Source organism: Spermophilus citellus (genome assembly GCF_964194105.1).
Source record: "Spermophilus citellus genome assembly, chromosome: 3".
NCBI lineage: Eukaryota > Metazoa > Chordata > Mammalia > Rodentia > Sciuridae > Spermophilus > Spermophilus citellus.
Genome location: NC_138184.1, coordinates 123,131,026 through 123,345,733, shown reverse-complemented (window position 1 = coordinate 123,345,733; position 214,708 = coordinate 123,131,026). Strand labels below are relative to the sequence as shown.

At 34.3% G+C, this 214,708-nt stretch overlaps 2 protein-coding genes across 2 annotated transcripts; one reads left to right on the top strand and one right to left on the bottom strand.

Annotated features, from left to right (window-relative positions):
- Nucleotides 1-19,880: 19,880 nt before the first annotated feature.
- ZPBP (zona pellucida binding protein) lies at nt 19,881-119,864 on the bottom strand (the record flags this gene model as incomplete). Its single annotated transcript, XM_081288247.1, has 8 exons — nt 119,690-119,864; nt 117,700-117,780; nt 103,749-103,874; nt 95,836-95,985; nt 84,069-84,287; nt 74,598-74,674; nt 63,247-63,424; nt 19,881-19,975 (listed from the first exon to the last, which is right to left on the bottom strand). Exons 1-8 carry the CDS (start codon nt 119,811-119,813, stop codon nt 19,881-19,883), a joined length of 1,050 nt encoding a protein of 349 aa, XP_081144373.1. The 5' UTR covers nt 119,814-119,864.
- Nucleotides 119,865-121,178: 1,314 nt separating this feature from the next.
- Nucleotides 121,179-192,887, top strand: SPMIP7 (sperm microtubule inner protein 7; the record flags this gene model as incomplete). The annotated part of the gene is made up of 10 exons (XM_081283274.1): nt 121,179-121,195; nt 121,824-122,392; nt 132,017-132,114; nt 163,971-164,047; nt 165,337-165,475; nt 167,192-167,259; nt 171,178-171,219; nt 172,308-172,415; nt 183,715-183,822; nt 192,764-192,887. 10 exons carry the CDS (start codon nt 121,179-121,181, stop codon nt 192,885-192,887), a joined length of 1,350 nt encoding a protein of 449 aa, XP_081139400.1.
- Between the last annotated feature and the right edge of the window lie 21,821 nt (nt 192,888-214,708).

The window sequence follows — 214,708 nt, the reverse complement described above, 5'->3', positions numbered from 1 at the left end:
GTTTCTATTGAAACCTTGTCCAAATTCTATTTAATTACAGACATCTATCTGATATTCATCCCTAGAAGGCACAGACAAATTCACATAAACATAATGCCACCTTCTTATAACAACATATTGCTTTTATCAGTTCATTCTCATTCATTTGGGAAATGTAGATATAAAAGATTACTAATACACTTTTTCACTTTTTACAGCTCTCCTATGTTGTGGACCATAAATAAACATATACATATATTTCATTTTCATTTTTGTTATCTTCTCTTCTAAGCATGATTCTATTCCATTCCTTAAAATGAGGAATATGATAGACTGGAAAACTTGTATGATTGTTCCATCAAGCTGAAGCATGCTTCAAAATGGAAGGGTCCTTTGATTGCCTGGAGAAAATAGAAGGAAAATCCTGTACAAGTTTGAAATTGAAATGTAAATATGGTACAGATATCTCCAACCTCAGTTCAGTGTGGTCATATTATTAATGAGAATAAAGCATCCATCCTCCATAACAGAACATCTGCCATTAAGAGCAGAGTGAGAAAGCATTTCTTTTGTTCAATTATGTTGAAAGATATAAAGCTGAAGGTCCAAGTGTACTCTAAAATTTCCTGTGTTTAAATATAATCCCCTCTTCATTTGGACAGAGAATAAAAGATGCCACTGCACAGTGTTGCTGATCTGACCAGTGTAATTGGAGAATAGTTCTACCATTATGGATCACATCAACACTTGGCTCTTTGATGAAAGAGGTTGTCAGGGTCTTAATAGGTGCAGGATGAAGAAAGCAAAACTGCAATCACTATTTTAAACCTTTAAAGTGATTTTTCTATAGATTAATTTATTCCAAAATTCGGAATTACACACCTGTTTAGCACAAAGGGTTATAATTACAAAAAAGGAATAAGGAGTGGTTTCTCACCTTCAGTGCTTTTGGTCTCAAGCATAACTGGAATAAACAATTTGTGTTATTATATTAGGAGTCAAACTAAAGACCATGAAATAGTGATTAGAAAAGCTTACTAAAAGGAGGGTAGAGTACAAAAAAAAAAAAAGAGGAGAGGCACTCACTATATTAAAAGTTCATTAATTAAAAATAATATTTGGGAAAAATTGGTACATCTACCATTGGTGAAAAGTTGAAGTATTGTAGACCTTAGTAAATTGAAGCCACCACTAACTGAATCACCAGGACATTTACATAGGCTCATATTGTTTATAAAGAACATCTTGAGTCAAGTGTATTAACATGCACATAAATTTCATGAAAATACTCAGGGGAATTATTAACTAATTACTCTCAGGTATGATCAGCTTTCTAAAACTTAACTTTTAGTATTAAAGACTGCTAGATATTAGCTATTCCTTCATTACTCAACGTTAGTTTTTCTGAGACTAGTTTATATAAAGGTACCATTTTGCCAACAAATGACCCTACACCAGTTGGGTAGGTGGGCTATTGAGCTATGTCCCCCAGCAAGCACATAGCATTTTCTCTTCCCACAAAACACAATGTGGTTACAGCCTCAGTCTACAAAGCCAAGTTTTCCTATTTCCCTTGAGAATACAATCCCTCTCAGAATGGACAGTGAGCTCTGAAACAATGACAGCGGTAAGAATCTTAAATGCTGGGAGAATTGCAGGAAACCAAGAATTTTGTTGCACAGAGAGTAAATAGAGTTTCATATGGGGAAATTGATTTTCTCTCAGTATAAAGTGGTCGGGACACAATTGTCTCAACTACTCCTGGGGGCTGGAGATCAGTGGCTGCTATGGCCCTAAGTATCTCTCTTCCTGTGTCCATTTCAACCCCCTCACTTGTTTCTCCTCATAAGGAACAGTACATACACCAAACATGGCAGAATTTGGATGAATGACACTGCACATACTTAATAATAATGGAATGATCTGCATTGTTGTTGAACAAAAGCTACTCATCTCCTTGCAGATAATTCATGCTGTCACATTTACATAGCTATCTCAGGTAGACATTTGCTTTTTATCCCCTCTGTTCCCACAGAATTCTTTGCTGAGAGTTTCACCAATTAAATTGTTCTACTCGATAAGCATGATAACTTCAATAACTACATAATAAAAAGAGGAGTGTATGACCCCAAGTTCTCTGATTCCAAAATATAATTGTTTGGACATAGAACTAAAAAAGCCTCACAATTCAAGTACAGAAGTTTTTAGAAAGCCATAATTCTCCAAATTCCAATAGTTTTGATCAACAAGTATCTAATAAATCTTAGATGATTTATTCAAATAAAAAAGGAAATTGTGCTTACAAATGTATTATATGAATTTATTTTAAACTTTTAAGCCTATATGAAGCTTCTTATGTAAATCATAGAATAGTTCTGGGATGTCGTCTGATACTTTAGAAGTTTTCAAGTATCTTTCAGCCACAGGACATATTTCCTTTTGGGGTAGAATTTTTAGTACTTTCATTTGCATTTCACAGAAGTCTTAGATAAAATACTTTCAAAAACATATATGTCATTCTTGGGTGCAAAAAACATTAATCGTGAGCCAAGTCGCAGAGGCCCCAGTGATGTTACAGCTGGTACAGATGGAAGGCCGGAGTATTTTTGACTTCAAGTAGTTTATATTCTGTGAACCTAATTTTCATATGCTTATTCGTATACTTTTAATATTTATAATATACCTTTTGTGTAATAAAACATGTTAAGGATGAATTATCATCCATTTTTAAGTTTGTGGCATTGTGAATACAGTATGTTTGAGCAGTACTTCTATCGACTTTCCCAGCATAATGTTGTATGTACACAATGTTTTAAAGTCTTTAAATTTTCAGAAAATGCACATATTTTCTATTTTTGGTTTTGGGTTCAAGCAGTGAAATGTTTCTTTAATATGTACATTCACTTGAAACATATATACAGTATTTCAAACAAGCATTGTTGAAAATTAAATCTATTATTTAAATGGACACTCTTTCAACATACGGAAAACAAAATTATAGATATAAAGCATGGGCTACCAATATCAATAATTTATCACATTTTCTTCATTAGGCAAGAAATCAAGTCTACTTAGGTTTGTTTAAAATCAGACTTTTCTCTAACACACACAATGAAGAAAAGTAATCTAAATATCATTCCATCTGAATACTGGGAAGAATCAAAAATACAAACAAGCTCCATTGGTGATATATTTTGTGCTTTCTTTGGCCAATATAATTTGTAACCTTAACTTCTTACTGTACCTACTCACTCCTTATTTTTTTGTCTCACTAGCAGCATCTGTCAATGGCTGATGTAGTAAATAGTTATCCTGAATGATTATATTTAGAGCACAATTCATTTATTCTGGTATAAATGCATTTTTACAGCACATAACTTTTTAAAATTCCAGTTGCACTTCCAAAGCTGTAGTTCTCATTGTTCCACAGTGGAAATGAAATTGCCTACTCACTACCAATTCCTCACTCAAAACCAACCTCTTTTTTACTATTTTAGTATTCTAAGCAAAGATCTCATTTTTAATTGAATTCTTTGAGGATCCCGATTGCACACAGAAGTTTACAGCCAACCTCCTCAGTATGGCCAACTAATATCTTCAAAATTAGACTCAAGTCTACACCAGGAAACAATGCACTACTAGCTGAAGGTCCTGAGTATCCAGACCCTCCTCTGACAACAGTCTATTTCTTTCCCAGATTTTGCTCCATGGATCCTTCTAAACAAGTTAAGATAGTAGCCATTTTTTTTCAATGTACAACAATAGTGCCACTGTTTATAATACAGCTTCTGTAGTCTTTAACTGGATTACTGCTGTATGTTCCTGTCAACACTAATTTGGTATTTTGTTTTAGTATATGGTTTAAAAATAATATATACTTTGCATTATAGTTATGTGTTTGCTCTATTATTTTGTAAATTTAATTTATATTATGAGATATTCAGTTGCCTAAATTTTACCTAGTATCTTTATGTTGAAGGCCTGGTGAATTGAATTCAGTCTGTTAATACATAGGTACTTGCTTAAGACAGATATAACTTCCCAGTATTATTTTTCTTCCCTGTTGGTTTTAGTTTCTCACTTAACTTGCAGATCTCAAGTAGTCAGGACATAACAAATTCCCCAATGTTGCATTGTAATAGTTTAGAGTTAACTTTGGTAGCCACTGGCCATTTCTGATGAAGTCAGGAAAAAATTATTGGTTTTGGAGTAAAAGTTCTGGTGCTGAAGAAAATTTTTATATTAAAGAGACATACATATTAATGATAAAAGAAGTCTTGTTTGCAGTTTTGAAATTTACTTGCTTATTTTCAGTTTCTGAAATGCAGATTTATCTTAATTTTTATGATTTTGAAAATTTCTGCATATTGTAATTTTCTATATAACATAAACACTAGGTATATAGGGGACTGATAAAATAAATCAATAAAATGAGTTATCTATGAAGAAATATGGCAGGTTCCTTAGCCTGTTGGAAAGGTACTCAAAAGTGATGGTTGTCACCACAATGTCAAACTTAACTATGAATTTTGCCATGCATTGGCTATTATTTTAGCTTTAAAACACACACGCGCGCGCACACACACACACACGCGCACACACACACCAAAAAAACAGAAGAAATTAACTAAGTCCAAATGCCTAATTTTTAAGTGAATAAATCCCATTGAGTAGTAAGTGACATTGAAAATCTGGCTGAGAGTATTCACCCAACGTTTTAAAAACATGAACAATTAAATGAAAACGTGTTCCAAATTTTTGACTCATGGGCTGTTTGTAATCCAAGAAATATATACCTTTCACCCCTACCTGTTATATTCAGAGAAGTACATAAAGTCCATGGCTGAGCCATTATATAGGCACAGAGTTATCAAGATTAATCAAAGAAAATACCTGATATCATTTGAGTATGTTATGATGCAACCTGATAACTAAAAGGATTATTGCCACCTTAATTTCTAATTCAATTTTCAGAAAGTAGAAATATTTCCCAATTTTATTTAAATTTTCATAATATTTAATGATTAATCTTTTTTATTTTCTCAATTCCTGGAATTTAAACTTTAGGCAGAATTGTTTCCAAGTTAATTTATGAGAATATTCATTTTCTAATTCTCTTCATTATATTTACATTTTGAAACAAATACAATTATATTTTTATTTCTGTTTGTTCTCGGGGATTATTTGCTTCCTTAGCAGGTAATTCTTACAATTAAACTGGAAGAAAAGTGACAATTTTCCAGTAAGCAATCTCTTCATATGAACCAATAGCTATGAAATACCTCTTTTAACTTCAGGATTTCCATAAATACTGGGTAACACTGTTCTCTTTGCAAGGTAAATGCAAGCTCAGGGAAGTTCAGAAACAGCCTAAGATTCAGTCTAGTGACTTTCAACTAGACTTTGCTTTTCACCAGAGTGTGATTTGAAGTATGCTCATTTGCTTTCAGATCAGGGATGTTAGAAATTAGACAGAATTTCAAAACTACTCTTTCATATAACTCCCCAGAAATAGAGTTAACAGCAACGTATTTTCCTAATTCAACCATGGCACTCTTGATACTAGCTAGTAAAATGTAGCTTCTCACAAAAATCCTGTGGACCTCCCTACTCTAAATGTTTGTCATAATTTTGATTCCTAACTAAACTCTATCTAGATCTCATGTTAAAATCATTCTTAACCATCAGTAGTGCTTTATATGTTCTTGTTTAGCCATTTTTCTTGTACTTAAACAGAAAATATGATGGTATGAATCATATTAGCTTCCTGAAGGTAAATAAACTGCCATTTATTAGGTAATAATCATGACACTATGATTTTAAATTCTCCTATCTAATTTTTTCCTCTTAACAACTCTGCAATGTCAATGAGAAAATTAGCAGCTGGTGGGTTTATTTTCCAAATTTCATTGATGGGCCAAGGCTAATTTTCATTGGTTTCCAAGCCCAGAAAATTCTACTGTCTTCAAGGGGCATACTCGGATTTCATATGGATAGCACTGTTTTTCTAGGTGAGCAGCTGCTAATCTTATCCAATCATTTATTCCATTCTATAAATATTTATTGTGTATGTTCTATGTGTCAGTTAATATAGTTTAGGTCTGGGTGATTAAATAATGTGCTATCTTAGAGCCCTTAGAACTCTTAGTCTACATACCCACTGAAGTCCTTAAACCAATAAAAGAAAGTTATAGCACTGCATGTCATTTGAACTTTTTGCATTAAAATTGTTAATATTAATATTGACATTTATCATTGTAAACAAAATGTTGCTATTTCCTGATACACAACAGTTAGTGAAAAATTATGAAGTTAATGTTAGATGGTATTAGTGACTTAAAAAAAAATTAAGTGCAACTAAGTGTAGTGGCACACCCCTGTAATCCCAGCAGCACTGGAGGCTAAGGCAGGAGGATCACTAGCTTAAAGCCAGCCTCAACAATTTAGCAAGGCCCTAAGCAACTTAGGGAGACTCTGTTTCAAACTAAACAAGGCTGGGGATGTGGCTCAGTTTTAAGCACCCTGGGTTCAATCCTGGAATTGAACTCCTTCCCCTCCCCCCCCCCAAAAAAATTAAGTGCCTATTTTATAGACCCCATATAGAGTTTCTTCATTTAAAATGTATAAATTTTATTTTAATTAATACAAATTAATTATAAAAGCAATCTGGCCATGTTACATAATGATAAGTTTGTGATTTCAAAGTATCTGTTATTTCTCAAAACAAAAACTGTCCCCAATCAAAAAGGTGACAGTGATGGTGGAGATGGCTGGAGGACAGGGAGGCTCCCTCCAAGATCAGTGGCCAGACCTGTGTAGCATCATCCACTTGGTCCTTTCTATTTTCTCTTAAAGAGTACTTTTCTATTTTAAAAAAGGCATCATTGCAGTAAGGTGCTTGACACTAAAAATATTATTCCCTGTATATCTTTTTGTGGGTTATAGATTAATTATGGCCAATTGATACCTTAAATGTATACATAAATACACATGTGTTAAAAATAACAGCCTTTAAGTGAGAATCAAAATGGGTCTTCTAAGTCAAGAACCTTGTCTTTAAAAGATACATAATGCAGGGCTGGGCTTGTGGCTCAGTGGTAGGGTTCAATCCTCAGCACCATATAAAAATAAATAAATAAAATGAAGGTATTAAAAAAGATACATAATGGGCTAATTTCATACAATAGAAAGCAAAAGTGTTATTGAAATGAGTAATAGAGTTATATAGTAATCAACAGAGAAAGTTAATGGGATAATTAATTTTGGATATGGAAATATTGAAACTTAGAGTAATGAAGGTAATTATGAGGTGTGATAGAAACATTTAAACTATAATAAGTATGATTTATAAACCCCCCAAATTTAATACATTATGAATCCCCTTCTTAAAAATAAAAAGAAAATAATTTTGAAAATTGCTTTTTGAGTGATAAAGAATTACCGAATTTTTCCAACTGAAAGTTTGTTTTCTATACATACATGTATTTATACAAATGGATAAACAAGTATCCTTTGAATTCACTGAAATTGAAAAGTAGATAGAAACAGTGGCATGTAATCAAAACAAAAGAGAAATGAAGTGATGATCACTGGCTAGGAATTCCTTTTAGGTCAGAAATTAAAGTAAGTTGGACATTAAGCAGTGAAAAGTGCATGGGAGATGAGGGAGATCATGCTCTCTGGACCTTATCATTCTGTCTATGTAAATAAGGCTACATAAATCTATATCACTATTTGCACATAGTCATAAGCACGTGAATAAAGATGTGTACGTATTTGTGTATTATTTATGACTTATTAAAACATTTTAAATTCTTATTCCATAGATATAGTATTTGAAAATTCATAAGCCATTTTAAATGGCATGATTTACCAGACGTGTGATGTTGTACCATGTAGCAGATATCATAGTTTACTGTTTTTATTTTTTAAAGGTTGTAGGAAAATTTTACTAAAAGAATACATTTATTGCATTTATGAATTACAGTTTTCCATAAACTGAAAAAAATATACTTTTATAAGTTCAGTGGTGAAAGTATTCACGTTCTATACAAGTTGATCAGATAGCATCAGTATTATCTACAAAGGATAACAATAAATTGCCAATCACCATTTTTCCTGTTCAATGGAGAATATTGGGCTCATGTTCAAGATAGCAAAGGAAATTCAGGTTAGGAGAAAAGAGGAGAGGAAGTTGATAAAAAGTGAATGCTCATAATACTTTCAGGAAACAATGCTGGGATCTCTTGGTTAGATAGATGGGTCTGGGTCTGAGTAGAGATATTAGGAGCTTAAAGGATAGACATTGCCATTCCTGGCCTTGGCATTATTCCATACCTATAAAGTCACAATCTCCATAAATAAAGGCTGGAGCATCCATTTAACATTTATGTCATAAATATTATTTGCAATCTCTGATTTAATATAAATTGGTAATGATATTGGCCTTTGGTTGTCTGGCTCTACCCCCAGTTCGAAGGCCACTTATTGGTTGCTTATCTAGTACACCTTACTACCTCTCTGTAGTTCAAGATTGCTCATTAGTAAAACAGGAACTTCCTAGGAGAATTAAATGAGTGACTATTTGAAAACACAGACTAGGACAGATAATATTTATAAAGCCCAAGGTCTATATAAGCTTTTACTGGAAATATGAGAAGGTTGAAATTAAAATATTTTAAAATTCTAATCAAATAAACAAATTATAGCTCATTTTTATACTTTATTCTCATGTTTAAATTTAAGATATATGATTTATATAACATCTTAATTTTACCCCATTTATATGGTACATATGCCAGAGAAAATGTGTTTGTAACACCTTAATTTTATGTGGAGCTGAATTTATATAATTAGGCCTAATTTGTATGTATTGTTGAATGGGTATGTATGTTGAACTAATTTACAAAATAAAATATTTATTCAATTGAATTTTTGCATTTCCAGGTAGAATCACATTGAAGAGAAGTTTTTGATCTATTTTAGCCTTTTTAAGTACTTTAAACAAGATCAATAAAATGTCTTAAAAATACTGACAATGCTTCAAATATTTTGAATATATCTGAATATATTATATATAAATAGAATTCTTGAGACTTACTCAGATATATAACTTTTGTTTCTGTTATTTAAATGAAAGATAGACAGGGCTTTACAGTGGAGTCATAGCTATAATATAATAATGATACTGTGATAATACATTTGTAATGCCATTTCAAAAAGTAAATGTAAAGATTATTAAACTACATTTCTAGAAATATGGACTAATGGTAAATAAATTATTAAATTTGGATTATTTTTATGGAATTTCTCTGTAGCTTGGAGAAATTCTTAAAAAATATGAAAACCAAAAAATTTTCTTTTGAGGTAAGTTAGAAGAATCCTTCTAACAAGGGCAACTGCTAAAACTGAAAAGTAATATACATTCCTTCTTCAAGCCACTCAAGGACTCAAAACTTAGGGGAGAAAACAAAAACTATCAGACCAAGAACCTGGAAAAGCCCAAATCCAAGTTCAGCCTAACATTCTGAGCATTTTTTCCTGGAATATATCTCTTACTTGGAATAAGATACTGAAGAAATGAAGTGGACTTTTTTTATATATTTCAAAAGTTAATGGTGACTAAATTTGGACTTGAGGTACTCCAAGGATGAGTAACCTTCCCATATTTCAGTTTGTGGCCCCCATAGGCCATTTATGAGCTACACAGGTGATCTGAGGGTGACTCAGGGCTCCTCTGAACTAAATCAGTGGATTGCCCCAGAAAATCTCAACTACTGGAACTAGGTCACAATAACCCCAATTTGTGGGTGCCTTCAGACTCCACTCTGGAAGAAGATAACAAAGTCTTTGGTCCTAAATTAATTCTAAACATTTTCAAGTACAATATCTTACATACTATCAAAATTAAAGAGGCACACAGGGCATAAAGCAACACGGCCATAAAAGAGCAAAATTAAAGAACAATAGAACAATAGGAACAGAAACATAGGATCTCCCAATGAGGGGATAATGATACCCAGGATATAAATGAATGAGACTACAGGGGAAAAAAATGGAAATTTCAGCAGAGGACTAGAAATCTAAACTGCCATAGCAAAACTGAGAAGAACAAAGAAAGAATTGTATAAATAAAAATATCTGAAATTAAAGACTCAGTTGAATAGGTTTAACCTCAAAAACAGACACAGCTTCAGAGACAATAATGAATTGGAAAACAAATCAAAAGAAGCACAGAGAGAAAATGATGAGAGTAAAGAATGTAGTGCAAGGTTGAAGTTCCAGAGGCAAGAAAGAGCAGGATGGAGCAGAAAAGTAATAGTTGAAAAGATAATGGCGATAATGCTTTAAGTTAATGAAAGATAATAATCCAATGAAGAATTCCTAAGTGACCAGCTACAGTGAAGCTAACAAAAAATGTAAATCCCAAAAGCAGCTGCAGGACACAGATTCCAGGCAAAACAATTATACTTACTAATATCAAAGGAAACCATGGATATCTAAAGCAGTTGAAGATTTCCAATATACGGAAGGAAAAGAACTACCAACCTAGAATTCCATATACAGGACGAGTACCCTAAAGGTTATAGTATACATTTGTAACTTATCAAGATTAGTATTTACTGATGCTTTTTAAAATGTTATGAGCACGTTATAGTTTTACATAATAAAACTATTATGTGGTGTTCATTTTGACATAGTCATGCATGCATAGGATAAAATTCACTCCATTTCAGTCTTCAATACTTCTTTTCCCTGCCCTCCTCCTTCCTTCTGGTCCTCTTCCTTTACTACTATTATCTATCTTCTATTTATTTATTGCTTTTAAAATTGGTGCTTTATAGATATACATAAAGGTAAATTTCACTGTGGTATATTCACATATGTACATTGTATAATTTAGTCAGTAGCTCCTCTCTTTTCCCATCCCTCCTCCCTCTCCCTCAATCCCCTACTCCACTTCTAATGTCATGGAATTCCCCCACACGTTTTTTTGTTTTTGTTTTTGTTTTTGTTTTGGTCTAGCTTCTGCATATGAAATAAAACCTTGGATCCTTGACTATCTAAGTCTGACTTATTTCACTTAGCATGATGTTCTCCGGTTCTGTTTGTTACAGTTTAGATATAAGGTTTCCCCTAAAAGCTCACATGTGGGACAATGCAAGAAGGTTCAGGGGTGAAGTGATCAGATTATAAAAGTTATAGCATAATTTGGTGGATTAATCCACTGATATGGATTAACTGGGTGGCTACTGTAAGCAGGTAATGTGGGGCTACAAGAGATAGATCATTGATGGTGTGCTGTGGGGTTTAAATTTTGACCCTGATGAGTGGAGCTCTCTGCTTCCTTGCATTATGTTCTGAGCTGCTTTTCTATGCCACAACCTTCTGCTATGATGTTCTGCCTCTCCTAGGACCCAGAGCTATGGAGTCAGCCAACCAAGGGCTAAACCTCTGAAACTGTGAGCCAAACTAAACTTTTCCTTCTAATTTGTTTTTGTCAGATCTTCTGGTTATAGCAGGGGCAAAGCTGGTTAAAACACCATCCATATATCGACAAATGCCATAAGTGCATTCTTCTTCTTTTTTTTTTTTTAGAGAGAGAGAGAGAGAGAGAGAGAGAGAAGTTAAGTTTATTTTTAATATTTTTTAGTTCTCGGCGGACACAACATCTTTGTTGGTATGTGGTGCTGAGGATCGAACCCGGGCCGCACACACTCCAGGCGAGCACGCTACCAGTTGAGCCACATCCCCAGCCCAAGTGCATTCTTCTTTATGGCTGAATAACCTTCCATCATGTATATATACCACATTTTCTTTATCCATTCATCTGTCAATAGAAACCTGGGCTGGTTCCATTACTTGGCTATGTATTGAATTGTGCTGCTATAAATGATGTGCTTGTGTCAGTACAGTATGCTGATTTGAGTTCTTTTCAGTAAATACTGAGGAGTGGAATAGCTGGGTCATGTGGTGTTCCATTCCTAGTTTTTTAAGGAATCTCCGTACTTCTTTCCAAAGTGTTTGTACTAATTATAATCCCACCAACAATGTAAAAGTGAACATTTCCCTCCACATCCTTGCCAGCATTTATTATTTGTATTCTTGATGATTGCCATTTAAACTGAAATGAGATGAAAACCCAATGTAGTTTTGATTTGCATTTCCCTGTGTGATAAGGAATATTGAACATTTTCTCATGTATTTGTTAACCTGTTGGGAGCCGTAATTGAATTGTGAGCTGGAAACTTTGCTAAGCGGAGGTGTGCCTGTCTGAGAACTCTCAGTGCTATTTTACCAACCTGAGATTGCTCCGTTGTCCTGTTCAAAGAGAATTCTATGATACTGTGGAATTTATTGGTTCATACTGCCCTAGGTTCAAATGCAACTCCCTGGAAATGGAAAGAGATACCAGTGCGCCCAACTAGTCTTGAGGACCCAGCTGCCTGGGGAGGAAGAATCACTGCACAATTGATAAGTCTCCAATCAAGCCAAGTTCCCCATAGTCTCTTCCTTCTTGTTTACCTTGAGAAACCCTTCCTTTACAATAAATTCCTTTGATGTGTTTCACGATAAATAAAGTATTCCAGAGCTTTTTCCTTTTGTTAAGATCAGACCCATCAAGTCTTTTCCACCCATCAAGCCACTACTACATTTCTTGTGTCCTTTGTTTTTATTTCTTTTTTTTAAGTATATATTTTTTAGTTGTTAATGGGCCTTTATTTATATGTGGTGCTGAGAATTGAACCCAGTGCCTCACACATGCTAGGTAAGTGCTCTCCTACAGAGCCACAATCCCAGCCCTGTTTTTATTTCTTAATACTACTTTTTTAGCCTTTTACTTTCGGCCAGCCCACACGGGTTACTTATTTCCTCCTCAGCAGGATGTGGTGAGATTGGCCATTTGTTTTTCTTCTGAGAAATGTTTTGTATTTTGCCAATTTATGGATTGGGTTTTTTTATTTTTTGGGGGGTAGGGGTTTGTGTTAAGTTTTCTGAGTTCTTTATTTATTTTGTATATTAATCCTGTCTGAGTAGTACCTCAAAAAGATATTCTCCCATTCTGTAGGCTCTATCTTTATGCTCATTTCCAGTGCTGTACAAACCTTTTAATTTCAAGCTCTCTCACTTAATTGATTCTGGGTTTTATTTCTTGAGCTTTAGGGTTTAAGGAAGTAAATGCTTGTGCCAATATGTTGTAGTGTGTCTATGTTTTCATCTACCACTTGCAAATTTTCTGTTCTAATTCATAGGTCTTTGATCCATTTTGAGTTAACTTTTGTGTTTTCTCATTTTTTGCAGAGGATGCAAAAGGCATAGTAGAGTTTATCTCCATTTATCTTTTCCTTAATTACATGTCTTGGTTTGATTTACATTCATTCTAATTCTGAAAAATTATTATTATTATTATATTCCACACATTTGCCATTTTGTTGGGTTTTAGTCCTTCTTTTATTTTTCATTGGGAATCCCCCCCTAAGGAATTCTCCTTTGTATTTCTTTTAGGGATTATCTATTGATAGTGAGGTTTTTTCAGTTTTCATTTTATTTCAACATCTTTATCTCAACTGCAGTTTTTAAAGGAAAAGGATAAAAAATGATAAAATCATAAATAAATATTGGGTCTTGATAAAGCAAGTGTGCATACTATAATTTATGTAGTTTTTAAAATGTAACTGATGGAATGTATAGGAGAAAAAAATCATAAAAACAATAGAGAAGTCAACAACATAATTAACAAATTTGGCTTAATGGATGTGTACATACTTCTTCATGAAAAAATTACAGAATGTATATACTTCATTAACATATGTAAAAATATATAAACAAAAACTTTACATTGAAGTCACAAAGAAAGCCTCATTATAAAGAGCTGAAAGCATATGGATTATTGATTCTGATAACAATTATATTGATATAACTAAGTACAAAAAAACCAACTAAACAAAAAGTCACCTTATGTTGCAAAGTAAGAAACAATTCCAAATGATCTGCCTGTCAAGAACAAAAAGGAAGAGAAGGCACAAATAGCCAGTATCAGGTATAGAAAAGGGGCTATCACTAGAGACTTTCACAGATGTTAAGAAGATACTAGAATTATATAATGTGAGACTCCTGGTTCTGTCAAGATAGAGTTGCAGGGCTGGCGATGTGGCTCAAGCGGTAGCGCGCTCGCTTAGCGTGCGTGCGGCCCGGGTTCGATCCTCAGCACCACATACAAACGAAGATGTTGTGTCCGCCGAGAACTAAGAATAAATAAATGTTAAAATTCTCTCTCTCTCTCTGTCCCCCTCTCTCTCACTCTCTCTTTAAAAAAAAAAAAAAAAAAGAGAGTTGCACTATTCTTCCCAGGTCCTCCCTTTGATTACTAAAATAATGCACATAGCATAAGCAGCAGCATAAGAAGATTCTGAGAGTTGTAAAGAAAGCAACTATCATCTTAGGACCCTGGAATTTGAGGAAGTACATTACAGAGTTCCCTGTTTTCTTTTTGCTTCTCATAGATCCCAGTTTAGTCAACAAGCTCAGATAAAAGAAAGCTCTAAGAAGAGCCAGATAACAGGAAAAGGATGACCTAAAAGCAGGTGAAGGCAAGAAGTCTTTGATACTTTAAGAGTGGGCAAATGATGCATGTGTGTACATGCTTATAGCAGGGCCTGGGTTGTAGCATGTTGCAAAGATGTCATGATTTTCATAATATGAAAGTCAATGGTAAGGCCATAAAAAACAATATTGAAAGTATCAAGCTTTTCAGGAAAAGCTGCATGGGATTATTGAAGATGAGAATTATTTGCCAGAATACATAATTGGATCATGATGAACTAGCTTGTTGTTCTGGAAATATATGCTGGAGTGTACATGCATTCATTAGGAGTCAAGAAAATTCTAGGATTCAAGACATTCAAAGATGATGTTACACTGCTTTGGGGAGGGAAATACTGCAGCAAACAGAGAACCTTAGAGCACTCAAGAATGTGAGCAAGCATATGCTTCCATTTATAATTGCCAACAAAACCTGAATGACAACAATATTGTCTGAAGAATGGTTTTTGAACCATTTTATTACATAAACAAGAGAATATTGTATGTAAAACATCCCACTCATGCTCTTTCTGATCAGGGCATCTATAGCATATCTGTGATGCATATCTTAATGTAAAATTTATAACACAATCACACTGCACAAAGATGCAATAGCTGTGTTCAGAGGATGTTATTTATGCTGAACATTTGCACAGGATATTGAAGAGAATGAATCTGACCAAATGCTTCAAAAGTTTTGGAAAGGTTTCAACATTCTAAATGCCATCAGAAACATTGTTGCAGCATGGGAAAATTCATAGAGCAATGCAAGAACAACTTTCATAATAAGGTTTTGGAGGCACATGTGAACATATTCAAAGCCTTTAACAAAGATTCTGCTGTTGATGGAACAGTTGCTGCAGAAGTAGTAGTTACCAATAAATCTTGTTCATAGCAAAGAAGTGGAAGAGGTGTTGCAGTTTGAGAAAAATCTCACCGTTTTTTGTCTACTTGGCTGGTGACTAAGAAGTGTTTCTTTTCCCTCCTTTTCCTGCATGGGAGTTTTCAATTAGTTACTTTTTATCCATTTTCTATTAGGTTGGTTGGAGGCAAACTGTCTAGACCACAGAGACCCTGGACCTTGAGGAAACTTCTACACATTACCCATGATTCTGACATTCAACTTGGATGAAGTAACTGAGTAAGAGTTTGAAGTTGTATTACATGGGGGACAGAATGAGCATACTACATATAGAATTTATTAATGTGAAGGTATGCATCCACGCAGGTTAGTTAAAGGGAGTGCCCCCTTTTTTCTCCTTTTTCTGTATTACAGAGATCAAAATTAATCTATTTCCAGTCTCCTTTATAGTGTCAAATGGCCTGTGACACTATTCTGTTAGAGATAATGTAAGTCCTATAATGGGTTTGTATATTCATTTTTTTTTTTATCTGAATGGAAGGCAAATGAAGTGCCTGGAGACCTAATAGCACTTGCAACCATGAGGACAGAAGTTGTGCTAGGAATGAAGGAGAAGAGCCCAAATGGCCAGAGGTCAGGACACCATAGAGCCTCTGCACCAGCTAACAGAGACCAGGGAGCCAAGGCTCTTGGTAATGTGCAGCAGAACCAAATTGAAGCTGAAATCAACTTCACAACTCAGCAGATGTGTAAATGAGGGAAAATCATTTAATAATTATGACTCATATTTCATATATGAAATGAGAACATTAAAAATCAGTTTGGCAAACTATGAAAATCTATGTGAAGAGTTTCCAACAAAATAATAAGTACTCAATAAATATTATCATTAGCAACAGCAGAATTATTATATAAGAAAACTTTGAACTTCGCTAGTACTAAAAATATGAAAATATGGGAAACTTTCCATCTATCAAATAATAATCTTTAAAATGACATCCGAGAGGGAACAGTGAAATATGAGCTCTGACATATCACTGGTGATACTATAAATTAGAATAATTATTTAGTAAATGATGTCTCAAATTATCCAAAGGATTAGAAATATCTAAGTCTAGCAATTCTACTTTTGGGTATTCATCATGAAGATGATTTTTAAAATGCCATAGGATTTTCATAAAGATGTCAATCAGAATACTACATATAACAGAGAAACTTTGTAAGCAACATAATATTCTAGATGTTAGCAACTGTCTGATATATAGAAATACTTAACCGTGTTATTCTATTTTTGCTAAAGAAATAAAATTCTAAATTCAATGAAATTATATAAATGAAATGAATAAAATTCTATGGAAAGACATATATCATAATATTAAGGAAATTCTGGCTCCCTAATGGTACATATAAGATAAATAAAAAGTTCACACAAAAGGAGGAAATTCTTTGGGCACCGTGGCAATACCTCAGCTACTCAAGAGTCTGAGTGTAGGCTTCCTCCTCCAGTGCATTCACCTCAAGGCTGCAACAAAGCAATGGTCAGGGGAACCATGTGCTGACTGGCTTAAAAGAAAACTGCCTAGAGTAAGCAAAACTGGTGCTGTGTTAGGAAAAAGGGAAAGAGTAAGTTGATACTAAAGAGATAAGCAGTAATGTTTCTCTAAAATTCTACTACTTTAATTTTTCAAATTACATTTATTGCTTCCAAGATTTTGAAAGTCATTTATTTAATTGAAGAAAATTTGGAGAACTGAAAGTGTCAAAAACTCACACATGATCCTATAACAATGAGACATTCATTGTTAACATTATGGTGTATTAAAAAAATCTAAACAAATAATAACAGTGCAGATAAACTAATAAATTATATATAATCCTAATTAATTCCTTTAATTTGGAAATATGATTTTAATGGCTCAGTAACAGTTTTTCATATGGAAACAGCATAATTTATTCAACCATTTCTCTCTTGTAGATCATTTGTCATTTCCTTTTTATTAGTGTATAAAATATGTCAATTAATATCATTGGATGTAATATTTTGCCTGATCTCTGATACACTGCCTTAGGATAGTTTTCAAAAGGTAAGATTATTGGATCTAATTTTTTAAGGATCTTTTTACATACTGCCAAATGAGCACATACTACATATTGTGAGAAAAAATCTAATAAATACAAAATGAGAATAATATTTGCCCTTCTAACTTCAGAGGTTGGTAAAAATATCAGAACATATAATTTTCAAAAATATTGGGAAATTATGGCATTATATATGTGTAAGATATTATTATTTTTTAATGTAAAATATTTTGATGCAAGCAAAAATATTCAACAGAAGCTGATTTATGATAATTTCTCTTGGGTTATTTTATGATTTTTATCATACATATTGTCATAAATTTAAACAACCTTTCAATAGCCTGTCTGGCATTATAACAGAAGGTACTTTTGTCTTAGCTATTGAAGTATTTTTACTCAAAGATTTTAAATGTCTATTAATTAATTATTATGCACTTAACTATATCCTATGAAGAAGGTTAAAACACAGGAATATCCTATAACTGAATGTGAAAGACAAATATACAACCAACTAAAATAAATGATAAATAATACAACAAAGCAAAAACATTTCACCATGGGAAACAGGAACATGAAATAATTAATGTCTTGCTTTTTTCTATGTTTTTCCTTTGCTTCAATTTCTGCCAATTGTTCTCTTTGCCTGGACTCATGCTTTCATCTTATGTTGTTCTAAATTTTGGTATTTGTGAAGGTTGATTTCCAGTCTGCCTATCTAAGCTAAAAATCCTGAACTTAATTCCTATCACCCTCTTTTTTTTTTTTTTTGGTCTACTCTTACCCAGATCACCTATGTCTTCAGTATAGATTTTGACCTCTAGGACTTACTACTGCCATCCCAACTCTCTTTGCATTACCAGGCTGACCTACTATTTATGTGATGCTATTCATGTGTTAGAAAAACATATCATAAGTTATGTTAGTAAAATTTTAAATAACAGAATAAAGTTAGCCAGTGTTAAGGAGTAAAAATTAAGCAAATAATTATATCTAATTCATCATTTTATACATTCAATATGTTCTAGTTATGATAACTCATTCCAGTAGTGTAATAATGCTTAATATGTTACTTACCAGAGGAAAGAAGGCATTTGAAAAAATTCTATGAAACTATATGAAAACAATCACATCATCATGATGAAAGAGATTTAAAAAAAAAGCACTACCAGGGCTAACAACAAAATACAGCCACAGTTAATTTATCTTCCATTTTTATTTGTGTGAGAATTCCAGGGTTATATTTGTCCATGGGATGGCTGGGCCATACACTTAATTACTGGACCATACACTTATTTTATCAAGGATAATAGTTCCCAGCATACAATTAATACTTTTTCTGTTAATGTGTTGCCCACTTGTACCTACATCCAATTTGTGTAATTTGGTAAGTACAAATATCTGTGTCCTTTTAAGAAAGGAAATATGAAGAGCAAAACAGGAATGTCCCATAGCAAAGATGATACAAATATAAATCAAACAATATTTAGGAAATTGAGAAACTATTCATTTTGTAAGTTATTTATGTATTTTCCTGGTACTTAAACCTTTGGTAAGTTTTCAAATTCAAATATAACATCCTTGTGTGAGAGAAGATAAATATTAGTCATGGTATCAGCAATAACTAACACATAATACTCATTTTTAATAGTGAAGTAAATAAAATTAAAGTTCTAATGAGTGATTCTTTTTCTAGAGGTATTATAAAAAAAAAAGAACTATCTTAGTCTCCCTACTGAGAAAGTTCAAATGTTGATCTAGGGAAATATAATGATTTCTCCATTTCATTCTGAAATGTCAGGGTAATTAAAGAGACTTTAAAATGGAGGTTTAAGATAGCCACATTGAACTGTTTTAAAAACCCACAATGTGGTTGGGGTTAGGCCCTACACTAAAAAGACTAACAACTACAGTAATAAGATATAGGCTTTAAAACTGGCTTTGAACTGTGAAAGGGTGAACTAGAATAGTTAAATTTCCATAAAATTAAATCAAAGGATTGAAATAAGCTAAAATCAAAGTTATAAAAAAATGTGGTGACCTGAGTCCAGTGAATATATAGTAAAGAAAATGGGATACATATTTTTAAAACCCTGCAAAATCTTCTGGGCTAATCTAATACAGTATATTTAAAACTATTTTTTAAACAGTGATACTACAAGAGATATTCTGAAGTCATATGTAGGTTTAGCATTCATGGATAAAGATAACAGGATGTTCACACTTAAAAGTATGTGGACATACTATGATTAAAACAATGAGACCTTTTTTTGTAAAATCTGATTATTTAATTTTAGCATAATAGTGATTTATTATATATTAATATTTCAAAAATATACTTTTATGTTTAATAAACCACCAAATAATTCAAGATAATGTCCTATACGCATGCTTTTGCTCCATACACCAAACTGCTGTTGCACTGAAGGCAGTGAATTCCATCACGGGGATTATAAGATCCAGGGCTGCAGATCACTGTGAATAAACAATAAATTAGTAAGTAATATGTCCCCAAAATGTCATATAAATTAACTTTGTATGTAGCATAAATTGTGAAAGATTCTCTTAAGTGTTATTTTAATTGAGGTAAAATACATATAATTTAATGTCTTTAACCCCTTTTAATTGTAACTTCAGTATTGTTAAGTATACTTACATGTATAACCAATTTCCAGAATATTTTCATCCTGCAAAACTGCAACTCTATGCCTATTAAAAACTCCTGTTTCTCTTCCCTCCTGCCACTGGCAACTTAATACTCTATATTCTTCATTTAGGTAAAATGATATAATAAAAGTTTTCACTCTGATCTTGGCTCAGACAAAGACTATAATCTAGACTAATTTTTACTGGTAATACAATGTTGAGTTCAAAGGTTGAATAGATCATTCTTTCAGTTATAGCAGAAGCCACTAGATGTCAACATCACAGGTACAACGAATTGTGCTTATCAGATGGCCCATCATAAACTGTGCCTTAGATTTGTAAAGGTAGCTCCAATCTGCAAAGTGACTACAGCTTATTTTTAATAATCTTGTGATTTCAAGTCCTATTTTTACTACTTGCTAATAATAAAATTTGAAAAAATGCTAATTTAAATTAATTTGATAATCCCTAATATAAAGATAATGCCATGAATATATTATCATATCGTATCTCTTCATGACAGAAAGTTAAAGAAGTGCAGAAAGAAACAGAGTTCAAATACCATTTGTTAATGAGATTTACTCTGGAATCCCAGGTAAAGCATTCAAGTCTCTAAATTTGACTATCCTCATTTGTAAAGCAGGTAAAATAATAGCCAAATTCATAATATTAACATAAGGATTAAAATGAGATAACTTCTATGAAAAAGCACTCAGTGTATATGCAATCAATAAATGCCTAACCAGAATGCACTCTGGGATTATCATCTCATCCACTGCAAGTAGAGGCATGCATTTCACATTCTGTCATGCAGAATTCTAACTAGGTTGAGTATCTAACCTGTTTCTCCTTTTCCTATTGAAAGAGTAGTTGGACAAGGATCTCAGTCATACATATAAGGTATGGATGTTATAGGACATCAAATAAATTCTTCCAGCGTTATAATAATATGTGTTAATGTTTGGATTATTATACTATTACTATTTAATTTCATATTGTTTTAAGTTTTAAGAAGTAGTTTTTAAAATTAGGAAATATTTTAACTATTTATTAAGAGGAAATATTTTCAATAGTATATTCCACAGACTTTTTCAAATATTAGTAGATGTTTTATTTGGAATGTAATGTTTCAGATGGAAAAAAAATACGAATTCACCAATGTTAAATAGATGTGTTTTGCTTTACAAATAACAAAAAACTTTAAACTGATAATGTACATACTAAAGTCCCAATGATGTTATTACAGTATGTTTTCTCAAACGTATGTGATCATAATGCCTTTTCTCTCAAATCACACATTAATATTTCCTGAAAACACAAATATGGTAATGCTAAGAAAATTTATTGGAAGTGTTAAATCACAGCACAAGCTGAAGAGAAATCTTCATGCTATTTTTACATACATAGTTTATACTGTTTGTCACAAAAAGAACCAATAATATTGGCATAATTTTGAGTTCATGATTATGTATATATGATCTTGCAATAGCTATTAGAAATAACAAACTTTCGTGATATAATATGTCTAATACTAGAGAATCCTTATCTGTAGTATTCTTTCCTAGTATTGTAATACTAAAATATTTTTCTCTGTAAAGCATATTTGAGGGAAAATGTTAAAATGGAATTTAAACATATAGAACAAGATAAATGGACTACATTTATTAAAGAAAGAAGGATGCACTGATGACTTAGTATTGACTTATAAACAAATGACAAGAAAGTACTGGAAAAAACCTTCTCAAATTTTAGATAAGGAATTTCTTTAAAAGATACATACATGAACCTAGTAAAAGTACTTGATAATAAAATAAGGACTTAATAAAATTTTAAAGTAGTAATCAAGGAGCACATTAGGATAATAACTGCAGCTATGTAATCAACAAAAGAATATGATTCAGAATATATAAACTACCCAGATAAATCAATGAGAAAGAATAGAAAAACTACTTTAAAAATATACACCAAAAGAGAAAAATACAATTGGTTAACTTATGAGCTTTTTACTATACCAAAAAAGTATTAAAATAAACCAGAATCTAAACAATGCAAATAAACATCAAAATATATACTGAGAGAAGGTTCAACAAGATGCTGAAATAGGAAGCTCTGCACCCCAGTTCTCTCATGAAAATATTAAGTAAACTACAAGGTATAGGACAAAGTAACTTCATAAGAGCTCTGAAAACAAGTCAAATATCTATAGCAATCCAGTGAACACACAGACAAAACAAAACAAAACAAAATACCTGCAAAAGAAAATAGTGGGGAAAATAGTGGGAAATTTTATGGCATTTTTACTCACTCATGCCCAACATCCTCCTCAATACAGTTCTGGGAAATTCCACTCCACATACTTGAGAGAACAGAGCAGACAGAATTGGCACTCTTAAATGCATGAGGGATGCCTGCCATTGGACTTGATGATGGCACAAGTCATATCTCAGGCCATAGGTATGGTTCCTAAAAACCATAACTACAAATCCATACATGCATGGGCAAGAGATTACGCATGAACACAATACCTAAGGCTATAAAAGAACCAAGGAAATTCTCAGAAAAATTAAGACATTTAATATCAGCCATGTATATGGAGGAATCATAAAAAAGAAACACCTATGGACAAAGCATATAAAGATGCTCAACATCAGTAATTGTAAGAGAAAGGCAAATAAAATCTATAATGAGGTATCACCTTATATAGATTAGTATGAGGAAAAATAAATGAATGTTGGTGAGGATGTGGAAAATTTGGAAACTTTTCGCCTTGTTAGTGGGAATACAAAACTTCTATGAAAAACACAAACATAATGGAGGTTCCTCAAAAAAATTAAATATAGAATTGCCATATGATCCAGCAAACCCACCTCTGAATGTATACCCAAAAAAACTAAAAGCAAGATCTGAAAGAGATATTTACACACCCATGTTTAATGAAGCATTATTCATGGTAGTTAAGAGGGAGAAGCAACGAAGTTGTCCACTGGTAGACGGGAGGACAAACATACATAAAATGGAAAATGCATAATAAAATTCACCCTCAAACAAGAAGGAAATCCTGTCATGTGCTACAACACAAATAAGCCTGTGCTAAGTAAAATAAATCAATCATAAAAAAAGACATTGCATGAGTCCCCTTAAAAGATGTTATCTGAAGTAGTAAAACTTATAGAAACAGAAAGAAAAACAGTAGTTACTAGGGGATTAGGGGTGGGTAATGGGAAATTGTTGTCCAGTGGATAAAAATTTTCAGTTACAAGTTCTGTTTAAATACACCAATGATAAAACAATCCTATCTGGCAATTACAAAAATATTTATTTACAATGTATTAGTATATAATATTTTGGGATAAATTTAACCAAGTTGGCAAAATACTAACACAGATCAGTGAAATAAACTAAAAGACACAAGTAAAAGAGAATACACCACATCACCATGGGTTAGAAGACAATACCATTAAAATGTAGCTCCACCTAAAGCTATTTATGTATTCGATGCAATTCCTATCAAAATTTAAATGTCTTTTATTTTCCCCAGGTATGGAAATCTGCATCCTAAAATTCATTTGGAATCTCAAGATAAACCAAATAGCTAAAACACCTTGAGAAAGAAGGGCAGAGTTAGGATCTCATGCTTCCTAATTGTAAAACATAAAACTAGTAATCAAAACAATGTAGTGCTACCATGCAGAAAGCCATGAAGACCAATGAAACAGAACTGAAGATCCAGTAATAAACTCATTGGGTCAAATGATTTTGATAATACTACTAAGATTATTCAATGAGGAGAGGGCAATTGTTTTTTCAATAAATGGTATTGAGAAAAATAGATATGCACATAAACCGAACATGGGCTCTTATATCATATAATGGATCTAAGACACAAACTTAAGAGCTAAAACTGTAAAATATTTAGAAGAAAATATTGGGGAAAAATTTCATGACCCTGGATTTTGTAATGATTTCTCTCACTGACACACACACACACACAAAAAAAAAAAAAAACACAATGAATGAAAATAAATGCATTGAACTTCATTAAAATTTAAAACCTTTATTCATCAAAAGACCTTATGAATATAACAAAAAGGAAAGAATATTTGCAAATGATGTATCTAGTAAGGAGTTAATATCAAAATATACTTAAAAACTCCTGCAACTCAACAATAACACAAAAACAACCCAGTTAAAAATGGATGTGGCTAAGTGTGGGGTATGTGCCTTAAATCCTAGTGATTTGGGAGGCAGAAGCAGGAGGATTACAAGTTCAAAACTGAGCAACTTAATGAGACCCTGTCTCTAAATAAAAAATAAAAGGGCTGGGATGTAACTCACTGGCTAAAAGTGTCCCTATGTTCAATCCCCAGTACCAAAAAAAAAAAAAGCTTAGAAGTCTTGAATAGATATTAACTCCAAAAAAAAAAAAGACATTATAAAATGCCAATAATACATGAAAAGACCCTTAACATTAGAAATACAAATCTAAACCACAATGGGACACCATTTCAAACACATTAAAGATGGCAAGTATCACAATAACAGAAAATAAGAGCTGGTAAGGAATGAAGAAATTGTGAACCTTGTACTTTCTTAATGTGAATGTAAAATGGTAGCTATGGACATAGTAATGATGGCTCCTCAAAAAATTAAGAATAGAATTACCATGTGATCCAGAAATTCTGATTCTGGTATTTAGCTGAAAACCTGAAATCAGGGTTTTAAAGACATATTTGAAGACTTTATAGTCCCAATGTCTGTATCTACCATCAAACTGATATGAAAGACTTAATCCCTGATGAGGATATATTTAGAGACAGTGTCTTTAAGATAGTAAACTAAAATGAGTAGAATTGGGCCACGATCCAATAGGACTAGTGTCAAATAAGAGACACCACAGAGATTATGTGCACTCTCTTTTTCTTTCTTTCCATCAACATGCACAAAGAAAAGGCCCTGTGAGGACATAATCAGAGATGGTTATCTGCAACCAAGAAGAATACCTTTACCAGGAACTTATCTGAACAGAACCCTGATCTTCAAAACTGTGAGAAACTTTATTTCTGTTAAGACACCCAATCTATGAAATTTTATTGTGGCAACTTATCCTAATATAGATCCAAAAGAAATGACTACAGGAACTTAAGAGATATCTGCACATCTGTGTTCTCTATAACATTAGTCACAATAGCCAAGAAGTGGATGCAACCTATTGCCCATTGCTTAAATGGAAAAATCAATCTCCCTCTTCCTCCCCATCTCTCCTTCACTCTCTCACCCCCCACACAAACTTGCATGCATGTACTACTAATGAAATGATTTGTGTGTGTTGACCTTGTATCCTACAACTTAATTCCTTTATTAGCTCTAACAGTTTTTTTTTTTGGGGGGAGGTGTCCAAGTGTAATTTACATTTAAATGGTTTTGCTTCTTTTTATTTTTGGCAATACTATAAAAAACAATGTACATATTAAATATAATCCATATCAAAGTTCTATCAGCTTTATTTGAAGAAATGGAAAGATGATCCTCAAATTTACATGGAATTACAAGTGGTCTTAAGCACCCGAAACTTGAAAATACAAACAAAGCTGACAAAAATCGCACATGAAAATTTAAGAACTTACTAAAAATCTGCATAATAATAAACTATAATACTAGCATAAGGAAAAACATAATGGAACAGAATTGAGAATCTAGAAATAAACTTATATATCTAAGACAACTGATTTCCATCAATGATGAAAAGTGCATGAAATGTGAAAATAGACATTTCTTCAGCATAATTTTGGGATGACTAGGTAGCTGTACAGTTAAGAATGTATTTTGACTCATATTTCAAGCCACTTAGCACAAGGGTTGGGGTTGTGGCTCAGTGGTAGAGTACTTGCCTAGCATTTATGAGGCACTGGGTTTGATTGTCAGCACTGCATAAAAATAAGTGAATAAAATAAAGGTCTATTAACAACTAAAATATATATAGAACAAATTAGCACAAAATACATTGATGACTTATTTGAAGAAAACAGGAAACTTTTGTATATTGGATTTTGTAATAATGTCTTAGATATGACACTAATAGAATGAGCAATAAAAGAAAAATAATATATAAGCCAAATCTCTAAATCTGTTTTAATAATAAATTTCCAGATTATTAATAATAATATAAAAGACAAATTAGAGGATACATGAAAATATTTGCAAAACATATATCTGCAAAGGTCTAAGATACAGAATATCTGGAGCTTTTATTACTCAACAACAAAAAGACAAAAACTCAATTGGACAAAGGGGCAACACACTTACATAGGCAACCCCCAAGAAGATACACAAATAGCCACCAACCCCAGTAAAAGATGCTCAATATAACATTGGTCATTTGGGAAATGCAAATTAACACTAAATGAGACACTACTTCATACACACTAAAATGGTTAAAAGTTGGGTTGTATGTTTTGTTGTTAAAGGAAAATAATAAGTGTTACCCAAGATATCATGCAACAAACAAGTAACCACAGATGTTACTAGTGGGACAATAAAATGTAGTAGCCACTGTGAAAAACAATTTGGCACATACTCAAAAAGTTAAAAACAGAATATGATCCAGTAATTCCATTATTGTTATTTACCCAAAAGAACAGAAAATGGGTAGTTAAGCAGATACATTTTCATAAATGTTCACAGCACCAGAAACCACAATATTCAAAATTTGGAAACACTCCAAATGCTATGAATGGAGAGATTATATTTATACACATATGTATATAATTTGTATACATACACATAGTATGAAATATTATTTAGCCACAAGTAGATGTAGATATATACTACATCATGCTAAGTAATACATTATGCTAAGTGAAATAAACCAAATATAAAATGATACATATTTTGTGTTTTCATTTATGTGAAATATCCAGAATAGATAAATCTACAGAGACAGAAAGTCAACTGGTAACTGCCAGAGTTTCAGGGTAGAGGAGAATGGGAATAACTGCTTAATAAATATAGGGTTTCTTCCTGAAATAATTAAATTGTTTTAGAACAAGATATAGTGGTTTCCTAATACTGTGATTATATTAAATGCTACAAAATTTCACATTAAAATGTCCAATTTTATATTGTATAATTTGAACTCAGTAAAAAGAATGAATAGTTTCATTTAATGCTTGGCCCAGTATAAATTTGTGTAACATGGATGCAACTGATAAACAAAAAGAGAGGACAGACTGAAAAATGTAGAAAACAAACAAACAAACAAACAAATAAATAAATGCCCCAATGCCCTTAATTTAATGACAATCATCAAAGAATAAGACAAAGAAACTCAGGATACACTCAATATAAAATTGACAAAGATTTCCATTCTCAGGCACTAGAATCAAACTGTTGTAAACCCTGAATAAAGAGAAACTCTGAAAAGTATGCAGAAAAATACTTAAAATATGACAGAGTTTGGGAGATCTATATGAATAGAAGCTCACTTTTAATCAGAAAAATATATCGTTCAACACTAAAGGTTAAAAAAAGATGCTTTGTAATAAAAAGTAGAATATTGAGGATTATAATGCTGTAACAAAAGGTAGGCTAAAGGAAGTTCCTTAGCCTTAACTTAGAATTACAAGCTACTATTACCAGAATCAATTTAGTATCTTGCTTGAAACAACCAAAAATAATAGCAACTATGCAAAACACATGGAAATAATGTTTTCCAAGACACTGGATATTGAATCAGAAGGGACAGTGATCCGTTAGAGATAGGAAACAAAAAATATGAGTCCTACAAGAGTAAGCCTAAAATTAATAAGCAGTTGCCATTGCTTACTGCCAAAAGTTCCCAAATTATGGCACAGGACACTAAGATAAGCCCAAAAAAGTTCTTAAATTGAAGAGAATAACCAAGCTAAGAGTTGGAGAAGACAAAAAAACAACAACAACAACAAAAAAAAAAACTAGAGTTCTTAAGACTGTGTACCACAGACAAGGTAGCTGCATAAAGACAGAACTTTGGAGATGATCAGTACATCTTTCCCAAATATAAAAAACAAATCAGCACAGTGTGATGAGGAAGCTAACCTCAGGCTAGGGAAAGAACCATCTATTTTGACAGCATTAGAAGGAACGGTGCCTAGTAATCATTCAGGCTGATTAACAGTGCATGTTCCCAACAGCCAGAAAGGAAAACTCATAATTCACAGGCCACTGGGAAGAGGATTTAGAAGATAGAGGAAATAATTACCTCTAGACAGAACACTGAACTGGGATTTCCTTCCAAATTATAATAGTAAGACATAAAATGATAAAAAATAATGTCTGCAGGAGCACAAAAACAGCCAGCACCAAATAACATAAAATTCAAAAAAAATCTATAATCTAAACAAAGATGACCAGTATGAAAAGAGACAGTTTTATAGTTTGGATTTGAGGTATCCCATAACAGACACTGTTTATGTAGGAGATGAAATGACTGGATTGTGAGAGCTATAATCTAATCAGTACATCATGGTATGCACTAAGAGGATGATTAAGCTATACTGTAAGGAGTACAGCTGGAGGTGGTATATCCCTGGAGACATACCCTAGAAGGGTTCTTTTTCCCTGTGGCTCCTTCCTGGTTTTTTTTTTCCTCTCTGCTTCCTGACTACCAGGAGGCAAGTAGTACTATTTTACCACCTCTTCCACCATGATATTCTGCCTCACTTTGGGTCCAGAGCAACGGACATAGCCCACCATAGGCTACACTTCTGAAACCATCAGCCAAAATAAACTTATCTTTCTCTAAGTTGTTCTTGTTATATATTTTTGTCCCAGCAATGCAAAGCTGACAAAATAGAAATTGGTACCAAGAAGTGGGGTTTTTACCATGAGTAACTTGATGGTATGGTTCAGAAGCTTTTGGAGAAGGAAGGTTTGTGGAAGAAGCAAGGAAGACTTTGAAGATGCAGATGGTAGAAGTTTTAAGAATATTGCAAGTGGAGCTTCATTGGTGATTCTGGTGGGAATTCAGAAGACCAACAGGCAAACAGTAAAGACTTCTCATGAGGTTCCAGGGGAATGAAAATTATATTGGGAATTGGACTAGATGTAACTTATGTTATATTCTGGAAAATTTTTTTTATACATGTCCTGAGACTTTATGTAAGGCTGGATTTAAAGGTGATAAACTAATTAATCTGGTAGAGGAAATTTCAAGGCAGCAAAGTATTTCAGGTGGTGGGATGGATTTTCCTGGCAACTTTTAGCCAGGTTCACTGTAAGAACAGGGAACATAATTCAGAAAAAGCATATTTTTAAAACTTGCAGTATGGCCAGAAAAGTGCATATAAAACAGGAGCCAAGAAAGGTATGCTTGTTGAAGAGATTCTAGCCACTGAAGAGATACTAAGATTGTGTGCAGACAATAGGAAAGATGTCTGAGGGCATCTCAGAAATTTGCAAGACTACATCCCTTGCTGGCTCAAAGTTTTAGAAGGGGAAATTCCCTTGCATAGGGGAGTCTAGGATATTGTTTCCTTGTGCTCAGCCACCTCCACACTCAGAGGCTACTGCAGTCATCATCCCCAGGGCTAGCAGAAGACCCTGGCATTATCCACATGGTGCTGGTTTTGCAGGAATACAGGATGCTAGAGTAAGGGGGTCATGGAGGCTTCCCCTGAGATTACTAAGGAAGGTTTGGGAGTCAGGCAAAGTGTGGCAGGGTTGTAATTCCTGTGAGCAGCCTCTGAAAGGGTGATGTGTAAAGTTGTAAAGGTAAAGCTGAAGTTGAAATGGAGACTCCAGGAATTAAGAGGATCCATAAATGTTGTCTGCTAAGGAAAGCTTGTGAATGAAGTCCAAAGGGGTGGGCTATCCAACCTTGCTGGAGAGAACATCTCATGACAATGTACCCCAGGTGCCAAATGTGGCTATAGGACTTGTTAGCTCAGATGAGTTTTGATATTGTTTTGGTCCCATACCTTCTTGCTATGCCCCTATTCCTCCCTTCTGGAATGGGAATGCTTACTCTGCGTCACTATATATTAAACATATGTAACTTGCATTTGATCTTCATGAGGACTCACAGCCAAGGCTTTGCCTTGACTCTCAGATGAGATTGGAACTTAGACCTTTGGACAATTCTGGAACTGTTGAGACTATGGAGACCTGGAGATGAATTAAAAACATTTTGCTTTGGATGATGAACCTGAGTTGGGGATGAGGGGAAAAATGTTGTGGTTTTTATGAGGCATTACCTCCAAAGCAGGGATGTTTAGAGATGAAATTATTAAATTGTGAGAACTGTAACATAATTATTCCATCCTAGTTTGAATGGACTTACTAGATAGTAACTGTAGGCAGCTGGAGCATGGCTGGAGGAGGTAGACACTGGGAGCATGCCCTGGAAGTGTTCACCTTCCCTGTGACCCTTTCCCCTTTTTCTCTCTCCTTCTTGGCTGCCATGAGATAAGTTGCACTCCTTCACAACTCCCTTCCACCAAGATGTTCTGTCTCACCCTGGGCCCACAGTAACTGACTCAGCAAACCATGGACTATACTTCTGAAACCTTTAAATTGTTTTTATGACTTATTTTGGTCACCGCAACACAAAGCTGACTAACACAGGCAGGAAAATATAAGCCACAATAAAGAGGATAATCAAATAATCAGAATTAAACTAGAACCAAGGCAATCAAATAATTGTGCACTGAAAACTATACAAGCATTAGTAAAAGAAACTAAAAACCATCTAAATAAATAAACTTTCTGTATTCATGAATAGGAAGACATTATTATTAAGCTATCAGTATTACCTAAAGCAAATTATCAAATTCAATGGAATTCCTATCAGAATGTTAATATCCGTTTTTTTAAGAAATGGAAATGGCAATCCTCAAATTCATATCGGAATAGACAAAACAATCATGTAGTAGAATAAAGTCGTAGTATATAACTCTTCCAATTTCAAAAATTACTATAAAGCTACACAATAAAAACAGTTTAATTATGTCATCAGGACAGTCATATAAACCAGTGAAATAGAAATTAACTCATCTATGATTAACTGATTACTGATAAGGGTTCCAAGTACTCTAGTTATGTAAATAATCATGTTGTCAACAAATGATGCAGGGACAATTAGTGTTCCATGTGTGGAAGAAAAAAATGGATCCCACATCTCACACCATATACATTTAATAACTCTAATTCAATCTATGGCATAAATATAAGAGCAAAAATTTTAAAAATTCCTAGGGAAAAAAGAAACACAGGGCTAAGACTTGATAACTTTGGATAAGGCAACAGATTATTTGATATGACCAAAAAGCATTAAGGAACAAAAGAATAAGATAATTTGGAGTTCATTAAAACTTAAAACATTTGTATATCAAAGTACAACTGGAAAAGTAGAAATGTTTACAGAGTCTATGTCTAACTACCAAAATATGTAAGCCCTAAGCATAAGAAAATCGGACTGATTATATTAATATCTAATAAATTAGATTTCATGCAAGGAATATTACCAGGTACATATAGGCATATTATATAATAATGAAGGTATAAAAAATGTTTCACTTCACATTCTAAAATTTACTTTGTTAGCTATTAATATAACCACTTCAGTTTTCTTATGACAGTCCTTTCTGTTGTCAGTCTTATTTGAAAAGGAATACAGTTTTTCTTTTCATTTCCTCATCTCCACTTTCCCCTCCCTAACGGGGGGCCAGGAAACCAAATTAATTTTGCTCATCCTAGGTTGAGTTATCTGTCTTTGAGTTACAGCTACCACAGGAATCAGGTAATTCACACTTGGGGGATGGATTAGAAGATCCAATGGCTATTTCTCAAATTAACAAGTGTATCACAATCCTCACTCAGAGAACACCTGGAATGGTGCCTTTGAAAAGCTTCTTTAAAATAAGCCCTCTGTTTTTCCTGATGGGCAGAACCACAACTTCAGGGATAGGAGTCCCCCGGCTTCTCCTTTACTAGCAAAGCAATAAACCTTCTTTTTCCATTTTCTCAAAACCATTCTTATTAAATTGGCATGAATTGGCATTAGGGACAAAAACTGAGCTTTTGGTAACAGAGTGGAAAATCACATGCACAGAAATCAATCCTAAATATCTATTTATCTAACTACTGAATTTAAAAATATATAGCAGAACTACTAAAAGTAGTTTAGTAGAGATGGACAAATTCAAAACTATAGTCAGGAGCTTCAAGCATTCAACTCTCACAAACTGATATAATAAATTGAAAATATAAACAACAGGGAAGCTGGGTATAGGCACATTCATGTAATCCCAGCTACTTGAAGGCTCACATAGGAGACTTTCAAATCAGAGGCCAACCTGAGCAACTTCACGAGACCTTCCTTCAAAATAAAATTTTGAAATTCTGAGAGTATAGCTCAGTAGCAGAGCACTTGTCTAACTTGCCTAGCATGTGTAAGGCCCTGAGCTCAATCTCCTGAATCACAAAAACTAAACCAAAAAAAAAAAAAAAGAGGAATACAGAAAATTTAACTTCTGTAAACATGAACATCCATCAAGATATGTTCTGAACCACAAAACGATTCAAAACCACTTAAAAGAATTAAAGCAATACAGAATAAATTTTTTAAAGAGAAGAAATTTAGGTGTAAATAAACATGTATATGTTGGAAATTTTCAGGTATATGGGAATTAAAAAAAAACTACTGAATATGACCTGGGTCAAAGAAAATTACAAAAAATATTTGAACTGATTGAAAACTTGAAATATCTACAAAAAATACAAATAGTGTGATACAGTTAAATTAATGTTAGAGAAAATATGTAGCATCAGATACTTATAAAAGGAAAAAAAAGAATCAAATCAAAGGTCTAGGCTACACTGCAGCACATTAATTTCCAGATGCAAATGAAAGAAAATAGTTTAGAAAATGTTAAACGTATGAGACAAAATTAATGAAACAGAAAACAGACAAATACAAGAAAAACTAAATGCGGGTTCTGTGAAAAGATTAATAAAATTTATCAGGAAAAAAATGAGTAATATTAGGAATAAGAAAATATCACTATAGATCTTGTGACCCATTAAAGAAAAAAATATATTGTTCATAAGAGAGGTAAATAGGGAGCCCACATCATGGGAACAAATTTTTACTCCTCACACTTCAGATAGAGCCCTAATATCCAGAGTATACAAAGAACTCAAAAAATTAGACAATAAGAAAACAAACAACTCAATCAACAAATGGGCCAAGGACATGAACAAACACTTCACAGAGGAGGACATACAATCAATCAACAAGTACATGAAAAAATGCTCACCATCTCTAGCAGTCAAGGAAATGCAAATCAAAACCACCCTAAGATACCACCTCACCCCAGTAAGATTGGCAGCCATGACGAAGTCAAACAACAACGAGTGCTGGCGAGGATGTGGGGAAAAGGGTACTCTTGTACACCGCTGGTGGGACTGCAAACGGGTGCGGCCAATTTGGAAAGCAGTTTGGAGATTCCTGGGAAAGCTGGGAATGGAACCACCATTTGACCCAGCTATTGCCCTTCTCGGACTATTTCCTGAAGACCTTAAAAGAGCACACTACAGGGATACTGCCACATCGATGTTCATAGCAGCACAATTCACAATTGCCAGACTGTGGAATCAACCCAGATGCCCTTCAATAGATGAATGGATAAAAAAAAATGTGGCATTTATACACCATGGAGTATTACGCAGCACTAAAAAATGACAAAATCACAGAATTTGCAGGGAAATGGATGGCACTAGAGCAGATTGTTCTTAGTGAAGCTAGCCAATCCCTAAAAAACAAATACCAAATGTCTTCTTTGATATAATGAGAGCAACTAAGAACAGAACAGGGAGGAAGAGCAGGAAGAAAAGTTTAACATTAAACAGAGACATGAGGCGGGAGGGAAAGGGAAAAAAAAAAGGGAAATCACATGGAAATGGAGGGAGACCCTCATTGTTTTACAAAATTATATATAAGAGGTTATGAGGGGAATGGGATAACAAACATGGAGGGAAATGAATTACAGTAGATGGGGTAGAGAGAGAAGATGGGAGGGGAGGGGAGGGGGGATAGTAGAGGATAGGAAAGGTAGCAGAATACAACAGTCACTAATATGGCAGTATGTAAAAATGTGATGTGTAACCGATGTGATTCTGCAATCTGTATTTGGGGTAAAAATGGGAGTTCATAACCCACTTGATTCTAATGTATGAAATATGATTTGTCAAGAGCTTTGTAATGTTGTGAACATCCAATAAAAAAAAATGAAAAAAAATATTGTTCAATTTGTGGAATAAATTTGAGTATCAATATAAAATGGATACAAATTATCAAAACAGCCACAGAAAACCTGAAAAGTTCTATTGTGATTAGTTATTGAATTGTCATTACAGTTATTCCCAACAGTAGTTACAATTTTGCTATTGTGGTCTAGTCTCCTAATGTCCTTTCATCCCACTGATAACAATTATGAAATCAGACTAAAATGAAATATCTATACAAAAACAGGAGGGTTGGGAAAGGGGGAAAACTGGGGAATGATATTGGCCAAATTTTATTCTTACATTTGTGTGTATGCACAAATATGTAAAAGTGAATCCCATCATTATGTACAATTATAATGCATCACTAAAAAATATGGGAAAAAAACAAAGGAAATTAAGGGAATTTAAAAGGGTAGTTGAAATAAGCAACTAACAAAGGTAAGAGTTTGCTATTTGTTCTAATTTTTTTTCTCTCAGAGGGAAACCATGAGGTGGATTGAGTTTCAGAGTAGCATATGGCAGTACATGAAACTATGAGAGCAGACTGACCATCTTTCTGGCCAATGGAATCAAGGAATGAAGCCTGAAGACATGACCAGATGAAGGCAAAATCTTGGACAAAGAACAATTGAGAAAGAGTTCAATTTATTCTATGTATGACTCTGGATTAGGCTAATAAACTTCCTGAACCACACATACATAAGATACATATTTTTTCCTTTTTATTTATTTATTTATTTTAGTTTTCGGTGGACACAACATCTTTGTATGTGGTGCTGAGGATTGAATCCAGGCCGCACGCATGCGGCCAGGCAAGCGCGCTACCACTTGAGCCACAACCCCAGCCCCATACTAAGATACATCTAAGCCAGCATTAAAATATTAGAAAACTGAACTGAAATTTGAAACCATAACAATCTCATACTAACCCTTGAACACAAGTATAAGAGAAAGGCCAACATAGTAAAGTCTTTGAACATGATATTTAAATTATAGTAAACAGAAAAAAGGAATTCATGATCTAAATTTAGATGGATATATTTCCTGCTTAAATAAAAATGTTAACTTTCTCTAAATAATTTGAGCAGAACTCAGGTGATACATAATGTAACATTCATTACTCTAAGATGTAATGCAAACTAAACCACAGAAAAATAAAAGACAATGATATCTATTATCAAGAGAGAAGACAAATAGTAAACTCAAGGACAGATGTTTGAAATATCAGACAATAACTTTGAAACAGCTATAATAAATAAGTTCCAAGAAAAAGTCAAAAGCATACTTGAAATAAATGAAAAGATAGTAAATCTTGGCAGATAAACAGAAGCAATAAAAAATGAAAAATTTAATATTTAAATACAGAATATCTGCAATAAAAATTTAGTGATAAACTTAACAGAAGAATGGAGATGAAGCAAAGAAAGTAAAACACTTTAAGATAGATTAATTTATCCAACTGAAGAGTAAATAATTGAAAGAATGATTGGGGGAAGAAAAGGATAGTATTAACAGATATAACCGATGGGTAAAATGGTCATTACAGAAGAGGAGTTTGAAAAGAAGGGAGAGGGGCAATAGAAAAGGCAGCAATACATATCACTTGGTGATGAACATAAATTTAAAGATTGAAGGATCTCAGGGAGCCCCCAGAAAGATAAATATAAAGAAAACCATGTTTAGAAACATAATAATCAAAATGGGAATACAAGAAAAACCTGGAAATTTGATACGAAAAAAAATGAGAAATTATGTACAAGGAAAGAACAATTCAAATCTGGGAATAGTTTATCCAAATCTATGTTAGTCAGAAGACAAAATAGAACGTTGAAGGGATGAGAAAAACAAAAGCAAAATCAAACCCTGATTAGCATACTCTGTAAAACTATATTTCAAGAAATGAAGAACACATAGAAAATAGAATTCATGGAGCTGAGGTTGTGGCTCAGTGGTAGAGCGCTTGCCTAGCATGTGAGAGGCACTGAGTTTGATTCTCAGCATTGCGTACAAATAATTGAAAAAAATAATAAAGGCCCATCAACATCTAAAAAGTATTTTTTTAAAAAGAAAATAGGGTTGCCTCCCTGGCTCGTGGCTCCAGCTGAGGCTGAGACTCACTGGAGGGAGCCTTGCGAGCGCCCTGCCATCATCCCAATTCAGGGAGAGAAAACATGGTGGCAGGTGTGTATGGAGCACTCCCGTGACCTCCTCAGCCAGCTATGCTGGCAGAGAGACTTTAGAACGACTGGATGCTGTCTGCTCAGGAACGTCCAGCAAAGTTGGGCTGAGATGAAACCTAAGCGAGGATTTTGAGCTCCTTAGAGGCCGTAGCGTGCTTGGGCATGGGTGAATCCAGGCATCCCCGGCGCATGGAGGTACTGGCTGATTGATTGGGGACATGCCGACCCTCCACAACTCAGTGCTACAGAGACCCTCGAGCAGCATAGAGAAACAAAACTTCGGATCTTTTGAGGAGGTGCCAACCGAGCCTCTATGGGCCAGCGGAACAAGATCTGAGGTAGGGATTTAGGAGAGACAGACCAGACCCACCGTTCCCACTGGACACCCCGGCAGGGAGACCTGCGTCCACCATGGCAGAGAACTGATGTCATCAGAGTTCGTCGGATGGGACTGCTTCACAACGAAATCTGAGACCACAGGTGTGTGACCCTCAGCCCTCCTTCTTCATACAGCTGGGAAATCTCAAAAATCTCTACCCAGCGCTCCTTGAGTGTGACTATTGGAGCCGAGGGAATCAGGAGGGGCACCTGACCTCCAACTCCCCCTCCCACCAGCGCTGACAGCCGAGGCCTTTTTCGCCAGCTCCCAGGGGCGTGGCTACCGAAGGGAATCAGGCAAAACAAGCTGACGGCCCCCAGCCCCTGCGCTCCACAACCTTGGGGTCTGGGTGAATGGCAAAGAGAGAGAGTACCCAGTCATTCAAGAGAACAGGGCACCAAGGGGCTGCAGGCCCTGAGTGTAGCTAGATCTGTGGAGAACAGCACCAGTAAGTGGGGACTGGCTGGCAGGAGAAGCGGGGGGCGGGGGCTGGAGACCAAGAATGGCCCTGGCAACCAGGATTGGTGAGCCGCCCAGTTGGGGAAGAGGAGCCGCCTCACAGGGATTGTTTCCAGTGTATTGAAGGCAGAAGCTTGGCCCAGATGGCACAGATCCACTTATTGGAAGAGAAGAAAATAGAACTCTAAGACTGCATTTATCTTTTTTTTTTCTCTTTTCAATTTTTTCCCTTTTTTAAAATTCTACCTATTTTTCTTTCTCTCTTTCTCTTTAGTGACTTCTTCCTTCCCTTCCCCTACCTTTCCTCCCAAGCATTACAACTTTTATTATGTGTAATTTACTAAATGCATATAAGTGAATGTTCCAAGGTGGTCTATTGTGCTCCCAAGTCCCTAGCTACCCCAAATAATCCAGTCCATTCTCCCGTTAATATCCCCCTTCAGTAGAGCAATCTTTAAAGGTAGCTAAGATATACTAACCCCCATACAATCACATCACCCGACCTAAACATAAAGTCCTAAGACCAAACCGCAGATCATTATACGCCATCAGAATCTGTATGCTTTTTATGAAAAGAATGAATTTGCTTTAAGGTACAATAAACCCCAACATCTCTAGGCATAGTCTTCCATCAAAAAGAAGAGATCCCAGAGATATACAAAACCAAAACAAATTTATAGGAGTAAATAGTAACACAGCAGTCAAACAGAGCTGGAAAGTAACGTGAGCATCATGAAAAAAAAACAAGGGAAAAAAAGGATTACAAACAATGCAGGACAGCTTACATTTACAGGAGAACCCAGAGGCATCAAAAAAATGGTCAGATAAAGAACTCAAGGCATACCTGACTCAGATGGAATAGAATCTTAAAGAGGTCATTAGACTGCAAATGTAAACAGTGAAAGAACACTTTGAAAACGAATTACATAAACAAATTCAAGAAACAAAAGAACAACTCTACCGGGAGATAGAGGTTATTAAAAAAAATCAAACAATAATCCTAGAAATGAAGGAAACTATAAACCAAATTAAAAACTCAAATGAGAGTATCACTAGTAGAGTAGATCAAGTAGAAGTCAGAACATCAGACAATGAAGACAAAATGTATCTCGAAAAGAGTCTAGTCAACTCAGAAAAGCTGGTAAGAAACCACAAGCAAAACATCCAAGAGATATGGGATATCATTAAAAAAACAAACTTAAGAGTCATTGGGATAGAGGAAGGTATAGAGGCCCAAATCAAAGGAATGAGCAATCTATTGAATGAAATAATTTTAGAAAACTTTTCAGACGTGAAAAATGAAATGGATGTCCAAATCCTAGAAGCATACAGGACGCTGGACATACAAGACCACAATAGACCAACTCCAAGACACATTATTATGAAGATATCCAACATACAGAACAAGGAGAGAGTATTAAAAGCTTCAAGAGAAAGGAGGCAGATTACATTCAGGGGTAAACCAATTAGGTTAACAGCTGATTTTTCATCACAGACACTGAAAGCATGAAGATCCTGGAACAACGTATTTCAAATGCTGAAAGATAATGGGTGCCAACCAAGAATATTGTATCCAGCAAAATTAAGCTTCAGGTTTGACAACAAAATAAAAATCTTTCACAATAATCAAAAGTTAAAAGAATTTGCAGCCAGAAAACCAGCACTGCAAAGCATTTTGGGCAAAACAATACACGAGGAGAAAATGAAAAACAGCACCCAAAACCAACAGTGGGAAGGACCTCAGTAAAGGGGGGGAACTAATCAAAGAGGGAAAAACAAACCAAATTAAAAATAAACAAACAAACATGACTGGAAGTACAAACCATATATCAATAGTAACCTTAAATGTTAATGGCTTAAAATCACCAATACAGCGACATAGGCTGGTAACCTGGATTAAAAAAACAGATCCACAATATGCTGCTTTCAGGAGACTCATCTGATAGGAAAAGACATACACAGGCTGAAGGTGAAAGGTTGGGAAAAATCATACCACTCACATGGTTCTCGGAAGCCAGCAGGAGTGGCCATCCTCATATCGAATAAAATCGACTTCAAGCCTAAGTTAATCAAAAGAGATAAAGAAGGACACTATATACTGTTAAAGGGAACCATTCACCAACAAGACATAACAATTATCAATATTTATGCACCAAACAATGGTGCTGCTACGTTCATAAAACAAACTCTCGTCAATTTCAAGAGTCATATAGACCACAACACAATAATTATGGGTGACTTCAACACACCTGTCTCACCATTGGACAGATCTTCCAAACAAAAGTTGAATAAAGAAACAACAGAACTCAATAACACAATTAATAACCTAGACTTAACTGACATATATAGAATATATCAACCATATATTGGTTGATATATTGGATAGCACATGGATCCTTCTCAAAAATAGAACATATATTATGCCATAGGGCAACTCTTAGAAATTATAAAGGAGTGGAGATAATACCATGCATCTTATCTGATCATAATGGAATGAAACTGGAAATCAATGATAAAAGAAGGAAGGAAAAATCCTACATCACTTGGAGAATGAACAATATGTTACTGAATGATCAATGGATTACAGAAGACATAAAGGAGGAAATCAAAAAATTCTTAGAGATAAATGAAATCACAGACACAGCATATTGCAATCTATGGGACACAATGAAAGAAGTTCTAAGAGGAAAATTCATTGCTTGGAGTGCATTCCTCAAAAAAGAAAAAACCAACAAATAAATGATCTCATACTCCATCTCAAAACCCTAGAAAAAGAAGAGAAAAACAACAGCAAATAAAGTAGAAGGCAAGAAATAATTAAAATCAGAGCTGAAATCAATGAAATTGAATCAAAAGAAACAATTGAAAAAATTGACAAAACTAAAAGTTGGTTCTTTGAAAAAATTAATAAGATCGACAGACCCTTAGGCATGCTAATGAAGAGAAGAAAAGAGAGAACTCGAATTACTAGCATGCAGGATGAAAAAGGCAATATCACAACAGACTCTACAGAAATACAGAAGATAATTAGAAATTATTTTGAAATCTTATATTCCAATGAAATAGAAGATAGTGAAGACATCGATAAATTTCTTAAGTCATATGATTTGCCCAGAATGAGTCAGGAGGATACACACAACTTAAACAGACTAATATCAATGGAGAAAATAGAAGAAGACATCAAAAGACTCCAGACTAAGAAAATCCAAGGACCGGATGGGTATAGAGCAGAGTTTTACAAAACTTTTAAAGAAGAACTACTACCAATACTTTTCAAGCTATTTCAGGAAATAGAAAAAGAGAGAGCTCTTCCAAATTCATTCTAAGAGTCCAACATCACCCTGATTCTGAAACCAGACAAAGACACTTCAAAGAAAGAAAACTACAGATCAATATCTCTAATGAACTTAGATGCAAAAATCCTCAATAAAATTCGGATACAAAAACATATCAAAAAGATTGTGCCCTATGATCAAGTAGGATTCATCCCCGGATGCAAGGCTGGTTCAATATATGGAAATCAATAAATGTTCTTCACCACATCAATAGACTTAAAGATAAGAACCATATGATCATCTCCATAGATGCAGAAAAAGCATTCGACCAAGTACAGCATCCCTTTATGTTCAAAACACTAGAAAAACTAGGAATAACAGGAAGTTACCTCAACATTGTAAAAGCTATCTATGCTAAGCCTCAGGTTAGCATCATTCTAAATGGAGAAAAATTGAAGGCATTCCCTCTAAAATCTGGAACAAGACAGGATGCCTTCTCTCACCACTTCTATTCAACATAGTTCTCAAAACACTGGCCAGAGCAATTAGACAGATGAAAGAAATTAAAGGCATAAATATAGGAAAAGAAGAACTTAAATTAGCACTATTTGTGGATGACATGATCCTATACCTAGCAGACCCAAAAGGTTCTACCAAGAAACTTCTAGATCTAGTAAATGAATTCAGCAAAGTGGCAGGATATAAAATCAACACGCATAAATCAAAGGCATTCCTGTATATCAGTTACAAATCCTTTGAAATGGAAATGAGGATAACCATCCCATTTCACAATATCCTCAACAAAATAAAATACTTGTGAATCAACCTAACAAAAGAGGTGAAACACCTATACAATGAAAACTACAGAACCCTAAAGAGAGAAATAGACGAAGATCTTAGAAGATGGAAAGATATACCCTGTTCATGGATAGGCAGAACTAATATCATTAAAATGGCGATATTACCAAAAGTACTCTATAGGTTTAATGCAATGCCAATCAAAATCCCAATGACATTTCTCACAGAAATAGAAAAAGCAATCATGAAATTCCTCTGGAAAAATAAAAGACCCAGAATAGCAAAAGCAATTCTAAGCAGGAAGAGTGAGACAGGTGGTATAGCGATTCCAGATTTTAAACTATACTACAGAGCAATAGTAACAAAAACAGCATGGTACTGGTACCAAAACAGGAGGGTAGACCAATGGTACAGAATAGAGGACTCAGAGACCAATCCACAAAATTACAACTACCTTATATTAGACAAAGGTGCTAAAAGCATGCAATGGAGAAAGGATAGCATCTTCAACAAATGGTGCTGGGAGAACTGGAAATCCATATGCAACAAACTGAAATTGAATCCCTTTCTCTCGCCATGCACAAAAGTTAACTCAAAATGGATCAAGGAGCTAGGAATCAAACCAGAAATTCTGCATCTAACAGAAGAAAAAGTTGGCTCTAATCTCCATCTCATGGGGTTGGGCTCCAAATTCCTTAATAGGACACCCATAGCACAAGAGTTAATAACTAGAATCAACAAATGGGACGTACTCAAACTAAAAAGTTTTTTCTCAGCAAGAGAAACAATAAGACAGGTAAATAGGGAGCCTACATCCTGGGAACAAATTTTTACCCCTCACACTTCAGATAGAGCCTTAATATCCAGAGTATACAAAGAACTCAAAAAATTAAACAATAAGAAAACAAATAACCCAATCAACAAATGGGCCAAGGATCTGAATAGACACTTCTCAGAGAAGGATATACAATCAATCAACAAATACACAAAAAAATGCTCACCATCTCTAGCAATTAGAGAAATGCAAATTAAAACCACTCTAAGATACCATCTCATTCCAGTAAGAATGGCAGCCATTATGAAGTCAAACAACAACAAGTGCTGGTGAGGATGTGGGTAAAAGGGTACACTTGTACACTGCTGGTGGGACTGCAAATTGGTGCGGCCAATTTGGAAAGCAGTATGGAGATTCCTTGGAAAGCTGGGAATGGAACCACCATTCGACCCAGCTATTCCCCTTCTTGGACTATTCCCAAAAGACCTAAAAAGAGCATTCTACAGGGATACAGCTACATCAATGTTCATAGCAGCACAATTCACAATAGCTAGACTGTGGAACCAACCCAGATGCCCTTCAATAGATGTATGGATAAAAAAATGTTGTATTTATACACAATGGAATATTACTCTGCACTAAAAAATAACAAAATCATGGCACTTGCAGGGAAATGGATGGCATTAGAGAATATTATGATAAGTGAAGTTAGCCAATCCCTAAAAAACAAATGCCGAATGTCTTCTTTGATATAAGGAGGGCAACTCAAAACAGAGCAGGGAGGAAGAGCATGAGAAGAAGATTACCAGTAAGCAGGGACGAGAGGTGGGAGGGAATGGAGAGAGAAGGGGAATTGCACGGAAGATGGAAGAAGACCCTCATTTTTCTACAAAATTACATATAAGAGGATGTGAGGGGAAAGGGAAAAAAGAGAGAGAGAGAGAGAGAAATGAGTTACAGTAGATGGGGTAGAGAGAGATAATGGGAGGGGATGGGAGGGAAGGGGAGATAGGAAGGGGATAGGAAAGGCAGCAGAATACAACAGACACTAGTATGGCAGTATGTATAAACGTGGCTGTATAACCAATGTGATCCTATAATCTGTACACATGGTAAAAATAAGAATTCATATCCCTTTTGAATCAAATGTATGATATATGATATGTCAAGATCATTGTAATGTTTTGAGCAACCAATAAGAATAAATAATGAATAAATAAAAAGAAAATAGAAGTCTTCTGGAGATGCCAGAAAAATAAAACAATTTGCCAGCAGCATACTTTCTCCACAGTAACTGCTCATGAAAATTCTTTTAGATGAAACAAAAAAGAGGGAAAATCTTCTGGGAAAAAAAGAAGAGTAAAGCACTAGTAAACTTCTGAATAATTAAAGAAGACTATTTGTTTTCCTTCTCTAGTCCTTTAAAATAGGTGAGATTCTTTTAGTTCAAAATACAATACTGTTTGGAAGATTTTTTAATATTATATGAAATACATATAACTAAACAAATAGTGAAAGGGCAGTGATACATCAATGAGTATGTTTTCTACATTTATGTGAAGTTGTGCAATATTAAATCTAAATAGACAATAAAATTATAGTATGTATAATTTACATCACAACATACAAAAATATAAAGGAAAATTAAATAGATTAAATAAAACTGAAAAGCCATCATATATTAAAAATATTCAGAAACTATTAAAAAGCAGCAAAAGGAACCAAAGAACAAAGGAAACAGAAAACAAAAATAAACATTTTAAAATTCAATTTTAAAAAAGCAAGACTCAAGTATAATCTTCCTACAATATATACAGATAAGCTAAAAGTAAATTAAGGTAGGAAAAACCTTATCATGAAAATAGTCGGAATAAGAATTTGGGAACCACTATACTAATAGTAAAAAGAAAAAAAAATCAAGCAAAAGAGCAATTTGTCATATTGAAAAAATGAGCAATTATTCAGGAGAATTTAAATAGTTTTAAGTCTCTATGCACCTAATAACAGTTTTAAAGTGGAAGAAGCAAAAACTGACAGAATAAAAGTTTTAAATAAATAAGTACACTATCAGTAAATAGATTTTAAACTAGTAATTACTTTCATCTGCTTATATTTATAAAACACTACCTTCAGTAACTGCAAAACACCCTTTTTTGGGGATCAGTTATGGTATCTTCACCAACATAGCTCATATGCCATGAGTTATAAAACCAATCCAATTAAATGCCTTATGAATATAAACATAGAGAACAATGAGACACAGGTTGAACATCTCTAATCTGAAAATCAAAAATCTGAATCTTTTTGAGCATGTATGTGATGTATGTATATGATGCCACAGTGGAAAATCCACACTTGACCTTTCATGACAAGTTGCAGTTAAAACTCAAATATACTAAAAACACTGCAAAAAATCCACTTGAGGCCTTGTTTGTGAAGTGCATATGAAGCATAAATACATTTTGTGTTTAGACTTGGGACCGTTCCCAAAGACATCTCATTTAGTATGTAACAATTCCACACACACACTCCCCCAAAAATCCGAAGTCTGAAATACTTCTGTTTTCAAGCATTTTAGATAACTTTCAATCTCTGAAAATATTTTGAATTTTACTACAATGAACATAACTCATTGAAATTTATGGGATGAATATAAAGCACGATTTAAAATAAATTTAATGATTATGCATGTTGATTTTTAAAAAAGGGATGCTTTAGAAGTCATTACCCATAAAGAAATTCAAAGAAATATACAAAAATTTCCATGGATTTTGCAAAATAGCAAGAGGCAAGGCCAATGAACTAAAGCAATAATATTTCTAAATAACAGTTTTGATCAATTGCAAACCAAAATTAAAACCACTACTTAAAGTAGCTATCTACAAAGTAAAATTAAGTAGATAAGAATCTATAAGACATATATGATGATAACTGTAAACTGCTAATGAAAGAACACTTAAATAAATGGACAGACACTATGTTCATGGATTAGAAGACTTAAGATAGTAAAATAATCAAATTTCATAAATTCTAAATCGATCAATTAACATACATGCTATCATAATTTCAGAAAGATCTTTTTAAAAAAATACAGATATATTGGGCTGGGGATGTGGCTCAAGCGGTAACGCTCTCGCCTGGCAAGCGCAGGGCGCTGGGTTCGATCCTCAGCACCACATAAAAATAAAATAAAAATATGTTGTGTCCACCAAAAACTAAAAAATAAATATTAAAAATTTTCTCTCTCTCTCTCTCTCTCTCTCTCAAAAAAAAAAAATACAGATATACTTATTTTAAATTTCCTAAGGAAAGCAAAGGGATTAGAAGCTGGAACAGGAAACAGCATCATAAGAGGAAAAAAATGATTGGGAGAGATCAGTCCACTGGTCTTAAAGACTCAATAGGAATAATAATAAAGACTGTGTTATTAATAAAGGGATTACACATAGATCAATGGTACAGACTTCTAAACTGGTTAATTCCAGCCAGTATGGAAGGATAAAATAACACCAATGCTACAGAAACACTTTGAGATAGTACAGGAGGAGGAAAACAAAGCCCAATTCATTTATAAGACCAACATAACCTTAATCCAAAAACATGACAAAGGCATACTAAAAACTTAAATATTCTATTTTAGAAAGGTATAAATATTAAAAAATAAAAAATAAATAAAATAATTAATAGCATGTAGGGTTTATCTCAGGAAAGAAACATTGATTCAACATTAGAAAATCAATAAAAGCAAATAATACTAATAATAAAGAAGAAAAATCATGAAAGTATTTCACTAGATACAGAAAAGTTACTGAGAAAATTCACTATTCATGATAAATATTTAAGAAAACTAGGAAACTGCTTCAAACTGACAAAGAACATCTAAGAAAATCCTACAGCTAACAACATAATTAAAAATTAAAGAGTTATTTGTTTTATCTCTAGTACTGGAACAGGGCAAGAATGGCTTTTTTCCCCACTTCTTCATAACACTATACTAGAGAATTAGTAATTAAAATAAAGCAAGTAAAAGAAATAAAAGGCATGGATAATAAAAATGAAGTAGGACTGTTTATCAGATGATAGGTTTATTTAGGTAAAAAATAACTATGAACTCTAATCATTGATTAAATAGTATCATAGTATCCAGGTTGTTTAAAACTCAAATATATTCTTATAAACTAGCTGGAAAGTTAAATCATTAAAACAATTCTATCTATAATACAGAAAATAAAATGTGACATCCTTATGAGTAACCCTAGGAAATGGATTTGTTAAAATTGCATGCTGAAAACTTAAAATGTCCTTGAAATAAATTTAAAATAATTTCCAAAACTGGAGGATCACCATGTTCAGTGTTAAAAGACTAAATGTGTTGAGATGACAATTACCATTAATTTTGTATCCAGAGTCAATAAAATCAAATTAGAAATTGATATGCTAATGCTAAAATGTATACAGTAATTCAAAGTACAGAGAGTAAACAAAGCAATTTTTAAAATAAAAGCAAAGTTGGAACCTATATGATTTTAACAGATGCTATATAAAGCCATAGTAATCAAAACACTTAGGCATTTGTGAAATGATAGATGTATAGATGAATATAGCTGAATTAAACACATACAAACATGTTTAGCTACATTTCTGACAGAAGTAATACAGCATTTTAATGGAGAAAGAAAAATCTATACTCAATAAATGGTGCCAGATAATTAGAATATGATGACATTTATGGTAAAAAAAATTATCATCAACTCTTACAACAAATAGAAAAATTAAATCAAAGCTGGTCACAGACCAAAATGTACAATCCAAAAATACTATTCAAAAATACTGGAGAAAGCCCTTCTGAATTTAGAGTGGGAAAAGATTTATTAGAACACAAATACATCATTACAGAATAAGGAATTAATAAAATGGACTTCTCCAACTTTTTCCTTTCAAAACAAAAATGCAAGCAATAATCTGGGGAAAATATTTATAGTATATCAGAAAAGAATTTTCCCATATTAAGACTTCTTACAAGCTAATAATTTTTTGATAATCAACTTTTTTTTAAAAATGGGAAAGCTATTTGAATAGAGATAGTGCAAAAGAAGTACCAAGAGTCCTGATAAACTTGAGAACGTGCTCAAAATATCTTATAGTCAGGAAAATAAAAATTAAAACCACAAAAAAGTACCATAACAAACATACACCAGAAATGCCAAAATTAAGAAGACTGACAATACCTAACGCACTGGAAAAGATTTTGAGCAACCAGAACTTCTAGCTCATGTTTGAGCTGACTTAATATGAAATTTATTGCCACATTAAAAATGATTTGGTTTTGTTTTTTATGAAGTTAAACATACACTTACCATATGACCCAGCAATCACAGTCATAGGTATTTTCCCAGGAGAACTGAAAACATATGTCCACACAAAGACTGGTACAGGAATGTTCATAGCAGCTTTATTTGTAATGGCCTAAAACTGGAAATAACCCAAATGTCTATCATCAGGTGAATGGATAAATAAATAAAATGTGGTATAGCCATACAATGAGATACTACTCAGCAATAAAGAGAGGAACTATTAACACATGTAACAATATGGATGAATTTCACAATCAGGCTGAGTGAACAAATTCAGATAAAGAGTATATATTACATGACTCAATTTATAGAAAAATTTAAGAATGTATGCAAATCTAAAGTGATACAAAGTATATGAATATTTGTATGGGACTGAATATTGAGGAAGTTCATGAAAAAAGAGCATAAGCAAAGCTCAGTGCATAACACATATCTTGGCCAAAGTGATTGTTTCATCAGTGTATATATCTCAAAGCAATTAAACTGTAGAAGTTCAATATGTAATTAATTGTATGTCAATGCTGAGTGACAAAGAAAGCTATAGGAGTCACTTCAGGTAAAATTTTTGACAGATTATCATGCAAAAATATTACTATTTACCTGTTAAAAAATTTTAAGTGTGCGAAATAGGATTAAAAAATACCAAGACAGGGAAAACAATGAAAGTATTAAATATTTGAGAGGAGAGTTATTTAAATTTTACATGAGTCGTTTAAGAAAAGCCAAGAAGAGGAAAGAATAGTAACTCAGTTTTAAAACAGCAGTGCCCTAGTATTAAAATATTTCATATTGTTTACAAGGAAACACTGTAGACCAAAGTCTCTCATGAATGTAGACATAAAAATTTAACAGTATTAGCATATCCAGTTAAGCAATATATAAAAGGGATAAAAAATGATTATGTGGAGCTAAAGATGTTTCTCTCTGGTAGAGTGCTTGTCTAATAAGCATGAGGTCTTTGGTTCTATTCTCAGCATGGTGTGCTCGCACAAACATACACACACAACCAAACACACAAAACTTTGCAGCCTACAGTCAGCCAACTTATGTAAGACTGTTTTAACATTTTTATATCAGTTGATACATCATAAAAACATGATAAAAGATTTAAAAACATGATCATCTCAATTGGTGTGTAAAAGACATTTGATAAATCCAAACTAATTTATGATTAAAAATAAAATAGGGAAGAGCAGAGAATTTCCTTCATCAACCTGATTAGTGACATTTATAAAAACTTAAAACCTGGTGGTGCTAGGAAGAATATTTATAGGTGAAAATAGACACATTAAAAAGAAGATCTTTAATCAATAAACTGAACTTAGAGCTTAAAGATCTATGAAAAATAGAGCAAACTAAACACAAAGCCAGCAGAATCAAGAAAATAAAAAAAAGTTAATATGCAGATTAACTAAAAAAGGAAATAGAATGGTAGAGAAAATCAACAAAACCATATTGGAAAGAAGTCAACAAAAAGATCTATGACAAGACCAACAAAATTGATCACACTTTAATGAGCCTAAAGAAAAAAGGGGATTCAAATTCAAAGCAGAAGTGATAGCATTATTACTAAGTTTACACATAAAAGATAAGTAATACTAAAAACAAACATATGCCAAAGAATTGTATAACCTAAATGAAATGAACACATTTCTAGAAGCACACAATATATCAACAATGACTCATAAAAAAGAGGAAATCTGAATAAACCTATAACAAGTAAGATGTTTGAATCAATAATTAGCCAGAAGATTTCCCTAGGGAATTCCATCAAACCTTAAGGATAAGTAACAAAAATTCTTTTCAAACTCATAAAAATAATTTCTTCACTTATATAATAGAGGCCAGAAACACAACGATACAAAAACAAGATAAAAATATTACAAGAAAATTATACATATTACATATTCTTTATGAACACTAATGCAAAATTCATCAACCAAATATTAGTAAACCAAATTCATCAACATATTATATACGAATTGGGCACCATGACTAAGAAGATTTTGCTTCTAGAATGTTGGGACTGTTCAACACACAAAAAGAAAGAAGTCAATCAACATAATATATGTCATTAACAAATGAACAGGAAAACCTCATGGTTATATAAATCCATGCCAACACATACAAACACATGCACATTTTTTCCAGTAGTAGCACCTATTTATGATTAAAAATATACAATAAACTACATTTTAGAAATTTCATCATCATGGTGAAGATATTATATGAAAAACTGTAATACTGTACTCAATAATTAAAGAATCAAAGTTTTTCCCCTAGGTTCAAGAATGAGATGACAAGGATGCTCTATTTTGCTAGTTAGTACTGGAAGTTCTAGTTAAAGCAATCTGATGTGGCATCGAACTGAAGGGACATAAGTACAATTATCTGTTAATAAATGACATGATTTTATATGTAGAAAATCTTCAAGATTCTAAAACAATTTCAAAAATCCTTTAGGATATAAGGTTAGCAAAGTTGTAGGATACAAAATCAACAAATATAAATAGTGATATTTCTATACATTAAAAATACACATCCAATGAGAAATTAAGAAAACAATCACACTTAACATGATAGTTTTCACTTCCATCAATTTACTGGCAAATGTCATACTTTCATAGTTCTTTATAGCTGAGTAGTACTCCATTGTGTATATATACCACATTTTCTTTATTCATTGTTGAAGGCACTTATGTTAGTTTCATAGCTTGGTTAATATGAATTGAGCATTACAATGATTAATATGGCTGCATCCCTATAGTATATCCTGATTTTAGAACTTTTGGATATATTAAAAGGGAGGGATAGCTGGGTCATATGCTAGATCTATTCCTAATTTTGTGAGGAATCTCCATACTGCTTTCTAGAGTGGTTGCACTAATTTGTAGTCCCACCAAACATATGAGAGTATACCTTCTTCCCTACATCCTTGCCAATACTTATTATTATATATATTATTGACAACTGCCATTCCTCTTGGAGTGAGATGAAATTTCAATATTTCCTGTGATATGCAGGAGCTCATCCAAAATAAGGGGAAAAAATAAAAGGGTGAGATTCCATAGAAATAAACTTGTACTGGGGGGATTGAGGGAGAGGGAAAAGGAAAGAACAATGGAATGAATCTGACCTAACTTTCCTATGTACATATATGAATATACCACAGTGAATCTCACCATTATGTATATCCACAAGACACAAACTTTTTAAAAAACTCTGTAAATAAACAGTAGGAAGGTCAAAAGAGTAGAGGGAAGGGAATGGGGAAAAAGAGGAGTAGAGGGAAAGGGAAAGTACTGGAAATTGAATTAGACAATACTATTTTCCATGCTTTTATAATTGTGTCAAAATGAATCCTTATGTTATGTATAACTAAAAAGAATCAATAAAAAATATTCAAAAAATTCTATTTACAATAGCATTAAAAACAATGAAATGCGTAGGAATAAATTTTTACCAAAGAAGCAAAAGACCTATACATTGAATGCTACAACATACTGCAGAAAATACAGATAACTAAAAAGGAAACCTGTGTTTATGGATTAAAATAATATTTTCAAAAAAGAAATGTTATCCAAATTGATCTATAGATTTAATTCAGTCCCTATAAGAATGCCATCAGGATTTTTCAGAAACAGCAAAGTCCATTCAAAAATTCATATAAAGGACTTCAAGATGTAGGGCCAAAAGAGGAAGCATCCTGTTTTGATATGTGACTCAGGTCTCTCCTAGTAAGAATACAACATCTCAGAGAGTGTGAGAGGACCCCTATCTAGTGGATTTTCACAGAAATCAATAACACTGTGACCCCCGCCCCCATGCAAAAATCAGAGCCTCTGCATTCAAGTAGGACTCTGGACTCTGGACCCAAAGCCTGTAGAGTTCTAGCTCACACATGGCTCTCAAGAAGCTTAGCAGAATCACCTATCAGCACCTCTGCAGAACTCCAGACTGTGATCTGTTCCTACACAGGACAGTTGGCTGCTATCTATCCAAAGCACAAGGCCATCGCCCAGCTCCTCCAACCTCACCAGACACCCTGGCGCTGGAAGCAGACGGACTCCATCTTGGAAAATCTTTCTCGCCATATTTGGGGGCATGACTCTCAGATTAGATCTCCATCTGAGCAGGTCCAGTATTCTCACCCTGGTTACCTATACTATCCTGAGGCAGAGACACCAGCTTAAAACAGACAACCCCACCTACTGGATGAGAAGAGAAGCAGGAAAGAAACGGATCTCTAAAACTAGCAACAACCCTGGTTTCTTCTTTCAGGTTTTTGTTTTCTTCTTCTTCTTCTTTCTCTTCTACCCTTCTATCCTCTGGCCCTCACATCCCCAACATATGTAAAACAAAGAACTTTGCATGAAATAGGCCTTTGAGGACTGAGTCACCTGAATAATATACTATAGAGGAGTTGCATAAGCCCCCCTTTTCTCTTTTTCTTCTTTTTTCTTTCTTTTTTTCTCTTTTTTCTTTCGTCTTCATTCACCACCCCCCATATTTTACTATTTTCACATCCTGTATTTTTCTAAATACATATGTGTGTGTTTTTTATGTACTCTACTGTCTGCCCATGTACTTGTCTACCCTAAATTACTTCGTGTCTATTCCCTTGCTACTAATGTTCTTCATTAGATTTCTCTTTCACATTTCCTAAGATATATTAACTATATACCCTCACAGCTTTCCCTCTCCACATATCGTCCTATGCCTTACCCCCAGTTCATTGTCCACTGCCAAAAACTGTAAACCCTTTTATGAAACTACTGTTTATATTTTAAATAAATAATAATGAATCCAACATTCCCAGACATAGAGACTAAACTGTAAATGTCTTCATAACAACAAATTGTTCATAGGTGATGTATTGTTGATATTGGGATCTATTAACATTGTCCATCCCCACAAAGGAGGGATCTTGGAACCTTACAAGAGTACTACAAATCTATAGGGTAAAAACAATAACACACCAGACCCACAGAGCTGGAAAGGAAGACACACGAGCAACATGAAAAGACAAGGGAAGAAAGTACCACAAACAAATCAATATAACACATCATTAGAATCATTGGAAGCTACAGCAGAAAAAATTACAGGGAAAGATTTCAGAATTTACATGGTTAAAATGTTCTGTGAACTCAAAGAAGACATAAGAGAACAAATACAAGCAGTGAAAGATCACTTTGACAATGAGCTACATAAACAAATCCAAGAAGTAAAAGATCACCTCAACAGGGAGATAGAGGTTCTAAAAAAACAAAACAGAAACCCTTGAAATGGAAAGAAATAAAAAAGCAAATTAAAAGCTCAAATGAAAACATCACTTGGAAGATACGGCATCAGACAATGAAGATAAAATATATCATCTTGAAAGAACATAGACCACACAGCGAAAATGGTAAGAAACTATGAGCAAAAAAGACCAAATTTAAGAGTTATTGGAATAGAGGAAGGCATAGAGGTCCAAACCAAAGGAATGAACAATCTATTCAAAGAAATAATATAAGAAAATATTTCCAAATATGAAGAATGAATTGTAAATCCAAATTCAAGAAGCGTACAGGAGGGGCTGGGGATGTGGCTCAAGCGGTAGCACGCTCGCCTGGCATGTGTGCGGCCCGGGTTCGATCCTCAGCACCACATACAAACAAAGATGTTGTGTCCGCCTAAAAACTAAAGAAATAAATAAATATTTTAAAAAAAAGAAGCGTACAGGATGCCGAATGTACAAAATCACAACAGATCTACACCAAGAAACATTATAATGAAAATACCCAACATACAGAATAAGGAGAGAATTTTAAAAGCCTCAAGAGAAAGGAATCAGATTACATGTAGGGTAAACCAAATCGGAAAACGGCAGAATTTTCTGAAAGCTAGAAGATCCTGGAACAACATATATCAAGTTCTGAAAGAGAATGGGTGCCAACCAAGAAGCTTATACACAGCAAAATTAAGCTTTAGATTTGAAGATGAAATAAAAACTTTCCATGATAAACAAAAGTTAAAAGAATTTATACTTAGAAAACTGGCACTATAAAACATCCTTTGCAAAATATTCTATGAAGAGGAAATAAAAAAAAACAATGAAAATCAGCAGAGAGAGGTACTACACGAAAGGAAAAACTAATCAAAGAGGAAAACCAAGTCAAGTTAAATAAAAAAATAAACAAATATGGCTGGAATTACAAACCATGTCTCAATAATAACCCTAAATGTTAATGGCTTAAATGCACCAATCAAAAGATAGTCTAGCAGATTGGATTAAAAAAGACCCAACAATATGCTGCCTCCAGGAGACTCATCTAATAGGAAAAGATATACACAGAATTAAGGTGAAAAGTTGGGAAAAATCATACCACTCACATGGACTGTGGAAACAAGCAGGGGTTTCCATCCTCATATCAAATAAAGTAGACTTCAAGCCAAAATTAATCAAAAGGGATAAAAATGGACATTACATACAGCTCAAGGGAACCATACACCAACAAGACATATAATCCTAAATATATATGACCCAAACAATGCTGCAGCTATGCTTATCAAACAAACTCTTCTCAAGTTCAAGAGTCAAATTGACCACAACACAATACTCTTGGGTGACTGTAACACACTTTTCTTACCATTGGATAGATCTTCCAAACAAAAGTTGAATAAAGAATCTATACACCTCAATAATATAATCAATAAACTTAGACTTAACTGAGATATACAGAATATTTCAACCTGCATCAAGCAGATACACTTTCTTCTCAGCAGCACATGGATCCTTCTCACAATAGACCATATATTATGCCATAAAACAACTCTTAGCAAATACAAAAAAAAGTATAGATACTACTATGCATTTTATCAGATCATAATGGAATGAAATTGGAAATCGACAAAATAAAAAATAAAAATTCCTCCATCACCTGGAGACTAAACAATATGCTACTCAATGAACAATGGGTTGCAGAAGACATCAAGGAGGAGAGTAAAAAATTCTTAGAGGTAAATGAGAACATAGACACACATATTGAAATCTCTGGGACACAATGAAAGCAGTACTAAGAGGAAAATTCATTGCATGGAGTTCATTCCTTAAAAAAAAAAAAAGGTCAACAAACAAATGGCCTCACACTACATCTCAAAGCCCTAGAAAAATAAGAACAAATCAGCAGCAAAAGCAGTAAAAGGCAAGAAATAATTAAAATCAGAAATGAAATCAATGAAATCGAAACAAAAGAAATAATTGAAAAAAACTGACAAAACAAAAGTTGGTTCTTTGAAAAAATAAACAAAGTAGACCTACCCTTGGCCATGCTAATAAAGAGAAGGAGAAAGAGGACTCAAATTATCAGCATATATGATGAAAAAGGTACTATCACAACAAACACTACGGAAATACAGAGGATAATTAGAAATTATTTTGAAATCTTATACTCCAATAAAAGAGAAGACATTGAAAGTATAGACAAATTTATTTAGTCATAGGATTTGCCCAGATTGAGTCATGAAGATATACACAATTTAAACAGACCAATATCAAGTGAGGAAATAGAAGATGCCATCAGAAGCTTACCAACCAAGAAAAACCCAGGACCAGATGGATATACAGCCGAGTTTTACAAGACCTTTAAAGAAGAACTAATACCAATACTTTACAATTTATTTCAGAAAATAGAGAAAGAGGGAGTATTTCCAAACTCATTCTATGAGGCCAATATCACCCTGATTCCAAAACCAGGCAGACACATCAAAGAAAGAAAACTTCAGATCGATATCTCCAATGAACATAGATGCAAAAATTCTCAATAAAATTCTGGCAAATTGAATACAAAAACATATCAAAAAGACTGTGCACCATGATCAAGTGGGATTTATCCCAGTGATGCAAGGTTGGTTCAACATACGGAAATCAAAAAGTGTAATTTATCACATCAATAGACTTAAAGAATCATAAGATCACCTCAATAGATGCAGAAAAAGAATTTAACAAAATACAGCACCCCTTTATGTTCAAAACACTAGAAAAACTAGGGATAACAGGAACATATCTCAAAATCGTAAAGGCTATCTACGATAAGCCTCAGGCCAACATCATTCTAAATGGAGAAAAATTGAAGGCAGTCTCTCTAAAAACTGGAACAAGACAGGGATGCCCTCTTTCATCACTTCTATTCAACATAGTTCTTGTAACACTGGCCACAGCAATTAGAAGGCCAGAAGAAATCAAAGGGCTATGTATAGGAAAAGAAGAACTTAAGTTAGCACTATTTGCTGACTATATGATTCTATACCTAGAAGACCCAAAAAACTCTACCATAAAACTTCCAGAACTAGTAAATGAATTCAGCAAGATATAAAACCAACACCCATAAATCAAAGGCATTTCTGTATATCAATGACAAATCCTCTGAAAAGGAAATGAGGAAAACTACCCCATTCACAATAACCTCAAAAAAAGACACTTGGGAATCAACTTAATGAAAGAGGTAAAAGATCTATACAATGAAAACTACAGAACCCTAAAGAGAGAAATCAAAGACGACCTTAGAAGATGGAAAGATCTACCTTGCTCTTGGATAGGCAGAATAAATATTATCAAAATGACCACACTGCCAAATGCACTATACAGACTTAATACAATTCTGATCAAAATCCCAATGGCATTCCCCATAGAAATAGTAAAAGCAATCAAGAAATTCATCTGGAAAAATAAGAGACCCAAAATAGCTAAAGCAATCCTTAGCAGGAAGACTGAAGTAGGTGGCATCGCTATACCAGACCTTAAACTATACTACCTAGTAATAGTACCAAAAACAGCATGGTATTGGCACCAAAACAGACTGGTAGACCAATAGTATACAATAGAGGACACATAGACTAACCCACAAAATTACAATTATCTTATATATAGACAAAGGTGCCAAAAACATGCACTGGAGAAAAGATAGCATCTTCAAGAAATGGTGCTGGGAAAACTGGAAATTTATATGCAACAAAATGAAATTAAATCCTATCTCTCACTATGCACAAAATTTAACTCAATATGAACCAAAGACCTACGAATTAAACCAGAGACTATGCACAGAAGAAAAAGTAAGCCCTAATCATCATCACGTGGGATTAGGTCCCAAGATCCTTAATAACACTCCTATAGCACAAGAATTAAAACCTAGAATTAATAAATGGAATGGACTCAAACTAAAAATTTTCTTCTCAGCCAAAAAAAAATCTATGAAGTGAATAAAGAGCCTACATTTTGGGAGCAAATTTTTACCCCTCACACATCAAATAGAGCACTAATCTCTAGGGTATATAAAAACTCAAAAATCTAAACACCAAAAAACCAAATAACTCAATCAATAAATGGGCCAAGGACCTGAACAGACACTTCTCAGAAGAGGATATACAATCAATCAACAAATATATGAAAAAATGTTCATCATCTCTAGCAATTAGAGAAATGCAAATCAAAACTACTCTAAGATATCATCTCACTCCGGTCAGAATGGCAGCTATTATGAAGACAAAACAACAGTAAGTGTTAGCAAGGATGTGGGGGAAAAGGTACACTAATGCATTGCTGGTGGGACTGCAAGTTGGTGCAGCCAATATGGAAAGCAGTATGAAGATTCCTTGGAAAACTGGGAATGGAACCATCATTTGACCCAGCTAATCCTCTCCTCGGACTATACCCAAAGGACTTAAAAACAGCATACTACAGGGACATAGCCACATCAATGTAAACATTGATAGCAGCACAATTCACAATAGCTAAACTGTGGAGCCATCCTAGATGCCCTTCAGTGGATGAATGGATAAAAAATGTGGCATATATATAATTTTACTCCACAATAAAAGAGAATAAAATCATGGCATTTGCAGGTAAATGGATGGCATTGGAGAAGATAATGCTAAGTGAAATTAGCCAATCACCAAAAAACAAATGCTGAATGTCTTCTCTGATATAAGATGATTGACTCATAGTGGGGTAGGGAGGGAGAGGAATGGAGGAATAGATGAATTCTAGATAGGGAAGAGGGGTGGAAGGGAAAGGGATGGGGCAGGGAATTAGCAAGGATGGTGAAAGGTGATGGACATCATTATCCAAAGAACATGTGTGAATACACGAATTGGGTGTGAACTTACTTTATATACAAACAGAAATATGAACAATTGTGATATATATGTGTAATAAGAATTATAATGCAAAAAATAAGTACATGTATAAAGACAGGAATTGGCATGAACATATTCTATATACAAAGATATGAAAAATTGTGCTGTATATGTGTAATAAGAATTGTAATGCATTTGCTGTCGTGCATTTAAAAAAATCAATTAAAAAATTCATTTGGAATCTCATGAGACCCTAAATAGCCAGAATAATCTTTTTTTTATTTTTAAATTTATCTCTTTTTTATTTGTTCATGTTAGTTAAACATGACATTAATATGTATTTTGACATAGCATACATTCATGGAATATAATTTCCCATTTTTGTGGTTGTACATGATGTGGAGTTACACTGGTCACGTATTCATATGCGAATACAGGAAAGTTATGTTGGATTCATTCTACTGTCTTTTCTATTCCCATTCCCCCTCCCTTCCCCCCACTCCCCCCTGTCCAATCCAGTGAACCTTCACTACTTCCTCTCCCCCACCTATTGTAAGTCAGCATCCATATATCAGAGAGAATATTTGGCCTTTGGTTTTTGGGGATTGGCTTGTTTCATTTAACATGAGCGTCTCCAGTTTCATCCATTTACCAGCAAATTTCATTCTTCTTTATGGCTCAGTAATATTCCATTGTATATATGTACCACATTTTCTTTATTGATTCATCTGTTGAAGGGCACCTAGGCTGGTTCCATAGCTTAGCTAATGTAAATTGAGCTGGTATGAACATGATGTGGCCAAATCACTATAGTATGCTGATTTTAATCTTAACAAAGAACAAGTTAGAGGACTCCCGCCTCTTGGTTTCAAAATTTACTACAATGCTACATTGATTGAGAAAGTGTAAAGATGGGGACATATAAACCACTGTAACAGAATAGAGAGCTCAAATCAAACCATTCACATAATTTCAACTGATTTTTAACAAAGAGGCTATGGGTAAAATGTAAACTTTTCAACAAATGGTGCTGCAATAAATTGGATATACATATGCAAATTAGTTATGTTGTACCCTTACCTGTATCAGACATACAAATTAACTCAAAATGAATAACATACCTAGAGTTTTAAGGCTCAAGCTTTAAAACTTTTGGCATAAGAACAAAGTTTCATGACATTATATTTGACATTAACTTCTTGGGTGTGACACCAAAAGAATAGGAAATAAAAGAAAAAAATACATTGGACTTCAACAATATTTACAACTTAGTGAATTTCAGTGTTTAAGGTATATTCAAGAGAGTTGAAAAAACAAAGTATGAGAGAAAATATTTGCAAGTGATATATTTGATAGGGCATTATGTCAAACTCATGGAACTCAAAATAAAAATAAAGACACTTAATTTAAAACCAGAAAAAAAATTTCAATAGAAATTTCTCCAAAAGATATATAGAAATGTAAAATAAGAACATATAAGATTGCTCAGTATTTATAAATCATTATGGAAATATAAATAAATATCACAATGGATAACACATCCCATTCATTAGGATAATTTTAAAAACAAACAATAACAAAGTGTTGGTAAGGAGATGGAAATAATTGGGACTGTTGTGCATTACTCATGATAATATAAAATGGTGCAGCCACTGTGAAGAATTTGGCTTCTCCTAAAACTACCATTGGATCCAGTAACTTCACTTTTAGATATCAAGGCAAAGATGTGTACAAGTAAGTACTGGGACAGAAAACTGTATACCATATTTCATCACAGCATTATTCACAAGAGCCAAAAGATGGATATAACTCAAATATCCATCATCAACAGATGAATGGATAAACAAACTGTGGCATATACATGTTCAATCTTAAAAGGAATTCATTTCAAATGCATTCTACCACATGGATGAACCCTGAAAGTATTTTAACTGAAACAAGCCAGATTCATAGGACTACAAGATTCCATTTATCAGTTACCTAGAGTAAGAAATTGAAAGAGACAGAAAGTAGAATAACTATTAGCAGTAGGTGAGAAAACAGTGAATCTAGTTACTATTTAACTCAATCAGAGTTTGTTTCTGGGATGTGAGAACATTCTTAAATTGATGGTGATGATGGGTGCACAATTTTATGAATGTACTTTATACCTATGAATTTTACACTTGATTAAAATGGTATATTTCTTTGGTATGACCTCAACCTCTATGTATAACTGCAAAGCTCTAATTTAAAAAACATACTAAAAATGTATATTTAATGTTTTCCTTCCCAAGAGTAAAAAAGGAGCAGCGCTCCTTGAGATACAGCTGAGGAAAGGGTTTGGGCAGGATAATTAGAATACAGACCTGGAACATCATACAGTGCCATAAAATAAGAAAGTGATCAAGAAATAAAAGCACACTGAGTAAATATACAATCTCACTTCAGGGAATGTGCAGTGGCAAAACTTGGATAATTTGAATAATATAATAAATAATTATAGCAATGGATTACAACAAAAGAATACATTCATAAGCTTATATTGATAAATAAAAATAAACTAGATAGAAGATAGCTGTCCCTTAGAGAATTACATTCAATAAATATGTAATGATGAACATAAAAAATGGTTGCTATACTTGGATCAGCAGTACTTCTCAAAGGTTCATGTGCTCAAAGACTGGTCCCCAGTCTGTGGTGCTGCTGGGAGATGGTGGAACTTTTGAGAAGTAGGGCTAGTGAGAGATATTTAGGTCATTTGAAGTATGTCCTTTCAGGATACATTGGGATACTGGCCCCTTCCTGTCTCTCAGGCTTTTTAATATCTATGAAGTGAATAGGCCTCTTCTGCCCTGAGCTCTTGACACAATGTACTACACATCACTAAAGCCAACCAACTATGGAGTGACACCTCCAAAACTGTGAGCCAGAATAAACCTTTCCTCTTTATCATTGATTATCTCAGGTATTTTGTGACACTGATGGAAAATGGACGAATAGTTATCATTAGGGCAAATAAAACATAAACAATTATCATAAGAAGGAAATGTCACTGGATGCTAAAATTAGTGGGCAAAGTGTGATGAATATGCATATGTTTTTATATCTCAAAGAGTTTCCCAATGAGAAATTAATTTTTAAAAAGGGATTAAAATGAAAAAAATTGGAAGATATGACCTTAACTCATCAAAGTGAACATCATAAGTAATAAGATGTTTAAATAACACATATCTCTTGAAATGACATTTGGAAAGGGACATATCATCATTTGTGAAGTATTATTGCCCAAAATGCATAAATTTGAACCTAATCACGAGAAAAATAGATTCAAATTGGGATACATCTTACAAAATAAGTCTCCTTGTGTCAAGGTCATGAAAAGCAGAAACTCCAATTGATTATAGAGATGCAAGCAATGTAAATATCATATCTTATATTGAATCTTGGTCCTCAAAGGACATTATTAGGAATACTGGAAAAATATGAATAATTTCTATAGTCTAATCAGTTGTACTATATTAATGTTAATACCCTAATTTAATAATAATAATAATAACAATAATAATGTTATTAAGGTGTTAAAATCAAGATACGTGTAATGAAGGGTATATAGGAATTCTCTTTACAACTTTTGTAATTTTTCTTAATTTAAAAATGATTTAAAAATAGAAAGTTTAAGAATATCAGGTGCCTAAATATAAAGCTTAAGTAAAATATCTATAAGACCTCTATAAATAGAGTATTTTAATTGAGGTAAGTTTAAATGAAAATATATAAACACATACACACAGATACACACACACACACACACACACACACACACACACACCACACATATAGGACACAAAATAGAAATACAGCATAATCTCCTGCTCCTTTAATTTTTGAGAGAAGCCTTTCTTGACAATCTAATTAATGAAGCACTAACCTCAACCTAGTTACTCTCCAGAGTGGTTTTTCCCCATTTGAACTCCTAGCATGATCCATTTTTCACCCTTATTTGCCCTCTTCCATTGTACCTGCTTAAAATAAAGTTAAACATAAATTCTTATTTTCAGATATTCTTTGGTCATTTGGAATTAGTCTTTTGTAAAGTACTTATTCAAATTGTTTGCCCTTTATTTTGGTTTTGTGTTTTTAAAAATATTCTTAATATGTTATGGGTACTAATTTTGGGGGAGTCAAATCCATTATGATTTTTTTTACCATTCTCTGGGATTATCTTTTTTCCATGTTTTAATAATTTCTTAATATTTTATAGATTTTTAAATTTTAGTTATACATGATAGTATAATAGAGGAAAGGGGGTAAGGGAGGAGAAGAGGAAGTGAGGAAGTGCTCAGGAGTGATACTGGCCAAACTATATTGTTATACTGTGTGTATGTATCAATACATAACAACAAGTCACACCATTATGTAAAGCTGTAATGTACCAACAAAATAATGTAGAAATAAAATAAAATTTAAAAAAATCAAAATTCGAGATGTAAATATTTTAATAATTTTAATTTAGCATTAAAGTCTTTACTGAAAACAAATAGAAATGCATATAAATAGAGAGCTAAACTACTATGTTCCACTTTCATTCCTTGTTATTTCTAGCCTTTTCTTTATCCTTATCTGTGCTACACTGATACACAATACCACTATTGTCAAAATAGTTACAAAGTTTCCATCTGGAAGTAATTTATTTATTAAATTTGTATTGTATTTTCTAAAACAATTTTAATACATTTTGTCAAATTCCATATAGTTAAACAAAAACAATAGAAGAAAAAAGTAATAAAACAAAATCTAAACAAACAAAAGTAAAAAGAACACTTGGTTTTCCATTATATGAAAAGATTTTTAATCTAACTTGGATAAACAGGAGAACAAATTTAAAAAGATGAAAAAAAGGTACTGACTTACCAATATTAATAATAGGAAGATTTTAAGACTAGAAATTAACTGACCCATTCAATTCTTGATAACAAAAATGCAAATTATTTTAATACAAAGGCAACCACTTTTATAGAATTCCTCTATTAATAAAGATGAAGACAGATGAATGTCAGAGAGTGACTAAGAATCTTTAGTGCTAGTATCAAAAGTCAGAAAAAAATTATAATAAAATAATTCAAATACTTATTTCTAAAAGGATAAAACCCCACAAAATTCCCTACCTACTCTAGACTACACAAAATTAAACTCACTGATAACAGTTTCTAAGATATATCATTTAGTTATATCTAGGGTAAATAATTCTAAAGTAACTTATAACTATTATCTTTGTTTCTTCCCAGATAACTGCCTAAAGCCATTGAACCTTTGCTGTCATAGTAATACCAAGGTCAAAATTAAGCCAGCTTTTTTCCTTTACATCTTAGATTCACACAGCCTCCTCAAACATACTACCTTGAATAATTTAAAAAAATATACAGCTGACAATAAAAAAAAACTGACAGACATTCACTTAGGCATAATGAAATAAGTGAATTTTTATCAATATACAACATGAAATCATAGTTCATTACATACCACAGCATTCAGGACATTTTGGATGCTTCAGGGTATTCATTCCATACCCTGGAAAGCAGCGATTGATCCAAACCATTTGGAGAGTACCTTCAATGTAGTATATTTCAGGCAATGGATCTGAACGTCTGCCTAGAACTTCTACTTGTTGATTGAAAAATCTCTCTATGAGATTTTTAGCCTAAAATAAAAATAAAATATGAAAAAATATTAGTCAAAAATAAATGTAATTTTAGAACAGAGAAGACAGAGGCAGGATAAAACAGCCTTGGGTGTTTATTTTATCTTGCACTCATAGGATATGATTACAATAATAACACATGTAAAACTAAAAAGATGTCACCTATATGCCTCCAATATTTCCAAAGGTACTTTCTTAAATAACACAAAGAGACCATTTGAATGTATAATCAAACATTTTGTTCTTTCAATTTTTAGTAGCACGTAGAAAACATCAGAGAAAAATCAAGATAGTGGCTTGAAATTGAATGTATTCTATGAAATTAAACATAAAGGAATATATTTTAAGAATCATTAAGAAGCATATTCTCTGGCACCCCCTTCACTCTTTTCAAAAAGAAAATTAGGTTTAAAAACAAGGGAAAATGCAATACCTATTACAATCTTTAGGTCTGCATCTAAAAAATAAGTTTATAAAATACTTAGGAGATCATTCTGTTCTATAATTACCTTTATGTTTGTAATATATTCTAGCTTAACTCATAAATCAAAAACAAGATTATACTTTTCTATGAGTGATAAGATCTGTACAAAAAAACATGAAGCATGGTTATGATTCAAACCCTCTATAGTTAGTTCTCCTCCATTCTTCCACACTAACTTTCACCCACAGTCCAGTCAGAAGCACAGAGAACAGGTTCATCTATAACCATTAGTGGTACACTTCAACTTTTCTGAGTTCTTTAAATATTTTGTAAAGTACATACTTCCATGAAAACTTCTATAATAACAAATAGTTTTCAACATACTAAACTGATTGTAAATATACAAGTCTTTTCTATTACTCAATTACTTCATAGCTTTTCACTGTTTAAATGTTATTTTTGTTATTCTGATAATATGGGGGAAATCCATTGATTTTTACTTGATCAAACACAAATTTTATTTAAATACATACTTAAGAATAGATGTGAATGCTTATTTAACTAATTATATTTAAATTTGAAAATATAATTTGTAAGTTTCATAGAGACACATTCATAAATCATTCAGCTTCCTAAAATCCTATACAAAAAAGAAAAAGAAAAAAAATTAAAGAAAAAAGAAACATCAATGAACTGCTAGGTGTGGTCATGCAAGTCTGAAATTCCAGTATAACAGCAACTCAGGAGGCTGAGGCAGAAAGATCACAAGTTTAAGGCCAGCGTCTGCAACTTAGCAAGACCCTCAGAAACTTAAAAACGACCTACCAAAAAATTTTAAAATAAGAAGGACTAGGGATGTAGTTCAGTGATAAAGCACTCCTAGATTCAAGTCCCAGTACCAAAAGCAAAATAAAGCAATGATCTTAGAATTGAGAAAATCTGGTAGATAAAAATATAAGTGTATTGTTCCCTATTTTCCCTCTAAAAGGAAGAGGAGGATAGACCTCCCAATATAAATGAAAAGAAGGTCATAAATTTTGTAAATCACTAACTTAACATTTTTATATCGAGTAGGGTTAATAATTAGGACCTGAAATTATTAGGACATAGGGTTAAAAGCAGTACAGCTGAAGAAGTCTATGAGTTGGATAAGGATTCCAAATGCAAAAATAAACTTACTAAGCCAATCTGGATTATTTAAGAACATAATTATAAAACAATCTCAATAAACTAGTAATCTTGTTTAAGTGATAATGAATATGACTAAATAAACAAGAGATTTACCAGTCCACTCTATTCCTCTTGCTACCCCCAAGAAACTTTATAGAAACATATATAAAAAGAATATGTTCTACAACAACTGGTCAATGATCACAGGTCTGAAAAAGCAACTGCTGCTATTTCAAAAGTGAGCAGTAGTTAAAACATGTGCTTTTGTATGGAGAAGTTGAACAACTAATATTAAATACCATAATCTTCCACTGGCCATGCCAAGTATAGACAGTAAATAAAATTTTAACTAGAAAGGTTTCAGTATTTACTCTAGTTTTGTCAAACCAACTTAGAAGACAACTACCTACTTCTGGGTAGGGAACAAATTATACATTATACAAGATCAGAGTCTAACTTGAGTTATAATTCCACTGAGTGAGAACTAATATACACAAGATTTACAAATATTAAACCTATATAGGAGTCCTTTGGACACCTTTACATAATTCCTATATTTAGGAATTCCTGGGGAAAAATAATTATATATCTCCAAGTGTGATTAGAATTAATACTAAAAAGTAAAAAGAAGAGGAAGTTTAAAGGTAAGAATAAAAAAGACATGTAAATTTTCATAAAATAAAACAAATGACCTTGATTCTCAGGAAATGAATGAGAGGTAATATGTCCAGATACAAAATGTCTCAATGGAGAACTGCAGAAAACAATTACAAAAACTCAAAATTGTCTCTTTCATGTTAGAAACATCAGAACAGGGATAATGTGCTCAATTTTGAGTGGATCAGGTAGAGATCTATGAGACAGAGGTAAGTTTAAAAGCCAAACCAAAGATTTGATGAAGAAAATAAAGGGTTATAAAACAACTTTAATTTTATGAAAGTTAGAATCTACTCCTATCAAGTATAATAAGTACTACAGGATTTGAGGAAAAAAAACTTCCACATTGTAACGTGGGGACTACAAAATCCTGAAGCAAAAAACAGAATCCAATCTTTACCAATGGATGCCACTGAAGTGGTGGTTGTTGCACATGAACTGAAACTTGCATTTTAAAAAAAGGCACTGAAGAAGAAAAATTTTAAAAAAAATTTATTATTTATATTTTGTAATGATTAGATATCTAAGCTGATGTATTAACATTTTTTATTAACATATTGCTCATCAAAATAGATAAGGAGTGAACATGGAGAAAAATATTTTAAAATACAGGAAGGTACTTCCATTTCTAACTAGGTGGTATACCATGTATTTTGAGAAATCTTTGTGCTAAAAATGACCTATTTGAACACAACAGAACAATCTTGTGTAGACATATTTCTACAAAGAAATAGAAAGAGGAAAGATAGAAGATAAGAAGGCAGGAAGGGAAAAGGAAAGGGAGGGAGGTAGGGAAAAAAAAAGTAGAAAGCAAGATAAAGAGGAAAAAAAGACTTAAGAGCTATAAATGAGAAGAAAACTACAAACCTAATAGTAGCTGTGTCCCTAATTCATTTGATGTCAATCTCAGTATTCCAAGGTGTTACAATTTTATCAGCCTAAAGAAAAATGGAGAAAAGCCTTAAGCCTGTAAAAAGAGAGTAAGACTCTAAGTAAAACAGTGGACATGGAAATTTTTTCAGTTACAAAATTGGGGGGGGGGGAAGGAAAGCTTCTCAGTGTCAGCTGGGGTGTAGGATGGTGAAGGAGGAGGTGGGGGAAAGGTGAAAAATAGAGGGATAAGGGAACCAAAAACACCTCTGTAAATTCCTATATAATTGTCTGCTTTCAAGTAGATTTGAAGTTTTTCTAACAGAAATTCTAGGCCAAAAAAATTTACATAAAAATTGCCTTTGCTTGAGCACAACCCTGGAGCACTAGGGAAACAGGAACATGGACACTTGATGAAACTGTACAGAAATATACACATGCCTAGACCAAACCAGCTATCTAGCAATAAAAGTCTAATACTCATGACTTCATCCAACTGAATTATGAAGAACATGATAAAACGAAGAAATAATCAGAGACAACAAACAGCCAGATTAATACAAGATAATGAAATGTAAGTTTTATAAAAATGATGTAAAGCATGTTCTAAATATAGACATAAAAATGGAATAAAAACATGAAAAAGTAAAATTATACCATAAAAAAGAAAAAAGTATATATTAACAACAACAACAACAACAACAAAACCCTGCTTGAACTACAAATAGTGAATGGAATGAAATTAAAAATTCAATGGACTAACTGGGTACAGTGGTACACACTTGTAATTCCAGCTCTAATGATCTCCCTTTTACTTTCATCACAGGACAAAGTGAAAAGAAAAGGGAAGTACTAGGAAATAAAACTGAACAAATTATGTTGTATACATGAATAATGAATATGTAACAACAAATGGCACTATATATACAATTATAATGCATCAAAATGATCTTAATAATGAATAAAAAATAAAAATTCTAAAATAATAAATTTACCTGAAGAAAATTCTTCAAAAAATTCAATGGACAGAGTAAACAAAAGTAGGTCCAAATGAGCTAAAATAATAAAATGCAAGAAGTATTTGAAATTTTTTTTCAGAATGCAAAACATAACTAGGAAAAAACCATAGAATAGTATAAGAGAGATGGAGAAATCAATAGACAATTCAAAATAAAATGATTAGAAATTCCAGAAAGGCAAATGGTGAAAAGGCAATTTAAAAAGGACTCTGGCTGAAATTCTTCTTGAACTGAGGAGAGCAATTTTTCTGCAGAAATAGGAAGCATGATAAATTCTAAAAGATAATGACTAGAAAACAAAGGACCTGAATGCAAGAAGGAAAGAAAAGCAAATAAACACATAAAATTGTGGTTTAATACAAGAAGTCAATGACCTACTGAAATAACTTTGATATCAAATAGAAAAAATCAATAAAATAGAACTAAAATACTGGAAAACAACAATTAAAGAAGAAATCAAATCACGAGTTAAAAAAGGCATTTAAATTCCTTGCATTTTTTAGGAGGATAAAATAAACTAACAGTACTACTGTCAAGTATATTTGTTAAAACAAAGCCAAACCATTTAAACAGTAAAAAAGAAAAAAAAAACCTGTAAAGCACAGAAAAATAAGGGAAAATTTTATTTTAGATCCATACAAACAAAAATAGTTAACACAAAGAACAGAAAACCACAGTAAATGATATGTAATAGAATGGTAAAAATCAGTCCACATGGAGCAATAAGTATGACTTATTGAGACCTTGTCTCTAAATAAAAAATAAAATGAAAGGCTCAGTGGTTAAGCACCCCAGGGTTCAATCCCCAGTATAAAAATAATAATAAAAAAGAAAGAAAGGAAGCAAGCAAGTGGAGCCTGAAGATGGCAGAGGAGACGTAAGCAGGAACGTCCAATCCCTCCATAGTCCATTAAGGAAGTAGTGAAAGAACAGCTGACCAAGAGAGTCAAAGTAATAGTACCTTAACAACCTTCCTTGGCTGCAGGGCAGGAGGTAATGCTTCTGCACCACAGGCCACCTACAGAGAGGTCACAATCACAAGTCCCAAGCTTAGCAAACAGCTACCAGGCTCTATGTTCCTTTAAAGAAAACACTATAGAGGAAAACAAGTGCACAGCATTCTATAGCAGTTAGAGAGATGGCCCTGAGCCCAGCATCCTGTGCTCCTGCACCCAACAGAAGGAGCTAGCAGACGCAATACAGCACCCCAGTACCCTCTGAGCATGCAGTCTCAGGCCCCTGGGTTGATGTACAAGAACCGGGTGGTGAGAAATCCATAGCAACCAGTGATGAAGCTCCTATGTCAGCACCTCTAGGAGGACCCCAAGCTAAAGATTAACTTGGTTTAATACTATAGTAATCAAAAGTTTAGTACTAGAGCAAAGATGATATATTGGTCAAGAAACAGAAGACAGTCCAGAAATGTTACATATGCTCAGTTTATTGTGACAAAATTGTGAAGGTTAAGTCAATGAGAAAAGAACAATTTTTCAACTAATGGTACTAAAGGAATCCGAAATTCACAGGAGAAAAATTAACCTAAACCCTTCTTTACAGCATACACAAACACTGACTGGTCTATGGCTCACAGAACTAAATACAAAAGCTTTACTTGGAACTAACATGGAAGAAAATCTTTTTTCCCCCTAAGAATTTTTCAGGTCTTTAATAAATTAATGTTCTGGATTGCTTAGGTTATAAGACTTTAAGGTATTCAGATCTGGTTATGTCCCAGACGTAATAAAAGGTCTAATGCATGGTGTAGACTGCTACCTAGCAAAATTCAGAAACTATTAAGTAGTTCCTCATTTGAATGTTATCTGTCTTATCTCCTTTGTCATAAGGATCTGACTTCCTCTAAAATGAATGATTTAAAATAAGGTACTTAAAAATTCCATACCAAGTCATAATAGTTAACAAACACTATTCAAAAATGCCTTCTAATCCTCAGTTTCTCCTTCTGTAAGATGAAGGAGTTGGATAAGTGTTAGTGCCACAGGCCAGACCTTATCATGAAGGAGTGAAATACTATAACCTCGACAGTGAGGAGGGTGAGAGGGGAACAGAGCTACTAATGTGATTAAGCAGTAGTAGGCAAGAGTAATGGCCTCAAAAGACCCAGTGTCTACAAGGAATCATCAAGACTTGAAAGTCTGTTTTTGTATTTTGATCTGACAAGTATGTACTTGCTATAAATTTATGTACAGAATTAAATATACCACTAATTAATTTATAAATCATAATAAATCCAGACAATCATTTCCTCTCACCAGCAGATCTTGCTTTGAAAAAGAAAAACATGTACATATGCAAATTTCAGCAATATCAGAAATTTCATTAAACCCAAGTAGAGTCATAATTCATTCTAGAATTCAATGATATGTTTGCAGAATCACTTAACTATAATCATAGACAACTACCATAACATCTTTGCAGGGCAAAATTGTTGTTATTCACCAGTGAGAATAATTCAACTGCAGGCTCCGCAGCTTTGGTGAAGGCACTCGGCAAGTTCTTTTCACACAGAGCACCATTACAATTGTTTCTTCCTATTTTACACAGCAATTGTCTCAAAACCTGGTATCAAAATATTTACAAATCAAGTGAACAACAGATAAGCAAACAAAGATTGAGACCAGCAGTGCATAAACTTATGCAAAGAAGAAAGTGGCCCATTCACAAGCTGATAAAATTGAACCTTTTAAATACAAAATTTGTTGCTGGGGATTTCTGGAGTAAATCTCCCAGGTTCCTTGCCCACACAGTGCTAATGTCACTCATTTTCATGCTTGAACAGTGAAATTAGAGCAGCTATCCTGTAATTCTCAAACACCATCCATAATAATAGTGAATATGAATGGTATCAATTTCCCAGTTAAAAGACAGAGATTAGGCGGGTACAGTGATGCACACCTGTAATCCTAGTGGCTTAGGAGGCTGAGGCAGGAGGATTGCAAGTTCAAAGCCAGACTCAGCAAAAGTGAGGTGCTGAGCAATTAAGTGAGACCTTGTTTCTAAATTTAAAACGTACAAAATAGGGTTAGGGATATGGCTCAGTGGTCGAGTGCCTCTGAGTTCAACCACAATCCCCCTATCAACCAAAAGACAGAGATTAATATAATGGATCAGCATTGGAATATTACTCAGCCTTAAAGAAGAATGAAATTATGGCATTTGATGGTAAATGGATGGACCTTGAGACTATCCTGCTAAGTGAAATAAGCCAAATCTAAAAAACCAAAGGCTGAGTGTTCTCTCTGATAGGTAGATACTAATGCAATAAGAGGGTGGGGAGGAAGGAAAAATAAAAGTTCATTGGATTAGATAAAGGGAAATGAAAGGAAGGGAAGGAGATGGGAATACAAAAGACAATAGAATGAATCAGACATAATTTTCCTATGTTCATATATAAATACATGATCAGGGAAACTCCACATCATGTACAACTACAAGAATGAGATCCTAATTAGAATAAATTATATTCTATGTATGTATAATATATCAAAATACATTCTACTGTTATGTGTATCTAAAAAGAATAACCAAATATATATATTTCTTTAAAAACCCATAGTTGATTTAAAAAGAAAAAATCCAATCATATGCTCTTTGCAAGATCTCATAGGTAGGGACACTCACAGGCTGAATATATAAGGATGGGGGCGGGGAAAAGCCACACTAACAGAATCTCAAAACAAGCCAGAATATCCATTCTCCTATCTGAAAAAGCTGATTCTAAGCAAAAATTAATCATAATAAGATGTCATAAAAGCTAAGACAAAGAGGGCCATTTTATTCTGGTAAAGGGAATACAAAGAGAAGAAATAATGACAATGTATATGCAATAAATGTCAATGCACCTAATTACATTAAAAATACTTCTTGACATTAAATCCTAGATAGACCACAATACAATAATAGTGGGAAATTACAACAAACATCACCAAGAGGCAGACACCAAGACATAAAAATCAATAAAAATGAATTCAACTTAAGTAAATCAAATAAACCAAAGAGATATCTATAAAATATTCCACCCCAAAACAGCTGAATTTATTCTGTTTTCAGCAGCTTATTGAAGCATCTATAAAACAAACCATATTCTAGGTTACAATGTTAAGTCTTAGCAAATACAAAACAGAAAACTTATATAATTCCATGTATCACAATGGAAAGAAACTAGAACACCAAGAAAAATGACAAAAATCACACAAATTCATGGGGATTAAACAATATTTTAAATTAAGAATGAATCAAAGAAAAAATAAGGGAAGAAATCAAGACATTCTTAGAAACAAATGAAGACAGAGATACAACATATCAAAATTCCTGGGACTGTGTGAAAGAAATACTAAGAGGAAAACTGATTGCATTGAGTGCCTACACTAAAAGAAAATAAGATTCCAAAAATTAAACATCTTGCACCTCAAAGTCTTAGAAAAGAAGAACAAACAAATTCCAAAATCAATGGAAGACCAGGAAATAATAAAAATCGGAGTTAAAATTAATGAAATTGAGAATTTAAACAACACAAGATCAACACAACAAAGAGTTGGTTCTTCCAAAAGACAAGTAATATTGATAAATCCTTAGCCAAACTAACCAAATAAAGAGAGAAAAGAACCAAATCTACAATGTAATTAATCACTTAAACAGAAATAAGAACAAGAATCATATGATCATCTCAATAGATGCAGGAAAGGCCTTTGATAAAATACAGCAACCATTCATGTTAAAAAAAAAAAACACTGGAAAAACTAGGGATAGAAGGAACTTATTTCAGCATTATAAAGGCAACACATGACAAACCCAAAGACAGTACCACACAAATGGAAATACATACTACAAACTTCCTAAAACATGTTCATGATCTGTATGCTGAAAATGCAAAATGCAAAATGCTAATACAAGATGTAATGTTGCGAACAACCAATAAAAAATTAAAAAAAAAGAAGACATAAGAGTCATATCATGTTTGTAGGATGAAAAAAAAATCAATATGCATATGCAATAAGCCAAAATAGGTTTAATGTAATTCCTACTGAAATCCCAGAAAATATCTTTCAGGGAAATACAACCATATTCAAAATGTATTATAGAGAGGTATTGACCCTGAAATAGCTAACTAGAACAGTGTTGACAAAACACATATACAGTGGAATGAGTAACTACCTGTTATTAAGACTTAGTATACAACTAGAAAGGAAACAGTTTATAGGAATATAAATTTTCAAAATGGTTTCTCATGACCTTCTGTATTTCAGAAGTGTCTGTGGTAACATCTCATTTCTTATCTCTAATTCTGTTTATTTTTAAAAACAATGACAAATTTCTGGACACAAATGACCTACCCCAATTGAACCAAAAAGATTCAGAAAACCTAAACAAACCAATATCCAGAAATGAAATTGAAACAGCAATTAAAAGCCTACCAACAACAAAAAGCCCAGGACCAGATGGATTCTTAGCTGAGTTCTATCAGACATTAAAGAAGAACTAACACACCAGTCTCCTTCAAATTATTCCATAAAATTGAAATTTCCCCTGAAATTAATTCTAAGAAGCTAGTATAACCCTGCTACCCAAATCAGACAAAGACACATCTAGGACACATCTAGGAAACCAAACACCAATGCCCCTGACATACATACATGCAAAAATCCTCAACAAGATATTAGAAAACTGTATTTAAAAAACCTATGAATAAGATAATACACCATGATCAAGTAGGTTTCATTTCAGGGATACAAGGTTGGTTCAATATATGCAAACAATAGTAAAAACTGATCTCATAAAAATTAAAAACTTCTTGGTAAGAATTCATGTGAATATGAGGATTACACAGCTTACAATGTAAAAAAAAAATTACAAATAAAAAATTGCAAAGAGGACCATTACCAAGAAGATATGAAGAACCCTTTAAATCATCAATTTAAAAAAAACAATACAATGAAAAGATGAGCAAAAATATTTAACAGACATTTTACCTAAGATTTTGTAGGTGGCAAATAAAAATGAAAAGAGGATTAACATAATAAACCATTAGAAAAATGCAAATTTAAACCATAATGGAATATTAGGACAAAACTAGAATAAAATACTGAAAAATATAATGCAGATGTGGAGGGCATTTTTCAATAAAATCAGAAAAAATATTGATACAATTTAATATCTGTTTATAATACACTCCAGTAAATGGGAATAGAAAAGAATTTCCTCATTCTGATAAAAGGCACTTATGAAAACTAGAGTGAACATCACACTTGATGGGGAAAGATTAAATGCTTTTCCCCTAGGACTAGAAACAAGAAAAAAGATGTCCATGCTCACCACATCTACTCACTGTTATACTGTAGATTCTAGCATTCAAACAAGATCAAAGAAATAAAAAGCATAAAAATTAGAATGTAGTAAAAATGTGTCCATTTGTAGATTACATGATGTATTACCAAAAAAATCCTAATTAATCTATAAAACACTGGAACTAACAAGTGAATTTAGAAAGTGGCATGATATAAGGTTAGTATGCAAATATCTACTGGAAATTGAAACAATTTGGGACAATTGCAACAATGATTTGTCCATTTTTTCCCCAGTACTGAGGATTGAACCCAGGAGGGCCTACCACATGCTGGGCAAGCACTGAGCTACATTCCCAGCCTTTTAAATTTTATTTTGAGACAAGAGTCTCACTTAGTTGCCCCAACTGACCTCAAACTTGTGATCCTCCTTACTGAGTCTCCTTAGTAAATGTGACGTTATAAATAATAATTATATATTTACTAGCAATGGCAAATAAGGTCAAATAAATGGAAAAGCATTCTTTTTATATAATCAGTTACAAAATATTAAATTTGAAAATATTCTATAAAATATCAATTATATTACTTTTATTACTGAATGAAATTTTATTTTTATTGTTGAAATTCCTAACTGTGGGGGTCAGATAATTTTATAAATAGCTAAGATGCTTACTTACACACTGAGCATGTTCATTCAACTTTTTTTTCTTTTCCAGCATCACATAACATACCTTAGATAGTCTTTTAGAAGATTCACAATTATGATCTGTACATGGCTTGGGTCCTTTTTCAGTGTCTAGAGATGAAACTGAGAAAATATATTATATTTTATAAAGGTTCTAATGTACTGCATCACAATATTTAAATTGGATTTTGAAGATCATTTGTCTAATATTCCTCTTCCATTAAAAATTTAAGCAATTTTTTCTAATATTACGTAACTCTTCAGAATGAACCTAAGCCAAATATTTGTTTTATGTAAATCAAGAAAACCTCTTTTCTATAATAAACTTCAATTAAATTTCTTGATAATGCTTGGTTATTTTTATTTTGTAGAAGTTTAATGATAGTTTTATTTCAACTTGTATAGCATATGTATGCATAAGTGTGTGTGCATTCATTCAATCGTATATTTAACTCTGACCATATATTATAATGTGTGTCACTAGCTCAAATCAATTCTTAATGTTTTCCAATAAAGTGATAAATGCAAGATGTATTCTGCTAATAATACTGGAAAGAGAATGAGACTGGATTATGGTAGTGGCCATCGTAACTGAAATGATAAACATATTCATACACGTATGTCTCATTATTTATCAAATAACTACCAGGAGCCAACTATGTGCCAGATAGTATTGTTCTAGGTATTTGGAATATATAAGTAAACAAATTCAATACTGAAAAAATTCCTCCTATACTACCAAGACTTAAAACTGAAAGAAGAAATAGGAAACAAAGGATTTCTATTAATAATCTTTCTGAATCATAGCATCAATCTCACTGCCTCATTAAAGCTCTAAAACCTTTAGTTTCTCTCAACTATTCATCAAAATATATAGAAAGAAATCTTATTTTGAGTCCTAGATCTATCACTAATAAACAGATAAACATATTATTTACTCTCAAGATTTTCACATTCTATAAAAGAATAGGCTGAATAATGTGAATTTTCCCCATTCTTTAACATCTGTGTGAATATGATTAAAATCATAAATATTTCAGACCAACAAAGCTACCAATAATTTAACCATTAGCAATCATGACAACTTGATTTTCCCTATACTCCTACTCATATCTCTCATTAGCTATTATAGAGTGCTCCAAAAAATGTATACATGATATTGTTTGTTTTCTATACAATTCTTTCTAAAAATCAACAATTTACTATGGAAGATCTCAATCATCCATCTCCTTAGTAATATCTCCCCTACGTTAGAGCCCACAGAGCGTCTAAAAAACTTTAATGTTTATTTACTAGATAAAATCTTTGAATCAACTATCTCCCATTATGTTCAAGGAGCTGGAGAAAATTATGGACAAAAAAACTAAAAAAAAAATCAGGAAAATCCTGTCTTGACAAATACAGAAAAAAAAGTTAAATAATACAAAGGAATCTAATAAAAATTCTAGAACACAAAATTACAACAAATGAAAGGAATTCATAAAGATTTTAAAATGGATTGAGCAGTCAGAAAAAAGAATCAACTTGAAGATAGTCATTAAAAGTATTTAGTCAGTGAAGAACATAAAAAAAAGAAGTTAGGAGACCTGTAGGATAACACCAAATGTATCACATACACATAAAATAGGAGTTAAAATAAGAGAAAAGAAAAAGAAAACAGAATGAATATTTAAATAACAAACAGTTAAAATTTCCCAAATTTGAAAAAGGTATAAATTTACATGTATAAGATGAGCAGAGAAATCCACATAAATCCCAGGGGAAATGCAAGGAATTCCACATTGTGTCATATTATAATCAAACTGTCAAGTGTGAAAGAGAAAGACAGAATCTTGAAAGCTACAAGAAAGAATTAATTTGTCACATATAATGAGTCTTATAATAAGATCAACATCAGACTTCTCATTAAAAACCATGGAGGGTAGTATATATTGTTCATACTGAACCTTTTTAAAATATAAAGATATGGACAGATAAAAAGCAAAGAGATGGAGAAAAATATGCCATGCTTATATGAATCAAAATTAAAAAGCTGGAGTATCAATAATAATTTCAGAGAAAGTAGATGAAGGCAAACATAATTGTCAGGAATAAATCAATTATCCACAAAGACACCAGAATCTCTAATGTGTATGTACCTAACAATAGAGAACACAGCCACCTGAGGCAAAATATTATTAAAACTGTAAGGAAAAATACAAGAAACAACTATTATATGTGGAGATATCAACACCTCTCTATTAGTAACTAAAAAATCTAAAAAGCAAAAAAGTGAAAAAGAATACAGTTGACCTGAAATACCACCCTTCAATTGTACTAAACTGACATTCAGAAAATATTTCATACAACAACAGTAAAAAACATTATTTTCAAGCTCACATTAAACCCTCACTAATAGGACCACATTTGGGGTCATATTAAAGATATTAACATTTTTTTAAAATATAAACAATACAATGTATGCATTCAATCCACAAAAGCATCAAACTGCAAATCCATAACAGAAAATACCTGGAAAATCCCAAGAACCTTGACATTTAAAACATTAATATATAGCTTATGATTTGTCAAGAAAAATTATATATTTCAAACTACATAAATGTGAAAACACAACTTATTAAAATTTGTGGCATACAGTGCTTACAAAGAAATTTATAACAAAGTGAATACATATTAGAGAAGATAAAAATTCAATAATCAAAGCTTCCATTAAGGAAAATAAATAAAAGCAAAGCTATCCTTCAGAATTAGTGAATAAATAAAAATCTTTCAAGAAAAAAACAACTAAAAGAATTCAGGAGTACTAAGGCAGCACTACAAAAATACTTAAAGAAATACTACACATAAAAGGTTTGTTTTGTTTTGAAGAAGAAGAGAAGAAGAAGAAAGAAAAAATCCCTGAGCTTGTGAATAGATGAATTTCATTAGAAAAGTAGCTGAGCAAATGAGTATTAGGACTGAACTAAACATTAGAAATGAATAAAAAATGGGAGGAAATAAATACCTGTAATAACACAATATAAATGGTCTCCACATTTACATTAAAAAAAACATAAACTAGCAGACTGAATTAAAAAATAAGACCTAATAATATGTTGCTTACTTACAGGAAAAGACATTCATAAGCTGAAGGGAAAGAATGGAAAATGATATTCCATGCAAATGAAGGTCTAAAGCAAGAAGGAATAACTATTCTCATTTTGGATAAGGCAGACTTCAAGACAAAATTAAGAAGAGACAAAGAAGGTCACTTCATACTGGGAAGAATCCAAAAGGAAAACAAAATGATAGTAAATATTTGTGCCCCAAATTATTTAATTACATAAAATACACACTATTCAACATAAATATTCTTATGCCAATACAATAATACTAACTAGATGATTTCAATATACTTCTTTCATGAAGAGACAGACTGTCCAAATATAAAACTAATAAAAAATTATTTGGACAAACCTAAAAAATAATACATATGAAATGGACCTAAAAGACATCTATAGAATATTTCATCTAACAACAGCTGAATTCAGTCTCTTCTCAGACTCTCATAGAACCTTCTTTAAAATAGACAACATATTAGATCATGAAGCAAGTCTTACAAGATTTTTAAAAAATCAATTTAACTTCTTGCACTTAACAGATGACAAGAAAATGAAATTAGAAATCATTAGCAAGAAAAACAAACAATAGAAATTACATAAATACATGGAGATTGAACAATACACCATTTTTTTTTTGTTACCGGGGATTGAATTCAGGGGCACTTGACCACTGAGCCATATCCCTAGCCCCATTTTGTATTTTATTTGGAGACAGGGTCTCACTGAGTTGCTTACTGCCTCACCATTGCTTAGGCTAGCTTTGAACTTGTGATCCTCCTGTCTTAAGCCTCGCAAACAGCTGGGATTTCAAGCCTGTGCCACCGCGCCCAGTGAACAATACACTTTTGAATGATGAACAGATCAGAGATGAAATCAGGGGAGAAATATGAAAATACCTAGAAATAAAGGAGAATAGCAAATACAACACACCAGAATCTCTGGGACACTATGAAGTGGTTTCAAAGAGGAAAGTTTATAGCTATGCGTGCTTATGTGCATACATCATAAAAATCCCACATAAACAACCTAGTATGTATCTCAAGGTCCTAGAAAAATAAGAATAAAACAATTCCAAAATAGTAGAAGGGAAGATCACAGCTGAAATTATTAAATATAAAATAAAAGAACAATACAAAAGATCAATGAAAGAGGAGTTGGTTCTTTTGAAGGATAAACAATATTGATAAACCTTTAACAAATTAACCAAAGTAAAGACTCAAATTAATAAAAATAGAGATGAAGAAGAAGATATTGCCAAAGACATTTCTGAAATCAAGAGATTAATTAGTGACTAGTTTAAAAACTTATATTCCAATAAATTGGAAAATCTAGAAGAAATGGACAGATTTCTAGACATGTATGACCCAAACAAAATTGAAACAAAAAGAAGATAATATCTAAACAAATTGATAATAAGCAATGAGATTGAGGCTATAATTAAAAAAATACAAAGCAACAGCAACAAAGTAAACCTCTCCAACAATGAAAATCCCAGGACCAAATCTTTCCCCAGATGCATTTTACCAGACCTTTAAAGAAGAACTATAATCAATGATCCTCAAATTATTCCATGAAGTTGAAGGTGGAAAGAACACTTGTTTAAACACCTGTATTCATTTTATGAAGCCAGTCTTATCCTGATACCAAAACCAGATAAGAATACATCAAGAAAAGAAAACTACAGACCAATGTGCCTGATAAACATAGATACAAAAATTCTTAAAAATATTAGCAATTTGTATTCAAATGCATTAAGAAGATTTTACATTAGGATCAAGTTGCTTTTACCCCAAGGATACAAGGTTTACTGGACATATGCAAACCAAAAAATATTATTCATCACATATGCAGAATTAAGGGAAAATCATATGACTACCTCAAAAGATGCAGAAAAAAAGCCTTTTACAAAATTCAATACCCATTTATGATAAAACACTGAAGAAACTAGGGACAGAATGAACTCATCAATGAACCTCATCATTCAATGAACAGAATGAACCTCATCAATGCTATATATGAAAATCCCAAAGCCAGCATCATATTGAATAGGGAAAAATTGAAATCATCTTCTCTAAAATTAGGAGCAAGACTAAAATCTCCATTCTGACCTCTCCTACACAATATAGTACTTGAAATTTTAGCCAGAGCAGTTAGTCAAGAGAAGGAAATAAAAGGATACAAGTTTTACAAGAATAAGTCAAATTATCAGTGTTTCTTGATGATATAATCCTACACTTAAAAGATTCAAAAACCCCACCACAAGACTTTCAAAGTTGATAAATAAATTCAGCAAAGTAGCAGAAAACAAAAATCAAAAAATTAATAGCTTTTCTATATGTCAATAAGGAATCTGCTGAATAATGAATGAACCAAATTGATTCACAATAGAATAAAAAAATAAGACTAAATCTAACCAAGGAGGTGAACAATCTCAACAATAAAAACATGATCCCCATCAAAATGTCAATGATCCCCATCAAAATGACAATGACATTCTTCACAACATATTCCTACAATTTTATGAAAGGTAAAAAATCCAGAATAGTCAAAGCGATTCTAATAAAAAAGAGTAATGTTAGAGGCATTACAATACCTGATTGCAAATTATAATACAGAGCCATAGTAACTAAAACAGCACAATACCACACAAAATCAAACATGCAGACCAGCAGAGCAGAATACAAACCAGAGATAAGTCCACATAGCATAGCAGTGGTAGCGAAATAAACATGAAGATCAATGGAATAGAACAGAAGACACAGGAACAAACCCACATACATACAGTCATCTGATTCTTAACACATGTGCTAAAAGCATTCAATGGAGAAAGGACAGCCTTTTAAACAAATGGCACTTAAGAAAACTGGATATCCATATGTAAAACGCAAACCTAGTGAACCTAGGGCCCAATTTCACACCCTTCATAATCGTTAACTTAAAGAAAATGAAAGACCTAGTAATGAAGAGAAATTTTGCATTTTCTAGAAGAAAACACAGGGTCTAACATATAGGAGCAGGCAGTAACTTCCTCAATATGACCCCTAAAGTTAAGAAAGTAACACCAACAATTAATAAGTGGAATGATATTAGATTGAAAAACTTCTATAGAGCAAAAGAATCAAGACCATAAAGAGAGAGCAAATAGAATATTAGAAAATCTTTGTCAGTTACTCTTAAGACACAGGATTAATATCTAAAATATATAAAAAACTTAGCACTGAAAAAAAACAACCAATTTAATAAATGGGCAAAGGATCTAAACAGACATTTCTCAAAAGAAAAAATAGAAATGACCAAAAATATGTGAAAAAAGTGTTAGCAATCAAGAAAGTACAAATCAAAACAACACTGAACTTACATCTTACTCAATTAAAACAGCAATCACCAAGAATACAAATAATAATAATAAATGCTGGTGAAGATGGGGGGAACACTTATACACTGTTGGTAGGGTTGTGAATTAGTGAAACCATTAAAAAAGTTAAGTATGGAGTTTCTCAAAAGAGTAGGAATAGAACCAACATATGATCTCAGTGTTTTCCAGAAGAACTAAAGGCATCATACTGTGGTTATACATGTGTATGCATGGTATAGTAGCACAATTTACAATGACCAAGTTATGGAACCAGCTGGTGTCCATCAACCAATGGATAGGCAAAATGTGGTATATATACACAATGGAATTTTATGAAGGCATAAAGAGCAAAATTATAGGACTTGCAAGTAAATGGATGGAAGCATAGAACATCATGTTAAATGAAATAAAACAGACTAAGAAATATCAAGGGCCATATGTTTTTCTCTTATATGTGGGAGTTAGAAGGAAAAATGCACAAGGAGGATGGTCCTGAAAAGAGAAGGAAGACAGTACACCAGAGGTTGAAGATTAGAGAGAGGAAGGAGAGGATAGAAAGGAAAGGTACTGAGAAATGAAACTGACCAAATTATGTTATGTACATATAAAATATGCCACAATGAATCCATTATTTTGTATAATTATATCAATAAAAACTAAATTTGTCACTAAGTTTTCTATACTGATACCTATAAAACACTCTGAAATGAAGCAAAGTTCTTAAATTAATGGATAGATATTCTATGCTTGTAAACTAACATACAATACTGTTAAGCTGGCAAAAATACCCAAACCCATATACAGATTTTAATAGAATCCCTAGCAAAATTCCAATGGCTTTTTGTGTGTGTGGCAAAAAATAGAGTAGCAGATAGTAAACTATGTAATTGCAATCAACATCAAGCTGTCATAGAAACACTGAAAAGTTACAAAAGTTACAAAGTCTTTGCATTTTTGAAAAACTAAAAATAAACAAACAGTCTGCCTCTGGTCATTTGTTTTAGGGATTGGAGACAAATTTCAGGGTTTTTGTTTTTGTTTTTGTTTTTTTGAGAAAAAACATGGCAAGGAAGATCAAGACTGGAAATTAGGTTGAACTGCTTATGTCCTTTGCCTTTAAATCTAAATGTCATACAATTGTGTCTTTCAAAATTAAATACTAAATGATCAAAATATGAATGAGAGAGAAAAGAAAGAGAAGAAAAAGTTAGGGAAATAGGTAAGTATCATCAAACACTGATTACAGAGAAATCAAAGGAAAATATGGAAGAAGAAAGGAATACAGCAAGCAATAGCTTTTGAGATGAAATGGGAGGGGAAGCATGCTATAAAACACATGAATGAGCTCAGTGGAATGCTGTGATGCATGCCTGTAACATAAAGGCTAAAGCAGGAGGATCATAATTTCAAGGCCTGCCTGAAACAACTTAATAAGAACAAGTCTCAAAATAAAAAAAATAATAATGTAGTTCAGTTGTAATATACATGTAGGTTCAATCCCCACTATAGAAAAACATCAATTTTTTTTAAAAGGCAGAAAATTAAAACACACACACACACACACACACACACACACACACACACACGGATGGCTACTCCTGAGACAGCATTCCTTTTTTCTATTTTTTTAAATTTTATTTATTCTAATTTGTTACATATGACAGCAGAATGCAATTCAATTCATATTACACATATAGAGCACAATTTTTCATGTCTCTGGTAGTACACAAAGTAGAGTTACACCATTTGTGTCTTCATAGATGTAGTTAGGGTAATGATGTCCATCTCATTCCACCGTCTTTCTTACCTTCATACCCTTTCCCTTCCCCTTCCTCCCCTTTTCCCTATCTAAAGTTTGTCTATTGCTTCCATGCTCCCCAGGCATCCCCTTTACGAATAAGCATTCTTGTGTAAGAGAAATCATTTGGCATTTGGTTTTTAGAGCTTGGCTTACTTCACTTAGCATTACATTCTCCAACTATATCCATTTACCTGCAAATGCCATAATTTTATTCTCTTAATGCTGAGTAATAATCCATTGTGTATATATACCACATTTTCTTTATCCATTCATCTACTGAAGGGCAATTAGGTTGGTTCCACAATTTATCTGTTTTGAACTGTGCTGCTATTAAATTGGTGTGGCTGTGTCCCTGTAGTATCCTGTTTTTAAGTCCTTTGGATATAAACTAGGAGTGGGATAGATGGGTCAAATGGTAGTTCCATTCCCAGTTTTCCATACTTATTTCCACATGGCTGTACCAATTTGTAGTCCCACCAGCAATGTTTGAGAGTGCCCTTTTCCCCAAATACTTGCCAACACTTATCACCAACACACAGTATTTTTAATAGCTGCCATAACTGGAGGGAGATGAAATTTTAGAGTAGTTTTGATTTGAATTTCTCTAATTACTAGAGATGATGAACATTTTTTTCATATATTTGTTGATTAACTTTACATCAGCTTCTGAGAAGTCTCTGTTCAGTTCTTTGGCCCATTTATTGATTGGGTTATTTATTTTTTTGAAGTAAGATTTTTGAGTTCTTTATCTTTCCTAGAGATTAGCACTCGATGTTATGCACATGTGGTAAAAAGTTGCTCCCATTCTGTAGGATCCCTGAAAGAACATTCTTAAACAGACCATTTATAAATCTAAAATCCTTGTAACTCAAGTTGAATTATTTGTCTTTAGGCTTCCCTTTAGATCAAGAAAAGTACAGGAAGCTAAATGGTTCTTCTAGTCTACAATGTTAACCAATCTCCTAATTAGATGTTTTCACATATTAAACCATTGTAACTAAATATCACAATATATCCTATGCTAAATTCCATCTTATAGTAAATTATCAAAGGAAGGTTTAAGTTATTGGAAAGAGCAAACTTCTCATTGAGTACATAAATTGGGACTTTATTTGGGAGTTATTAGCCCTAAAATCAAAACACAGAACAGAAAATATACTTAATTTATACAATTTATAATCCAAAAATACTGCTGGTAATTCATAAAGTATTCAAAATTTGTTATGTGATTTAATTTTTTAAGAAAGTTTTTACACTTACCTGAAAATGTAAAGAACAATTCATTTTGCAAACCAGCTCTTTGCATTTTAACACGATGGCATTCAGATTTAAGTAAGGAAATTTCACATGAAAGGTCAAGAACCAATTTGCTTAAAATCTGAAGAAGTTTCTTCTCAAAGGAAATATTATAGATACTATTGCAGGGAGCTGCATGATACCGAGCTGTGAACTGATAATAATAATGAGGTTCACGATATGCTGTAGAAAATTAAACAGAGAAAGATACAATCTTGATTATTTAAATAATTCAAATACATATTGTAACTAATCATAATTTGGGGTAAATTCATATATGTAGCTACATTCATTTTTACTTAACAAATGTTTACCTAGCAGTTATTAAATGTCAAATACCATTACAGGAAATTTAAAAATAGTGACCCATTTAAATCTCTTAACATCATTTAAAATTGACATTGTTATAATACTCTTCATGAAGAAAATGAGGTACACAGAGATTATGTCACATGACTAATGCCTATGCTATCAAAAGAAAGAAAAGCAAAGATTTTCAAGATGGTGGAACAGGAGAGTTTTTTTTTTTTCCTGGCTGCTCAGTGGCATGAAACCAAGAAAGCAACTCAGCAAATTCTTAGAAAGGTAGGTAAAAAAATTTTAAAAATGGACTTTACCAGGAACTAATATTGAACATTCAAAACAGAAAGGGAACTCAGGAGGTTGGCTATAATAAAATAAGGAAATGCCAGGTGCAGTGACACACGCCTATAATCCCAGCAGTTGGGGAGGCTAAGTCAGGAGGATCCTGAGTTCAAAGTCAGCCTCAGCAATAGCAAGGACTTATTAGCAAATCAGTAAGACCCTGTCTCAAAATAAAATTCAAAATAGGATTGGGGTTGTGACTCAGTGGTTGAGTGCCCTTGAGTTCTATCCCCAGTATTAAAAAAAATAAAAGAAAGCAAGTAATCCCCAGGACCATTGCTGCCACTGGTGGAGCACTCAGAGTGCTTCCCAGACAAGCAAAGTGGAAAGATAAGAGGATTAAGTAAAGGAACCCACATTTTTAGGAGACAACTGGTGTGTCTGGGTATAGAGATATCAAAGTTCAAAGACACTGCACACTAACTCAAAAAAGCATTCTGCACAATATCCTAGTGAAGAAAAGAAGCCACATCTCTCCAAGTTGCCTACAGAAAACAGGATGGAGCCATTCTGCAGATGCAGTACAGAAGCTGACAGCTACTCCTTAACTACAGGACTGGCAAACCAATACCGCATGACATAGAGAGTGGCTAAGTGACGAGGAGAAAATCAAACGTGGAAAAAATTTACACAGGAGAATACAGGTCATAGAAACCCATCCAACTTGACTCTGGTGGTTTAAAAGGCCAGCTGGGAGAGCTGCGCCTAGCAAGGAATTCAAAAGGATGGGGGTGGGAATGATTGAGTTTAGAGATTAAACCTGAGAGACCAGTAATTTTTGAATCCAAGCATGACAGAGGGAACTAAGGATTGACTCCTACACTGCACAAGTGGAACCCAGGAGAGATTTCTGGGGTGGAGTCTCCCAGTGTGAACAAGTAACTGCTGGGAACTGGAATTGAGCTGATTTAAAACCTTTGGACCAATGGACATTCAAGGAAGAACCTGGAAACTGACCAAGTTAAACCCCACCTCCAGGAGCTCCACAAATGGGATCTTCTCTCTCACACTCCAGCAACCACACCTTGAGGGTGAAGGAGTAATCACACTCCAGCCCACCCCACCTAACACTGCTGAGAAGGGAAACTGAGAATTTTCTGAATTCCAATGAAACAATTCTGAAAGTTTTCATCTTTTTCCCCCCTTTTTCCTTTTATCTCTTTATTTGTGAACTGAATGGTTCATAGAAATATACACATATTTGTTTCTTTTTTATCATTTCTAATATTTTGGAAAGAAGTTATTTTTCATGGGTCAGTATTTTGAGGACTAGGATTCTGAATAGTATACTTCAGTTTTGTTATGTACTCTTCTATTTTTATATTTATTTTATTTTACATACTTTTCTCTCACACTTATCTGTTTCCCTTCTCTTTCTCTCTTCTGCTAACAGTCAATCTCTACTGTTCTCTCTTTCAGTCCCCTTTAAGATTTAACTTTAATTTTCTCTCTTCCTACTCATAATCTACATATCCTACATTGCTTCTATTCTCTTCCTGTTCACCATTTGAAATTGTAAACCTTTTTGCAAACTTTCTGTTTTTACTGTGGGCAATAAATGATCACATCATTTCTGTTTACTGTGCCAATCAACAATGTATAGGTCATAGCAGGAACTATTTGGTTTAATGCTGTATATTGTTTATATTGGTTGTTATTATTATTATTCATTGGCTCCTAAACTGTGAAGTTTCAGGGACACTGTAAGTCCACAGGGTCAAAACTGTACTGCCTCAGATCCATACTTTTATATGGGTTGACACAGCATGAAAAAGCAAAGTAACAAATCACCCCAAACAAACCAAAATACCTCAGTAACAGAATCCATAGACAACACAGTGGAAAATATGTCAGAGAAGGAGTTTAGAATGTTCAGAGTTAAAAACTGACATGTAAGGTAAGGACAATGTAAGGAATGAAATCAGAGAGAAAATACAGAAAGTTAAAGATCACTAAAATAAAGAGATACAGATTTTGGGGGAAAATCAAGCAGAAATCCTCAAAATGAAGGAATCAATAAACCAAATAAAAAAATTCAATGAAAATTATCACCAGCAGACCAGACCACTTGGAAGACAGAGTTTTAGGCAATAAAGACAAAATATAAAATCTTGAAAGTAAAGTTGGCCATGGAGAAAAGATGTTAAGAAACCATGAAAAGAATATCCAAGAAATATGGGATTATATGAAAAGACTAAATTCAAGATTTATCAAGCTAAATGAAGGCTGAAATACAAACCAAAGCAATGTTCAATCTTTTCAATGAAATATCAGAAAATTTCCATAACCTTAAGAATGAAATGGAAATCAAATACAGGAGGGTTACAGGACTCCAAATATACAAAATTCCAACAGACCCACATAAAGGCGCATTACTATGAAAATGCCTAACATAAAGAATAAGAATAGAACTTTAAAAGTTCCTAGAGAAAAACGATAGGTCACATTCAGAGGGAAACCAATCTGGATCTCAGCTGATTTCTCAACTCAGACCCCCCAAATTAGAATGTCTTGGAATAATATATACCAAGCTCTGAAAGAAAATGGATGGCAGCCAGACTACTATACTAGCAAAATTAAGCTTCAGAACTGATGATGAAATAAAAAACTTCCATGATAAGTAAAAGTTAAGAATTCACAACTAGAAAATGTGTACTAAAAACCATAATCAATAAAATATTTCAAAAAGAAATGAAAAGTAAAAGTGAAAACCAGCAGAGAAGGGAATTATACTGAAAGCATAGCCAAAGGAGACAATAACTCAAATTAAAAGCCAGAAATAAATAAAAATGACAGGGAATAAAATTATTTCTCAATAATACCACTGAATGTAAATGGCCTAAACTCATCAATCAAATGACATAGATTGGCATATTGGATTTAAAAGCAAGACCCAACAATATTCTGTCTCCAAGAGACTAACCTCACAGGCAAAGATATCCACAAACTGAAGTTAAAAGGATGGGGAAAAAGGTATATCATTCACATGGATCTCAAGAACAAGCAAAGGTTTCTATCCTCATATCAGAAAAAGAAGATTTCAAGCCAAAGTTAATCAGAAGGGACGAAGAAGGATATTCTATACTGCTTAAATGAATTTTAAATCAACAAGATATAACAATTGTAAATATTTATGCCCCAAATGGTGAAACATCTACATTCATCAAACAAAGCCTTTCAAGTTCAAGAATCAAATAAACCAGATACAAGAATACTTGATAAGTTTAACACACCTCTCTCATCACTACACAAAAACTAAAGAAAGGAGCTATAGAAATAAAAATATAATTAATAATGTACACATAACATATATATATAGATATTACATAAAATATGTATCTTATAATATATATCTTATTATCTTATATATTATCATTATGATATATAATATATATATATATATATATATATATATATAGACTGACTAAAGATACACTTACTGGCAGTGTATATATATATATATATATATATATATATATAATTTTCTAAAATAACCGTATCTTAGGCCAAAATGCAACTTTTACAAAATACAAAAAAATAAAGAAATACCTTGTATTCTATCATATCATAATGGAATGAAATTAGAAATCAACAATAAAATACAAAATGGAAACAACTCTAAAATCTGAAGACTAATACACTATTCAATGATCAATGGAGAGCAGAGAAAACAGGAATAAAATTAACAAAACACTTAGAGGGAAATGAGAATAGCGCAAAAAATGAAAATCTATTGACACTATTAAGGCAATTCTAAGAGGAATGTTCACTGCATTTAACTTGTTCATTAAAAGAATAGAAAGTATCCAGATAAATAATTTAACTTTACATCTCAAAGGCCTAGAACAAAGAACAAATCCACAACAAAATTAGTAGAAGACAGATAATAAATAAAATCAGCTGAAATCAATGAAACTGAACCAACTACAACAGCAAATAACAATTAAAAAGTACCAAAGAAACAAAAAGTTAGTTCTTTGAAAAAATAAATAATATTGATAAACACTTATCCATGTTAACCAAGAGTAAGAGGGATATAACATGATTAAAATTCTTGATGAAAAAGGAAATATAAACATGAACACTACCAAAATAAAGATGATAATCAGACAATAGTTTGATAATTTAAACTCTAATAAAATGAAAAACCTTGAGACATCAATTTATTTCTAGAAACATATGACGTATGTAAATTGAATCAGGAGAACATAGAAAATTTGAACAGATAACATTTCAACAATGAAATTTAGGACATCATCAAAAGCCTAGCAACAAAGAAAAGCCCAGGATCACACAGAGTCTCAGCCGAGTTCAACAAGCCCTTCACAGAAGAATTAACACCAACCTTCCTCAAATTATTCCATGACATAGAAAAGGTGGGAACCCTTCCAAACTCATTCTATGAAGCTATTATCACCCTGATATCTAAAACAGACAAAGACACATCAGTGAAAGAAAACTTCAGACCAATATCCCTGATGAACATAGATGAAAAACTTCTTAATAAAATACTTTGAAATTACATACAAAAACATATTTAAAATATAGTGAACCATGCTCATGTGGGGTTCATTCCAGGGATGCAAGGTTGATTCAACATACAAATATTAATAAATGTATTAACAGACTTAAAAACAATAATCACATGATTATCTCAATAGATAGTAAAAAAGTATTTGACAAAATACAGTATCCATTCACTAGAAAAATTAGGAATAGTAGGAACATATCTCAACTTTGTAAAAGCTATATATATTATAACAAAGGGCAAGATCATTGTAAAAAGAGAAAAATGCAAATCATTCTCTCTAAAATCCAGAATAATACAAAGATGCCCTCTTTCACCACTTTTACTCAATATATTACTTGAAACTCTAGCCAAAGCAATTAGACAAAAGAAAGAAAGTGATACAAATACACAAAGAACTCAAATTATCCCTAGTTGCCAATAACATATACTCAGAAGACCAAAAACATTCCATGAGAAAACTCCTACAACTCATAAACAGATAAAAGCAAATCAGTAGGATATAAGCTTAACATCATTAAATAAATTGTGTTCCTTCACAACAATGGTGAACCAACTGAAAGAGAAATTAGGAAAACTATCCCATACACAATAGCCTCAAAAACAATGAAATATTTTGGAATCAATCTAACAAAAGAGGTGAAAGACTTCCACAACAAATACTAAAGAGCACTAAAGGAAGAAACTGAAGATGATGTTTGAAGATGGAAAGATCTCCCATGTTAATAAATACGCAGAATTAATATTGTCAAAATGGTCATACTATCAAAAGTTCTATACAGATTTAATGAAATTCCTATTAAAATTTCAATGATGTTCTTCACAAAAATAGAAAAAGCAGTCATGAAATTCATTTGGAAAAATAAGAGGCCCAAATAGCCAAAGTAATCCACAGCAAAAAAAAAAAAAAAAAAAAAAGTGAAGCAGGAGGCATCACAACACCAGACCTTAAATTATACTACAGCACTGTGATTACAAAAAAAAGCATGGTATTAGCACCAAAACAAACATGAAGGCCAATGGTACAAGAAAGAAAACAGAAAACCCCACAGAAATACAGTTTTATCTCATATAAGATAAAAGTGCCATAGATACATTGGAAGAAAAAAACCTCTTCAACAAATGGTGGTGGTAAAACTGGAAATCCACAGGTAGCATAGGGAAATTGAACCCCTCTCACCCTGCACAAAATTCAACTCAAATTGGACCAGGGACCTAGGCATTAGACCAAAGACCCTGTGCCTAATAGAAGAAAAAGTAGGACCAACTCTCTCATGTTGGCTTAAGAACCAACTTCCTCAATAAGACTCCTAGAATGCAAGAAGTAAAATCAGGAATCAATAAATGGAATGGATTCAAACTAAAAAGCTTCTTTAATGCAAAGGAAAAAATTAAGAACATGAAGAGAGAGCCTACAGAATGGGAGAAAATCTTTGCCAAAATCTTTTCCTTTGAATGAAGGGAAAGGAGGAAGGATGAGAATAGTTTCAATAGTTATGCACCTCAGACAGAGCATAAATCTTCAGAATATATAAACATTTCAAAAAACCTTATATAAAAAACCCAAATAAAACAATCAATAAATGGACAAAGGATCTAAACAACCACTTCACAGAATAATAAATACAAATGGTCAACAAATATATGAAAAATGTTCAACATCTCTAGCAACTAGAGAAATGCAAATTAAAACTACATTGATTACATCTTACTCCAATAAGAATGGCAATTATCAAGAATACAAGTAACAATAAATGTCAGCAAGGATATGGGTGGAAAGGTACACTCAGACATTCTGATGGGACTGAATATTGGTTTAACCACTCTGGAAAGCAGTATGGAGATTCCTCAGAAAACATGGAATGGAACCACAATTAGACCTAGCTATTCTACTCCTCATTTTATATCCAAAGGACACAACCACATCAATGTTTATAGTAGTCCAACTCACAATAGCTACACTATGAAACCAACCTAAGTGCCCTTCAACAAATGAATGGATAAAGAAATGTGGTATATAAACACAAAAGAATATAACTCATCCTTAAGGAAGAATGAAATTATGACATTTGCCGGCAAATAGATGGATCTTACGAATATCATGGTCAGGTAAATAAGAAAATTCCAAAAAAAAAAATCAAAGGCTAAATGTTCTAATATGCAGATACTAACTCACAATGGGGGATGAGGATAGAAGTTAATTGGAGTAGACAAAGGGGAATGAAGGAAAAGGAGGAAGGATGAGAATAGGAAATACAGTAGAATGAACTTGACATAACATTTCTATGTTCATTATTGAAACTCTACATCATGTACAACCACAAGAATACTCAATGTACATATAAAAAGTCAAAATACATTCTACTATCATGTGTATCTAACAAGAACCAATAAAAACATTAAGAATATAACCTAGGGAGTCTTGCCCCAGAGTTTGTGCTCTGAACCACTATAATGTGATTCCCAAGACTTTCTTCATCTTACAGTTATACAATTGCCAACACTTTTTTTTCAAGCCCATCCCCAAGTCTCACTGAAGAGATACAAGAAATATAAAAATGACAAGTAATCCATAACAATACCAAAGATCAGAAAGTTCACCTCAAATATAGAGAGCTCCAATGTTCTTCAGTCAACCAGAGGGGTGTCCCTGCCTGCTCCTGGCTTACACTGCTGAAGAAGAATTCTCCACTTACAATGAAGTGAATGCTGCCATTTTTCCACTATCTGACTTTTGTTGTTGTTATTGTTACCAGGGATTGAAATCAGGGACACTTAACCACTGAGGCATATCCCCAGGGTATTTTTTTATATTTTATTGAGACAAAGGGTCTCACTGAGTTGCTCAGGGACTTGCTAAATTACTGAGGCTGGTTTTGAACTCAAGATACTCCTGCCTCAGCCTGAGCCCCTGGGATTACAAGCATGTGCACCAAGCTCCTACCTACTCTTTTAAGTTACACTATCGAAACTAGGATTCTATCTACTTTCTTAGTTACTTCTGTTTTTTATATAAACACTAGACAGCTTCTAATTGCTAAAGAAACATCTACTGGTTTCATCTATGACCAGGAATGAGAACCACACAATGGTCTCAAACAGCATATAGTAATAAAGAAACAAAATTACGAGAGCAACATAAAATAAGGAAGAGAGATCCAAGATAACTAATGTCATACAAAATGAGTTCCAGAAGGAGAGACAAAACAGTGAAGTAATGAAGGACAAACAGGAAAAATATCCTATAAACTAAAAATAAAGATGTTACCAGGAGAAAGAGGTTCATCAAAGAGTAAACAAGAACACTGAATGCCTAGATACAAATCTTATAAATTTGCCACACACTGATTCAACTATAGCATAAAATAAATAATGCACACATTTATCATGTATATACATAAACATACATCATGATTTATAATATCAAATATATATAATGCATACAAATGTCACATGAAATAACTGAACACATGAAGTCAGAGCTGTAAACTAGAGCAAGTCTCATGATAACACATGCAGACAGAGCAAGTGCCTCTCTACCTGTGGATTTTAAGAGCAACTTTTGCTTTCCAGAAATTTGCAACATATCAAGCTATTGCCTCAGGCAAAAGTCTGAATATAAAACAACATACTGTCAAAACATTCTCACAATCTCAAAAGTACTTTCTTCTGAATGCCTAGTGGAAGTCTACATAGACACACACAATAATACAGGATTATCTCATGTATATAAGAGTTAACATAGCAGGATTAAAAAAGGAAACTAAGAAAGTAGAGGCTGTTTGTAGGGTTGGCTTTTGGCTAGTAAACATTTCCCTACACAGATGGATCTCCCCCGCCACACACCATCATAAAACTGTTTCCCACTTGAGGCTCTGAACACCTGTCTGTCTTCTCAGAGGCTTGATTTTTTTTATAGTTGGTAGGCACAGAATGCCTAGGCACCTGATTAGTTCCTAATTAACACTGGCTACTGAGATTCTACTGCATCTCTGGGCAGAAACATGGCACATGTTACTGGACTTTCACTACTGAAGAAAGGAGAAGGCTCCATGCAACCCCTCAGTGAAGGAGACTGTAGGGATCTTTTACAAAGATTACTCCTATCACCTTCCTATGCCTCTTTACCCTTGATGATCCTATTGTTTATCTTTCACCTCACCTATGACACAACTATATGCTGTGTCCCTTACATCATTGTAAGGAATCAACTAAGGTGCAGAGACTCCCCCAACAGCTTGTAAACTAAAATCCTCCAATTAAAATCAGAAAGTTTAGAAAAAAAGAAACAAGTCTAGAAAAAATGAAAATGATAAAAATGACATAAAAATCAATACAATACAGAAATTTTATATTATAATTAGAAGAAACAGTATCTAAAATAGATGACAATGATTAAAATCTATAGCAGGTATCTTCAAAACTTTTTGTCTTATGTTCTCTTCACAGTTTTAAAAATTACTGAGGATCATAAAAAAACTTTCATTTGGGTTATATGTATCAATATATACAGTACTAGAAATTAAAATAGAAACTTTAAAAATATATGCTCATTAAAAGTGAAAATAAATCCACTAGATAACATAAAAACATTTTAGGACAATATCTTTTCAAAAACAGAGAGAAAATAGTATTGTTTTATGTTTTGCCATTTTTTAAAGGCCTGGTTTCATAAAATTCCACTATATTCTTAAATTTATTTCTGCATTCAAGTTGATATATGAACATAAAAATATTTTCTTATACAGGTATATAATTGGAAAAAAGCAATCTTTTCAGGTAACCATGAAGGTTCTTTTTTTGACATCATACACACTCACCAAGTGGGGAATTTCTTAAAAATTTGTTGGATGGTATAATCTGAAACCATATTAATGAAATATCCATCCATTAATTTCTAGTACTTTGAATGAGTATTTTCTGCCCATGCAGGGTTTTGTAACATTATGTTCAAGCAATTCAAACACTATTGGTTCACTATATACAAAGCTTCCAAATACTGACCAATTCCATTAAATGAAGTCAAAAGAAGTAAAACTCAGCTGTCTTCACATATGAGGAAGCCGTCAAGCTCATGATGGTAGGGACATGGTTTCTAAAATTCTTAAAAAGTTAACTGTTATCACTATTAACAATGAGGACCAAGATATCTGTTGTTGTTACACTAAAAATGGTTCTACATGAAAAAAGTGATGTGTATCTCTTATAATTACATAGGAGTTTTTCTTAAGAGAACATCATACTATATTATTAAGATATACATAGAAAAAGTGAAGAAACATTTATTCAAGAAAATGTAAAGTCAGAACAGTAATCATATGAAGCAAGTATTTGGGCCAAGAACTATTCCCTTTCTGCCCCTCAGCACAGCAGAAGAGATGATGATTCCATGCCAACTGGTATAGAGGAGAACACAGGGCTCTCTCTGACCCTAGCTCCCAGTTGTAGGATTATCTCCATGAAAGGCAGAAGCTGGCTCCATTTCTCAGGGCTCAAGGTGACGCACAATATCATAGTGGAAGAGTGTGGCAGAGAGAAGCAGCTCACATGATGATCAAGAAGGAGAGAGGAAAAAGACTCCACTATCCAGGTACAAAATATATACCCAAAAGCTACACCCCCACTGCCCACCTCCTCCAGCCACACACTACCCTCCTTCATTTACCAATCAGTTAATCCCCATCAGGAGATTAATCCACTGATTAGATTAAGGCTCTCGCAGCCCAATCATTTCTCCTCTAAACCATCTTGCATTGTTGCACATATAAGCTTTTGGGGAACACTTTATATGCAAAACATAACACTACTATAACACATAACCACAAATTTAATTGCTTAAATAGCACACTTATTATCTCATAGTTCTATAAAGCAGAAATCCAAACTGAGTCTTTCTAAGCTAAGATCAAGTGCATTCCTCCTTTCTTAATTCTGTGCATTAACAATCAAACTTTTAGGAAAGGAATATACAATGTGCTACCTAATACTTATTTAGTAAATGGCAGTGTACTAGTAATCATGATACTTAGAATTTAAGAGTGGTTCACAATAAATCAACATCATCATCAGAAAACATGATTTATACAGCCCCTACTTTCATTAAAAAACTTAAATGTATATACATCATGACATTCTCCTTTAAAAAAAAAACCAAGCCCCATTAACTATTCTGTGCCCCAACCACATCAAACTACACAAAGTAAAATAAGCATGGCAGATTCATTTTAATTAAAAAAGACCAAAATAGCAATTTCCCTTTAAAACAATACTGTTAAAATATTTAAGTATTTTAAAACATTAAGGAATATTAAGCCAGGTTGGTGGTGCATGCCTATAATCCACCAGCTCAGGAGGCTGAGGCAAGAGGATCACAAATTCCAGGTAAGCCTCAGCAACTCAGTGAGGTCCTGAGTCACTTAGTGAAACCTTGTCTCAAAATTACAAATAAATAAATAAAAGGCCTGGAATGTACCTTAATGGTAGACTGACTCTAGGTTCAATTCTCGGTACCAAAAAGAAAAAATAAATAAATGATATACAATTAAATTCATTTCTTACCATATACAAGATATTTTAGTTGAAGATTTTTAACAATTTCTTCCACAGTAGGTTTATACTCAAGAAAACATGTGTAAACTCCACTCATAGCCTCCTCGAAGTTCTGGAATATAAGGCTTCCTGTGGATGTTACTTGTGCAGTGCTGTTTTCTAATAAAGCAATAAGATATAGTTGCTTAAATTACATAAGACAGGAAAAATACAAAACAGTTATTAAGCAGAGTCAAACCACCAAAATGTATCTACACAGTCATTAAAAGGAGTTGGGAGCAGAGCTAAACATTGCTTCAGGTACTTGTTTACAGTGGGTGCCAGGCCTACCTTCTTAGTTTCAGATTTTCACTAATCAAAGTTCATCAACTGTGTGATTAAGACACTAACAATGTAATGAACATAATGAGTTCATAATTCACCCCTTACATTGAGCAGAGCACTATCAGAAATATAGTATATATAGATACACATATACATTAAATGTATATACATATACATGAATTATATATATTATATACAGAATAAATACATAATGTTATTTTATATAGTATATATCTATATATACTATAAAATACTACATATTTTAAATGATGAATTATTTCTGACTTCAATAAGCTTACAAACTGTGTATGAAATCGATAAAACAATAGAAGAAAAGCTAACAAAATATTATCATTAATAAATATTTCTGTCACTACCCAGAGTGTAAAGAAAAAATTGGGTTATAACCTTGAGGGATGAAAAAGAAACATATAGAATATTAGATCATCTTACTTGCCCAAGGTCACAGAACAACAGAGGTGCAGTATTGGGAGTTAGAATAGGATATAAACTCCCATTTTGTTTCAACATATCTTATGAAGTATCACATAAGAAAAAAGCTATTATTGTAAAACAGAAAATAAATAAATGTGACTTTGAGGTATTAAGCCCTGGCTTTGAAGTCTACTTGTTAATATTGTTAACTACTTAATCTTGTTAACTACTTAATCTTTCTGAAGTACAACTCTTTCATTTGTACAATGAAGAATCATGATATTTGACAGTCTACATAGAATTGTTATATGTAACAATTATAATAAATATGAAGGTATCTGCAAAGTCTATACATTATCATTCAAGTAATATTTTATTCTGAAAGTTTATAACTACACTTTTGTATCAGAAACATTCTAGGTATTAAATTTTACCTAATAATTTAATATTCCATTTATTAGAATTATCTCAGGAAATGGATGTCTACCTTTTCCTATTTTAAGTAAATGATTAAATACTTGTAAATTTTAAGTTAAAAATTCTTCAAATTAAGACAAAGATGAGTATTCTTAATGCTGAAATTTTCATTATTAATTAATTTTATAAATACTGATTGAGTTTTTAGTACATGCGAAGCCTTGCTTCAGATATTGAAGGAGAAATGATGGATATACCCACCCTCAAGCAATTTACATAGAGCAATATGCCTTGAGAACTCCCATTTCTATATTCTGGATGAAGCTGAAAAACGTGATATAAATTTAGAATACATTTCTGTTGTAATGCTTTTTTTCATGAATATCTTTTAATAAAAATTACATATTAATGTTAACATGTTAACTCTTCTAAAATAGATTATAGAGCTTGCAAGTGTTTGATATCTATTTCAACAGACCAATCACCTCACATTAATACAACAGAAAGTGCCTGTAAATTTTAAAGAAATCATCAATGAGGTCATATATTTCTTGGCAATAATTTGAAATGAAAGTTTGCCACACAAAAAGTATCAACAAATGTATCAAAATATTGATTTAAATATCTACTACAAATGTTAAATATTATGAGTTACAGAAAACTAAGTAGCATTAAAACTATAATAAAATGCCATCTGACTATGAAAAAAATTAAAAATTGCTCTTTCAAAAGATATCCAGAGAATGTCATATTCTATAGAAGGACTCATTCTATAATATTGCTTGTTAGTGATCATTTCATAGACCCTTAAGTGACTAAGTCTAAATAGAAATTCATGAACTCAAGTGCTATGTACTTGACTTTGATAAGACAGTTTAAGAACATATGCAGCAACAGATATTCAATATTAATGTTTCATTAGTTAGTAATACTTCCTTTCTAGCTTATATAAAAATTCAGAGTTGAACTAGATCTCTAGAAGTCCATGTCTTAAAGCTCTAAAATTAACAAAATTTAAGCTAACTTAATTATAGCTAATTATTTTTGAAATAGGTTTATACTTCTGATTTCAGCTCAGAAAAGGAAAATGAATGTAACAGTACAAACCCATCGTTACAATAAGGAAAGACCAAGGAAAAGCTGCCAATTAATAGTTTTTCTTGATTTATAAAGAAATTGAGGTGGTAGGGCATATCTGAGGATAGATAGGGCTTAAAAGCAGAACAAAGATCTGAGCATTTTTTTTCAGCTGCTACATAAATTGTGGTTATGGTTTAGATCCAAAATGACCCCACAAAGCTCATGCGTTGAGGAGTTGGTCCCCAATGCAGCAGGGTTCAGAAATGGGGTCTTGGGAAGATGACTGGATCATTATAACTTTGACCTCAATGAATTAATTCATTTTTGATTCACAGCTTAATGGATTTGGGGGTGAAAGGGCTAACTTTGGTTATTAAAGTGACTCTCAGCTTCATAGCTGCCATGAGATGTAAAGCTTTGTTTCACCACATGTCCTGGCCATGATGCCCTGCCTCACCAAAGGCCTACAAACAGGCCAACTGATTATGAATTGAAACCTCCAACACTGTGAGTCAAAATAAGTCCTTCCTCCTTTTAAGTGTCTGTGTCAGGCATTTTGTCATAGCCACAGAAATTTGACTAACATGGTAAGAAGATTCAGCCAAAATTTTTTGATGAGTTGTTAAAAGCCAAGTGAAGACCAATGTAAAAAAATGAACCCTCAAGGGATCACACACTAGAAAATTGTGCAATGTTATAAGTTTTTCATTCACAAACTCCTCCCGTGCAAACAGAAAGATCAAAGGAAACAAGCTTTCTACAAGAGCTGTCTAGAAGAATGTAGGTTTTGCCAAAACTCTACCCACACACACTTTTCCCCACACCTCCTAATGGAATGAAGCTTTTAAATACAGAGAGAAACAAAACTGTTACCTACAGTGCTAGAGAAACTTGTTGCAGCTCAAGAAACAGGAAGTAGGAAAAAATGTTTCAGCCTTGGCAAAAAGTCAGGAAGAAGTGCTAGGTCAGAATTACAGCTGGAGGAGGACCCAGAGCAATCATGAAGGCTAAATTCCCAAGAAACTGAGATCTTTTGCTTGTCAAAGATTAAAACTGAATCAATTCAGAGAATGTCCCTCTTTCTGAATTATCAATCACTAATAAACATTTAATTTTTTTTAAAAAATAAAGCAGTGGAATAATGCTGGCAGGGCTGCAAGAAGGACTTTCTGGGCATCTGTCCAAAATAAGAAATCCAAGGAAAGATTACACACTAGAAAAAAATTCTAATGAATCCAACTATACCTTAAACATTTTAAGGGTATTTGAAGATTTCAATGCACTGAATATAGTCACGGCAACAATCAATATCAAAGTCCGAAAACTTTTTACTAAGTTAACACATCCCTAACATTAAAGGATGATTACCTCAAAGCAGAAAAATATCTACTTTCCTAGTCAAAATGTCCAAGTTCAATAAAAATTGTCATATGAAAAGACAAAAAATTGGCACATTCACAAGATAACAAGCAATGCTAAGGACAAGACTCTTTCATGGCATAGGTATAAAAATTATTGATGATTAATTTAAAATAATTAATGTGACAAAAGATATACTGGAAAACAGAGACAATATGTAATATCAGTTAAGTAATTTTAGAAGAGAAATTCAAAGTACAGAAATGATTAATTGAAATAATAAAACTATACACTTATTCAAAGTGTTTATTGAAACACAAGGAGAAGAAAAAAAGAAAATATGAAATCTACAGTACTATATTAGAAAGGGTTGTGTAAGTGTGATGGAATATCAGGGAATTATAGAAGATGTGGTGGCACAGAATGAGACCAAAGGTATTTGAAGACACAACAGTTGAGAATTTTCAAAAACTAATGATGTCAAACTACAGATCCAAAAAGCTTAGAAAACACATGCATAAAAATATAACAACCAAACAAAAATATACACAAAAGAATCAAATCACTGGGCATGGTGGTGCATGCCTATAATACCAGTAACTCAGGAAGCTGAGAAAGGAGGATTTCAAGTTTGAGGCCAGCCACAACAACTCAGTAATGCCATAAGCCACATAACAAGACACTGTCTCAAAATAAAACAATATGATATATCAAAGTGCATAAATGCATTCTACTGTCATGTATAACTAAAAACAAATTATTTTTTTTAAAAAAAGGCATGAGTGAAATCTCAGAAGGAGAAGAGAAAAATAATGGCAGAAGCAATAGTGTAAGAGATGACAATTTAGAAACGGCCAAAATAAAGAATCCTGTGTTTTTTGTTGTTGTTGTCATTGTTTTTTGTTGTTGTTGTTTGTATTTTGACACTGAATTACTAAATAAAGGCTTAAAGTTTGAAAAAAATCCAAAAAGAAAAAAATAAAAATAAAATAATAAAAAGAGCTGGGATGTAGCTTAGTGACGATTGGGTTTAATCACCAATACCACAAAGAAAAAAAATAGAATCAAATTGCCAAAAATGAAAAGCCAATGGTATTAGAAAAAATATGATACATCAATCACAGAAAGACAAAGAAACACAGCAGATTTCTCATTAGAAATTATGCTAGTAAAAATAAGTGTCATCTTTAGAATGTTGAAAAAAAAAAAAGACTGCAAATCCAGAATTCTACCACCAGCAAAAGAAAGACATGCAAATTAGACACAAAGGACATAATATGGGTAAAACAAATCAATAGTTTGAAAACAGAAAAATAATAAGAGAAAGTCAATGAAACCCAAAGCCAATCCTTCAAAAAGATGATACATTTTTGAACATGTAGCCAGAAAGAACAAAAACAAAGAGGACAGAATCAACAATCAATCAGGAGGGAATAGGGCCACACTGCCATAGAACCTGAATATATTTAAAAGATAGGAATATATTACAACTACTTTTTTACTACAATTTTGTACACATAAAATTGACAAGATGAAAAATCCAACAAGCTGGACAAATTCCTTGAAAGTTGCAAACTACCAAAATTCATACACTGGTGATAATCCTATTTATTCCTCATTGAGACTGTATCTATAAACTCTGTAAGTCAGACTGCAAACACTTTCGACTTCAGAAATATACCTTATTCAACCAATGCCTTTTCTTTCCAATATATAAATGGAGAAAAAATTGCTGTACTTACTGGAAAAGGTTATTGTGAAAATTAAATAAAGAATGTGTAAATTGTTTAGAATACTATCTCATACATAGTAACTCTTATATACATATTATTATATTTATAAAATTCATCGTTAAGTGAATAAGCCAGACACTGAAAGACATATATGCATGATGGTACTTATACATGGAATCTAAAAAAGCCAAACTATATAAACAGAGAAGAGTTATTGTTAGGGGATAGAGATGGGGTAAACTGCCAGCTGTTGGTGCAAGGGCATGAATTATCAATTAGAAGACAAATAATTTTTGGAAATGACAAAAAGTCCAACAGTCTTGCTAATAGTGTATCTTAAATTTTAACAGCAGGTTAAAGGATGTTTGTGTTACTGTGCTTCAAAACTTCCATATATCTTATAAACATTTGTATATGTAATATATTTCAAAATATAAAATTAAAATATAATAAGTATAATCTATATTATTCTTAAACATGGTAAGGGTAGGTTATAGGGGAAACCAAACACATGAATGTGTGTGTGTGCTTATATACATTTGTGTAAGCATTTAGAAAAGTGGGAAAGTTGACACATCAAAAAGAGATAATTCACCAGAGGACTATCAGGGTTAGAGTGAGAAGTACAGAACTTTTCAGAAGATATGCATTATTATGTAAATGAATACTTGAATAAGAGACAGACTGACCAAATCTAAGAATCGTCCCCCACATTTCACAACCTATCTAAACAATTGAATATTTTTCCCAAAGGAATATACAACTAATTACATAATCATATAATTTCTTTGGTTCAATTTTAGTCTAACTATCTTTAGAATATTGAGTAAATAACTAAAGTGCAGTATACTTTAAGCTACAGACCAAAGGTGCTTTTCTCCTTTACAAACTGTAAGAAAATTAAAGCTTTAGCTGTTCTTTCTGAAATAAAAGTGACCCTATGATTAATAAACTTTAAAACCTAGTAGACAATGAACTATAAGATGCCACAATCACCAAGTTAGAATATTAGAATTCCATGACAATAGTTTTTATATACATAAAAATACACTGTATTGATGTGATTTTATCCTTACCTGGAAATAACCACAAAGTAAAATAAAATACTGCTTACTCCTAAAGGATAAATTGAATTACATACTATACTTTGTGGTATAAACTGCAAACAAAACCTGGCCAACTTAGAGAAGAAAATGTTTCAAATTTCAATTTCCAAATCAAAGAACCAACAAACAAAACAGAAAAATTCAACATTTAAATGCTTCTACTTTTCAACTTAATAGTTTCAATACCAAATATAGAATGTATTTAAATTATAATTTTGTATTATATGCTGCTATTAGGAAACAACAAAAACAAAATGTGATTATATTTTCAGTATCAAGTGGTTTTACACTTGAACCATTTCACTGATTTAAATAAGTTACCGCTACCAAAACTCTTAGAATTTCTTTTACTGACTTCTTCTGATTCCGTGAATACATGGTACAACTCTTCCTTCTATGTTACTGTAATGAGGCAGAAGTTATATCTGATATTTTTATCTCCCACAAAACCCAGCACAATGGTATCTACCACATAGTCACTGACTACAGGATAGTAGATAACTCACTTTCAAAGAACCAAAAACACCTCCCCTAAAGAGATTAATTCCTTAAAGTTTGAACTATTTAGGATGAACATTAGTATTATGAAAATGAACATCCCTCAATTAAATAAAAATATAAATTAAAACATGTTACAAAATAAATATTTCCTACAAAAGCCTCTTTAGGAAGACTGTGAATAATTATACTTTCCTTCATCTATGATAAGTAATACAATCTTGCAGATTTTAATCCACAGGTATTATCTCTAATCTATAAATGGTTTTTTAAAGGAAAGAAAAGGAAACTAATTAAAAAAAAACACCTTTCCTCTGAGGATATGTAATTCATCAAACACATCTTTAGTATGAAATTCATTAGTGCATACTACCAGCAAGAGAATAAATAAAACCATCTAGGGCTGGGGATGTGGCTCAAGTGGTAGTACGCTCGCCTGGCATGCATGGCATGCTGAGTTCAATCCTCAGCACCACATAAAAATAAAATAAAGATGTTGTGTCTACCGAAAAAACTAACTAAATAAATAAATATTAAAAATTCTCTCTCTTTAAAAAAATCTAAAGTAATTTATATATATATATAATTTATATATATAAAAATATATAAGCTTTTATCAAATTAGAAATTTAGAATAAAATTAAAATATGCATTTAAACTAAAATATGAAGGTGGATAAAATGGCAAGGAAGTCAGATATATAAATTAATCTGTATATGAAGAAACAATGTTTTTTGGAACAGAGATGCTTAGAGAACTCTCCAAATACCTCAATCTTCTGGTATGTCTATGTGGAATAAAGAAAAGTAAAATATAGTAACACCATCTAATGGTAGACCTATCCAGAAAGAAACTACAAGAAAAATAATTGAAGAAATAGATAAATAGGTAAGATATAAGTATTGTTTTTTAGCTCTGAGTACATTTCAGATTCATCTTTTTAATTATGATAGTTGAAATAAAATCCTACCTGAAACAATTTTTCCTTTCGGCCCATGCCATTGGAATGATGGATCTATCAGTTCGGAATTTCGCAGTCGTTGGGTTACACATAGCACATGTGGACTCTTTTGATGGAGCATGACATATACTTTCACTGAAAATAAAATATTAAAATGTTCCAATAATATTTTATGTTCTTTCTTTCTGTATTTGCCTTATATTTTTATAGACCAGGTAACAATCTTTTGCAATATTTCTTTGGATTATTTTTTTCTATTACTTGATGATATGAGCTAAATTTCACTGCAACTATGTAACTAACATTAAAACAACACAATGTATCTTGTGTATATGTGTGAGCATCTATGTGTTAGTGAATATGTTTGTGTGAGCATGCAAGCTTATGTCCTCAACATGAACATAATGCACTGGTACTTTTTATTCAGAGCTCACATATACTGACTATATCCCTCAGAGTATAACTTAAATTACACAAAATTAATATGATTCTTTATCTAGACTTGATGTGTATTATAAAGACATTAAAGATGAGCAGAGGTTATAAATAGTTTAAATTGGAGGAATAATACATTATTCACAATGATATAACACAAACCACTGGATAAAATAATCCACAGACACTATCTCTAACCCATAAAAGTAAACAAAAACATGCTTTAAGTTTAAATATTAAGCACTATGTCCAATCCTGCTTTAAAATTTAAAGAATTATGATGAGTGAAAATAATACTCTTCAGAAGATAAAAAAGGAACACTGTAAAGATTCAATTGTTTTGCATTCACTCATAAGTAAGCTTTTAGAAAATGCTAACTCTTCACTGATTCACCATATGCAAAGATTTTTGTGATTCATTAAAATAAAAATTGTTAGCCAGGCACTGTAGTGCATGCTTATTATACCAGCAGCTCTGGAAGCTGAGGCAGGAGGATTGTGAGTTCAAAGCCATCCTCAGCCATTTAGCGAGGCTTTAAGCAACTCAGCAAGACTCTGTCTCTAAATAAAATTTAAAATAAATAAATAAATAAAATTAATATTGTTTCTGAAAATGAAAATTTTTCTTAACTTTAAAGAGACTGCCTTTAAAGTTTTGCCATAAAACATGATGTTTCTTTAGGGAGAGGGAGCATGGGAGGAATAGATGAACTCTACATAGGGGAGAAGGGTTGGAAGGGAAGGGAGAGGGCATAGGGTAATTAATGATGGTAGAATGTGATGATCATTATTATCCAAAGTACAGATATGAAGACACGAATTGGTGTGAATATACTATGTATACAACCAGAGATATGAAAAATTGTGCTCTATATGTGTAATAAAAATTGTAATGCATTCTGCTGTCGTATATAAATAAAAAATAAAAATTAAAAAATGATGTTTCTTGAAAGTACTTTCACATATGTATATCCCTTTACAGGTTCTGAAAACTCCTAAGTTATTTGTTTTTATCATAAATTGGTATTGAATTTTAAACTTTTTCTATATGTTTGAGGTCATCATATAGCTTATTCCTTCTTGAACGAATTTAAATGAATCCTTGATATTAAAAGTTTACTTTCCTGAAATAAATGAAATTGGTCATGCTATTTTACTTAATTATTGTTAGATATAATTTACAAACATTTTCTTAGGCTCCTTGCAACTATGTTCAAAAATGGAAATGTGTGTAATTTCTTTATACTACTCTTGGTTCTTTTATCATTTTAAGCATTTATTATGATATATTTCATATTCATTTTCAATATTTATTATAATTAAGATGAATATCAGATCTAAGATTATAATGGCCACATGAAATAAACTGGGAAGACTCCTATCTGTAAATTTTTTCTGAAGGAATATGTAATTTATTTTCCTGGTACATTTATTTTTAAAGAGAATAGGAAAAAATTTTTTGCATTAACAAGGCTGAATTTACTTGGTTATAAGTCTACTAAGTAATTTACTGGAAGCTATTTTAGAAATTTATATTTAAACTAGTTATTAAAGTTAATACAATAATATTTTTTCAGATTATAATGATTTTTTTTAATTTCACTATCTTCATTTGCAACACTTTTTTGTACTTTATTTTCTCATAAAAATTTATCAAAAATGTATCTATTAACATTTCAAAAAAAAGTTTTTGATTCCATTAAACTGTACTACTTTATTGTGGTCTCATGAATTTCTGTTCTTCTTTTTCTGTCCTATATTTCTCAGCTGAAACTTTTTTTTTCTCTTTTCTAACTTCTTGAATAAGCACTTACCCCATAAATTTTCCCTCCTCAACATCACATACTGGCTTCTCTCTTCTCCAATACCTATTTTTTCAACCCAGAATTTATTTGGTATGAAGCATAAATCTAAGTTCCAATTCATTCATATATATATATATATATATATATATATATATATATATAAATTTTTGCCACTCTTTTTCAATGTATCTCACCACACCTCCTTTCACATTCTCTTCCTTAACCAGGACAAAGCTGTACTGATTATCACTCCTTTGTGATTTTATTCATGAAAGTACCTAATGTCTCATCTTTCGAAAATCAACACAAATATGCACAATTTTACTTTGGCTCTTTGATAGTATCCATGCCATTATTGTAATGGCACTAATTTCCACTAAAACTCCTGTACACATTTCAATCACAACAACAACAGGTGAATCCAAAAGAAGTTCCCAATGCAATATCAATATACAAAAATAAATAATATTGCTGAAAATCAACAATAATACATTAAACCATGTTACTAGAAGGGAGATAACAGAGAATGATACACTGAAATTATTCTGTAGTCAGATAAGACCTTTGCAAGGAAGATTTTTAGACTCTAAAAAAAGACAAAGTTACTCACAAAGAAATCATGGGAGAATACACATAATTTTTAATTGCCAAGTTATGGATATGTATATAAACATACATATATTTATTTAATTATATAATCAGTTTCCAGAAATTCAATTCTTGAATACTGACTCTAAGATGTATTTTGGAGTTGAGGTTGTAACTTAGTGATAGAGCACTGGCTGAGCATGTTCAAGAATCTGGGTTCAATCCACACCATACATGCACAAGTGTGCACACAAAAACACACACAAACACAGTATTTGGAAAATTAAAGCTTTATGAATGTCTAAAACTTCTATAAAAGGGAAGAGGAGACACTAACAATAAAAATTATTAAGAAATATTATGAAGTTACACTAAATAAAATCATAGTATGGTTTAAGAACAAACACTAGTATTTCTAAGGGAAAAAAGAGAAGTATAAAAAACTGATATCTGATAGAAGTATCTCATCACTGGAAATAGTACAGGTTAATAAATGATGGCAAAAATTCATACACACACACACACACACACACATATATATATATATATATATATATATATATATATATAAAGTTGAATTTAGATTTATACCTCATACCAAATACAAATAAACCTGAACACAAATTATTATTTAAGTAGATTGTTAAAATAATACCTATAAAGGTATTATAATACTTTGCATTATAGAGAAACTATTTTCTTTTTTTAGCAAGCAAATTAAAATATTTAATTGTGCAATGCTTTAATAAGATGTCAGATTTACTCAATGACCAAATTACAATCCATATTTCAACTATGAAAATGCATATTGTATGTCCCAAAGATCTTTCTTTGGCATTGGACCATCATCTGTGCTTTTGCTTTTAAGGCATCATTGGTAATGAGCCTGCACTTACCCCTACCTATCCTGCCAATAACCATTGAGAATTATTATCATGTAAATTGCAGAAGTTTGTTACTAAGACAATGAATTATAGAATACAATTTTAGAATTGTATTCTATAAAGACTGTAGAATATAATCTTTCTTCTTTTAGTTGTAGATAAACACATACTTTTAATTTATTTTATTTTTAAAAATTTTTATTTATTTTTTACATGAGTATTATTATTATTGTTGTTGTTGTTGTTTGCATTATAATTCTTAATACATCTTTATACCACAATTTATCATATCTGTGTATATAAGATATGTTGACACCAAATTAACATCTTCATACAGTATTTTGTATAATGATGAGGGTCTCCTTCCACCATCCATGCAATTCCCCTTCTCCCTCCCTTTCCCTCCCACCCCTCTTCCCTATCTAGAGGTAATCTTCCTCCCATGCTCTGCCTCCCTACCCCATTTTGAGTCACCCCCCTTATATTAGAAAAGACATTAGGCATTTGTTTTTTGGGGGATTGGCTAACTTCACTTAGCATAATCTGCTCTAATGCCATCCATTTCCCTGCAAATGCCATGAACTTATTGTTTTTTAGTGCTGAGTAATATTCCATTGTGTATAAATGCCACATTTTTTTATCCATTCATCCATTGAAGGACATCTAAGTTGGCTCCACAGTTTAGCTATTGTGAATTGTGCTGCTATAAACATTGATGTGGCTGTGTCCCTGTAGTATGCTGTTTTTAGGTCCTCTGGGTATAGTCCAAGAAGAGGAATAGCTGGGTCAAATGGTGGTTCCATTCCCAGCTTTCCAAGGAATCTCCATACTGCTTTCCAAATTGGCTGCACCAATTTGCAGTCCCACCAGCAGTTTATGAGTGTACCTCTTCCCCTGCATCCTCACCAGCACTTGTTGTTTGTCTTCATAATGGCTGCCATTCTTACTAGAGTGAGATGGTATCTTAGAGTAGTTTTAATTTGCATTTCTCTGATTGCTAGAGATGATGAGCATTTTTTCATATATTTGTTGATTGATTGTATATCCTCTTCTGAGAAGTGTCTGTTCAGGTCCTTGGCCCATTTATTGATTGGATTATTTGTTTTTTTGGTGCTTATCTTGTTGAGCCCTTTATATACCCTAGAGATTAGAGCTCAGTCTGATGTTTGAGGGATAAAAATTTGTTCCCAGGATGTAGGCTACCTATTCACCTCAAATATTATTTCTTTTGCTGAGAAAAAACTTTTTAGTTTGAATCCATCCCATTTGTTGATTCTTGGTTTTAATTCTTATGCTATAGGCATCTTATTAAGGAAGTTGGGGCCTAGTCCCACATGATGGAGTATAGGGCCTACTTTTTCTTCTATTAGATGCAGAGTCTCTGGTTTAATTCCTAGATCCTTGATCCATTTTGAGTTAACTTTTGTGCATGGTGAGAGATAGGGATTCAATTTCATTTTGTTGCATATGGATTTCCAGTTTTCCCAGCACCATTTGTTGAAGATGCTATCCTTTCTCCACTGCATACTTTTGGCACCTTTGTCTAACATAAGGGTTAGTCTATGTGTCCTCTATTCTGCACCATTGGTCTATCAGCCTGTTTTGGTGCCAGTACCATGCTGTTTTTGTTACTATTGCACTATAGTATAGTTTAAGGTCTGGTATAGTGATACCACCTGTTTCACTCTTCCTGCTTAGAATTGCTTTAGCTATTCTGGGTCTCTTATTTTTCCAGATTAATTGCATAATTGTTTTTTCTATTTCTATGAGGAATGCCATTGGGATTTTGATCAGAATTGCATTGAACCTGTATAGTGCTTTTGGTAATATGATCATTTTAATAATATTAATTCTGCCTATCCATGAGCAAGGTAGATCTTTCCATCTTCTAAGGTCTTCTTCTATTTCTCTCTTTAGGGTTATATAGTTTTCATTGTATAGATCTTTCACCTCTTTTGTTAAGTTGATTCCCAAGTTGTTTTTGTTTTTTTTTTTTTTGAGGATATTGTGAATGGGGTAGTTTTCCACATTTCCTTTTCAGAGGATTTGTCACTAATATACAGGAATGCCTTTGATTTATGGATATTGATTTTATATCCTACCACTTTGCTAAATTCATTTACTAGTTCTAGAAGTTTCTTGGTAGAGTTTTTTGGGTCTTCTAGGTACAGAATCATATCATCATCAAATAATGCCAATTTGAGTTCTTCTTTATTTATGTGTATCCCTTTAATTTCTTTCATCTGTCTAATTTCTCTGGCCAGTGTTTCAACTATGTTAAACAGAAGTGGTGAGGGAGGGCATCCCTGTCTTGTTCCAGATTTTAGAGGGAATGCCTTCAGTTTTTCTCTGTTTAGAATGATGTTGACCTGAGGCTTAGCATAGATAGCTTTTACATGTTGAGGTAAGTTCCTGTTATCCCTAGTTTTTCTAGTGCTTTGAACATAAAGGGGTGCTGCATTTTGTCAAATGCTTTTTCTGTTTCTATCAAGATGATCATATGGTTCTTATCTTTATTCTATTGATGTGATGTATTACATTTATTGATTTCTGTATGTTGAACCAACCAACCTTGCATCTCGGGGATGAATCCCACTTGATCATGGTGCATGATCTTTTTTTATGTTTTTGTATCCAATTTGCCAGAACTTTATTGAGGATTTTTGCATCTATATTCATTAGAGATATTGATCTGAAGTTTTCTTTCTTTGAGGTATCTTTGTCTGGTTTTGGAATCAGGGTGATATTGGCCTCATAGAATGAATTTGAAAGTACTTCCTCTTTTTCTGTTTCCTGAAATAGATTGAAGAGTATTGGTAATAGTTCTTCTTTAAAGGTCTTGTAAAACTTGGCTGAATCTGTCCGATACCTGGGCTTTTCTTGGTTGGTAATCTTTTGATGGCTTCTTCTATTTCCTCACTTGATATTGATCTGTTTAAGTTGTGTATATCTTCCTGACTCAATCTGGGCAGATCATATGACTTAAGGAATTTATTGATGTCTTCACTATCTTCTATTTTATTCAAGTATAAGGTTTCAAAATAATTTCTATCTTCTGTATTTCTGTAGTGTCTGTTGTGATATTGCCTTTTTCTTTCTGTATGCTAGTAATTTGGGTTCTCTCTCTTCTTCTCTTTGTTAGCATGGCTAAGGGTCTGTCAATCTTATTTATTTTTTCAAAGAACCAACTTTTAGTTTTGTCAATTTTTTCAATTGTTTATTTTGTTTCAATTTCATTGATTTCAGCTATGATTTTAATTATTTCTTGCCTTCTACTGCATTTGCTGCTGATTTGTTCTTCTTTTTCTAGGGCTTTGAGATTTAGTATGAGGTCATTTATTTGTTGGCTTTTTCTTCTTTTAAGGAATGAACTCCATGCAATAAATTTTCCTCTTAGTACTGTTTTCATAGTGTCCCAGAGATTTCTATATGTTGTGTCTATGTTTTCATTTACCTCTTTAAGAATTTTTTAATTTCTCCTTGATGTCTTCTGTAACCCATTGTTCATTCAGTAGCATATTGTTCATTCTCCATGTGATGTAGGAATTTTTCTTCCTTATTTTATCATTGATTTCCGATTTCATTCCATTATGATCGGATAAAATGCATGGTAGTATCTCTACTCCTTTGTATTTGCTAAGAGTTGCCCTGTGGCATACTATATGGTCTATTTTTGAGAAAGATCCATGTGCTAATGAGAAAAAAGTGTATCTGCTTGATGTTGGTTGATATATTCTATATATGTCAATTAAGTCTAAGTTATTAATCGTGTTATTGAGTTCTATAGTGAGAAACTATTTTCATGGCAAAGGTACAAACACAAAAATACTAAACTCTGATGACTAAATATTAACAATTTCTGTTCAATCCTATACAACATGAACAAACTTAACAGATTTGAACTTGGGAAGAAGATATTCCAACAAAGAAAATCAATGATGGATTTATAATGGAATATAAATAATATGAAATAACTCCTTTGAAAACAGGCAGAAAAAAAATGAACAGAGGCAGCTTAACTTTTTTTGCTTAGCAAACAATGGAAAAATTGGATAATATTTTATGCTGGTGAGTATGTGGGAAAATGGGATCCCTTGAACCCTTCTGGAGGAGATATGAAAACTGGCACAGACACTTTTAAGACCTATAATCTTAGTGAGATGGAGAATGGTAAGGTCATATGATACTTATCAACTACTCCTGGATACAATAGGCCCAGAAACTTTTTATACAAGTAAATATATATATATATATATATATATATATATATATATATATATATGAATGACACACACACACATATGTGTGTGTGTGTTATCATATGTACCAAGAAATGAAATTAAGTGAAAATGCCACAAAAAATATAAACAAATGCTCACTGACCAAATGGATACATGAGTGAATAAAAACAGAAAACTGACATTAATAGAGCAAGTAAAATGAGAACAAGTTAAAAAAAGGATCACAGAACAGAAAAATGGCCAATAGAGATAGATGCTGAAACCTTGCACAACAGAAGAAACTCCAGGCATAAAAAAGCAGGCAGTCAGCATACACATCTAGCAAAATGTCAGTCTAAAAGAAATTTAAAATACTCTACTTCTGATGAAAACACTACCTGCTGAATTGTAATGTTAATTCATTTAAAGAACAAATTTAATATTATTCAATAACATGAAATAATAAGGAAATCACATATAAATAACTATTTATGATCTAGATTTAAAAGTTATAGCTAGTAAAATCAACAAACGTGGCAGAGTAAGGAGTTCCAAATTTTTTTCATAAATAATAATAAGAATTTTCAGGACTCTGAAATTCATCAAAGACTTTAAGTAAGGTAATAAAAATTTACACAAGACAACTGAATTTTAGTGTTGTGGGATGAACTGTTCTCCTCTCATCACCCCCACATTCATATGTTGAAGTCTTAATCCACACTCCCTGAGAAAGTGAATTTATTTGTAGATAGAATTCTACAAAGGAAATCAAAATTAAATCTTTAGGCTGGGTCCAAATCTAGTATGAATGATGCCCTTATAAAAGGAAAGATCTGGACACGTAAGTATAGAGGAAGGGCAATGTGAAGAGACATAGGAAGAAGGAACAGATCTTTCTTTCAGAGTACTCAGAGGAATCAACCCTTACAGCAACTGATTTTGGACTTCTATCCTCCAAAACTGTGAGGTTATTTCTGCTGTATAAGCTATTCAGTCTGTAGTATTTTGTTATAAAAGCTCTAGCGAAACAACATACTTGTGAAAAAATGGTGCTCTTAAAGCATTTTTAACTTGCTCTTTTGCTGTCCTCACCATCTCTGTAGTATCCTTGAAAGTAAAGTCTTAAATTATAGTGAGAACCATCAGCCTCACAACCACTGGAAGGGGCAGACAAGATCAAAATAACTCCAAAACTTCCTTCCCAGAGAACTGTCATTATTAGACCTGTCTAGCAATCTCTTGAAAGACCCCATTCACAAGGCTATCTTCCCTTGATTTTGTGACTGCCTGATACAGTAGGGGATAGTTGGGGAAACTAGTAAGTTAACCAAAAGCTTAAGATAAAAATCTGGTGAGTAACATTTCCACAGAAAGTAAGAACTGACACATTCCTAACAAAATAGAAGCCTGTATATTCCAGGCTGTATGTATGTCCAGGACGTGTGCCCTCTCAGTAAATACCAAGAAGCCTCATGTTCTCACCTCTAACTGAAATTGAGATTCTACATAGCATAAAGTCAATGCTAAGGTAGAACTGTCAAATACATAGCTAAAAATAAAAGACACTAAAAATTAAAGATACAATCCACAATATGTACACATAGGCCTCAGCAAAGACTAAGCTGTTTAATTAGAGTTCTATATAATCATTAGCCAAAGACAACTGTTCATAAAGTTCAGTGGTTATGCATGTAAAGAATAAATAATTTACACAATTAGTTCAAAAAAGTCACTAAACAAACAAAAAAGATAGGCAAACAACATCATATTCTGTGAGGAAAGAAGAATCTTAGAGAGTTGTTTTGCTATATTATTAATATTTCCAGTTTTCAACTAAAAACATAAACATGCAAAAAAAGAGAAAAAAGTTCAATTACATACATATAAAAAGAGCAGCCAATTGAAACTTACCCTAAAATTAAGATCGAATATTGGGCTTACTGCATAAATACATATTAAATTAGCTATTTTAAATATAGTACAAGAAAACAATGTCTAAAGAAATAAAAAAAGTATGAGATGATCATCTCCCTAAACAGAGAATATCAACAAAGAGATAAATTATAAAAGAACAATTAAAATATAATAATTGGGGCTGGGGATGTGGCTCAAGCGGTAGCGTGCTTGCCTGGTGTGCGTGGGGCACTGGGTTCGATCCTGAGCACCACATAAAAATAAAAAAATAAAGATGTTGTGTCCACTGAAAACTAAAAAATAAATATTAAAAAAGTTCTCTCTCTCTCTCTCTCTCTCTCTCTCTCCCTCCCTCCCTCCCTCCCTCCCTCCCTCCCTCCCTTTAAAAAAAATATAATTGAGGGCCAGGGTTGTGGCTCAGCAGTAGAGCACTCACCTAACAAGTGTGAGGCCCTGGGTTCGATCCTCAGCACCACATAAAAATAAATAAAATAAAGGTATTGTGTCCAGCTACAACTAAAAAAATAAATATTTTTAAAAATATAATAATTGAAATTAAAAAAATTATCTAAAAGGAATCAACAGCTTGATCAGGCAGAAGAATCAGTGAATTTTAAGACAAACAATTTGGGGTTATCCAGTCTGAAGAAAAAAAGAAATAAAGATAAATGAATAAAGACTTAGAGACATGAGAGAAATCATCAAATCATGAGTACATGCATAATAATGAGTGTTCCATGAAGAGTGGGGAGAGACACAAAAGATATTTAAAGAAATAATGATAAACACGTCCCCAAAAGGATGAATAGTATGAATCTACAAATCCAAGAAGTTCAATGAACTCTAATTAAAATAAACCCAAAGAAATTTATACACAGGTACATAATTAAGTCCATAAACAAAAATATACTACTGGTAGCAACAAAGAAAGGAACTAACAACATACAAGTGGTCTTCAATTACTAGCATATTTCTCATTTGAAGACAATGAAACAGAAAATCTGAACAGACCTAAAACAACCACAGTGATTAAATTAGTATTCAAAAAACTTCCACAAAGAAAAATCCAGTATCAGATGGATTCACTGGTAAATTCTACCAAAAGACTAAAGCACAATTAACAATAATCCTTCATAAACTTTTTCAAAAAAATAGAAGAGGGAAAACATTCCAACTTGTTCTACAAATCCAATATTTTTCTAAAACCAAAATCAAATGAAGATATCACAAGAAAACTACAGATCAAATTTCCTTATGAATCTAGAGGTATAAAAATCATCAAAATACTGGCAACCAAATCTGGCAGTATTAATAAAAAAGGGACTATATATCACAGTCAACTAAGATTTATTCCAGGAATTCAATGCTGATTCAGAATACTAAAATTTGTCAATATAATGCAACATGTTAATAGAAGCAAGGATTAAAAAACAAATGATCATTTCCATAGATGTGAAAAATTTGACAAAATCTAACACTCTCTCCCTCCCTTATACATACGTGCGCGCGCGCACACACACACACACACACACACACAGAGTAAAACTGAACAGAGTGAACTTACTCAACCTAATTAAGGACATCTATTTAAAAAAAAAACTCATACCTACCATCCAACTTAATGAAAACAACTGAAAACTTTTCCTTCCCTAAGATCAGGAGCAAGACAAAGATATCTGTTATCATCAATATTGAACTGGAGGTTCTACCTAAGAAGCTGGCATGAAAATATAAAAGGAATTCAGATTGGAAAGGAAGGAAATAGAACTGTCTCCATTTGCAGATGTCAAAAAAATTTTAATGAACCACCCTAAAAATAGAGCTAAATAATGAATAAAGCAAGATAGCACGATATGACCAAAATATCATCTGTATTTCTACAATTTGTCAATGAACAATCCACAAACTAAATAAAATCCTTCTATTTTCAACAGCATCAAAAGTAGTAAAATATTTAATAAAAAAACTGAACAAAAGAAAAGTTAAAACTTGCACACTGAACACTACAAAACATCATAAAGTGAAATTAAAGAAAACTTAAATAGAAAGATAGTCCATATTCCTGGATTGAAAATACTTAAAATTGTTAAGATGACAAAAATAGATCTGCAGAGTCAATGCAATTCCTACTTTAAGACCAAGGAACTTCTTGCAGAAACTGACACACTAAATCAAGAGTTGATATGGAAATGCAAGAATAACCATAACATTCTGTAAAAGAAAAAAATTTATTAAAGATTTACACTTTATAGTTCAAAAATTTATTATAAAGCAACAATAGCCAAGACAACAAGGTATTGACATGAGGAAACATATATATGAATGAAAATATCAATTGTACTTCTAGTAGTGAGCAATCCATGAACTAAATAAAATTCTTCCATTTATAACAGCATCAAAATAATAAAATATTTAGAAATAAGGCTAGCAAAAGAAATGTAAGACTTGTACACTGAAAACCACAAAACATTCAGAAAATTAATATACATCAATGGTGCTCATAAATAAAACTCATAAACTATGGCTAATCATTTTTTAAGAAGGGTTCCAAGACAATTAAATACAGAGAAAATGGTATCTTCAACAAATGGTACTAGAAAAATTAGGTAACAACCACATGCTAAAGAAGGAATTTGATCTCTCTCTTGCATCATAAAAATTAACTCAAAATGGATCAAAGACCTAAATAAAAGAGCTAAAACAATGAAACTCATATGAAGAAACATATAAGGAAATTATTGCTCCATTAATGATCACAACTGGTTAGGTGATAATTTCTTAAATATGACACCAGAAGTACCAGAAAAAAATAGAAATTAGACTTTATCAAACTTTAAAATGTGAATTTCAAAAGATACATTAATAAAGTTAAAATACAATCCACGTAATTGGAGAAAATATTTGTAAATCATTTGTATGGTATGTGTCAAACGTTCAGAATATATAAAGAACACTATAACTCAACAACAACCAAAAATATTTTAAAAACAGGAAAAAGATCTAAATAGCCATTTTTGCAAAATGGTATTCACATGGCCATAAACATAAAATCATTAGCTATTAGAGAAATACAAATCAAAATCACAAGATTCCACTTTATACACATTAGGATAGCTGTAAACAAAAAAAGATGGATAGTATCAAGTATTGGTGAGGATGTTGGAAAGTTTGAACCCTCTAACATTACTAGTGTGAAAGTAAGCTAGTTCAGGCTCTTTGAAAATTAGTTTGGCAGTTTTTCAAAATGTTAAAAATAGGATCATCTGTTTTCTAGCAAATTCCCTAGGAAAATGCCTAAGAGAAAGGAAAACAAACATTTATACAAAATAAAATATTATTCAACTGCAAAAAGGAAGTACTTACATATTGTATAACATGATAAGCCTCAAAGACCTTAAACTAAGTGAATGAACCCAGACACAAAAGGCTACTACAATTACAATTATAATTCCACTAATGTCTGGAATCGGCAAATCTACACAAACAGGAAGCCAATTTGTTGTTTCCAGGGGCTGGAAAGTGATGACCTAATGAGTATGATGTTTTTATTGAGAGTGATGAAAATGCAATGTAAGATAGTGGGGATGTTATCTAACATTGCCAACACACCAATTTTATGGAAAATGAATTTATATCCTGATAAAAATGCAAAAACAAAGTTGTGGCTTCTGTGTCTCATGTGACTTTCATAAGATTTTGTAAATCCAAAATCTCATTTAAAATGTTTTAGCATATTTAAATTGTCCATATTTAATATTATAGCTAGTATTATACAATAAGCAAAAACAATATTGGCAACTTTAGCTAAATTTTAGAATTATCCTTTGCATACTTATGTCATTATAGCATAAAAATTAAACTTTGAAGAATCTAACTATATGGAAAGAACTTTAATCCATTTCTGTAGAAGGACATGAACTTTAGAAGACAGGAGAACTAGGAAACATTAGCCTTTTGGAAAACACTAATAAAATTTAAATCACAAAAATGGCAAGTTATATTCCATGTATGTATGATATGTCAAAAATAAATTCTTAATGTCATGTATAACTAAAAAGAAAAAATGTAAACAGTGTTAACTTTTTAAAATTATTGTGAGTCTATATATGAATACCTGGAAAATTTGATGATCCCACTATTTTCACTGACTCTTGGGTCAAGCGAAAAGTTCTTGGAAATCGAACCAAATATTCAACTATGAAAGGCAAAAAGAAAGCAAAGGGTTAACAAATTTCCTCACTGGAAACTCCAAAACTTTAAAGTACACTTGATCTTACACAAAGGTGAAGCTCATAAATCCAGTTCCTCTTGTATCTCATATCTCTTTTCCAATTCTACTCACCTTCATGAGTTTAATCTACTTACTGCCTTCTCCCTATTACATCTCATTTCTGGCTTTTTTCACATTCACTTAGAACACTATGTTTTACTTTCTAAATTCCAAATCTCCTATCCCTCAAGACCCAAATCACAAATACTACCTCTTTCAAAACTCCTGTTTGTTCGTATTTGTCAGGATATCAGGATATCACTACCACCTCTGTCATGTCATTCATTCCACATTTTATTATAGTTGTTTATGGACAAATATAATTTTATTTATTATACATTCAATTGATGGAAGTACCAGTGTTTATATAAATTTATCAAAAAATAAAACAAAGCATTATACCATGTACATGGCAACTATTAAATAATTGTGAAATATATTGATATCCCTCATTTTTGAATGAACACGTTTGAAAGGGATAATGGTGAGAACAGAACAAGTGAGAAAATCAATATAAAAATACAGTATTACAAAGCATTGTACCCAAGTACTCTCTAACAACAAAGAAGTAAAGCACAAATAAAAGAAAATGGTACTAAAGCCAGAAGATCTGAGTTTAAATACCACCACATACTGGTTTTAAGAAAGCCACTTTAAAGTTTAGGAGCCTAACTTTTTTCATCTGGAACTGGGACAATAATTCCACCTTACAGAGTTACTGTAGGACTAAATGGAATTTTTATAAATTATAAAATGCCATATAAATACATGGCCTTTAGTACTCATGGTTCACATATAAAGATATTGACTCCATATTCTGCTTCTTATACCCTCATTGGTCTGGTCTGATTAGTGGTTCAAAAAAAAAAAAGACAAGGAAGATATTTAAATGAAAACACTTCCTTTCATATTAGGTACAAAGCCATGAACCACTTTCAAAAATATCTTAATCCTGCAAATAAAGGACACTGGATATTCTCATAGATCAATTTTTGGATTCCAGATGACTGGAGTTTAGCATATCTTGTAAATCTCCACTCACTCACTCTTTCTTTTCTCCACCTCCTCTATCCCATGATTACTTCCACATTCCTTCCACATTTTTCTTGGAGACCTTATTTTTTCATTTTCCTTTATTTGAACAAGTGTTAGCATTTTAGAAAGCGTCTTTTGTGCTTTTCATTCATCAATTCTTGGATTTTATTTTTAAGAAAGTCTAGAATATATAAACAAAAATAAAGTAGCTAAATCTTTCCAGTTAAATAACAGTTCGATTATACTCTTAACTTTTTTCAGCATTTGTTTCTATCATGTTATTTTGAAATATCATAAATGTATTTTGTAAGAATATGGAAAAGCATGTCAGCTCTTCAGATATCAAAACTTTAAAAAAACTCAGCATATTCTGCATTTTATATCTCCAGCCAATAGAGGGAGCTCCTGTATCACGGATATTTTAAAATCACAGTACACATACAATGTAATACATTGTCTCAGGACAATACTTTATGGAACTCACAAAGAAATATAAAGCCAGTAAATGAACCACGGATTTAATTTAGGAGTTTATTAATTCAGTTTAAATTTCAAACTTTTAACTCCAGGTGTTTGAGTGTTCTTCTATCTTCAAAAGATTAATTTTCCCAGTCATTCGCTCCTCTTTGCAAATACAGGGACTTTATACGACCTCTACATAAAATACACTTTTTTTGTCAGATATTAATTAAGTACAGTGTTTATATAAACCGGGTGCACGTGACACAGGAAAAACGTAATCAAGGGTGGAGTCACGGTTCCCCATCAGAGCTAGACCGCCAGCGCCGCCGACCCTCACCTGACGGGGGCGCTCGCACAAGAAAGGCGGAGAAGAGGAGGATGGCGGCTCGGGAGAGCGGGAAGCCCGACGCCCGGGCCCGCCGCCAGGTCCGCCACGCCCGGCCAGAGGCCGAGGCCTCCATCCATACGCCGCCGCCGCCTGCCTACACTCCACGCAGAAGGTCGTTACGCGACGCGCGCTCACCCGCCGCCGGAAATTGGCTGGCGGTGGACCGGAAGGCGGACCGGACGGACTCGCCGCCACTTCCGCCGGAGCGGTAGGCTAGAGTTGTGTTGGCATGTCCGCTTGACTTTTGACACTAGGGGAGGAAGGAACACTCGCCGCTGCCCCGCTCTGAGCGTCCACTGAATCTTCCAGACAGCACCGCTGCTGAGGGAATCCTCCAGCGCTTAAGCGACTTGTCGAAGATTCTGTATCTATGCAAGGAATCGGGGAGCCCCCAAGCCCGGCGTCTTGGCCTTTTAGTAGCAATTATGGACAGAGGGAACTCCCTTTTTGCAAGATGGGATATAGGCTATGTCTTAGTGTTTGGGGTTCAACTCTGTTAAACACAAAAAACTTATGAGTTAATACACCTACGGTGCTCAGAGATTGCCTGGATCTCACTGTTGGCTACACGTACATTACTGACATATGGAATATACTGGAAGAAAAATGTAGTGAATTTGGGGAGCTAAAGGTAATGCTTTTAACGCCAAGATGCAGCTCGATGGAAAAATGGAAGAAAGGACCATAGATGGAATTGAATTTCGGACTCAGCCTGGAAAATCATCTTTCATCACCTAAATTTAGAAAAACCTACTAAAACACCTATCTGCCTAAGAGTCTGTTTATAACAAGAATATATTTTTAGAGCAATTGAAATGGAATTATGCCTCTACTTTTTTGCTTCTAGAAGGCTTTACCTGTTAGTAGCAGACCTATGATAAAAATAAGTCTCATGCAGTTGCTGCAACTAAAGAATGAAGAGCAACTAAAGACCGCCTAACAACAATTGTATTGTCACCTTGATGTAATAAGAAGGAATGAGTGATATGAGTGGACTAACAACTCACTAGATATACTTTGAATATACTCATAGATTTCAAACCTGGCAGCCTTACCAGTTATTTCAATCTCCTTTACTGTTGAGAAGTATATCTTAAAATTTTAATGGTTTTATATTACACAGATACCTTAACCTTTTGCTGTCTTAAAACTGACCTGATACACATGTCATATATCTGACTTATACAATTTTGCCTGGGTTGAATTTTGGCTTTACTTAAGTGTGGTATCAGCTTTTATCTCATGTTATAATGTTTGGAATTCCCTTGGAGGCAGTTTTCCTGCAAGATTAAATTGTGTGATTTAAAGCAGATTTTAAGTGAACTGCTATATTTCGAATTTAAATAAGATTTTATTGTTCATGTGGATGAATAAACTGATACCTTGTTGTAATTTCCTAGAATTAGTGTTAAAACCCTCATTGCTGTTCTTGAACACCATGGTAGCATTAGAGAAGTAAGGATTATCTAAAATGTAAAGGATGAGACTTTACTTTAAGTATAATTTGGGATTACTTCCTTAAAAATTAGGCATACTAAATTATCTCTAATATAATACATGTTTACTTTGCAGTAAATTTAAATTTAACACCTATTTAGACCACAAATATAAAGATATTTGTATCAGGAAAACGCTTTCATTTTAGTCACATCTATTCTTAAAAAAATACATTGTCACTAAATCAACTGCTTTATACTCCTTAACTTAACCATACAATATCAACTTATGCAAATTTTTAGATAAATGAACATAGTTGTCCTGAGTATCGGAGAAAAATGCATCATGGACACATTACTACCAAGGTTTTCCTAAGAATTACATTATGATGTGCATAATAGTTCAGTGTATTAGAGTTCTAGCTGTTGCCCAGCACCAAGGGCTCTGCTTTTTTTCTGTCTTGTTCTTTTACTGCTTTGCTTCCCTATCTTCCTTTTTATGGAAAAAGAAAATTTTCTACCAAAAATAAAGCCTTATTCTATCAACATTTAGAAAGATGAATCAAAAGTTTTATGCTAGATAAACACTAATCTTCAGTTATTGGAAATGTAAGACTTTTGACTTCAATTTTCTGTCCTTATGAAAGAAGAAAGGCTATAGATATGGAGGTTCGGTGCAAACCTGGAAAGATAAGTATTCCTAAAAGTTCTATCTCTTCAGGAAGAAAAACTGTTGAGAATGAAGATTACCCACACTACTCTGATCTCTTAAGAAAAATGAATATGCCCTTTGTGAAAGGATTTGAAGACAGATATGACTATGGCAGATTTGAAATGAAATGTAATCCTTCCTTTCTTAAATTTCATCTTTACCCCCCTTCTGTCCTGCCAAACTATCATGTACATTATCCTTATCCTCCACCTTATGGGCCAGATTATCCATTATTTCCACTTCGGGATGATGTGCCTTTAGTTGATCCCTGTTCAGGATTTGTGAGTCCTGGTGGTGATGCTGATTTAAAGCCTGGCATTGGCAGAACTATACCAAACCTGGCAGATTTCAGTGATGTGAAACCTCAACATCGAATTCCTAGACCAGACCCTGAATTTCCAACAACAATAAAAAGGCAAACAATTCTGTTCGAAGAACTTCAACAGAGTAGGAGGTGGAATTCCAGGCAAGTACCAGACATTTCCATCAGAGCAAAACTTGGAGGTAAATAAAGTAATATGGACTTTGTAACTCTTATTAAATACTCCAGTGAGAAAGAAAAACATGGATATAAGATATAGGATTTTAGCAGTCAAATTGACAAAATGATACATGAATAAGGCATTTTAAATTTTTATATATATATATATATATTTTTTTAATTGTAGTTGGACACAATATCTTTATTTTTATATGGTACTGAGGATCGAACCCAGTGCCTCACACATGTGAGGCAGGCACTCTACCATTGAGCTACAGATCCAGCCCAAATTATGTATTTTTAAAAAAAATTATAGAATGATAAATATAAATCTATTTGCAAAATAAAATTTAGTTTAAAAAGAAAAAAATATTTATTATCTTTAAGTCAGGGAAAAAGGTATAACGATCATTTATTTTAGATATATAGATATTATTTTACCACAAAGGAATTTATGTACTACATTGGTAATTGTGTAGCAAGCCTCCTTATATAAGTCTCTCACTTGAAAACAATAATTTACTGATGGTTGTTAAACAGGTCACAGGAGCTCAAATTAAGTGGGAACAAATGTGAAAGTTAATTTGGGGGTACAGTAAGAACAGAGATGAAGAGAAGCATCCCCTGCATAAATAGCTTTACAGGACCAGAACCAGGATTCATGACCTCTTACTAACATGTGCCACGTGGTTTTTCTGTAAGAGTTCCACTATATAACCACAGGCCTGGGCCCAGAAGTTTGGCGAGAATTAGCTCCAAAGGAAACCCTCAGGGACTTTTTCCTGTATTAAAATATGTCTGATACACAGGGAAGGAAAAAAAGGCTTTGAGTATGTGAAAAGGAAAAGGCCAAATGACATAGCAGGAAGTGCTTGAATTGCTCCAATGTCAAAGATGGCAATACCTTGCCATGGCTTTGTTTCAGCACCCAACCAGACTGGAAGTCACCATGTGTTAGGGATTCATGGTTTCTGCCCTTTCTTCCTGGAGAAAGGCCATACAAGAAACCAGGAGAGGATAGGAATAAAGGAAAAAGTAATCAAAATGAAAATCCCCACAAGATAACTCCTCAGCCCTACCATCCAGAGACTGTTAGGCCAGAAGGAAGAATTGTAAGAGATTTAAGCATGAGAGTTTTGATTTTAATTTATACTCATTGTGGTTTTAGCATTTAGACTCACAGAAATTTCTGAGTTATAGAATTTTTCTATAAAAAGTATAAAAATTGCAATAACCTATCTTAAGAATCATTCTATATTCCATTGGAAATACCATCTATGGAAATATTGTATTACTGAGAATCAAATGTGCTTATATCTACAAATGACAAATACTGTCTTAAATGCTAAAAATGTTTATGTATTGGCAATGAGGGAAATGCCGATAGTTCATCTCACCGACCCAATACATTCTTACTGATTAAGAACTACAGATTCTTTTCTAGTCTATCAAGAAAGGAGCTTGAACTCAACCTTTACTAACATTTCAATGCATAATACTATATTTATTCTAAGGTAACTAAAGTCATTCTTCTCATTTAATTCAAGAATGGCATTTACCTTGTAAGCTGAAAACTCCAGTTTAGTATAATTTTAAAGGCAATATTGTCAATTTGTGTATGTTCTTCTCAGAGTGGACTCTTAAAACATTACTCCAAGAAGTTTAAGTTGAAGAAGTAGTTTGGTAAGCTACCAAATTACTGAAGTGTTGTTAAAAAGTCTTTGGCTCATCTGGTCTGTGTGTTTCACTGTTTGAATCAGTACCATAGGAATTCAGAGAATAGGCTCTAGGATTATGGCTATCTACTCTTTACACCTGCAATTCTCTTTATACCCATATATCCTTATTAAAATTCACATAATAATACTTCATAGTATAAGAAGTATTTGATATAATTTATGTAAAATATCTGAAGTAAGAAAGGAAACATAAGGTCAGATAGTACAATTTTTATTCACTTCTTAGAAAAATTGAGGATAATAGTACTTATAAAAGTGTAAGAATTAAATGAATTAGGACAACTAAAATTCCTAGTAAAATTCCTAGAACCTGGTAAAGGACTCAGTCCATAGTAAATATTATTATTATTAACCATAAACAGTTTCAAAGAATAATACTTGGGGATTGATTATAATATTTGTTTTAGAGTTTAAATGACTTTGTAGATCCTAGAAATAATTATTAATTTTAAATTGTACATTTAAATTTCTGATAAGCAATATCTCACAATTAATCACATCACATACCAGTATGCTTTTCAGTTAACTTTCACAAATATCAAAATAAGATCATAAAAACTTTTATTTCTGACTTCTTGTCCTATGCCAACCCTGTCTAAACATTTAACTGGGTTCAGTACATCCTTTCTGTTCTGGTTTGACTCTTATTCACTCTAATCAACTGTTCTAAACTTATTCTAATTGTATTCAAAGGCTGTTTTAGACTTTGCCTATCATTGTAGCAGATAGCTCAGTCTTTCCTACCACAGAGAAAATAGAGGTGATCTATTATCACCTCTTTGATTTTCCTCCCATTTGCCTCCTGATAGCAATATTTGTACCTTTAAATGTGCCTTTTTTCTTTTTAAAGCCATTATCTTAGCTCAAGATATTATAACAAAATACCAAAGATTGGGTGGATAAATCAACAGACATTTCTCAAAATTCGGGAGACTGGGATATCAAAGTTAAAGGAATAAATAGATTCAGCTCTTGGTGAAGGTCCTCTACCTGGTTTACAGAGGCTGCCTTTTTCCTGTGTCCTCAGATAGCAGAGAGAAAGATCTAGTTTTTTATCCTTAAAAGGAAACCAATTATATTGTGGTATTCTGACCCTCTTTACCTCATCTTAATCTAATTACTTCCCAAAGGCCCCAACTCCAACTAATATCACCCTGGGGGTTACAATTTCAACATGTGAATTTGAAAGGACACAAAAAATTGCTCCATAACAACCATCTTATCATTTTGAAGTATATAGTTCATTGGTATTAAGTATATTCACAATGTGCAAACATCACTACCATCGATCTCAAGAACGTGCTTCATCTTGCAAAACTGAAACTCTATATATCCATTCAGGAATGACTGTGTAATTCCCTCTACCCATGAACACTGGCAGCCATCATTATATTTTCTGGCATTGTTGATTTGACTAATTTAGTTTCATTGTGTAAGTAAAATCATACAGTATTTATCTTTTGTGACTGACTTATTTAGTTTAGTATAACATCCTCAAGTTTCATCCATGATGTAGCATGTGTCAGAAATTCCTTCCTTCTCAAAGCTGCATAATATTCTATTTTATCTATGTACTACATTTTATTTACCAATTCACCCATCAATGTATAAATTATGATTTTGCAAATTTCTTTTTGACACCTGGTTTTAAGTGGGGGGAGGCAGTCCTCTTTAAAACCCAGAAATAGAAATGCTGAATCATATGGCATTCTATTTTTAACTTATTAGAAACTACCATACCATTTTCTGTTGGGCTGCATTATTTTTTTTTACCACTAAAAATGCACAATTCCAGTTCCTTGAATTTATGGACTAAATCCTACTTGACCTCGGTGCATAATCCTTTTAATGTGATGTTAACTATTGTTTGATAGTATTCCATGAAGGATTTTTGCATCAACATTTATCAAAGACATTTGGAATTTTCTTTACCTGTAGTGTCTTTGTCTAATTTTGATATTAATAAGATGTTGGTCTTACATAATGAATTTAAAATGTATTCCTTTTCAATTTCTTTGAAAGATTACAAGGAAGATTTGTGCTAATTATTTAAATGTTTGTTAGGATTCACCAATGAAGCCATCTATTCCTAGGCTTTTATTTATTTTTTGTTTAGTACTGATTCTGTCTTTTTACATAGTTCATAGTTTCTGTTTCTTCATGATTCAGTTTGGGTGAGTCATGTGTGTCTCTAGGACCTTCATCCATTTCATCTAGGTAACCCAGTTTCTTAGTGCACTATTATTCACAGAACTCTTTTACAATCATTTTTGTTTCTGTAAAACCAATTGTAATGACTCCTTCATTTCTGGGTTTAGTTTTTGGATTCTTTTCATTTTTACTTTGTCAATCTTGCTAAATGTTTGTCAACTTTGATGATTTTTTTTCAAAGAACAAAATTTTGGTTTCATTGATTTTCTCTGTTGTGTTTCCATTTTTATTTTTTAATACATGCTCTAATTTTTGTTATTTTCTTTTTCTATGGGATCATTTTGCTCCTCTTTATCTCACTCCTTTTGAAGTATAAATTTCAGTTTCTTTTAAAAGATTTTCCTCTGTATTAATGTAGGTATTTATTACTATGAACTTCCCCCTTCTGATTTAGCTGCATTTCATAAATTTTGATGTGTTGTGTTTTCATTTTCATTTGTCTTCATGTATTTCCTGATTTTCTTTCTAATTTCCTCTTTGATCCAAAGAAGACTCTTGTTTAATAGTGTATTGTATAATTTCCACTTGTTTCTGAATTTTCCCATTTTATTTATTATTGATTCCTAGTTTATTTCCATTGTGGTCAGTAAAGTATTTTGGCATCATTTAAGTCTTAAATTTGTTAACACTGATTTTGTGAACTAACATGAAATATCCTGGAAAATTATTTTTTTTCTTTAGTAAGGATGTATTTTCTGCTGCTGTTGTGTGGAATGTTTTTCATATGTCTCTTAGGCACATCTGTTCTATGTGTTACTTAAATCCTCTGCTTCTTTATTGATCTTCTGTTTGGAGGTTACATCAATTATTGTAAGTGGTATATTGATATATCCTACCAGTACTGTAATGCTATATATTTTTCTTTTAGTTCTGATTCTCTTTATCCTGCTGAGCACTTTATTTGTTTATATATATATATATATGAATGACAGCAGAATGTATTATAATTCATATTACAAATATAGAGCACAACTCTTCATATCTCTCCTATAAAAAGTATATTCACACCAATTTGTATCTTAATACATGTACTTTGAATAATGATATCCATCACATTCCACAATCATTTCTAACTCCCTGCCTCCTCCCTTCCCCTCCCACCCCTCTGCCCTATCTAGAGTTCATCTATTCTTCCCATGCTCCCTCTCCCTAACCCACTATGAATCAGTCTTCTTATATCAGAGAAAACATTCAGCATTTGTTTTTTGGGGGGATTGACTTACTTCACTTAGCATTATCTTCTCCAACTCCATCCATTTACCTGCAAATGCCATGATTTTATTCTCTTTTATTGCTAAGTAATATTCCATTGTGTATATATGTCACATTTTTTATCCATTCATCTGCTGAAGGGCATCTAGGTTGGTTCCACAGTTTAGGTATTGTGAATTGTGCTGCTATAAATGTTGATGTGGCTGTGTCCCTATAGTATGCTATTTTTAAGTCCTTTGGATATAGAGAAGAGAGATAGCTGAGTCAAATGGTGGTTCCATTCCCAGTTTTCAAATGAATCTCCATACGTCTTTCCATATTGGCCGCACCAATTTGCAGTCCCACCAGCAATGTATGAGTGTACCTTTTCCTCCACATCCTCATCAACATTTATTTATTGTTGTTTGTATTCGTAATAACTACCATTCTGGCAGGAGTGAGATGAAATCTTATAGTAGTTTTGATTTGCATTTCTCTAATTGCTAGAGATGATGAACATTTTTTCATATATTTGTTGATTGATTGTACATCCTTTTCTGAGAAGTGTCTGTTCAGGTCCTTGGCCCATTTATTGATTGAGTTATTTGGTTTTTTGTTGTTTTTATATACCCTAGAGATTAGTGCTCTATTTAATGTGTGAGGGGTAAAAATTAGCTCCCAAAATGTAGGCTCTCTATTCACCTCATAGATTTTTTTTTTTGGCTGAGAAGAAAATTTTTAATTTGAATCCATCCCATTTCTTGATTCTTGATTTTAATTCTTACACTATAGGAGTCTTACTAAGGAAGTTGGGGCCTAATCCGACACGATGAAGTTTAGGGCCTACTTTTTCTTCTGTAAAATGCACAGTCTCTGGTTTAATTCCTAGGTCCTTGATCCACTTTTAGTTGAGTTTTGTGCATGGTGAGAGATAGGGGTTTAATTTCATTTTATTGCATATGGATTTCCAGTTTTCCCAGCATCATTTGTTGAAGATGCTCTCTTTTCTCCAATGTATGTTTTTGGCACCTTTGTCTAATATAAGATAATTGTAATTTTGTGGGTTAGTCTCTGTGTCCTCTATTCTGCACTATTGGTCTACCAGTCTGTCTTGGTGTGCTGAGAAACTTTATGATAGTTATTTTGAATTTTTGTCAGATAAACACATAACTCCACTTTGTTAGTATTATTCTCTGAAGATTTAACTTCTTCCTTTGTGTGAAGGATCTTTGCCTGATTCTTCATGTTCCTTGAGTCTCTTTGTAGCTAAGACAAAGCAGGCACCTCTTCTAGTCTTTGAGAACTGGCTTTGTTAACAAAGACCTCCACTCATCATCCTGATCAGAGTTTCTACCAGTTTTTTCCATTTCAAGGGAAACTGAAAGATGATAATTTATGATGCTTGCTCTATGCCAAACAGGGGGTGAGCTATGGTTTCTAACACTCAGAATTCCATCTTATTCTCCCAAAGGCAGCTGGACTTTACCAAATCCATTAAAGCTTCAGAGATATTCTGGTTCTTTAGGTATCTTCAGAGAAGTCAAGTGTTGAATCAACTCTTTCTATAATTTATGACTCTGGATCTATGGTACTACCTCTAGATGTAGATCTATGATAAGCTACCAGCCTAATTCATTGTCTCTGTATTCTCCAAGTGTCTAGACTATGCCAGCACCACATAGCTCCAGAATGGTAAGATAGATGGTATTTCTTTGGACAACCCTAAAGAAGGTGGAACACTGGACACCTGGATAAATTGACTCTTTGCGGGGATTTTTCACCTGCTCACTTTGTACTAATTATGCAGAGAATCTAGGATTTACTAGCCCAAACTGCCATTTTTTTACTCTCCTGGGTCTCTCATTGTGCCAATTCTTTTAGGACTCCCAGATTGATGCAAAAGAAGTCAGTTTTCTGGGGAGCACCCTTGGAAAAGATTTGAGTGCTGGAAATGGGAACCAACTTCCTTTTTCCCAGAGTAAAACAAGTTAAGGGGTCTCTTGTATGACACTATACTAGAAGATAATAAATGATTTCTTTAAGCTAGTAGGTTTTGGGTGGTTCATTTTTCAGCAGTAGATGCTAAATCACTGTGGAAGAAAGGACAGCATCAGAAAAGGACTTTTACCTAAATATGATTATCCTGAAGTGGTAGCTATAATTCCTCATTGTTTCCTTCTCCACCTCAGTACAAAAATTACATTTTTTGTTTTATTTTCCTACTTTCCACATTTTTCAAAGCAGTTGCTCAAATGACTCCAAATAAGAGTCTAATGAGAACTATCCTGCATCTTTTGGCAGAGTGTTTCATTTGCCTATATATGTTATAGATAGAATTATGCATATGGTTCTCAAAATCAAAATGATTATGTGATCCATTACTACCTTTTTCCCTTTGCCTTGGCCACTCACCACTGCATCTGTATTAGTTTCCTCTTGCTGCTCTAACATATTGTTGCAAACAAATTAGCTGCTTAAAACAATACCCATTAATTATATGAAAATATTGTGGAACAGAAATGTGTGTAATCTCAATTGAGTCTTTTGTTTAGGATCTAACCATTCAAGGTGTTATCTTGACTCTTACCTAAAATCTGCTTTCAATCTCATTCAGATCATTTTAGCCTACAGTTCCTTGCATCTGAAGGGTCTTCTTCCTTGTTCAGTGTCAGCCAGTATACTCTCTTAGCCTCTGGAGGTCACCCACATCCTCCTTATGTAGCCTTCAAAGTCAGAAATTATATATTAGGCCCTTATGACATTCTAATCTCTCTTATTGGCCCTTCCAAATCCACAAACCATTCATCATCATGCACTTGTTCCCCATCTTTTCCTTGCGAATCTCCTGTGCATATTCTATCTTGATATCATAGTCAAATATTGACCAGGTCATAATTATTATTAAAATGATATATGATCCAGAGTCATATATTATAGAAAGAGTTGATTCAACACTTGACTTTTCTGGAGATACCCAAAGAACTAGAAATTTTGCCCATTCCATTATATTCTTTAATTGTAGTTTTCATCTTTGATGGTAGTCATTAGAGGTGAGGAAAATGAAGCTCAAAAGACTTACTAATCTATAGGATCTTGCCTGATTCTTCATTTTCCTTAGCTCTCTTTGTAGCTGTTTGTGTATTAGACAAGGCAGGCACCTCTTTGGTTCCTTAATAACTGGCTTTTTAAAAAAGAAAACCTATACTTATCATCCTGGTCAGAAATTTTATCAATTCTTTCCCTCTGAAGGGAAGCTGAGAGATGTGTATTTATTTTGCTTGCTGTATGTAATTATAAGGCAAATTTTATTTTCCTTCATTAACTCATGTAGACTACTCTGGCACGTAGGCAAGAAAGAACATCCATTATTTGGACCCATGATAAATTAGTCTGTTATTGAGCTCCACCAGAGTAGGGATCCACAACTGGACACTGAGCTTCTGTGCTGTCATAGCCATCTCTTGCTATTTCTCTCTCCCATTCTTTCCCATCTTTGTACTGTCCAAATTCATGCTCAAATTCATTCATAGCTCCCAAATTCATGCAGCAAAGCTCTAAAGTAGAGGACAAAGTCAGAAGCGTCTTTTATCCCATGGGGTTGGAGAAATAATTGCTATGGAAATACCAGAAATACTACCATTATTTTTTGCCTAGAATAGTCTCCTATGCAAACCACAGTAATTTCCCAGAGTTATCAATCTCTCTAACAACCTCCAAGGGCACTTCATCTCCGGGTTAAGTTCAAAGCTTTCCTCTGCTGATTTCTGTCTTATTTCTATTGATTACCCTACACCATTCCCTGTATACCACTTCATGATCTACCTATAACTAGCATTTTGTAATTCCTTAATGCTGTGATACTGTCACAGGATAGACCTATCATTGCAAATGTTATTTGCCTGCCTATATAATATATAATATGGATTTTTCAAATTAGGTCCTACTTAATTTTCAAGATAAGACCAGGTATTATCTTCAAGAAAGTCTCTACTACCATGTCTGAATATTTCATTTGCTCTTGGGTACCTCAAAGTCAGAAACTTTTTTTTTCATCTTTATATATCCATGACCTTCCACTTTAGGTACAATAAGTACTTTTTGAAGACTGATTTTATATTTTGATGAAATATTTTATATTGGTAGTCTCTTGGGACTTTGATAATCTAGCATTAGCTAAATTAGGTGCTTAGTAATCACACTCATTTTATGTTATAATCATCCCCAGAACGTCTACATATACACATGTACAGATTTGTGGTACCCAACAGATCTCTTCCAATAATAAATCAAAAATACTAAATAAGTCTCCAATATTATAATTATACTAACTTACAAGTTCCAGAATTATTCTGCCTTTACTCCTGAGAGATCCAGAAAAGATATTATATAATCCATTACAAATCAATTATCACCATAAAACTTAGGTCTCTAATAGGAAGTAGTGCTGTTAGAAAAGAAATTTCTTCATTATGCTTTTAACCAAAGTACAGGAATTTTGGTTTTCAGGTTGGACAAGCCCACTAAAAGTTACTCCTTTACAACCTCTTCATGAAGGATGCTCAATAAATCACACCTACACATTTGATGAGGATGCAACATGTACAGTAAGACTGTCTTACTATGTGGGATAATACAATATTTCTTATTAGCATATTTTATTATGTGTACTTGGTATTTTATTTCTCAGAAAATGACTACTATTTATAAAATACTTCTTATATGCCCGACACTGTTTAGACCTGCTCAGTTCTTGCATTTTTTATTTTTTATTTTTTGCTTATATTCTGACATACCTACAATATTATAGGGAAGGGATGAGGGAGTAGATGCTGGTTGTTCCCAACCCAAACTCTCTCTACTGGAGAGTGTACATAACCCAAGTAGCAGTGAGTGATGACTATTAAAAGGCTAACAAGCACTATCTGATAGACTGTACCCTCCCACAGTATATCATTTGAACACCAACCCTGACTCGATTCATGCTTCTAAATAAGGTAGTATTGTGAGAGAATGGAAAACAAAGACATTTAAAGTATATGCCATAAATGTTTCTTCTACTCAAGATACCATGCACCCATGGAAAGTCTTTATGTTTTTCCTCATCCTGTGCAATTTTCTTTTATTAAAAAATCATGAAATCAGAAATCAGGGTAATTCAGCCTGTTTGGGGATGTTATGAATTCAGAAAAAATACAGAATGTGATTGGAAAGAAAATTAAATTTTGTATTTGTTAGTTTTACTTATTCCATCTTTAAACTCATCAAAGGATTCATTACTTCTATAGGTAATTTCTATTAGAGAAATAAAAGTGAATATAAAAAAGTGAAAATATTGGTGCCCTTTTTTTTTCATTTAAGCTACAAATTCATGGCAAAGTTCCAAGCCCTTTCTAGTTATTTTAGGATTAGAATTCTAAACTAGTGCTTCTAATAGGAATCTTTACTAGAATATTTATGTAAATTTGTTTTTATTAATGACAAATGAATCTAGATATTTTATTCCAGTAGTGGAAATTTAGTAACATGGGTCAAAATCTCCGGTGACAAAAACAATTAGATTAATATTTAATTTTTTAAAGTAAGAGGTCGCACGGTAGAGATAAAATTGTTATTGTTAGAGGAAAATTTCAATTTCCCAACAAGAGCATAAAATTCTAAAATTTAAGCCTGGCACTTAGGGTCACTTTGGCCTTGCAGGAATATATTGTTCCCAAATAAGTAACTGAAATTTTGATTCAAATTTTTGTTAATATCATAGGATCATAAGTTGAAGCTAATCTATATAGATCACCCATTACTTTTGGCTGATTACTTGTAATTCTATGGTGTAGAAATAAGGAAAGATCAATAGTATAAATCCCTTGAATACTGTACCATGGCTAAGTCAAGGTAAATGAGAAAACTTAAGTCTTGAACTAAAATGAAGGTGATCCCAGATTTCTATTATTCCCAGGAACTAGGCAGAGGCAAATAAAATTCTTCTTTGGAAGAAGATAATATTTTAATAAATCTCAAAGTATTTCTATGAATGACTTTTAAAATATCATGTTTGACATGCAATTAATAGTATCTAAACAAATAAGGATAAGTTCATCACAAGTGAGAATCAATGGAAATTAGAGAAAACAGAAAGGGATAACACATTGATTACAAAAAATGTAAATATCACATGATACTCATGGAGAAAAAGTTGAGCTCACAGCTTTCACAAAGAAACTGTAAATTATCAAATATGAAATTAGCAAAGTGGGAGGTAGGGAGAATAGTCCCAGAACTGAAAAACACAATAAATGAAGAACTTGGTTGATGGGTACAATAATAAATGAAACATAGTAGGAAAAGTAGAGAAATGATAAATAAGTCAGAAGAAACTATACAAGTCATAATACAATATACAAAAATGTAGAAAATGGAGAAGTAAAAGTCAGAAACATAAACAATAGAATGAGAAAAAAATAGATGTGCTTATTGGGAAGCTCAAAAAAAGTGAGATAGAATAGGGCAAAAGAGGCATGTGAAGGTACGGTTGTTATATCTATATTTATTTCTGGGGCTCTCGGAAGCACCCTTTCACATTCTCTGCTGTATATTGAGGTCAGAGTGTGGTTCCACACAAGTAAGCCAAAGGTAACAGTGATAATAACATTTGTGACAGTGGCAGAACCAACACCAATGGTATTGGCAGAAAAAGTTTCAAAACAGACACAAGTCATGGAGAACATGAGAATGGAAGGAAATAGAAAATTTCAGAAAGTTTTCCTTTTTGCATATTTTTTTAGTAATTGCTTTAATTGAAATCTGGACATCAGTAGTATCTTTTGTTCGGTTGAATATGAAGACATTTAGGAAATTGAGGCTTACACTATACTATTGGTATTGAAGAATCTTACACTAGGTTTTACTAGCATTTTATTAGGGCATAAATATAGTTCTGCTTCAATGTCATTAGTCCTGTCAGAAGTATTTAAAAACATCTCAATTAGAAGAAAGAATTCCATTGCATCAGATTCTAAGAACAAATAGAGGATAATAATAGAAGCAAGATAATAGATACTAGAAAAAAGAATATCATTTCAGAAAATTATATAGATTGTTATTCTGTGGACCTAGAATCCAAAACACTCCAAAAAAACTGAAGATGCATAAAATATGGAAGCTTATAGGACTCTAAGTGGAAGAGATAGTATATTAGAAAAATTCAGATCCCAATGAAAATTATACCATAATGTCAATCATATAATATACCAACATGATAATAAAAAATAATATGACCCACAATGCATAAATTTCCGCTACCACTAGAGAAGAATTAAGCACAATTTTTGAAGTAATTGCCTCCAAGATAAAGAAGAACAAATTGGATAGATTACAGAGTAAAATAATCTCAACAGTGATATTTTGCATTGATTGTATCTTCGCTGGTCTTTTTTGCCAGCAATTACTAATTAGTTTCAAATATACTGCTTAAAAACATAAAGCTTAAGATGTTTGTAACATTTATCTACCTAATCAGGAAAAATTCAGAAAAAAAAACACAAATATTTTGAGGGAATTTGGAAATGACTATACTTAAATTACATTTCAAAATAAAGGGATAGTGTGTAAAATATCTCTTAGGACATAAGCAAAATACATGGGCTAATATAGTGCAAAATGATACCTTGCATGTCATATTGGTAATATCACAGCTACAGTCATTAGGCATTTGTTTAAACTTTGAAAACATACATAATTACTGGTGTTTGAGTATATTTGCACTTTGCTGATTAAGCAACATTTCATCAATACTTTTAGTATTAAATTGTTTTTATGAAATAGCCATTAAGGCTCTCTCCATTGGTATTGATTATCAATGTATAAAAAATTACCCTGGTTTTCCTATAAATGAAGTGTGAACTATTTTAATTTTTATGATGAAGGCTTTTTATATGATTTGTCTATTTATGGCTAACAAATAGTTTTTTTAGAAACATTTATTTAAAAAAATAAAGTAGGTACAATGTCATATCACTATCACTAAATAGCAATAAATATTTTACTTTGTGTCAGGGATAGCATTCAATCATTATAATATTGTATTAATAAAGGGTGATTGTTTTTTATTAGGATCAAAATCAAACAGACTTTATATTTTACCATGTATACTTCAAACATAGCATTTCAATAATTTCTGCATGTGACTCAATACATTAGGTAAACCCCCTCCCCAAATAAGCTGGTAAGAAAGTTGTGATTATTTTGAATCATTAAAATACAGCAATGATTTTGTTGATACAACACTGATATTTATTTGAATAAGAATAATTCATACTGTGGATTCCAGAATACTATTACTTTTATAAAGCAATATTTTTAGAAAAAACTTAGGAGTAACATACCAAAAGAACTCTAATATTCTGTCATTTGGAATTCAATTCCCACTGAAATATATTTCAAAAATTAAGATTAAACAAGACACTTTTAAAAATTATTTTTATAAAGGAGACACTTTAAATAAATAAAATCAGAGTTTACTCAAAAGTAGGCAAAAACTAAAGAAAATGTTGAGCTATTCATCCATCAACAGAAAAAAGATACAGTTGGTCAGACACATAGGGAGGAATGGAATGTTAAAAAAAGAACAAGTGTATGGCTAACATTAAAGACTATATCAAAGAAGAGTAAAGCCTTATAGGGTTTAATTACATGCATAGCTAGAATTAAAATATGAGAATAATTTGGTATGTGTTTAGGGAAAGATCAGTGACATTCAATGTAAAAAATTCTTCACATTTTGGGGGTCAAGGGTAAAAGTATTAATATTGTTAGTCATTGAAAATATAAGTATTTGTATTATTATTTGTAAGATAAAAACCAAATTAGTAGAAAAATGATATACAACACTAACAAAATTAATGGAAAATCGATCTAAAGAAAAAAGAGGTAGACATGGTAAAAAATATTAAGTAGTGGTTTTAAACTCAGGTGTAATCAGCAAAATAATTTTAAGTTGTGGAACCAATCTAGATGCCCTTCAGTAGATGAATGGATAAAGAAAATGTGGCATATATACATAATAGAATATTACTCATCGTTAAAAGAGAATAAAATCATGGCATTTTCAGGTAAATGGATGGAGTTGGAGTGAAGTTATCCAATCCCCCAAAAAACAAATGCTGAATGTTTTCTCTGATATAAGGAGTCTGCCTCATAGTGGGGTTTGGAGGGGGAGCATGTGAGGAATAAACAAACTCTAGATAGGATAGAGGGGTGGGAGGGAAAGGTAGGGTGCAGGGGGTTAGCAGGATGGTGGAATGTGATGGACGTCATTATCCAAAGTACATGTATGAAGACATGAATTGGTGTGAACATACTTTATATACAAACAGAGATATGAAAAATTGTGCTCTATACGGGTAATAGGAATTGTAATGCATTCTGCTGTCATGTATTTAAAAATAAAATTAATTAAAAAATAATTTTAAGGGGCCTGGGTTGTGGCTCAGTGGTAGAGCGCTTGCCTACCATGCGTGAGGCACTGGGTTTGATTCCCTGCACCACATAAAAATAAAAACAAATAAAATAAAGGTATTGTTTCCATCTACAACTAAAAAAAATGTTTAAAAAATAATTTTAAGTGTAAGTTTTTAAATGTTCTAGTTAGAAGACAAATTGTAATAATGAATTGAAAAAACACACATACGTACTGTTTACTAGAAACTAAAGCTCACATAAAGGTGGCAAATAAAACCTGCAAAAATTATGGGAAAAGGCATGTAAACATACCATTTTTGCAGGAAATATATATTAAAAAGTACCATGTACTTTGTCATAAAACAAGTCACCACAAATTGCACATATTTTAAATTGTATAGAGTATGTTCTTAGATCACAAGACAATTATGGCTGAACAAAAGACCCTTGCATATTTATATCTGAAAATGCTAAAATATATTTATGAATGGGTTATGAGACAAAAAACATAAAGGAAAAATATTTTGATCAGAATGATAATAAAAATGTTATAGTAAAATGTTTGAAATGCAACTATAATAAAATTTAGAATTCAAATATATTAAATGTATATAACAGAAGAAAACCTAACAACTCAAGAACTAAACAATCTAGATGTTAGGAGAACTTGGAAAAATCAATTTAAAAAATAGATAGAAGAAAAAATAAAGGAATGACAAACATATATTATATATCACCAATGTCATAGTTGGTTTTTTGAAAAAATAATTCAATAAATATTTGCCACGACCGATGAAGAAAAATAAATATATAGCTTTGAGGGATACAAATATAATTTTATCTGCACAGAACTGGGCCCCTTAAATAGCCTTTAAAGCAAGGCATAACAAAAAAAATACAAGACAAAAAAATCTGTATCATAAATAGAAGAAAGAAAATTCTAAACTTCAAATTACCACAAGTAAAAAAAAGAAAACACAAAATCCTAACAAATCAGGTCTTAAACTCTCAACAGGAACCTTTTGTGGAAACCAAGAACAGTTTTGGAAAAATTAAATGAAAGATAAAGGAGAACTTTCAGTCTAGGATAGACTTAAAACCCACTGAGAGAAAGATACATCGACTAAGTCTGCAGGAAGAGGTTAAAAGTGCATGATCTGAAGTGAAAGGCATTGAAAGGAATTGACTATACACAAGGAAGATAAAGACAACAGGAAAGACTGTGACTCTTTGGAGGTTGGGTTGTGATGGAAAAAACACAATATTAACTATCCTGAAAGAGAAAACAAAATAAAATAACTTGAGGTTATGCAAACCCTCCAGTAAATACCAACAAAGAAAAAAAAAGTTTATTAAAGAAATTCTGTTTTTGCTACACTGACAGAAGAGGGCACCATTGCATTAAGAATACTGTAAACTATACCATCTCTATAAAGCAAATAGAAGAAAATGAAATAAATCTATTCAAAGCAAATACAAAGAAACGACAACAAAAAAAAAACAAGAATTAAAAGATTTTGGTGAAGAAAATTACTCCCCAGACCACCTGTAAAACAAAGGCAGTATTATAATACATTACTACAAATTGAATCACATATTTTCAAACAAACATTTGAGGCTATAAAAGTCTGCCTTCATAGAGAAACTCAAAATTGAATAAAAATAAAATGGTCAGTAAAAAATAAAAGGAAAAAAGTCATCTTAGAAAATAATTGTTACATGATACAAGAGAAAAGCGATTAGATTAAAAACAACATGGGGCTGGGGATGTGGCTCAAGCGGTAGCACACTCACAAAGATGTTGTGTCTGCCGAAAACTAAAAAATAAATATTAAAATTCTCTCTCTAGAGCTCTCTCTCTCTCTCTAAAAAGAATACTTAACAGAAGTTGAAGAAAGATAAGAAAGGATCCAACAGGATGAAAATGAAATAAAGAATTAGTTAAATGTGTCAGGAAATGGTCGAAGCAGAAAACAGGCACAGAAGAAACAGTGTACATTATAATCAGAGCCTCTGGAGAAGAACAAAAAATAACTGATGGAATGTGATTAATATTTCAAAATTAGTACTAATGTTATTTTCTCAAACTTAGCATGATAAATATTTGGGGCTACAAAATTCTCTGTATGGAGAATGGCCCTGTGTAACCTAGGAGGATTTGCAGCATTCCTGACCTCTATCCACTAGATATATGTAGCACATATGAAGCGAATGAAATTTCCTACTCAAAGATCTAGGAGATGACTAACAAACAAAAGGAAATTACAAAGAAAGAAAGAAAAAATAAGACAAGTAATACAGCTGAGGAGATGGAGTAATACCGTAATTTTTTCTGTATTAAACAAAGAGAAAATTGGACACATTTTAAGAAATAATGGATCCCAGAAACTAAACAAAAGGCAGTGAAGGACTGGGATCTCTAAGAAAAGGAAAATAACAATGTGAGCCCTAAAATCATACCTGCTCAACATCTGAATGCAATGTCTAAGCCACAGTCCAGGAAAGGAAAAATCTAAGCATAGCTTTACATTCTTGCTGAGTTGAATAGACAAAGATCAGAGTTCTGGAAGGTCATGGCATCCAGAAATTGCAAGGTATTATGCCAGGAAAGAGGAAGTTACAGAGAGAGGTAGGTTAATGGTAAATGGGCATCTTTGGAGATCTGCAGAGGAGATTGCTCACACCTTTTACTAAGCACCCATCTCTGCATATAGAAGAGGAAACTCAAAAACTGTGGAAAAAAATTCACTATCATTCCCTGAAAGCAAGACAAGAAAAAAAGTTCCACAAACTAGAGTTGAAAAAACTTTGTAAGATATGAAAACATCCAATAGAATCTCCAAAGGATATCACCTTGTTGCTGGGCTTAACTAGCCCTACTGTAAATATTGCTCTGAACTTGTTCTACAAAGTTAAAAGTAAGCCTAAAAAGCCTCTAATTGATTCCAATTCTTAACTACATGTGTGAAAGAAAAATCCAACACTATTTAAATACTAAAACAGTCCCTAGCAATCAAAATCCTGAAGTCTAAGATAGGTTTTCAGAAAAAAATATATATTTTTCACAAAAAATAAGTAAGCAGGAAAATATTAGCCATTCAGGAGAAAAATCAATCAAAACTGGAAGTCCCAGAAGTAAGCTTAAGCAGATAATGATGCATTCAAACAGCTATTACAAACAGGTTCCCCACACTGAGGATGGTAAAGAAAATAATAACCAAGGTGAGAAAAACAGATGATATAGTGGAGTCTTCAAAAGGACTTAGAGAAATGAAAAGCTGTATCTAAAAGGAAAGAAAAATCAGAAACTGTACATATGAGACACACCAACTGAATATACCTGAGCTGAAATACAGAGAGAAAATGTAACTTAAATAAATGAAGCATCAGTTATTTGCAAAACAGTACTCTTAACACACTTGTGTTGGAGTCCAAGAATAAAGGGAGATAGAAAAAGTATTTGTTAAAATAATTGCCCCAATTGTTCCTAATTGATGGGATTTTTAAACCTACTGGCACAAAGAGTTCCACAAATGCCAATCTGTATAAAAATAAATAAAATAATTAATCACATCAATCAAAGCATATCAATCACATTGTTGAAAAACAGTTGAAGACTGAAAAATCTTTTAAAAAGCTTTTAAAAATGTACAAAAGAACACATAAAACATGTAAAAGGGTGACATAAGCTACTTATCAGAATCTGTGCCTGTCAGACAAAAATGAAGACCTATATATACCTCCTATACTTCTATAAGTAACTCTGACAAGTAACTCCCCCAAAAGAAATCAACTAAGAACACTTTAACCAGCAACAAAAAAGTTCAAAATTGAAGCCAACTTAGACATCATCATTTAAAAAAAAACAAAGCTGAAAGAAAATATTGCCAGGACACCTGACAGAGGTCTTTAGATAAAATTAAATAATACACAATTGAAATTTTAGCTACAAATGGAGTGCAATTGATGTTATCAGAATTGAGAGAGACAGGAGGATATTTTTCACTTTAAAGTTCCTTACAATATCACTGTTTAAAGCAATAAGAATAGCAATCTATTTGGTGGCTACACTATATATAGAACTCAACTGTATAGTAATAACACAAGGGACATTGAGATAAAAAAGGGGATTTGCTGTTATAATTTGTTATACTACTTGTGAAATGGTATGATATTATACAGTAAACCCTAGAGTTAAAGGTATGCATTGCAAAATAGGAATATTGTAAATCCTAGAGTGGCACCAACAGCAGCAAAGAAAAACAATTAAAGAAGTATAGGAGGTATATATAGGAAGTATGGGAGGTAAAATGGAATTTAAAAAGAAAAATCATTCTTAACTAACCCAAACTTGACCCAAAAGGAAAAAAAAGCAGGTGAAACAGAGAACAAAGGCAGACTCAAACCAAATTGTGTCAGTTGTTTTATTAAACATAACTTAAGATAATTAAATTAAAAATAAGAAATTATGTTAAATGAAAACACTCAAGACCCATCTATATCCTGACTATAAGAAAACCACCTGAAATGTAAATAGAAGCTAAAATTAAAATGTGAAAATATATATCATGCAAATACTAGTCAAAAGAAAGCAGAAGTAACTATAATAATATCAGACAAAGTAAATTTAGAACAAGGAATTTTACTGGGGACTCAGAAAGATATTTCACAACAATAAAGAGGTCAATTCATAAAGTAGATACATACCTAATAACAGAGTTCAAAATATGTACAACAGAACTGAAAATCAAATCCATTAGTTATCATGGAGATTTCAAAACACCATTCTTGGTAATTGATAGAAAAGATAGAAAGAAAAAAATGGGATATAAAATATATGAAAAATATTATTAGTTAACTTAGTCATAATCAAAATTATAATGCAGGCAAAACTATCAAATATGAAAGAATATTTGCAGATATAAGAAAAGGGGGATACCACTCATTAGTAATCTTCATTAAAAGCATAATCTGAAATACACATTTGTTCAAAATGGTGAAATAAGAAACCGAATTTCTAAGGAAAGAGCAAGACGCAAGAGAAGAACAGGCAGATATGAAAGGGAACCAGTTGTAATTCTATAAATGAAAGTTTCCTATGTGGCAGAGTGAGCACCTAAGAGAAAAACTCTCCCACAGCCACAAACTCTGATGGAATACAAATTCATCTGCCAAAAGCCTCTGGTGGTAGAACCAAATTTGGCAGATTTGAGAAAGGAGTTGAAATGTGAGAAAAGGTCAAGAACAAGATGAGTTTCCCATTTGGGGAGCTTTTGCTTTCAGAAAACAGAAGTAGTCAATTTTCTGAGGAAAGGCCTATCTTTCTGGTCTAAAAAGAAACTAACAGATCATTAAATAACTACATGGCCACAAGGGACAAATGAGAGTCAGGCAGGAGTAAGAGGGAACTATACATCTGTGTGTGAACTCTGCCCCAGTCTCTGATGGTCTCCTGAAAGATCTTTGTCAGAACAGACTCCATGCACTTAACCTTAAAGGAAAACAAAGTGGGAGGGTTGTGTTCCTCCTAGAGGCTCCAGAGGAGAATCCATTTTCTTGTCTTTTTCAGTCTGCCTACATTCTTTGGTTCATGGCCCTATGTTCATCTTCAAAGCTAGCAATGGTAGATGGGATCCTCTTATCATGTAACAAGACTGTGACCTGCTGTTCTGCCCCAGTCTTCTACTTTTATGAGTCTTATGATTAAATTGTGCCCATATGCCCATATGAATGCCTAGGACAATTTTCCCATTTGAAGGTCACTTGAATAGCAAATTTAATTCTATCTGAAAATGAATTCCCCTTTACCATGTGACAGCATATTCACAGTTTCTAGGGATTATGATACAGATATATTTGGGGACCTATATATACTTAGTATATTAAAATGCTTACTAAAGAAATTTTTAAGTAAAGAAATGGAGAAAAATGATTGTCAACAGATGTGTCCTATAAGAAATTTGTGAGCAAAAGAAAGACAATCTTTTCCTGTTAATGCCTTTAAATAAAGTATACATTACTATTTAAAACAAAGTATAACATTGGCATCTGCAAGTTTTGTAGATACAGTACATATGACAGGTGTAGAGTAAGGAGAGATAGCCTGTGGTAAATGAACTATAGTTGCAATATTTGTTCATAATATGTGAAGTGATACAGTATTAACTATAAGTAGACTGTGGATTCTGGTTAAAGAATATATATTGTTACCTCTAGAACAGCTGTTAAAATGTCATATAAAGAGATATAATAAGAGCCAACTGAAAATTTAAAATGGAATTCACTTTTTAAAGACAAATATATATTGCAAAAGAAGGAAGCCAACAGGGAATAGAGGAATAGAAATATAGGGAACAACCAGAAAGCCAGTAATAAAGTGCTAACTTAATCCAAATATAACAATAGTTAAAATAAATGGTAAAACACTAAAGATCCCAACTGAAAGGCAGAGGGTGCCAGAAAGAATAATAAAGCAAGAGACAACTTTATGGTATGTTAGAGAGGCACACTTCAAATATATATAAATACATAAATACATTTAAAATGAACTAGTGGAAAATATTGACAATGTAAACATAGCATAAATAGGCTGTAGTATTTATTTTAGGATCAAATAAATTTCAATACAGAATATTATAAGTTATGAATTATATAAATTATAAAGCATCATCTTCTCAATAAAGCCTAATAATTATAAATATATGTGCACATATTAGCAAAGTTAAAAATATGTGATGCAAAAACTAATTGATCCAAAGAGGAGAAAGAGATATTTCAGTTTTTTAGCATCTGTTTCTGGTTGATCAAACTAGACATAAATCTAAACAACACATTAATCACCTTCAAGTAAGTGATACTTTTAGAATACTGTACCCAAATATATTCAATAAATATTATTTTCAAATGCACATGACATGTTCACTACTATAGATAATATGTGGGAGAATAAAACCATCTTATAATACATTTAAAAGTATTGAGATAATTACGCATGTGTTCTCAAACCACAAAAAATTTTACTTAAAAATCAGTTACCTTGCTGGACTAGGTGGTGCACAACTAATTTTTTATGTCTCTGATTGTACACAAAGTAGAGTCACACCATTCATATCTTCATACATATACTTGGGATAATGATGTCCATCTCATTCCACTGTCCTTTCTACCCCCATGCCCCCTCCCCTTCCTACCCCTTTGCCCTATCTAAAGTTTCTCCATTCTGCCCATGCTCCCCCCGCCTCATCCCCATTATGGATCAGCATCCACATATCAGAAAAAACAATGGTATTTGTTTTTGGGGGGCATTGGCTTACTTTACCTAACATGATATTCTTCAATTCCATCCATTTACCTGCAAATGCCATGATATATATATATATATATATATATATATATATATATATATATATATATATATTCACAGTTTCTTTATCCATTCATCTACTGAAGGGCACCTAGGTTGGTTCCACAATTTAGCTATTGTGAATTGTGCTGCTATAAACATTGATGTGGCTGTGTTACTATAGTATGCTGTTTTTAAGTCCTTTGGGTATAAACCGAGGAAAAGAAGAGTTGGGTCAAATGGTGGTTCCATTCCAAGTTTTCCAAGGAATCTCCATACTGTTTTCCATATTGGTTGTACCAATTTGTAGTCCCACCAGGAAAGTATGAGTGTGCCTTTCTCCCCATATCCTTTCCAGAACTTATTGTTGTTTGTATTTATAATAGCTGCCATTCTGGCTGGAGTGAGATGAAAGCTTAGAGTAGTTTTGATTTGAAGTTCTCTAATTACTAGAGATATTGAACATTTTTTTATATATTTGTTGACTGATAGTATATCCTCTTCTGAGAAGTGTCTGTTCAGTTCATTGGCCCATTTATTGATTAGGTTATTTGGTGTTTTTGGTGTTAAGATTTTTGTGTTCTTCATATATCCTAGAGATTCGTGCTCTATCTGATGTATGTATGGTAAAACTTTGCTCCCATTCTATAGGCTCTCTATTCACCTCACTGATTATTTCTTTTGCTGAGAAGAAGCTTTTTAGTTTAAATCCATCCCATTTATTGATTCTTGATTTTATTTCTTGTGCTATAGAAGCCTTATTAAGGAAATTGGGGTCAAATCCACATGATGAAGATTTTGGCCTACTTTTTGTTCTATTAGGTGTAGGGTCTCTGGTTTAATTCCTAAGTTCTTGATATACTTTGAGTTTTCTTCATGGCAAGAGATAGGGGCTTAATTTCATTTTGTTGCATATGGATTTCCAGTTTTCCCAGCACCATTTATTGAAGAGGCTATCCTTTCTCCAATATATGTTTTTGGAACATTTGTATGATACAAGAAAACTGTATTTATGTGCATTTGGCTCTGTGTCCTCTATACTGTACCATTGGTCTACAAGTCTATTTTGGTGCCAATATGATGCCGTTTTTGTTACTATTACTCTGTAGTATAAAGTCTGGTATAGTGATGCCACCTGCTTCACTCTCCTTCTTAATGATTACTTTAGCTATTCTGGGTCTCTTATTTTTTCAGATGAATTTTATGACTGCCTTTTCTATTTTTATAAGGAAAGTCATTGGGATTTTGATTGGAATTGCATTAAATCTGTATAACACTTTTGGTAATTTGGTCATTTTGACAATATTAATTCTGCCTATCTAAGAACAAGGGAGATATTTCCATCTTCTAAGGTCTTTTTAAATTTCTTTACATTCTTTAATTTCCATTGTAGAGGTCTTTCACCTCTTTTATTATGTTGATTCCCAAGTGTTTTATGTATTTATTTATTGAGACTATTTTAAATGAGGTAGTTTTCCTAGTTTCTCTTTCAGAGGATTTGCCACTGATGTACAGAAATGCTTTTGATTTATGGATGTTGATTTTATATCTTGCTACTTTGCTGAGTTCATTTATTAGTTATAGAAGTTTTCTGGTGGAATTTCTTTTTTTTGGATCTTTTAGGTATAGAATCATATCATTGGTAAATAGTGAGAGTTTGGGTTCTTCTTTTCCTATCTGTGTCCATTTAATTTCTTTCGTCTGTCTAATTGCTCTGGCTTGAGTTTCAATAACTATGATAAATAGCAGTGGTGAAAGTGGGCATCCCTGCCTTGTACCAGTTTTTAGAGGGAATGCTTTCAATTTTTCTCCATTTAGAATGATGTTGGCCTGGGACTTAGCATAGATAACTTTTACAATGTCGAGATATGTTTCTGATAGCCCTAGTTTTTCTAGTGTTTTTAACATGAAGCTGTGCTGTATTTTGTCAAATGCCTTTTATCTATTGAAATGATGAAATTATTCTTATCTTTAAGTATATTGATATGATGAATTACATTTATTTATTTCCATAAGTTGAACTAACAACCTTGCATCCCTGGATGAACCCTACTTGATTGTGGTATACTATCTTTTTGATATGTTTTTTATTCAATTTGCCAGAATCTTATTGAGAATTTTTTCATCTATGTTCATTAGATATATTTGTCTGAAGTTTTCTTTCTTTGATGTGTCTTTGTCTGGTTTTGGAATCAGGGTGATATTGGCCTCATAGAATGAGTTTGGAAGTGTTTCCTCTTTTTCTATTTCACAAAATAATTTGAGGAGTATTGGTATTAGTTCTTCTTTGAAAGTCTTGTAGAACTCAGCTGTGTATCCAGCTGGTCCTGAGCTTTTCTTGGTTGGCAGGCTTCTGATGGCATCTTCTATTTCATTGCTTAAAATTGATCTGTTTAACGTGTGTATATGATCCTGATTCAGTTTGGGCAAATTATATTACTCTAGAAATTTGTCAGTGCCTTTGATATTTTCTATTTTATTGGAATACAAATTTTCAAAATAATTTCTAATTATATTCTGTAGCTCTGTAGTATCCGTCATGATATTTCATTTATCAATACCAATGTTAGTAATTTGTTTTCTCTCTTCTTCTCTTTGTTAGCATGGCTAAGGATTTATCAATTTTATTTATTTTTTAAAAGAACCAACTTTTTGTTTTGTCAACTTTTAAAATTGTTTCTTTTGTTTCAATTTCATTTATTTCAGCTCTGATTTTAATTATTTCCTCTCTTCTACTGCTTTTGGTGTTGATTTGTTCTTCTTTTTCTAGGGCTTGGAGATGTAATGTTAGGTCATTTATTTATTGACTTTTTCTTCTTTTAAAGAATGAATTCCATGCAATGAAATTTCCTCTTAATACTGCCTTTATAGTGTTAGAGAGTTCAATATGTTGTATCAGTGTTCTCATTTACCTCTAAGAATTTTTAAATCTCATCTTTGATGTCTTTTGTAACCCATTGTTCATTTAATAGCATATTATTTAGTCTTCAGGTGGTGGAGTACTTTCTATTTTTTATTTTATCATTGATTTCTAATTTCATTCCATTATGGTCTGATATAATGCAGGGTAGTATCTCTGTTTTTTAGTATTTGCTAAGATTTGCTTTGTGACATAATATATGGTCTATTTTAGAGAAGGATCCATGTGCTGCTGAAAAGAAAGTATACTCATTCATTGATGGATGAAATACTCTATATATGTCTGTTAAGTTTAAGTTATTGATTGTATTATTGAGTTCTATAGTTTCTTTATTTAGCTTTTGTTTGGAAGATCTACCCAGTGGTGAAATAGGTGTGTTAAAGTCACCCAGAATTATTGTGTTGTGGTCTATTTGACTCTTGATCTTGAGAAGAGTTTGTTTAATGAATATAGGTGTTCCATTGTTTGGGACATATGTATTTATTATTTTTGTGTCTTGTTGATGTATGGTTCCCTTAAGCAGTGTGAAATGCTCTTCTCTATCCCTTTTGATTAACTTTGGCTTGAAGTCTACTATATTTGATATGAGGAGGGAAACCCCTGCTTGTTTCCATAGTCCATGTGAGTGGAATGTTTTTTTCCCAACCTTTCACCTTCAATCTGTGGATGTCTTTCCTATGAGATCTCTCGAAGGCAGCATACTGTTGGGTCTTTTTTTAAATCCAATCTGCCAGTCTATGTCTTTTGATTGGTGAGTTTAGGCTATTAACATTCAGGGTATTATTGAGACATTATTTGTATTCCCGTTCATATTTGTTTATTTTTCGTATTTTACTTGACTTGGTTTTTCCTTTGATTAGTATTTCCTTCTCTATCATTGATTTCTAATTAGATCTTAGCATGAAAGAGGAATCTAAAGAAGTTGGTTAGTAGCAGGAGAAAAGACAAAGTGATTTGGGGGAGGCAAGTAAATGGGAAGACAGTAGAGTACAAAAAACCAAACAAACATAAATATTAAGAAAGGTAAAAATAGGAGAAGAATACACAACATCACTGTAATATACTATTCAGACATCCTAGGCCTCAGTATCCTAATTCATGAAAAGTATTTGGTTTCACAAATGTTGGGGATGTGAGGGCGTGAGGAGAGAGAGAGAGAGAGAGAGAGAGAGAGAGAGAGAGAGTGAAAGAGAGAGAGAGAGAGAGAGAGAGAGAGAGAGAGAGAGAAAGTCTCAAAGGAAGATGCAAGGATAGTTTTTGTTGGAGATCAGTATCTTTCCAGCTTCCATTCTTATTCAATAAGTGGGGCTGTCTGTTGTTTGCTGGGATGTCCACCCTCAGGATAATGAAGGTTATTAGGATGGGAGGGTTGATCTCAGGGGCATGACTCCTTGAGGTAGGATATAGTACTTGCCAGTCCATATGGGAAACTGTACCCCAAGAATCTTCTTTGGGGCCTGCTCATGTGATGTGGGTGCCTGGTCTTATCTCTTATATTGCCTCTAGACCTCATAATTTCTGGTCTCTAATTTAGTCTCTAAACTGTATCTCACTTCCCCTCTCCCTTTTTAACTTCCCAAAGGTCTTGTGGGCTGTACTCTGGGGGCTGTGCACCTGTCACAGATAGCTGTTTTATATTGGGCAGTTCAGGACCCAGTTTTACAACCTGGTTTTTTGAGCTATGCATCAGCAGAGTAGCCACAGGCGCTGTGCCGGGTTTGTAGCTGCCCGGGAGAGAGGGGAGTTGGGGACTTTCGGAGTACCTTGATATTGTTTCTAATCCCCAGCCAGTGTTCCAAGCTGGGAGTTGCCCCAATTAAAGATGGGGACTGCTTTCAGTGATGGGGTGTCAGGTTGTGTAGGGCCAGGTGGTAGCTTTGAGTGGTTCAGAGATGCAGCTCTGTGGCATGCAGTATTGTGGCTGACAACTGTCACCAGACCCAGTGCAGTGTTCAGTGTTCAGGGCAGGCTACAGTGTGTAGGGGACTGTGGCAGTGGTTGCAGTGCTCCAAGCTGGAAGCAACCGGAGGAGCCCACAGGAATGGTGGCTGGAGTTCCTGCACATGGACTGAGGCTGGGTGTCTTGTTTGGGAGCAGCAGCTGGGATTCCTTCACAGGTGAGCAGCCAAGGTCCTGTGGAGGAGCTAATGCTGGTGGTCCTAGTTGGATACCTGGAGGACTTGCATGGTCAAGTGGCCTGGACTCCTGTGCTGATACTGAGGCCTGGAGACCTGCACAGAATGGAGGCTGTGATTTCTGTGCAGGAGTAGCTGACCGAGGTCGTCTAATCACTTTCAGAGAAACAGTATCCCATTACTTGCATCCCAGGTCCTGGAGCAACACAGAATGCAGCCTCCCTCCAACCTGTCATCTTGGATCCCTCCCAAAATTCACATTCTTGAATTACTGAAAACTGAATTTTAGTAACAAAGAAAATGCAATCAAGAATCCATGGTGTAAAAACAAGTAGAATAAAAGAAGCAAAAGTAGACAAGAACTGCAAAATGTCATAGAAAATCTAAATAGTAAGCAGTAGAGGGTTTCAAGATGGTGAAACAGAGAAGGTTGCTTTCCTGGCTGATCCACAGTATGAAACCAAGAAAACAGATTAGCAGCTTCTCAGCAAGGTGGATGAAAATAAAAGGGGAGGGGGAGAGAGGCTTTATGGGATTTAATACTGGACATTCAAAGCAGATTGGGGACACAGGAGGTTGGGTATAATAGAATAGGGAAGAAATCCCCAGCACAACAGTCACTGCCCCAGGCAGAGGCACCAGCCAGAGCAGTCCTTCTAGGAGCAAAGTGAAGGGAAAAGGGATAAAGGAATCTGCACTTTTAAGAGACTTGAGGTATGTCTGGGTACAGAGAGTTTAGAGAACAAAGACACTGCCCAACTAAACTGAAAGGTGTGTTGCACAATATCTTTGTGTGAGAAAGAAGCCCATCACTCCTGACTGCACACAGAAGCAATGAAATTGAAGACACCATCAAAAGCCAACCAACATTTATTATTCATGTATATTACATTTTTGTGAATTAGCAGATTTTCACATTTTTAAAGAGAGAGAGAAAAATTTTTTTAATATTTTTTTTTAGTTTTTTGGTGGACACAACAACTTTATTTTTTTTATTGATTGTTCAAAACATTACAGAGCTCATGATATATCATCTTTCATACATTAGACTCAATTGGGTTTTGAACTCCCATTTTTACCCCAAATACAGATTGCAGAATCACATCTGTTACATACTCACATTATTACATAATGGCATATTAGTGACTGTTGTATTCTGCTACCTTTCCTATCCCCTACTATCCCCCCTCCCTCCCCTCCCATCTTCCCTCTCTACCTCCTCTGCTGTTGTTCAATTCTCTCCCCTTTTTTCCCCCTCACCCTTACCCCTCATAACCTCTTATAATTTTGTGTATCATTGAAGGTCTCCTACCATTTCCATATGCTTTCCCTTCTATCTCCCTTTCTCTCCCCCCATTCGTCTTTGTTTACTGTTAGTCTTTTCCTCATGCTCTTCCTTCCTGTTCTGTTCTTAGTTGCTCTCTTTATATCAAAGAAGACATTTGGCATTTGTTTTTTAGGGCTTGGCTAGCTTCACTTAGGATAATCTGCTCTAATGCCATCCATTTCCCTGCAAATTCTATGATTTTGTCATTTTTTAGTGCTGCATAATACTCCATTGTGTATAGATGCCACATTCTTTTTATCCATTCATCTATTGAAGGGCATCTAGGTTGGTTCCACAGTCTAGCTATTGTGAATTGTGCCGCTATACTCATTGATGTGGCCATATCCCTATACTGTGCTCTTTTAAGGTCCTCAGGGAATAGTCCGAGAAGGGCGATAGCTGGGTCAAATGGTGGATCCATTCCCAGCTTTCCCAGGAATCTCCATACTGCTTTCCAAATTGGCCTCACCATTTTGCAGTCCCACCAGCAGTGTACAAGTGTACCCTTTTCCCCACATCCCCGCCAACACTTATTGTTGTTTGACTTCATAATGGCTGCCAATCTTACTGGAGTGAGATGGTATCTTAGGGTGGTTTTGATTTGCATTTCTCTGACTGCTAGAGATGGTGAGCATTTTTTCATGTACTTGTTGATTGATTGTATGTCCTCCTCTGAGAAGTGTCTGTTCAGGTCCTTGGCCCATTTGTTAATTGGGTTATTTGTTATCTTATTGTTTAATTTTTTGAGTTCTTTGTACATTCTGGATATTAGGGCTCTATCTGAGGTGTGAGGGGTAAAAATTTGTTCCCAGGATGTAGGCTCTCTATTTACCTCTTTTATTGTTTCTCTTGCTGAGAAAAAACTTTTTAGTTTAAGTAAGTCCCATTTGTTGATTCTTGTTATTAACTCTTGTGCTATGGGCGTCCTATTAAGGAATTTGGAGCCCGACCCCACTATATGTAGATCGGAGCCAACTTTTTCTTCTATCAGACGCAGCGTCTCTGATTTGATATCTAGCTCCTTGATCCATTTTGAGTTAACTTTTGTGGATGGCGAGAGAAAGGGATTCAATTTCATTTTCTTACATATGGATTTCCAATTTTCCCAGCACCATTTGTTGAAGATGCTATCCTTCCTCCATTGCATGTTTTTAGCCCCTTTATCAAATATAAGATAGTTGTAACTTTGTGGATTAGTCTCTGTGTCCTCTATTCTGTACCATTGGTCCACCTGCCTGTTTTGGTACCAGTACCATGCTGTTTTTGTTACTATTGCTCTGTAATATAGTTTGAAATCTGGTATCGCTATACCTCCAGATTCACACTTCCTGCTTAGAATTGCTTTTGCTATTCTGGGTCTTTTGTTTTTCCATATGAATTTCATGATTGCTTTATCTATTTCTACAAGAAATGCCGTTGGGATTTTGATTGGCATTGCATTAAACCTGTAGAGAACTTTTGGTAATATCGCCATTTTGATGATGTTAGTTCTGCCTATCCATGAACAGGGTACATTTTTCCATCTTCTGAGATCTTCTTCTATCCCTCTCTTTAGGGTTCTGAAGTTTTTATTGTATAAATCTTTCACCTCTTTTGTTAGGTTGATTCCCAAGTATCTTATTTTCTTTGAGGATATTGTGAATGGAGTGGTTTTCCTTATTTCCATTTCAGAGGTTTTGTTGCTGATATACAGGAATGCCTTTGATTTATGCGTGTTGATTTTATAACCTGCCACTTTGCTGAATTCATTTATTAACTCTAGCAGCTTCTTTGTAGACCCTTTTGGGTCTGTTAAGTATATTATCATGTCATCCGCAGATAGCGATAATTTAATTTCTTCTTTTCCTATTTTTATGCCTTTAATTTCTTTTGTCTGTCTAATTGCTCTGGCTAGTACTTCGAGAACTAAATTGAATAGAAGTGGTGATAGAGGGCATCCCTGTCTTGTTCCAGATTTTAGAGGGAATGATGCTTTCAGTTTTTCTCCGTTTAGGATGATGCTAGCCTGAGGTTTAGCATATATAGCTTTTACAATGTTGAGGTAAGTTCCTGTTATCCCTAGTTTTTCTAGTGTTTTGAACATAAAGGGATGCTGTACTTTGTCAAATGCTTTTTCTGCATCTATCGAGATGATCATATGGTTCTTGTCTTTACGTCTATTGATGTGGTGAATAGCATTTGTTGATTTCTGTATATTGAACCAGCCTTGCATCCCAGGGATGAATCCTACTTGATCATGGTGCACAAGTTTTTTGATATGTTTTTGTATTCGATTCGCCAGAATTTTATTGAGAATTTTTGCATCCAAGTTCATTAGAGATATTGGTCTGTAGTTTTCTTTCTTTGAAGTGTCTTTGTCTGGTTTTGGGATCAGAGTGATGTTGGCCTCATAGAATGAATTTGGAAGAGCTCCTTCTTTTTCTATTTCTTGAAATAGCTTGAAAAGTATTGGTATTAATTCTTCTTTGAAGGTTTTGTAGAACTCCGCTGTATACCTATCCGGTCCAGGGCTTTTCTTGGTTGGTAGTCTTTTGATGGCTTCTTCTATTTCTTCCTTTGTTATTGGTCTGTTTAAATTGTGTGTGTCTTCCTGTCTCAATCTGGGCAGATCATATGCCTTAAGAAATTTATCAATATCTTCACTATCTTCTATTTTATTGGAATGTAGGGTTTCAAAATACTTTCTAATTATCTTCTGTATTTCTGTAGTGTCTGTTGTGATATTGCCTTTTTCATCCCGTATGTTGGTAATTTGAGTTCTCTCTCTTCTTCTCTTCGTTAGCATGGCTAAGGGCCTGTCTATCTTATTTATTTTTTCAAAGAACCAACTTTTAGTTTTATCAATTTTTTCAATGGTTTTTTTTTGTTTCAATTTCGTTGATTTCTGCTCTAATTTTAATTATTTCTTGTCTTTTACTACATTTGCTGTTGTTTTGCTCTTCCTTTTCTAGGTTTTTGAGGTATAGTGTGAGTTCATTTATTTATTGGTTTTTTTCTTTTTTTGAGGAAAGAACTCCAAGAAATGAATTTCCCTCTTAAAACTGCTTTCATTGTGTCCCATAGATTCCGGTATGTTGTGTCTGTATTATCATTTGTCTCTAAGAATTTTTTCATCTCCTCCTTTATGTCTTCTGTAACCCATTGATCATTCAGTAACATATTGTTCATTTTCCATGTGATGTAGGATTTTTCCTTCCTTCTTTTATCATTGATTTCCAATTTCATTCCATTGTGATCAGATATGGTGCATGGTATTATCTCCATGCCTTTATACTTACTAAGAGTTGCCTTATGGCATAATATATGGTCTATCTTTGAGTAGGATCCATGTGCTGCTGAGAAGAACGTGTATCCACTTGATGATGGTTGATATATTCTATATATGTCGGTTAAGTCTAGGTTATTGATTGTGCTGTTGAGTTCTATAGTTTCTTTATTCAGTTTTTGTCTAGAGGATCTGTCTAATGGCAAGAGCAGTCTGTTGAAGTCACCCATAATTATTGTGTTGTGGTCTATTTGACTCTTGAACTTGAGGAGAGTTTGTTTTATGAACGTTGCAGCTCCATTGTTTGGTGCATACAAATTGATAATTGTTATGTCTTGTTGGTGGATGGTTCCTTTTAACAGTATATAGTGTCCTTCTTTATCCTTCTTGATTAACTTAGGTTTAAAGTTGATTTTATTCAATATGAGTATGGCCACTCCTGCTTGCTTCCGAGGGCCATGTGAGTGGTATGATTTTTCCCAACCTTTTACCTTCAGCCTGTGTATGTCTTTTCATATCATATGAGTCTCTTGAAGGCAGCATATTGTTGGATTTGTTTTTTTGATCCAGGTTACTAGCCTATGTCTCTTAATTGGTGAGTTTAGGCCATTAACATTTAAGGTTACAATTGAGATATGATTTGTACTTCCTGTCATGCTTCTTTATTTATTTTAGTTTGGCTGGTTTTACTTTTTGGTTATTTTCCTCCCCCTTTACTGAGATACCTCCTGCTGTTAGTTTTGGGCACTATTTTTCAATTCCTCTTCTTGTAGTATTTTGGTCAAAATGCTTTGCAGTGCTGGTTTTCTTGCTGCGAATTCTTTTAGCTTTTGTTTATCATGAAAGATTTTAATTTCATTGTCAAATCTCAAGCTTAATTTTGCTGGATACAGTATTCTTGGTTGGAATCCATTATTTTTCAGCGTTTGAAATACATTGTTCCAGGATCTTCTCGCTTTCAAAGTCTGTGATGAGAAATCAGTCGTTAACCTAATTGGTTTACCCCTGAATGTAATCTGCCTCCTTTCTCTCGTAGCTTTTAATATTCTCTCCTTGTTCTGTACGTTGGCTATCTTCATAATTATATGTCTTGGAGTTGGTCTATTATGGTTTTGAATGTTTGGGGTCCTGTAGGCTTCCAGGATTTGGCAATCCATTTCATCTTTCATCTCTGGGAAGTTTTCTAGAATTATTTCATTTAATATGCTGTCCATTCCTTTGGTTTGAGTCTTTGTGCCTTCTTCTATCCCAATGACCCACAAATTTGTTTTTTTATGACATCCCATATCTCTTGAATAGATTGCTCATGGGATTTAAGCATCTTTTCTATGTTGACTATATTCTTTTCAAGTTGATAAACCTTGTCTTCTTTATCTGATGTTCTGACTTCTACTTGATCAAGTCTATTTGTAATATTCTCGTTTGAGTTTTTAATTTGGTTTATAGTTTCCTGCAATTCTAGGATTATTGTTTGATTTTTTTTAAGATCTCTAGCTCCTAACGAAGAGAAGAAGAGAGAGAACCCAAATTACTAGCATACGGGATGAAAAAGGCAATATCACAACAGACACTTCAGAAATACAGAAGATAATCAGAAATTACTTTGAATCCTTATACTCCAATAAAATAGAAGATAGTGAAGGCATCGATAAATTTCTTAAGTCATATGATCTGCCCAGATTGAGTCAGGAAGATATAGACAACCTAAACAGACCAATAACAATAGAGGAAATAGAAGAAACCATCAAAAGACTACCAACTAAGAAAAGCCCAGGACCGGATGGGTATACAGCAGAATTTTACAAAACCTTTAAAGAGGAACTAACACCAATACTTTTCAAGTTATTTCAGGAAATAGAAAAAGAGGGAGAACTTCCAAATACATTCTACGAGGCCAACATCACCCTGATTCCTAAACCAGACAAAGACACTTCAAAGAAAGAAAACTACAGACCAATATCTCTAATGAACCTAGATGCAAAAATCCTCAATAAAATTCTGGCGAATCGGATTCAAAAACATATCAAAAAAATTATACACCATGATCAAGTAGGATTCATCCCTGGGATGCAAGGCTGGTTCAATATACGGAAATCAATAAATGTTATTCACCACATCAATAGACTTAAAAATAAGAACCATATGATCATCTCGATAGATGCAGAAAAGGCATTCGACAAAGTACAGCATCCCTTTATGTTCAAAACTCTAGAAAAATTAGGGATAACAGGATCATTCCTCAACATTGTTAAAGCAATCTATGATAAGCCACAGGCCAGCATCATCCTGAATGGAGAAAAATTGAAGGCATTCCCTCTAAGATCTGGTACAAGACAGGGATGCCCTCTCTCACCACTTCTGTTCAACATAGTCCTCGAAACACTGGCCAGAGCAATTAGACAGACGAAAGAAATTAAAGGCATAAAAATAGGAAAAGAAGAACTTAAAGTATCACTATTTGCAGACGATATGATTCTATACCTAACAGAACCAAAAGGGTCTACAAAGAAACTATTAGAGTTAATAAATGAATTCAGCAAAGTGGCGGGATATAAAATCAACACGCATAAATCAAATGCATTCCTGTATATCAGCGACAAATCCTCTGAAACAGAAATGAGGACAACTACTCCATTCACAAAATCCCCCCAAAAAATAAAATACCTGGGAATCAATCTAACAAAAGAGGTGAAAGACCTATACAATGAAAACTACAGAACCCTAAAAAGAGACATAGAAGAAGACCTCAGAAGATGGAAAAATATACCCTGCTCATGGATAGGCAGAACTAACATCATCAAAATGGCGATATTACCAAAAGTTCTCTATAAGTTCAATGCTATCCCAATCAAAATCCCAACAGCATTTCTTGTAGAAATAGATAAAACAATCAGGAAATTCATATGGAATAATAAAAGACCCAGAATAGCAAAAACAATGCTAAGCAGGAAGTGTGAATCAGGCGGTATAGCGATACCAGACTTCAAACTATACTACAGAGCAATAGTAACAAAAACAGCATGGTACTGGTACCAAAACAGGTGAGTGGACCAATGGTACAGAATAGAAGACACAGTAACCAATCCGCAAAACTACAACTATCTTATATTTGATAAAGGGGCTAAAAGCATGCAATGGAGGAAGGATAGCATCTTCAACAAATGGTGCTGGGAAAACTGGAAATCCATTTGCATCAAAATGAAACTGAATCCCTTTCTCTCGCCATGCACAAAAGTTAACTCAAAATGGATCAAGGAGCTCGATATTAAATCAGAGACACGGCGTCTGATAGAAGAAAAAGTCGGCTATGATCTACATACTGTGGGGTCAGGCCCTAAATTCCTCAATAGGACACCCATAGCGCAAGAGTTAACAACCAGAATCAACAAATGGGACTTACTCAAACTAAGAAGTTTTCTCTCAACAAAAGAAACAATAAGAGAGATAAACAGGGAGCCTACATCCTGGGAACAAATCTTTACCCCACACACTTCAGATAGAGCCCTAATATCCAGAGTATACAAAGAACTCAAAAAATTAGATAACAAGATAACAAATAACCCAATCAACAAATGGGCCAAGGACCTGAACAGACACTTCTCAGAGGAGGACATACAATCAATCAACAAGTACATGAAAAAATGCTCTCCATCTCTAGCAGTCAGAGAAATGCAAATCAAAACCACCCTAAGATACCATCTCACTCCAGTAAGATTGGCAGCCATTAAGAAATGCAACAACAACAAGTGCTGGCGAGGATGCGGGGAAATGGGTACACTTGTTCATTGTTGGTGGGACTGCAAAATGGTGCAGCCAATTTGGAAAGCAGTATGGAGATTTCTTGGAAAGTTGGGAATGGAACCACCATTTGACCCAGCTATTCCCCTCCTCGGTCTATTCCCTAAAGACCTAACAAGAGCATGCTACAGGGACACTGCTATATCGATGTTCATAGCAGCACAATTCACGATAGCAAGATTGTGGAACCAACCTAGAAGCCCTTCAATAGATGAATGGATTAAAAAAATGTGGCATTTATACACAATGGAGTATTACTCTGCAATAAGAAATGACAAAATCATAGAATTTGGAGGGAAATGGATGGCATTAGAGCAGATTATGCTAAGTGAAGCTAGCCAATCCTTAAAAAACAAATGTCAAATGTCTTCTTTGATATAAGGGGAGTAACCAAGGACAGGGTAGAGACGAAGAGCTGGAGAAGAAGAATAACATTAAACAGGGATGATAGGCGGGAGGGAAAGTGAGAGTTAAGGGAAATTGCATGGAACTGGAAGGTGAGCCTCAGGGTTATACACAATTACATATAAGAGGAAAGGAGGAGTAGGAGAAAAATTATATAAGTGGAAGAAACGATTTATAGTAGAGGGGATGGAGAGAGAGTAGGGGAGGGGAGGGGAGGGGAGGGGTGAGGGGACAGTGGAGAATGGGATAGACAGCAGAATACATCAGTCACTAGAAAGGCAATTTGTAAATCAATGGAAATGTAACTGATGTGACACAGCAATCTGTATACGGGGTAAAAATGGGAGTTCATAACCCACTTGAATCAATCTGTGAAATATGGTATAATAAGAACTATGTAATGTTTTGAACAACCAACAATAAAATAATTAAAAAAAAAAAAAAAAAAAAAAAAAAAAAAAAAAAAAAAAAGATCTCTAGCTCCTGGTAGAGCTCGTTCTTTGCCATTTGAATTTGTTTGTTTAATTCATTTTCAAAATATACGTTTATTGCTTGGACTTGCTGTCTCATGTCTTCTCTAATATTCCTTTCCAGGCGAGTTAGGTGTGCCTTGAGTTCTTTCCCTATCCCTGCTTCTGATGTTTCTATGTCCTCCTGTAGAATTAAGTTGTCCTGCATTGTTTGTACTCCTTTTTTCCCTTGTTTTCTCATGTTGTCCACGTTACTTTCCAGCTCTATTTGATTGCCGTGTTTCTGCTCTCTTCTATAGATTTGTTTTGGTTCTGTATTACTCCGTTGTTTCTTCTTTGTGTTGTTAAACTGTGCCTGCTAACGTGGATTCTGCTGGGAAGGAATTCCGACGGCCGAGCTCCAGTGACGTCACTACTCTGCTATGACGGGCCCCAGGCTCCTTGCTGGGGTGTCCTAATGGGGCTGTGTGACTGGACTGTCTCTGTTTGGTTTCAGCTCCCCGTTGAGGCAGGCGGGCAGTCTCCAGCCGCCCAATATCACAGGCAGCGGGCGGGTGATCGGTCGCCAGCGGGGGGGGTGGACTCTAGCCGCCCAGTCGCGCGGGCAGTGGGCCGGCTGTTGCCGGTGGGTGGGCGATCTTTAGGCACCCAGTCCTGCGGTCGGTAGCTGGCGGGCGGGCATTCTCCTACCGCCCAGTTACGCCTCTGTGAGCCAATCATCAGCTGGCAGTCTGAAGGGCAGGGAAACAGCCCAATGAACATCACCGCAGAGGAGCCAATCAGCTAGATGTTGCTGGGGCCGCTGTGAGCCAATCATCAGCTGGCAGTCTGAAGGGCAGGGAAACAGCCCAATGAACATCACCGCAGAGGAGCCAATCAGCTAGATGTTGCTGGGGCTGCTGTGAGCCAATCATCAGCCGGCAGCTGGAAGTTTGCTGGCAGCTGGAAGTTTGCTGGGGCCCCTTTGGCTGTGGCTCTCAACAAAGGACATTGACTTTCATGTGGCATATAATGCAAACATATTTAACTGATGTTGGTTAAGACTTTAATTTCCTCTTCAGTGATTATCTTATTTTATATAACTGCATTCATCCATATTTTTCTAAAATAATTTCTCTTGTTGGCATTTTTTTTCCTATTTTTTATTTTAATTTTTATTTGTATATGACAGTAGAATACATTGCAATTTTTATTACACATATAGAGCACTTTTTCATATCTCTGGTTGTATATACACAGTATATTCACACAAATTTATGTCTTCATATCTGTAGTTTGGATAATAATGATCATTACATTCCACCATCATTAATAACCCCATGTGTCTTCCCTTCCCCTTTAACCCCTCTGCCCTATCTAGAGTTCGTCTATTCCTTCCATGTTCCCGCTCCCTATCCCTCTATGAATCAGCCTCCTTATATCAAAGAAAAATATGCTCACTAATAAGAAATGTAAATATCAACAACATTTTAAAATGGAATTTTTTTCCTGAAATTGTTAGGAATATGGGTAAAACAATTCTCCTTTATATTGGGTCTGTATATTATGATTTATGCTGCTATGTTGCTTAAGTTTTCTGAATACTAATTTAGAGAATGAAGCAAAAGCCTGAAAATATTTAATGCCCAGAAGAGACAGCTTTTCTTCTAAGAATTTATACTAATAGTTGTACATGTGTACAACATGCATATGCAAAACATTGATTACAAATAGCATACTATAGCAAAAACTAGAAACAACTATTGAATCTAAGGATAAGGGACTATTTAAGTTATGATAATTCATAACCATTCAGCATGCTTTTATAGAAGAAAATTTATCAAAGCAATATTTCTTACTATATTATGTTAAAATAAAATTATATATGCTAAATTAAAAAAAAAAGCCTACCAACAGAGAAAAGCCCAGGACCAGACATATTGTTAATCAGGTTCTATATCAGACCTTCAAAGAAAAACTATCACCAACCCTCTTCAAATTATTCCATAACATAGAAAAGAAGGGAATCCTTCCAAACTTGTGTATAATGCTAGTATCACCCTTATACCAAAACCAGACAAAGACACATCAAAGAATGAAAACTTCAGATCAATATCCCTGATGAACATTGATGAAAAAAATTTTAATAAGATACTGCCAAATTACATACAAAAACATATTTGAAAGATGGTACACCATGATCAAGTGAGGTTCATCCCAGGGATGCAAGATTGGTTCAACATATGGAAATCAATAAATGTAGTTCATCACATCAATAGATTTAAAGACAAGAATCCCATGATTATCTCAATAGATGTGGAAAAAATAATTTGACAATATACAGCATCCATTTATGTCTAAAACACTAGAAAAACTAGGGATAGTAGGAACATACCTCAACACTATAAAAGCTGCATATGCTAAACCCAAGGCCAACATTATTCTAAATGGAGAAAAATTGAAGGCATTCTCGATAAATACTGAAACAAGACAAGGATGCCCTCTTTTACCACTTCTATTCAATATAGTGCTTGAAACTCTAGCCACAGCAGTTAGGCAGAAGAAAAAAATTAAAGGGATATGAATAGGAAGAGAAAGACTCGAACTATCGCTATTTGCCAATGATATGATTCTATATTTATAAGACCAAAAACCTCTACCAGAAAACTTCTAGAACTCATAAATAAATTCAACAAAGTAGCAGGATATTAAATTAACACCCACAAATCAATTTCATTCCTATGTATCAGTGATAAATCAACTGAAAGAGAAATTAGGATAACTGTCCCATTCATAGTAGCCTCAAAAAATATTTAGGAATCAAATCTAACAAAAGAGGTGAAAAACCTCTATATTGAAAAATACAGAACATTAAAGGTAGAAATTAAAGAAGACCTTAGAAGATGGAAAGATCTCCCATGTTCTTTAATAGGCAGAATTAATAGTCAAAATGGCCACACTACCAAAAGGCACTATCCAGATTTAATACAATTCCTATTAAAATTTCAGTGACATTTTTCATAAAAATAGAAAAAGCAGTCAAGAGATTCATTTTGAAAACTAAGAGGCCCAAATAGCCAAAGCAATCCTTAGTGAAAAATGTAAAGCAGGAGGCATCACAATACTAGACCTTAAATTATACTAAAGAGCTATAGTAACAAAAACAGCAAGATATTGGCACCAAAACAGACATGAAGACTAATGTTTCAGAATAGAAGACACATATACAAACTCGCATAAATATAGTTATCTCATACTAGACAAAGGTGGCAAAAACATACATTGGAGAAAAGATAGCCTCTTCAACAAACGGTGCTTGAAAAACCATATATAGCACAATGAAATTGAATACCTCTCACCCTGCACAAAACTCAACTCAAATTGGACCAGGGACCAGAGACTCTGTGCCTACAAAGAGAAAAAGTAGGCCCAAATTTTCATCATGCCAGCTTAGGAGTCGATTTCCTACAACAAGAAATAAAATCAAGAATCAATAAATGGAATGGATACAAACTAAAAAGCTTTTTCAGAGTAAAGGAAATAATCAGGAACATGAAGTGAGAGCCTCCAGAATGGGAGAAAACCTTTGCCACCTACACCTCAGATAAAGCATTAATCTCCAGTATAAACAAAGAACTTTAAAAAATTAACACCAAAGAAACAAATAACCCAATCAATAAAAGAAAATGAACAGGTACTTCATAGAACAAGAAATACAAGTGGTCAACAAATATAAGGAAAAATGTGCAATGCTGCAGTCCGGCTGGGCACAATTCAGGAGCCACTTGTCAAAAGAAATGAACTTTATTTTTAGAACACACACACCAAACCACACAGCTCCGCAGGAAAACCTTCAGAGCCCAACTGCCAACCACCGGCTTCCCACAAGCCTCTCAACCTCCCCCACTCCTCCTGCTCTTGAGGCTGATTGGCTGGATCACCGTGGGCAGAGCCAAAAAAAGTCCCCCAATGAGCAGCTCCATGGTCTGAAAGGGCGGGGAAACAGCCCAATGAGCATCACCGCAGAGGAGCCGATCAGTTGGCAGCTAGAAGTTTGCTGGGGCCGCTGTGAGGCAATCATCAACTGGCAGCTGGAAGTTTGCTGGGGCCGCTGTGAGGCAATCATCAACTGGCAGCTGGAAGTTTGCTGGCCGCTGGAAGTTTGCTGAGGCCCCTTCGGCTGTGGCTCTCAACAGTGCAACATCTCTAGCAATTAGAGAAAAGCAAATTAAAACTACACTGAGATGTCATCTCACTCCAATCAACAAGAATACAAGTAACAATTAATGTTGGTGAGGATGTGGGGTAAAAGGTACACTCATACATTGCCAGTGAGACTAACTGCAAATTGGTATAACCACTCTGGAAATTCCTCAGAAAAGTTGGAATGATAACACCATTTGACACAGTTATCTCATTTTTTGGTATATACCCAGAGACTTAAAATCAGCATACTACAGTGATGTGGCCACATCAAGGCTTATAACAGCTCAATTCACAATAGCTGTACTATGGAATCCTTCATAGATGAACAGGTAAAGAAAGTGTAATACACACACACACACACACACACACACACACACACACTCACACACAAGAATATTACTCAGATATAAAGAAGAATGATGATATGCCTTTTGCCAGTAAAGGAATGAAACTGGAGACTATCATGCTAAGTGAAATAAGCCATCACCAAAAAACCAAAAGTCAAATGTTCTCTGTGATATGGAGAAGCTAACACACAATGGGGGGGTGGGAAGCATAGAAGTTCATTGTATTAGACAAAGGGGAATGAATGGAAGAGAGGGGGTATGGAATAGGAAAGATAGTGTGATGAATTGGACATAAATTTCCTGCATTCATATGTGAATACATGACAAATGTAACTCCATAACATGTACAACTACAAAAATGGAAGATAATACTCCATGTATGTATAATAGATCAAAACATATTCTACTGTCATGTATATCTAAAAAGAACAAATAAAAATAGTAACCAGTAAAGATTATAATAATGATTATAATAATAAATAGCTATATAATTTTGGCAAACTAGGATGAAAGACAAAGAGATGGACAAATTTCCCAGACCAATGAATGTTTCTAAATGTTTAAATTACTTTGTGCCAAAACTAATTGTTTGCCAATTTCAAAGTCAAATGCCTTCTTATAAAAATCTTACTTTTAACTAAATTCAATATGCTTTTGTAAATGAAAGAGGAAAAAATATATTAAAACTTGTCAATCCAAGATGTTCTTGGAAGAAAAAAAGGAATAAAGTATAAAAGAAAACATGGTGAAAAGAAAAAAATAGCAAATCTTTTTACACCTGATCTCTTTTAACTTACTATTCATGTCTTCCAGGAGGATGGTGAGGCACTTGCTAAACCAAAAAAGAAATATAATGTCAAGAACTCATTTTACAAGTCCTCTACACAGAAGTAAGTTTTTTCCCCCAGTAGAATTTTCATTTTAAAATATATTTCTTTATCCTTAATGACACATGTAATGGGTTGATAATATCCTGGATCCTATGAGTAATTCAGAAAACATCAAACACAGACATTTACTTACTCATGTTGGCTAAATAATAAACATTTAAGGGTCTTAAAGAACATCTACATTCGATAGTAAATAAAATAAAAACAAAGGAAATGGAGAGAGACAGACAAACAGACAGATAAACACACTAGAGGAGAGCACAGTGTCATAGAGAATAATGGCATACACTACAGAAAGCTTACAGGAGAATGCAGTGACTCAGGAGCCCATGTGCTAGGCTATGAAATATGTCCATGAACAAAGCAAAGTGAGGTCTCTGTTCTCAAAGGCTCTCATTCTAAAGGGAGGGAAACGCATAGGTAGAAAGTAAATAGTTACTGCTTTAGAAAGTGATATTTAAAAAAGAAAGGAAAAGTAGAATGCCACAGGTATGGGATAGTGGACTTCAGGCATCTGCAGAAGGTGTGGAGAGGCCTCCTTGAGCAATGGGTTTAAACAGAAACTTGGGAGAGAAAAAGTTGTAAGGATGTTGGGAGAGAGCAACTAAACTGTAGGCAGAGGGAGCATAACACAAAAGCCCCCATTGGAAGTGTTTAAGGTATTGTGGGAGGGCACTAGGCCAGCATGCCTGGAGCCAGGGTCAAGTGCAGGGTGGGTTTGGGGGTGGGGGTAGTGGTAGCAAAAGAATAGGTCAGCAGTTTTTACTGTCTGAGAGTTCTGTTGATCAAAAGTCCAGACATTTCCCAATGGGGTTCACTGTCCTGGACCCTCCAAGTAGGAATGAAAGTGTCTGCTGTGACAATGTCCTCATCTTCCAAGACCATTTGGGCTGTTGGTGGAATTCAGTTTGTTGCAGCTCACAATCTTTGTTTTTTCAACAACAAAGAACATCTGCTACTGTTTTGTCACTTTTTAGGGTTCCTTTGTTTAGGCAGTCCCACTCATGTCATCTACCTTTTGACTAATTCAAATTCAGCTGATTAGGAACCTTAGTCACATGTCCTCAATCCCCTTTGCCACATAAAGTGACATATCATAGGCATACTCTCCCATTGTGTTTACTTGCTGCCACACTAAGAGGGCATGGGGGATTCCATCTGGCATGTACCCCAAGTAGCAGAAATCGGGGCAGGGGGTTGTCATAAAGAATGTCACAGAATGTGATGGTGTTATGAATTACATCAATTGACTATGTGCTTTGCATAAACTGATCTTATTAATTTCCCAGAGCTTATGAAGCTGTTCCTTGGGACAAAATGCTACCACCAAAACTAGATCCAGAAATAACAACAGTAGAGAAAGCGGCTGACCTCATCTCACAGTGTTTTACACTGAAAAGATATGAAAGATTACCAGCAATAACCCAGGTCTGTGAACACTGCTTGAGCATCCTTGAGTTTGTTACTGTTAATGAACTGGACTCCAAAACTTTGGTTCACAATAGTATTTTGGTTAAGAATTACATATGAAGTTGAAAGTTCCTTAATCATGAATGCCATGACTAACTGGAAATATTTTAATATTATCAACTCTGAAAATTTTTATTATGGGATTATTTCTCAAAACTCATTAGCAACAACTTTATTTTTTAAAAAATCGCTATAGAATAAGTAAAAGAATGAAGGAGACAGAAACAAAATATTCCAACAGATAATATATGCTGAGAATAGTTCTGAAAATAGGTTCTAGAATTTCTCTCTGTGCTCTTCAAGGAAGAAGTTATATCTATGAGTTATACATTGCTATATCCTTTCTCTGATTATGTGATAATGATAAAGCATACCAAGCTGTGAGGAGAGATGTCCTCTTTTTTAATTTGTGAATATTAAGAGAATTTGCGACATAGATTATATTCATTCCAAAGAGTATTTTTATAAACTGTGAATCTGTTAATGTTCCTCTTCTGATTAAACATGTCTTTTTAAAACTATCAAATTCGTGCTTCTAGACATGACACATGCCCAATATTCCATATTTAGCCATAGATCCCTTTTCTCCCTTCCATAGTGTTCTTTTCCTCTGGCTTTCCCTTCTATCACCCAAGCACTAATCCATAACACATTCCAAATTCTCTCTGTTGAACTTCTTCCTAGTCCCCAAGTCTGCCATGCTCCTTCTCAGATCTTGTGTTTTGCAGTGTTATTTTGCCTTGGTCCCCTTTCTTTGTTCCAGGCTAAACCCAAAGCATTCTTGAGATCTCAGTCCTCACTTTTGACCTCCCAACTCTGCATTAGATATCTCTGCTTTGTTCTTTCTAATTCCATTGATTTCTCATCCTTTGTTGACATACTTCATTACATAAAGTTTAGTTAAGCAGTTGATTACTTCTCATAATAAAGTTTTTGAATATACAAAATGCATAGGATTGAGAAAGACGTCATTTGTATTGAAATACAGTAATAAATGTGGATCCTTAAGAGGTTGGTGAACCACAAATTAAGAAGCACACATTATCTGGTAAATTTTCTTCAGATTTTATGGAGAAAAATGATAATAAGACAGAAAAACATAGCTTCAATATAAAAAAAAATCAAACCTGGGATTTTCACATAGGAATTAAGATCAATTAAAAGACAAACAAAAATTTGTATGGTTCCATCTATTTGTAAGGATCTCTCAATTACTTCAAAATATTTTTATATCATGCAAAAATTGGTTTCATCATTATATTTTTCCTAAGTGCTAAATTATATTAGCATCCAAAATTCTCCCCAGGAAAGATGAGGTTCAGAACTTAGGAGCTAGGCTGGGCTGGAAAGGGGCACTAAGGTGGACCTGAGGGCAGTAACTGGATGAAACTGAAACCCGACTTTTCACAGAGGGTTGGGGCTGAAGGAGGTGGATCTGAGGCAGATTCCAGCTGGGAGAAAACAAGTTAGAAAAGGGAGTCAAAGTGTAGAGACAGACCCAGAGTGACTCAGGAATCAAGCCCTGAGTTGCAGAAATGCCTAGAGAGTGCCTTCACAGAGAGCCTGTGCTCCATCCTGATGTGAGAGTGCTAGAAAGGATGCTGGAGCCTATCTGTATCTTTGATGGGATAGTGATTTGTTCATTAACTGTCTCTTATTTGGTTATGATTTTAGATGGTCAGTGGACTCTGGGACAGATTTCAGACAAGATCATTCTTAGCACCAGTCAAACCAGTCAGTTTGTAAGTTTGATCTCCTAAGGTCCTCATTTCAAATTTATAATCATCACACATTTATCATGAATTATCTGATGCCCTAACTCAAGGATTAGAGGGACAGAAGAGGGGCCTATTCTTTGATAAAAGAATGTTCCAGCAACCCTCAGTTCAGCATCTGTGAGACAATATGATATTGGGTTTCTTGTTTATAAACTCAACATAAATTTTATCATGCATATTTATGCCATTTAACATTCTGTCCTGTATTGTGCTTGCCAGACACATAGGTATTGACTGTCTCTAGATTTTTGTTTTCTCTACAGTGTAGTCTTCCACTAAATAGATTTACCACAATTTATTCACCTATCCTTATAATGTAATTTTATTTTTTTATTTTTTATTTTTTTAGAGAGAATGAGAGAGGAGAGAGAGAGAGAGAGAATTTTTTTAATATTTATTTTTTAGTTCTCGGCGGACACAACATCTTTGTTGGTATGTGGTGCTGAGGATCGAACCCAGGCCGCATGCACGCCAGGCGAGCGCGCTACCGCTTGAGCCACATCCCCAGCCCCTAATGTAATTTTAATTCTAATTTTTATCAGAGTTGGAACAGCATTTACATATTTCATATATACAAATATAAAAATATTTCTAGTTTTTATATATGGAAATTAGGTCATAATTGCTTGCTCAAGCAGTGTATACTTCTTCTGAACCTTCTAGATTTTCCATATTCTTCTTTTTTTGTGGGGGAGGGTATACCAGGAATTGAAATCAGGGGCACTGGACCACTGAGCCACATCCCTAGCTATATTTTGTATTTTATTTAGAGACAGGGTCTTACTGAGTTGCCTAGCACCTCGCATTTTGCTGAGGTTAGCTTTGAACTCTTGATCCTCCTGCCTCAGCCTCCCAAGCTACGAGATTAGAGGCATGGGACACTGTACCCAATGATATTTCATATTCTTCAAATGAATTTTACCAATGTATTCTCTCACTGGTGGTGCTTAAGTTCCCATTACAGCACATTGTGGAAAGTTTTTAGAATTTTCAGATTAAAAATCATTCCGTCTTGGAAGAATGAAATTGTACCTCATTACAGTATCATCCTACACTTACCTGATTACTAATAATCATTTTTGTATGTTTATGAATTAGTTGAATTTTCTCATTTTGAACTTATTTTGCCCCTTTTGCTGTTGGTGTCCTTGTCTTTTACTTACTGATTATAGAAACCTTTATGTTTAATATTCTGTATTAAAATCCTTTGTTAGTAATAGTCACAAAATAACTTCTTCTAGTCTGTGACTTTTCTGTATTAAGGTGTCTGAAGTTTTAAATTTTAATTTATTCCATCAATGTTTTCCTTCAGGTTTCATTGGTGTGGTGGAGTGTTAAATAAACTTTTCCTACTCTGAAACAATAAAAGATAGTCTTTCTTGTCTTAGTTTTTTTTTTTTTTCTAAAATATTTGAAGTTTTGTTTTTCACAATTATCTGTTTAAAACAATTGATATTTGCTCTTGTCTATGATATGAGTTAGGGATTCATTCTCTCAACATGAATAAGCAATTATCCCAGTTTGGTTTACTGAGTAGACATTGTTAAATAGTTTAATGGATGATCTGTAGTCTGATGTTTCCAACTGTTGATGGTGAATCACGACCAACATTTTCAAAAGTTAAATAGAGTAGAAAACATGAGTTTTAAAACAGAACTATGTGCTTTTCAACAAATAATGTAGTCAGTTACAAAGAGTAGCCTGAGACAGTCATCACAAAAAGAAAAGATGTGCTTTCCAGGAAGATGTCATCCCATCTTTTGCTCTCTGGAGTTTCATATGATTTTCTGCTTTTATGATAATCAATTTGATCATCACCTCAATAGGAGGGTTCCTCTTCCACATTTAATCATACATTTACTGATTCACAATTGATTCCAAAGTGAAATGCAGGAGACTTTGTCCACAGTTAGAAAAATTAATGAGAGTATTTTCATAAATTTCAGTTATTAAAAAAATAATATCAAGAATCACATTTTTTACATCTTTGAATATTGCCCTTTGAAAGGGAATTTTTAGGGAAGGGAAAGGAGGACAAGGGGGAGGGGTGGCAAGAGAGGGTAGAAGTGAGGGTGGATACAATCACAAACATTATACGTGAAAATAAACAAATACGGCAACTAAAAAAATAAAATAAAAATCTACTATAAAGTAACTTTAAAAGGAATTTCTTATCATTAGAAAGAAAGGAATAATGAAATGGAAATATTTAAAACCATAACTAAGGACCACTACAAGATCCACAAATGCAAGTAGGGACAATTTTTGAAAAGAATATTGATTCTCACAAAATAACTTATATCTTATTGATCCATATCTAATGTGCAAGATTTTTTTATAGAGATTATTTACAATGTCATTTTGCCAAGTATGTAAATCACTATGTTAGTCAGCTTTGTGTTGCTATGACCAAAACACTTGACCAGAACAACTTAGAGGAGGAAAAGTTTGGTGCTCATGGTTTCCGATGTTCAGTCCATGATTGGCCATCTCCATTGCTGTGGGTCTGTGTGAGGCCAAACATTAAAGGTGGAGGGATATGGCAGAGAAAAGCTGCTCAACCATGGCAGCCAGAAAAGAGGGAGAGGGAGGGAGGGAGGGAAGCAGAGATGGGGGGTGGAGAGAGAGAGATGTGAATGCACAAGGGATCAACTATAAACCCAGACATGCCCCCAGTAATCAACTCCCTCCAGCCACATCTCACCTGCCTACAGTTACCACCCAATACAGTAGTCCATTCAAATTATTAATCTATCAAAAGGATTAATTCACCATGTTATAACTCTCATAATCTAATCATTTCACCTCAGAATATTTCTGTGTTGTCTCACACATGAGCTTTCAGAGAACAACTCATATCCAAACCTTAACAATTACTCCAGGATACAAATTGAATGATAATGATACTATATAAAAATTGAAACACTCATATATACAGCAAGATGGAAATGTTGAACATTCAAATGTCTTTAATTCAAAACACATGAATTTTGAATACTAATTCTTAATATGTGAATGTTAATTAAATATTTTTACTTCCATCTTTTTATTTCCATATCATGTGTTCAAATAACTCACCCATATTGGGGAATACTATTTCAGTTTATATGAATGTACTGCAATTTTATTTTCATTTTGGTGATATATCAGCTAGCAAATGAAAACTTTTTCTCAGCAATGGCACATCTCAGAACTCCTCAGGGTACTATGCACCTTTAAGCCTTCCTCTATGAAAATTTGCTCCCAAAAATCTACACATAACCTATTTGTGAGTGTCTATTCATAATCTCCAGAACCTAGAAACAACCATGATGTCCTTAAGCAGATGAATAGACACTAGAATATTTCCATACTGTGGAGTACTACTCAGCAGTGAAAAAAGCATTTGCATACAGCACACAGTAGGGACAAATCTTTTTTTATTTGTTTTAATTAGTTACATATGATAGTACAATGATATTGACATATCATACATTTGAATCAGATGGGGTATAATTTCTCACTTTTCTGAGTGTACAGGTTGCAGAATCATATTGGTCATATAGTCATATATGTATGTATATATATATATATATATATATATATATATATATATATATATATATACAGCAATAAAACACTCTTTGTGTATGACTGTTTTAATTGACCAAAATATATTTAAGATTTGTCCCTATTTTAATAGAGTGATTTATCATATGGTTCCATTTATATGACATTCTGAAAAGATAAAATTACATCTTTAGATTATTTCTAAGATTATAAACTTTTAAAGATCAATTCCTATGAGAGATATCTGAAATTTTTTAATATTAATAAGAGAAATACTATAATCACTCATTAACAATTTCAATAATAAAACTGCTTATATTTTCTTTTTCTAAGTGTGAGTCCAAGTTCTAGAAGTCAATACATTCCTCTCTATACGTAAGTAATGTCTCTCTCTGTTTTAAAGAACATGAAATTTATATCTAAATAGTAGTTGCTTTTAGCTCACTTATGTTTGTACTTCACTTTTTAGAACAACTATGTGTTCTAGCAGATTTATAATGTTTTCCTGGCATAGAGACTGATCAGTGTCAGGAGTGTCATTAAAAGTTTGTTAAAGAATTTGATTAAGTTAAAAATAAAAAGAAATATTTTTTTTCTGTTTTTACAAATAGAATATTTTATAAAATCAATATCATGGGTGTTACTAGTAGTAGTCTCAAAAAGAAAGAGTCATATAATTCATGGGAAAGGAGAGGCGCTCATTGACACCTAAGTGCAGGAAATGCCACCTCTTATTCTTATGCATGTAAATCTGGCTTTCTGGGAATGGCAAGGAAATACATCATGTGCCTTTTGGGGATCTTCTTTTATTTTTTTTTAATTTGAAGAATAACCCAGGAATGGAGTAGATTCAAGATCATGGAAGAGGATCTAAACCTTTAGTCCTTACCTCCCCTACTCATCACTGTCTCCTCTTCTTGCCTATGATAGAATTAATTAGTGTCTCTATAGATGGCCCCAGATCTCCTTGAAACACTCTCCAACTGACAGGACTCACCTCCTGACCTTCTTTCAGCTCCCAGGGGCTCATCATCATTGACAGTTTCCAACCATCTACCCAGACTCCCATTCTGCAGGAAACTTGTTGCCTATGGTAGATACCAACTTCCATCACGCCTCAGTACCCACCCGGTGTCTACAGAAGGGTTTGTCCTAGGACTGCAGAAACCGAAACCCTCACTTCTTTATTCAGAAACATAAAGTTGTTGTTATTGTCCATCAGCCTCAAACTTAAGATCAAACAGCATGGCATCTCTGAAGAAAAAAAAAATCTCCATTGGTTGATTTGATCATTTGTATTTTTTAGGAAATTGTTCCATCATTATGTCTTCATTTTTAACATTCTGAGCTTTGGATTGATTTTGACAAAACAGACTTCTTTTAGAAGTTAGAACCCTGTCCAACTATTCCTCCTAGGTTTCATATGAAGACACATGGATTTTCTTCTCTTTTCACTTTAACAGTGGTCATGTGCAGACTACAAATGCTGATGATGTGGACAACCCTTTTGGAGACACCAGATCTTTAGCCAAGCCTCGGTGCTCTAGAACCCTTTATTCAACCACAAGTCAGTAAGTGCCATTCAGAATTATTTCACTTATTTTATTATTAAGTTTGAGACAATGATGGGCTTTACAAATGAAGGACTAGAAAATGGCCTAGCCTGTTAATGAACATAATGTATTCATCAGTTTTCCATTCCTATAACAAAATACCTGAAAAAATCAACTCACATGGAGGAAAGATTTATTTATTTTGTTCATGGATTTAGAGGTTTCCCTCCACAGTCACTTAGCTCTTTTGCTTTGAGCCTGTGGTGAGTCAGAACATCATGGTGGAAGCAAGTGATAAAATAGAGTTGCTCACCTCATAATGGCTGAGAAATAAGGAGAGAGAGAGAGAGACAAAGGGACCAGGGGCCTAACATCCCCTTCAAGTGCACACCCCAAATAACCTAACTTCCTCCCACTAGGCCCCACCTTAAAAAGGTTCTAGCACCTCCCAGTGGCATCACAGGCTGCTGATGAAGCCTTTAACATATGGCCTTTGTGTGACATTTAAGAGCCAAACCGTAGCACATACCTTAAAAAGAAAGATACTGCTTCCTGAAAGAAATGTAGCTTATCACAAAGGAGATTAGAGTTCTGAACAAGCCATCTCTGTAACTTCAGTGTCTTTGTCTGACATCTGGGATACAAAATGCCACCAAGCAGGATGATTATAGGAGGACTGATAATGTTTATAAAAGCACCAGAGACATGCTAATGAATAACAGACCAGTGTAAAAGTTGGTAAAACTGGGTTCTTTTTCAAAAACAACACACCTGAGTTTTTCAGTTCTAGTAAACTACTTCATAGAACATTGGTCTGAGAGTGGTCGTGCAATCCAGAAACCCTGAAAGTGCCTTTGATGCCAGAAGTAAGAAGAAAGATGACAATGAAATGTGACATGCCTCAGTAAAAGATTTGAGGAAAGACCAGACACCATCAAACCAAAGTCTGATATTGGGGACTTTTCACCACAGTCTTTATATACACTTAATGAGATACTCCTTGATATCCAAATAACCCCATCATAATGTTGGGTTATTTGAATAAGTCAAAAATGCACTGAATGTGTCTAACATATTTTGAACATGTTAGCTTTGCAATATGACACACTGTAGAGAGACCCCTGTCCACCTTGATAATCAAGGAGCTGACTGGGCTCACTGAGCACCATCTCAAAAGAGAACTGAACCACATAGCAATAGCCAAAGAATGGATCCAAATTGAAATTCAAAGTATGTTCTCAAAATATGTATCACTTTTGCACATTGTAAAGTAAAAAAATAAAACAGATCATTTTTTAAAAAGTTGAGGATTATCTATATGTGTTACAAATAGGTTTTGTTTATATCTATTATTTATACACACAAACATATGGTTTACCAATGGGAATACTGGAGTTCAGAGAGCTTAAATTAATTATAGTTACCCTTAGGTATGGGGGCAGCGGAATTGGTTCCATGACCCCCAAAAATATCAAAACTTGAGTATTGCTCAAGTCCCTTTTACACAATGGCTTAGTATTTGAACCTGTATACATCCTCCCATATACTTAAATCACCTCAAGATTACTTACTTATAACATCTAATATAATGTACTTGATATGTAAATGATGTTATATTTTATTGTTTAATTATAATGACAAGAAAAAGAAGCTTATACATGTTACAGACAGGTACAATTTTTTAAAACACTTTTGATTTGTGGTTAATTGAATCCATGATACAGAACTTGTGGATACCGAAGATGTATTGTTCTCACAAGAATGGTTCAAAATTTAAGTCCTATTTTCTTTTTGTTATGCCACAGCGTTGCCAAATATCAGAGACACTCTACTATCCGTTTCTATAATGGTTGACAAATCTTGTTGAAGATTTCACGCAAGGCCATCGCATGAATTACAATGGTTTGCTTTTGGCTTTGTTTCGGCTTTTTCCCAGTTCTGGGAATTGAACCCAGGGCCTTGTGCATGCTATGCAAGTGCTCTACCATTGAACTACATCCCAAGTCCTAGTATTTTAAATGATAATAAATGTTTGTTTCTTTAAAACATCAGTCGTACCCATAAGACAACCTAGTTAAATTTCACATTTTCTAGCCTTCAGACATATTCTGCTTTTTAAATGTAATGTGCTCTATTATAATTTTGAATTTTTATGTAATCTATTTTATCTACTTCTTTGACTACTACATTAAACTATGAAATGTGGCTCAAAACTCTTTGGTTTCAAATATAGCTACGTAAAATATCTCATCAAAGAATTTAATAATGTCTACCTAACACTGGGGGTATAGCCCAGGGATAGAGTGTTTGTTTATCATGTGAAAATCTCTGGGTTCCATCCCCCTCACTGCAAAAAATAACAATAATAATGATAATAATAGTGTCTACCTAAATTACTAGTAATAACATCGAAAAATGAGTTTCTAAAGTATTTCAAGTACAATGCCAAGGGTTATGATATATAAAAATAAAAAGGCAAAGGATTTACTCATAAGGAGCTGAACATTTTGTGGGATAGATTAGCTGTATACACAAATAATTATAAAGCAGAATAAAATAAATCTCACAAAAATTAAACTTTAGAATCGTATTCTTTGGGGTAATCCTTCCAAGAGAGGGTGAATTTTAAATATTCAATGTAAAAACATACAATTTTACTTAAAAATTTGGGATTATGTTATTCTACTTTATTTTGCTGTAAATTTCTTTTTTCTTTTTTTTTTTTTTTTTAGGCAGTGAAATTATAAGTAGATCATGTAAATTGGGCATTAACTGTAATTCTCAGATTTGGGCACTAGATGGCCTCCAAGGTTGCAAAGTTTCTTCCTTTGATTAGTTTTCCATTTTTAAGATTCTCTTAACATTTTGACACAAAGAAATGCCTTCTATTTTATTATAAAATATTTATATATACAAAATGATAGTATTATGTGTAACTTATAAAATAACACAAAAATGCCTGTATATTCTTCATGTAACTTAATAGATTTTTGTTGAAATCTTTTAAACTACCATGTGCCCCTTCCAGCCTCATCATCCCATTTCCCCTTCCCTACCTCGGAGGTCAACCCTGTTAGACTTTGTGCTCATTCTTGTCTTTCTTTGCTATATAGTTTTACTACCTGTATTTGAATCTTTAAGCAAAATATTATATTGCTTCCACAATATCTCCTTGAACTATGAAACAAAATGCCGAACATATTAAATATGATGGGATTTACATAATGTCCCAAACCCAGAAGCACATAAACTTACTTTGTGCTAAATAGGGAATGGAAAAAATCCTATTAAAATGCAAATATGACTCTTCCTGAATTTTCTCATCTATAGTTTGTTGCAGAGAAATATCTTTATGTTATTCTTTAGGGTCTTCTGCATGATCAATGGAACTTAATCATGGCTGGTAAGCCATACTGAGAATGTTCTCACACCTTAGATGGAAGCAATATTTCAGGCAAGGATTAAGGCCACCCGACTTGACTGAATGCTTCCATCCTTGGAATCACTGATTTCCCTACAGGATGAAAGTTTTTAAAATTTCTCTCATTAGTTGATTTTCTTTTTTGGTCCCTGAATCATCTGACATGTCCAGCATTTTTTGGTGTTGGTAGGAATGGTACTAAAATTTTTTAAATAGTTTGTTTTTATTGTAGAATTGAATCTGATCATTATAGAAAAAGATATATAATATAAATGACAATTACAATATAAACAAGCTTACCCAATAAAATAACAATTGTTAACATTTTGACATCTATCACTTGACATCTATCACATGCAATTTTTGCCTTGCTTTTGTATATTTATATTGCTATGATCATAACATTTTTGACACCTTATCATTTCAACATGATCATAGGCAAACCCTTTCATGAATTCACCATAATTTCTATTTGTGCAAATTTACTAAAATTGACTAGTTCATTTAGGTTATATATGTAAATTGTCTCCATTTTGGCTATGAAAAATCATTCTTTCAGACACTTTCTACATAAATCTTTTGTACTTCAAAATTATTTACTTAGGGAGACTCTTGAAGTAGATTCTGGGATCCAAATATACAAACAAGCTTATTGCTAAATCATTTTCTGGAGGTATCATATATATATTTACAGTGGAATCACATTTAACACTCAATATTTATCCTCATTTTTAATATTAGCATGGATACTCATCAAACATCTTTTTATCTTCCCAATGTGTTCATGTTAAAAATAATTCAAGTATTTTTGAAGTGTTAAAAGTAAAATACCTTTTCTACTTACAATCCCAATATTAAATGTTTGATGTTTTTTGTTTTTTGAAATCCCTACAAATGTCTATAACATATATTTACATGTGCATTATGTGTGTGTGCATTTTGGGGTGTTTATATGTGTGAGATTGAAATACGCACTGGATACTTTTCACATGTTTAAATCATCTTAATGGCTGCATGGTGTCCCACTACAAGATGGTATCAATTTTACATAGGCCAAATTCTGACTACAGTATTTTTTGTTGTAAACAATATAATACAGCAAAATTACTTCTTCATATATCTTTTCACTAAAAAATGCATGCATTCCTGTAGATCACATCCCTAAAAATGGAATTACTACACAAATTTTCTCATTAAAATTTTAAAATTTTCTTATTTGGTAGACATGCTTATTACTAAAAATCATTTAGAATTAGAAAACTCAAAACATTAATACAGTTTCCCATGCAGTTCCTCTTGTTTTTTTTTTTTTTTCTTTTCCTTTCTTTTCTTTACTGGGGATTAAACCCAGGGTTTGGTGCATGCTAGGCCAAGTATACTACTACTGAGCTACAACCCTATCCCTGCAGTTTCTCTTATAATTTGAGTCTAGTTGAGGAACTATGATAATCCAAAATATCCACTGGGTTTAAGAAGAATTATTAAAACTCAGGATACTAAACAGTTTTTCCATTTCTTCAAGTAGTAAATATTGTTTACTGGATTTGAATAATGTTCAGGAATTTTTTTATTGATGTAAATTCACCCCCATTTTTCATCTATATGTTAAGCAGAAAAGTTGAGATAAGGATTGTCTTGATTTTTAAATCTGGCTTTTTTCTCTTTAATTCAAGAGCCGTAGTCTGTAAGAGTTCAATAAATCAGGTTTAAGAAAAGTTCAGTACCTTTTAGTGATTATTTTAGTTTCCTGTAGTTTCTGTGCTTTGCAATCAGCATTTCTCAGTACAAGGCACATAATACCTAAATGATGTGGTACAGGTCTATGCACAGTCAGGATCCAGAAGCATTTTGTTCTGGCTTTTTCCTAGGAAAATGGAAAGATCACCTGAAAGTGCCCTTTCTTTTGTAACGGACTCTAAATACTGCAACCACGTGGGATCTTGAATAGAGACAGCTCACCTTGTTTTTCCAATGAAGAGAGGTTTGGCATAGGCAAGGCCCAGGCCCAGGTGACAGAGACAATTGAAGAGAGCCCTGGGTGAGGAGGGAGGGGCACTGGCCTTCTAATCCCAAATCAGAGCATGCAGTCACCATTCCTTCATTTTTTCTAACTAGGCAGTGGCCTCCACTGTATCTTCCTCCACTAAATTGTCATCCTTTATCTCAGAACATCACTCCATTTCCTATTCAGTGTGCTTTCTGTAAGGAATCATTTGAAAAGAGAGGAGTTGACCAAAATGGATTCCCAACAAGCCCGTGGCAAAGGTCTAAGAGGCAAAATGAGAGGCTTCCCTGCCAGTCACTGGGCTGCATTGCAGTGTTAAAAAAAGAAACACACCACAACCCAGATTAAAGAATAACTATGAATAGTTCCTTGCCTTAGCCTGACACTTCTGCCTTTTCAGAGTACTTTCACATCTACTCTCATTTGTTTTTCAAAATAGTATGATGAGACCAGAGTTTCAGGAACCAATTCTATCCCCATTTTGCAGATGTGGAGGCTGAGGTCAGAGCAAATAATATAAAGAGCCCCAAGTCACTCATTTCATAAGCAGTAAAGAGAAGTCCAGAAAACAGGCCTTCTAATCCCCAGGGCAAACACTTGCTCTTAACCTACATCAAGCAAGCCTTTTGCCTCTGGCAAGGAACTGGCTTCTTAACTAAAACATAAAAGCTTTGTGCTATATTATTTCTACATCCCCTTCTAAATGCGAGATGGGAAGAGTCTAAGTCCCCAGGGGAAAAATATAACCACTAGATGATAATAATAACAATTAAATTGTAACTTCTGAACTATATAACCTGGGGCCATAATGTCTCAGGACATTCAGAGAAACACAGTCTCATGAGCAAAAGTCATCAAAGTGATTCTAGTTTTATTTACATTTCTCATTGATCAATAACATCAGACAAATTACAACTCACAATAGACCTCCTGTCTTTTCTTCTCCAGCTGCACAACCCTCAGTGTTCTCTGTAGCCTCCTCCTCCTTTCAGTCCTCTGGACTCCTGGACCTTTTCTCTTTCTCCCTTCATCTCTCATCTTTACAGCCCTGCTTCATTCCCTCCATATTTGCAGCTCCTTTTGCATTGAATCTGCACCACTGTGGACTGGGCACTATGCCTGAACCTTACCTGCATCACATTGACCCCAGAACACCTTCACAGGAAGTATAGTTACTATAACTATTGGTGGGTTATAGATGAAGATAGCTACTTCAGAAAGTTCAGTCAGCTAGTCAAGGGTAGCCCTGAAGTTAAATGGGTCTGTCTCATGCATCCCCCTCATACTTTGCATCTCTGATCTACTTGGGTTCTTTAAACATCTAGATGTGCACTTAAAAAAAAAAAGTACTTATGAGGATTGGGAATGCATCTCAGCAGTAGAGTACTTAGCTAGCATGCACAAGGTCCTGGGTTCAATCTCCAGTACTGAAAGAAAAACAAGTTATAAAATGTACTCATGAACTTGTGGAAGCTATCAGGAGCCATGTCTGCTTTTGACTTCTACCTGGAACTGTGCCTGATAGAGAATAGTTTCAAATAAGAGGTTGTCACATATTCTTGAACTTGCATTTACACCCACAGGCTGAATAACGCAGTCTATTTTGACCTAACAAAGCTTTCCTTGGCTAGGCTGGGAGAATGCCAAAAGTCCTTTCCAAGTAGTCCAATTGCATCATTTCTAAAGCCCAGGCATTTTGGGTTGAGGTCCATTCTGCCACTTGCCAGTTTGGTGACAGACTTTCTTTGTCTCAGACTTTCATGTAAAAAAAATGTGCTAATAATAATAATTCTCACAGGTTTATTGTGAGAATTAAATAATCAATTTATATAAAACATTTTTAAAAGAGAATTTAGTACACAATGATTATTAGTTATGTCTCTAATACATAGAAGTTATGTGCATGCTTAAATTTTTATCCACTTGTGCAATACCTGTATTTTATTTCTTTATTTTCTATATAGTTTTTAATTTTAAAGCATTTGTGCTCCCTTTTTTCCATTTTACTAAACTTCCTTGTTTTCTGAAATTATTTAATTTCTCTTTTATTGTGTGTTGTTGAGAGAAACCAATTAGCTTTAAGCTTAAGAAGTAAAATATTCATATGTATCCATATAGGAACAAAATCTGGTTTATGAGAGAATAAGGGTACAAAAGAGGGAATTCCAAGGACAAGGAGCTATGGAGCGAAGACAAAAAGAAGACTTCACATTTTTTAATGGGCTTCCACTTTTCCCTGTTGTCCTCAATGGAGAGATGAGGTTCATCCAACATAATGAATTTGGAATCCACTTCACAGCCTGTACATTTCAGTATCATGAAACTTTGTTTGCTCCAGCTGAAAAATATAGCCTGGCAGTGGTGTCCCCAAAGAATACACTTTTCTTGATGTTAGGTCAATATGTTGCAAAAAATTGATGGCAAAAATTCCCCCTGTGATGTCCTTGCATGCAAGGGTTAAGTGGAATAAATTTAGTAGCAGCATGAGTGAGAACTTTCATTTTCAAATATTTGGCAGTTTATTATGCAACTACATTCATTCTCCAGTATAATCAGTCTACTGTTTCATGGTTATGTTGTTGTTAGATATGATGTCCTATCATATGATAGCATTTATATAATGTATGTTACCATTTAGCATCAATAAGTTGCATGCCACTCAGGCACATGCAACTCTTTGTTTTATGTCAAGCCCTTCATGCTACCGACAAATTGAGTCCATCTCTCTGACTTCTTGTCTGCTGTGCTGGAAGGCTCTGATGTTGGAGGTATTTTACTTGCAGGTGTTTCAGAGAGAGTGGAAAAAACCTGTCATACAGATGGAGGGGATTTCCTTTGTAACATGCATGGAAGCTTTAATAAATGTTTGGGGGAAGAGGCACACACATGAATAATTTTCCCTCATTTTGGTTACCTCTCTAACTTATAGCTACATTTCTTCAAGAAAATTCCAAGAAATCCTAAAGGGTATTTCCTAGAATTTGGCAGTTTTCATTCATTTATCCCCTCAAGAAACCTTACAACTCTGCTCTGAAACAGGTTCTTAAACTCCCCACTCTGAAATCATTGGGGAATTATTAAAAGTCCCAATGCCCAGGCCATTCCCCTACTAATTTATTCAGAGTGTTCGAGGTGAGAGCCAGTCACTGGTATCTTCTAAAGGTGCCTGTGAGATTACAGTGAGTAGCACCATTTGGAAACCTCTTTTATCTTTGTATCTTTGCAGTTGAGTGTAATGGATAAACTTTGTATTCTCTGCATACCAGGTGTCTATTTTGTGAATGTTTTATTTCTTTAAAGGCTTTTATTTCAACCACAATTAGTTGAGCGCCTACTAAGCACTTAGGAAATGCTAACTGCTTTCATGTCCTTTTAATTCCCTTAGTGCCCATAGGGCCCCTAGGAGGGTAGTGTTGATGTCTCTGTGCTGCAGTTGTCTGACCTGAGGCCCAGACACTTTTCTCCACTGGAATAACATTAGGTTTGGATGGGAAGCCTCCCTCTCAATACGGGGCCTCCCCTGCTCTTTAGCTGCCTCATGTTCTAAGCCTCACAAAATCTATTGTTTGTGCCATTTATCCTGGTGTTGTTCTTGATATAATTTCCCTTCACTTTGTTAGTGTCAAGGTGTCTCTGATTTCATTGGCTGCAAGACAATAAGCCATCACCAAAACAGTCATAGAATTACACACTTGGAAGAGAAATATGAAGCTTATTAGTGCAATTCTCTGCCTAATGAATAATGAATTGTTTTCCCCTAATATTCGGATGCTCGTGCATAACAAACATGAGAAGAACACCAAGAAATTGTAGTATGAATCACAGCATTTTTTCCACTCTATTCTCATCCAGGTTCTTTAGATTGGTATTATAACCCCATGTCATGGCTAAGGCAATAAGCCTCCAACGAATTTCACCCAAAGTCAGGATCCAAGGGCTGATGAGGGGAGTCTTGTATCTGATAGAATTCCATAAACATGGACCTCTTGATCTTCAAGAAGTGTGCCTCCTAACCCTTGAGCACACACATTTCACTAACTTAACTCTTTTGTCTGCCTCATCACCTGTTTTGTGTTAGTCAGCTCTTCATCACTGTGACAAAATACTTGTGATAATCAACTTATAAGGGGGTAAGGTTTAGTTTGGTCTGCAGTTTCAGAGGTTTTAGTCCATCGTTGCTTTGGGCTATAGTGGCATGGTACATTATAGTGAGGATCACAGGGCAAAGGGCATCTGTTCACATCATGATGGCCAGAAAACAGAGGGAAAGAGTAGGAGAGAGCAGGATCCCAATATCTCCTTTAAGGGCATGCCCCCAATATCCCAACTTTCTCCTTTGAGACCCTGCCTTCTGAAGGTTCCACTACCTCCCCATTAGTGCCACAAACTGGTGACCAATCCTTTTAGCACATGGAGGACATTTGCGATCCAAGCCACACAAAGAGTAACCTTCCTTAAGTTCTATTTTTGAAAATTACTCCAAAGATAAATAGTTCCCGGAGAAAAGTTTTATTTGGCTTATTGGATGGGTGGAAAGGACAACCACTCCTCCACTTTCAGCAGAAGTTTGGTAGTTGCTACTGCATTTAATTTTTGTCTGAGTGTCATTTTTGAATAAGGAACCCACCTCAGGGAAGTCATGCTCTCAAAGACTCAGGGAAAGGAAATACAAACCACTGAGTTGAGCAGAAGCTGCAAACCCAAAGCACATTCTTGATGGTGGCCTTTCTGTTTCTCTCTGTGAAGCCAGCACAGCGAACAGAGTCCTTAGCACTGATAGAATTCCATAAACATGGACCTCTTGATCTGCAAATAGTGTGCCTATGCCCCTTGATACACAATATAAGTTGTATTTTCTGTTGCTCTCTCTCTCTTTTTTTTTTTAGTTATAGATGGACAGAATACCTTTATTTTATTTATCATTTTGTGGTGCTGAGGATCAAATGCAGTGCTTCACAAGTGGTAGACAAGCACTGTACCACTGACGCACAACCCCAACCCTGTGTTGCTCTTTTCATTAAAGTGACATCATAAGCAGTACCATGGCTAGCCTCACTCAAGGTCTCAGCCAGTAATTCTGCTTTTCCCATCTCCTAGGAAAGAATCTGTGTAACCACTTTGAATGTTATCATGGCAAGCATATTAGTTATTTTTCATATTTCTCTGAACTACTGATTTAAGTTGTTCTTACGGAAGCTTTTCTAGAGTTTATTTATATACCCATTATAGAACCTTTCTCTGTATTCATGTATTTTCCTTTTTTTTCCTTTTCTCTTTTTTTCTCCCTTCTCCCCTGGTAGGGAGAAGGACAGGAAAACAGAACAGTAAATGAAATTGAAATAAATAAACCAATTTGGAATTTATGTGCTGGTTTATGTTTCTTTTCAATGTGCAATTTTAGGAAATCATCTGAAATTAGTGATATATGGCATTAGTGCTGATAAGAAATATATTTGTTAAATCATATCATAGATGTAAATGTGTGTGTGTTTATTAATATCAGAGTTGCATTACAGAGTGATGTGTGGAATATGGGTCTGTAGTTTTGTCAAGAACAGTGCCTTCCTTCGTTATGAAATGGAGCTCAGCAGTGAGTCATGTATGTAAAAGATATGCAAATTTAAAATAATAGCAAAACATGCACTTGAAATAAGTTTTTTTCAAACTCAGAGCACAGCTGTTATCTAAATATCTATGTGTCAGCATACCCTGTGCCTGAGACTTCAGTCTTCTCTGGAAAGCACACATTCCAGATCTCATACAAGGAAAAAAAAAAAAAAGGACTGTATCCTTCTTTATATTTTTCATATTTGTGTTATAGTTACCATAACTATTTCATAAATCATTATTTTAATTTCCTCTCATCCCCCTCTTTTAACTCTTCACTTTAGTGCTCCAAATATCCCAGGATATACTGGCAAGGTTCATTTCACAGCCACCCACCCAGCAAATTCTAATATTTCATCAACAACCCCATCACCAGATTCAGAACTGCAAGGGTAAGTGTGAATCCTATTACTCAATTTGCCCAGATACATTAGAAGGAGAAATCCTAATTATGGTTACTCCATTAAAGAATAATTAAACACTAAGAGTAAATTTGCACAGTTTCAAAAAATGGACCGTCAATTTCAAAAAAGAGAGGAGTTAATTTTCTTACAAAGTTACAGTTTATCAGGGCTTCTTGAATGTTTTCCTTTTGAATTTTACTCAAAATTACATTGAAAATCAACTGCAGATTAATGTTCATATTTTGTTGCCAAAAAAAAAATCTTAAGACACTTAAGGCACATCTAGGGGACAGGGGACAGTGACTTTTCCTCTTGTACTCACAATTTTACACACACATCATTCTTTTCCAGTCACCACAAGACACATGGTACCTGGATGCATGGAACATACATGAAACACATACCTACTTCTTGTGAATAACCATCTTCTTTTTTTTAAGACAAAATTCTGTTGAAAATCACATATTTCAAACCTCATTTTTGAAAATTGAAAACAAGACAATCTACAGAAGATAATGGCTGATTATTTTGTTGGAAGCTACTCGTAGAAGCAGCACATTATTTCTCATTAGAACTCAAATTTGAAAGCATTTGATGGAAGTCCTGGCCTTGCAAAAAAAATGACACAGTTTTGAAAATGCAAATACTCTGAACCCAGAGGCTGGCCCAATGCTAATGAAGAAGCTGTGGTGGTAGGACAGTAGGGGAGGATGGACAGAGGGTAGCAACATTCTCCCCTAAACAGGTAACATTTCTCCTAGATCATTCATTTATCACCCATTTATTGAGCACCCACTCTGGATCAGGCACTGTTCAAGGCACTGAAAACACAGGTTAAACAGAAAAGATCCTGTTCCTCGGGAGCTTTTGTTTGGGGGTGAAAGGAAGTAAAGAAGCACACAAGTAACCAAAGAAACAAAATGATTTTGGATAATGACATATGCTGTGAAAAAACAGGCCACAGTCACTGAATACCTGGGAAGGGCTTGTTGAGCTTAGTAACTGGAGAACGTTTTCTGAAGAGATGACCTTCAGAAGGAGTTTGTGCCTCAAAGAAGTTGGATTTTCTCTAAAGCAGCAGCTGGAATGGAAGCAGCTGTCATGAACAACTTCTTGGACCATGGTTCCAGTTTATCTAGCTGTTCATTCTTATACATTTGTCCATTTTTTGGTCAATTCATAGTTCTTTGATTAAGTCAACAGATATTGACTGTATTCCAGCAAATTCACAGGAACTAAATCTGTTTGCAAGTAGCTCAGGATTTCCTGGTAGATAAAAAAACTAATGACTATAGCAGAGAATGATGACCAGCATCAAATACTATAATAACTTGCTAACTGAGTGCTTCCTAGATACCAGGCACTGCCCTCTGGGTGTCGTGGGCACTAACTCATTTCACCACCCAGGCATCCTGCGAGGAAGGGACTGTTACCGTTTCTATTTTATACATAAGGAAACTGAGGCACACACAAGCCACAAGGGAGATTGGAAGTGCTGAAGAAGACCTCACAGAGGAGGTGGATCATGGCTGACTCTTGGAGGATTGTGATTTGGTCTTACAAATATTTAGGGCAGGGGCTGCAAGTGGGCAGAGCTTGGCATGTTGTAGGGAACCCACAGCAAGCCACCCCTACAGGAGGGAGGAAAGTAATCAGCGGAGGGTTGCCCCCTCCGTGTACCACTATATTTAGACAGTCCTGTACATCCCATGGAACATTAAGGACAAGGAAAGGAAAGGTGCCTGCTGGCCAAGGGCTTCCTCAATACAACTCAAGTTTTGGTTGAAATTTATGTAGAATTTCTAGCCACCTGATGCACATTTTAAAAAGTAGGCCATTGACCTTCTAGGAAAATATTGTGCATTCAGCTTCCTTTCAATATATTTTCCATTCTCCATAACTACTTATATGATTTTTTAAAATAAATTTCATTATGTATATCTAAGACATAATTTTTAGGACACTTATAACCAAATGGTTACATAGTACAACAAATTAATATATATATATATATATATATATATATATATATATATATATATATATATTATCTCACACAGTTACCCATTCATTTTTCCCCCCATGGAAGAGGAACTAAAATCTATTCATGTAGCAAATGTTCAATATCCCTAGCAATCAGGGAAATGCAAATCAAAGCTACATTGAGATTTAATCTCATTTCAGTTAGAATGGCAATCATCAAGAATCCAAATAATAACACTGGTGAGGAAATGGGGGGAAAGTACACTCCTATATTGTTGATGAAACTGCAAATTTAGTACAGTTATTTTGGAAAGCTGTATGAAGATTCCACCAAAAACTAGGAACAAAACTACCTGTGACCTAGCTATCCCATTACTTGGTATTTATCCTAAAGAACTAAAATAAGCATAATATAGTAATATAAGCACATCAATGTTCACAACAGTGAAAATTATAATAGCCAAGATATGGCAACATCCCATGTGCCTGTCAAGAGATGAATGGATAAAGAAAATGTAGTATAGATACACAGTGGAGTTTTACTCAGCCATAAAAAATAAGGAATATATGCCATTTGCTTGTAAATAAATGGATGCAACTAAAGAACATCATGCTAATTGAAATAAGCCAGACTCAGAATGTCAAGGGTCAAATGTTTTCTCTCGAGTCTGGAAGCTAGAGCAAAATAAGGGCGAAAAGGTGTGTGTGTGTGTGTGTGTGTGTGTGTGTGTGTGTGTGTGTGTGGTGGGAAGGATTCCATGAAAATAAAAGGGAGATCAGTAGAGTAGAGGAAGGGGATTGAGGGGAAGGAAGTAGGGACAGGAAAAAAAAGGAATGATGGAATGAAATTGACCAAAATTTGCTTTGTACACATATGAATATACCACAGTAAATTTCCCCTTTATGTGTATCTCTAAAGCACTAATTTAAAAAAATTAACTAGATACAAGGAAGAACAGTGGAGTAGAAGAAAGGGGACCAAGTGGAGAGAGATGGGGAGGGAAAGAGGAAATCCTAGGGACTGAAGTAGAGTAAATTATATTCCATACATGTATAATTATATCAAAATGAACCCCAGTGTTATGTATAACTATGATGCACTAATGAAAACATTAAAAATAATTATATAAAAGAATTCTGAATAGAGTACACTATTTTTACTGCTACTGTCCTCATGTTGTACCTTAGATTTCTAGACTTGTTCATCCTACATGTCTGCTACTTTTTATCCTTTGACCTATGGCTCCCCATTTCCTCCCCACAGCCTCCCCTTCATAACCACTACTCCGTTCTCTTCTATATTTGACTTTGACTTTTTAAAAATATTTGACATATAAGTGAGACAGTCTTTCCATGTCTGACTTATGTCACTTAGCATAATGTCCTTTAGGTTCTCCCAGGTTGTAGTAAATGTCAGGATCTCCTACTTTTTAAAGTCTCAATAATATTCTGTTAGCTATATCTATGTCTGTGTGTCTAGTCTATCTTACTTTTGTTTTTTGTACCAGGAATTGAACCCAGGGGCACTTAACTACTGAGCCACATCCCAGACACACACACACACACACACACACACACATATGCACACATACATATATATATTTTTTTTTGAGATGGGGTCTCAGTAGATGCTTAGGGCCTCATGAAGTTGCTGGGGCTTTGAACTTGCAATCCTCCTGCCTCAGCTACCTGAACCTCTGGGATAACAGGAGTGTGCTGCCATGCTCAGCTATCTTACATTTTCTTTATTCATCAATGGATACCTAAATATATTCCATATGTTGGCTAGTATGAATAATGTTGCCTTGAATTTGGGGTGGAGCTGTCTTTAGGAGGTGGTGACTTCACCTCTTTTGGATAGATACTGTACCCCCAATAGGAATTTCTGGATCATATGGTAGTTCTATTTATAATTTTTTGAGGAACCTCCATCTATTTTCCTCATGGTTTCACCAATGTACACTCTCACCACCAATATGCAAGGCTTCCCTTTTCTCCCCACACTCACCAACACTTGTTATCTTTTGTCTTTTTGATAATAGATTTCCTATTTATCTTGTGAGGAAGTAAATTTCCTATTTATGATTGTGAGGTGATATCTCATATGGTTTTGATTTCCATTTCTGTGATGATTAGTGATATTGAGCATTTTTTCACATGCTTATTGGCCATTGTTATATCTTCTTTGACAAAATGCCTCTTCTGGTCCTTTGCCCATATTTTAACTAGACTATGTGGTTTTTGTTTGTTTGTTTGTTGCTATTGATTTTATGAATTCTTTAAAAATTTTGGCTCTTAACTCCTTATTATACATATAGTTTGAAAATATTTTTTGTCCATCCATAGGTGACCCTTTTATTTTGTTAATTGTTTCCTTTGCTCTACTCATGTTGTTCAGTTTATTGTAGTTCCATTTACTTGTCTTTAATTTTGTATCCTGAGCTTTGGTGTGATATTTAAACAATCATATCCATGGTCAATGTCCAAACACATTTTGAAATGTTACAAAGCAAATTTCAAAGGCAGAGTGATAAACATGTAGACAGTTAACACGTTTCACTACATGTAAGGACATTAAGAAGCAATGTCAAAGTTAAATATGTTCTTATATCTACCATTTAGATTTGTCCCCCACAAAGAACTCAGATAAAAACCCTGTGGCTGGATGGTTCACCATTGAGGGAGCCAAATCAAAGCCGTTCAGACAAAGCAAGTGCTTTACATTTGTAATCCCTCATCTTTTCCTATATAATCTATTTTCTCACCTCAAATATCTGAGATTTCCATCCCAACATCCTATTGATCTAACAAATTTCCATAATCACATAAGTCAATTATCCAATGTGTGGAAAAAATATCATTTTATCTTTAAGATAAATATCTACCTTTAAGTGGAAAACTATTCCTTACTATTATAATTAGAGAGAAGAACTTGAGTCTTTCGTGGGGATGCTAGGTCTAGTTTCAGGTTCATGAATACTCCCTAGTGGGGGTTCCCATAACCCTCCCCCATCCACACATACTGCACACACAGCTGTCATCTACTGCCCTGGAGTGGAACCCAGAACCCTCTGAAGTGGTTTCTCTAGTGTTCTCAGTCCAGATAAGATTCTGGATAAAATGACATCAGCTAGTGTCACCCCTGACTAGGTGATGGCTTGTATTGGATCTACACTACCCCAATCTACAACCTCCTCATTCACCCTTCTCAATAACTTCCTGGGGCACAAGGAAGTACAGTGGGGAAGGGATAAGGAGAGTTTAAATGAAAAATATCCCTATATGGACCTGCCATCTGCATTTAGGTTTGCTCTTGTGATTAGAAAATTGGTCCCTTGAGACTATCCACCAAAAAGAGTCACCTCTGAGTTTTTGTAACACTATATATAATTTTTAAAAAATTTCCAGACAGTGTGAGCCCAGGTGTCTCTCTGCAGAGTATCATGGGAACATAGTGAGGTAACTTCCTTCTGTTTATGTCTACTTGAGCTGATGCATTTTTTCCTATTATTTCTACACATGGGCATCCCCTGGGAATTCCTGAATCTTAGCCTTTGCTGTATGCTTACTTTTTCTCTATAATCTGCTTTTCTTTTAAGAGGACTACTAGAACTAATCCTTGTGGTGCTATCTTCAAACTGTTTAGTCTACCTAAGCTTCTAGTCCCTTCCCCACACCCCTGTCAAGAGACCTGGGCTGTCCAAGGTGACCCCTCATTTCCCCTGCCATTCATCTGAATATGAATCTCTGAAATAGAGATTTTTTTTGTCTTTTTAAAAAAATTTATACATGACAGCGGAATGCATTACATTTTTTATTACACATATAGAGCACATTTTTCATATCTCTGGTTGTATACAAAGTATACTCACACCAATTTGTGTCTTTATACATGTACTTTGGATAATAATGATCATCATTTTACACTATCATTTATAACACCATGCCCCCTCCCTTCCCCTCCAACCCCTCTGCCCTCTCTAGAGTTTGTCTATTCCTCCCATGTTCCCTCTCTCTATCCAACTATGAATTAGCCTCCTTATATCAAAGAAAGCATTTGGCATTTGATTTTGGGGGGATTGGCTAACTTAACTTAGCATTATCTTCTCTAACTCCATCCATTTATCTGCAAATGCCATGATTTTACTCTCTTTTACTGCTGAGTAATATTCCATCATGTATATATGCCACATTTTTTAAATCCATCCATCTATTGAAGGGCTTCTAGGTTGGTTCTACAGTTTAGCTATTGTGAATTGTGGTGCTATAAACATTGATGTGGCTGTGTCCCTGTAGTATGCTGTTTTTAAGTCCTTTGGGTGTAGACCGAGGAAAGGGATATCTGGGTCAAATGGTGGTTTCATTCCCAATTTTCCAAGAAATCTCCATACTGCTTTCCATATTGGCTGCACCAATTTGCAGTCCCACCAGCAATGTAGGAGTGTGCCTTTTTCCCCACATCCTCACCAATACTTTTTGTTGTTACCCCTCACACATCAGATAGAGCACTAATCTCTAGGGTATATAAAGAACTCAAAAAGCTAAGTACCAAAAAAAAATCGATAAATGGGCCAAGGACTTGATTCTCTATTTCATCAGTACTTTTCCCCTTCCCTCTCAAGAAGACAGGCTTTGACTCTTCTAAGCCTCAACCTTTTGAGTTCTTGATACTGTTCATCCCTGCCTCCTCCATGCTTGCCTCTTGATGGCTGGCTTCTCTACAATAGACAGTTGCTTATGAAAATACCCAGTCAACAGTTGAGTCTTCCCGCTGTGCCCCTCTGAGCTCCTCTTTTTCCTTTCACTTCTAAACTTCTTTAAGAAGCAGTCACTCCCCTGCTGCCTGATTCTACTTCCTCCCAGTCTCCTCTCCTTCACTTCTAGTCATCTGGATGCTAACATCACCAGTGAGGCCAAGTGCCCTGCCTGCCACATCATGGACTGATAGGGGAGGAGAGGGACTGTTGATACCTCTTCATGCAGAGGACATGGACACTGCCTATATCATGGATCTCTGTGGACGATAAGACTACAGTGGTGGCTTGGAGTTTTGAAGTTGCTTAGGCTTTTTTGAATGTCAATACAAAGGGGTCTCCATCCCAAACATTGCATGAGGTGTACACTCACTCAAGTGCCTTAGGATTTATACTGGGACGAGACACAGAATGAACACAAGAGATGCCTGAAAGAGATCTGAAGTGAGGAGATGAGGATGTACTTAAGGTGGCTAAGAAGGCATGTTGTAGATCTCCATATTCATGAGTAAGGGACTAGGGACCTAAGAGCTTCTCCCAACTCTTGTTTCCATCACATAGGTTTTTTTGTTGTTTTTTTTTTAATGTGTTCCCTCATACCAGAGTGGACCTTGCACCAATGCTGGCATTCTCACTTTAGCAGCCATAATGATAATTCTAAAAGCCATATATAATCATACATACATACTCACATGTAAATGTGTGTGTATATATGTATATATGTGTGTATATATACAAATATAGAGCTCCAACTTTTCTAAAGGCTATCTTTTCTAATGATCTGACTTTTCTAAAAGCTCAACCTTCCCTTTGAGTTCTTGATACTGTTCATCCCTCCCTCCTCCCAGCTTTCCCCTTGATGGCTGGCTTCTCCCCAGTAGACGTTGCTTATATTTGTATATATAACATATATGTGTATATATACAAATATATACACACATATACACATGTTTGTGTATATATATATATATATATATATATATATATATATATACACACACACACACACACCTCTATATGTGTGTGTGTGTGTGTGTGTGTATATACACACATGTCCACACACACACACACACACACACACACACACAAATAAACTTTTTATTAATCACAGCATAAAAACAAAGCCACTTTGTATTGAGTGGCACATGGGGGCAGTCAATTTCCCACACCAGAGCTGTCACTTGCTGCTGCACATGAGTGTCACTCTATGCACATGTGATTGAAAGAGCAACACATTTGCAGAAGAATCACTACAGGCCATGGGCTTGGGCTTGTTCACAATATTTGGCAGAATGCATGTTAGTGCTGGGACTGCCACCTCTGGTACAATAGGGAGTTCAGGAATGCCGTGACCAAAGGATAAAGCATCATGTGCATGGTACTTGACACCGTCACCTCCTCCATATGCTTTCTTTCATTCTCACAAGAAATGTGGTAGGGAAAATTTGTTCCTACTGTGTAGACCAGCAAACTAAGACATAAAGAGGGGTGAGCAGATGGTTTTGTGAGCTCACAACCTCAACCCACGGGCAGAAGAAGGAAAATGCAAACTCTTCACCTTGCTCCTCACCTTGGTGGCTCCTGGAGTGTTCCACCCCAGTCTCTCATTGTCACCACCAGCCCTCCCCCAGGCCCAGCCCTCTTGCCCGCCTCACTTTGCCATCTTAATGAGCTGCCTCATGCTTCTTGATGTGGACTCCATAAGAATGCCCATTCACCAAGATGAATATATCTCTTTTGTCCCCTCTGTGCTCTGGCTCACCCCATAGAAGCTTTCTGCAGTAACTGTTGTGTCACTTGGCTGCCTCTTGGCAGAATCACCCCCTTTGGAAGGACCTACAGTAATTCTCAGCACATAGATTTTCATGAAATGAAACTGAAGGCAGATAGAATTAATCATACACAGTCTCCTTTTCTTCAGTTCTCCCCTAGCCCCCACACCACCACCCCATTTATGTGTACCATGAGTTGGGAAAGATACGAAGGTTTTTTAAATATTCTTAGTTGTAAATGGACATAATAACTTCATTTTATTTATTTTTGTGTGTAGTGCTGAGGATTGAACCCAGTGCCTCATGTGTGCTAGGCAAGTGCTCTACCACTGAGCCACAATCCTAGACCCTGAAGTTATCTGTCTTTATGTTGACTTTGTATGTTAATTTTTTTCTTTTTCTTCCTTTATTCTATCCTAGCGTCTTACGGAAAGAAATGAAAGTTGACCAATTCTGTCATCAGGCACCGCTTTCACGAATGGTCACAACTGTGAAACCTTACAACCCCTTCAACAGAATAGAAAAAAAACCGATAGACTTCTGAAAGAAGCCACACCCCGAGAGAGATTTCTAAGCCACTCATCCTGGAAAGGCATTGTGTATTACATGATGGGAAAATACAAGAGCAAGCCACAGTCTGAGTGTGTGTGAATGAGTTGTGGTATAAAAGGCAGTGCATTCTTGCCTTGCCTCAGCTGGACATGAACCAATCCACAATGGCAGCTGAGACCCTGAAAACCACCCCACCAGGTCTTGCTGCAGGAGACTCCTCTTCAGGCTTGGAATACTGGGTCTCTCTAGAGGTTTCCCATCCTGGTAATGTGACACAACCAGCAGGGTTATAACTGCACAGCCTAGATCATAAATTTGAGGATCAGAGATGAACTTGTCAAAAACCGACACATTATCAATGGGAAAGTTGGACCATGGAGAGAGATAGTCACATTCTTCCTTGTCACATGGGGGACATCACCACATGGGGACAACAACGATATGTAGAGGGGAAAAATACACTCTTGATTTACTCTGGTGTTTCTCAAATAAACACATCCTGGGTTCTATGAGGGTCCTTAGGCAGAAAGGATCACTCGTGCCGAGATTCAGGTTGGAATGGCCTCGACCAAAGAGAACGTAAGTGCACAATCAGTCCAATTTTGTATGCAGGCTGTGGGGTTCCTTTTGGCCCTTCAGCTTATTTATATGTGTGTGTACATATCTGTAGAACCCATTAAAGTTCACAAAATACTTTCATAAACCTTAGCTCATTGACCTTGCAACCCTATCATAAATTCTTATAGCAGGCATTTTACATATATGTTGCTATTTAAAATGTTTTTATTGGTGCATTATAGTTGTACATAATAGAGAGATTTATTAGGCTGTATTTGTATATGCACAAAAAAATTTGATCAATCTCACTTGAATAAAATGTACTGAGCCTAGGAGAAGTATTTATCTGGAACTCAGGTTTCCTGAGTTCAGATATCTTACCACCCCACCTCCCTCCATTTCTCTGCAAATTGGATAACCTCCATTGAAATATTAAAACAAACAAACAAGACAAAACAAAGAGAAACAAAAAGCTCACTGCATTTCTTGGGTTTTCTGAAGTGTATCTCAGGGCTTCTACCTGACAATCCCCTTCTTCCCCTAAAATTCAGAACAAATAGTTGTCCCACAGAAGTCTAAGTAACTGTAAATTCTTTTTTTTTAAGAGAGAGTGAGAGAGATAGGGAGAGAGATAGAGAGATTTTAAATATTTATTTTTTAGTTTTCAGTGGACACAACATCTTTGTTTGTATGTGGTGCTGAGGATCAAACCCGGGCCGCAAGCATGCCAGGAGAGCGCGCTACCGCTTGAGCCACTTCCCCAGCCGAATCTGCAAATTCTTTAAGGTGCAGCTTGGCCTTTCTTTTCCAACTGAAAGGGAAAATCAACTATTTTTCTTGTGGAGTCATTTATTTCCTCAGTAAACAACTAAACAGACTTTGAAGTTGACTCTTTAACCAGGACAAACAGGAAGATGAGCAGCCATCCATCCTGAGGACTTGACTCGCCTTCGAGAAGGAATGACTTCATCTGAACCCAATTTTGTAGCCTTAATTATTTTCAGAAAGAGCAAGTCTCTGAAAAAAATAATCAGATAAAAAAAATCTTCAACTTTGGAAGATTCTCAGCAAAACATAAATGGGGCAGCATTAGCCCTGTCCCATCTGTAGATTGATGTGGATATCTGAGATTACATTTTTTGGTAAACATCCTTGGCAAGCCACTTCATCAGAGGTGTTGCTGTTCAACATCTGAGGTACCTGTTCATCATTCTGGGTCTTTCTATGGCAGGGCAGCACTGACACCTACCTAAACATTTTGAAGACCTAAGATCATTTATCCATTTTCCACAGTGCAAGTGTCTGCACACCCATCAGGGTCCTTGTGCAATCTTGTGCGCCTCCAAAAGCTGCTTCTAGAAGGATGTTGGCTTTAGCGGTATTCTCCTTGGACCTCAACCAGGAGATGAGAGACGGTGACTCTCCTTTTGCTCCATAACTCATTCGTATTTCTCACCTGTGAAGATAAAATGCAAATCATGCTCACCACAGACCTCGAATTGAGACCAGACACAACAAAAGACAACACAGAAATGCCAGTACTCTAGGTCCTTAACCTGTGAGTGTGAGTAGTAGTATTTGGGCTTCTGTGGCCAGAATCTGAAAGTTATAAAAATTAAGGAAGATAGTCACAGGGATAGCATCTGCTTTTCTAATTCTGAAGGGTTATTTCTGAGAATTGGGAGCTAGCACATGGACTTCTTATTAGGTCAGCAACTTGTCCCTTACTCACTGTCCTCAAAGCCCAGTCTCCCCGACAATGTCACCTCTCAGCTTTTATTTATCCCCAGGGATTACATAAATACAAGGAAAAAAATTCACACTAATAATAATTCTAGTCAATGTGATGTAGAAATACTACAAAAGTACAGTAATATGGAAAAAACATGATCCATATGATAGAGCAGAATAGAAAATTAGAAATGAACAGATGAAATCCTTCTGAACCCATCAGTAGAGGATAGATTTTTTTCAATAGAAGCTATTGAGGCAATTACTTGGAAATAAAAACAAAGTCGAGTAGATCCATTAAACTATTCACAGAATAAAGATTTAAATAGACACAGTAGAGTCTTAGATTACCTGGAAGTTCAGGGGAATTCATTTAATATACGTGTGTAGAAAATTTTGTCTGAAGAGGACACTGAAGCAAAAAACCATGAAGGGGAAAAAAAGACTTTTAATATAGAAAATGCCACCAAAATTTTTAAGATGAATCTGTTGGGAAAATATATCAAAGGATTCATATTTTATTTATAAAAGCAGACTATGTTTTTTTAAAAATGTTAGACTAAGAATCAAGGCAAAAATATTTTAAAAATTCAAAAACTAAGAAATATAAGTGACCAATAAATAGAATATTTATACCTCAGTAGTATTGGAGAAGTGACTATATGTCATGTTTCATCCATGAATTGATGATGGAGAGAAGAGACATTATTCAGTACTGCTGTTAGAGGTTTACATTGGGAACACCCTTCTAGGACATTTGCAAAACGTTTCAAACACCTTTTCAAGTGGCATACATTTCAACTTAGTAATTTCACTTTAAGGATTTTGTCAAGCAAGTAATTATACAATTGAGCAAATGCATCTGCATAAAAATGTTAAATGTGCAGCCATTTATTTAATTAAGAGAAAAACAGAGGCAACTTAACGCCCCATCAAGAAGAAATTTGATAAATTGTTGCACAAGAATACATAGGTTTTCCTCCATATCCATTGGTCCCACATTCCTAAATTCAAACAACTGCAGATTGAAAATCTTTTTGTTAATTGTATCTGTTCTGAATACGTACAGACTCCTGTTGTTTCTTAAACAATACAGTATAATAGCTATTCACATAGTGTTTACTTTATACTGGGAATTATAGATAATCTAGAGATTATTTAAAGTATAAGAGAGGATTGCATAGGTTATATGCAAATACTACAATATTTCATGTAAGACATTCAAGCACCCGTAGATTTTGGTATGGGAAGAGGGTAGTTTGGGACTCAGTAACCCATGGATACAGAGAAATGACTATATGTTGAAATGCATTAGAAACATAAAAAAGCTCAATATTTATTATCATAGAAAAGGGGGTACATGTACATTTTACAACAGAATTTAAATTTAGTTTGCATGTATATATAGAATAATACAGGGAGATGTTTAAAAAGGGACTAATAGTTATTAGTTCCAGAATAATAGGTAATGGCATTTTTATGCTGTTACTCAGTAACCATGTATTTCTTTAAAATTGGAACATATGAAAAGTGATAAAAAAAAAATCCCTAAAACTCTTCAAAGCCCCTAATATAACAAACTATTACAAATCCCTTTTAAGAAAACGTTTGTTCTTCCTGAAGAAATAGTTCTGAGTCTGAGAATCTTATTATCCAATTCAATCATTTCTAAAGTTTGAGGTTTATAGTATATAGATGACTAAAAATTATAAAGGGTAAAGTGCTTCTATTTTCCCCTGCCTACCAGGAAGCTCAAAGCTGATTAAATAGTATATTAATTAACTAAGAGGCTTACAAATATAAGTAAGCCAGAGTTTCACATTCAAAACTGCTATTTTAAGAAGACTTTTGAGTCATTTTGGTGTATACCACAGATTCTGGTGGTTTGGGGATATGCTCCCCCACCCCATCCCTGCTTCCTACATAGTTTTACATTTGTCAGTGTCTGCTTAAAGATTCTTACAGTATCAGGAGATACATAGATGCTTAAGAAAATCAATAATATACAGATTACATTGAAATTAGTGTTTCATGCCCACTATGGAGTAGAGGCTGGAGAAGAAAAAAGAAAATCAGATTCCTCCCTTAAAAACTGTTCAAATTTCCTTTGCAGTTAGAAATGGCAATTACCCGGTGGTAGGAACAACCTTACAATTCAGAGTTATTTTATTATTAGTGAGAATATTCTAAAATAAATTCATTTTCTCCATTTAGCCCAGGGTGGACATCTGAAGCCATAAACTGCTAAATGTAAAAGACAAAGGAGGAAAGTGCAAGTTAAAGAGTTGTAATTAAATAATGACTAGATGTTTCTCTGAAAGAAACATTTTCAGAATTGATATTTTAAAATACCTCCTTCAAAAGTAGTTACTTGATCATCACCAGTCTTTATCATCCACCCTGAGGCATTCATGTTACCAGCTTGGGTTTCAGAATCAGGCTGAACCAGGTCAGAGGCCCACCTCCAAGTTCTCCAGTTGATCTGCCTTTCCTGAAAATCTTTTTTTTTTCTTTTTCTTCCTTTTTTTTTTTTTTTTTTGGTACAGGATATTGAACTCAGGGGTATTTGACCACTGAGCCACATTCCCAGCCCTATTTTGTATTTTATTTAGAGACTGGGTCTCACTGAGTTGCTTAGTGCCTTTTGTTGAGGCTGGCTTTGAACTTATTATGATCCTCCCTCCTCAGCCTCCCTAGCTGCTGGGATTTCAGGTATGTGCCTTGTGCCCAGTCTTTCCTGGAAATCTTAATGGACCTGACTTACTTGGACCCACAACTTCTTGAAAGTGAAATAATAGTCACCTAATAAAACATATACACAGTGATATGATTTCACATATAAACATGGTTTATAATGGTAGACAGGGAATCTTATTCCCTGAGATAACACAGGAAGGGTGGCTTACTCTTTTCACATGCATGTTCATTCTTTCAACAGACCCTCTGGGACACAATGATGCAAGACGTGACCTATGGGGTCCACACACAATAGTCAAGTCAGCAAGCAAATAGGAGTGGCAAAGAGTCATTAAACAATGTGTGTGCTCAGGAGGCCTCAACATCAATATGCCATAATTTCTCAACTCGACAAGTACAAAATTAAATCTTGAGTGGAGCAAATTGAGCAATTTTTCTCAAAAAACTAGACTGCATGTTTAAAAAGTATTATTATATCTTTCATAATGTAGGTAAGCTTCTCCATACACTTATACACAAATATACTCAAGAGGTAATTCAATAGAAACGAGTTATATATCTTTACCATAAAAGATTTTAGTTTATCTAAATTAATACTTTTTCTGAAGATGAGAATTCACAAACTGTATTGGGTTTGGAAGAGTAATTATTAATCCATAGGACACAGGCATCTATACTAGGCACCAGTAAGATCTTTATAAACTGCCAGAAACAATGCAAATGCAAATATTCTAGTCCGGGTGCAATAGTTTTCATTATTTTTTTTTTCTGTGACATTGTGTCATAATAAATTCTTATGATTCTACTGAAATTGTATTCAGAAATAGTAGTATGATTTCATTTAATGAACTTGTATTTGTTTTCTTTATGGTTGGTTTTAAATATGCTCCCGACTACTGTTGTCAAAGCAATTCCTATTTTGCCCCTCTCTCATAAATGTGTGTTCCTTGGGTATTGGTGAAAACTGACAGTGAAGAGTGGCTTCATCCTACCTGCTGATCACAGGTGTACAGGAAGAGGGCTGGCAAGGGAGAATCAGACATTGTTGTTTACCCTGGGTGGGTTTCCAGGGCAAACTCCACTACTTCTAAGTTTGCAAACTGTAATTGGAAATAGCTTTACTTCCTTACATTCACACTTTGAAAATAAAGCCCTAAAATGCGTAGGGTGTATTTTTCTAGTGCCGGGAGACCGTTTTTATTGTGTCTTCTGTGGGTAGAGCCACAAGATAGAAGATAAAGAGAGACTTGGTGTGCAGCCTGTGGGGACTGGCAGGAAGAGGCATCAGAGCAGAGGAGAGGAGGGAAGAGGCCCTCCAGGGTGTGGTGCCTGGGGCTGTAGGGTGTGGGGGAAGGGTCTGCCTGTAAGGTCAACACCACAGATTGTTCTAGATGGAGGCTGACTGCTCTAGAGGAACACAGGTGGCACTTACCCAAGGCCAAGTGCAGCCTCAGGTTTCCCTGGAGGATTGCTGAGCTTCAGGGAAATTCTGGGGGAGGTTAAAAATGTACTAGGCAAAGCAGATATCAAAGAGAAATGTCCTGACAAATAGTTGAGAGAGTAGAGAAGGAGTGGAGTATCAGACTTCTGTGTTATCCATTTCTTGCTAGAAAGAATGACTGCAGGGCAGCAATTCCAAACCCAAGTCAGTATATTAGGTAGATCTGTTGTGTCTTGGTATCCATGAGGGATTTGTTATAGGTATCCCCTGTGGATGATAAAAATCTGCAGAGGCTTAAGTCTATTATATAAGCTTGCATGCACAAGGCCATGAGTTCAATCCCCGGCACCATAAACACACATACACACACATACACACACAACATAGTATAGTATTTACATATAACCTATGTACATTCTCCCTATACTTTAAATTATATCTAGATTACTTATAATACTGAATACAATGTAAAGGCTATAAACATAATTGCTATACTATACATTTAGAGAATAAGGACAAGAAAAAAGTGTGTATATATTCAGTACAGACACCTTTGCTTTTCCTGAATATCTTCCATTCACAGTTGATTGAGTCCATAGATGAGGAACAAGTGAATACAGATGGCCAACTGTGTCACCCAACATTCCGTGTTATAGTACTATGCTCAAGAGGGCGAATATAACCAAAGCCTTCCCTGAGGTGTTCACTAGAAAGTGATAGTGTTTCAAGGTCTTTACTTTTTTAAAATTTTAAATTTTATTTTTAAGTGTTTTTAAATTGTTCTTTCTAGACAGACATGACAGTAGAGTATATTTTGACGTATTATACATACATAAGTATAACTTGTTCCAATTAGGATCCCATTATTGTAGTTGTATATGATATGGAGTTACATTGGTCGTGTATTCATATGTAAGAATAGGAAAGATACATCTGATTCATTCTGTCTTTTCTATTCCCATCCCCTCTTCCCTTCATTCCCCTTGTCTAGTTCAATGAATTAATAAACTAATCTTCCTTTTTATTGTTATCAGTTATCATCCACATATCAGACAGAACATATGCCTTTGGTTTGGGGGAACTGGCTTATTTCATCAAGGTCTATTGAGGATCCTTCATTATTGTTATTTCCATAACTAATATGAATTATTGCAGAAAAGCTAGTCCAAGAAAATTCCAATAACAACAGAATTTCAGATGTTATTGGTGAAAGAATTCCCCACGCAAAGACACTTCGCCGGGAGAATTCCAATTTTATTGCAAAAGCTGTGTGCTTATATAGAACTAAAGGGGAGATGGTAGGGCTTAGATAAATGGCAGGCCACCCGTTTATTGGCAAGTTCTTCCAGATATGAGTTCCCGTGCCCAGGCATTAGTTCTCATTGGGGCTAAGGTTCCCCGCCAGCGAGGTTTGAAATTGGCGCCGGCGGGAGAGTTCACAAGGGCGGGAACTTTTCGCGCCACTGCAGAGAAGAAGAAGGTAGGAAGGAGAAGTCCTTAGGCGCCATGTTGGGGTTTTTTTCTCTGGGGTATGGCTGCCGTTTATACTTTTCCCAACAATTGGGAGGACCAAAACTAAGGAAAACCTTGGCCTTCAATTTGATTCTTAGCTCCTATGGTGCCATGGCCTCCATCCCAGCTTCGGCCCCAACTAAGGTGGTCAGCTTTCAAGCATTAAGTCTGCTTGATTTGGAGCTCTGCTTAGCAAAGTAGGTACATAGAGAGTAAGCACTGCATCTCTATGCCCTTCAGTCATCAGGATACCCAATGAGGAGGTTCACGGCAGCAAAATCAAATCCAGGTCTCATGGGCAGTTGGTTCCTATAAATTCTGGCTCAACACCAGGGAAACTGAGCATAAAGATGAGGAAAGATGCTGAACACTTGCTGTAGCTCTGTGTGGTTCAGGGGTTGTATACTTTGGACAGGCAGCTTTTTTCTCTCTCCTTGCACTTTGACTTCCAAATACTGACTGAATATATAGTCCTGTAAAAATCCATAGGAATTATGTGAGATACAATATGAACGGAGGCGGGAGTGTTCAAGTACAATTCTTTATTGTACTTGAACTTTACAGGTTCCCTTGATTGCATTTGTTCTTTGGAAAAAGACTTATCTTCCCTAACTTGCTCATCAAACTAGGGTCAGAAATATGCATTTTAGGTTATTGGTTTTCTTACTTTTGCTATTTAAAAGAATATGTCTCAACTGCCTTCTAGTAAAGGTCACAGAAATATTAATATGCTTCTAAAACAAGAGGACCCAAAGGCTCAGCTTTCAACATAAGTTAAAGTGTGGTGATGCAAATTGCAGAAAATCAGTGGCCTGTATCTCTCCAAGAATTATTTAATAATGAATTTACCAGGAGAAAAAATACAAGGACCTCTCTTGAATAAGCTGTACATACTAACAACTGAAATACGCACAGGGAGAGTCAGAGCCGCTCAGATTCTCAAAGAGAGCCTCTGAGAATGACGAGGGACAGCCATGTAGTGTTTTCATGCCCCTGAAGCCCCAAGCATGGCCTTCCTATGATATGGACCCATCTGAAATGATGTTAGCTTCTGTGAAGAAGCCCAGGAAATGTGTAGAAGAGGAGCCAGCACAGCAAATGCATAGCAGGATGGTGAGTGTTGGGAAGTGAGCCTTGAGTAGAGGTTTTCAGACCCAGGAAGTCAGTGCCCTTCTCTTTACATTGCTGAGGGGACCATTTTGAGTAAAATATCCCATGTGAGGTACACATTGAACACATACCCTTTCCTTTCATTCACACACAAATAGCTCTTCCCAGCCCAAGAAAGTCAGATTGCTCTTTTGGAGTTATTCTGACCATTTGTGTAGTGAAGTCAGTTCTTGGCTCCTAAGAACCATAGTGCTGAGGGAAGGTGTTCCCCTTCTAAATTGAAATCATGGAATCTGTGAAGGCTGGGGACTAAGAGGTTCTGCCATGCCTGTGAGCGGCATAGCTCATCCTCCCACAGTGGCCTGACAACAAAACTCTCATGCTGGATGCTGTGCTGCTCTAGAGCTCAGGTGTGGACTTCATAACATGTGGAAGTGGAAACTCACATGTATTTCTCCAAAGCACTGAAACCTTCACAAACCCTTCTGCTTAAAGGGCTGGGTTAGTGAGGGTGGGGATATTGTTTGTGTTGGTTGTGGTTTGATCATTGTTCCTTTGAATTCGTTATGGCTTGTCTTTCACGGTGTCTGGAGTCTCAATTCTCCTGAGAGAAGGATGTTTTTGTTCAGATAGCTTCAGCCCTCTTAAATCAGGTTGGCAACACCCCTTCCTTTCTTGTAGGCCCTGCAGAGAGGTAACCCTTTCCACCAGAAGGACCTCTCCTGAGCAAAGAGCTCAAGTTCACTTCCTGCCTGTGGGGAGCAGATAGTTCTGAGGTGAAGGTGACAGGGAGAGGCAGGGGAGGGGCCTTCACAGGTCAGAACCATTCAGTATGTAGATAGACCCTGGAACTCTCCTGTAGCCCTTGCACTTGGGACAAAAGCTTTTGCTTAATCTTTGGTCAAAGTTTCCTGCTAATCCCTTATTGCTATTTTCCTAAATTTCTAACATTCTAAGAATTTGAAAATTCACATGGATATGCATCATCAAAATCTATTCCCTGGGAGTGTGGCTATGAGTTGCCTGGACCCTGTCCTGGAAGTAAATTCCCCTGACTTGCAGCAAGGTGGCTAGTCCAGCAGACCACACCTGGGATGAGAACATACTTTAACATACTGAAGGTGTTTGTGTTCTCAAAGCCACAAGTTTTCACTGGGAAAACATAAGGCTGTGGGGATGTTGAATAAGAGAACATGCGTAAGTACCTGGTACAGTGGAAATGTTCAGTAAAAATAACAATTATTATTTAAAAGAGTACTCCTCTAAAACACTATAGCTCCTCTCATGGTCCATACATATTGTTCATGTCAAAAAACCCAGCCCTTCCCCCACTCTGCCCAGCCCCTGTGTTCTATCACCACTAGCTCTCTCCTCCTGACCTTCCACCCTTCTCTGCTCCCAGTGCTCATGAAAAATTAGTGGGATTATGACTCATGCAGCTGCCTTTGCTGATGGGCTTTGTGTTCCAGCAGCAGAAGGTTACAAACCAGTGTGGACAGGTTAGTGAGGCCACCCTGTACTAAATTTATCTTAAAAAAAATTATATGTATGTATGTGTGAACATGCAAATACACACATGTATACACACGTTACTGGTTTTGAGTGTATTGTTGAACCCTCTAACCAAATAGAAACCTCAAATTGATGTTTCGCCCCCACCATTATTTTCCCTCATAGACAAATGAAAGAGAGACAAAAATCCCCAAGCATTTTCAGACTGCTCTTTGAGAACTGCTGGTGCTGGGTACCTGTAAGAAATAATAGGAAGCAGCCTAGGGACACATCTTAAAGGGTCCTTGGATGCTAACAGAGGAACTTTGGAATTCTCCCTGTAAATAGGATGGAATGAAGATTTATAAAGCTTTATGAGTGCTTTAAGATGACTTTGAATTGAGCACAGGAAGTTTGAATAGAAAAGAGACTAAACATATATATAACATTTGGGTAAAACTTGCCCTCTATGTGAGCTCTCAGCTGCCTTCTAATGATTAGGGACTCACAAACGGATCTTGAAACCAACTTAGTTCAAGTTTCAAACCTGCTATGTGGGACTCTGTGTCTCTCTCCTGAACTTAACTAGACCACTCCACTTGGCCCTCACTCACATGGCTCAGCTCCATACATTGTGTGTGTGTTTTAACATTTTCCTGCTTATATGTATCAATCATATATATTAATGGGATTCAGTATGATATTTACATACATGCCTTCAGAGTGCACAGATGAAATCCAATCTCCTTTTTCTACCCTCTCATACACTCTTCCCAGCCTCTAGAAATCACTATTCTGGTCTCAGGTCAATCCTAAATTCTTAATTCTTCCCTCTATTCCACTTAGCATCTGCACCCTATTAAAGACAGAAAACCCCTCATTCTGCTGAGTATCTCTCCTGATGTTTTATTTTGTAAAAGCTGTCTTTTTCAATGTTGTTATATGATGGCCCTAAAACACAAATATGTTCATTTAGGTGGATTTATTTTCCATCTCCCCCCTTTAGGAATTGTCAATTATGAGAGTATTCCCGATAATATCAGCCAACTATGCAGCATCTATTTGCTAACAATACTTTAGCTCACATTTTCCTTGACAACAAATTCCCAGCCCTTAGCAGGATACACCAGGTCTTTCAGAACACAATCTCGTGGACCCAACCTCTGTTCCTTTTTAGGCATAACTTCTTTTTTTTTTAATTAAAAGAAATTTTTATTTAATTTTTAGAAACTATAATTTACTCTAGGCATGGTGTTTGGTCATGGAACAACATCCCAATCCTTTGAGACACCACCTCCCTCATTTTCTATTCACATTTTCAGATGATTCTTGATTTTTATCACAGAAATTTCCAATACCCCATTTTCAAAAAAGACATAATGACATCACAGGAATGTAGTGGCAAACTGTTAACTACCTTGTTGGAAGTTGCTGAAGTGTCTGATTGATCTTGATTATCATTGTTTTTAACTTAAATTTAAAAAAATTCTGTTGCACTCCATGAGTTTACTGTGGTACCTTGTCATCTGTTTGGGGAATTATAGTTCAAGAGGAATCTGGATATTCTTTAAGGATGGAAGCTTTGGAGTTCAGAATTTCTTGTGAGTTATTTATAAACGTATCTTTTTTTTTATTGATTGTTCAAAACATTACAGAGCTCATGATATATCGTCTTTCATACATTAGACTCAACTTCTGAATGCCACCATCTATCCCGGGTGCCACAGCTGACTGCCAGTATTTGATTCATACCTTTCTATAGGTTCTCTTGCCTTTGTCTGGAACATTTGTCTTTCCCCACTAACTTCTACACCCTCAAATCCCCATGGTAATACCCTGCGCCTTGTGAAGAGCTCCTTATGGGGAAAGTGATGATTATTTCTTCATCATTTTCTTTGTACTTTATATGTTGTTTCATAATTTCCATCTGTATGCCCTGTTTGTCCTATAAAGCTGGAAATTGTGTCCCAGAGGGGAGAAAAATGGTCCAGAATATATTGGGGACTCAACCAATGTTTGAAGAAAGAAACTGACATTCACATATGTGAAAAATAGAAAGTGATATTCATTTATACCTTATCTAATATGATTCCTAAGATGGCAGGGATGAGGGGAAAATTGTAAACTCATTCACTTTAATCTTTCACTACTTTAGCAAACCTTTTTTGAATGACTCCTATGTGCCAGGAAAATGTACACTATATTCTGCATCCAGAGAAACGTGAGCCCTGAGGACATAGCATGGTTAAAAAGAATTCTGCACAATGATCACATGTGTAGACATATGGAGGAGATTTTTTTGTGTGTAGGATGGGAAACAATTGCATGTTGATTTATAGACAAGTGTGCGCATTGATGGAGCTTATTCGGGTGCATTGATGGAGCTTATTCGGGTAGAAGAAGTAGGAGATGTGCTTCCAGGACAGAGTCCCAGGGAGGGAAGATGAGTAAGCCCTTAGGCAGGCACTGCTGTTGATCCTTATTTTCAAATAAAATAGAGGAATTTCCTTTTCTGAGTCTGGTCAGGTCAAAGGGTAAACTGAGAAAGAAGCAATGTGGCTGCTGATGCCATCCACAGATAGTGAAGTCCAATTTGATTTCAGCTCCAGTCTGAGAGACCATCTTCTATCATCAAGCTTTTCTTTCTCACATTCATATCATCTATTCGTTCAGAAAGGAGAATGCACCATGGCATTTCACATCCCTTCAGTATAAAGCTGGTTTTCTGGAATTTTACCTTAAAAGAAGTGTTTCTATCTGTTCATTAGCTGAAAACCTGCTCCTTGGATTTCATTTCACAGGCAAGGCCTTTCTGAACAGCCCACATCATTCCTGGACATATTTCATGCTTTTGTGATATTAGCTTTTCTTATGGAATAATGAAATAAACATTTTTCAGCCAATTAAAAAATTAAAACTTAGGTAAATAGTCTAATTTTTTAGGCAAAAAAGTTCAATATGATAGCATACATTTATTTTTCATGGTGGTCTCAGAAATTAATAAATCTTACCAACAGCCTATCGGGAATTGTAGGAGTAGAAATGACATAAAAAGGCTGACCTGGGACAGCAAGTTCTGCCTTCAGCCAGCCTCAGGATCTGCAGCAAGTCACGTGGCATCTCTGGGCCTCTGGGTCTTTGTATTTTAAAATTGTTGACTTCAAGGATTTTTATTTTTCATCTCCACTTTTAGGTAACTGTTGGTAATGAGAACATTCCTGACCACATCAGCCAACTGCGCAGAACCTAGAAGGATTGTACAAAGTCCTTCAGGTTTTGATGGGTTTTAGATGTCTGAGATCATTTATGCTGTTATAACAAAGTACCACAAGCTGGGTATTCATAAATGACAGAAAAATTTTCCCCATATTTCTAGAGGCAGGGAAGTCCAAAGTCAAGTTGTCAACAGACCAGGTGTTGGTGAGACCCTGCTGCCTGGTCCATGGATGGCCCCTTCTGGTAGGAGAAGCAAATGCATTCTCTAGGAATTTCTTGTGAAGAATGCTAATCCCATTCACCTCCCAAAGCCACCACCTCTTAATATCATCATATTGGGTGTTAAGATATTAAAATATGAATTTGGGAATGGAACATAGCATTCAGTGTATAGCAATAGATAAAAATGATCATGATTACTTCAAAGTACAGATGCTCCCTAATTTAATGATGGTTTGACTTTAAGATGATACAAAAGTGATACACAGTCAGTGGGAAACATTGAATTTTCAATTTTATTTTTTCCTAAGGCTAGCAAGATGCACAATGATCCTCTGATGTGATGCTGGATAGCAGTGGCAGTCATAGCTTCCAGTCAGCCGGGGAATCATGAAGAGACGTGCACTGTGTTGCTAAGCATGAGGCTTGGTAGGTTGGGTGTATTCATTCATTTCAACTTACCATATTTTCAAACTACCTTGGGTTTATCAGGAAATAACCTGTTGTAAGCTGAGGAGTATCTTCATATGTCTTTCTGGCTACCCATTTACAGAGCCATGGAGGAGGATCTCACACCAGTGCATGCGCAGGGTACAAAGTGAGACCATGAGACTTTGTTCACCTTGGACTTCTGCTCACACATTCTCAGGTTATAGATCACAGTCAGTGTCTTAGATGCCTCATTCCTGCACCCATGGCTTCACTAGGAGGGAAATAGAGGTGTCAATCAAGGGCATTTGGTAACTTTGAGCCTATGTTTTACTCAAGTCATTCTCAGCAATCCATGGTCCAGACCTGGAGCTCATGATGGCTGGGATAGCCCAGCCAGAGTTCGGAGGTCTGGTGGACCCATTGCCTTACTCCAGGTCAACCTTCCTGTAAAGCAAGGCTCAGACTGAGTCTTTAGTGCTGCCTTTAGCATATTTCCCAGGAACTCTAAGCCTTCATGCACATTGGCCTGCTGGAGGCCTGCCACAATTAGTGCAGGGGTTACACAACCACTTCACAAGTCCTCTTTTCTAATGCATTCCTTCGTCCCTCCAGTCCTCTCTGCCTTCTTCCTGTCTGTGGTCCCACTCCTATGCTTTGGACTAGCAATTTGCTTAGTGATAATTTTGAAGATGTTGGTGTAGATTTACTGGATTGTTTCAGATATCTTGGGAGATGCTTCCTTCTCTCAGGTGCCAACTCCACACTGGTGATGGGAGTGTTCAACCCAGAAAACAAGTGGCTTCACCAGAATGCTAACTGAAGCAACAATCTCACACAAAGCTATCTCCCACTATCATCACTGCCTCTGTCACTGCAGAAATGCCATTGAAGGAGCAAGATTTTGAGCTAAATGTGAAGTATTCAAGTGGAGTGGGCCATGGGGAAAACCCAGTGTTTGCATTTCTCTTGACTCTGTATAGATGTGTGTGCAATTTGCAAAACTATTTTTAATTGTTAGATATAAATATGGTAGAAAGAGATTGTCTTTGTCCCTGAGAAGTTCATCTTTACCCTTCCTTGATTCTTTATGGGGAAGATGTGTTTCATAAACAGCAACAGCAACAACAGAAATACAGACCAAAACTTGAGAGCATAAAATTTATACAAGGAAGGAATGTGGGCCCTTACCTTATACCATATAGAAAAAAATTACACTGAAATGGACAAAACTTAAATCTGAAACCTAAAACTAGAAAACTCTTAGGGGAAAACTGTACATTGGATTTTGCATTAATTTCTTGGATATGACCCACAAGCATATGAAACAAAGGTAAAAATAGTTATGTTGCAATATGTTGACATTATAAACTTCTGTATATCAAAGGACATGATCAACAGAGTGAAGAGTTAACCTATGGAATAGAAGAGAATATTTACAAATCATGTGTCTGATAAAAGAGTTAACATCCTACATATATGGATACTTCCTTAACATCAACAACAAAAAAACTCAATTAAAAATCAGGCAAATAATTTACACAGACATTTCTCCAAAGAAGATATAGGAGAGTCCAACAAGTACGTGAAAACAAGCTTCACTAATAATTAGGGGGAAAATAAGTAAAAAACACAATGTGATATCACTACATACCCATTGGGATGCCTACAATAATAAAAAGCAGAAAATAGCAAGTGTTGTTGAGGATATAGAACAATCAGGACCCTCATGCAGAGATGGTGAGAGTGTAAAATGGTTTTGGTGACTGTGGAAAAAGTGAGGTGGTTCTTCAAAAAAAAAAATGAAATGCAGAAACCAGTAATCCCACTTCTGAGTATATATCCAAAAAAAATTATAAAAGCAGAGCCTTGAAGAGATATTTTACAGCCATATTCATAGCAGCCTTTTGCATAATTGCTAAATGGTAAAAGCAAGCCAGGTGTATATTGATGGGGGAATGAATAAGTAGGTGTGGTATATACATATAGGGCAATGTTTTTCAGCGCTAAAAATGGAAGTTCTGACACATATTGCAACATGGAAGAAACTTGTGGACATTGTGCCAAGTGAGATTACCCATTTTTGAAAGGAGAAATGCTGAATGATTCCCCTTACATGAGGAATCTAGAGCAATCAAATTCATAGAGAATGAAAGTACAATGTTAACTCTTTGGTGGCAGAGAGGGATGCGAAGTTAGTGTTTAATAAGTAGAGTCCCAGTTTAAGAAGATGAAAAAGTTCTGGAGATGGATGGTGGTAATGTTTGCACAAAAATGTGATTGTACTTAACACTTTGAAATGGTGAAGATGATAAACTTTATGTTATGTGTATTTTACCAGAATGAAAAACCAAACTTATTCTGTGAACAATGATCAATATTGGCTGTGGGAAGAAAGAACGGAGAAGCTAGGAAGGAATTAGCAGCCTATTTAAGGTTCCAAGATTTAGAGGAAAGGAAATCTGCTCTATCAAATATGTAAATAGATATTTCTCATCATCTTTTGGACACATTTTATATTTATAGTCACCTAAAGAAAGATATTTTCTCTTGGGTATCAGTCATACCAGGTCAGCTTCTCAAACCATGGAAGGCATAAATAGATAAAAGAAAATATGCCTTGTGCCTTCAAATAGCTAACTCCGTGGGGCAACAGACATGCATCCAATTAGCTGACAGCATAATTTCATCCGTATTTTTATGGAAATATAAACAAAGTTTAATGAAAGCAGCTCATTTTCCCTGTGCACATCAGAGAATTGCCAGAGAGCTTTACCTTAAGAATGAGATGGATGTGTTAATTAGTCTGATTTAATCATTCTGCAACCTATACATGCTTCATAACATCATCTTGTACCATAAATATGGTTATCACTCAGTGTCCATGAGGGATTATTTCAGGACACCCAGCAGACACCAAAATTCATGGATGCTCAAGTCCCTTAAATAAAATGACATAACATTTGCATATAACCTATGCACATTCTCCCATATGCTTTAAGTCATATCTACATTGCTTATGATATATATCACAGTGTAAATACTATATAAATTATGGTACTGTATTGTTTAGGGACTAATGATAAGAAAAAAAATCAACATATTCAGTACAGTTGCCATTTTAAAAAAATATTTTCAATCTGCAGTTGGTTGAATCCAGGGATGCAGAACTCACAGACATAAAGGGATGATTGCATATATACTTTCAATTACTATTCATCAATTAAAAATTAAAGTGAAGCTTAAAAAAGTGAGGAAGGAACTTTCAGGTAAAGATGAAGGATAAGAGTGCCATGTCAGAGACCACATGTGTGTTTTAGCAATAGTACATATGTGTTGAACTGGGTGTTCTATGGAGATAAGGGCACACAGCTCCACATGAACAGATCAGACCATGACAGCTGAAACTCAAACAGGACATGCAGACCAGCCAGTGAAGAGCTTTGAATAACATGAAGAGGACTCTAAGTCAGCTTCAATATCCATCTGCACTTGCCTCTGTATCATTACCTACTATGACCATCTGGGGAAGGAAGCTTTTGCTGCAGGGGTCACCATGCTTATTACTAAATAATGAAACACCTTTGCATTCCCAAAGTCATTCCCAATTAACTGATAAAATCCCAATTCTTCTTGTTCTGGAGCAAATATATTTCATTACACACCATGAGCTAAGATGACAACTTTTATGTCCCCAAGCTAGTGGTCTGAGTGTGTACAGCTCATGCTCATCCATACCCTGTTTTCTTAGTGCCAGAGAATCAAGAAGGGCATGAATCAGATTACCCACCTCATTTGTATGGAGGTAAACTGAGGTTTAAAAAATGAGAACTCATTGCTTCTAGTTTTTACTCCACACTAGAAGCATGCTAGTCCTTTCTTCATGCTTTTTACTCAATGATAATTTGAAAGGACCTATTATCTACCAGCATTTATATGAGGTGCTGAGGAGTCAGTGGAAATCCAAAAACATTCCCTGCTTTCACACAGCTCATACAGTAGGGGAAAGAGAGGCACAGACATGATGGTGAAGCCAGGTGAAGCTGCCACCTGGCGATTGAGATTGCTGTGTATGTGGTGGCATAACCAAAATCATGCTCACAGTAAACCCATGCCATTATTTATCCCATTTTACAGATCAGGAAACAGAGACCCAGAGAAACAAAATACTATGGCAGGGCAGGAATTGACCCAGCAGTCTGAGTCACTATGAAGAGGAGAAAGAGTCCTTGGAAATGAATACTCCAGGCAAAAAGCATGATTGGGGTTAGCAAAGTGAGAACTTCTGGGGCAGCAGAGAGTGGGGTGTAGGAGATGACCCTGTGATAGCTGCTCAGGGCCTTGAATGCCAAGTCATGCGTTTTTCATTACTAATTTATATCCAGGGTTGTGGCAGCTTTTCTCGCAATTCCTTGGGGATTTTGCTTTTTCTTTGCCTTAGAGTTAATTAAGCTAATGTGCTGGCCCTGATAGCCGTGCAATTATATTCCCTAAGTGCTTTCACACACGGCTGAGTCTAACAGCAGCAGATTAACAATTCCACTATCCACACTACCATCAGCCAAAGTCCAGCACAGAATTGAAGGCTATATCTGTCCAAATTTGCGCCTCAGGAATCCAAACTAAAGGAATGGACTACGGATGGCAGTGTGACCCACAAAGCACCCCTGTCCTTGGTAGAGCCACAACTAGTCTGTCCTGACTCCTCTCCGTAGGCCCCAAATGGCAAAGAAAAACCCATATCTGCTCTCTTGTGTTATCTTTTTTTTTTTTTGTATGAACTTTCCAGGAAAGAAATCCTGTCACCTTCACCAAGTTCCTCATCCATCCTGACACTTCCGTTAGAAATGTGTTTTTGTGTATAATAAATTGCTTCTACTTGGCGGAAAATCATTTCTCGCTGTTATCTCTGCGATCGGTTACTTCTGCCGCTCTTTAATGGACTTCACCTGATTATACGCTAGTCATTAAAAGCTTAGTCCCCGGTACAATGGTATCTTATGTAGAAGGATCCATGAGAGCTTTATAGAGGCTTAGCAGCCACAGCCTTAATTTTACTCATTCGTCTTAATTTTTTGTAATCATTTTTTGTAAAGAGGGTATAATGTCAGGCTTGCTTCCCGGCCTCTGACAGATCCAATCTAGCAGATAATTACCATAAGGAAATTGATGCTTTAGTGTGCGGGAGAGAATTTAATTTACTCAGACATCCTCCAGTACAATGCATTCCAGAAGATATGAGGATTTAAGTTTTTAAGAAATTAAATTTTACTATTTAACATGATTACTTATGTTGAACATCATTAACTAGCTTTTTTAACTGTTTGAAATAATTACAAGCATACTTGCTGTGTCTAAAATCCAGACTCTGCATTAAATATGGGTTAAGGATCCATGAAATGAAAAGAAAGAACTGCACTCTTTTTTTTTCTTCTCCAGTCTTCCAAAAACTGCTCTTTAAAACCTACAGAGCAGTGCTCAGATGATGCCCTCTTTGAAAGCTATATATTCTCTTCTGCATGATGTTTTAATGCATACTTTAATGTAAGTATTCTATTAACTGGTCTGGCCTGTTTTATTTTTTAATTTCAAATGGTTGGGCCTGGGGCAAGGTTCTTATTATAAAGGGTTAGAAAAAAAAACAGAAAGCATTTTGGGAAGGAGTCTGGGGAGCACTCGTTCTGTTACACTTTGCAAAAGCATGGCTCTAAGGGTGTGCAAAGATGAACCACTTCCCATGTTTCCTGTTTTGCTTTATTTAACTTGAAGGGAAAAGTGAAAATTGCCAAGTATATACTTGGGACTACTAGAAAGTAGAAACAAAGACAAAAAAAGACAAAGTTGGAAAACAAAGACAAGATGAAAAAAAGGTGGAACTTAGCAGAAAGCCTGGGTCTCCTTGACCTTCAAAGTCAGCAGCTGGTCCTGGAAGCCCTGAGAGCCAGTCACGGGTGTAGCATTTACTTTTCACTGTGTTCTAGACCTTTGTTAACTGGATTCCCAAGAGTTCCTCAATCCTTTCCTAAACGTGAAGTGAAACACTCAACAGGAAATTTCTGGACACAGCCAGCCCAGAAGTTCCCTTTATCCAGTGCCTCTCCCCAGTCACATTTCCTCTCAGGAGAAGCTATCACTGTCCTGTGCCCTCTGAAGACCCTGTGACCGTTTGGGTAAGAGCTGGGGGATTGCCCAAGGGTCCCCATTTAAAATTCCCCTGTCCCCTCTGTGCGGAAGCTGGGGGCTGTGGTGGTCCTGGTCGCTTTGGCTTCTGGAATACCACGCCATGGGCTTGCTTGTCAGCTTCACCTTCAAAGTGTCTGTGAGGGCGGCCATTTCTGATTCAGATGCATCCAGTCCTGGCAAAATGAGGATGTTTGATCAGGACTGTTTAAGTCCCTGGACAGAAGTCCATTCCACACACGGGGAGAACAAGTACCAACATAAAAACCAAAATAAAGCTGTAATTCTTAGATACGAGCATGGTGCATTCTTACCCTTCCAGAAACACCCACCCCCTGACTCTCTGGTACTTGGCTCAATTGTTTGAAATCTTAAATATGATTCAATCTGGGAACATACTCACAGTTAGGGTCTTTATTTTTAAGCTGCAAAGAAGAAAAAGGAAGTGAGGATGCAGGCAATATAAAAGTGTCACTACATGGTGTAGATATGAAAAAGCCAAGTGATATGTATTGAACAGAGATGTTGTATCAGATACGGTTACCCACATCATTCTATTTATCTTTTACAGCCATTCTGTGAAGTAGAAGATTCCTGTTCAGACTTTACCGATGAGGAAATTGAGACTTACTTTATTTAAGTGTCCAAACAGATACAGCTACCATTATGAGATTTAAGTTATAATTCCAGGGACCTCATTGTGGGCTAGGAGCAGTTCTAAGCATCTCACATATATGGACTCAACACACACACAAATGCATAGAGTTCTATTTCCATTTCATTTATCATTTGGTGAAATTAAGTAACATGCTCAGAGTCTTACAGTTAACAAGGGGTTGAGCTAGGATTTGAACCCAAGAAAATTGACACCAACATCATTATTGTTGTTTGCTGTTCTGTGTTTGTGAAAATCATGCCCTGTCCCAAGGTTAGATCTCCACTTTACCAAAGTCCACTTTTAGCCATTGATATTGTTCCGTTTAGTTACTATTATAATCAAAATTCCACAATAGAGTTAATCATTGCATCTGTCAGCCAGTCACTTATTCACAAACATGATTCCTGCCTCATGCTGCACTAAGCACTAAAGATGCTAGAAGCATTAGGGATACTAGATAAAAATCATCATCTATGATAATGTGCCCTCATCCATATCTATAAAAAATGTAGGTATCTGTGAACATACATGAAAACATCCAAACTCTCAAATCACTTTAATCTTTATTGTA